Below are 284210 nucleotides of genomic sequence, written 5' to 3' on the forward strand. Positions count from 1 at the left end.
CTGATTGTTATTTTTTACTTAAAAAAAATTCTGTTCACGTCCAGTCTCCATGACAATCAAAACTGTGGACAGTAAAATTAAAACAAGAGCAGAAAAAGAAAACTATCTCATAGCCATGTTTATTTCACAACCATTTTATTTTAACACTAAAAAAACAAAACAACAGGTTGCTCATAATATAGATGTCCACTCGGTAACAGCATCAACTCCCGGCCACCCCTCGCTGCTGCCTGAAATGGTCCTGCCCTCATTTGCATAAGTTGTCTGCGGGTTGCTGCATGACCAGCAGGGGTAGGTTAGGGGAATGAGTGCATGTGGACTGTACACACATGAGTGGAGACACGAGCAGAGGAGCTGTGCGTGGACTGTATCGTGAGCCTGGACTCTTGCACTGAACCAGCAGAGTTATGTACTGCGCTCACCCCGTCTCTGGCGCAGGGAACAACTCACTGATGCACTGCTACAACATGAAACCAGTGAGTACATATTTATATATGTATATATATTACAGTTATATTTCTGTCATTTCCCCTCCCAAGGTTACGTGGGTGTGTTTGCTGATGATGCATTTGCACTGTCCTCTCAGATGTTTGTTTGCTGTATCTGTGCCCTCATTGATTGAATAACCTTTTCTTTTTAATAGATGTGTTTTCTGACTTGCATCAGCAGGAAAACCATTTGCATACACAACTTGTAAAAGTTAAAAGTGTTCTCTTTCCTTCTTTTTGTGAGAAACTTAAGAGTTGGTGAGAATTTTCGTTGCTTTATTGAGATCATTAGATGCACCACGGGTTAATCTGTACATGCTTCTCTATGAAAGGCAACAAAAAGATAGAGCTTTACATTTTAAGGGTGTCTGTGCTTTAATAAGCTGTGTGCGTGATCAGAGCTTATTCTTTAACTTCTGCAGTTGCAGGTTAGAAGAGGACAAAGAGTTTCTGTGTTACTCTTACACTTGGTTTGATTTGTCATAATCAAAAGGAGAGTTATTGACAAATTACACACATCTTCACGCACACAATGCTAGTAGCATTTATTTACGTATAACTGTAATATCTCAGTGATCTTTCTCTTAAGGTTAACAAGAGAGAAAAATAAAACAACAAGCATCAACTCGTGCTTCCTGTTTGCTGCCAGAGTATCATGTAGTCAAGCCTAGCAGCAGAAAACATCTTGACATGAAGCAGATTGCTGCTATTTCTATTTGATTTAACCCCGCTATGTTAGAGCAGTCCCTCCACCACTGCAGCCATTATCAAAGGCAGCTTTGATCTCTGTGAGACTAACCATATCCAGACATCGTGGATCAGAGAGGCAGAAAATTGGTTGCATGTGGCTGGAGTTGGCCATGGTGGAGCAGAGCGTGGGCCCTGAATAGCAAGTTGAGCTTTTACTCATGCAGCATCGTAATGCTGTGTACTTTTACAATGGCAAGAGGTACTCTTGTTGTTTGCCTTTTTTTGTTTTCATTTCCCCAACTTTATCCTTATTTATAGACTAAAAAAACAAACAAGAAATTCAGCCGGTAGATTGTAAAGAATATTTATCCAACATGATTTAAAACAAATGTCAACCTCTTGAGTATTTTAATGTCCTCCTTTTTTTCTTGTGGGGCTTAGCTACTTAAAAAAAGTCCTTTATCATTTGTGATGTCATGATTGATGGTTAATAAATCAATGCTATGCTAAAAGAGGGTGCTATGGTGACGGCTCTTCTCCAGTGGGGGCCAGAGAGGGCGTGCTGGGGCGGGGGTGTGACCATTATTAACGGGTCGCCTGCTATGCTGATGGTAAGGAGGACAATTGGCTTTATCCTCTGCCATATGCTGCCCATGGCGGCTCAGACGGGCCCAGTGTCGACAGGGGCTCCTCTGTTTGGCCTAGCCCACAATCACCATGGGACTCATGCCAGCCAGGGTCATGGCTCGTGTGTGTGTGTGTGTGTGTGTGTGTGCGTGTGTGCATGAGCCTGTGAGTGTGCACGCACAAGCATACTCAAGAGAGTCTTTAATAGCCTGCTTTACAGAACTTGTCGTCCGGGTAACTGACACCCCATTGATGCTGCGCAGGGAGGTTTATTTTCATTTCCTGGGGCACATCAAAGCAATGGAGAGAGGTGCAGGTGCAGCCCAGAGCTCTTGGTGTGTTTGAGTAAGTGAGCATGTGTTGGCCTGATTTATTTTTTTTTATTTTTATTTTTTATTTTTGTGCATATGTGCAGTTTGCAGCATCAACACTTGTCAAGAAAGAATTAAAAATATAAAAAAGCTGAAGGTAGCTTTAGTTTAGTCTAAATCTACTAGCCGTTAACAATACTTTGTTTCCAACAGGAGAGGATCATTAGGATCAGACTCTTTTATCTGTTCGGTTTCTCTTTGAGAACAATTCACAAGAAGACCTGGATTTCAATTTTATTCGGGAGGGTGTCCTATCCCAGTCTTCTGAAGCCAGCCGAACCTGATCGTGATTAGGGCTGGGATTTCTCATGGTGAATGGTTCCTAAATCCGGATGAGGAGGTGCATGGATCTGCAGCTTATGGATTAACGCAATAGCTCTAAGTGTGCATCAGCTCTCTGCTTTGTTTTCATAATACTGTTGCCTCATCTCGCACTCACAGTATTCACGAGTTAGTGTCAGTCAGATTGGTTTGGGCGATACTGAGACAAAGAAATTTATGCTCAGAGTTCATTTTATTCTCTTACTTTTCTTTTCAGGCTTATGGGCAGTCTCCTGGTGCAGACATCGCCACCCAGAACTCATCTTCACATCTGTCGCCCAAGGCCCCCAGCAATGTGTTTGCAAGCATGTTCTTTGGTGAGCTCGAACCCTCTTTACAATTCTGCTGCAATGCAGTCCGTTTTGATAACAAAATATAGGAAATAAATGCAGACTTAAAAACTTTATTATTTTATTACATATGCTATCTACTTTCCTATACTTTAGTTGCAAGTTTATAGGTCTATATTTCATATTAAAATATACACGCTCTCTTCACCAGCTGTCTTCTCATAAAAATCTATTTTTACTAAAGTTCTCACTGGTTTTGGAAATATTGTTTTAGCAAATGCTTAAATTGGTGTTCAATATGAACTGGCATTCAGTATAACACTAATGGTGTACCCATTAATATTCACCACAAACAGTCAGTGGGACAAGGAGTAAAGTTGATAGCTGGAATCAAGTTACCGTAACATATTTTCACAACTTACCCAAAGGTCCTATGATTTCACTCCTTTTTCTGTCTCTGTATTAAAGCAAAGTTAAACCAAAAGATCAAAAAAACGTGTCCTCCATTTCTGATTCTCACTGGAAAGAAGCCAGTCTGTGTGAGAAACACAGTTTTAAAGTGTAGCATGAAGAAAATTTTTCTCCAGAGTTGAAATGCTTTAACTCACATGAACACAGACTTGCCTCGATTCACGTCCCCGGTTGTAAATATTGCAACAGTTACTGTCACTCCTTAAAGTTTTGGTTGTTTTGGTGTGAAGAGGTCAGAACAGTCTACAGCCGTGCTAGCTGTGCTATTAAGTTCATTAAACATAATGTTTGCCATGTTCATCATCTCAGGGTTAACTCAAACATTAACTCATTAGCCTGCAATACAGCTGAGCCTTATTGGTTTGGACGTTTGGACTCATCATAATTCATTGCGAGGTAGATAGATGGTATATGTGCACCACAGACAGTATAAAAAACAGATATAGATACAGTGACATCACCCACGGGTTTCTGGAGTCGTGTTTTGAAATGTTGAGATGAGCCACCTTGGTTGCAAAAAAACATTTTTTTAATGTGAGGACGTGATCATGGCTTGTTGATCTTAACTTGTTAGCCATTAAGTGTGTGGTTTCATGCCACAGTTAACGCTGATTTAAAGAATGCTTAATTTTTTTTATTCAATATGACCCAAAAATGAGCGACTAAATCCATAAACTCAGCAGGAGAGCGAAGAAATGAAGACAGGAGGTCATTTTTCTCATAGAATTCTAGAAGACCAAAATATTTCGGCACCCACAACTATCGCCATCTGGTGGCCTTCAGATAAAATACAGGTTTAAGGCGCTTCAGCTGTGTCTTCATTTTTCCTGGAAGCTACGTCCGATTTTCAAACTGTCTATGGAAGCTCAGAACAATTTTTTTTAAACTCTGTTATTCTGGTGTTTATTGTAGTTGTCAGATATTTTACTTACCCAAAAATCCAGCGGAGAGCGTACGTTGTATTACATTTTATTGGCAATCCACCCAGTAACTATGATCTCTCAGTCTTGGGGGTAAAAGAATCAAAGAAATGCCTAAAAAGCACCATGAAGATTAAATAAAGTCTGTGTACTTCACTTTATTTAAAGATCCGTTTGTATTCTCAGCTAAGCAAATTCAGCTGAACATCATTGTGTCACACATTAATGAGCATTGCTTTAACTGAATCTGGACTTCACTGATTTCATAGAGTGCCACTGTAGAGCTTCACGACCTGTCTGGCTGTTTGAGATGCTGCTCCAGTACAGGCTATAACATATTATTACTCATTTTAGAGGGGATGGGCAATTCGCCGGACATCTGGAATGCTGTAAATGGGCTGAACCAGCAGGGCTATGAAGGTGCACTGGGAGCAGCCACAACCCACCAAACACAGCCGGGGAGTTACAGCAGCCTGCAACTGGCACACAGTCACCTGGTGAGATTTACCACTGGGACTTTGGGCGTTGATAGCAACAAACTTTTTGACCCCTGATGTTTTTTTAACTGCGTGTTTTCCCCACTCTTCAGGACTTCTCTCCACATTCAGTGTTGGCTGTGGACATGAACAGGGCTCTCCCGCCCATGTCCACTTTTCATCGTAGCAATGCAGTCTCGCGCACTCAGTCAGTCAACACCTCAGAGAGCTCTGCAGGTCAGAAAATGGAAATGGATACATGCTTTCCCTAATTTAACTGCTCTTTATCACGTGCTTATCTTGTATAATAAATATTTTCTTTTTTAAATTCAGTCTCAGGGAGCCAAGGAAATGTGTCAGGACCATCACAGACAGGCGACACCTTGGGCAAAGCTTTGGCCTCTGTAAGTACCACCACCTCAATCCTATTAGATCTAAGTCCTGAGAGCCCCAGTGGTATAATGCAAAACTCCCCCACTGCCAGTGACAGGACACTGCACATTAAAAAGAGCTACTCTCATGCTGCACGACATTTTATTGGTTGCTCACAAGTAAAATGACCAGAATTCACGAGTTAAGTTGAGATTACGAGCCTATGAGGTTGCGGCTGCAGCCGTAAAAGCCCATCCAGAAATGACAAGTTGTGCTTTTAAAATGATCCACGCCCTGGTCACACTCCTCCTGCTCCCTCTCTCCCCTTTTTGTCGCTGTCTGCTGTTAGATTTACTCCCCTGATCACACGAGCAGCAGTTTCCCCTCCAGCTCATCCACACCGGTGAGGTCTCCGTCTCCGCTGCCCAATTCAGCAGAACCTGCAGGTAAACTGGAGCATAGCACACGTCAGCGAAATATAATTTACATCATCTATATTCTGTTTCCCTGATGTTTTAAATCCGGTTGTTTTCTTCTTCTCAGGTAGCAACATGTGGCCACGGAGTTCAGTTCAGGCACCAGTCTCACCACATTATGAGTCTTCGCTAATATCGTTGGTAAGAAAGTAATCTGATATCACTGAAACTTTGATTATTTATTGAGTTACGTCTAGACATCACAGAGGTGGCCTTATGAAATATCTGGTATATTATAAGAAAGATTAAAGTGGGTGTGTACATGTGCCAACTTCAGCTTATTTCATGCCGATATAACAATTCTGATAATGTTGAAACTATTTGGTGCCATTAAAGGTTTGACTTTTGGTGATGTTTCTTCAAGAAGCAACTTAAGCCAAAGATTAATAACACAAATTAGCAGGTAATAAACCCCTAATCAAAATTAAAGCACAAGCTTCTTGTACCTCACAGCGGGCCTTATTATTTCCAAGAAAAGGGCATTGAAACGCCCCAAAAGACACCAACAACACAAACAGAGGTCCAGTTCAGTTTCTCCAGTTAGCAGAGGAGAGGCCTAGCAGGTATCCGTTGGCTCCAGCTGTGCAGGGACACCTGTTGATCCAGGAGAGCACACCCATAATTCTAGTATCGGGCAGATAAGTTATTTAAAAAATTAAAATAAAATCACCCAACTTTGAGTTGTTCTTCAAAAAGACAGAAATTGTCTTTTTAACATTTATAATGTTGTAAACAACACGGGAGTCTCTGGATTTACCCTGAGGTTTTGGCTTGGTTATAACTTGTGATAACATTTTATAATACAGCCCACAGCTCAGGTGTAATTCCCTTGTAATTAATTAAATCAAATGTAATTTCAGTGTATTTAATTTGAAATTACAATGTAATTATATTTACCTACAAATACTTTAAGGTGGATAACAAGTCAGGTTTTAAAGGAAATAGCGCAATAATTACACTTCAAGTAATTTTAAATAGTGTGTAATTTCCTGGTAATTTTGCAGAAAAACAAACAATATTTTGCCATCTTACATAATAAATATGCAGTATGTTTTTGGGCACGGGGCGTATGAGGGAGTTAATTAATCTTGCCTTTTTACATCTTTATTCAGCATTCATTATGTTGATGTGTATGATGGCTGTTCTGTTATTTAATTGTTCTTTTTTTAATCCAAATGTGATCAAGGACTGTTTTCTGTCTGTAACTTAGAAGAAAAAAATTAATACCATCAAAATTTGCAGGATTATGTAAACTTTTGATGACACAATTGTAACAATGAACTGTTCTAAATCCCTACTTTATATACCTACTATTAAATAGGAGGATGAAAAGAACATCCATCATGCACATCAGCATAATGAATTTTAAATAAAGATGCAACAAAAAATACAACAAAGATATGAAATGCTAGCTTAATCCGCTCCATAATATGGCCCACGCTCTAAAAAGTACAGGGTACTTACAATGTAAGATGGGGCAGTGTTGCTTGTTTTCCTACAAAATTACAGTGATATTATGCACTACTTAAAATTACTTTGCAGTATACTTTAATTAATTACGTTGTTTCCTATAAAAAAACTTGACTTGTTAGCCCTTTATTCTTGTGTATCTAACTTAATTTTTTGTAGTGCATTATAATTATATTGTAATTTCAAATAAAATACATTGAAATGCCATTTAATCACTGAAGGAACTACTACTACTGTCTTGCTGTTTTGGGCAAGAGGGTTTGAAATTTAGAGTCCTCTTTGTAAATTTTGAGAATTGTCCCCCTGGTGTTTTCAGTCTCAGGTGGAGGATCGTCTGGACAGACTGGATGACGTAATCCACGTCCTGAGGAACCATGCCGTTGGCCCCACCGCTGGTCTGCCCAGTGACATCCACGGGTTGCTGAACCAGCCCAACCACGGCCACCCGGGCTCTGCCAGCACCCTGCCGCTCAACTGTCACAGTCCAGCAATGGTTAACAACCCTTACTTTGAAGTATTTAAAGAAGGACAGGGCAGTGTGCATGGAAATTCCCTGTTGTGTGTGTGTGTGTATCTGCGCTGGCATTCAATTCCAGGAATTTTTCCACCCACTACGTCTGCATGTTTTCCTAATGTAAAGGTTGCTGTCCTTGAAACTGGAAACTGAGAACAATAGGAGCGCTATGATGTGCCGTCCTTGTGTGTCCAGTATGTGCAGACTTCTAAATCCACTGTAGGGTGATTGGGGAGGGAGAGGGGGAGGCAGCACGGTGCACTCCCATTCCACCATGTTTCCCTTTGAGCAGACCAGGGGATTTTAGCTCAGCTGGAGTGGAAGTGTATGCAAGGGAAAGGGGTTTTTAGTGTAATCCGCTGCAAGAGGGGGGTATTAAATTCTCTCACTTTTATTTTATTTTTTCCAAACGATGTGTCAGTGAATCATTCCTGAAGAGAATTAGGGGTATGTTTAGGGAGTATATAGTAGTTTAAAGGGAAGGATTAAGATTGTCTGAGATTAAATTAATTCTGTAGAGTGAGAGATCCGCACAGGGTCGCTTTGGAAATGAGAGGGCAGATGTTGTTTTGTGGCCGATTTGTCTCTAGCTTGGATACTATATGCCACTGAGTGTCTTAGAAAGATTTATGGAGCCCTGCAGTCACATTTAGAGGATCCCAATCTACAGAATACTTAATCATTGACTTATGAACACATGAATAATGGTCTTATGTCATTCTCTGTGTCATAAAGGTTGAAGCTGTCAGTATGAACAACAACCACTCCGCCTTCCAGGGCCGTGCGCAAAATGGTCATCCGTACCCAGCTAGACAGAGGGCCACCCTACAGCCTGTGCAAGGTGGAGGTAGAGGTGAGCTACCCTTCTCCCTCGCATCTCTTCTCCACCAGACTCGTATATTTCACTTTTTCTCTTTGTGACAAAAAAATGTTGTTTATGTTTTGTGTGATCGCCCACAGGTGGACTTGGGGTTCAGAGTAATCTAGAGCTTAAGATGGAAAGTGGGGAAATGGAAGAGATAATGCACATCAGCCATGGTCACAGTTCAGACAGCCAGAGATCAGATGAGGAGAGCGAACACAAAACACATGGAGAAAACAGTGCAAGAAACAGGTGAACACTCATGCCTTATCGTGTGTGTGTGTGTGTGTGTGTGTGTGTGTGTGTGTGTGTGTGTGTGTGTATTTAAAAAAAAAAACAAAAAAAAAAACAGCAAAACAAAGAAAGGAAAAAAACTGTGTTCATTTGTTCAAAAAAATAAAATTTTGTGTGTAAAGCCGGTGAAAAAATCCTGCCCAATTATGAAGACAAAGCACTTTTAAAAAAAATTGGTTGGAATAGTTAATAGTAATTTAAATTACATTTTAAAAAATATGTTTTAATTTAATTTTGTAATTTAAAAAAAAGTAAATTTTTTTTTTTGTTTTGTTATTTTTTTAAAATAAACTACTTTTTAAAAATCTATTACAATAAAAGCCAAAAGCAAGAAGAAGAAGAGCTTTCCTGCCGTTTTGTTTCACTCATTTAAAACACTGCCAGGCCCCCTGCAGTCAAGAACAGCTGTGTCTGGACCAGCCTATTTAACTTAGCCTCATATTTCTTCTTCGTGTTGCATTAAGTCGCAGTGAATTAAAGAAGGAAGAACAGCTGTCGGGACGTACACATCACAGTTAAGAGTTAATCAAGAAAATCCCCAAACCACAAAGCAGTCTTTGTAAACTGTCTTACAACTGTCCCCTCTAGCCTCTGAGTGAACTAAGGTCTGTGTTCAGCTTTGCTGCGCTTGCATTATTTATGACGCATGAATATAGATCTTGGGAAACCTTATAAAAAAGAATAAAAAGTATTTGTTATGTGACTGTGGTGATTTTAACTTGTACACCCAACAGTCAAAACCAAAAAGAACTCAATTTAAAATACATAAACCTGAGAGACAAGCGATCACATTTGTTTTGGTCAAAAATGTTTCAAATTAATGATAATTTTTAGCAGTTTTATATTCTGTCAATCCTCTTATCAATTAAAGGACTAACTGTCATTAAGTGTGGCCGGCGACGACGAAGGATGCTTTTGGTATTACGTGAGTCACAGAAAAATTTATAAGGCCCGCGTCAGAGAAAAATGATAGCGTATGTCTTGAAAATGTCACAGACTGGAGCTCCTGTCCTGGTGTCTCTACGTCCAGAGGTCTTTTCAGGCCAGACCTCTTCAGCTGTGATGTCTTGAGTGCATGTTTTTTATTTAGATCTGTAATCTAGTTGAGGGATATCAATGCTGACATATATGGACATCCTCCAGCATTATTCTTTTTTTGTTTGTTTGTTTTCTAAAATATTGAAACCAGATGAAAACAAAAAGCAAAGCAAAATTGTTTAAATGTGATTCTAAGAATGGACATATGGGTTCTTTTAAACACACATGTTTATGGGTTATTCATAAATCTGCGGCTGATTACATTATCTGCTGCCATTGTTCTATGGAAACCCTTTTTTCACTGAACGTTTTAGAGGATTTGAGATGATCCCTGGAGACTGGATCACGTAATCGTGGCACAGCAGCCAGCAGAGGGCAGAAAGACCCGGAATATATTCTGAAAGCAGTCTCGCTCACTTCGCTTTTCTCTGCTTCTTCTGGAGTGTCGGTTTGAATTAGATGAATCTTCATTTTTAAAAGATTCAGCCAAACCTTTACCTGCGGGCTTCCTCTGTTTATGTCGTAGCATCCATGAGGATGAGGACCTGAGTCCGGAGCAGAAGGCTGAGCGCGAGCGTGAGAGGAGAATGGCCAACAACGCCCGCGAACGCCTGCGTGTGCGCGACATCAACGAGGCCTTCAAGGAGCTCGGTCACATGTGTCAACTACACCTGAAGAGTGAGAAGCCGCAGACCAAGCTGCTGGTCCTCCACCAGGCTGTGGCGGTGATCCTCAGCTTGGAACAACAAGTCAGAGGTCAGTGCGTGTTTGCTGCAGAGAGGCCAGTCTCAGATGATGATGGCACACCCACGATGAAAACTAGGCTTCAGTCAGTTATCCACAGAAAACTCCTTTAGTCTATTTAGACATTTGTTTTTACATATACATTTTTTGCCTTTAGTGCTTCTGGTTAAAATTGAATGAATTTATATATATTTTTGGCCACATGAGGGCAGCACAGTAAGCCGCAAACACAGCATTATCTGACAGTAAAGATCTGTGAATGACAATCTGCAATCAAACAGCCTATTTACACAGTGAGCAGATGGGAAGCAACACTAGCATGTATCTTGAGGTGTGCTTGTGTCCTCTTGTCAAAGAGGAAAATATGTGGCTGTTTAAATACTAAATGCCATCTCAGTTCGCTTAGTCGGCCTGCTGTGCAAGAAATATCGAGCTTTTATTATTTTTTTCCCCTTTTTAGCTGCTTTTTATCACTAAATTATTACTGAATAGGTGACAGCATGAAATAAGCAAAAAATAAAAAAGCTGGGAGATGCTACAAGGCTAAGGGAAGCTCCAGAAAAAATTATTTATTTTTATTTTATTAAACCTTTATTTAATCATTAATCATCCAGCAATAAACTATAAACAGTTCTTATTCTCTGGAGAGGATGCTTTCTGTGCTGCATGTTGTAATTTGACCTGTTGCTAATAAGAGAAGCTTAATAGTTAACATGAAAACGTCTGTAAGGATGACTTATAAAGTTTCTAGCTTCTATTATTTTTAAAGCAGATTGCCAACATCTGTACCACTGTTGCATAAATACAATAACGAGTATGTACTCCCAGTGTTTCCTATTTTAGCTAACGTGTTATTTGTTGGACTCCACAGAGAGGAATCTGAACCCGAAGGCAGCGTGTCTGCGGAGGAGAGAAGAAGAGAAGGCGTCTGCTGTCATGACGGACCCACAGTCCATGCATCTTGCTTTTCATCCCAGTCTGACAGACCCGGTGAACCCCATGGGCCACCTCTGAGCACCTGACCACATCGAGTCTACCATCAAGTATTTACCATCACCTTATATCAGCAATAAACTTTATGAACTAAAGTCTAAAACAATTGGATGTTTCTATTTGAGGGAATAATGTAAAGGACTTCCTCAAATTAATTTCCTGTCTTTGATGTCCAGATGCTGAGGGAAGAGCATCCCAGCTGTTTTGGATGTTTCTCATTTCTTCGGACTTTCAGACTGGGACAGTGAGGTCTTCTTCTCTGATTAGAAAGCGTGATGCAGTTGAACAATCATCTCCTAACTTCCCAAACTGACTCTTAACTTTGTGCCTGAACGTTACTTGTAACAGACAAATGCATTGTACGCTGCAGATGTTTTGTACATATTTTGTATATTTATTGATTATCCTTCTGTTGGAATATATCTGAATGGATGGAAACCAGTAGTAGCAAGGTGTCATCTGCAGTTTTTAATTTTGGCTTAGCCAGGTATGTTTCTGACTGACACTTTTACAGTGTGTCAATATTTACTGCAAACATTTGTATTTTCCACCGAGCTCAGATCCACATTCCCACATTTGTGTGTTCAGACAGCAGATTTTACTTGTCCTGAAGTGTGTGTGTGTGTGTCTGTGTGTGCGTGCGCATATTGCTGCAGGGGTTCGACCATTCTGTGAATGAACAGATCTCCAAGAATGTTCTTTAACACGTGGACAACATCTGGCATTTGTAAAGTTGTTTGAATGTTATTTGTGTTCTTGCACTCTTAAAAGATTACACTTACTGAAACACTGGTGGACAGGAGCCCTCTTCTTCTCAGTGTAATCACTGCTCTTCACACGTAGTCAAACAAGCTCTTTGCATGTTTGAGTTTTTAATAGAACCTTTCATTTGTTTTCTAAGTTATATAAGTTATCTTTTATACAAATGTTGTGAATTTGATGATGTGTATTTGCTTTTGTCTCCGATTTTACACGAGGCGACACTTTTTTTTTTTTTTTTTTTTTTTTTTTTTGTGCAGTTTACTAGATGTAGCTACAGTTCAACCTCTGAGCAATACAATGTTACAGGATGATTGATGTCTTGCTTCTCACTCTGCTGAAAAGATAATACAAATTAAAAAAAAATATTAATCCTGAATGATCTGAAATACTCTTATCATAACATGTACAGTATGTGTACAGTTTGAACTAGCCTACAGGCATGTGTCAAAATTATATTGTAGCAATAAATGTCTTTTTCAATGAATTTTACTCCCAGTTCTGTCTTTTTCACTCATCTTTAGTCCTTGTAGTTACCATTTTCAGATTTATTTTATTTTTTTTATTTAACACTGACCTAAGAGTCATTCGAGCATTTAAAAAGCATTTATTCAAGTGATAAACTAGTGTTCTGTCTACATGGCATAGCAAGAAACCGACTGTATTTTAGTCACTTTGTTACTGTCACATATCACATATTTTGTTCCCTGTCCTTTCTCGAATTTATGAAAACTACCAAGCAAAATTTGACAGGGATGAAGCTTTTTGCACCAAAGAACTATTTGCTGGTGTATCTTGGCATGGTGTGCTGTGTGTCTTTAAGTAATGCGAAGAAACTGGACAAGTGAAGAAGAATCTGAAAGTCATGCCAGAAATGGTCTCAGTGGAAGGGTGGCTATTAAAAGTAGGAAACAAGGACGGGAAGTCTGCAGCACGCCAAATTACACCAGAACTGGATTTAAAATCAGGCCTCATAGTGTGGTGAATCCAAATTTAAATAATCTTCGGTATGTATGTAGGAGGTCAAGAAACAAGTACAACAGTGAGTGTCTGCGGCCATCTGTGAAACACGGTGGTGGCTCTGTCATGGTTTTGGCTTTCAGCTAGGGGTGCAGGGCATCTTTGAATGTCCTTCATGGAAAACTTTTCCTGAAGTCTACTGAAAGAAATAACAAGAAAACTTGTCTAAGAGTTCAGACTGTGTTGAAGAATAAAGGCGGTCATAACAAAACGTGTTGAATTGCACAAACTCAGTTTTTGCTTTGCTTTTTGGTTTTTTGAATAAACTGCTGCACCTACTCCCAATTTTCCAAGTAAATTATAAAGTCACTCAAGACTTTTGCACAGTACTGCATATGCCACTAATTTGCAAATGTTTCCACAAATATAAATTAATACAGTTTTAGTTTAATATCCAGATTACAATCAATAAGAACTTTAGCCAAATATCAACAAGGCAGCTTCCTTTAAGACCTCTTTGAAATCAAATCTGGATTTTGTGTGAGTTGCCAGGTAAAAAAAAAAAATCACCTGCAATAAAAAAAACAAAAAACAAAACAAAAAAACTCCTTTACCCATGCCTTTATTTATTTATTTTTTAGCTCGAATGTTTGTAGTTAAAATATTTTGACCCTTTCAAAAACAAATAAATAAATACATGAAAAGAAAGAAAAGAGGAAGTATTATAAGGATATGAATCCTAAATAATCATGAATCAGAAATAACTAAACGTACTTTAGAACTGCAGAACTACTAATACAATTACATGTAGGGAAATCTTCGTATCATTATTATAGATTTCTGTATAAGCCTACCTCAAAGCGAGCACTAGGCAGCAGCAGCAGCAGCAGTCATATGATGTTTCTGTGTGACGGTGAACGCCTCTCTGAGCGGGGCTGATCATGTCTGGGCGGGTGGAGGCTGGACAGTCCGATCGGACAGAGGAGGAGGAGGACAAGTCAGCGCTCACACAATACGGTAAGTTTGAGATTAAGAACAAAACCTGCTCTAAATAACGCTAACGACCTTAATCCTTCAAAGATACCCCATCTGCGGTGATCAGCAGCGCGTTTAAAGATGTTACTCCAACTTTTTACTACATTTTTTCATTAAGTCGCGGTCTTTTTACAACAGCGGCAGGTAGAGTTCTTGTATCCTTTTTAAAGTAGCGAAGTAAAGTTTATCCGGATAAAGTGTGTGAGTGACAGATACTGTAGTATCCAAGGACAAATGAGTTCATGTTAAGTACCTAGAATGACAAAGTAAGAACGACCCAATGAAACGTTAGAAGCTCTTATTACGCATGAACATGGCAGGTTGTAGAAAACCCACCAATGGGACAATTTGTTCTGTCTTTTTTTTTTTTTTTAACCAAGTCATTTAACTTTTACTTAACATCAGCTGAGCAGTCGATTTAAGGGGAATTGAAGGGGGCTGGTCAATTTAAACTAACAGGACAAAGCAGCGGAGTGCTGTTTTTTCTACAACCTGGCAACCAAAAGTAGTTTATGACTGATAGGTGATTGGTGAAAGTTACTGTTTAGTTAGTCTAAGTTCAAACATCGCAATGAACTGAGGCTGGACTGGCTGAAAAATTGACATTTTTAATGTGTTTCTCTCTTTTTTCTGATTTTGTGGTGCTTATAAATGCCTTAAAACTATTATTATTATCATGATTATTTTCCATAACATTGATAGTTAACTAAATCAGCACATTTTGGAATAGTTAAAGGAAAAGATATATGCACAATAAAGCCATGTAGAGTGAAATAAAAATATATATATTATTGCCTACAATATATTGGGGTCACAAATGACCTCACCGGGTCACTTCTGTAAAAGTGTTGGTCATTCAAGGGTTATTTGGAGTGGCAGCATGCTAAGGATGGGGCTCGTAGGAAGACACCATACTGTCTTCTATTGTGTTTGTGTGTTACAGCCTCACAGTAGTGTGTTTGTTGACAAACATTTTCCTCAAGTGTCATACGACGGAGCGGATGACGACACCTCTCCACCTCAGCCAGTTGTAGTCGTCATGCAGTTGGCTCAGCTCAGGCTGTACAATAGTACGCTGTCATTAGCACACAGAAAGAGCTGTTTTCATTGCACAGCAATATCAGGCACTCACCAGCGTCCATTTATTGTGTCTTTATGTGCAGCTGTGTGAGGAGCTCCTTCGATGTCTGTCCTTACATTCCCTCTTAAGCTCCAACCCTGCTCCAGTGTTTTGTAAACAGATGATAAGGCCTGACCAACCTGAAGCATCGGTTTTCAATTCACTCTCCCGTGCAGTCTCCCTCTTGGTGTCATTTTTAACATACCTGTCTGTGCGTGTTACCACCAGTTTATCTCCAGAGGGGTTGGGATGGAGTCTCACAGGCCGAGCGGTTCTCCAGACATCAGGACACAGAGGGGCTACATGCTGGAGCACAGTCACAGGGGTAGCCAGGACAACTCGTTTGGAGTGAGGATTCAGGTTCAAGGGATTAAAGGTCAACCCTATGTGGTTCTGAACAGTTCAAGCCAGGACAGCAACAGGGACGTTTCTGTCATCACTCACCAGGCAGGGTACAACCCGGGTATGGCGCGAAGGTCCATGGATGACAGACAGCTATCACCTGAGCCACAGAAGACGGTCAACTCCCCCGTGTTTAATTATCAGAAACGCCCAGAGATCATGAGATCCTACAGCCCTGAAAATAATAAACTGAGCCCGGGGTTTCCTTCACAAACAGCCTCAAACAAACCGACTACCAACATGACCAAACCCAGGATCCCTCTGCCTGCTGAGGGCCCAGGAGAAGACCCTGCTGAGTTGACCCAGAACAAGGCGCCTCCATCTGGTGGACAAATTCCTCCAAGGTCCCCAAACTTAGTGGAGACCGACTCCATCATTTCTGTAGGGAAACTAATAAGCCAATTTAATAGCAACCAACGGAGGGGAAGAGGCCCGAGGAACAGGCTGAACCTCGAGGAGTGTCGTCGGTCACGCAGCGTGGACAGCAGTCGAACCTCTGAATCCTCCTCGCCCTCCCCTTCAGCTAGCAGGAACTCGTCTCTAAAGGGCGGGATGTACCCTCCTGGATCGGCCAGGGCTCGACTCCTCAGTGGAGAAGTCAACTTAAAGCCACCAAGCAACAAAGATACGACCGCCAAAGGGCTTCACAGAGCAGAGAAAGCATCAAGCGGTGACCGGGCTGATGAATCTGATGAAAGAGATGCACAGGTACAGGCTTTTGTTTTAGGGCAAAGTTGTCATTTGAAAGATCAGATTTATTTGCCGTATGTTCCCTAATCAGGTCACTCCCGATCTTCTGAAAGGACAGCAAGAGCTCTCAGTAGATCCAGCCGAAGACACGACGAAACAAATGCTGTTCACTTACCTGAAGGCTGGGTAAGTCCCCCCAAGCTTTGGGCACTTTACTTTAAAGGGGCAAACAGACATTTTAGGAACTATAGAGCATATATTTGATTTCTTGCAAATGGGTTGAATGACAGTGTTTGCCTATATCTTAAATAAGAGACTCCAACAGGAAAGGCAGCTTGATTTGTATTGTTAGCGTTTAAGCACACACTGTAAACTGGGAGGAGCAGCAAGCAAGGCTTTGTGCAAACAGTTACAAAGAACAGTGACCAGCACCTCTAAAGTTCAGCGTTTTCAATTTTGTTTGTTTAAAGTGCACAAAAGCAAAAGTTTAGAAATGTCAGGCGACAGTGTTCTGGATTACTTTATAGGCTGTCACATTATTAGCTCTCTGAAGTCTAGCAAACAGGATATGAACTGTTGTGAGATTTAGACCCTTTTTAAAATAAATTATTAGCAATAACAAAGGAATTTTGCTGAAATAAAAGTATAATATAGTTTCCACTTTTTTCTTTTTCCTTAAAAAACAATTTAATTGACTTGGTCTCATTCTATATTTCCCCCCCTGCTCATCCACACCTCACCTGCAATGCCCCACATACTTCCTTACCAGTATATCAGACTCAAAATAGAGGAGTTGCGCACGAATGTGAACACGTGCGGTGGAGATGTTTGTGCTTTACAGACGATCTGGCAACATGGTTAACATTGCACAAACAGTACATACAATACTTATAAATCATAAACTCTGAAGGATGTAGACTTTATCTATACATTTTCCATGAGAAACAGCTTGTTTGAGCTTGAGATCAGATAAGCAAGTGGTCCGGGTCATGGGGGCAGTTGTCTAGGCTCCATCTAAAATATGTAATATCTTCCATAACGGCTCTGCTATTACTCTAAACTATCTTAATAAACAAGTTTAGTTTCCTGTTTTCAACCTAATTTCCAATAAAAAGCAATCGAACAAAAACAAATTATATTTGTTGTGTATAACATTGTCTCATTTTTCATAATAGTATATTCAGTACTCCCTGTTGGTCTAGTGGTGAGTGTGTGGTTGAGATCAGGCAGTGCAGTCTGATACGGGGAGCTGCTCCAGATGTGTGTTCTCAAGTCAGGAATGTCGAGCACGACCATGTTTTTACTGATAAAATATCTTCTGCACTTGGAAAGTTTGAAACATCTACCAGTGCCTGTTTGGTGCAATTTATTTACAAAAAAATGCTGAATTATGTGTTGTACCCCTAAGAGAGGTCAAGTGAACAATGTTTTATTTCTGCATACCAAAGCTACTTGACATCACGCTCAGAGGAGGTCCTGCCCTGCCGCAACCAGATAAAGTTTCATCTTTTCATCTGTGTTGTTATTGTGTTTGCTAAATATTTTTTCTTGCTGCCCAGAACGACTGATGACGACTCCACCACCCATAGAAAGGTCCACCTGCTCTTTCGGAGGATCAACAAGCTCAAATGGAGAACTGCTGCCAATGTGGAGCAGGAGGAGAAAGTCAGTGTTGACATGAGATGTTCGTCAGGGCAGCTCACTCTCCAATATTATTTATTGTGTTTGTCTGAAACTGCTTATATTATTGCAATGTTTTGCTTTTAGGACTACGAAGAGGCGATAAAGCTCCTGCGGGAGAAACAGGCAGAGCTGGAGAAAGAAGTGTCGGAACTGAGGCAAAGACTAGACGCTGAGATGAAGGTGTAGTGTAGCCCCATCCTGCCGAGTCACCTCCAAACAGCTCACTTCCTCTTCCTGTGACCGACAATGTTCCTGTCTGTTGTTGTTCTTTTTCTGCAGAATGAAATGACTTTAGCCAAAGCCTGTGAGAAGGCGAGGACAGAGAAGAAGAAACTTCAGGAAGAGCTGATAAAAAGCCAAGCTGAGCTCAGCCAACTCAGGGACAAGCTGGGAGAAGTTGAGGCAGAACTTCAGTTTACCAAAGAGGAGTAAGGCTGTGACCTTCAGGTCATTCACCAACGCTTTAAAGTAAAGCTCTGCCTAGTGATTCAGTTTAATTTGGTTTTAATTATTTAGTGCCAAATCACAACAAAAGCCTTAGTGCACTTTATATTGTAAGGTGAAGACACAATAATCAGTCAGCCCCCTAATAGCAAGCGCTTGGCAACAGTGGGAAGGAAGAACACCCCTTTAAAAGGAAGAAACCTCCTGCAGAACCAGGCTCAGGGCGGGGCAGCCATCTGACACTAAAGTCAAACTAGACTCGCCAAGCCTGAATGTGTCATGTTTCTGCAGTTTAGGTGAAGCACTCCATATACAAACCGACTGTTGGGATTTAAATGGTCAAGTCCAAGTGCTACTGGTCATGAAAGAGCCCAGCATATGCATTTTAAAATAAAAATGATACTGCACAGCCTGCTGATCTGGAGGATTTGTTGCTTTTTGACGGACTAGTACTGCTGCCATATTACAAAGTGCCTTTGATCTTCTAAACTAAGCAAAAAGACAAATTTGTATTTTTCCCACTGGAAAAAAAACTCAACAACATTATTTTAATGAAATCCTGAGATACAGAACTTTAACTCAATGCTGTTTTTCAGGGTCTTCATGTAAGCCTCTGCTCATGCTCTCTGGTCACTCGAGTGCACTCTAATGTATGATTGGATGAAGGTCATTGGACTGAAAGAAGTTAGTTGCAAACACTTTTGGTTTAGTGGTAGTTTGTTTCAAAAGTGAAGATTCCTGTTTTTCAGTCTATTCCAGTTAAGCAGCTTTTTGCAGCATTTAAGGAGAATAAGCGAGCTCCTGTCTTTGATATGAAATATGAATCTATTCTCATATGTTGCCAGGGTGGCTCAAATGAAGGCTGAGAAAGAGAGAGCTAAAGCAGAGATGCAGGATCTTCAGCAGCAGCTCTCAGAGATGCACGACGAGCTGGACCGAGCAAAGAAAGCAGAGGTGATAAATGAAGAGAAAGAAGTCCTTTTGCAGGTAAATGAAAGCCCACGAGCCAACATATAGCAGATGTAAAGCAGCTTTTTCCCTTAAATATATATTTGTGATGGTGAATTTGACAGGATTTATCCCAGCTGCATGCAGAGTTTCAGGAGATGCTACAGGTGAAGGAAGAGCAGGAGGACTTGCTGCATCGCAGAGAGAGGGAGCTCAGTGCCCTGAAGGGAGCACTTAAAGAGGAGGTGGAGACTCAGGATATATACACCTCTGCTCTGAAGGAGGAGCACGAACAGGAGCTTCAGAAGCTGCTCGGGCACTTGGAGCTGGTTAAAGAGGTACCAGGAAACATACCTCCATTTGCTCTGATCTATCACACCCCTGTGTCACGTCATATTTCAATGTTGATCTCACACTTCGCTTTCGCCCTGTCTCTCAGAGCAATGCTCTGCTCTGCCAGAAGAAGCTCGAGGCGGAGGAGGAGAGCGGTGCAGCTAAGGTGCAACTGAAGGAGCTGAGCCAGGAGAGAGATCAGCTGAGAGGGAAGGTGCAAGAGCTTAACAACAAGTTGGAGCAGCTGAATCAGGTGATCCAGGAGTACAAAACCACAGAAAGACAGTTGGAGCAGAGATCAAAGCAGCTTGAGGTGAGGAAAAGGGTGCAAATGTAGGGAGATAAATGTCAAATTTTCAGTTTGTTCAGTTTTTTTTGCTTCATGCCGTTTCAGAGGGAAAAGCAACAGGTTGAGGAAATGCTGGACGATGTGAGGAGGAATGAAGAAGAGATGTGTCAGTCTAACAAGTCGCTGCTCACTCGCTTGGAAGACGTGCAGGTATCAAGAAAATAAGGTTGAGCGGGAGAAAAATGGAGCACACTTCATCATGTCTAATATAGCATATCATTTCATGAGCATCATAGCTATGCTCTTGAAATGAATTCTTTACTCTGGGTTTTCTTCTGACAGGGTAAACTAGCCAAATTGAACCATGAGCACAGAGACCTGAAAGAGAAGCTCAGGGAGGAGAAGAAGCAAGTGGAGGAGCTGTGGAAGACAAAAACTGAGCTGGAAGATGAGAGAAGGCTGCAGGACAGGGCCATGGAGCAACTGCAGAGGAAGGTGAGAGGGGGACGTAAACTATTCTTTTAAGGCCTTCCCAAAAAATTCTATGTGTTCTTGGAGCCAAATGAGGCCTGAAAGTCTGCTATCTTCACCCTGAAGCCATGAGATCACCAGAAACAGCTGTTAAGTCTCGTGCTTGCATAACTTCTTTCATCTCCTATGTCTCCCTTATCTGAGCTCTTTGTTTATCTGCGGTAGATGAATGGCATCATAGAGGAGTGCGAGGCGTCCACAGATGTGCTTCAGAACCAGGTCGATGAGGCCAAAGAAAAGAGTCAGAGGGACTTGGCCGAGCTGCGGAGACAGCTGCAGGAAAAGGGAGCAGAGCTGGAGAAATCCAGACAGGCAGCCAAAAAACTGCAGGAAGAGGTGTGGTGCTCACCGTCTCCCTGATTCATCAGCATGAATTAGTCTTAGTCACCAAAAGAAAAATAAGAGTATGAGAACATGCACGTTTTGTATGATTTTGAATAAAAGTGGTCAGACTCTACGGATTATGTGTTGTCTGTAGAAGTGTCTGCTTTACTGCTCAGCACCGGACATTGCGTGTTGCTTTGTGTTTAACCTTTGAGCTGTTTTCTTGTTCAGCTGTTTCCTCTGGAGGAGGATCTGCGGAGGTGTCGCAGGGAGCAGCAGGAGGCCCAGCTGAGGGGCCGGCAGCTGGAGCAGAGGGTGGAGGAGCTGGAGGAGAGGAATGCTGCTGCGATGGACGAGCGAGAGCGCCAGGTCAAACTCATGGAGGTAAAAACATCTCTGGACCGCTTGTCAAACTCAAAATGCAGCGGTGGTAACCACGAGCAAGAAGGTTGTGTATTCAAATGCTCCATCAGGCTTTTCGGTGTGGAGTTTGCATGTTCTCTGGTTTTCCAAAGGCATGCATTTTTAGGGGCCAGGTTAACTGGTGAATTTGAATAGTTTTCTGTCTCTCTGTGTTAGTCCTGTGATAGACTGTTAACGTGTCCAGGGTGTACCCCGCCTCTCACCCCATGGTGGCTGAGATAGGCTCCAGCACCTCCTGTGTCATTTTATTGGATAAGCAAAAACATATGGATGGATTGATGGTTTACCTTCTGAAACAACATAATTACATTCGGATGGTAACAGAAACAAAATATCCTGTTTCCACCCCTTTTTTTATTTTACTCCAAGTGAACACAAGACTGTTGATAACACTTTGGCTACTTCCACACTAATGCGCTTTCGTTTGAGAACGCATCGTTTTCTCTCCGTTTTGGCCTCCCGTCCACAAGGCGTTTTCCCCGAAGGAAAACGCTCTCGAAAATGAATAAATTTGAAGACGGTGCTTTCGCGTCGCAGGGTGGACAGCGAAAACTGAGACTTTGGAAAACAATGACGCATTTTAGTCATGTGATGCAGTCATGTGACCAATTAGACAAAGATAGCGGAGGGCAGCAGTTGTTTTGTTTGCTCTCAATTTCGACAGCCCTATTAAAGATTAATATCAGTTTGTACATGCTTCAGATAGCTTTTCTTCGGGCGATCGTGGCTCAAGAGTTGGGAGTTTGCCTTGTAATCGGAAGGTTGCCGGTTCGAGCCCCGGCTTGGACAGTCTCGGTCGTTGTGTCCTTGGGCAAGACACTCCGCCTACTGGTGTTGGTCAGAAGCAGCTGTGGCTACAACTGTAGCTTGCCTCCACCAGTGTGTGAATGTGTGTGTACCTGGGTGTGTAAAGCGCTTTGGGGTCCCTGGGGGGGCTAGTAAAAGCGCTATACAAATACAGGCCATTTACCATTCTTCAAATTTGTTAATTCTCACTCGCTTTTGCAACTTTGTACTTTTGTGTTACTCGCAGCAACAACTCCACCTCATCGTTAATCCATTTAAAAACTTGACCTTTCAAAGAGCCGGAAAGTAAATAAGTGGCAGACAGAAATCAGGCAGGCCGAATCGTCTTGCGTTTCACGCATGCGCAGTACTGGAACGTAAGTGTTTTCGGCCGTTTCAATGTGGACGCACAACTCTATCCGGGCTAGTGTGGACGTAGCCTTTATTTCACCTTAATTAATATACTTATTTGTTAAAAATATTGTACATTAAACATTGTAACAAATTCCGCTTAATGGTATCTTCAAACTGGCCAAGGAGTGGAAGTCCTTTTAGTCAGCTGTTATCATCCGTAATAGAATTTCATATAGTCACAGTATTTAAGTTGTTTTAGTCTGGATAGTCAAAGGAGCTTGCAAAGAAAAGCGTCTGGACTTCTTTAAGTTACTTTAAGTTACTTACAAGTAACTTAAAGAAGTCCAGACGCTTTTCTTTGCAAGCTCCTTTGACTACGATGACCTGGATGACTGAGAACCTTCACAGACATATTTAGTCTGGATACTGTTCTGCTGCCCGTGCAAGCCACTTTGCAACCCACCTATTGCCCACCCCCTCCTTTTCCTGTTATTTATAACTCATTCAGTGGGCTGCCTGCTGTTATTTATGTCTGCAGTGTTCTTTACCGTTCTTGCTGTTGCTCTTTCCACACCAGAGTTTCCAGATATGAGGGTGCTGAGGTTCCCAGGGCAGAATTAGAGAAAAAAATGACTGCAGATGGAAAAACAATCCTGTAATCACTTAAGTGTCTGTCTTACAGTGTCTGCTCATTTACCTACATCCCTATGGGTGCAGAAAGGGAAAGGTTAAAATGAAGCATTGTTAAACTGTCTTTTCCAGGTGCTTGTCTCTTGTTTATACAGACCTGGAGCGAGACTTTTTACTAAAATTTGTGTGGCTGCATTAATAAAACCAAGTAATACAAAAGTATCTCAGAGTTCACTGTAGATCTAATCCTCCAGTTGAAGCTTAAAGATGAAAATCTACCCACATGGTTAGATGGCAACAGTAATATTCCCAGCTATAACACGTGTAAGAGCGCGCAGTCACACACGTAATGTTTACCTGTTCCTCTGTGTGTATTTGCACTGTCACCTGTACCTGCTCTGGGTGAGGAGAAGTTCACTGGAAACAGCGCCTCGCAGCTCAGCCCTGTTTGTCTTGCCGATGCAAAAACATTACACAGTGATACCAGCGTGCGCACTGTTGACACTTTGTATCAACCGAGGAAGAGCGTATTTACTGTTGAAAGTCATCAGACCTGTCCGAGCGTTCTCAGAAACCTTCTTCTACCTACCCCCACCCCCACACACACATCCACTGCTAACGCAAGCAGAGTTTAACATAATAGCAAAGCGGTTTTTTTGTGCATTTTTCCTGAAGGCTTCCTTGTATAATGTTACCCAATACCCTCGTCTAATCTGAGTCAGCTTTCTAACTGCATTCTCCAGAGATAAATATCTCATGTCCCCTGTGCTTCCAGCGTAATGCAATTTAAATGAAGTCGATGATGGTTTGAAGCATCTTTTCATTCATTTCCTCTCCTCTCAGGAACGCATCAGCCACCTGGAAGAAGACCTTTGTGATGAGCGCGGCAGTGCTGACCGCTTGATGGAGCGATTAGACAAAACCAAGGAGCAGGCAGGTTTACTCCCTTGTTGTCTTTGCTGTTTTTTTGTGTGTGTTTTTTTTCCAGATGAAGCTCACATTTTGCATTTTTCTAATGCTCATAAATTTCCCTCCACAAAAACAACAACCTACCAGTGATAGATTTATTGCCTGTCTCAATTTTGAACCCTCAGCTCTGTTTTGATCATAAACAGATGTTGAGCTGAGAGCTCAGATTTCTCTGCAAACACCCAAAGCCACTGATGTTTCTGAGCTGCGCGTAAAACAAGTTTGTTTTGTTGTTTCGTCTGGTCATTAATCATGCTTCTTCACCTCTTCCTCATCTTCAGTGTGCTTTTAATGCTGGCCTACGTTTAGGGGAGCAAAGTGGTGCACAGTAGGTGACACAAAATGCTCTTTTGGGTAAACTACTAAGCCCCCCACCCCCACTCCCCGCTCCCCCAAAAAACAGCTAACTATTGTGAGCAAGTATTCACACTCCCTCCTCTGGGCCTCTGGATGTTATTAGTGAGGAGAGCCTTTAGATCTGATGTGTCCGCTCAGACCGGACTGAATTTCCTCTGTTTTTATGAGTTAAGCTGGAAACCTTTTATTTAAGCTGAAAGTTTGTAATAACACATGGTCTTGTTTGCAGTCAGTATTGAAGAGAATGCATGTGAACGGAAAGCAAGTTGTGAGGTTTAGTGTTAAAGGAGAACCCTTGTGCACATTTCTAGTGCCTTATATTCCTTTTAAATCAATGTTTCTTGCATTATTCAAAGGTTATTTATCATATACTAGGCCTTGATGTCACCCTGCAGTTTATACTTTGTCCTCCTCTCTTTAAGCGAACTTTCCTCTGATTGGCTGCCCATCACAAACAAAACGTTTGAACGGTAGGAGGTAGATGCGTCTGTCCTCACAGCCTCTGGGCAACTCTGTGCATCTGAGATGCCTTTGTGTCTCTAAGCAGGAATATCAATTTCTTTGACGTCACATTGAACCAACAGGGAAAAAAACACCTCAAACTGAGTGTTTAGAGAAAATAAGTTAAAGTCCACTTTCAGGGGGAAAACATATGAAGTACAAGCTCAGCAAATAATAAATTAGTAGTTCAGTGTCCATATGTCCTAGCTGTATTTCTTATGTGCGATGTTATGCAGTACATGTGTAATGGATAATAAAAACTATGTTTCTTTCTGCATTAACAGATGGATCAGATGCGGAATGAACTGATGCAGGAGAGATCTGCCAGGCAGGATCTGGAGTGCGATAAGATAAGCCTGGAGAGGCAGGTAATTATCCCTAACCCCCCAACACCAGACAGCTAAACAGAGTGAAATCATTTCTGGAGAAAAAAAAAATCTTAAGGTGGAGTCAATGTGATGCAAGAGACTGCTGCTGAAAAATGAGGGTTAAGATCCAAGTTAGAGTGCTTGTTAGCTTGTGAGCAATATTTCATACTCAGCTCTTTTAAGCTTTTGCTTTCAAATAATAACCAAAATCAAGTGAAATACTCATGTAAATGCATGTGGAATAAAATCAGCATGGCGTTCAAATTGTAAGATTCATGTTCAATATCAGCATTGATGTTAATGGTGTTAATGGAAACCTGCTCAAAGGTGCCCTGCAGAGTTTTTTTTTTTATTTCTTGTAAAGATACAAAAAGGTTCAACTTACTCTCAGCATTGCTCACCAAACTGTATTGCTTACATGCTTGAGGGTTAACAACTGTGCAAACTTTTGCAAAGCTTGTTTTTTCCTACTTTGTTTAATAGACCATTGCCTCCCCCCTTTGGATCCGTGGAATAACAACCTCAAGCTCTTACATTCTTGTGCAAGAAGCAAACAAAACTGCGACCACCCTGAGAAACGACTGCTTCATGTTGCTATTACAGATTTTTTTTTTTTTTAAAAAGCTAAAATTCTTCATCATATTCTCTCTGGCAGAATAAGGACCTTAAAAGCAGAGTGGCTCATCTGGAAGGTTCACAGAAGAGCAACCAGGACTCACTCGTCTCCAAGCTCAACATCCGCATCCAGGAGCTGGAGGAGAGGTTGCAAGGAGAAGAGAAGTGAGCAAACACACAGCAAAAAGTGACCTTACTTTAACAACTTCTCATCAGTTTTAGACATTAATATGGATTAAGGCTGTATGGATCAGTGCAACTACAGAAACTCAGATTCTTGGTCCTGGCTCTCAGTGAGTGGTGGACCCATTTATCACTTGGTTGTAAGAAAAATCATCTCTGGTCTGCACACTAGGAGTGTGTTAAGTTACACAAAGCTGGAGGAAAAAACAGGCACATGATCGCTTGTTGCTTTTACTCTCAGGGACAACAACAACTTACAACAAGTGAACCGCAGGCTGGAGCGCAAGCTGAAGGAGATGAAAATGCAGGGAGACGAAGAGCGCCTCAACCTGCAGAGCCAGACGGACCAGGTCGACACATCTTTAACCACGAATAAAACCTTGTTACGATGTTCTCTTCAGCAGGCGACTCGACTCATGATTCTTTATCTCGTTTTTCCCCGAAATCTGCAGCTGACTCAGAGGCTAAAGACGGCGAAGAGGCAGATGGACGAGGCGGAGGAGGAGATCGAGCGTCTGGAACACGCTAAAAAGAAGTTGCAGAGAGAGCTGGATGAGCAGATGGAGGCCAACGAGCAGCTTCACAGCCAGCTGAGTGCAGTGCGGAATGAGATGAGGTGACCGATCGCTCTCTGCCTTTAACATGCCGCTGCACTAAATCACGTCATCACCATCATTTAATGTTTTTGCTTCAACAGGCGGAAGAAGAAGGCCACTCCCCTCACTAAGGTCGCAGAAGACGATGTGAACGACTTGGACGACCTGGGATCCGACTGACCTGCGCTTAAAAAGAATTAAATCTGGACTTTAATGTCACTGTGAACATTTCACAATTGAGTAAAATGTCATTAACAACTCAGGTGTGACTTCCACCTTGAGCTGCATGGCACCTTGCCAATGCTGACCTCTTGTGGCGATATTTATAACTGCATTATCAGACCAACTTGATTATTCTTAATCTCTAATTTATTCTGTTGGTGTATTAATGAATATGATGTGGCGCGCACGTTCTTAAGTTAATAACTAAATGCACTAAAATGCTTTTTTCAACATTCACCAGTGTATATACGCCTCCAGACACTGAAATAAATACAGCTGTGTGACATTTCTGTCAGTCTGCGACTTTGACTTTGACAAAAAAATGAGAGAAAGCTCAGTTTAAATGTAAAAACAACACAAAACTCGTCTGCTGGTAACCCTCAGCTATGAAACTCTGTCAGAATGGTAGTTGCACGAATGGATCAATGGCCTGCTCTTAATGGCTGAGGCTGTGCAGAGGTGGAGATGTGACTCTAATGAGCTCCAGGGATTCAAAGCGCCTGACAGTTTTGACATCTGTTGGCACGGCGATACATGGAAGTACAAAACAAGAGAAGCATGAGGCAACACTGTGCTCTAAAACATGGAATATTTAAGGAATTTCTGGCAGAATTCCTGGGAACATTTGTCTTGGTTGTAAGTATTCTTTTCTTTTAGGATGAAACTATTTTTTTTCTCAGAAATCAAACATTGCATCTGCTCGCTTTAGAAGTTCCTGTAATTCCTTCAGCTGATTTGATTGCTTTATTTCAGTTTGGTTAATGATATGTTCCTCTCTGTTTGTCAGCTGTTTGGCTGCGGCTCCGTCGCTCAGACCGTCCTCAGTCGAAACACCTTGGGCGAACCCCTCACCGTCCACATCGGCTTCTCTGTAGGCCTGATGATGGCAGCGTATGTGGCCGGTGGAGTTTCAGGTAAATGCCGCTTTTAATGTTGCTCTTATTTAGTTAATTCTTTATTTCTGCTGACATAAAGTTGGCCTCAGATGGGCTGCAAGACCCCTATTAGCTCTTCCTAATTTATGCATGGCCAGCAGAGCTGACACACTTGTGAAGAAAATCAAAGGTAAAAAGTTTTAACATTGTAGTTGTTAAAAGTTTGTTTAGCGTTCTATCTTAACCTCTTAATTTATAGTCAATACAAACCGTCTCTGCCAGAACATATAAAACAATCTGACACAACTCTCTTGTACGTGCTGTAATGCTGTAATAAAAACATTGATACTCATGAGGCATGCAGCTTGTAGTATTAAATCTTTATGGCTTCCTGTCCGGCCATGTGCCACCTCCCCCAGCTCCGGCATCAACAGGAAGGTGCCAGCTCTCTGTCCAGATCCACCAAATGTGTACTGACCATTGATTTATTAACACAGCCTCTCTGGGGTCGTACATAACCCTGGGCACTAAATGTCCTGCAAACTGCATTGATCATAGGCTACGTTCATCTGTCTATAGCAGAGACCAGACTCAGTCCCAGTGAGAATGCTTACTTCATGTGAGCAGGGGCTGAATTGAATTAAATCAAATCCCCCACCCATAGTATTTCATGAAGAGATATAACAGGCAGGTTTCTCATATATACATATATATATATATATATATATATATATATATATATAGAAACTACCTGGCCTTATTAAAAATAACAACAGAATAACTGGAACATCTTTTTTGTTTTTTGAGGTAGTGACCTTTATTCTGCCTCTAAAAAAACAAACCGTGAACCGCCCTGGGGGGCTGCTCCCCTGCTGTTGCCTCTTGTAAATGTGACAGCCTCACTAATGATGGAGAGGATATCAGGCCAGCCACCCACCCACACACACACACACACACACACACACACACTGCACCCCTCTTTTACTCTGTGCTTTGTCCTCTCTCCCAGGGGGCCATGTGAACCCTGCTGTGTCTTTGGCCATGGTAATTTTGGGCAAACTGAAGATCTGGAAGTTTCCTTTCTACGTCATCGCTCAGTTTCTTGGTGCTTTTGCAGGAGCTGCTGCAGTCTTTGGATTATACTATGGTGAAGCCTCCTTTGCATATGTATATAAAGCCATAACAAGTGTTATGTAAAGAAGTGATTAAGTGCACAACACTCAGCTGCCGCTGTGAGAATATTTTAACCCTGGGTTTGACTGCACAAGATAGAAATGGATCCCTGTGACTTGTTGCAGTTATGTCAGATGTCTCTTTGTGCTCCTCACAGATGCCTTCATGGACTTCACCAGTGGGATTCTGTCAGTGACGGGTATCAATGCAACGGGCCACATTTTTGCCTCATACCCCGGCAGACACCTGTCAGTCCTCGGCGGCTTCATTGATCAGGCAAGCTCTAGTCGCGGTGAACCACTGACCTCCGCTCTCTTTCTGCCTCTAAATACTGTAAAGTCTGGCCAATGTGGCTAATGCAGAATCGATCGGCCTATTTAGTCTGAGAACACCCCCTTTTCGGCTCACTTTTGGCCCTAATGTCCATTTCCTGGTACTCTGCAGAAGGTCACATTTACTTAACGCCATTTCCAGTCTGTTTATTTGTTGCAGCAATACAAAATTAACACATCTGCTTGTGTTTCCAAAGATGGTGGAAACCACAGCAGGTAAAGCGCTGCGATAAGTCTGCTTAGTGCGACTGTGTTTATGCAAATGTTTGTTATTTTCATTCTCATGCTCAGAGGTCAAGTACAATTTGAGTCAGAGTGAATCATCTGCACAGGGATCAGAGTTAAGACGTTGCAAATGTGATTTAAATGCACCCAGATCACTATACACATTAACTGGACATGTTTTATTCATTTGCATTCAGATGTTTTCAGTTAGAAAAATATAGTTATTTTATAATAGAAGTTTGAAGAAATTCACATGATGGCATATTATATGACTGCGAAGTAAACAAATGGTTTAGTAACTTCAAATTGCACAAAAATCCCTCAAAAAAATAACATGAAATGAGTTAATGAATATATTAATATGTGCACTGGTCCGCGTTATAGAACATTAAACAAAGAACCAATATATAAACAATATATATGTAATATATCAAATAAAAACCACAGCTGAGTTGTGCTCAGCATTTAGACTGTATCCATGGCTTATGTCTTTATTATGATGTGCGTTGGGAATTTAATAGTCTGATGGCAGATGGGTAAAAGCTGTCACTGGGAAACTGCTGCTCCATGTAGTATATTATTGTAATTGTTACCAGCGTTTATCAAAGCTACACAGCCAAACTCATCCATTAATCAAAGGCTTGCTGTTCCTCTCTCGAAGGTGGTGGGAACAGGTATGCTGGTTTTGTGCATTCTTGCTATCATCGACGGCGGAAACATCGGAGCTCCTAAAGGCGTCGAGCCGCTGGCCATCGGCCTGATCATCATGGCCATCGGCGTGTCCATGGGGCTGAACTGTGGCTACCCCCTGAACCCAGCCAGAGACCTGGGACCCAGACTGTTCACAGCTGTGGCAGGATGGGGGATGGAGGTCTTCAGGTAGGTGGAGTCGAATCACATATAGATGATTATATGATGATGATGGGTGGGCAGTTTGGCCATTAGGTGAAAAAGTCTAAACGTGGTATTATTATTAAAATGCGTGGAATATGTAACTTCTGAAGGATATATCATTAATCTATACAAAGAAACTCTATGCATCACATGCTAAATGTGGACTTATGTAGTAACTTTATTTGATGATCTCTTACTTACAAAATAATTTAGCAGTTATAAACAGAATAAAAATCATCATGTGGACACATTCTGTGAAATGAAAATGTAAATACAGACATATCTCCCTGCCTCTCTTCAAATCTTTCATTGAGCTATTTATCGAAGTGAGCCCGTGCTGGTGACACGTGTTACATAATGTCACATGCGCTCGACAGATGCAGTCGATGCTTGTGCATGATCCGATGGAGGCACCGGCGATCAACAGCTGCCTCTTTTTTCTCCCACTGATGTTTTTGACTCTTCCTTCCTGTTTCCCTTTTCTCTGGACGCAGCACCGCAGACAACTGGTGGTGGATCCCAGTGGCGGGACCGATGGTGGGGGGAGTGGTCGCGGCCGTCATCTACTACCTGTTCATCGAGCTGCACCACCCCCACGCCGAGCACGAGAAGCCCCAGGAGGAAGAGGAGGAGGACGAGGAAGACGAAGAGGATGATGACAGCAGTCTGAAGGACAAATATGAGATGATCACGATGAGTTAAGAAGACCTTACACCTTCAGGACTGAGCGCTTTTACTGTCAGTCAGATGAACACCAGCGCAGCTTCCATCTGTAAAGACAGGATCCATGTGTCAGTGTCATCTCATTGGTAGCTGGATAGGCTGTAGTTATACTTCAAGCTTTTTTTCAGCCCAATACACCACCAAAGACCTCCATGGGTCTAAATAAAAATAAAATATATTTGGAAATGTTCTGAAAACACAGAATAACTTTTGCTCGATTGCCTGTTCTGCAGTCTAATGTTACATTTTTCATAAACTCATGGAAATCTCAGTCCTGTGTATTTGAGATCATTACATAAATACTAGCAGCATATGTGTTGTAAATACCATTTTGTATATACAAAAAAATTCTCCTTTTTTGCATATACTAAAAATAGAATATTAGTTCTGCATGCTTGCAAGTGCCCTGTTACATTTCTTTGTGTTTTTCTCAGTGGTTGTTGTGATATTTGCGTATTAACTTCAAACTTTTTGTGCTTGTTTTGACTTTTTGCAAAACTCTCTTACTCACTTTTGTTTGTTGACATTAAAGTTTCTACAAGTTGCAACTTCTCCTGAGATTTTTCCCTTCACCGCTCTGCTGCATTTGTAATAGAAAACTGCACGTCAACCTAAAATGAGATACTCAGTTGATGTAAACATTCTCATACGAGCAGTTTGTAAATTGCTCCACAGACGAAGTATGTCCTGTAGAATGTCATCGCTCCAGCTAATGTTCCCAATGCAGATGAAGGAGCTGAGACTCAGTGGGTTGTCTGATTTTACTTCCACCAGGTGGCAACTTCAACGCTGCAGAATTGTTAGAAAAGTCAAATATGATGGGATGATAAGACTTAAAAGTGAGAAGCTTCATCATTGCTTCATCTGGGAGATTCTCACCTTTGAGTTAAAATAAGAATATCAAAAGAATTATTTTAATAATATGGAATGAATTCTAGTTCTGATAATGTTCAAGAAAACCCATGTTAAATAAGAGCTGTGAAGTGGAGAAAAACTTGTTCCAAGTTCTCTAACTTGACGAGTGCTCCTGTATAACATGTGGAAAAGAAGCTACAAAATTTAAGAATAATTTAACATCCAAACAGGATAAATTTAATTCAAAGTCTCCGTTAGCTCAGTTAGCCATGCTTTTTTAAGGTTTTCCAAAAGAAAAAAGAAAAGTAGTAAGCTAGTAGTAAGCAGCTGTAGCACAAACATGTTGTTGGGCTATCTGCTTCATTCCTTCAGCATTCCAAGAATAGTTAGAAGTGAGTCAGATTTAACAGAAATCGGTGTAAATTTAGGCCCTTACATCTCAGAGTCTCGGTATGTGCCTCTTAAATCTAGCAGAGTAAAAGCACATAGGCATATGAAACAAGTACAAGTAACTCAAAACTCTATGTGAGTAAATGGATCATTATTTACAGTCTATCTGGCTTCATACAGCAGTTCAACAGTAACACTAGCAGAGAGACAGCAACAATCAGGGGACAAACAAATACTAATACTAAATTAGCTGATATATAATCTTATTCTAAGCTGGGGAGCAGCTACAGAGGACAGAGTGGGCAGTTTGAAGACTGACATGAAGATACATGTGCAGGTACATGTGATTCTTGCTTCTTGTCTTTCATCCCTTTTTCAGGCTTTGAATAATGTGGGATGACGGTAAAAGAACTGGGTCTGGGGATTTTCCATGTACACAAGTAACCAAGACTAATGACTAAACCCCTCAGACTGACTCACTGTAGGAGCACTGAAAATCCTCTGGCTGCTGGACAACGAAACAAGCATTAATTCTGCGCATCCAGTGCAGGTTCTTTGTTTGTGCTGCAGCCTTCATGGTGAGCAGAGCCTTGCTGCCGCTCAGTCCACAAGTGCCCGTTTTACAGTCGTGCTTTTGTCACTGCAAGGAGAAACAAAAGGCACACTGCTTGCTGATCGGCTGTGACATCAGCTCCTTGCAGAGAGCTGGAACTGTAAATGCAGAATATTGATAATATCCTCTGTGTTACGCTGCTTCAGATGTAGAGGGACATAGATGTGGGAGCTGTGGGGGAATTGTATGAGAATAGATCACAAAATCAGTACATATTCAATCACTGGTGTAAACTTACTGGAATATAAATGAGACACAAAATATTGAACCTCATCCCTTGTTCCTGGATTTAATAAAATCGTGTTTACAACCAGCAACTGTAGCCGAAGAAATGCGCAGAGAATCGATAGCGGGCCACATTCCCCTGCATGTGCAAATGCATGCTCCCTGGATTTGACTTACTTTGTTTTATGGGTGTTACATCATTGAATGCACTCATGGAGCAAAGTGATCAATAAGTATAGGCAATAAATAATATAGTGCGTAACACACATGTGGAAGACACGAGCAGGCGTGTGGCGGAGACAGAATTAAAGCTTTTGATCAGCTGCTTTTTCCTTCCAACAAATGTATTCAAATAAATAAAAAAATTATATCTGAGACCAGGCAGCAATGAGTGCCGGATTGTGTGTCCTCCGGAAACAAAACATATATAAAGCTGTTTGTGTGTCTCTGTGTTGCTGATGCTGGTGACTCACAGGCTGCTAGGAAACCTCCAGCACCAGCATGGTCTCTGAAGCAGCTGCGCCCTCTGCTGTGAGCCTCACGCTACTGCATTTATCACAGTAAACAAGGTTCACTCCAATGGTACTGTAATTTTTACAACAGGTTCTCATCCCAACCACATCAGGGGCGCCACCAAGGGGTGGGCAGTTGCCCCCCCCTCCCCCAACTGCATTAATTCTGCGCATCCAGTGCAGGTTCTTTGTTTGTGCTGCAGCCTTCATGGTGAGCAGAGCCTTGCTACTGCTTAGTCCACCAGTGCTAAGTTTAACTAAGTTTAACTAATGCTAATTTGTTATTAAGGGGCCCAGAGTATGCCAAGGAAATATCCCCCCAGCATAACACCAGCAGCAGCCTGAACTGTTAATCCAAAGCAGGATCCGTGCTTTCGTGCTGTTTACATCCCATTTTATTGTCTGAAATTGCGCAAACCAGGCAACATCTTTCCAGTTTTCCACTGTATAATTTTGGTGATCTTGTTTGAATTGTTAACTCAGTTTTCAGCTGGTGTGATCTTCTGCTGCTGTAGCCCATCTACTTCAAGGTTCGATGTGTTGTGCATTCAGAGATGGTCTTCTGCATACCTTGGTTGTAAAGGAATGATCCTCCCTTTTTTCTTTTTCATTCTCTGTAAATCCTATAGATGTCTATGTGTCATTGCTCAGGGCTGAAATATCAGCCTGTCTGGTACCAACAACCACGCCACATTCAAAGTCGCTTAAATCACCTTTTTCTAGCCATTCTGATGCCCAGTTTCATCTCTGGCAGGTTGTCTTGACCTTGTCAACATTCCTGCACTGAATTGCAGGCACGTGACTGGCTGATTGCATATTGTGTTGACCACTTGAACAGGTGTACTTAACAATGTGGACAACAATTTTGCAAGTTTAACTTTTAACTGCTGTAAAAGGATTTCTTATTTTATTAGCGGTGTGTAGATGTTTGCTTCACTAACAGAGTATCACACAGATTGGAGTGGGATGGTGCTTTTCCTCAGCAGTGCTCGTATGAGAAAATAGAAAAACAGTTTGGTAAAAAAAAAATAAAATAAAAAAATCACAAGATCTAATAACTTCACACCGATCTCTTACATTCTCCCCAAACGCAACTTTTTCACAAACAACATCAGCATCTTTCAAACACCATGACACCAGTCTGTAATGCAAGCTTTCCATTTATTTCAAGCCCAATGCAAATGACGGTTCATGTGTTAAATCAGGGGGAGTGGCCCTTTAAACATCTGGCTGCACAGTCCTCAGAACAAACTGCCTCACACGGAGAGAAAAAGCCAGAGCACGCACACATTTACAGACAGCAAACAGGGGTCTATTTTTATTTTGAATGAGTCTTTTAATTAATGCATTTCAAGTACTCCAAAAAATTACATCTCTTTGCACAATACAATTTGAATTTTTTTTTGTTGTTTTTTTTTAGTAAAAATGTTCAAAGTGAACAAAAATTTCCGATACTGTATAAAACACAGTGAACATTAAAATCAGACAGTAGTATTACTTTTTAATCATGTGTTCTTTCGGCCTACGTCACCTACAACATTTTCAACTCAATTTGGACATTTTTCAGTGCACGTTTATTTAAAAACTTTACCAAGACTACGAAATTAAAAAGAAAGGAAATTTACAGGCATTATTCTTCTGCTCTTCTACCCAAACCATGCCACAGGATAACAAAGACAAAAATGAGAATGTAACATTGACTCCATCACACTGAATTGTTTTTAAGCATTGATGACGGTGGAGAAAAGTATCGTAAGCAAACTCCAGTTCAACTAGCACATATAAGAACATAAAATAACTTAGAAGAGAGGAAAGTTTGTCACATATGAACATCTTTAAAACAACTTACTCTGGAATTAGGATACAAAAAAGAAATTAAACCGATGTATCAAAAATGTAATTCTCATTTTTCAAATGAAACGCAAATTTTATTCGATTTTTTCCCAAGTACTGTACAAGTTTACAGGTTCAGTTCTCCGGGCCCTGACAGGTGAGACGTGGCTCAGGAGATCAGATTTAAAAAGAGCTCAATTTTTGTACAGAGAAAAGGAAAACAAAAAAAACCCACCCCGTCGACCCGCTCGATTCATCTGCCGCGTGAACGGAAAACCGTGAGGTGTCATTATGTTTGTCGCGTCCCCTCCAGAGCACATGTGTGGCTGTAATGACCAGATAGATATTAGTTATGATTAGTACCGCATGCATTTAAAGTATAGCCATAATGCCACGATAAAAATGAAGTCAGAGCACAGAAAGTCCTCCCACAGCATTTAATGCAAAAAAAAATCTGCAACGTGTCGTTGCTGGAGCATCCCGTCGGGCGAAATGTCTGCCTGGTAAATGAAATGACAGGACTTTAACACACTATGTCATGATTACATGATCAAATCCTTCCAGTGAGTGTTGTGATTAACTTGTTTTTCCAAGATGCCCCTTTGGTGCAGCGAAGAGAGGAAGAAAACACCTGAGGTCGAATCGCACAGCCTTCATTTCATTCTCTTTAAAGTGGAAACCTCGCAGGTGCTTCCTGGATTTTAGAAAACCTGTGCACTGCTCCGTAAAAGTTCTATGGCACGCTCATGTAAACTCTGAGGCCTGTACTCATGAGCTCTTAAGGGGAATTCAGTCCTTGAGATGAGAGATTGGACCAGAAGCTCGTTTCCCGTGGAAGCAGTGACCCCGCTGAGGGACGTGTTGGTGAATAAATGTGACAACACTGCTGCGTTACACCGCTCGCTCCGGCGGCCCAAAGTAAATCGTGTTGAGTGACATACAAACATTACAAACCTTGGTCAATTAATAGTCACATTTAATAAATGTGTCTGCATGCCCACATTAAAAACTTCTTAGTTTCGCTATCTGAAGAATAATAGAATGATTCCATCTTTTTTTTTTTTTTAAGTCATTTTTAAAATTTATTTCCACACTCATGTAAACTAACTCTGTAACATGATACACTCTCACTTCTACACTACGCCACAGCAGCCTTCACTCTTCACCTCGACTTCATATCTGAACAGGCAGGATCAACATCAGCTTCAGTTAGTGGTTATTCGTTCTTCATTATTATCAAAAACAAACAAAGAAACAAACAAACAGACAGTAAACGGTTGCACCAAACTAGGCGATTTCTCCTTCTGTTTCTGACCTCGTCCAGTTTGTTGTACAACAGGGGCAAGACATGATGTTAGCGAGACAATTTAAAAAAAAAATGGTGAAATAAAGGGACCTTGAACAGAGAAGGCCTAAAACGTGGGATATGGCGACCTTGTTGTTCAAAGAAAAGCAAATCAAAACCTAGCGAGTTCATGAAAGTGAGAGAGATCCACCTGATTGGACCGCGGAGAGAACTCGATGGCGTCAAATCCTCAACAGCAGCGTCCAAGGAACTCACCACAACCGTCATTCTTTCATTTATGTGTTAAGAATCCTGAGAGCACTAACCGAAAAATTAAAGAAAACAAAAAAAAAAAAAATGAAGAATTACACATTTACAGTAGAAGAAATAGTTTGTTTTCACTTATGATACACTAAATATTTACAATCACATGCAGAAGACCGTCTGCATGAGAGACCGGAGCCTGTGTCTTTTGCCGTTTGACATGTGTGAAATCACAAAAGTGCCGCAAATCCCCACTGAGTGTCTCTCATTCCTGGCTAAGATGACAAAAACAAAAGAACGAAAAAAAAAAAGGAGAAAAAAAAGGAAAAAAAAAGAGTTCACCAGCAGCTACGAGCCTGTCACTCAAGAAGATGTTGCAGATGAAGAAAAAAGAAAAAACAAAACAAACCACAGAATGAACTAAAGCTACAAACGATTCCTTAACTCCTTGGCACTCCTTAAAGAAAAAAAAAAGAAAAAACGATGGGGAAAAAAATTTGCTAGATCGCACTGCAGTGGAAATGGCTGATGGTCAAGTCCCCTCCACAAAGAGCCAATCGAGTTGCTGAATAGCGTTTTCTCTTTTTCGCGTGTCTTGTTTTGTCTGTAGTTGGAGGATATGATGATGACTAACAACCATGTCAGGCGTTTCTTTGGATGGAGTGACGCTTTTGTTTCCCTCTGTAGGCACAAGGAGGAGCCAAGGCATTGGGGGGAGCAGGGGGGAGCTGGGTGCAGGGTCTCAGCGTCTCATCTGGCCCATCTGATAGTTCTCTCTGGGCTGACGGTGGTGCCTCTGGGGCTGTGCCTGTCGCTGAGGCTGCCTCTGTGCCTGCCGCTGGCCGGCGTGGCCCCCGTGTCCGCTGTGGCCGTGCGGGTGCTGGGACTGGTGCTGCACCTGAGAGCTAGCATGCTGCTGCGCTCGTCGTCTTTTCAAAGTCCCTGTCAGAGGAAAGAGAGTTAACTTAGGCTCAAGAAAGACGAGTATCGTCCTAGATTTGTTTTGTTCAGCTGCAGCACTTGTTCCTAAGCTGGTGGTCTTGCAGTGTGATGAAGGATGACGTGTTTATCTCACATTTGTCATCTCTCATGTAGGGAAACTCAAAAATCACAAAGTATCAGCAGCTGTTCTTTCACAGCGGACAAAGAGTGACCCCTGCAAGTGAACGGGCCTACCTTGCATCACATTCATCTTACAGGGTGATGTCATTTATGACCCTGCGGTACTGAAGGGATTTATTAAATCAGACCCCAATGTGAGGTTTATGCCATGGCTGTACTAAATTAGCAGCATTAGTAATTACCTAATTAGTTTTCTCATGTTTCTGTAATGTTTAATCCACCAGTACTGAATGTTAAACTTGACCAATTTCCGATTTCTTAGAAAAGTCCAAGTTCAGATATAAAAACGTTCAGTGAATTCAGTCATTTTTATTTTGAAGGAGATTTCAGATTCAGATTAACTTTATTATTCCCCCAAAAAGGGTAATTTGTTCGAAGCTTACTCACACAACCACTTATCACCAACACTGTTGCATGTCAATGCAGCGATCGACAACAATGAGGTCAAAAAATAAAAATGTATAACAACGTCTTTTGCCTTCTTTATCACCTGATTTTCCCAGAGTGAGCACAAATCTGACCCCAGTGATTTTGGAGGTGTTAACATTATGACTGAGAGAGTTTCCATCCTTAACAGGCAAAATACTGAACCAGCAGATAAAAGAAGATGTTAAAAGACTTTCGATAAACAAACAATAAAAGTTACACAAAAATAAACCTGTTCTCGTACGGCGTCCTGCAGCTGTCGGCGTACATAATAAAAAGAAGGGGTGACAGAGCACAGCCCTGAGGTCAACGGGAGCTTGACACAATCCTACTGGATATTTGTCCATTAACGAGGACCTGTTGGACTCTTTCAGTGAGAAAGTTTAAAATCAGCATCAGGAGCTAATCTAAAAGTTTAAAATCAGTCTCATTAAAAGCAGAGGAGACATCAGCAAACAGAAGTCTTGCGTGAGGTGCTTATAGACTGTGTTTAACATAAAGTTTGACAGATTTTATTTTAAATATTTGTGCTTTTTTGTTTTTATGAGAGGTGGTCTAATAAAAGTATTAAACAATGTTTATTAGAGCCTGACTGAAAATACTATAGAAAGGGTACAAAAATGGCAAAAACCAACATAAACGTCCTATATATGTGTAAGATACAAGCAATCAAAGTGTTTGATGTGTGGATTTTTGCTCGGTAGGCTTCAAGCCCTGAACCCGGACCTGGTAATCAAAGGTTTGAAAACCCTTGTTCTTAACAATCAAGTAAAGACATTGTCCAAAGCTGGTCTTTCTCACATGTAGGACACAGCAGGAGATATGGAGGCAGAACACCCACACACACTCTCTCTGTTAGCTCATACCGACAGACTTACGATTTATTTTATTTACTGTCAGCGGTTAGCTTTGCTGTCCAAGACTTCAAGAAACCACCTGCCACTAACTGTAGCTGCAGCAGAAAGAAGCTAATTGTAAACAAGCTAGAGGGACCGATCTGTGGTCCTTTGATCTAGAAAAATAAACGGTTGCACGTAGGCTGGAAGATCAGCACTCAAGTGGAGCCGAGCAAAACCCCATTCTGACTGCAGACGTCAACAACTCTAGGAAAGTTGGGCTGCTAATGTTATCAACGTGTAGCATGTGTGTACAACATGCCAAAAAACAGCAACTTGTAAAAATACTCTTAACAAAGAAAATGTCATTAAACTGCTCTTAAATACATGCAAACGTTTTGTACTGATGATACATCACCTTACCCATTACACTCTGCTTAATTTGAATATGCCTTTTCTAAAAGGGCATATTCTATAGAATATTCAACTACACTTTCTTCTTCTCTCACATTTAAACAAGTAGATCGGTTGCCATGACCACCCTTAGGCGCAACAGCACAGGATGCAGTGAGTAAACCAAAGTCATGTAGAGAAACTATAAGAATAAGTAATCATAACACTGCTCTCATTCACAGGTATGACTGCAGGGTTAACAAGGCACACAGTACAGTGGATTTAATGTGATGCTTTTTTGCCTGTGTGAACATTCAAAGCTCAATCTGAGTTTAATCTGGATCAAGTTTAGGAGCTCAGATCAAATCTGTAAGTGTTCTCAGGAAACTGTTTTCACAGCACTGCCCATATAAATTGTTAATAAGCCCGTAAATGATAACATGAACTGCATGATTAATTTTACTTTACAGCCTGATAATAAATAGGTTTTTAAAAATATATCTGTATTTTTATTCATTTGTGTCCCTGTAGTGTAGTGGTTTACACACTCTTTTAGCAAGCAAAAGCTCCCTAGTTTGATCGCGGGAGGAGACACAGCGAGGGCATCCGACGTAAAAATCTGCCAAATCAAACATGCGGAGCTACCCGCTGTGACAACCCGTTGTGAAAAAGGCTGGAGCTAAAAGTAGCTTTCATATTTACTGTAATCAGAGTGTCCTCGTAAAAGAGAGCTTTCTCTCGGTGGTTTGACCTGCCTGAATAAAAATGATATTTAACCCTCTCCCCCAGCCCCAAAAAACACTGAATGTCACATTCAATTTTAAAGGAGGTTTGAAAGCAAACTGCAGACATGTGACTTAAAACATCTGGGTGGTCAGGTAAGTTATCTGAAAATCTTTCATGAAAATGCGTAACAGCTAAACGCTCTTATTAGATGAGGTCTCTTTTTAGTCTTCTAAACTCACCTGGAAGTGGTTTGGGTGGTGGAAGTTTGGGGTTGCTGCTGGGAGTATGCACACTACAGATCTTAATGAAACCAGCCATCAGCAAGATGAGGGCGATACCCATCAAGAGCACTGCCCACCAGTAAGCCTGGGATGAAAATGAAGCTCAAATCAAGCTCAATCAAATACAGAATAGAAAAAGACCCCCCACATACTAACTAATCATTCACAATCAAGATGTCGACACGTACCACAATCCACTCGGCGATGTTCTCATACAGCTCAGGGTTAAAGATGGCCTTCTTTAGTCTGGCAAGTGGCCCATCTGCGTCCACCAGTCGGCACTTCATGAACACATCGCAGTAGCCCTTAAAGTCGTTGCAAGGCGAGCCAGCTGGCAACGTGGTGACCTTTTTATTGAAGAAACGAGCCAGGCGCTCTGATCCTGTGCTGCTGCATGTGCTGGGATTCGCTGTGCAGAGAGACAAATCCAGTTTAAAAAAAAAAAAGAAAAGAAAAAAAAGACAAAACTCACCCGTATATTTATAAAAGAAAGAGCCTGCTTGTAAAAGGTGTGAGAAAGGGTAAACGACTCACTTTTCTCCATGCAGCACACGTGGCAAAGCTCGGTCTCATCCTTGCCATCTTGGCTGGCACAGGTACACGCCTCGAGCCCGTACTTCTCACAGATGGAGCCGGAGCAGCCCTGCGGAGGAGGAGCACGAGGACAGGCGAGATCAGACACTTGCTAGTATGAGTACAGTGTTGCTATGACAACCAGTTCTTCAAGGTGTGATTTCTTCAGCCACTCACCCCGTTGAGGCAGACTTGAGTCTCTCCGTGGCAGGCGGTGAAGTTGGCCTTGGGCTCCGACGTGGGGCACTGGGCGCTGTCGCCCTTACACACGCCATGGTGAGCGCACTCCGACTCCTCTCGGCACTTGTCACCGCGAGCCTTGTAAATGCATTCGCTTGTACAACAAGGACCCTGGCTGGGACTTTTTGGGGAAGAGAAAAGCGCCGAGTTAAGACTCAAAACATGAGAACACCCTCTTTAAGAGGTATTAAAATAACTGAAAAATAAAAATCGTCATCTACCTGCAGACTGTATGGTCCTTTAATGTGCACTTCTTGTTGTCAGGCTGGTTGGCGTCATGGCAGCACTTGTCCTTGCACTGATCGCTGTAGCCACAATCGCACTGCTCACCAGGCTCCACCATACCATTACCACAGATGGGCTGGCCAGACTCTGTTTTGAAAAAAAGAAAAAAGTATTGAGCCCTTTGCGGAGCAAGCTCAAAGTTTAAATCAGACATTTATTAAATAATATCAGGGTTTTTATGAATTACAGACTTTTTGATGCTCTGTAGAAGAAAACCGCCTTCTCCTAGTCAGATGTGAAAATGAAAAATTGTCCCCCAGTTTTTTTCTCCATTTAAACATTGAGATTTTTGATTGTTTTAAGGTTTTTACACACCAGACGCATAATAATCGTACGAACATTTTGTGCGTTAAAACTATTTTTGGACTCGCCCATTCCTAATGCATCCTTACACAGGATTGTGCAACTTGCTGGACAAATTTGCTGCATTTATTTTTCCGGATCAGACCACTGCATTTGGCAACAAGTGTACTCGCAGCACAAAATGTGCACCGCTACTGAGTATACAATGATAATATAATAGTAAAATAATACAATTTTATCTTAGACACACAACTAGATGCTGCTCCAGGTCAATCGATCAGATGTGGTCCCAACTCTGCCAACAAGAGTTCAAACTGCCCGACTGACGGTATGTAGGAAAATGGTTGTGATGCAGCTTCAACTCGTGGGTCAAACCATGAAATTCTTCCTGCTGCTGTCTTCTCCTGAGAACTGGATGAACTCAGATTCTTCCTTTTCACATTTACAAACATCAGGACCAACTCGTCATTGCTTGATCATCACTTGATGTCAACTCCATGTTTTGACTCCCATAGTGTGTTATTTGAGGAGACTTTTTTTTTTTTTTTTTTGCAAAATTTTAACAAAATACAAGTTTGCTTCTTAAAAATTCTAAATTTCATGGGGTCTTTTTTTTCTGCAAAGTGCTTTTTGTGTAAAGGCCTGAACCATTAGAAAAATGCACAAAAATTTCCTTCACTGTGTACACAAATCATGCTGACAGTAGTGGACCCTCATCCCCCAAAGGCTCATTCTGGGCATGCATGCACACCAAACCCTTGAATGCTGCTCTGGAGAGAATGAGTTGCTGGGGCAAAAAAAGAAAAAGAAAAATAGAAAAGGACCCTTCAAAGAGCCAAAAGCATAAACCCAAAAAAACGTTGGTTTGTGGGTGGGTGTATTAAGGCAGTGTCTGAAAAGCTAAAGCATTTTTCAGTCATATCAGTGCAGCCAAGATGCACGTCACTTTGAACAGCTTGTGCAAAACAAGAAGGTTTTTTAGACACGCCAATCACATGGTGAATTAATCGAGTGACTTCTGAAGCATCGGTTTGCTGTTCTACTGACTCAAAAGTGTGAAACTGGCAAGAAAAAAAAAAAGACAAAGAAAAAAGATGACAAGGTTTACTTCCACAGTCTGCCAAATACTGTACAAAAATACCATGGACTAATGCCAAGCTGGCTTTTCTAAGCTGATACTAGCCAATAACTTCTCAGGATGCCTGAATTCTTTCACTAATTAAGAGTTTGCGGTAAAAATATTCCACACCATCAGAAGAACCCTAACCCGGATCACGAGTTAAGATCGAGGCCCTAGATCCAACAGAAACAGTAAAACGTACCGACGAAGCAGTTGTTCCTCTTTTTTTCCAGCACCTGGCTGATGTTGCGAATGCTGCAGAGGGAGAACTTGTTGTTGTTAAGCTTGTCTCCAGATGTAGCCCTTGCATACATGATATAATTGCCCTTCTCCTTCTTGTCTTGGCTTTTGGATTCCCCTGGTGTGCACTCAGATCCAGAGTCATGCTGGCAGCGAGGAAGAAAAAGAAAATCAAAGATTAAAAGCAAGAAAAAGGGACAAAGAGTACAGGCATCATAAATTCCTTCTCACCGTGCATAAATGCGGCACTCACCGGGGAGCCAAAGTTGTGGCCTACTTCGTGTGCAAAAGTGATATGGGAGACTTTCGGAGGTACGTGGGAGGCGTAGTTCTGTACAGTGATTATACCAGTGTTGAGAGACTTCTTTTTTCCGTCTGAGTACAGCTTGCTTTTTTCACAGATGCCTCCAGAGCTCCCTGAGAAGGAAAGGCACAATTTGCAACAAACTAAATACGGAAAGATTGTATCTATGAAGCGCCTTGAGGCGACTTTTGTTGTGATTTGGCGCTATATAAATAAAATTGAATTGAATTGAAATTGAATTGAATTTCGCTCAATAAAGAGAGTGAATGTGATTAATTTAACACCAGCTATTCAAATAAGTGACAGGAGGCCTTATTTAAAAACATACTTCATCATCATGTTTACAGTACATGCTGAAGACAAATTTTGTTTGTCATTACTCAGAGAAGATGCCCATTTTACTGCAGCAAATTTGCAATTTAACTGCAGTGCTTTCAATTAAAAACTCAAATCAACTCCAGCGTAGAGTAAAAACAGACTGCAACAAATATCTGCTGACAGTTTTAAAGAAAAATATGTTCCTGCTTGATGAGCTTCAGTCTACATTTGCGAGGACAAATTCCTGCTAAGGAATGTGAAAAAAATGATGTTTTTGTACCTTTCTGTAAAAACAAGACACAGTCTGCTTGCTTATCACAAGAATAAGATTTGCGTACCTGAGGGCGCTCCCACCCAGGCCAAACCCAGCACCCCATCGTCAAAATCTCTGTCAGTGAAAACATAAGCCAAGCAGTAGTCGTCGTGGTTCTGCTCCGAGTTCAGCTCCAAAAACTTCTCCACACCAATGTTGGCAAAGCGGAATGGGTTGGACTTGTCCCTCTCATCATTGGTGGTGTTTATCTGCGAAGACAGGAGACAGCTGGTTCACAGGAAAGACTGTGAACAGACCTAAAATGCAAAAGCGGCCGATCTGCAAAAGACTCACCCGGATCCGTTTCACCATGAAACTGATGTTACGAATGCCCATGAAGTCTGTGCCTTGATAAATGGCATCAATGGCCTTCACATGACTGGAGATCTGAAGGAAGTACGAGGTATTCATACTTTTAATAGATGACATTTCACTCAAGTACGCCGTATGTGATGGTACAAGTACTAACAAGACCTGCTTGTACATAGCACTATTGCTAACAACAACAGCTAACAGAAACAGTAGGCTAATATCATACATTATTCAACTGGCTATATGTGGTTTTCGCATTAAAAAAAATAAAGAAATCAGTGTTTATGCCAGGCGTGGCACTGACCTAGGACATTACCCATGCGGTGCCTGTCGAACGGCACTGTACGACAACACTGACATCAAACTGACGTCACATCTGCCGTCGCAAGCAGCCATTTCTGCATCTCTTTATTTTTGTAACCTGACGCATTGTTGCACTGCCACCGGGTTGAAGAGGCAAGTTTACGATCGTGTAGGTTTATACCACCGTTTTAATGACATATCAATACAGAATCTCTGACAGTCACAGATCGATGAGAGGGAGATGGTACAAGAAAAAACTTTTTGAAAATAAACAAACCTAAAAGAACAAACAGACGCTAAATAATTAAATCAATAGATAGATAGACAATTTCTATGCTTCCACTTTTGACTTCTTCTATATCAGCACTGATGTGGAGGTATTGTCTGACACCTGCGACACCTATCGTTCAGGAGAATACCGCGCGCATAAAAGGATCATGTAATCAAGGTTATACTGGGGGCTTTAAGCTGGTGGAAAAACTGAAGTGGCAACGTGTAAACTATAAAGGGAGTAGACCGAATAATAAGCTACTGCTGGCAATAATATCTTCCTATTGCTACTAGCCTCCTGTATACTAAGTTAGCTTAGCATACAGATTAGGAAAAATGGAAAACAGCCTCACTCTCATTAGTTAAGCGCAGTAGTTAATGGGTAGTGCTTGAGTGGTGCTAATGTCTTAGTATAACTCTCCCCAGAAAATGATAATAGATTTGCCAAAATATGACAATTCCTACACCGTAATGCAATTCCATAGAAATTGTACTTTGTGGACATCTTCTCTTATCAATATATTCCTAGGCTTTAGAAAGTATTAAGAGTAGTATATACCAAGTCACTTCCTGTGCGTTACCTGCGCTATGACAGCTTCTCTACTCTTGTAATACTTGAAGAAGAGGTGGTCGGTCTGAATAAAAAGCTGACATGTGTTTTTCTCAGCCTGGGCCATCCTCTTCTTCCTCAGCAGCTGGGTGTCCAGATCAGTGTGGACTTCCTGGTGTGAGTGAGACGGAAGAGGCAGAGAAGGAAACACACAGTTAAATAAAACATATTTAAAGGATTTTTCCACCAAACAGTAAAAAGAGTAAATAAATAATGTCCAGTATTTTAAGGCTGTGGTTCTTCAGCTGCAGTATGTTCATGAAGCTGTATTCTGCAGAGGAATATGTGCTCTCTATGTCACATACAGGGTGGAGGGAAAAGGCTGACCACTGCCACTGATGGACACATATCTCAGTTTTAAGGTGTTCAGTCCTGTTCGGTCACAGAGTTTTGCAGTGACATGTCACACCAAGTGAGTCAGGAGTAACATATAAATCAAACTAATGCTTTTTGTTAATGTGGTTTAAATTGAACACAGACATATTTTATTACTGCCTACTATCTCTGATTGGATTAGAGCTAAGAGGCACAGTTGAGATAAAGTGTTACATTTTATTGTCAGGTACCAAATTGAACATTATGTCATCCTGTTTCAGTCTATCACTTGAATGTGATAATAATACACATGAGGCTTAGATGCTGCTTTCCTTATTTCTGAATCCAAAAGGATGTCTAAATCTGAAGTTTAGTGTCGCAAACGCGACACTAAACTTGATCTGTGAAGATATGATGAAATGTCTAACTGTGCCCATCTTGCAGTGATAAAGAATCTTTCCCCAAAATTTCCTGGATTGAGATCTGAACTGACTCCAAGAATGATTCATTTCTGCAATGTGGGCCAAGCCTGAAATCTGGAAAATTTTTCATGCAGTTAAATCTTTAACTTTTTGAGTAATCCTGCTACCACTCCTCTACAACGGTAACAAATGAACGGGTGAACTTTTATACAGATGATCGTCTGGCCAAACTAAACCGTGTCGTAATACAATTTATGGAAATCTGTGAAATAACAATCATATGCAAAACTATATATAAAAAATATATTACATATTAATAATAAAGTGACAAATCTTAACTGTGACTATACTGGTTTAACACTTACATGGTTATAACTTACAACATAGAACCAGGCACAGAGACTTTAAAAAGACATCTCTAGGTATCTTTGACCCTGACTAAGTAGTACCATAAAATATCCTCAAAGCTCTTCACTAAACCCTGTCAGGGTTTACTGTGGTGTGTGGTGAAGTTAACCTTAGGGGGCTGCTCCACGGCAGAGGTTTGGTATTTCTTCATCTTTTCAAACACAGAGGTATCGGCACAGCCTCCCTCTGGGCCATACTTGTGCGGGTAGTCTGTATGAGAGAGACAGACACAACACTGTTAGGATTACGGGAGACAATGTTAGCTACTTAACCCCGTGAGTCACTCTATTCCAGGCGCTATTCATGATCAGCTAATGGAAGTACTTACACGTCACTTGAGCCTAGCTTTGCTGTGTGAGTTACTTTCCTGTCGCTCTCATTAGTGATTCCTCTCACAATTATGTTTAATTTGCCCCTCAGCCACACGCTATGTGTACACAGATGATGTGAAATTATGATTTGCAAGTGTAGTGAAGTGTAATTGGTGCTCACTATTAGTATCAACATTGCAAAGCCTGCTGAAATGAGCCAGTACCCAAGAGCAAGATTGTGTTACTCAGCTAATGAACACCCCAGGTGTCTGTGCTCCCCACGGGGGCCTATCACACCAGTCTGCCTCCATCGGCTCGGCAGCACTAACCTCGCACTTTCCAGTTACACACGCACATATCTAAACACACACTCGATGATCACGGGATAATAGCCTGTCAAAGTATTTGCGTGGCTGAAGGTGCAGGGACTCACGTATGTCATCTTCATGGTAGATGACAGAGTGGAAGGGCACGTCCTTGTCCTCAAGGTATCTCTCCGCAGGCTCCACGTAGTAAGTGCCATGGTAGCTCTGAATAAAACCCTCAAATTTACCATCCACAATGGAGCCATGAGTCAATGTGCCTTTCTCGCCTGGGAGTCCAAATCATACAATTATAAGCATCAGAAGATTGACACAGAAGAGGGTGCATTTGCATTTGAGAAAAACAAAGCCAACAGTTATTTGAAAAATCCCCTAGAGCAGCAGTACTGTAGTGACACATTTACACAACTGTGAAAAATTTATAGTCTTACCAAAGATTTCTCCAGTGTAGATGTGAGAGGTATCATATGGAATCTCTTCACCTGAAACATCTACCTTCAAATCTGGGGAAAACAAGGTGGTATCTCTCTTCATTCGTAAATTAAAGTGCCTGAAATCAAAGAGATAAAAAGAAGGCCTTCAGATTCAGGAGAGGAGCTGCAGTTGGCCTTAAGTAGTGGAAGTAAGCAACATTTACCCAGCCTTCTCTAAAAATGAACCTGCAAATTAAAAGGGGGGTGGGGTCGAAGCAAGAGCATTCGCAGAGAAAAACAAAATTAAAAAAACCCACCAAATACGCCGTTTTCTGCTGCAGATGCAAAACTGCAGCATTTAAATTTGTAAGAGACCAAACAGAAAATTTGAAATTAGGGCATCTAGCAACAGTGCTGTGTTCTTTTGTAGTTCAAACATATGGAGAGGGAAAAAACATGTTACAGTAAACCTCGGATTTCATGGAACACCTACACAGTGCTCTTATTGTACGCTCGCATTGTGTGAAAGTTGCTGTTCTCTAGGTCCGTGAACAGACAAAACACAAAGCCTTTGTAAAATTTAGATCTGAAGCCTAATATAATAGCAAACAATACATCCTGCAACGTGCACAATGCCTAGTGAATCACTGTTTCTTTGTAGGAATCTCAGGGGAAAACTCTGCAGTACATTAACATGTTTATTGGCTGTTTCAGATACATACAGAACTCTGCAAAGGTTTTAGGCTCTCGGGATGTTATCCACTGCTCAATCCTATTAAGGAGGCATGTGAGAGGTCCAAAATCTTTATTCTGTAGGATGGCAATGGGCCCAAAAAAACCCAACAAGAGTCAAAGTCCGTTCTTTGGCGACAAGAACAAGGAGTCTTGCAACAGATGGTAAAGCTCCCACACTGTGATCACAACATCAACGTGGACTCAGTCTGGGATTCCATGAGAAAATAACACAGAGAGCCATAAATTACAGAAAAATAGGGCAATTCTCAAAGATGTGTGAAGGAAACTACTGCCCCAGCACTTTGAACTAAAAACCTAAGAACTGGTGGCATTTTAGAGGCAAACCTTATACTGCATATGAATCTAAAAGCATCCTCGCTTTACTATTAGTGGCTGTTTAGTGTAAAGTACAAGACATTTTGTTCAAATGTCAAAAAGGAAAGGCAGGTGGTGTGCTGCAAATTAAACAGAAGAATCAGGAGTTCTCTCTCTAGCTTTGTCGTATATTCAAAAGGAAAAGAAGCTGATGCGTTGTTTTTTTTAAAGGAAGAGACATCTTCCTTCCGAGTTCGCCTTGCTCTTATGATACGCTTCCCTATTAAGCTGCATCTGAGTTTAGAAACAGCAGGCCCTGTTACAGGAAGGGCAACAAACTGCCTTTGCCAAGATCCCAGCCAGATGGTCGTGACTTTGTCATGGATGCTTTTTCACAACACCACCTCCTCAAAATATTAGATAAAGAACCATGACGAGGACGATTAGTATCAACCCATATACGATATTTGGAGGGGTTTCCACTTAGGCAGCATGAAACACCACATACATCACAGAGCTAACGAACACAGACAAATACATGCACAGTTTCACTTTAACTGCAGGGAATAAGAACACCTGGACAACAGCAATTATTTTGAGCTCAGGTTTGTGTCTTTAAATAGCCCATTTCTATCCCACCAACACAGTTAGTTTAAGCAATTAAACAAACATTAGAGTAGTTGCCGGTTAATTCAACCAATCAAGGAATACTGAAGCTCCAGGGGAGATCAGAAAACCTACACAGAAAATAATTCTGATCATTAAAATCCATCCTGAACACTGACCTAACATGATGCACCAGCGTATGTTTTTGATTTTGTAAAACAACTTTCAATAAAATTGCAAATCCCCCAACACAGAAGACCTCCAACTTTAATCATAAACAGCACAAGTACACGGGACGGTGTTTGCAAATGAATAAACAGACAAATGAATAAAGATACATGAAGAGAAAGGGGAAAAAAAGAAAAACAGATGCAGACAGACTTTACCTTTGGATAATATCTAGGAAAAGAAAGTGCACGAACCTTCCATGGGCATGAAAATCTAAATGCAGGTACTTGTCTTCATGCGAGAGTGCCCTCTTGGCCCTCTGATGCTTGCTGTGCACAAGCTCTGTGTCATAGGACAGGCCTTCATAGTGGCGGATGTACTTGTTCAGGGGATTTCTATAGTGTCCTGTGTGAAAAGAACGAAGAAACATCTGTTAGAGAAAGATATGTGTGCATGTTTGTTTGTTTTTCCTCAAATATGTACATACAGCGGCAATTCAAAAAAGAAAAAACACGTTCCCTACTCATTAGAAACTGGGATGCGATTCTAGTTGGTAACACGAACTATTCCTAACAGAAAGACTCAAAAGAATATGTACAAAAGCTACATTTGTAAACAACTGAGGCACTGCTCATGTTAGGGTGGTTTAGATGCCCGTAAGGCGGATAATCTGGACAATATTTGACAGGCAGGATTACAATACAGGAAACAGACAGCAAATCAGTATGGTCTGGGTTTTAACATTTAACTAAAATCTATTTAAGCCAAATGAATGGCAGCCTTAGACTAACTCTCAACGACAGCCCACAGCGTCACCGCTTAATTATTTCGTCACCAGAAGACTGGGTAGTGGGCTTGAAAGAAAGCGATTCTTAACCGTCTCCACCCATTTTGCCCACTGTTTCACACTCAAACAAAATTGGGTTTTTCTAGACTGATTTTGTTTATGGCATCTATTCCCCCAATGAATGTTGGCATGTTTTCCACATACATATACACCACTTTCCTCAGTGTAAGGTCAGATCGCTGCTCCATATAAAAAAAAGAAGAGAGAAGCTTTTTTAGTAAACAGAGTCCATGTAATTAGGCTTCTCTGGCAGGTAATTATGCCTGACTAGTGAGCCATAAATACAGGATTCTGTGCAACATTATAACAAAGATGGATAAGTAGACCAGGCTTCAGCTACTTCCCTTTTCATGTGCGGTATGAAATATTTAGGTGGTAACATTAAATTTTTCATTGAGGTGACTATGAGAAGTGAAGGCCATGACTATATCTCTGAAATAAATTAATTTCTAAAGACTTACAAAACATAAAGAAAATGTGAGGAGCCAAGATTGATACACTTCAAAAACACTAATCAAAGAGAAACATTAAATATAGGAAAATATGAGACAAGTTGGACTTAATTTATCTTAAAAGTTGGGAAAACTGCTGTGTTACAGTAGCCAAAAACAACAGAGGTCAATAAAATATAATAAAAATACTGAATCAGAAAGTAAAAATTAGAAAAAAGGAGCTCAATCAAGCTGAAATCCATGTATGTGAATGAATAGCTTGAGTACATTGTAATAAATAAAAAGAAGTATTGTGGTGTAAGGCACGAATGATTTCCTGTAGTTTAGACTAGGTTAGATTAATAAAAGAAGCAATGCAGGCAAAAACCACTGTGTAATTGTATATGTATCTGTGTATATGACTCCTAAATCTAGCTGAGAACATTAGGATTTAAAAGCACAGCATCGGCATATAGCAGATAGAGGTAGGATGGCAGAAGTGCATTACACGTCAATACTGCATTTTACACAGAGCAATTTGGCACCCACACACACACACAAAAACTATTTTTATTAAAATACTGACTGCAGGTTGATTTGACTTAAGACACCACTGACAGGGAGCAAAACTGCAGACAAAATTATGCCAGCAAAATGTGAAAACCTGTGTCTTTTACACTGAACACAGGTTATTTTCGGGGCTAAACTGTTGTTGTTGTTTTTTTTAATAATGACAGAACAATTAGCGGCTAAAGTGGCAGCTAGCTCAGAGCTAACGCTGCTTTAACAGTCGGCATCTCCATCTTCTCATAACAATGGCTGTCGGCGCCGCTCGCACGGTAACAACAAAACCCTCACCCAAAAGCTGGCGATAAAAAACGGTGACAACACACGGACGTAACTCCCCAATGTCCGTTTATTTCAATCGACTGCGCGAATCCGAGTCCGCTTTTAAGCTATGTGTGATTTGTCGCCTTGAAGTAATACGGCAAAAAGGGTGCAGTCCTCTTCATAACAAGCAGGCCCTGCTGATCCCTTCTGTAGCTAGCAGGCTATCGGGATTTCTGCTCCTCTCCGCTCGCTGCTTCATGGATTCAACACAACTCGATTTGCTCCGACAGAAACCGCCTCACTCACCTTGGGTGTAGTTTAGCAAGTACACGAAGAGGAAAACTTTAAGGAGAAGGGTATGTGACAAATCCATTGTTAGAGCATTGATGCCGTTTTCACTTTATTGTCCTACTTAGATAGGCGCAGACGCCCTGTGTGTTTATTGCAGCTTCCTCACATCGCCTCCTCTCCCTCTCTCCAGCGCCGTGACGTCAGACGCAGGATAGCCTGGCATCCCTTCCCCCAGAAGCGTCCATGATCCACCAGGCCTGCATACATTACAACACTCAGTGTGCCTCGGATCTAGTGTCATATGTATCCCTCTCTGTGTGCATGTGTGTAATATATAAATATATGCACACATCAATAAACATGAAAATTCTAGAGTTTTTCTCAGCATAACTACTTAACTGCTCAATTATTTCAGCTACAGGGCTTTTAGTACAATTGCAGATGATTTTACATTAATATTACATAAACATTCACTGTTGAAGCCACTTTATGCAAAACTGTGAAACACCCCCAAGTATCAGCCTCCCACTGTGAATGATACTGCTACTTGAGGTTTTGTTTTTTAATGTCCACCAAGCAGGTTGTGATTGGCTGGTCTGCCAGAGAGCGATATTGGATACTTTGTGTCAAACCAGTGAGGTATGCCTCTGATTTATGACAGAGGAAGTAATTAAAGGTAATGGCAATCACAATGTTTCTGAATATTATAAATTATAATATATTTAATAACTCGTTAATAATGAATAATCACATTGTTTAACACATTTTCACACACAAAACAGTTTTTGTCATAAAGTAAATGTTTTGGCTTAAAATGATAACAGCGCACCATTATGAATTATTATTCCATCATTTTAATTTCTATCTCAAACATCCTATTCATCATCCTATTCCATCGCCATATTTTCATGATCATATTTTTTTTGGTCAGAATATTATTGATTATTATCGAGTTATGAAATATCATATAACGTATTACTGGTTTGACACATGGTACCTAATATCATCTCTATTGCTCAAAAAGTTGATTCTGTTCATCTGGGCATAGAAACGTTTCGTCACTCATCCAAGTGACTTCTTCTGTCTCGGCTGAGTGGTGTTTCCTTAGCCTTATAAATATCACCTTTGCACAATGACTGAAACTAGCACCACTGATGAACAATGGGCTGTGAGGTCAGTTTCTTGATCATTAAATTGGCAGATGTACAGATGAACAGAAACAACTTTAGGGTTTTCTTACCCGGATGATTGAGCATGTATCAAAACTGTTTTTGTTTAAACTTTTGTAACTACCTTGTTTGGCACTTAATATTCCTATTTCCTTTACTGTTTTCTGCTGTACAGTGCTTTATGACTGTGAAAAGAGCTTAATAAATAAACTCAATTTATTCATTTACTTACAAATTTCAAAGAGCTGAAACATGAACATTAGATAACAAATTCACTGTTTATGCTACAAAATAGTGAAAACGCTTTTTTGGCCTCTAGTTTTGATCATTAAGTGCTTACTTTTACTTCCACCGAGGAGGTTGTGTTTGGTTTGGTTTGTCTGGGTGTTAGCAGCATTACTCAAAACCTGTTTGGCCAGGTTGGAATAATTTCTTTTACAATTATCAACTTGAAATAAAAAATTAAAATTAACATTTATCCATCTATTATTCTTTTTTATTTTGTGGTTGTAGGTTTGGCATACTTTATAAATTCTCATAAACTGCCAAAAACGTATGTTGCTTCATTCACAACACTCAGTTTAAACAGTGTGTCCTAAGCCTGTTTAACCTTAGAAAAGATTCACTTTATTACCTCTGTATTTTGGTTCAGCTTATTTGTTTGTTATGGATGAATTTACTCGATTTCTTAACAATCAGAAGTGGGGGTTGGCCCAAATTTGACTTAATCCAGATCTGGATAAAGGGATTTCTGATACATTCTTCATCACTGAATGATGGCAAAAACTGGAAATTTTGTCTTATCTTCACAACTTTATATCAAACTGAAATATTAAAAAACTCACGTCTTTATGTTCTCAATAAAATATCACTGATCCAGATTCAGATTATTCTGGATTCACGGACTCTTCTCATACCTGATGTAGAGTCATCTGTCAGTGGTGGTGTTTTTTCTCAGTGTTCTTGTTCTGAGATGAGTCTTACAGTAAAGTGACTGAGTCACATCATACCAGTAATACGATTTTGTCATCTTAGCATCAGGGAACCAATTCAGACTGAACACTTAATAAGTTAATAGAGAAAGCAAACCACAGATTGACTGATAATTTAAAAAAGAAATAATGGGCCTTTGGGAGGATGACTGTACACGGCATTAAGCATGACCACTTTTCTTGGTAGGGTACGGAGACACTGTGGAGGGGTAGTTTATCAACTATGATCCACTTTTATTGTTAATAACTGATTTACGGCAATGTCAAAGTTTGAAATGAACATGCTGAGGCAGAGTCTTAGCTTATTAACAGAAAATCTGTTTCAAGATTTTTTTCTTTCTTTATTATTATTTTTTATACAGCATTTAAAAAGGAAGCAGCTTTTTTGGGGCTGGCTAAAAATTTCCTTCAGTCCTGCCCTAAAATACTCTGATTAAAAGTAGCCCCATGACTTCTTCCTTTGCACCCAGCTGATATCTTTGATTACCCAATGCTTACTGGCAAAAAGCTTATTTATAGGCATATTATCACAGTGTTTAATTGCATAACAAACTCATAGAGCTGTCATGTAATTTATAAGCAGCCAAGAAAATGTGAGTCTTGGTTGCATGGCAACCCACAATCCTGTGATTACAGTGTTGTCCCAAAAAGGAAACACCATTATATTAGTGTAGTGGCTGGATCTATTTACTGTCATGCATCAGTTGCAATTTTTGATCCTGGAAGCTGTTAACGATGATCCTCATCACATAGTGCACGACTTCCTGTTGAAGACCAGATGATAATGCCATACAAAACAAAGCACATTAACCTCCTCCTACATAGAAAGGTGAAATTTTATAGATTTTGAAATCAAGATTTACACCATTCTCTACAGGTTGATCAAACAGGATTTTTTTTTTCCAGCATGTCTGATTGCGGATGTTTTCTTTTTGACCGCAGTCTGATTAATTAGCAGCACAAGTCTTATCAGTCAATTTCTCTGTGTCCATTTATTCCAGACGAGCTCCTCTGGCTCCAGTAGCAGTCACGTGACACACCTCCACATCGGCCCCAAGTTTCTGCAGCTCATCCAGCCAGATCTGTTGCTTGTGAGACAGTCGGTCATTGGGCCCCTTCACCTCCACCAGCTACAATCACATGACATCACAAGAGTTTAAACTACTGGGCACCAAAAATCTCCTGATTCCATAAAAATACAGAGAACAAAACAAGCCAGGATGGCAGGTGATCTCACCTTGTAGCTGTTGTTTGAGCTGTTCCACACCACAAGATCGGGCAAACCTCCACGGCAGTGCCTGTAGTCTTTTGCCATTCGTGCTATTACTCCACCTAGAAAGGCTCCACCCAGGCATGCAACAAGAGACTGGGGAGAGAAAAAAGAAAAGAAAAGAAAATCAGCATCTAATTGCACATCAGTATCATGTTGGTACCTACAGTAAGAAATGTAGAAACTTACAATCCCCTTATAACCCCCCCCCCCAAAAAAAACAAAAAACAAAAACATTGTGTAAAATATAAAAAAACCCAAAAAAAACCCAACGAAAACAGTACAAAGACAAAAACACATTGTCTTCTTCAACTGGATGCCAGCATCGCCATCAAAAGAAAATCCAGGACAAGGGCATGTTTACTGACCTTTTCTTGTTTCTTATTTTTCTATTATCAGTTCATACAGATTCATTGAATGCGTTACAAGAAAGTTTCAAACCCCATTCTAAATGTATTACACCAGCATGGCGAGTCTACGTGCTAATCTGGCAGTGAAGGATGCTCCAAATTTGGTAATGAGGTGAGACAATTATTGGAATGTGTTTGAGGAAAATGTGTCCTCATCTGCCCCACTGCGCTGACACGTAATGTGAGAAACACTGTATACTGACAGCACTCAACATGTACTTTTAAAACCCTAAGTACCTGCGCTTGTTGAAGGGATGAGAAACGTTCCCAGCTCACCAACGAACACACTTTTCCCTCCTGGGAATTCCAGACATCTTCCAACATATTTTGCAGAGTTTCCACAGACGCCTCACAAAGTAACTGGACACGAGACTCGATTGCATCCTTTCTGTTTTCATAAAAGCAGTCGGTGTAAAAATCCAGCGGACACATCTGTAAGGGAATACAAACGTGAGCTCTAGAGTTTCATACATATTCAGATTAACACGTATAGACCCTTCTTTACCTGGTACGGGTTTCGGAAGACATCTGGAATACTGTCCATGAAAATGATGTCCCACAGCAGGAGAGCAAACAGTGTTGAGAATGTTGAACCCTCTCCATGGATCCCTGATAATAATAATAATAATAATAATAATAATAATAATTAAACAAAACAAAAGAAAAAACAAAAAAAACCTACTGTTTCTGTTTGTATCTATACATTTTTACAGGAGAAAAAAAGTTGTTTACCTTGGTCAAAACCTTGCTGTCTGTAATGCGCTAAGGACAGCTCCTCTACAGAGCATATTACAGTGGAATGAGCGCCCTCTTCATTTGCTGGTAAAAGAAATTTAGACTTTCCCATGCCTCCCTCATGAGGAAACAGCTGTCCTCGAATAGTCACCTGCAGTCAGATGTAACAACAAACAAACAAACACAAAGACACACACAAAAGCATCTTTTAGGTGAGCTAAAAAAACACTAAGCTGTTCCATTTTGAAACCCACACACTGACACACTGTGAAAAACGTACATGCTTGACATCTTGTACTTGGACAGTGGGCAGGTCTTGCAGTTGCAGGCGGTACTTCTTGCAGCTGGCAGACTCTTTCATTCTAACAGCTCTCTGATGGAGCGCGAGTTTATGTCCTGTACGCACCAAAGAGTCTGACAGCCCATCTCTAATAGCACAGATAGCCTGACAGGTAAAGAACACAGTCCAACAATTGAAAGATTAACACAAGACATCTGACAAAAAATTAAATCAGACTGTCTCAGTAGGAGGTGAATGAGAACAGAGAAGGGTGCAGACTTGCTCAGGACTTTTGAGGTGCTGGTGAAGGTTTAGTGCCAGTCTGTCCCACCATCGCCCACGGCTGTCAGGACAGTAAACGGACTGCAACAGCAAAGACCGCAGCTCTTCAACTGCTTCCTGTGACATGAACAGAAGACCCATGAGATCTTCAACAATGACATGAACAAGCACTTAAATTTGTGTTAGGCGGTGAATGGACAGGTTCAGAAAACCTCATAGCGACGGAGCCTTTGCAAAATCTCGACCCCTCTGGATAAAATTCGAGTGTAAGCCCATCCTGCAGTGAAGCAGCGCAGAAACACAGGCAGCTTTTCCTGATGACTGCAAACAAATCATATTGTTATCAGTCACAACTGACTGTTTTTGGAAACACTGAAGCAAATGTTTATGATTTCGCACCTGAGGTCATTGTTTTTCTTCAGCACTAGCCATTGACTTTTGGCTGCAGCATAGAGCTCCATGGCCGTCTCCCACTGACCACCCTGCATAGCCAGGATCACCTCTTGCAGTGCTCGCATGGAAGCTTCATATCTGGTGTGATGCATGCCATTATTAGTACTTATTTGTGCCTATCCTGCTTGATAAAACATAAGAAAGTCATTATAGATCTTTTGGTAGAACCTTACCTGATAAGGTCCTCTCTATCCTGAAAAACCTTGGCTACACGCTGTACTGTATAGTCTGGGAAGGCCAGACGACCTGAGTTTACCAAAAGGATGGTATAAAGCTGGCTCTGTCCTCCAGCTGCCATCTCCTCTTCTTCCATGGTGTCCGTCAGAGAGAAGAGCAGGAGAACACGAGAGAAGACAGCCCGAGGACCCCGACAGAGACGGACACAGGAACCTGCAAGCTGCTTAGCCCTTTAAAGACAGGATGGGGTGTGACCACCACTGCAATACTGGTACTAAAAAAACATGACGTAAATAATTATCTTACCGTTTAAGAATCACTGCTCCGACACGGTTTTGTGCAGTGGTCAGAGAGAAAAGAGACTTTTGCTTGCTAAGGCGGAGTAGCCCGTCCACTACCTGCTGTTTTTGGGTGGCTGAATTGCCCAGGTGGAAAGTCTTAGCCAAAGCTTTGAGTTCAGGAGCCGGCAGGAGATCCAGAGCCTCACCCAAGTCTTCAAGGTCATTCTCTTTGAGAGGTAAAAACATCAGATGTGGACATTATTAGAGAAAATTTGGTGATGTTTATTCATTGATGTAATTTGATGTTTATTCCAAACATTTTACTGTATTTCCTAGCTTCAACCATTAACATGATGCCAACATAATAGCTAAATGTGATCAGTGCAGTCATATTAATAACATAATTGGAAAAACATGAATATCGAATGGTAACAAAATGACAGTAACAAAAGGAGACATTACATTTTTTACACATTTACCTGTATCCAGAAAACCACTTTGAACCAGTTCCTGTGAAATGGGTCCAAGATCGCTGCATATCTCTTCATAATCCAGCTTATTTACTTGGAGCCACTTCAGTTTCCTCTGAAAAAGCCTCACATACAACTTCTGTCCCATGACTTCAAGAGAGAGAATACATGTGAACAATAAAGCCAGATTTTCACAGTTTTTAGAATAACTATTGAATAATATTTTAACATACCTGACAGATTTTCAAATGCACGTATAAAGGACAAATCATCTTGGTTGAACAACTCTCTGTCATCCTCATTCTCCAGCACAGCGTGCAGTACAGTTTTGAAGTTCCTGAGGTAGTAGGGAAGGTGCGGCGAAGCCGTAGTCGAGCTCTTCTCACTTGTGATGCTATCGGCACCAAACACTGGGAGTAAATCATCACTGACAACCGCAAGCCTTTCCTCACACGTTTCCTCTAAATTCAAAGGTTGGTCACAAGCAGATGACGCTACTACAGTTTCATGCTGATCCAGATCAGTTGTTCCAGCTTTACCTTCAGAGGACTTCTTCTCCAGCTTGGCTTTCTTATTAAAGCTAGCTGCCTTACCAGTGGAAGATTTACTTTTTCGTTTTGCTGGTTTGGAGGGAGAAGAGTGTGGCTTTGGAGCAACTTGTTTTTGAACAGTATCAGATTTAGATGCTTTGTTTTTGAGTTTATGTTGTTTTTTTGAATGTGATGGGTTGACTGTTGCTGCACAGGCGACACTGGTGGACCGGCGTGTCATACCTTCTTTTTCATCTTCTAAACTCTGAATCAGAAGATTCTCCTTCTGTGAGCTATTCAGTGTCTCATCAAGTTCATCCACTGTCTCTTTCCTCTCAGATGCCTTGTGAAATTTTCCAGATAATTTGGAAGAGAGACTTTCCTGGTCAATGGTCCTGACCACAGTCTTGCTGTTTATTTCCCGTGGTGCCTGTTGTGAGTTATTTGCTGGTTTGGAGGGAGAAGAGTGCGGCTTCGGAGTAACTTGTTTTTGGACAGTATCAGATTTAGATGCTTTGTTTTCAAATTTATGTTGTTTTTCTGAATGTGATGGACCTTCCACTGCTGCTACACAGACGACACTGGTTGATCTGACTGGCAGGTCCTCCTTTTTGTCTTCTAAACTCTGAATCAGAAGATTTTCTTTCTGTGAGCTATTCAGTGTCTCATCAAGTTTGTCCATTGTCTCTTTCCTTTCAGGTGCCTTATGAAATTTTCTAGATAATTTGGAAGAAAGACTTCCAAGGTCAATGGTCCTGACCACAGTCTTGCTGTTTATTTCCCGTGGTACCTGCTGTAAGTTATTCTTTTTGAAATAAGGGCTTGTTTTGGTCTCTTTGCCTTTTTCACCCGCTTCTTCCACTTTTCGATCCACCTCGGGAGACTTTGGGAGACTCCTTCTGGGTGACAGCTGAGTGCTTGAGATAACACTATTATTTGCTGAGCCGACAGTGCTGTCTCCTCTCTCAAAGTTCTGACATTGCAGATCAATATGCTCATTGATCTTGAATCTCGGTACCAGCTGGCCACACAGGGGACAAGCCAGCTTAGGTGGAGGCTGGCTGGAGAAGAACGACGTGATTGGACTTGTGGTGGCACCCCTGGCAGCAATGCCAACTTTAACAACATTATCCTTCTTTTTGGTTCTCGACAATGATAAACGTCCCTTGAGTTTGCCTTTGTTAGCTCGCTCGGCCATGTTTCAGCAATGCAGGCGGCAGTGGTGGTGCTGCTCGGTGAAAACTATTTTCCCCCACAGGTTTTCTTTGTTGCATACTCTGACAGTTGAGCTTTCGGTGTAGAAATGCTTCGTATGCTAGCTTACCTATGCCTCATTTAAAATGGTCACACATTTGCGACTTTTAGTGCTTCACAAATCCAGCAGAAACCTATAAAATACAGCCTGTCAGCGGTTCAAAACAATAGCTAACATACCGATAGCAGATATGGCACCCAATCCCGCTTCTTAGGCACAACCAGTAGAGCGCAGAACGTCGAAATCGATCCCAGATACATCGATATTTTTCCTCAACAAACGCAAATAAATCCTAGGAAGCTGTAAGATATAATCATATTAAATGTGGCTTTAAAGTAAAGATAATCTAATAATATAAATCACACCTTGGGTGTCTATTTAATGACTTACAAGCCACCACTTATACTATTAAACAAATTATAAAATGACTAGAAATTAAAAAAAAACAAAACAAAACAAACAAACATAAAACATACAATCCATTCATATAGAGGTGCATCTGCGTGTGCATTAATGTTTTATGTTGGGTAGGACAGTGCGACTAGTGAGCACATGGTGCGTGTGTGCCTGTGTTAGGGGGTGTATTTTCTACACAGGTTCCTGGGCTGCTGTGCGGCTTTTATTCAAAAATCACCATCCCGGAGATCAATCTCATCTGATCAGCAAACGGGCATTTTAAGGGAGAGGCCCCCACAGGACTGATGTCGGTAAGTGGCACACACATATATTAATGCACGTATAGAGGGGAGCATGCAATATTGATGCATGTAGGCCTGCTCGTGTTTCTGTCACAGAGCGAAAACGATGCTAGATGTGCGTGCTCCTGTGGCACATCAGCCCATTAGTTGGGTGTCAGCATGGTGCAGTCTCGATGCTTCACATCAAGGTCGATGTGAATTTTCCAGCTGCTGTAGGATAACAAGATGCCTCCAGATGGTATAACCACTAGAGAGCGTGTGTGGAGGGAACGCACTCCATTAATGTACGCTATATGCGCAGGACATATCCGATTATCTTATCGACATCTAGGCAGAGGGAAATGCGGCGTCCACTTGTGGGGAGACTGGAGCCACAGCAACAACCACCCCTGCAGCTGCGGCAAAAGTTAGGCGTAATAGCTTTATAAAATACTACCACTCATTCTTCAAGGGCAGGGCAGGTGCAAGAAAACTGCAATGGTGAAGGCCAGTTCTACTCTATAATTGCCCCTGTTGTTTTAATTGCCAGTTCAGCACCATGGAGAAGTCATGCTTAGGTCTGTTAGCAGGGATTAGAGGTTTTTTGTGCTGATGATGCTATAATCCCAGTTGCATAATGACCTGATCAACACTGATAGGATTCATTTCGTTGTGGAGTCTTTTTAGCTTGAGCCAAATAGTTTGCTCTATGATTTTTCTTTTCAGCCTCAAGCTTAGATGCTTCATGCTGAGATGAGGATGCTGATGATGACATGTTTATACTGGGCGTGTAGCACAGCACTGTCAGTGTGCTGCCTCTCACATATCCTGTACTAATCAAATATAAAGCCTGTATTACTAGACTGAGAACATCACATTCACACTTAAGGAGCTCACTTCTTTTAAATGATGACAGGGATGAAAAGAGATTTGGTGGAATTCAGAGCTGAGAGAATCATAAATTATATCATTATAATATTGATAAATACAATCAACAGCATTTTTATGTTGTATTGATGGATACTCTCTAATTTACTGGTGTTAAATCCTGCTGTTGTACATTTGTATTATTACTGTAGGGCTGCGAATAACAGATATTTCCCTATTTCTTAATTTGCCAGATGTTTTCTTGATTGAGAATATATGTTGAATGCACACTCACCAGCCACTTTGTCAGGTACACCTGTTCAGCTGCTTGTTAATGCAAATATTTAATCAGCCAATCACATGGCAACAAAGTTAATGGCATATGCCTAAATGCATATTTATGCATGCAGACATGGTCAAACCAGGCTGTTGACATTGAAACTGAGCATTGGAATGAGAAATGGGGCTGATTTAAGGGACTTTGAATGTGGCATGGTTGTTGGTGCAAGTCAGGCTGCTCTGAGTATTTCAGAACTTGCTGATCTACTGGGATTACAGCCATTTCTAGGGTTTATAGAGAAAAATGGTCAGAAAAAGAGATAAGATCCAGTGAGCGGTGTTTTTCCTTGTTGAATGTCAGAGGTTAGATGAGAATGGCCAGACTGCTTCGAGATGTTAGGAAGGCAACAGTCATTCAAATAAGTACTTGGTACAGTCTATGCATATAGAAGAGCATCTCTGAATGCACATGATGTTAGTCCTTGAAGTGGATGGGTGACAGCAGCAAAAGACCGCACAAGGTGCCACTCCTCTCAGATAAGAACAGGAAACTGAGACTGCTGCAAAATAGGGTCTGAATCTGGACTAAAAAAAAACATAAAAGCAGCACCAGCAGTGGTTCCAAGTGTATTTTCCTGGCACGCTTTAGGCCTCTTAGTGCCAACTGAGCATCACTTAAACACCACAGCCTACCTGGTTACTGTTTCTGACCATGTCCATCCTTTTATGACAGCAGAAGAACACACCATATCACAAAGCTCAAATCATCTCTAACTGCTTTCCAGAACACAACAGTGAGTTCACTGTACTCAAATGACCTCCACAGTCACCCAGTCTCAATCTAGTAGTGCAGCTTTGGGGGGTGGTGGACTTCACATTATGGAGGTGCAGCGAACAAATCTGCAGCAAATGTGTGATGCTGTCATGTCAATATGGACCAAAGTCTCTGAGGAATGTTTCCAGACCCTTGTTGAATCCATGCCATGAAGAATTAAAGCAGTTCCGAAAGCACAAGGGGGTTCAGCTCTGTACCATTTAGGTGTACCTTATAAAGTGTCTGGTCAATGTAGACTATCATGTCTCTATTTAAAATTTCTCGTTTCTGTCAACTGTAGACTATCGGTAAAAAAATGTCAGAAAAAAATCAAATAGTTACATTTGAGAGGCTGGAACTTGTTAAATGCCAGCATTTACTTTTAATTAACAGCTGTAATCATTTTTTCCACAATTATTTTCTATCAGTTCAGCTGTGAACTGATAGAAAATAGTACTGACTAATTTAGACAGTTTTGTGTTGTTGTTCTTTGGTTCTTTACTGTTTTTCAGGGCAGCTTCTTGAAGATACTGTTTAGTAAACTATAAAACAATAACATAGTTTATAGAAAACACCACATGCTACAATCTGAAAGCAGGCACGGGCAGCATTTTTGTCAGCATTACTTGTGCCAGAATTTTGTAATAACTTTTTAGGATATTATATTTCAAGCGGTGTGTGAGAGAGCTAGACTAGGTTAAGCAGATGACTTTCACCCGCAAGAGAGGAGCTTAAATTGTGTGTGAAGGCAGACTGACTTACAATAAGCCAGTATAGAGCATCTGCATATGTCTGTGCTTCTGTGGTGGGAGGTGCTAAGAATAGAGAGCAGTGTTGCAGAAGGAAGGCTGTGTGTCTGTAGTTTTACTGCAGGCTTCCTGTTCTGCAGGACATCAAGACAAAATTAGAGCAGGCACAACGGACCAAGATCACAGATAACAAACACCATCAAAGACAAATGGACTGAGATGGTGCATGTAAGTAACATATGGATGTTTGGTACGGAGGGAGGGATGTGTGTGTGTTTTTAAAGTGTGACAGAGATAGTCACTGTAATACAAAAGTGGATCTTTGACCATATGCAAAGAGGAATCTTTGATGTTTGGTTATTTAAATTTGACGGCACCTGTGCTGTAGGCTTGTAGCAGAGGAGCTCGAAAACTGGGAAGAGTTGCTGAAGAGTTTCTGTTTTTATGAAAGAGAGCATCGAAGTCTTTGGAAGGTGATTTCTCCAGTGTGATGAACCTACGTCATTTGCAAAATACAATATGTGTTCAGTTATTTTTCATAATATAAAGAGTCTGAATGATGATATACTGTTGAAAATATAACATTTCTCAAAAATGTGAAATTGATTTTCTATTAATGTTTACAGGGCTTAGGGTAGTGGGCTAAAGGGGCCAATTATGGCTCATGGAAAGAGGCCAGGATCCATTTCCAAAATACTGGTACCCGGCACTTCATCATGCCCCGGTCCTGGACAGAGCAAAGAAGAGCAGGGAGGTTTGGTGAACGAGGCGACTGAGCAACCACCTTGTGCGCTGGAGGAGGATAATAATGACCAGCTGACTTCTCCTGTTTCTGCAAATCACTATTACATGAGTTGTGACCCTAGTCCCGAGGACATGGAGGACACCTGCTCTGAGTACGACAACGTGGGCTCCGATGTCGAGCAGGACTATGATGAGGTTCTGCATTTGAACAGAGAGGGCGGTGTGGACATGAGGTATTACAAGCAGTACTGTCCTGAGGACGGTGGCTATATAAAGCATGCTGTCAGTGATAATATTAATGAGAACACCAGTGCTCCTGACCAGATGACTCCGAGACCACGGCATGGCACAGAAATATGTGAGGGATCACAATCAGACGCTAAGCCGAGTAAGATGAGCCATCGCTTCAGGTCGCATTGTGCTCCAGTTGCTGGTGATGAAACAGAAGGGGGAGTTAAAAACGGCCAGGAGGACAGGTTCTTCTTCGGTGATGGAGATGAGATAATAGAGGTGCTAGATGGGGCCAAATTTATAGAGGATTTAGAGGAGACGGAGGACAGTATTCAGAGGCAGGCTAGCCTTTATCAGGGTAATGAGAATGAAAGAATTAGGAAGGGGGGAGAGGAACGGCAAAGAGAAGGTGACGTCCGAGTTACAAGGAACCCTAATGTCCTAGGAGCCAGCAAGAAGTGTGAGCCATCTCACATGGATTCAAAGGAGAAGGAGCGGCAGGGTAAAGGGCGAGGAAGGAGGGGAACAGGAGAGGGCATCGAGCATATTGCCTCTGGGATCAAAGGATGCATGACCAGCAACACTGAGCAGCGTCCAAAGACTTTGCCCAGGGACTGCAAAAAAGTTGCCGTGAGGACCAAAGCTAGGTCCAGTTCCAGTAAGCAACACCCTATTCCCCCACCTCGCCACTCCCATGCTCAGCCTCCTACTGAAACCCAGAAACCCCAGCCTCACAGAGAGCCTCCTCCTGTTCCCAGACCCAGTAATTCCACTGCTAACAGCCGGGAGAACGAACCCAGGGTTATCAAGCCATCCCTGGCTCCTCTTCACACACCAGAACAACAGAGGGAGTCTCTCGAGGAGAGACAGAGACGGCTAGAGAAACCCCAGCAGGTAAGCAATGCAAATAGGACACATCTTTGTCAGCTCTTGTCCCCTGTGGCATGTGATTGTAAATGTTTGTGCCAAACCTGCCTCCGCTGTGGTTTAGAGGGGATCAGCACAATTTTAATTTTATGCATCGCCAGAAATAGTCTTCATCACTTTTTATGAGTTCTTCTTATCGGCACAGGACAACAAGAAATGTTAAAAAACACAAACTGTCCAAGATAAGAAGAAAACACCCCCCACTTATTTTTGTTTAGCAGAATGAGAAGCTCAGCCCGGCTGCAATACCTGAGGAATTGCCAGAGCAGGCGACGAGGTCTCAGTGTCCAGAGCCTGTCTCTGCAGAAGACAGCAACACTCCCAAGGTTAAAATTCAGCTACTTTTAGCTTCTTATCATCCAGTTTTTGATCAAAAAACGGTCTTTTACTGTCTCTTTAATCGTATTCCTAAGAAACATTTGTTTTTTTAAGTTTTGTATGTAGGCAATCGTGGATATTGTGATAGAAATAGGTTTTTATACTGTATCTGCAAAATATTTGCCCTTGAAGTCCAACTTATTACATTTTTTTAAAAAGAAAACACAGGAAGCTGCTTCGTTTCCCAGCTTTGAGGATGGTAAATATCTCAGAATATTCTCAAAATGTTGTCATTTTTATGAATCTGTGCTGCACGTTACAGGGGTCTTTTTGTCACACAGTCCCAGGTCCCTGTGAGCCAGAAGACCTTATTGATGGGATCATCTTTGCTGCTAACTACCTTGGCTGCACTCAAGTTTTGTCTGATAAAAACCCATCCAAGAGTGTCCGTATGTCCCAGGCTCATGAAGCTGTCAGTCAAATCAAGGTAATTCTTCTTCAGGGTTGTTACAGCTACCAACATGCATCCATTTAGTTCATAAAACTTTAAATTGGCCAGCATCAAAATGTGGGAACAAACTGAAATGAAATCTAGGGAACAAATTGAATTCGGGTCCAGGAGACTTGATTAGATTCTCTTGATGTTCTCCATCTGGGATTTTCAGCCTTAGAAAAGTTGGCTTTTATTTTTGGCTGGAGGGACTCGACTTTATTAGGGATTTGACTTTATTCTACATGTATGCTCGCAGTTGGAATAAATAATATGTATGTAGTTCAGGCCAGGGTCTTTCTGTGTGGAGTTTGCATGTTCTCCCCATGTTGGTGTGGGTTCTCTGTGGGTACTCCGGCTTCCTCCCACAGTCCAAAGACATGCAGTTAGTGGGGATAGGTTAATTGATCAATCTAAATTGCCCATAGGTGTGAATGTGAGAGTGAATGGTTGTCTGTCTCTGTGTGTTAGCCCTGTGACAGACTGGCAACCTGTCCAGGGTGTACCCCGCCTCTCACCCTATGACAGCTGGGATAGGCTCCAGCACCCCCCGCGACCCTGAAAAGGATAAGCGGAAGTGAATGGATGGATGGAAGTTTACATCCATTTATCATGGGCAATTTTGTATTTTTTAATGATTTTTTTGAACTGTTATTTTTTCAGGGTAAAATAATTATACAGCATACATCTCGAATTACTTTAAAAAGAACTGGGTCCACAAGTTTGATTTAAGGTTGGATGTTATTTAATACACACAAGGCCAGAAGTATACATACAGGCTCAATTATATAGATACACTTACTTTAATCTTTTAATAAGTGGTGCTGAATTCTGTCTTTTAACTTGAAGGTTAAGGCCTGTTAACTTAAACAACTGTACATAACTATATTATTCAGATGTGTCATCACTTTGCCGAGATCTGGATTTAGACCCAGACTGTCCCCCTACAATATGAGGAATTTGGTTAGGATGTTCAGGAATAACCCAGGAACCACTAAGGCTCAAGCCTACCATGAGCTGGAAACTGCTGGAACACCAGCATCACTGTCCACAGTGAATCCAGTTTTATATCATCACGGACTGAGAGGGTGCCAACCAAGAAAGAAGCTCCTGCTCCAAAATGAAAACCTTCAAGCTCGAGGGAAATTTGCAGATGCCCACATGGACAAGCCAAATGCCTTCTGGCCTGGTCTGGAGAAAGGTTTTATGGCCATATGAGACAAAGATTGAGCTATTTGGCCACACTTGACAACAAGTATGTTTGTAAAGGTGAAAGCTTCAAACCTAAGAACACTGTACCAACTGTAAAGGACGGTGGTGGTAGCATCATGCACTGTGGCTGTTTTGCTGTCAGCAGTACTGTTACATTGTACAAAGTGGATGGAATAATGAAGAAGAATGACTATCTCCAAGTTCTTCAGCGTGTTCCAGTAGCTCAGTGATCCAAAACACACGTGTGAGGTGACTTTTGCACCCAGTTCTTTTTAAAGTGCAATAAAGATGTATGCTGTACAAGCTTTCCACACTGAGAAAATGAACAGTTCAAAGAAATTATTAAAGGCCCTAAATTACAATGACCATAACACGTATATATACTTCTGACCACAACTGTATGTTGCTTGTGACCTATTTATAAAAAGTCAGCTGTGCAGTAACCTCATCTATTTACCACACAGTGGAGCTGTTGCATGTCTTTCTTTTGGCCACTTTGTTCTTTTGATACCGCCACATGTTTTTGTTGCTGTGTATTAAGTGTTATATCCTGTGCTTGTGCCTTGAATGTAACTACAAATGAACTGCTGGTCACAAAAGCAAAGTTTGAAAAGAATAATTTAAACTGTCTCTGCCTTTCAGGCATAAGCACAAGCGTTATTATCGAGGAGCAAGAAAAAAAAAATGCTATGCAAGATTAAAGCATCACATTCATTCTCTGAAATGCAAAACGTCTTATTAAAATTCTGTTTATCTCAAAGAGCCAAGATGAAGATTCTCAAATGATGACAGAAGTGGACCTGTTTATCTCCACTAAAGCTGTCAAAGTACTGAATGCTGACACACAGGTCAGTGGCTCTTAAATTTGTGTGTTGCCTTCTTCTTGTGCATAAACACAATTTATTTTCAGACATGATTGCCATTACTTTTGTTCCTCATAGGAAACAATGATGGACAGTGCCTTGCGGACCATCTCCTACATCGCAGACATCGGCAGCATTGTAGTTCTGATGGCACGGAGGCGCATGTCTCAGGCCTCATCAGAGGAGCTCTCTGAATCTTCGGACTCCACCAGCGAAGGGAAGAGCCAGTACAGAATGATCTGCTATGTCTTTGAATCAGAGGATGTAAGTATTGTCATTCTTTTCTAGTTTACGCTCTAGTTTTACATATTTACAGTAATCTCTGGTCACTTCCTTGCTGTTGTCAGCTGGGATAGCCTTTCTGCTGAGCGGTTTCCCCCAAATGCTCCCCTTCCCGTAGGCGCAGCTAATCGCACAGTCTATTGGTCAGGCGTTCAGTGTGGCCTACAGAGAATTCCTGCGAGCCAATGGCATCAATCCCACCGACCTGAGCCAGAAACAATACAGTGACATCATCAGCTCCCAGGAAATGTACCACGATGACCTCGTTCATTTCTCAAATTCAGACAACTGTAAAGAGGTGTGACATTTTTTTTATTCCACTGTTGGCTAATTGTAAATGATGACTGATGGATTTTCCACCCTAACAGCATCTCGCTAATTTTCAATATGGAATTCAAAGTGTGCTTAAAAAGGTTTAAAAAATACTTGTATACTGTATTACAGCTGTATATAGAGAAGCAGAAAGGCGAGATCCTTGGTGTGGTAATAGTCGAGTCTGGCTGGGGCTCCATTCTGCCCACGGTCATCCTGGCCAGCATGCTGAACAGTGGGCCCGCAGCTCGCTCTGGAAAACTCAGCGTGGGCGACCAGATTATGTCCATCAATGACACAAGTCTCGTGGGGCTGCCACTGGCCACCTGCCAGGGCATCATTAAGGTATGGAGTACATCAGGAACCTCCAGTTAGCCCTTTACTTAGAGTCATAAGTTAGATAAGGAAGTATTTGAATCAAAGAATAGCACAAGGAAAACTGTCTGTAGTTAGTAGTGCTGGACTGAACAGCCCAAAAGTATGAATTACAGTGAAAGTACCTAAATATTAGTGGACTTTTAGGTGGTCCCTCTTTTCACCCTAAAAGGATTAAGTGGACAGGAAAGAAGAACACGAATGAATAAATGTAATTTTGACCATGACACTAACAAGCACATAGAAATACCACATAAGCACAGGGACGGCACCAGTCTTTAGTCCACCTCCACAAACCTTTTGACTTCTGAAACATGTGAATGCATTTCTGAATGTGTCCCAGGGTCTGAAGAACCAGGTGAAGGTAAAGCTGAGTATTGTAAGCTGCCCTCCTGTCACCACCGTCCTCATCAAGAGACCCGATCTCAAGTTCCAGCTCGGCTTCAGTGTTCAAAATGGCATTGTGAGTGCAGCCGTATCACTCGTTACCATGACTCTAAACTTAAGATTGAACTTTCAACTCAGGCTTATTAAATGCTTAGGTGCAGGCAGTTTTTTTTTTTGTCATGTTATAGCATTACAATGATGGCTGCTTATGTTAAAAATAGCAATAATGAGGTCAGCGTATGTACAAATAATTGCTGTGAGCCAAAAGCTCAGGCGTCATTCTGCTCTGATAGTTTTTGAGCTGCTGCACCAGGGCCAAGATAAATGAGGAACTGTGAACTGTGAACCATGAAAGCTACTGTAGTACATGCCAAAAATATGTTAATATTTACAACATATCCCCTTGTTGACTGGGAGTGTTGGTATTTATAATGCAGTTACACATTTGGGGTTATTTTGCTTCCTCAGATCTGCAGCCTGATGCGAGGCGGTATCGCTGAGAGAGGCGGCGTTCGTGTTGGACACAGAATCATTGAAATAAATGGTCAGAGTGTCGTTGCCATGGCACACGAGAAGATAGTTCAAACCCTGTCCATCTCTGTGGGTGAGGTAGGAACTCCTCATGACACAAGATGGCAATTTTCTCCGATTACTGCACCACACAAACACTGTGCCACACAGGCCTTTCATAGATGCATGCACATTAGAGTTTGGTTTAAAGCGAAATCACTGGGTACACACAGGGCCACAGAATGCCTGTAAGTGATGGGTCAATAAAGTCAATAAAATCCTGTGATTAAACAAACCATGGTTAAATATTTTTTAAATTAAAACTAGTACAATAAAGGATGTTTGTGTGAGAAAACTCACATTCCAGAGAAATTAACTATTGTTAACTTTCACAGTGATTACAGGAATCTATTTCCTTGAGTGCAAGTTTACAATTTATCCCTATGAACGTGCTTTAAAGGAACAGTTTGGGAAAATCTTTTAGATAAACTCAGCTGTTTCAAACTAACTGTCAGGCAGCTCATGCTTCACATTGATTTTTTATTTTTTCAGGAAATTGTTATGCATCTTTTAACTCTTGACCAAAGTAAATGAATATGGCAACATATCAAACTAGTATTAAACACAAACAAATGGATGGAGAATACAGAGGAGACCTGATGGTTCAGATCCCAGTTTTATGGGAAAAGCTGTGTTGTGATGCTCAATGCTTCAATGCTGTAAATAAAGTTAAACATAATCAAAAATATGTACCGAATATGTGGGTTTAGCAACTTATTTAAAACTTTAACTTAATTTTCAACCACTCTTGTATTTTCTCTGTAATTTCTTCAAGTGTACATTCTGATAGAAAAGATCTCTGTTTGACAGCAATACATCTGAATCCTTTTCTCAGTCTCTGGTGGGACAGGGAGGAGTAAGTAAATTAGGGCCGATTACATATCTGTGCATGTGTAAATGCATCTGAAGTTGATGGGTTAACACATGGAGCTCACTTTACATTGTGGGCCACATACAGCCCACTTTGACTTTCAGGCGAGGGATAAGTTAGAACCCCTCTGATATCTTCACATACAAAAAAAGAAGTACAATTTTAGCTGCATGTCTCAGTTTTTCTATATGATAAAGAAATTCTGCTGTAGTAAATGGAAGAAATCTGTAAGCATGACACTTTGGGACTAAACTGTAAGTAATAGATGTGTAAAAGCACAGAGAATGTATCTCATTGCCCAGACTGACCTGTAATAATAAAGCAAAGTTTTTTCTTGCTTTTTAAAAGATACCATAAAGAAATAGAAACTCTTCTATTAGATGGTGAAAAAATAGGATTTCTTTGTCATTTCATTGTTCTTTTCTTTCTTTAACTTAGGTGTAGTACGAACAATCATGAAGGAGGCCTTTATCAGTAGAAAAAACTGTACAATTTATAAAAATGCAGTTAAAAGTCCCAAATCGTTCCTGTGGGCCGCCTCAGAGTCTTTGGGGTGCCAATTCAGGGCCCGTGTGCCACATGTTTGACACCCTGCATTTTACCCACCCTGCTTCTTTCATCTCTCCCTCTGCGCCAGATCAACATGAAGACGATGCCTGCTGTGATGTTCAGACTGCTGACGGGACAGGAGACGCCCGTCTACATATAGAGGACCCTGCATGGACCAGCCCCACTGTAGCTCTGCATGTCTGGCTGCGTGACGACAATAAGACGGGTGGCTCAGTGGGACGAGGAGAATTTATTTTTCTATCATTTTATTTTTTTTGGCCTGTTGTCGCGACGCTGTAAAGAACATCCGTTTCTCATTTTCCCAGGTTTTATCTTGAATTACATCGTCATAATGGCCTTACAATGTGAATACTCTGTCTGTAGTACTGTACGTGAGTTTATGGTGTTGAAGAAAAGTAGCTTTACGGTCATGTTTATTTTCTTATGAAGAGATAAATTAGTACATTTATTTTTTATTTAGTCATTTTTATAATGTGTATGGAGTTTAAAATTGTACTTCTACTGTAAATACTTTGGATTTCTCAAGGACTTGATTGGAAAGGCCATATAACTTCTCCAGTATATGCATGTGATAATGAAGAATACGATTTACTGACCAGGGATTCATTCTCAATCCAACATGTTAATCTATTACAATTAGTATCAAAAGAAGATAATAAGATGCTGTACAAAGGCACTAAACTCTGTGTATCGTGGTGACGCTGAAGGCCAAAGACACTCTTAATTTTCAAGGACATACAGTATATGGATGATCATTACTTTTACCAGAGCGTACAAGAATGTATCAGAATATACAATACTGAATGAATGTACAGTTATAACACACAGAAAATACAGTTTCACTGCTGAGCACTTGTTTGTTTTCATTTTATTCAGCTCTTAAAAAATTACAGGACAGAAAAAAAACATATTTAACAGGATTACAAGAGAATCAGTTCAACCTATCAGAGCACTGTGTGTGCATGAATCTGATGCAAGAAAACCTGATGTTCCAACATTCGGGCTCTCGCTGCTTCTCACTAGTGTGGGGTCGCTTAGAAATCTCCTTTTAGAAATAAAAAGCACATTTGTTTTTGCTTAGTATATCATTAAATGTTCAGAAATGTGTTCACCAGTCCCGTCGTAAATTTGTGCCATCTGGCTCTTGCAGGTATTCAATAATGCTGCCAGCTTAGGAGTTGTGTTTCTGAAACTAGAGACTCTAATGTTTTCTGTTCTGGTGAGAGCCAGATTGCACTGGTCTCTGGAGGGAGTAGCGCGTGCTGTCGTATTACATCTTCAGTTTTTAAGCAATTTCTTGGATCGAGTAGGCTTAATTTTATTAACCTCTTAAGCCCCAAGCGTAACTGATCTCCTGCCTTTTGCCCCCGTATCAGGGGGCGTTGGGGCTTAAGAGGTTAATAAGTCAATGTCTTTGACCAACTTTCCGATCAGTTTAATGTAAATAAAACCAAATGTGCATTTCCTTAAAAAAAAGCGGATTCTTAAAGTGTATACTCTGTGTACAATCAATATTTATCTGTGTTGTCTCATGTTTCATTACCAAACAAGCAAAACAACGAGAGCTCTACGATCCACACTCATCACACTACAGGGAGTGCAGAATTATTAGGCAAATGAGTATTTTGTCCACATCATCCTCTGCATGCATGTTGTCTTACTCCAAGCTGTACAGGCTCGAAAGCCTACTACCAATTAAGCATATTAGGTGATGTGCATCTCTGTAATGAGAAGGGGTGTGGTCTAATGACATCAACACCCTATATCAGGTGTGCATAATTATTAGGCAAGGTGCTTTCCTTTGGCAAAATGGGTCAAAAGAAGGACTTGACAGGCTCAGAAAAGTCAAAAATAGTGAGATATCTTGCAGAGGAATGCAGCAGTCTCAAAATTGCAAAGCTTCTGAAGCGTGATCATCGAACAATCAAGCGTTTCATTCAAAATAGTCAACAGGGTCGCAAGAAGCGTGTGGAAAAACCAAGGCGCAAAATAACTGCCCATGAACTGAGAAAAGTCAAGCGTGCAGCTGCCAAGATGCCAATTGCCACCAGTTTGGCCATATTTCAGAGCTGCAACATCACTGGAGTGCCCAAAAGCACAAGGTCTGCAATACTCAGAGACATGGCCGAGGTAAGAAAGGCTGAAAGACGACCACCACTGAACAAGACACACAAGCTGAAACGTCAAGACTGGGCCAAGAAATATCTCAAGACTGATTCTTCTAAGGTTTTATGGACTGATGAAATGAGAGTGAGTCTTGATGGGCCAGATGGATGGGCCCGTGGCTGGATTGGTAAAGGGCAGAGAGCTCCAGTCCGACTCAGACGCCAGCAAGGTGGAGGTGGAGTACTGGTTTGGGCTGGTATCATCAAAGATGAGCTTGTGGGGCCTTTTCGGGTTGAGGATGGAGTCAAGCTCAACTCCCAGTCCTACTGCCAGTTTCTGGAAGACACCTTCTTCAAGCAGTGGTACAGGAAGAAGTCTGCATCCTTCAAGGAAAACATGATTTTCATGCAGGACAATGCTCCATCACACGCGTCCAAGTACTCCACAGCGTGGCTGGCAAGAAAGGGTATAAAAGAAGAAAAACTAATGACATGGCCTCCTTGTTCACCTGATCTGAACCCCATTGAGAACCTGTGGTCCATCATCAAATGTGAGATTTACAAGGAGGGAAAACAGTACACCTCTCTGAACAGTGTCTGGGAGGCTGTGGTTGCTGCTGCACGCAATGTTGATGGTGAACAGATCAAAACACTGACAGAATCCATGGATGGCAGGCTTTTGAGTGTCCTTGCAAAGAAAGGTGGCTATATTGGTCGCTGATTTGTTTTTGTTTTGTTTTTGAATGTCAGAAATGTATATTTGTGAATGTGGAGATGTTATATTGGTTTTACTGGTAAAAATAAATAATTGAAATGGGTATATATTTGTTTTTTGTTAAGTTCCCTAATAATTATGCACAGTAATAGTCACCTGCACACACAGATATCCCCCTAAAATAGCTAAAACTAAAAACAAACTAAAAACTACTTCCAAAAACATTCAGCTTTGATATTAATGAGTTTTTTGGGTTCATTGAGAACATGGTTGTTGTTCAATAATAAAATTATTCCTCAAAAATACAACTTGCCTAATAATTCTGCACTCCCTGTATATACACATTGTATGGATCCCATACGAAGTTATGTTTATTTACAGCTACTGCAACATGAGAGTGACCTTTATAAATGTGACTATTTACAGTGGACTCAATTTTAAGACATTATTATTTACAGGCTCACACAGATAACTAACACATGTGAAAGTCGACACTTTAACTGTAACACATTCAACAAAAAATATTTTCAAGTATGAACAATGAAATCTCCCTGCGAGGGAATCTGCACAGCTTCATAAATGTTCCTGTAACACAGAAAGAAAACGATCAAAGTTAGCTGAACGACGTCTTTATCATGGATATAAAGGTGATTATGGCGGCCGTATAAACTAAATATGGGAATGCCTTATTAATACACTGTTCGGTTTTGTCCCACAGTAGAATTTACTTATATTAAAGGTAAGAACTGTTGCTGCTTTAAACAAATGATTGAGATATTAACAGGCAGCAGAATGTTAAGTTGTTGATTACTGATCTTCTCAAAAACTGTATGAACCACCCTCATGAATGTACTTACCTCTGTAACTTTTAAATTCACTGGTGAAATTGTCACTCCATCGAGGAAAAATGAATTCAGGTAGCCCTCACTGTATGAATCATCCTCGTCTTCACAGCCGTCGACACCGACACTGAAAGCCTCTTTCATCTTCTCAGGGACCAAAAAGTCAAACATCACCACAAGAAGCCCAATGAGGGTGCACAGGATGCCTGAAAATCATCGGAGTTAGTAACAGTCGGGCTTGGAATGATAAATTCAAGTGCAAAACGTGCAAAATCTATCTGCAAATTCATGTGTTTACCTGTAGCCAGGGCCAGCCAAAACGAATGGCTGTATTCTGTTTCAAAGGAGTCAGTTCCTATGTAGAAAACACACTGAGGCACATTCATGATGGTGGTGAAGGAGATCATGGAGAAGAAGATGAATGCAGCAGTGGCAACCACCATGTACCCAGCGTACCGGATTACTGGCATGGAGAAAAGGATGTTGGCGAGCATCCAGCAGCAAAATGCTGTCCTGTGGAGCAATTATTGCACAGGGATTTGAATTTCTACATCGCCCGAAAATTAGAGCGTATTATTTGACAAAATCAAGATATGAATTATTAACAATCACCAGAGCGTTGCAGAAGCGTATCGTCCAGAGTATCTGTACTGAAAGATGAGACCGCACGGGCTGCTCGGGGTGAATTTTTCAGCGATATACAGAATGGGGTTGGGTAAACCTTTCTCCAGAGCTTCCTCATATTCTTCAATAGTGTCATGCCAGGTGAACATCTCATTGTAGTCAATGGTCTCATTAAACTGTACGACAGGATTCCCTGAGCGAGATCAAACAGATGTAAATACTACTAAGCAACACAGATAAAAAAGGAACTTTTCTGACGTGTATATGCAGAAGATGTTGTTGTAGCACCGACTCCTTTCACAATAAAAACTGCAGGAATATTTGACGAAACGTCACAGGTTGCTTACAGTGACTCACCTTTCAGCGTAACGTTAATGCCGTACAGTCCGACATGCAAGCCGATCTCCGCGTTAACCACCGCGTTGCTGAAAGACTTATAGGTGGCTTTCGTGGTCATTCTGGCCTCGGCCCAGTCGTTAGTGAAGTTGAGTGCTGCAGGGAAAAAATTAACTTGAAAGTCTAGAAAACAAAGGTCGCAGGAAGAATAAAATCTTTGAAAAACAATACAAATGCAAAACTCACCCACTATCACGGCACCAATGAACAAGCTGGTAACTATTCTAAATGTCCAGAAGAGCCGCTGAGAGGAAGAGACAGAGACAAATTATTTCAGGTGAATGTACTAGAATGGAAAAAAAAGGTGAGGAAACTGAAATGACAGCATTACAACTGCTATTATTTTTGCACTTTTCAGCAACCACTGTTAGAGGCGCAGAAAGAGAGAGAACAATAGTGAGGTTTCGTCACTCATTTGCAGTGAGTAATAGTTTTTCTTTTTTTGGACTTGGTTGCACTCACCGACTTCCCTCGTATCCCGGGCAGAATGAGAAGAAGACTGACCGCTAACACAAGGAAGACCAGAATAATGGTGAGCAAGCGGCTGCTGAAGATAAACGGAGTCCTTTGTAGAGTGTAGAATGGGTAAATGTCATCGTAGAAAGTCATCTTAGCTTCTGCTCTTACAGACACAACTGAGAGTAGACAGCGTAACAGAGAAGACAGTGTTAGTGACAGAGTTCTCAGTTTCCCCACCCAGATGCAGAGATAGACACTCTTGTTACTCACAGCTGATAAGGTGCGTTACATTACTACAACTATGTAACACGGCATGATTAAACATAAACATGGCCGCCTTATTAACTTCTCTGGCACTGTGTGCCTTCGCTGCAAAGAAATAAATGCATCTGTTTAACAGACAAACACATGCAATCCTATACATCCATTCAGCCACCTCTGCCACTGTAATGTAAATCACTGCTCTTCTCTTTGCTCCATCCTGATTTTAGTGTGTTCAGTCACACCTTAAATAATCATGATAATAATAATGACAAAAACTCAATGAAACTATTGTATAGAAATAAGACAAATTATCTTACCTTAAAGTTAAGTCAGTGATCACTGAAGGAGAAGGAAGTTAAGTGTGAAGGTTGAAGAAGCATATGCTTCTTTTATACCAGCAGGCCCCCCCCCCCCCCTCGTTTCACCAGGGAGGAGGATGCATTAACTGGAATACTGTGGAAAAGAGGTGTGATCCAGGAATGATGGCCATTCCCATTTGGGAAACAGGTCACATTCAGTTTGTGATAAGCTGTGCAGCACATTTAAACTTTAGTATTGCACCATCCCTCCGCAGCACCTGTGCTACTGAGCTATTCTGCTCAACACTTCAACCTCTGCAGTAGGTGAGAATCAACTACTTGCTCATCTTCAGTCAGATACTAAGAGATAAAAGACACATGATATTTTCTTTGGACTAGAGTTAAATAGCCATTAAATACACGTTAAATGGTACTGTCGCGATGAAGCGGTGCAGTTTAGGTTTTTGTCAAGTTTTGCTGTTTGATTGAAAAACTAGAGCGCAGTCGAGCTAAACTTGGAGGAATTTTCTTCTTTCTTTTAAAGAAGCCTTGTTTAAAAAGTAGCATCTATTACATGTTAATGAGGATATAAAAGGAAATACAAGTTACCTTCACTCCGTCTTCACTTCTTAGTACTCAACTACTCCTCTTGGCCGAATCCTGCGCTGAGGAGCACCTCTCGCATCAATGGATTTGCGTAAATGGGTTTGGAGTGTGTGTGCTGCGTTTGGCTTGGTGCTCACTGTTAGTGAACGTAAGTAGAAAGCAAAGACCGTGTTTTCAGACTCTTTTAACTTTATTAATGTAAAATAAATTCCAATTTGCTCGACATGTACCGAACAGATTCGCACTGTGAGATAACCTGGGAGGTTCCTCGCTTTGACGGCTGGTACAACAGTCTGGGATATCCCCGACGCGGAGCTGTCGGTAAGTCAAGGAGTTGCTCAAGTGTGCAGCCGCGGTGAACTCTGCAAACTCTACATCACCGCGCTGTGCTTGTGCTCGCGCAGGTACTCATCTGATGCGCCTCGTGCCCGCGCATTACTGGGACGGAGTCTACCATCCTGTCCAGGAGCCGCTGCTTCCAAACCCCCGCAGACTGAGTAGGCTGGTGGCGGAGGGGCCCTCGGGTCTCCCCTCCACACGCAACCAGACCGTGCTCTCGCTTTTCTTTGGTAAATATAAAGCTATATAAATAATGTAAAGTAAAATGGTTCGCTGAGCAAAAGAAGGACGTTGCCCAAAAACGTAATTTAGGGCAAATACAGCAAACCTTTCACACATTATGAAGGTCGGATTTGATTGGTGTTTCAGTGTGTGTAGTTTTACGTCTTGTTGACTCTGAAATTAATGTTAATTTAGATCATCCTTCAAAATAAGAGTTCGGAGGCGTTACCAAGATGTCTGCTGTAGTTGTGTGCGATACTTCAATTTCGGGTTGGGAAATTGATAACAATTAAATGCATGGCTAGTGTCGCCTATACCAATAACAATACCGATACTTTTAACCGATAAAGGCAGCTTATCTAGGGGAGAGGAGTGTGACATGATTCACCGGATGAATCATCATAAATCATCATAAATGTGCAAATTCTGGACACATTTTAATGACCACTGAATCACTGTGAACTTTCCACAGTACTTAGTTAACACAACAAAAAACGCTTTCAGCTTTTCCCTTATTGGACACGTTTAATAAGTTTCACTCTCATCTGAGCGCCTGGTTCACTCTGACAACTGCTAATATATGTAGTACAGTATAAAGCAGGTAAAAGGAAGTTATTTTCCATTTTTTTCAGGTTATCATGTTACATTTGAAATTTTTGACTCAAGAACTCCTGGTTGCCCACCTGAGTTCATGCACATCCCAGTCCCAAAAGGTGACCCTGTCTTTGACCCGACCGCCTCCGGGAAAGTCCTCCTGCTCTTCCAAAGAGGACCGTGGGACAAAGAGTCAGGACAAAGTCCCAGTAACCCTCGCATACAGGTACCAATTCTATCTTGACCATTGTAAACTAGTGTTGCGTCTAAGGTCCTGCTGCAGTCTTCAGAGTAAATGTGTCTCTGTGCAAACAGCTGTATGGGCAGTTTTTTTCCTGATTTATATGTGACATGCACACTATACAATACAGGTCAACTTGGTGACCGCCTGGATAGATGGTAGCTCCATTTATGGCCCCTCCACTTCCTGGTCCGACTCCCGGAGAAGCTTCTCTGGAGGCCTCCTCACTTCAGGCTCTGAGTGGAACATGCCCAAGAAAGGAGGACGCCAGATGTGGAGCGCTGCTGATCCCTCTACAAGAGAAGCTGAAGCACAAGGCCTTTATGGTGAAAAAACAAAGTTCTGATAGTGTCAAACACTAATTTCCCATTCGACAAGATCACTAAATATAAATATAAATAATATAAAAAAGGAACAAAATTAACCCTCTTATATGTAATTATAATAGTTACATGTAGGAGGACATATAGCATGCAGGGAATAGCTTTTTTAAAACGTAATTATTTTCTATAAATGGAGTCTGGGAAGCCCACACAAATAGTATTATTTTACATTTTTTAAATCTTAATTTTGTTTGCAAGTGATGACATTTAGTGTGCCAAAACTTAACAATGCAGTTGCCTATTATCTGAATATTTTCTTCTCTTTAAAAAAAGTAAGAGGAAGTCATTATATATCGAGACTGATACTGAGGTTTTTCCACATACACTATATGGACAATATTGGGCCACAACTCTTAAATTCAGTGTTTTTATTCAATTCAATTCAGTTTTATTTATATAGTGCCATATCACAACAACAGTCATCTCATGGTGCTTTATATTGTGAGGTAAAGACCCTAGAATGATAGAGAGAAAATCCCAATACTCAAATGACCCACTTTAAAAACGCACTTGGTGACAGTGGGAAGGAAAAACTCCCTTTTAACAGGAAGAAACCACCAGCGGAAACAGGCTCAGGGAAGGGTAGTGATCTGCCACAGCCAGTTGCGGTTAGAGCAGGGATGGGCAATCTCAGTCCACGAGGAGTCGGTGTCCCTGCAGGTTTTATATGTGTCCTCGAACCAACACAGCTGATTTAAATGGCTAAATTAGCTCCTCAACATGTCCTGAAGTTCTCCAGAGGCCTGGTAACGAACTAATCATGTGATTCAGGTGTGTTGACCCAAGGTGAGATCTAAAACCTGCAGGGACACCGGCCCTCGTGGACTGAGATTGCCCACCCCTGCGTTAGAGGGAGACAGGATGACACTGTTATCACCACAGGTGTATAAAATCAAGCACCAGTCATGGAGTCAGCCTTTGTAGACAGTTGTGTAAGATTGGGTCGTTCTGAAGAGCTCACTGGATTTGAGTGTGATACTATAGTAGGATGTCACCATTGCAACAAATTAGGTTGTGAAATTTCTTCCCTGTAGATCTAAGTTCAAGCATTTAGGAACCATAGCAACACAAAACAGCAGACCATGTAAAGTTACAGAGTTGCCAAGTGAGGCAGATAGTGTGGAAAAGTTGCCAACACTCTGCTGGCTCAATAACTGCAGAAGTCTAAACCTTCTCTGCATGAACATCAGCACAAGAATGGTGAGCTGGGAACTTCATGCCCCTCTAAGTTAAAAGTGCAGGTGCCTCAGTACTTTTGTCCACACAGTGTATATGTTTTTGTTTTGTAAGCATCACTAAATCATTGTGATTGCACATTATATATGTCCAAATCACATAACTCTCTTTGCACGCCATGTGGTAATATCCACCCAATCAAGAAAACAAACACCCAAAAAATTTATGCAAATACTTCTTCACCCTCAGTCTGTGTTACAGTCTGCCAGGGTGAGTCAAGGGAGGCCCAGACTGACGTGGGTTATGACTCTGTAGTTGTTTTGTAAATGGCCTGTCACGCCAACCACAGTAAATCCCTTTCTTTATAGCAGAGAAGATGGCATACAGATGTCATGAAACCAGTGTTTTTGTTGGCTGTCTGGGGAGGATCTTCTCCTTTTGTCACCACTCTGTTGTCACGTCCTTAAAAACAAGTAGCTAAATTATCGTTCTATTAGCGGTCAGAGATCTTGAAAAATCAACACAAAATGAAATGGACACTTGGCTAAAGATGCATGAAATATTAATGATCGTTTGGTTGATTTTTATTTTAAAATATTAACTGTAAAGGCAATTTCTGTATATTGTGTTGTGATAATAATGCAAAATGAAATGATGGCAGAGGAGAACTTGCTAGATTTTCTGTCTTCTTTTCTGCCCAGAGTTGGGAAATGCCTGGGCTAACGAGAACGTGTTCACAGCAGCAGAGGGGATTATCTGGTTTCGGTACCACAATCATATCGCCTCCAAACTCCACAATAATCACCCAGGGTGGTCAGATGAGGAGCTGTTTCAAAACGCCAGGAAGACCGTTGTGGCCACATTCCAGGTAGATGGAAAAGTCTCCACGTAATCCTCTCGCTGCACAGATGCTGATTTAATTTGCACTCTTGAGAGAAGAAGGTTGCATCAATGCTAGGTGGTCGTTAAAGGCGAATGCATCATCCCTCACTCATTTGATTAGCACTTCTGCTCCCTGCGCAAGCTGTCATGAACCGCAGTGACCATGTCTTGATGTTTTTAGTTGTTTTTAGAACAATAGATCATTCACCCGCAATTAATTATTTTAAAAATGTAAGCTACTGGATTCATTATCACATCAATCTACTGCGTTATGCCTGGTTCATACACAGTTTAAATATAAAAAACTGATGTTTTTCCTGCCTTGTTTCCACACAGAATATTGCTCTCTATGAATGGCTGCCTGCGTACCTTAATGGCAAAAAGCTTCCTCCTTACCCAGGTAAGAATCAGCCAGAGTGCATGTGCATGTAGAAGCAGGGAAGAACAGGTCATGCACCAGTGACCACAAGCCGTGGTGAGGTGAGCCATCGGTGGTGGAGTTTGACAAAAAGTGTGTGCCGTCAGCAAAGCATTAACCCGAGTCTTCTTCTTGTGCTGAATAAGCAGCCACGGCTGAAGAAAGTTAGAAGATAATGGTCACATGATCCCATCACCTCAGTCGCTTTTTCACTGTTTCTTCTATTCACTGCATTTGTTGGCTCACTGCGGTAGAAGTTTGCATGCTTGAGGAGTAATTCTCACTCTGTTGTTGTTGTTGTCACTCTTTTTTTCACTTTGTTTTTATTATGTTCTGACTTACATGTATGCAGGTTACCAGAAGTTTGTTGATCCAGGGATCTCGCCTGAGTTTCAGGCTGCTGCCATACGGTTTGGTATCACTATGGCTCCACCTGGTGTTTACATGAGGTAATGATTCTTTATTTCCTGGGACCACTGGGAACAGGGGGAATGGGGAACACGCCTCTCAAGTTTAAAGAAACATACCACTGCTTCCCATATTTCCTTTGGAGAGAAATTATAAAAGCTCAGTATCCTGCTGTGAATATTGTTAGACACCATGTAAAACCCTACATCTAGATGCTGTGAGAATAACTGTGCGTTGTCGCTCCGTTTTCCTACAGAAACAGAACCTGCCATTTTCGGGAAATCATCAACATCGATGGGAGCACATCGCCAGCAATGCGCCTTTGTAACAGCTTTTGGAAACGTCAGGTATGTTTTGTTGCTGCATTTTATTAAGTTTGCTAGTGCACCACATGCTTCACCACCAGCTTTCATTTTGATGTTCTTATTTGTATAAAAGATTTTTAGTGAGAGCAGGATCAAAGTAGTTGTTTATTTTTTTTAGTGGAAACACAGAAAGAGACAAATCCCAAGGATGACTGAAAAGATATTTAATCAGTTCAGTTTTATGTAAATGCTGCCAGTTCACCGTAAGAGTTTTATCAAGGTGATTTGAAAGGATAAAGAGTGTACAGTATTAGTGATAGAACCCCAGTAATCAAACAGCGTGAGGAAGCACTTGGTGACAGTGTGGAAGAAGAACTCCATTTTGGCTTTTGCCATTGTAACCTGAACGTGACGTGTGTCCCTCTATCCTAATAAAGTGATCTACACTGCTGGCACCAAGTATAACATCTACAATATCTGAATCTAGGGCTTGTATCAAGAATCTTAGACCTAGAGCTTTCCAGTTTAGAATTATCACAGATTTACTCAGATTCACACTCACTGATCTACTAGGTTTGGGAAGGAGACTGGCAGCAGCAAACTCTGTAGGAGTAAATTAAGACCTCCAACACACACAACACACAGGCCACAGATTTATGAAACAGAAAATTAGCTTTATGTAAATGTCTTGTTCAGTTCCATTTGGCTTTTTGTTAAAGTAGGAATACTTTCAAGTAAAATAAACAACTCAAATATACCACAAAAATAATTTAAATAACCGAAATGAATGTAAAAACCAGAAAGAAATGAAATAGTTCAACACCCCAAACAAAAAGGAAAAGAAAGGAAAATGTGTTACCAATTGACTATTTATTGGATGTCAACCTTCAGTTTCTTATGATGTCAGTTTAATCAGTTATCAGTTTATCTCCAAGAACAAAAAACAACCCGAGTCTCTGAGTTTCACCATGGCTGCTTAAAGGGTGATAGAAAGAGGGGAGCGAAAAGAAGAGCATAGAGAGGCATTTTTTTTCTCTGTACAGTATTGTGCATGTGACAGAATTTAAAGCATGAACTACTATCCTATGCACTTCCCATTCCTAGATTTTAAAATGTTTCTATCATTAATTTTTTTCCAGGAAGTTAATATGAAGAAAAGCCAGGATGTAGATGACCTCCTCATGGGAATGGCCTCCCAGATTGCAGAGAGAGAAGATAATATTGTTGTGGAGGACTTGAGAGGTTTTTAATCTTTCTTATTCACTACCCAATAAATAAATAAATATCCAGCGCTCTGATTTTATTTATACTTTGATAGATTTTATGTACGGACCGTTGAGGTTCACCCGGACAGATCTGGTGGCTATGACCATCCAGCGAGGAAGAGACTTTGGTCTACGGAGTTACACTGAGATTAGAAAGGCTCTGGATTTGCCTCCTGTAAACAAATTTGAGGATATTAATCCTGAGCTCAACCACACCAACCCACAGGTACAAATCTGAAAACCAAACACACAGTAAAGAAAGTTGGGCATTAATCCTGGGAATTAAACGTATGTGTTGTTGCAACAGTTGCTCCGCGACATTGCAGAACTGTATGATGGAGACATCTCAAAGCTGGAGCTCTTCCCTGGAGGACTGCTGGAAACTCTTGATGGGCCGGGTCCTGTTTTCTCCGCTATTGTGCTGGATCAGTTTGAGCGTATAAGAAATGGAGACCGATTTTGGTTTGAGAATAAGCAGAATGGGTAATTTCAGTTTCCTCATACAGTAGAAAGAGAATATTTTATCCTTTACATTTACAAAGTTAGTCGTCTCAGTGTTTTTTTCTTGGGGTTCCAGTTTGTTTACGGATAAGGAGATCCAAGCCGTCCGCAGTGTGACGTATCGTGACGTCCTTATTGCGGTGACAAGTGCAGAGGCCTCACATATACAGAATAACGTGTTCTTCTGGAAGGATGGTACAAATAAATTAAGTCTATGATCAAAAAGTTTCAGTTTTATATATAAATATGTCCTTTAAAAATAAAAAAAAATCTATCTTTGTTGTCATTAGGTGACCCCTGCCCTCAACCCACACAGCTAAATGCATCAATGCTCCATTCTTGCACTAATGCCACAAAACTTGATTACTTTGATGGGAGCAGAGCTGGCTTTGGGATATTTGTTATTGTCATGTTCCTCTTCCCTGTTGGTAAGTATCGTCACGGTCTCGCTGTCTTCTTGCCTGGCAAAAACTCTGATTTGAATGTGAAGCATTTGATTGTTTTCCTTTACAGTGAGTTTTCTGGTGGCCTCTACGGTGGCGTATCTAAGAAAGTATCGCTACAGGAAGTTCCAAAGAAGAAGGAAAGCTGGTGACAGAACAGATGAGCCGGCTGTGGGACTCAGTGGTATGAAATCGAAATAAGATTTAAATGGAAAAGCTTCAAACGTTATTTATTTGCAGTGTCCATTGTTGGGTTAGATCAATGTCAGTTTATGTCATCAGCTATGATTTATGTCTCGTTAAAAAATGAGCCAGTTGTGTGAATATAACTGTAAAAACATGTCATCTAATAATACTAATGAATCTAAGGATATAGTTGACCTTAAACCTACTAGAAACAAGAAAAGCTGGAGATGGTTAAAGAAGTTTTTAGTTTTTCTCTGCTCATGTTCTTTTTGACTCCATATTTTATCCAGAAAGCTATCACAACCTTCATCTCATTCTGCTTATGTTCTCTAGCATACGAGTGGCAGGGTCATAAAAAACAGTTGCAGCCCGTCAGCGTGGAGATCGATGAGAAGTGGAGGCTGCAGGTCTGTGACAGATCTGGAACTGCTCACCGCTGCATCAATCTGCGCAATCAGGACTACCTAGATGTTGTTCTCTCCAACGACTGTCAGCAGAAGGCTCTGCTGCTAAAAGTGCCAAAAGAGTATGACCTGGTGAGTACTGGGATAAGATGGTTTTAACCTATGGATACAGTTGTAATCAGATTACCAAAAACCCAGAAATGCCCCTGCAGCATCTGGTGCAGGCACCAACGTTCTCGCTGACAAAGTGATGCCCCCCCTTTTTTTTCACCTCATCTGGTCCTAGATGCATGCATGCATCATTAAAATCCATTGCTTTTATTACCCTCTTCCTTTTTAAATAATGTTTTACACATTCAGGTGCTGTTTTTTGATGAAGAGAGCAAACGTATGGAATTTGTCAGGCAACTGCGCCCAGACGTGACAGACGTCAGGCCGGAGGTTAAAGTCAGAGAGACGAGGGAGAAGGGACTGCTGAAGGAGGCTTTGACCAGAGAGCAGAGGGCTCAGATTGTTGAAACTTTCATTCGCCACGCTTTCTCCAAGGTACAGTCATCTTCTGGATGTTTATGTCATTCTGTCTCCTGTCAACTGTGGCAGCAGCTTTGTGCTTAGCCGCAAAATGTCGTCAATTCTAGTTGAAGGTCAAATTAGACAGACCACAAACCAACAGAACTAATTGTTGGTCTTGATTGTGATCTCACCTGCCATGACATTATGCTGCTGACGTTTGTGATATTAGTAATGACACTATGGTGACATGTAATAACACTTCCCTCACAGGTCTTGGAAATAGAGAAGTGTGACGCCGGAGACATGAGTGGCATATCCCACAAGAAAGCCAGGGAGGTTCTCCAGTGTGAGCTGACGGCGTCGGAGTTTGCTGATGCACTTGGCCTCAAATCCGATTCCTTATTTGTGGACTCCATGTTTACACTAGCGGATAAAGATGGCAATGGCTACCTCTCCTTTCAAGAGTTTCTGGATGTTATTGTTATCTTTATGAAAGGTAAAACTAGGGACTTCAAAGTATGCTCTGCCTTTTAGCCACGGCTCTAAAAGTGCATCTACAATTTAAATTCTTTTAATAGTAATTAAAAAACAAACAAACTCCAAAACAACAAACAAGAATGGGTTTCCAGAATTTAAAAAAATGCTGGAACAGTATTTCAAGCATCATGAAAAACAGTCCAACTTCAAGTAAAAATGAAGAACATCAGTCACACACATGAAAGCAGTTACACTGTAGATACACTGCTCTAAAAAATAAAGCAACACATCTCATTTAGGAATGATAGGATGCCACATTGCATAATGATCAACATACAGAGGACCGAATTCAAAAACACCACAAAAATCAAAGTGAAAAATGATGAGGCAGGCTAGTCCAGTTTGCCAAGCAACTCAAAATGCTACTCAGTAGTTTGTATCGCCGCTACCTGTTTGTGCCCATCACTGATAACATCGCATCATGTTCCTAATGAGATGACAGATGATGTCCTGGGGGATCTCCTTCCAGATTGACCAAAGCATCACTGAGCTCCTGGACAGTTTGAGGTGCAAATTGGTGTCCCAGAGGTTTTCTACTGGATTTAGCTCAGCCAGTTAATGTGTGAACCTGCTCTCATCTGTGAAAGCACAGGCCAGCAGAGGTGGACCTGCCACTTCTGGTATTCTATGCTAACTGACAATCGGGCTCCACTGCCAGGAAGTGAACACGGGACCCTGTGAGGATGTTGGGCCCTCAGACCACCCTCATGAAGTCTATATGTGATTGTTTGGACATTCACACCACTGGCCTGCTGGTTGTCATTTTCTTGCTCTGGCAGCTCTCATTCAGCTCCTCTTTGCACAAAGGAGCAGATACTGATCGCGCTGATGGGTTAAGAAACTTCTGTCCAGCTTTCTGCCCGTTTCCTGGAATCTCCTCCATTGTCTTGAGACTGTGCTGGGTGAAGTAGTAAACTTTCTAGTAACAGCACATATGTCGTCCTGGAGGAGCTGAACTACCTGTTCAACCTCTGTAGGGTTCAGGTATCGCCTCGTGCTACCAGTAGTTACACTGACTATAGCCAAATGCAAAAGTTGTGAATAAAAAGTCCAAAAACAACCACCTAAATCATTCCTATTTTGGGGGTTGTTTCATTGCTGCCCCTCTGGTGCACCTGTTAACTCCAAAGGAACTGAAACTGATTAACAAGCCCCTCTGCTACTTAACTGACCAGATCAATATCCCAGAAGTTTAACTGACCTGATGCTGTACTTTGAATAGTCTTCCTTTAATTGTTTTTGTTTTGCTGATTGATAGACGTCTAAATTGAATCTGATGAAATGTGTGTGTTCAGGGTCTCCAGAGGAAAAATCCAAACTCATGTTTTCTATGAACGACATTGGAGAAACTGGTTTCTTATCAAAAGAAGAATTTGCCAGGATGCTCAGGTTTGGTCTTTCCCTTTTTTTATGAGTGCACCACATTTATTCTGTGTGTTTTATGGGTCATTTTCAACCTTTTGATGAATTGCAGGTCTTTCATAGAAATCTCCAACGGTGCTCTTTCAAAGAGTCAGGCAGAGGATGGCATCAAGGCCATGATGCAGGCCGCGGGCTTTGATGACAAGGAGAAAATCTCATGGGAGGACTTTCATTTTCTGCTGCGGGATCACGAGAAGGAGCTGCAATTTGCTCAGCTCAATGTCAAAGGTTGGAGAAAGTTTTGTTTAAGAGCATCCTCCTTTTTCTGACCTTGTCTGATGCAGTTGTGTGTCTGGCATGTGCACAGGGATGGAGAAACAGGGGAAGAAGAAGCTGAGTCGAGACCAGAGAGTGTCCTTTATTTGTCCGGCAAACAGGTGAGAAAACTGGATGTCATAACTCATTCACATCAAAAATGTTTGTAATACTTAAGACAAAAATCAGGGATTATTTCTTTCTTTTATCCAGCTTGTATTTCTATGATGTTCAATATTGTTTTGCTTTTTTTCAGCAGTCACAAGACAGACGGACCAGAGATACGCAAACGGAAAAGGTATGGTTTCTTTAAAGAATGAAAATTATGAATACAGAGAAAGACAAAAGTGTACCACAGCTTTAAATAAAACCATACTTGGTGTGTGGAGTGTGTTTACAAGACAACCTAAATGCAAAATCAAAGGTGAGCCTTAATTAGGCTGATGAAGTTCAACAATCAAAGTAAACAAATAGAAAACAAACTAAAGGAAAATGGGGCAAAAGTTAAAAAAAGGCATAAGCCTAAGTTGCAGAAGATGCCGTGAGTGACAAAGACAAGGCCCAATCACATTGAAGGACTGATGGGCACACAGAATAAGTACACACAGACAAAGACGGGAAGTGAAAACAAAAGAAGGCACACAAGAAAAGTAGTCTTCAAAGTAAGACGTGAAAAATTTTAAAGAGAGACATCGGCTGCTTGTCACTGTGCTAACATGTCTCCTGGCTTCCTTCACTTGGATCCTTTCCTTGCATTTCAACTCCACTCAGCAAGCATGTGAAAGAAAGAAAGAAAGAAAGAAAGAAAGAAAGAAAGAAAGAAAGAAAGAAAGAAAGAAAGAAAGAGACAGCCCGAGCTGCCAGTTGAATCCTTGCTTGTGTAGTGTTAGTCTTATACATCACTGAGGTGTGCCCTGCTGCACACCTGAATCACCTTTCAAATCCACAAGTAAACACAATGCCTGACAATGTAACTGTGTGTTGGTTGTAAAAATATAAAAACAAATTGCTGCTCTTTATGATGCTGCAACACTGTGAAGTTAGATTAACCCACGTACTTCAGTGTGCTAGATTAATGACACACATTCTAGGTGGGGCAGCGGTTAGCAGTGTTGCCTCACAGCAGGAAACGTGTGGGACCTTTTTCTGTGGTGTTTGCATGTTTTCTGTTTTCTTTTTGCATCTGTTTTAACACTTAGTTTGGGAAACAAGACATTTTGAATAAAATGTAACAGGTTCAACTGTTTTCAGGTTAAACGTCCATACTCCAAATGTCTATGTGAAGCCAAAGCGCGAGAAGTACATAAAGAACCCGGTCCAGCAGAAAATCCAGCAGTTCAAACGTTTCGTTGAGAATTATCGGCGTCACATTGTGTGCTTCATCATCGTGTACGGCATCACAGCTGGTGTTGCACTTGAAAGATGTCACTGTGAGTGGAAATCTTCCTTGTGTGTCCCCACTGCATCACAACCCCGTAGCATGTTCATTTTTTCCCCATCTAATCTGAATACAATTACTGTGCGCAGACTATGGCTTGCAGGCTGTATCTACAGGTGTCCCCGAGACATCCATCGTGGGTATCATCGTGTCCCGTGGTTCAGCCGCTGCCATCTCCTTTCTGTTTCCTTACATGCTTCTCACCGTGTGTCGCAACCTCATCACGCTCTGCCGAGAGACCTTCCTGAATCGATACATCCCCTTTGACGCTGCCATTGACTTTCATCGCTTTATGGCCATGAGTGCCATCATCCTCTCAAGTCGGTATTTATGGGAAGGATGGTCACGATTTGATGTTTGGTGATATAAATATTCATGTGGTGCTCACTGTTTTCTGTGTTTTCATTACAGTTGTTCACAGTTTGGGCCACGTGGTCAACATCTACATCTTCTCCGTCAGCGACCTTAGCATCCTATCTTGTCTCTTCCCAAAAGTCGTATCAAACAATGGGTAAGACTTCAAACGAAACCTTAGATGTAGCAGATTTTGGAATTTTATCCCAGTTTATGTTTGGCGTGTTTTCCTTTTAGGTCTGAACTTCCTCCCAAGTGGTACTGGTGGTTCTTTCAAACTGTTCCAGGTATGCTATGAAATAGTTGATTACAGACATGCTGCAGTATTACCTTTTTAATAATTAATTTTCTTGCTCTGCATTTTTCTTTTCTTATAGGAATGACTGGGGTCTTGCTTCTCTTTGCGTTCGCATTCATGTACGTTTTTGCCTCACACTATTTCCGTCGCATCAGTTTTCGTGCATTTTGGATCACCCATTACCTCTATGTTGCCGTGTACATTCTTGTAAGTACTATTTGGGTTTAAAGCGCACAACTGAGGCAGTTTTGAACAGCGGTGTGATACCAGCTTTGGTTTTGTCCTGACAGGCAGTTATTCATGGCAGTTTCGCTCTGCTTCAAGAGCCTCGTTTCCACATCTACCTCATCCCACCTGGCCTGCTCTTCCTCCTGGACAAACTAATCAGCCTGAGTAGGAAGAAGGTGGAGATCCCGGTTATCAGAGCTGAGCTGCTGCCATCAGGTGACCCTTTCGGGAGATTAAACATGGCTTTTCTCTATTAAATGGCTCATTGTTCTGTCTCGACCTGATTTCAATCTCTGGTAATGAAAATGTTGCATTGTCTTCACTGAAATCGTGCAATGTGTTTGTGCATGACTTATCCTACCTGCAGGTGTGACACATCTGGAATTCAAGCGGCCACAGGGCTTTGTTTACCGTTCGGGCCAGTGGGTTCGCATAGCATGTCTGATGTTGGGCACGGATGAGTACCACCCATTCACTCTCACATCAGCTCCTCACGAAGAGACGTTGAGCCTGCACATCCGAGCTGTGGGGCCGTGGACCAGCCAGCTCAGAGAGCTCTACACCGAGGAAAACCTGCTGGAGCTTGGAGCTTTTCCAAAGGTAGGTTGTTTTTGCATGTGGTTTCGTCTGAATCTCAATTATTTTCATGGCACTGGTATTCATCTTTCACTTCACCCTAAGCTGTACTTGGATGGACCTTTTGGCGAGGGCCATCAGGAGTGGATTGACTTTGAGGTGTCTGTTCTGGTGGGAGGAGGAATTGGAGTCACCCCGTTCACTTCAATTCTCAAAGACCTGGTGTTCAAGTCCTCTGTCAAGTCCAAGGTTTTGTGCAAAAAAGTGAGTCCTGAATGAAACAACCAGAAACACATTTTATCTTGAAATTCTCCTCCTAACAGTCCTGTACTTTTTTAGGTTTACTTCATCTGGGTGACACGGACACAGCGTCAGTTTGAGTGGGTGTCAGACATCATCAGGGAGGTGGAAGAAATGGACACTCAGGATCTGGTCTCGGTCCACACTTATATCACTCAGGTGGCTGAAAAGTTCGACCTGCGCACGACCATGCTGGTGAGATCTGCAGTCACCATTTCAAAGTATCACATGAAATAGAGAGTGTAGTGAAATGTATTTAAACCTTTATCAAACAATTAAATTAATATTTGTATTAACCTCTTAAGCCCCCTGATACGGGGGCAAAAGGCAGGAGATCAGTTAGGCTTGGGGCTTAAGAGGTTAAAGGGATTGTTTAGGACAGTGGTGTTCAAATCCAGGCCTCGAGGGCTGGTGTCCTGCAGGTTTTAGATGTGTCCTTGATCCATCACAGCTTATTTAAATGGCTAAATGACCTCCAAAGGCCTGGTAATGAACTAATCATTTGATTCAGGTGTGTTGACCCAGGGTGAGGTCTAAAACCTGCAGGACACCGGCCCTCAAGGCCTGGAGTTGGCCAAACCTGGTTTAGGATATCAAATGCCTTGATGAGAGTTAGATGACAAGATTCATGTCACTCGCCTTCTAACAAGGAAGCTAACCTGTGTAAAACATCTGTAAAGCTGGCTATTAAACACATTACATCTTATTTGTCAAATTTTTATAAAACCTTTACTTTGCTAATTTCTTAGCAGAATCGCTTTCATGGGCACGATTACAATTTGCTTTGTTCCTATTGAACAGTCAGAGCAAGTGACCACTTTTTACAGGTCAAACAAATAGAATAGAGCACATGACTGAGTTTCAGGGGCTGTTTCCCCTGGTTTCCAGACTTTTAGCTGAAGTTTCGAGTCATCCATTAATTAGAAAGCTCCTCCATTTAGCATGTCAAAAAGTGTCCTTAGGCAATATACCGGTGCCCTCGGTGCATCTCTTAGAGTGTGAAAAATGATATTATGCATAGAGTATAGATCTGTTTGAATCCCACTCGTAGTACAAAAGTATGCAAATTTATTGTAATTACCCAAACCGCTATCAATCTTCCCATGTGAGGAAAGTTAATAAGTGGGCTAACATTAAACAACCAGAGACTTAGTGTTTTAATGGTCACGGGTCACAAAACTAGAGAACCAAAGAAAACAAGATTAACAGCCAAACAGAAACATAAAGGGAGTAGTATCCCTGAACCTGGTGCGTGTTTCTGTAAACATGTAAGACTGACATCTTGCTTAGTTTTCAGAGTTTGGTGAGTGTCTTAAACAGCAGGATACTACAGGACCGCTGCAATCAGTGTAGAAAACAAAAAAAACAAGCTACAATGAACCTGTAATTGAAAGCTCCACTAGAATGAGACACAGGAAGGCTGCTGAGACTGAATCCCAGCTGCCCTGAAAGGCAGTCTAACGACACTTTTAAAGCAAATGAAGTGATAACTCTTGTCAGCATTCACATGAGCACTGTACTCACTAATGAATTTCCCCATCTTTGTGTGTGCAGTACGTGTGTGAGCGCCATTTTCAAAAAGTGTGGAACCGCAGCCTCTTCACCGGCCTCAGGTCCGTCACCCACTTTGGCCGCCCGCCCTTCGTCTCCTTTTTTAGCTCCCTGCAGGAGGTTCATCCAGAGGTCAGGCCTTCATCCGTCCTTATTTACCCAACGGATGACATGAGTGGATTATTCTAACGTCTGAATTTGTATCATTTTCTTTAGGTGGGTAAAATTGGTGTGTTCAGCTGTGGTCCTCCAGGACTGACCAAAAATGTGGAGAAAGCTTGCCAGCAGATGAACAAGAGGGATCAGGCCCATTTCATACATCACTATGAAAACTTCTAACTTATTTACAGAAAGAACAAAACTAGCCATGTTTATGTGGTAAGAATCGTAGAGCCATTTTGGTAGACTTTAGTTTTTATTTTAATTACTTGAAGGATACAACCTGATACATTTTAATCCAATCATGAACATCATTGTAAATTAGAATCAATAAGGGTATATCTTGTGAGAAATAATGCACCTATAATTTGTCAAATCATTTTTATTCATTGTGAATCTTGTGAGTGTTTTTATCTGAAGTGTACGGCCGGTTTATATTGTTGATTTCTTGCTTTATTGTATCTGTATAACTTTGAGAAATAAACAAACATTTTACATTAAAAATCTGGAGGGTTTTGTGCTGCTTTTGGCTCCTTCTGCAAGCTTTTGGACTAAACATTCACTTCAATAACCAAAACTCCTAAAATGGATTTGCTGGTTGAGTGGTAAGCCAGACAAGCCTCACTGCACTAAACAGTGGATTGCATTTATTGGTTTGCTTATCAAACACACTTAAGATCATGTGGGTGGATGCACGGGTATCATAAAGTTCTAGTTTAACTTTAAGCACGAGACACAAGCTGACGTGACCACAGAAGCACTTAAACGTATTTTGCACTGGTAAATTGTTTACTTGGCTGGCACAGGTGGTAGGAAAACACAGAGGATTTACTGTAACTGTGTGTGTTGTTTAGCTAAACCTCTCTGCTGGTGCATAACAGTCAAGAATATTTCACCAAGGCTCTGAAGCATGACTGGGTCTAATGATTGCTGTTCTTCACCTTGCACACAGTTTCACAAATTGACACTATTGTCCAGCTTGATGCATCTGATCTGACAGACACTGAGAAGCTTCACTGGAGCAGCTGAGGTGAAAGGCCTTCAAGAGTTTCTGAGCAGCACTAATGAGGAAGACATGGTCTTTGAAGTAATATGGATTTTGTGCCTCTGGGTCAATTTTATTTCAAAGCAGTTCATAACAACAGTTGTCCTGATGTCTTTTTGTTTTAAGGTAAAGACTGTAATTTTAGGGGGACAACCCCAACTGTCAGACCACTTACCATTTAGCAAAGGTGAGAAGGAAGAACTCCTTTTTTAAATGTTTATTTATAACATTTAGAAAGAACTCCTTTTTAACAGGAGAAAACTTCCAGGAGAAGCAGGCTCAGGGTTATTCAAATACACCAGTTGGTGGGTTAGTCTCAAGAAAGAAAAGGAGAGCAGAGAGAGAAAAGTTAGCGACACACAAAAGTGGCACATAACCACACAGGGAGTCAAGAGAGGGCATCAGAGAGGAAATGATCAGTGCATTGTTGGGAAATTGTTGGGAAAACAGCCTGAGACTACTGCAGCATGCCTAAGGCAAGGTTCAGGGTCACTGGATCCTGGAACTGTAAGGTTTAACAAAAAAAAGAACATTTAAACTCTAATCCTTAAAGTAGAGATAGTGTCCGTGTCCTGAGCCCAGAGTGGAAGCTGGTTGCATAGTAGAGTCACCTAAAAAAATCATCCTCCCAGTCTCTAAGAAGCACAAGTAAGCCACAGTGAAGGTAATCTAAGAGCAAAGATTAGGATTAAATGGCCCTTCACAGGCCTGACAAGGATTTCATAAACATCTTTACTGAGACTGTGGATGACTACAACACTGCAGGTCAACTGATTTCAAAAGGTTCAGAGTTTTTATTGTGACACTTACTAATCTTATGTTGCCATATTTACAGTACTGTGTGGAAGTCTGGGGTAATACATATGAAACTTTACTTCAACTGTCACGTAAACCTTAGGGAAAAAAAGCAATCGGGATCATGTATCAAGCCAGAATTTAGAAACCACACTAACATTTTGTTTTCAAAGTCAAAAATCTTGAAGTTCATGGAACTCATAAAATAAATTAAAAATTAAATTAAATTAAAGAAAGAAGAAAAGAAAATTACATTTAATGCTGATATAATTGACCATTTTATATCTGAATTATATCCATCATTCTATTTATATTTATGCATAGAGTTTTCCTTTCTTTTGATGATTGAGTGGTTATTTCATGTCATTTAGATTGTGGTTATTTTGTTTGCACACGCGTGTGTGTGTGTGTGTGTGTGTGCAGAAATCTGTGTATGTGCATGCCAATCAATCATTGATTGTATGTGCATATGTGAGTATATTGGTTTGTTTATTTTATATGTCCGAAATAGTTGTCATCATCATTCTCATCGTCTCGTCTCTGACATCTGCTCTCTGTGCAATAACACTTAAAAAGACTAAAATTAGCAAATGAATAGAATCTAAACTAAAACTAAACATTTTCAAACCATGAAACCTGCACTGGAGACTAATGGAAATGAAACTGAGATTGAAACTAAACGTCAAAATAAAATAAAATAAAAGTTCACACTGATTTGAAAATGCAAAAGCAACAATAACTCGGTCACTGGCTTCCTTGGGAGATAAAAGGTTATCTAAAGAAATCATTTGGAAGTTTATTGAGCCAATCAGGAGACCAGGAACAAAGTTACATTGCTGGGAAACTGTGTGCAAGATGCAGTATATAAATTCTTACTTGGAAACACCTGTAGAGACTAATATGAGAAGTAAGAGGTGAACATTTCCTTGTTTTTATGATGTGTAAAGATCACATGAGTTATTACTCATTGTCACAAAGAGCGTCTCACGCTATTAGAATTATTCTGTAGAACAAAGGTGACACAGGATATGGTCATTCTGCCGTTTACTCCTTCATATCAGCACCTATCAGCATCTTTAATGCAGTGGCTCAATTTTCCTACTGCTGACTATAATGTAATTTATTTGAGTTACTCTGATACGTTTCCCTGTTCTCTGAAGTAATTACAGTAATAAATACAGTAAGCATGGTTACAACTGTTGTACTCTAAGACCGCTGGCTTACAGTACAACTTCCACAAACGTCCCAAGGATGTGCCATACCCTTAATTTATCATCATGCCTTTGTCACCTAAATTCACTCATTTAAAAATTTTGAAATTAAGTGTCACGGCGGGGTGCGCCGGAGTGTTTAGATTTCAGGACCCAGATGCAGATGCAGAGAGAGAGGCGTTTCAGGAGACGTGACGGGGCTTTAACAAAAGGCGAGCTTTATTTAGCTGGTTGCAGGAAAAACGTGAAACTAAGAAAGCAAAGAAGACTGAACACTGTGCAACTAAAGACTATGAAACTCAGTGACAAAACTACGAAGAAACCATGAACACTGAGTAACTATGAACACAGTGAAAACAAAAGCCATGACTGAGAGACAACAGACGACGTGAACGTGAACACAGGAAGACTGAGGACATAAATACACACATGAGGTGATCAGGGGAAGTGGAGACACATGAGGACACAGCTGACTAGAATTAAACATAATGACACACACATGAACACAGAACACACACAACCTTTTTCAAAATAAAACAGGAAACATAACGAGACACAGACATGACTCGAACTTGACAAACAAAGAAAACTTGGACATGAAACATGACAGATAAACACACGTAGACTTAACATGACAGGCTGACACGGAAGACTTAACACAGGGATGAGACAAATGGGGAGCTTGATAAATCATGAACTAGAACTGTAACCTAGGCATGACAGAATGTAACTGGATAAACTGAAATGAAACTAAACTCAAACGAATAACAAAAACATCAAGAACCTCATAACACTGGGTCACACGACCCAGGACCATGACATTTAGGACTGGGGAGAATATCAAAATGACATGTCTCAGCAGCAATGTAACTTTTAAAACCTTTCTAACATATACTTCTGCAAATCTTTCTCCCAGTATAGTCAGTATTCGTTCGGTTCAACACACCAACACAAACAAAGCGCCTGCACAATTGCAGTGTACTTAGATTTGTTACATTACAACTGGAAAATATGTTTTCGGTGGCCAAAATTTTGATAACTAGTCGTTACAAATATTTGCAGAATGATTTTGTCCTCTTTTCCTTTTATTTTGCTTATCTTTAAGTACATTTTCTCTGTCTGGTGCAATAATGTCAAACAGAGGTTGAGTCATGCAGTAAGTAGGGTTTTTTGGCTTGACTTTATGATAAAGATTCAGGAACAAAATATATAACAAATGAATAGATGTCAGTGTGGGTCAGTACTGAGAGAGTTGATAAAGGCACAACTATAATCCAGAATTAGATTAAAAAAAAATTTCATTGTTAAATGTGTAATGGGAGCCCAAACAGAGAGCTGCAATTAAACATAAATATGCAGCCTTACCCTCAGGTTACGACCTCAGGCAGTAGAACATAATGTCACTGATAACGGACAAGCCTTTCATTTGTAAATATTTAACAACAATGGGGTGGCACAGTTGACACTGCTAGTTATTGCACATGCTTTAAAATGACTCAGATCTGCAGAATTAACTGATTGGAACTGATCCGACCTGCATGGCACATTCACATTTACTTTATTTAAACTTTAAAACAGTGCCACTCTGGTAAATTCATTAAATTTGAAAGCAGAACTAATAGCTGGTCTTACTTTTTTCTTCACTATCAGTTAATAATTAGCTGCTGCCTTACTTACAGTATGCAAAAAAACATTTGGTTAGAAAAGATATTTTTAAAGAACAAACCTCAGTTGTTCTCTTTGTGCGTGACGTCGATCGGTAAAACCCCACTATGATCAGGTTGCTTCATTTCATTTCAAGTTTTTATTTTATTATGTGTATTAATGTTTGCTAATGCATTTGGTCTGATGCTGAGGTTTCTTGATCTGTCTTACCAATGTGAGGATATAAAGTAGCCTTGAGTGTAAAAGCAAGAATTTAAGGGTGGACTTAAAAAATGTAAATACAAAGATCATATTCTGGATAAAAAAAATTCTGAGCTTTTGAAATCTGGCAAAAACTCTGGACTTGAGGTTTAAAATTTATGACAAAGCAGTCAGTAAGCATGTGTTTGCCTATATTTCTTTCCTGCATGTCCTTTATTGATAAACATGCAAGTCTAAATAACTGCAAAACCCTTTTTTACCGGTTTATTTATTATTAGTATTATTGCAGATGTGGTGAAGTTGTGGTTGTGGAAAAACTGAGATCCTGCTGCTCTACAATGGTTCTATTTTCTTTTTGCTAAAACAGCTGTGGTCTCGGTCACCTTGACATAGAAAATGCTGCTGTCAGAGGAACAAGCGAGACAAGGCATCTTTTAGAAAATAGGATCCAGGGCTGAAAGTACACTTAATGTCTTGAAGAGGTGTCATTTTATGTCTGAGGGAACATGCTCACCACTCTTTGAGTGTGTTTTTCTGCTATTTATGCATTGTGCAGGAATTATTTGAATACAGCAAGCACTCAGTAAAAAACCAAAGTTGTTGAACATGGTCTGTGACCTTTGATGCACTGATCCAGACGTGTACACAGCCGTCTGACACCTTTCATCAATTCCGGACATACAGTCATGCTTTTAGAAAGAATAATAAACAGTTGTTAGGCAAGAAGATAAGGAGCTTTGTGAATATAGGCGCAGACAGACTTTGTCTACCTGTGCATTGTCACGTTTACTGGAAGGAGTGGACTCAGTAAACTCGGAAAGGTGAAAGTTCAGTGCGTCTATTTGCAGTCATCACCAGTTGTGCTATATACAGTGTACAAGGGGAAATGGGGCTCCAGGGATACAGGGGAAAAGGCATCAAAACATCGGACACTCCTCAACTCATTTCTCTCCCAGGCGGGCTCAGCACACCCCAGGGCAGTAATCAAGGGAAGATGTGTACGGAGGGAAACACACACGAATTCAATTCAAGGCAAAACACAAACAGAAGCAGCCAGCACTTCACTAACTAGATCGTTCAACAATCCAGCAAAGAATGACAGCCAGCCACTATCTGGATTGTGGCTGCTGATGAGATAATTGGAGATAGGTGGGGGATTTCCATAGGTGTGTAGAGTCTAGAGCGGGAACCCACAATGAGTCCCACCCAGTAGCATAGACAACAACATACAAAGAGAAAGAGAAGTGGAGAAGAGAGAAGCAATAGAAGCAATAGAAACTGAAGCAGAGAGATAGAGAGAAAATAAAACCCAATCAGTGGAAAGGACTGAGGGACCACGACATATATAGTTTGTTTGTGTATGACAAAAATAAAGTGACAACAAATGAGACAGGAACGACTTTATCCACCACAGGAATGCTCTTAAGAGACACGACAAATCAGTCAAATCAAAGTGATTCAGTATGTGATAAATGCACCTGACACTGAACTTTGACCTGCATCAAAATACAGATCATGTTTAAACTCAGCAGCTACTCTGTGAACCGGACCCATTCAGCTACTCATTAACTCAAATATCAACTCAACCAGATGACCCACTGTAGCTCACACTGGGCATCAAAATAGGGAAGAAAGGTCATTTAAGTGACTTTGAATGTGGCAGGGTTGCAATACACCAAACTGGACAATAGAAGATTGCAAAAACGTTGTCTAGTCTAATGAGCATCAATAAATGCCGCCTCTACCTGAGTGTCCATCTCTTTAGGACCGCAGTGTATCCATCTTCTGATGGATGCTTCCAGCAGGATAACAAGCCACATGACAAACCTCAAAGCGGTTTCTTAAACATGACCTTGAGCTCACTGTACTCAAATGACCTCCACTGTCAACAGCTCTCAGTCCAACATTTGGGATTTGGTTCAACAGGAAATTCACTTCATGGCTATGCAGCCGACAAATCTGCAGCAACTGTGTGATGCTATCATTTCAATATGGAGCAAAATCTCAGAAGAATGCTTTCAGCAGCTTGTTGAATCTATGTTATGAAGAATTCAGGCAGTTCTGGAGGCAAATGAATATTCAACCTGGTAATAGCAAGGAGTACCTAATATAGAATGACAGCACGGTGTGGTTCTCTGGCTTAGCTGTAGGTTTAGGGTGCTGCAAAGAATGGTAAACCTGGGTTGTATCTGCTACTTAACCTCTCTCCCATTATAGTAGATGTAGGGCCGGAGCAGAGTGCTCTAAGTGCAAAGCACAGTAGGTGGCTGTGCAGTTAGACAGAGGAAGAGAAAGACTCAGCGTTCCACAGACAGGTGACACTGTGGAGCAAACATGTCCTCCCGTGCTTAATACAACTGAAAAACTGCGTGTACAACTGGCCTTATGCCTCTCTGTTGTTACTGATGACAAACCACAGGCTATCGCTATAGTGGCTGAGTGAGTGTGAATGATTTGTAAAACTCAGAACACAAAACTACCACACCACTGCAGGAGGTCCCAGTCAAATCATATCAAGTGGGTAAGTAACAAAAAATAAATCTTTCACTACATTTCCTTCAATCGAGGCAGTTGTTTAAATGAACTGTTTAAAGTACAGTTTAAATGAACATTTGTGACTGAAATGTGGGTGTGTTAGCATATATTTTTGCTTTCCTGCTGGAAAAACTTGAAATATTTCTTGGTTAATTTTAGCCCTTTAAAGACAAACAATACAGAAATTATAATGCACATAATTTTTTAAAAATAAGAATTTAAAAATTATATCAGCAAATCATAATTTACACTAACTACAGTGCTGTCTTCCCTGGTGCAATCTGAGGCCATGACCAAGTCCCATCTAGTGATGATGAGACATGTTAAAGTGCTATGCACATACTCACAGAATGATCTTTTTTTCTAACTTCCAGTAGAGATACAGTTTAACAGAGCAGCCATTCAGTTACACTGTAATTATTTTATGAGCTTTTTCGATAAGAATAAAGAAAAAACAAAGCTTTTACCATTTTAAAAAAAGTTTCTAAGTTCTCTTGGTGTATGTTCAGATATAAGTCGTGCCTGCTTAGGCTAATGACAACGGTAACTGACGTAAAAGTGATTATTTAGCCTGCAGCAATTCGCAACATAGAAGAAAAACTCATTTTCTATTCCACCCCGACGTGAGTAACGATCTGAGCCTGACCACTGTAAAAATGATCTCTGCCACAGCCCCTGTTTTGTATCATCTTTTATAACAAGCTGTTTCTGTATTCATACTTCTCAAATACGGTGATGTATTACTTTTGGCTCAGTTTTTGGTCCTGGTGAATATTTAATAAAAGCCTATTATGGCCACATGTGCAGGAGTCACTGATCAAATAGCACCATCTTCTGGTAAAGACGTTTATTTTTTTTCTCAGCACTTTGATAAAATCCACTTCAAGGTCATATTGGTTTGTGCTGCATTAGTCTTTTCTTTTTAATAGATTTTCATTGAAATACATTAAGCTCCCCTTGAAACACCCTTTTTCCTCCTCATATGTTAATGTTTCTCCTTAAGCAGGAGTAACGCTGGATTTAATGGGTCAGTGCCCGTGACGAAATGTTCTAATCTTGTTTTAATCAGGTGTCACATTCTCACAGCAATATCCAGGAAGGTGAGTTGTTAGGAGAGTTGCTGAGCTGCGGATTGCTGAGTTCCTCCCATCTTACTCAGCCTAACAGTATGTCTCATTCACTTTACACAGTTTTCCTCGATGGGTAGAGGATTTGACTCTCGCACTCCTTGTTTTGTAAGTCCCTGGTGATTTCGAGGCCAGTCAGCACAACCCAAAATAACTGTGGAGCCTTCTGACATGGTTGTTCTAAATTATCTTCTGGGCTGTAACAGAACAGAAAAACTAGTTAGACACATTTTTAATTAAATGGGCCATACGGATATGAAATGAAGACTTTAGTGAATGTTTGATCTTCCAACAAGACAGAAAAATAATGCAAAATATGTTGAGGGTGTCTAAGCGCTGGTGAGCAATGTGCATTGGTGTACTTAAGAGTCTGTTAATCTTCTTAGTGTCGCTAAGTACCCGGCTAGAAATCAGCTACTGTCCAGATTGTCTCTTCCTGGCCCAGATAAACGACTCAGACAACAACAAAGGGAGGCTTGAAGAAATATGTGGCAAGGTCTCTTCACTGGCATGAAATATGCACCTCCCCTCCTTTGGGAACTATTTTGACAGAGCTGTGGAAGAAGTTTTGGTGGGTTTCCTCAACTCGAAGATGTTTGGCAGTGGCACCAAGAGGTGGTTCGTGAAGAGGCAAAGAAGACAGCAGCAGCAGAGGTCTGGCAGGAAGCCATGTGCCAGGAAGAAGCAGAGATGGGCAGCTAAGATTCTCCAGCAGCACAGAGAAAAGATCCTGAGCGAGCTGGATGTCAACAGTGTACTTCCTTACCTGGTGTATGACAAGGTTTTTTCACTGGGAGAGTACAAGGAAATACTGGGACAGGATTCCGACAAGAAGCGGACCGAGATATTCCTGGACCACCTGTCCTCGAAGGGGCCTACTGCATTCGGCTCATTCTGCTCTGTTTTGGAGGAAGTTTGTCCTCACATGCTAACCTGCTTTCTGTTGGATGGAGAAGGTAAAAACATTAATAAGCCTCTAATTACACCATTAAGCAGCAAAGCACAAAAACAAGAGGTCATAGAGGGTCTTTCTAATAAAAATGTTTCAGCTCATTAATCTGTGGCAGCTTTGCACTTACATGTTCAAAAGTTTTAATTATGTACACATATAAAAAGTACAATACAAAGGAAATTAAACTACTTTGCAGTAATCCAGCACAACAGACTAAGAGCAAGCAAAAATAGCTTCTTAAATCTGGGTGGCTGAGGGGATTACTGAGCCGCCAGCGTTCCTAACTAGCCTCTGACAACATATGGCCTCAACGTGGGTGCAAATGCAGGGCCTTGTCTGTGCCGCACTACTCCAGGTTAATGTGTTTTTACATAAAACACACTCTCACAAAGAGAAGTGAGTGTCTTCCTTACACGTGGCAATTTCCCACAATTACCAGCTCATGAATTCTCCTGCTTGCTCACCCGGTCAGAGAGAAAGAGGTGTAAATCAGCCAAGTTGTAAAAAGGGCTAAAATATTAATCTGCTCCTACAGATGGTGTCTCAGGACAGGGCAAGAAAGGGGGCGTCACTGCGCCCCCGAACACTCCAGGAGAGCAACCTCTGTGCCCGCCTCCCATGTACACCGACCCCATATTTGACTCCAGGTGAGAACTGCTTTACATACCCTATCAATGATGTCATGTTGAGTTTTATTTCTGCTGAATCACACGATGCTCTACGAGAAGATAAAATCATCCTTCCATGTTTTAAACATTCAGATCGATGACAAATTAACAGCTGTGACTAAAAGAGTGACGAAACAATGCAAAATGCAGAAGATCTTTTTCAGTTGTGATACAAAGTTAATATCCACTCATTATGGGCATGAATGTTTGAATAGTTTTAGCCTTTTAAAGATTTCTTTTTCCACGGCTGGGAGGATTTTAGAGCACCCATCTTTCATGTGATTAAAAAATAAGAATTGGGTGAACAACTTTGAATTTAGTTTGGATTTTCTTGAATTCAAAGAGGGTCAATATCATACATAAAGGCTCAAATATTTACATACACCCTTGCCAAAATAGGGTAAGTGTCCTCTAGCAAGTTGGAACTTTACCAGACCCTTGGTAGCCACCAACGAGGCATAATTATTGTTGGATATTTGACAACTCATCTGGGCAGAATTGGTAAAGTTCATTTGAATTGGTTGGTTTATCCACACGTTTCACAAATTTTCAGTAGACTTGAGGTCGGGGTTTTGGTAAGGGTGACAGTTTGGTCTTCTTTCAGTCCTTGGTAAAGGTCTAAATAACTTGTACTTACATAAATGATTTTTAACTGATGATCTTTGAATCTGCAGTGGTTTAGAAATGACTCCAAGAGACCTTAAACAGTTCAGAGAAATCATTAAAAGCCCCAAATTAACATGGAATTAATGTTCATGATGAGTGAATGTAAACTTGTGAACTGCATGAGGTGTAATAGAATTTTATTCTAATACTTATTTAAAAAAAATCAAAAACACCAAATGACTTAATATTGTTAGGAATAATCTAAGCAATGCAGCACTGAAACAGTCACAGCACCGCTAAAAATAAAACTGCAGAAAAGAGGCGCATAAAATGACCTCTGGTGAGTTTGTTGATTTTTTTTTTGTATGTAAGAGAGCGAGCCTGGTAGACAAAGTCCTGCGAGGGTGTGTTTTGTCACAGAGTGTGTCAGCCCTTCTGAATGCGTCGTGACTGAGTGACAGTGTCTTTCTGGATGTGTGTGTGTGTGTGTGTGTGGACCTCTGGAGACCTCCATTGGCCCAGCTTGCACGGTGGCGGGGGTTGGGCAGAAAATATTTCATAGTGTGTATATGAGTGTCGTGTGTGTGTATGAGAGGTAGCATGGATGGGTGGTTGGGGGGCATTTGTGATGCTTCGAGTGAAGGGACAGGCAAGCTGATATGCTCCCTGGGCCGTTCCTTTTTAATGTATGACAGCTAAGTCAGCATGGGGACAGCCATCCTAGTGGTTTGGCCCTGGGCACTGACACACACGCATAGACACACACATACACACACAGACAGGCTGACAGAAACAAACCAACACACTAAACAGCATAACAGCACAGAGAATGGTCACAGAGCCTCCACGGGAGATGCAGTACGCTAACAAGCCAATGTAAGTCCTCTTAAAATTTCATTTCAGGGTTTGATGCTTTGTTTGTGCGTTCACCTGAGACCGTTCAGTGTAGCCGTATACATGAAGACGCTCCTTGGAAACTGACGTCTCTGACATGCATCTGCAGGTTTTGTGAATGGCTTGTTTTCAATGCACTTGTCTTTGTTAGTGCGAATGTCACTACAGTTGGCGAATCAAGCGTCGGGCAGTGCTGTCTGCATGTATATCAGGATAAAAAAGCGTAATCTTTTGTTTGTTCACTTTTAGAAGAAGTAGGACAGAAACTGCCTCAAGTGATGGATGCTTGGCTTCAAAAATTGTGCACCAGCATGTGTCCCAGTGTGACAGCGTGAAGCACGACTGCTTGCCTGCCTTGTTATAAATGTGAAGGCAACCTGGGAATGTCTTCCTCTTGTTTGAACTATGTGAAGTCATGTGAGTTTTTTCCCCCCTTTTATTCTCTGAACACTTTCTCTGATCCACAGCAGAGGAGCAGATTGATTGTCAGCTGTGTGGGTTCAAAGAGGCACTGTGTTTATTAGTTTGGCTTTTTGTTGCCTCTGGTCAGTATCCTGCTGACTGAGAGTGAACACGCAGCATTTAATCACATCTCCAGGCTTCTGCCTTAAAGGGCGCTGAGAACCTGTGTGTACCCACAGGGAAGGTGCAGGGAATGATGGGAAGCTTGCTGAATCCAGTTTAAAGGCCACTGGTTGCCAGATTGTTTACAATATGCAGCTATTCTTGGTTTTAAAATCAACACTCAAGACCTCTTGAGCACTCATCTGTGAATGTGCAAAGGCTTCTTAGCCCTTACTGAAGTGAAAATTCAAAGGCATGCAAGCCATGATTGCACAGATATATTTAATGAGTAACTGGCTATTTTCAAAACCTGCACATGTTCCATTCCCCTATGGAAAATGAGGTGATTACCCAGGATGCGTTGGCTGTGTGTTTGGCTCTGAGGCCTTATATCTATACGTGAGCCAGCAGCCATGATGTAAGGCACCATGCTTTCATCCATAAGTGGAGAAAATGAGATGCTGGCGGGTTGAAGAGGAGGTGGAGGAGGAGAGGAGAGATTAGCTGGAGCTGTGAGGTTATGCTTCTCCGTGCTGATGACTCACCTCACGGTACACAGAGAGAAAGCACTGCGACAGCGCTGAGGTGTGACTGTGTGTGTGTGTGTGTGCGTGCATGTGCGAGTGCTTCATTACTCTTGGTCTTCTTGGTGCAGTGCATTCATGTGAAGAGGACTTTCTCTGTGAACTCCTCTTTGTTTGGTGCACGAGTAATAAATCACAGTGTTACAGCGGTAGTGGTTCTCGGGGCTTTCGTCCAGGTTTGGCTCCTCTGGGAGCAGCTTCCGAGTCCTACAAACCAGCTTTGATTCTGCTGTGCAGAAAGAAGTGGACAAGCAAATGGAAGGACACAAGAAAGAAGGGCAGCCCTGTGTGTCCTATTTACTTGCTTGGAAAAAAAAGAAAAGAAAGAAAGACGAGGACTTTAGTGTGTTAATTGTGCACACGTGTACCTGTGTGTGTCTGTGTGAGCACGCTGGTTTTGGCGTGCGTGAGCGTGTGAGTGCGCGGCGCACAATAAGAGATGTCAGCAGTGGGTTCTCATGTGAGAAGGGTAATGATGGGGACGGCTCCTCAGTGGAGATGCAGAGGAGGGGGATGTCAGTGTGCAATCAAAGTGCTGCAGTGGAGTGTGCATGGAAATGCAGTGGGCTTCAGACTGCAGCACAGCCACTGACCCACTGTTGTGTTAGTGCTTCCCCACTGACACACTACCACTGGTTTCCATACACATTCCCTGCAGTGTGTATGTGTGCATGTGAAAACAAAAGACAGAGAGAGAAAGAGAGAAGCTTCGGTAATGTCTCTGTGTGTGTCCTCAGCAGTTTTCCTATCATTTAATGGCTGCCGTGTCTTACATGACTGATAATGATGGTGTGCAGAGTCTGATTAATCAGGGGAGTTATCTGAGTGGCATCCTAGTCAATGGGAGGTGACACGGTGCTTTGCTGGTAGGTTTGCTGGAGTGCAACTCTGCACTGATGATTCCATTATCGATGTATTAGCTGACTGTTGACAGGATTCAAGATGCTACGAACAGGAAGCAAAGAGGCATTTTTTTACATAAGAAACTGAATTATCTAACGAAGTCTACAGGAAGGTACCTCTAATGATCTATCCATAGGTTTTTTTTTCTGCATATCCAAGGCTCAGGGTCACATCTAGGCTGAAGTCTATCCCAAGGTGTCATAGGGGAAGAGGTGGGTTACACCTTGGATAATTTAACTATCTATCACAGCCATTCATATCTACATTGACACCAATAACCAATTAAACTAATGTCTTTGGATGTTAGTTTAATTGGTTCACAGGCTCACAAACTCCACACAGAAAGGCCCTGCCAGCTGCACTAACCACCACACCACCGTGCCGCCCTGCCACTAATAGAAGATCATTAAATTCTACTTTGTGCTGTTTTCTAATTACACACAATTTAGTCGATGTACTTTCAAAACAAACCAAAATCCTACACCGTTACTCTCACCTCATATCCTCACTGTCATGAGTTAAAAATGAAAGCTACACTAACATTACTACACATTAGATCATTTTATGTCTATCTTAATGTCATTACTGGGCAATTCTGTGCATCTTTAAGAAATTTTACTTAGTGATTTCTACACAAATGAATGAAGTAAATGAGATCTATGATATGCATCCAAAGATTAATCAAACTGAAATATACTGACTTAAAATACTGGAATCTAAAAATATCTGAAATATGAGACCAATGGATGAAAACCTAGTGTTTGTATAGTTATAGCAATATGTATTATTTGATATCTTACTTTATAGTCTGTCTGTCTGCTCCAGAAACCTGTGTAGGAGCCAAGCTTGTTTCAAGGCTTTGCAGGTGCATTTAATGTCTATGCATATAAATCACTATATGTTTTATTTTGTTTTTAAACTGAATCATATTTACTTTATGCACACTGAAGCCTTTTCATCAGCAGGTACTGGATGAATGAACTTATGGACATATGAGCACTGGGTGAATTTAGGTTCCTTTAAAGCCCCGAAGGCTTTTCTGCTTCCAGTCACCCAGAAGTAACTAGCTGGCAACCACCAAAAGGGCTGTTTTACATTTCAGAATACGCCTGATGTTCATTCTCAGCATATCAGCTCTAGTTATTTCTAAAACATCATATCCTATATGAACATTTACTCTAGAAGCTCACTGTACCGTTACACACGCAGTGTCACCCTGCGTTTGCCAATGAGAGTTTAACACTGTCAGTTGGGTAGATTAGGATACTTTCGCGGATAGAGCACACGACATCACGGGTGCAAACATTTTTAGCAGCGTCGGCCACAGAGGGATTTGCTCCCCTGACACTGGCAGCTTTAGTGTCATGCTCTGTCTGTTTAGCTGTATGGTGGAAATCATTTGGATGACGAAACCGTTGCCAAACTTGATTTTCATTTTGATTTTTTAAAATATACATGAAATCATTAGCTAATGCCTTCAGCTCACAACAGTTAAATGATCGATTCAGTCAGTTGTAGGACTGCGTTGCTCGCAGCAGACGTATGTAGTATAAAACCTCCCCAGTTTCCATTTATCTTTTGTTTATGTCTGAGCTGGTGAGGGTGAGAGGTGCAGTTCAGAAACTCAGGTGTCCTCTAAGACTTCAAAGTCTAGACTAATCGACTTACTCTGAAGCTTACAACGGCACCTCTGTGTCAGTCTATTGACTGGGAAGCAACCCACGCCAGCGTCTGTTTGCTGCTAATGACAGGTGGTGTGGGCACTGAGGCAGAGCTACTACGACCACACTTCACTCCAATTCAGCAATCACAAACATAATCAAAAAGGCAGAAAAAAGCATTAAAATATTGCTTTTACATTAGATAACTGATATTAGATATTTTTTGTTATAAATGCTACCTCGTGAACTGCAATCAAAGGTTTAGTTCAAATACCATATTTGCCTTTTTAGTTATTGGGGCTTAAAAATAAAACAATTTAAAAGAAAATGGTTCTTATGCACTCTCGTAAAACAGAAACTAGACGAGACATGAATCTCTTTGAATAGCTGATGGTTGGTTGTGATGTGAATATGTATAAGGCAGTTAAAAAATAATGTGGTTGTAACAGGTATGAGCTCACAGAATTCATAACCCAGTGATAGAAATATAAGGGAGAGTAATAATTCCCTGGAAAGAAGTTCAATAAAATAAATACGAGGGTGTCTCCAGTGAAAAGGTCCAATAAAATTAGGTCATACTGTGTTTGATACTCTGGTGAATATTCATTGTTCACATGCTTTATGTGCGGATGGGGTTAAGCAGACGCACAGAACTGATGAATTTGTTGTAATCTTCAGACTTTCTCATTCATATTACTCTGCACTGGTTGTTATGAGCAACTGTGACAGCTACAAATGATTTCACTGAGCATTCAAACTGTATGAGGTTTAAAAGACAAGTGTAAACTGTGAACACATTCCACTTACAGGGAGTGCAGAATTATTAGGCAAGTTGTATTTTTGAGGAATAATTTTATTATTGAACAACAACCATGTTCTCAATGAACCCAAAAAACTCATTAATATCAAAGCTGAATGTTTTTGGAAGTAGTTTTTAGTTTGTTTTTAGTTTTAGCTATTTTAGGGGGATATCTGTGTGTGCAGGTGACTATTACTGTGCATAATTATTAGGCAACTCAACAAAAAACAAATATATACCCATTTCAATTATTTATTTTTACCAGTGAAACCAATATAACATCTCCACATTCACAAATATACATTTCTGACATTCAAAAACAAAGCAAAAACAAATCAGCGACCAATATAGCCACCTTTCTTTGCAAGGACACTCAAAAGCCTGCCATCCATGGATTCTGTCAGTGTTTTGATCTGTTCACCATCAACATTGCGTGCAGCAGCAACCACAGCCTCCCAGACACTGTTCAGAGAGGTGTACTGTTTTCCCTCCTTGTAAATCTCACATTTGATGATGGACCACAGGTTCTCAATGGGGTTCAGATCAGGTGAACAAGGTGGCCATGTCATTAGTTTTTCTTCTTTTATACCCTTTCTTGCCAGCCACGCTGTGGAGTACTTGGACGCATGTGATGGAGCATTGTCCTGCATGAAAATCATGTTTTTCTTGAAGGATGCAGACTTCTTCCTGTACCACTGCTTGAAGAAGGTGTCTTCCAGAAACTGGCAGTAGGACTGGGAGTTGAGCTTGACTCCATCCTCAACCCGAAAAGGCCCCACAAGCTCATCTTTGATGATCCCAGCCCAAACCAGTACTCCACCTCCACCTTGCTGGCGTCTGAGTCGGACTGGAGCTCTCTGCCCTTTACCAATCCAGCCACGGGCCCATCCATCTGGCCCATCAAGACTCACTCTCATTTCATCAGTCCATAAAACCTTAGAAGAATCAGTCTTGAGATATTTCTTGGCCCAGTCTTGACGTTTCAGCTTGTGTGTCTTGTTCAGTGGTGGTCGTCTTTCAGCCTTTCTTACCTTGGCCATGTCTCTGAGTATTGCACACCTTGTGCTTTTGGGCACTCCAGTGATGTTGCAGCTCTGAAATATGGCCAAACTGGTGGCAAGTGGCATCTTGGCAGCTGCACGCTTGACTTTTCTCAGTTCATGGGCAGTTATTTTGCGCCTTGGTTTTTCCACACGCTTCTTGCGACCCTGTTGACTATTTTGAATGAAACGCTTGATTGTTCGATGATCACGCTTCAGAAGCTTTGCAATTTTGAGACTGCTGCATCCCTCTGCAAGATATCTCACTATTTTTGACTTTTCTGAGCCTGTCAAGGCCTTCTTTTGACCCATTTTGCCAAAGGAAAGGACGTTGCCTAATAATTATGCACACCTGATATAGGGTGTTGATGTCATTAGACCACACCCCTTCTCATTACAGAGATGCACATCACCTAATATGCTTAATTGGTAGTAGGCTTTCGAGCCTATACAGCTTGGAGTAAGACAACATGCATGAAGAGGATGATGTGGACAAAATACTCATTTGCCTAATAATTCTGCACTCCCTGTATATTCACCCTGGGTTAGGGTTAGCTCATACTGTCATTGCGTGTCTTTCAAAGTGCAGCCTCTCTCTGCTCAGTTAGCCTGCATGCATTGCCCTCTGGGTGCTCAATTTCTTCTTTCTACATCCCAGACAATGAAAACTGTATAGGAGACTCACAATTAAGTATGATTCTCTTTGGTGTCTCTGTGGTATTTGCAAGCCTTGTGAAAAACTCTCAAGGTAAATTACTCACCAGCCGTGTCCTGTTACTGTCTACTAATCTATGTCATACATAAATATGAGCACAAAGCCAAAAAAATGCACAGTAACATAAGTAATCCGTTGCTTTCTGTTATCCTTTGGAAGTTAAGAGTAATCACCAAGGACCATCAAAATCTCCAAGTTACTGGTTACATTCACTGGACATTCAGAACTGAGTGAGAACTTTCTTTTTCTTTTCTTTTTTTAAACTCAAAATTATATGCTAAAGGGCATAAAATGATATTAAAACATACATTATGACCCTCATTACCAGATAAAATATAAGGACTTTTTTTTTAATGATCACCAAGCTATATACTGTTTAAGTCTAAGCACATACAGGCTTATGGGTTGAAAATACTTGGGGTCAGTCAGACCTAAAGCATGATAAAAATATGGCATTTCTGTCTGAGTGCTCTCACTGGTCTTTTTTCCCCTGCGAGGGGTGGCTGAGGCTCAGGAGGTAGACCAGATTGTCCAATAAGTGGAGGACTGCTGATTTTTCCCGTCCACATGCAGAAAACTCCTCGGGTGGGACACAGAGCCCCAAGTTGCATCACCATTGGTGTGTGACAGTGCGGCCATATAGACAATGCATTAATCGGCCTCAGTTTTTTCATCTCTTTAGTATAATAGAAGCTTATCTGTATGTCACATGTTTCCCATATGTCATAATTTATTCAGTAAGATGGGGATTATACTTGGTTGTGGAATCGGACACTGGCAGCTGCAGAAAACATGGATCAGTAGTCATTCCCGTCATACTTTTTTTTTGTACGACTGCCTGAAGGGTCCAATCTGGACCCTTATAGATGAATAAACACCTGTTTACACCTGTTTATTTGCATATATATATATATATATACATATATGCAAATATATATATATATATATATATATATATATATATATATATATATATATATATATATGTATATTAGGGGTGCAACAATACTAGTATCGATATTGAACCGTTCGATACAGTGCTTCCGGTTCGGTACGCATATGTATCGAACAATACAAAATTTTTTATTTATTTTATCAACTTTACTTCTGACGATGCTGTCTGTGTTGAGCGCTCAGTGGATCTGCGTTCGACTACTCCACCTAGGCTGCACTGTTGAGTGCAGATCCACTGAGCGCAGCGCAAGCTAGCAAGACAGAAGCTAAGCTTGTTGCAACATGGCAACTGCCTCAACGCTACCCGAAACTGAACCTCCCCCACCCTAATTCAGATCTGGCGTTTGGAACTATCTTGGTTTTCATGTGAAGCATGACCCTGAAGGTAAGCGCGTCATGGACAAAAGTAAAACAGTATGTCGGATGTGCCACGCAATGCTCAATTGGCGGGAACTAGTGCGTTAGCTTGTTAGCTTCTTAACATGTTGACGCCGTCCAGCCCCACGCACGGGGCGATCCGCGGTAACTCGTTAACGGAGATTTGCCGCGTTATGGCGTTAACGTCATTTTAACGAGATTAACGCTGACAGCACTAGTGGGAACACAACGAATATGACTGCACATTTACGCCGACATCATCCTAGTGCAAAGACAAGTGGAAGCAGACAAAAACAACAAGCACGCATGCTACAAACTGTACCCGAGTCATTTAGACAGCCGTTAGCACATGATTCTCCTTATGGGGACCTGATATGTTTAATATGCTGCTGAGAATATACCCCAGAAGAAGCGTATAGTATAGCTTTTATTTTGGAAAGAGCCATTTCTCTGTAATAAACTCGATCTATAATTTCTCTGTGATTTCTCGATCAGATAGATTTTTTTTTTAATTATTTTGTTGTTTCAGCAACATTAAATTTAAAAACTGCACTTTTGAATTAAAATATATATTTCTAATTTTAATAAATGACAAATTAAAAAGGCATGAACATTTATATATATATATATATATATATATATATATATATATATATATATATATATATATATAATAGATATATTAAAAAGGCATGAACATTTTTTTGTATCGAAAAAATATCGAACCGTGACACCAAAGTATATATGTATATTTATATATACATATATATATATATATATATATATATATATATATATATATATATATATATATGAATATATATATATATATATATATATATATATATATATATATATATATATATATATGTGTGTGTGTATATATATATATATATACATATTAGGGGTGCAATGATACACAAAATTCACGGTTCGGTTCGATACTTTGGTGTCACGGTTCGATATTTTTTCGATACAAAAAAATGTTCATGCCTTTTTAATATATCTATTATATATATATATATATATATGTGTATATATATATATATATATATATATATATATATATATATATACATATATATATATGTATATATATATATATATGTGTATACATATATATATATATATATATATATATATATATATATATATATATATATATATATATATATATATATCTTATATTAAAATGCAATAAAACTGGTGGAGACATGCCTACTTATCCAGCACACCAGGACCCTTTTGAAAAAACAAAACAAAACGGAATTTATCAGGAGAGGCAGGGTGTTCAGGGAGCTCTGAATTCCTAGTTACGCCCCTGCAAGTCATTACCGCTTCCCGGAAGTATTACCTAACAAAGGTAGTCGACTTTAAAAAAAAGAACCAACCTTTAAAAAGTAATTAAAGGCAAACTTTCGACTTCCTAAATGGATGCTACAAGCGAGCATCTCTAAATGAATCGGTCCCTTGACCCCCACCCCCTCCTCCTCTCCCTCCTCCCCTCCCTCCCAGTCGCTCCCCTCTGACTACACTGTACACACACTCTCTCCCCTACCTCACACACACGGACGCCTGGACGCTGCAGCGTTTTTAAGAGAGTGTTTCCAACCCTGGACAGGAAGGAGGAGGCAGGAGGAAGGAGATAATGTCCAAATCCTGACCGTAGTCATTAAAAAGAATATAAAAAAAATACACAGTTCGGATGGATCGGCGGTGTGTTTGCCAGAGCTAGAAAAAAAAAGAAAGAAAGAAAAAAAAAAAAAACACGGTCAGAGTGTCATTGCAGACATGGGTCGCAGCGGTACGGCACCTTTCTCTCAGCTCCTCGGGGAGTGTTTTCACTGTCAGTCCTTCAGCGCTGGAAATGGCGTTGTGATGCTGAGCACGGAAGACGCAGCGGAGGCGGATGCCAGGGACTAAAGAAATATATGATCACCTGTGCTTTTCTTTGGGTTGGATTTTTAGTAGCGGTGGACAGTACCATGGTGAATTACCAGAAATACATTACTGTTATGCAGCTGGCTCTGGGGGTGACCGCCTCCAACAAAGAACATTGTCTTCCACCCAGGAAGCGTATGTGGTGAGTATCACTCTCGGTGCGGATGATGGTGATGATGATGATGTGATGCAGGTTGAGGAAAGAAGGAAAAGGGGGGACTGCGATGAGTCGAGCCGTCGCCTCCCACATCTCGTCAAACGGATGAGCGGGTTATACGGAGCCAAAATGCGCCCGGCTCACTCTCCGAAATGACATAATATTCCTGTCAGCCACTGCAGCCGGTCTGCACCATGTTGCAATCGTTACAAACCCACTGTGGTCGATACACGGTGGGGCAAAGCAACTACTCCGCATGCTGGGAGTTTGCGTGCGTGCGTGACAGTGCACGCGTGCGCGTTTGGAGACAAGTGGCTCTTTTAGCCTTGTCCTTCCCATGCATTAGTTTGTAAAGTTGAATGCGTAGGATGATGTCATAGCTCCATCGTGATTTTTTTTCTTTTTACCCCCCTCATCCTAACTTCATGTGCTTTAATGTACTGTATGGCCTCCACTGCACAGCTGTTGTCACTGGAAATGTCATCATCAAGCTAATCATGTGGTAAACATCACCCCCTCCTCCCCGACCTCACTCCTGTTCCCAATGCTGTGTTGTAACTAGTTAATAAAATGTAAAGCATGAAACATGTTTCGCGCCTGTTTTTTTTTTTTTTTTAAATGTCCTGTCCTGCAGCCAGGCCTCTGTACATCTCTCATTAAACATTTTTATCTCCATAATCTGCTCTCAGCATGTCTTTGTGTCTTGTCTACCCACCTATTCAGTGTCCCCATTACTCTGTGTGCCTGAACGCTACAGTATATTTCAGTGACCACCTCTCTTTCTTTCGCCTCCTCATGCAGCCTTGTTCATTTATTTACTCCAAAGGCAGCCTTCCTTTCATTCCCCTTTTTCCCTGACTGTAAGTAAGATTGCTCGTGGAGGGGGCTCCAACGTGTGTGAGACAGTATCCCTAATTACAGCTGGATTACCATCTTGTTTGAAAGCAAAGATGGTTAATTAGGAGTCAATAGACTCAATGGCACTCTGATAGGGTCTAACACAAATTCAAAATGTATCGCACAGTGTGGCACAGGCTAGTGTGGCTCCAGTGTGTGTGAGAGAGGCTTAACTGTTAACCTGTTTTGAGCCAACCTAAACCATTTCCGTGACTGAGAGAAGAACAAAACACAGCCAGAATTTAAGAGCACTTCAAAATACCTCTAAGTTAAATTACTTTATGTTATGATAACAGTAAGTTAGCAGTCATTGTTTTTTTTTTTTTTTTACTAATAAGATGTCCCTACACTCTTTTGTTGTGCCTTAATTCAAATATTTACTGCAGACACCATCCTTTATAAACAATAAAGAAGAGTCAAAGTGCTGCTGTAGCCTCAGCAGGGGTCAGGAGCTTATCATATGCAGCTTTTTATCTCTGGGTTTCTTTCAGCTAATCATATTCCTTAGTCATCGTCTTATTAGCCTAATTGCCCCCCATAGGAGAAGATAAGGGATTTATTTCACTGAGACTGAGGATTCATTTCATGTTTCTCCTCTTATTGTTGTTTTCATACTTACGCCTCTGTATTTAGGGAGATTTTGGAAGAAGCTGCTTATTGTCTCCTCTAAAGCAGTGCACTGACAAAAGAGGCTAAAGTGATTGTGTAACTCTCAAAGTGATATCTGACTTTGTTAAAGTGAATATTTTTCTTTACAGATAAATCCCAGTAATTGAAAGATGAAGTGAAGTTGCTGCAGAGACAACCAGTGTTTGGTTTCTAAACTTTCTTCCACTGTTTGTCACTGAGTGCACCACAACAATCACTTTAACTCTCATACTTTTGGTTACACTTCACAAATTTTTTGAATCATGTTAAAGAGGTTTAAAATCTTTAATATCGTGGGTTTTTTTCTTTTTGTGTGGTCTTTTAAATTTGCTTGAAATTTATGTTCTTTTACTAATGTCTGCATTTTGTCCGTGTCACATTACAGTGCAGCGCTATTCAAATTTCATCCAACATGAACTGATCTTTGACAAAAAGTGTTTTGGTCACTGTAGCAAGTCTTAAACATATTCTGGGTTTTATTTGTGCTGTGGTGTTCACTAATCTGCCAAATCATATGAAAACAAAATCATACAAATCATATGGAAAGAAAAAGGTTTGCAAGGAGGTGGGAATATATATATCAAGAGATTAAAAAAACTCTTCAAAGTGCATTTTCACATGAATGTATAATAACCTTGGGAAAAATCAGTCAAAGCACTGTAGTGATGAGACATCAGCAGCTACAGTTAATATTATATTATAATTTTATCACGTAAAAAGCATGGTGCCATTTAAAAAGTCAAAGAAACACACATTCAATCCAATTCAGTTTTATTTATATAGCACCAAATCACAACAACAGTTGCCTCGAGGTATTTTATATTTTAAGGTAAAGACGTCAAAAATAATACAGAGAAAACCCCAGCAATCAGATGACCCCCATTAACACTTAGCACTTGGCGACAGTGGGAAGGAAAAACTCACTTTTTATCAGGAAGAAACCTCAGGGATAACCAGGCTCAGGGAGGGACAGCAATCTGTGGTTTGGCGTGATGGGAGGGACAGAGGACAAAAGACACATCAGATCAAAATCCCTGTACAGGAATTTCTTTTATTTATGTATTATTCACATTATTTTATTGTATGATGCCTTGGTGACACTGGATTTTAACATGTCTCACACTCATGCAGTTAGAGGGTGGGGGTCTGGTAAGGAAGTTGGGGGAAGCAGACAACTCCACAGGAAGAATCTTTTGTCTCTTCGATAACTCTGGGAGGTAGCAAGGGAGTGTGAACCTTAAGAAGTGAAACAGCTGTGTACTGCCTTTTGTTCTTGAAGAAGGTATTTAAGTGAGAGCCATGCTAGGCTCAGGGAGAGACTCTGCTGACCGTCTGCCCCACGATCATGCAGGCTCTCCACCAAGCTTGGTTTTCTGTTCTTTGTTTGTGATTAAAGAATGTTAGCTACCGCTCACCGCTTGTCTGCAGGCTTTATTTAATGGAAAACCTCCACAACATCCCCATGCATCAACCTTATCTCTTTTATTGTGTTTAATATGACCTGGCAGCACAGCGGTGAAGTGGTTAGCACTGCTGCTCCACACCAAGAAGGTCCAGGGTTTGAATCCACCAGCTGTCTGCAGTCTCTCTGCACGGAGCTCGCATGTTCTTCCACAACACTCTGGCTTCCTCCCACTGTCCAATGACTGTTAGGTTAGGTTAACTGGTGATTCTAAATTGGATGTAAACGTGAAAGCAAGCGTGAATGGTTGTGCAATTCTGTGTGTTAGCCCTGCACCAGATTGGCGACTTCTCGCCCGATGGCAGCTGGAAAACCCTTCAGTTTCATAAGTAGTAATACTAGTTGTTCAACACATGCATTAATAGCAGTGATACTACTGAACTGCATTCCTCATGGCCCAAGATGTCATTTGTCATTCATATAAGAGTAAACAGTTATTCCACTACTTTCTCCTACTTCATAAGGTTTATAGTACAAAACCAAAGTGGAAAAATACACAAGGAGTGTGTACAGATCCTTTTCTATGTCACCTTAAGCGCCTGGTCAAACCAGCGTGCTGCAGTGTCCTCATTTGATTGGTCTGGATTAGAAACATAGCCTATAGTGAGTTTGTCAAGTAAATATGTACACACAGAGAAATGACTGTAGACTGAATTGCCTTACTGTCTTGGGAATTTTAAACCCTAACAATGCAAGTGAAAAAACATTATTGTTGAAATTAATATAAACATTTTTATTGCAATTTGTAGGCTTAAACAAAACATAGCACTGTTATGTGGAGAACTGGCTCTCAGCTTCTCTCTGCAAGGGAGAAAGTCGTCCTGATGTTTTAATCTTTTAACAGTTTCGTCCGACCAAACTGCAAGAAAACTGTTTGGTTAAAGCTGAAGATATAATGTGTGGACTCACTGCTTTTCTCTTAGATAAATCTGTAAATGTTGTTGAAGTTGAACAAATTTCTGTGAGATATTTATGATTAGTTTTTACATCTTACAAGAAACAATTCATTTAAATGTGAATACACACAGTGGAAATGAAGAGTAATTAGTTCATTCCTTAAATAAAACGATTGTGCCGCCAGCTCTGTATGTCTCCCTGCTACAGATTTGAAAAATTCTTCCATTCACAAATGTAATTTTTGTGCAGATGTACGACAGGATGTGACACCAGTTTAAATGGAGGGGGGGGAAAAGGCATTTGCATTTGTATGAAGAAGCAGCTCGCTGTATCGTTCAAGTATCCTGCTTCGAGCTCTTTTCATAATTGCAGCGTTAATTCTGTCCCATTTCTGGTCAAATGGTCAGAACTGCTTTCTGTTCCGCTGCTGATCTCACAGCATGTGGCAGTGAGATTACACACCGCCCTGCCTGAACACTTACACCATCCGCCGACCAGCGACCGTGTGTTCCGTGTAAGAGGAGGCACGGCTTTGCTTGCCTTTAATAAAGACTGAATAGCGGCAGCATCTATCTAAATTAGGATTAGACTTTGCAAACAGATGTTCCTCTTGCCTGGAGTCTTTAAAAAAAATTGTACTTGCACACAGCCAAAGATTAGCATTAACCTGACTTAATGAACTTTACACTCTGTTGCAAGCCTGTAGGGATAATACAACAAGTCTACTGTGCTTATGTAATGCTTCATCTTATTTATACCTGTGCCTTTTCTCCAAATAACACACCAAAAGCAGGAAGATACTGGGATAAAAGTGATGAGAGATGCCTAATTTAACAGAATCTTTATTTGGATTGGCCAACTATAAGTACTTCTCTTGAAGTGTGTGTCTCTTTATGTGCATTGGTGTGTGTGGCAGACAATGGCCAGGATTGCTCTCCTTGTTAAGTGTTATATTAGCGCTGGCCAAGATGGGAGGAATGGAGCGAAACATTGCCTATTGACCTGCTGATTAAGCACTAGCCATTATTGCTTGAACTAATCGTACCTGATGGCTTCTCCAGGCAGACTGAGAGAAAGAGAGATTGGGAACCAGGCACGGCAGAAAGTCCTGCAACTGATTAATGTGTGTATTTGTGTGTGCGCTTGCGTGCGTATGTGTGTGTTCTCCGTCCTTTCTTTGTAATAGCATCAGGCATCTGCTTGACCTTATCTGTGCACTACATTATTATACTCCATTGTGGTCATCGGGCCATCTGGGGTCTTGGCATTGATCTTATTCTATTATCTTCTGAAGTTGATTTTCTTTGTTGTAAGAAACTACAAATGGGGCAAGACTCCAATACTCCCATTATACCAGGGCCAAGATGACCCACACTGTTTTGTTAACTTGCCATGCATCAAGCGCTTGAACTGTTTGTTAAACAAAGCAGCAAAGAAATGATTATGGATACTTTTTAGGCTATTAATGGTTAAAAAAATCCTGCATTCGCAGCATCTATGCAGCTATTTGACATCAGCAGAAAATACACTAAAGTAATAAAAGCTGACAAAATGTCCTTTCAGTAACATATGTAGTCTCTCGGAACATTTGCCCCTTTGCTTTCTTGCTGCCCATTAGCTGAGAACATTGATAGCACTTTCATGTCTCTTCTCTTAATATGCAGCCTGCAGCAGCTGCTGCAAAGATTACCTTAGCTGGGTTTTTCCTGGCTTGCAATGGGTCTTTGGGGGGTTTCTGCTTGCATAAAAATGATCGGTCCACTTAATTCTGTATAACTACAATAAAAGTAATGAGTCTGCTTTACCTTACCTGATAGAAGTATGAGCACGCTCCCTTTAAGAAAGGAAGCATACAACACTTGAGAAAATAGTACCAAATTACCAAAAAACCCAATTAAAATTGCTTTCTGTTTATTATACAGTGATTTTTCTTTAACTCTGGCTAAAACTATAGCCAATTTATCAAGACTATTTTAACTACCTATTAAGCCTACAGTGGGAAAATGTGTTGCAATATACTGTAAAAAACACTGATCTCTATCCATCGGAGTGACTTGAGCTGCAGGCGTGAAATAATTATTAATACCAATACTATTGTGTTCAACAGAGGGATGGTGTAGCCCACAGAAAGCCTCGCATTCTGCTAATGCACGCTGATAAAGGATTTCCGACAGGGTGTACTCGCTTGATGGGACCAGTTTTGAAATGTTAGCCACAACAGATGTCAGGAAAATTGTTATTTTCAATCACAATATAAATATGAATATTAAACAGCTGCTGTTGGATGCGTGTTGTCAAAACTGCGGTGCTATTATTTAGGCCTACAATCTCTTGAATGATTTAAAATGTCATTGTTTTGACCCCCCTCTGTTACATAGATAAAGACTTTATTTAATCCCACACTGGGGAAATTCACTTGTTACAGCAGCACAAGGGTCAGAAAGAAAAAGTGAATTAAAGATATATTAGAAAAATAAAAATAAAAAAATAAATAAGAAAATACAGTGTACAAAAAAACCCTGATAAAAATACAGATTCAATTAAATCCAGCAGCAATTTGTACTGTGTATAAGTGGTTGCTATATATTGTAAAATATGCTAGAAGACATCTCATATTTTTGTATGTATAGAAACAGCAGTGGGAATGATAGTATATACATGTATTTTTTTTTCAATTTATTATTAGGTTATTATTATTGGGAATTTATGATGTCGAAGGTTTTTATAGAAAAACTGATTAAAAACTGATTTAAACCTGAAATAGTCAGGACTTTCTCAGGAACACCCGCTTTGAACCTCAGGTTCACAAAGTGAAGGTTCCTCCCTACCATAAATTATTTGCCATTGTGACAGCAAACAATTTCTCTATGCAGGAAAATAAAATCTTGGTTACCATAAACCCTGGATAGCAACACACCGTAACAAAACCAGTTCATCGGCACTTCTAAAGCACATTACATCTCATTTGAAGCATGAAATGGAAAAGATGTGATTTCACGGAGCCAGCGAGGCCTACTGCTCATGTTTTTTGGTAGATGGTGACAACACCACTCCAGGAATTTACAGCAAGTTATAATAACTTCAAGAACAGCTTTCTTTTCTTTTCTTGTTCATATGAAACAGACAAGATATAGCATCTTAATTAGTGATGCTAGGTTTCTGATGCTTAATACTTTTCTCTCTGCTTGCAGTAAGCAAGGCCAAGCTACACTTCTCCTAGCTGTTTCATATTAAAGAGGGCCAACTATGACATTTTTATTTGTAAACTCTAACTACAGTAGAGTAGATAAAGTAGCTTATTTGTCTTGTACTGGGTCTTGATCGATTCCCCTCAGTTCATCCGCAGTCTAATACAATACATTTTGCACTCTCTTTCTACTTTAAGGCCACTTTCTTCTGACTAACAGTACCTCATAAATGCAACGTTTGAACAGTAGGTGGGAGGGGCTTCTGAGTGTCTTATTAAGGCTTTCTGTGCTCCTTGACATCATGAAAATCCAAAACTAGAAAAAAAAACCCTTTCCATCTGTAGTACATTCACATCCACAACAGCATATGATAGGGAAAAAAGGGAAAGAATTACATGAACAGATATGAACTGACTGAATTGGTCTTCATATTTTTCAAGGAAGCAAAATAACATTGGGCCACAGGGCCTTACAGCAAGAAGGTCCTGTGTTCGAGTCCATCATCTGGCTGTGCCTCTGTGGACTTGCATTTTTCCGTGGATTATTGGGTTCCTCTCATAGTCCAAAGACTTACATTGAAGTTAGGCTAATTGGTCTCTGGGCAGGGTATACGCTGCCTCTTGGCCTATGGCAGCTGGGATAAGCTCCAGCTTCCCTGCACAAGTGGATAGATGATGGGAAAATAACATTATAATGGCACACAACTGGTTAAATTATTTAAGTATGGGGTTTTGAGTAACACTGGCTACCAGCTAACCTGTCCGATTTCTCCACAAGTGAATGGTTTATGCCTTTAATAGTGAGGTTCACATTAGGTAGAAGCCTTTCTCTTAAGGAGAAAAGATGAAAAGATCGGACAATATTTCCCACATGTCAAACTATTCCTGTAAAGTTTCAAATCTGTGACTATGTGTCTTTAAATTATAAAGAGTTCTTTTGACCTTCAATCACTTTGGCAATATTTCTGGGCTGCCAAATGCCATCCATCCATCCATGTAGTTTAAACTGTGCCCATAAATGTCACAAGTGAAAGGGAGAAGCTATTATTAAATCTCACAGTGTTATACATTGTCTCAGCTCACAAGTGAAACATTACACCTGCATATTTGTTAGAGAATAAGAAATAATTCACTGCACATTATATCTGAGTCGGCACAGTTGCTGGCACTATTTTACTCCTTGCCTTTGTGGCTTGAAGCGTTTTGGCTGAAATCCATTTCAGAATCAACATCCAAGAAATGAGGCTCTGAATGCGCAAGGCTGCACCAGGGCTGTGATACAATCCAAGCAGCTTTTCTCATTAGTCATGTTTGCTGTATTGTTTATGAGAACAACCTGAGATCGGCAGTAATTGACTGCACGTACTCGTACTGTTGAATGGTTCACAGTAGCGTTTCCAGTAAGTCCCTTAGTATGCTTCAGGCAATAATTGAATGAATGCAGGTAGAAAGTGGTTGGTGATGTTCTCTTCCCTCCCATTTTTGTCCGCGCCTCTCTCCCGTAACGTCTCTGCTGAGCCTCCAAACCTCGGGAGCTCCTCGGGCTTGCTGTTGAGCTCGCTAATGGATATCTGTTTTCTCTGAGCTGCACTGTGTAGAGGGGATTTTACCTCATTGAATATTGTGTTATCTAAATCCTCATTAGGAGTGACTCAGAGAAGAGAAGAGGCAGTAACAATAGCACCAATTTGAGCTACACTATGCTTCATGAGCTTTTTATATTCATGAGAAACTGTTTCTACACTGAATTAATTCAGTACGGACAAAATTATGTAGCAACATCCACTGCTGATTTTTAAAAAGTTCTAAAGAGTAAACCAGTCATGTATGGATTGCCCTAGTATATCGTTTTGACTTTTTTAACATTTTCATTGTATTTTAAACAGAAGAGAGAAACAACGCATGTGACAATAATGATCACAGCACCTTTGAAACTGCGTTGATATAGAAATACATTACTGAAAGGCATAAATATACAAATTTGAGAAATTTAAAAGACATTTAAAACATTTTTTTGTCGTTAAGAAACATCAGTCATATTTTTGAACTCTTGCTAAAAAATATATATGAAGTCACAAATTAACGTTTGAACTGGTTTATGAACTCTTAATAACCTATTTAGTAATCGTTTATAGATGAGATTTGTAGAGGATTAACTTTACAGTTAACAATAGGAAAATCTAATAAATACAGATAGGTTACTGACGATTAAAACTCCAGTTGCTGCATGATTTGGCAAACTGACATCGCAAAGCAACCTCTATTACACTCTGATCTGGTGACTATGGAGGCCATTTGATTTCAGTGAACTCACTGTCACGAGTAACCAGGTATTTCCAGGCTGTAGTGTTTAAACAAAAGCTCATTTGGTAATGAGGGAACCAAAATGTGCCAAGAAAATATCCCCCACACCATTACACCACCGCCAGCAGCCTGAACCACTGATACAAGGTGGGATGAATCCATGCTTTCATGTTATTTATGTCAAAATCTGCCCCTGCCATCTGAATGTCACAGAGAAAATCAAGACTCATCTGACCAGGCAACATTTTTCCAGCCTTCCATTGTCCGCTTTTGGTGAGCCCACATCATTGTAGCCTCAGTTTCCTGTTCTTGGCCTGATAGAAGTGGCATCTGGTGTGGTATTCTGCTGCTTTAACCTATCTGCTTCAAGGTTTGACATGTTGGGAATTCAGAGATGCTCTTCTGCATACCTTGGTTGTAACAAGTGGTTGTTTGAGTTAATAGTGGCTTCCTGTGAGCTTAAAACTCCCCTCTGAACCCTTTAACAACAAGACATTTTCGCCCTGAGAACTTCCGCTCACTGGATATTTAAACATTAGTAATTTGTTACAAACCACTAATCAATAATGTTTATTTTTTAAGGCTTGTATGTATAATGTATAAGCACAACTATTGTGCCCTATTAGAAAGTTCAGCTAAAGTAACATACAGTAAGGCTTAAAGGAGGTAGATGTGACTGCTTTATTCACCCCCCATTGGGGCTGATTATTTTTTTGGTGATTATAGTGATTTACACAGCAATTACGAAACAAACATAGGAAACAAAAGGAAGGAGAGGCAGAGGGTTTTAATGTGGCCAGCATGGTTCCAGCGGCGCTGCTTAAGTATGTCATTTGCGACGGGTACAACATTTCATGAGAGTATTGGTGACAGGTCAGCCCAGTGTGCCTCCTCCCCACATCTCACCACAACCCAGCTGTAGTTTGGCTGCCATGGCCTGCGGAGCAGCACTGGCCTTCTGTGTTCGAAGCTGCGGTGCTTCCCTACAGTGCCTCTGTAAAATTAAATCCAATTATAGATTTCTTTAAATGCCATTTTATCCTGTAGGGGGGCTGTGGCATTTTGAAAGGCAGAAACATCACTAAAGCCTGCTTCCTCGTCTTCTTTAGTCTCACTCGTGGCACTTTCTCCTGCTGTATTAAAAATATGCATGAGCTTATTTGCCCTGATGTGGTGTTGTTGTTTTCCTCCCTACTCCTCCTGCTCCCTCTCTGCTCACCTCAGGATACACCCCAGTCCTACCGCGGGCTCCGGCACAGCAGCCTCCTCCGTGAGCACCAGTCAGGGCAAGCCATCACTCCGCCGCATCAAGGGCCGCATTCATAGGAGCAAAAGCTTGGACAGCATTGACCTCCTTGATTCTAATGTAAGTAAATGCACTGGATGCCAAAGTGATGATTTCTTATCATAAATACACATTTCCAACAAGCCAGAAAAAACAGAAACACAGAAAAATTACAATTCCAATGACGTGCCAACTAAAGAAAGAAGTTATTTAAATCTCTAAACATTTGCCCCAGTAAGGCGGGCCAATCAGGACCTCTTTGTCCCTGGTAAAGACACACGACCTGTAAAATTCACATCAGTTCTGCGGTTCTCCAACATTCCCACATACAAAGCTTGACAATAACAGAAATAAATAGTGACATTAGATCATTTCAAAGCAGCAAGAAGAAAGGTAATAATAGAAAAAGAGATATCCTTCAGCTGTGATTTGTATTCCATGAATATCAAATAGCTGATTTATAACCGGATTACAGGAGCTTTACAATGCAACCCTTTAATTAAAGTTTAATATTTCTTATATTCTTGGGTGCTGATGAGAGTTAGATTAGCGGAAACTACACTGTACACTGACAGCTGACTATAATATTCTTGAAACTGTTCCGTGATGGGATGAGTAAGCAGTGTATTTGTCATCATACCATTATTCCAGGGTTTCTACTGTTATCTTGAAAGACTGCTGAAATTGAAAAGCTGAACAGTTTCTCAGTATTCGTGTCATCATCCATGTACAGATGGAGTGGAGGCAGCTTGAGATTCAAGTTTGGCTTCAAAAGAAAAAGTACTGCATCATATTATATTGTATAGTAGTAGCTGTCAGTATTATCAAGATATTAAATAAATGGTATAACACTGTTGAGGAAAAATGCCATTTTTTATAGCTTATTAAAGCGTACTCATAAATATGAAAATATCACTGCAAGCTAGTTAGACAGCAAACAGAGGTGAAACAAATGCCTGACATTTATTTAATCCTCAGCATAACTGACGTGTAAAAATGCTGCGATTCTGTGGGGTAATTTCATACTTGAGGTGTATTAGTGGTTATATAACAAGATAAAACATGTTGATGTTTGCCGGACACAGTCAGGCTCCATGTCGTTCCGTTTCCAGTCTTTATCCTTAACTAAGCCGACCGACCTGCAGGTTGTGGCCCGATAAAAGACACATTTTCTCACAGTGACATTTAAAATCTGCTCTAAAGTTTAAAATAAAGTTCAGGATACTGATGAATATTTGAGGTTTATGTGATCCAAAATATCTAAAAACGGTTAGATTATGTTTTAGGATCAAGCCACACACAGAGACACACATACACAAAACACTCTTTTTATATTCAGAGCGCAGGTGTCTCAATTGTTGAATCCACCAAACTGTTCCTAAATGCTCAAAGTAAAACCTGTCACATTTTTCCTTTCAAATCCGTAAAGTCGCTTTAAGTTATCATGACATGCTCTTTGCAAAGCGCTTTCTGATACATGAGGCATAACAATGAGGAGAACGGCTCTAATGTGCGCAAATCAAAGCAAACACAGTTGTAACGCACGCATTCACAGACACAGCAGTAGACTGCTGGAGGGCCTCAGCCTCAGGGGAGCAGTATCGTGTTGACAGCTCGGCGATGACCTGACTAGGAATTCTGCTCAATTGTTCCATCTCATTAAAGGAAAACCTCTCAGCAGGTTTAATTATTAATACAAGGATTGGTAGGCAAAAATAATACCAGCCCTTGAGTTTTTATTGCCTCTAGGGTATGTATGTAGTTTCTTTTGAAGTGTTGTAATTTCTTTTAAACAAGTTATCATCACATAAAATGAATTTAAATACTATTAAGTGTATTTTGAGAGCTTATTTTTAGCTTCGGTAAGCAAATAGCAGCATATTGCACAGTTCGTGTTCATGGATTTGTTATCAGTTTTGCAGGTATTTGTGATAAACCACATACTGGAAGCTGTTTGACTTGAGGATGGCGTTATATGAAAGAGGATCCCCGGTGTTGCTGCAATCCATCTGAACTGAATTTCACAGCAATCAATCCTGTAATTGTTGAAGTATTTTGCCCAAAACCATAAATCATGACCTCATGGTGGCATGAGAGTAAAAGTCAGAGGATTATGAGGAAAAAAAAAATAGGATTTATCCTTATTTATCCCCTGGTGATCATGGGATATCTGCATTAAATTTGCCTTTGTATAAATCCATAAAGTAGTTGCAAAGATACTTTTATTTCAATAAAAGGAGAAACTGTTGGCCTGAAGTCACTACTGTAGGATTCAGCATAAGCGCAATCCATCCAATACTTGAAATGCTTCAGTGTAAGTGGCGGACCAATTGAGTGACAGGCTGATATTTTTTTTTATCCCTAAAGCCATTTAATTAACGTGGCTAAAAGCAGCGAAAACCCTCCTGCATAGTGAGTTTAGCGGCGCATATCAGTCATTGTCTGCACCGACAAAAAAAGGAAAGAATTGTCATGATTGACTAAACAAAAGACCTACATTTGAAAAGTAATTACAAAATCAACATTCAGTTCCCATCCAGCAAACCTGGCGGTGATATGGTGGAGGCTTTTAGGCTGTAATTGACAGATTAGTGGTGGCCTTGATTTTGAGCCATGAATAACCAACCTAAGCTTTCATTGGAATAAAAAAAGCAATGTGGCGTCTCTGCATTCTCGTTTCCTATCACGCTCTGTAAGTCATACACCGTGCTGTCATTTGTCTTTATGACCTACCGCTCAGAGAGGATACTTGAAACAGCCTGAGTGGCCACTACCTCACCAGAGACTGAGAGCTCAGCTAAGGGATCCTGGGCCTTTCCAGGGTATATTTCTTTTGCACGGGCTGCGTGTGCAATAGAGGAAAACTTGCTGACTTGCCCAAACTCAAATGCAGCTGATGGAAGTAACGGTCCGCCTTACAGTGAGTGATGACACCGCAGGATGCTGAGCTGAGGAACAGTTTCCGTTACATCCCGCTGGCATGTCACACCAGACACAACACTGCCACTGAGCCTCTGGATGATGTGCATTCGTTTTATACAATCCCGCCCCCCAAAAATTAAAAAATAATGTAAAAAATCTTGCCTGTTTGGCTGATTCAACACATGGGTAAAGATATTAATCAACTGAGTGTATGAATTCAGGTCCATAACTATCATTGCCCATCAGTGTGGAGCTAAATAATCAATAGTAGTTAAGACTTTGTTTATATTGATTGCTTCTTTTGATTGCTTTTCTCTCTTGATAGTCAGGGGAGGACTTTGGCGCGTGGCCCACTCCCGCTGTCATTTGTATTGGCAAGCAGTGCACTTGTTCACAGAAAGCTTGAATCAGATTTTAGTGCTAAGGCTGCAGAAAGCACAACAGAGATGGAGAAGGGGGGTTAACTACAGTCTTTTTATGCACCCAGTGCCTTTGTGTATGGCAGGAGTTATTTTTCCATGTTCACGAGTGACACTAACTTTGCAAAGCAGTGTTGCACACAGTGGAGCACAAAATCCCATTTTCGTTATCATTTACACTTCTAATATCTTTGACTCCAGTGCTCTAAAAAATACATTGCTTGGTGTATTTTGTTCCTGAATGTGCGGCTCTTTGCGTGCGCTATGTTACATCAAACGTCTTTTACAGACGAGCAGAAAAAGGCCGTGTAGCCTTGGTGCAACTGAGCTTGCTGTTTTCGTGTGTGCGTTGATTTTGGGAGAAGATGTGTTTTTAATGCAGTGTTTTTCCTGCTCTCTCAGCTGTTTTGGAAAATGTTAAAGGAATGTTTGCTGCAAAGGCTATAACCAGGTGAGCTGCAGAGAGAAGCTATAACTGCATCAGCAGGGAGGCGATGCAGCTAAGCCATGATAAAAAGCACAATTAAATTAATTACTCCTTAACTGATCAGGATCAGTCACTACCTGGGCCCGAGGTTTGCACCGGTCAAAGCCTAATCTCTTATTAGTTCTGCTTGCCTTATTCCACTCTCAAAATCCCATCCTTGGCTGCAATCTGCCATGGACACAGGCACTCCCCCACCCCACCCCCAACTACCACCTAAAAAGCCCCAGCGTAAGCATTTATTCACTGCTCAGTCTTAGGAAAGTGCTGCAGATGCATTTACAGAGAGAGCAACTGCAGCTGAATTAACCAATCTGCATATTCAGGGGCCTGTTACCAGGAGATTGTTCCCATGCGATGAAGGAATGGAAGTGCATAAGAGCGGGAGCGGAGGGCCGCACCTGAGCGGGACGCACAACAAGAGCTGTGGAAAGGAGGGAGGAACAGTGCATAGGGGGTGGGTGCAGGAGATTTATCACGACTAACACAATGGAAGGAGGAGCGGGGAGGAGTAAGGGGGGTCATGGGGGAAGAACTGGGATTGGAGCAACTGATTTCCTCTACATGAGGCAGGTCTGTTATGTAAGAACAGTCAAATGGATGATTTTTATGTCCTGTTGGTGATAAGCCCTTGGGGGGTGGTTGGAGGTGATTCAGGGGGCTTATATGTGACACTGAGCTTGAGCGGACCATGTGTGATGCTGCTGATGGGTGTATGCGTGATCCCAAATGCTGTGCGGTGGGAATGGCAGATGTTGAGGACGTGTCTTGGGGGTGTGACCCGAGAACAAGGCCTATCTATGTGTCCTCGGTTAGGACATCTGGTGGGGTCAGTTAAGGCTCTATGATGACACTGCACGGTGCTTTGTAGCATTTGCTAATTCACAAAAAATTGTGCATTTTGACCCCTAATTAACTAGTTATTGCATGTTTTTGTAACGCTTCTGTTTCTGTCAGCATTTGCGATTTCCTCTTGTCCAGAGTCCTTGCTTGTCAGTGGACAATTTGAGGAAAATAAATTGTGCCTCTGAATTGTTGTACTCTAGTCCCTCATCTACAACAAATCATCTCAAAAGAGAAGACTCAAACTCACATAAATTCCAACAACTCTATTGACTTTTCCACTTGATTTATGATAGGGGGGCGAGACTTGGGCAGCGGGTCCTGTGTGCAGCTGAGGTTTATTGAAAATGTTGCACTACACCAACATCTCACACACATGCACATTTCCTGTTGTAAAAATACAGCCTCGATCTATTACCGCCACAATAAAAGACCCTCATTACGATGTTGGCTGATTTTCAAGGAGGACTCAAAGTTCATGTTGAGGACCTGAGGGTATGGTCAAGTGAAGGACGCCCAGCAGGATGATGTAATGTTTGTATGAATCAAAATGGTGGCCATGGTGGGAAAGTCAGGCATGAAGAATGGAAGAGTGAGGAGGCTGCGCCGAGACAACTTAATCAATCACGAGGGTTGTGGACGCGCCGTAGATTACAATGTCCGCTGATTGATTATCATGACATGAGCGCATGCTGGTTTTCTGGAAGCAAATACATTTTACAGGCAGCAAAAATATATGTTGCATTTCCCAGCAAACACCTCAGAGGAAAATGTGATACTAATCATATCCACAGATGAGTCATTGCATTGCTTATTGAAAAGGGTTTAGAATGATTTATTATGATAAGTAAATAATTAATGAAAATGATGACAGTTTTTTCAACATCTGATGGTTTTATTTAGTCCAAATACACTGAGTCTCTCTCCTGAGAGAAACATAGGTTTTAAACCTTTAAGAAACTAGTTCCAGCAACGGTGTGATTATTTTCTAAAATGAAATGGACATCAGTAAGTGATTATCACAAATAGCTGCTGTTTTATTGTCTAAATAATAACCTTCCATTGTGATAATGCTGTATTGTGAGCTTTTCCCTTTACTCATTAGGTTTTTACATCAAGCAACATACTCGTTGATAGTATCAGATCATACAAATTCAGGTGAATGACGATCCAGTCCAGATGGACATTGTTGACATTTAATTCTGTCTTTAAAGGAAGTCGATATGTTGATGTCAGGCAACAAGGACAACATCAGCCAATAACAACGCCAATATATCAGTGCACCCCTAGCTTCAAGTACTGTAAGGTTTAACATGTCACATCATGTTAAATGTAAGGTTTTACTTTACTGATTTATATTTCTACATGACAGATAGCAGTGTGTGTTTGTATTTTTTGTGTAGTAAGATGTGTGCACACTTGCTGTGTAAGCGGTGTGTCTGTGTGCTTCTTGCAGCCTGCCATGTTGCTGTACATGTAGGATGTGTGTTGATGCCCAGGGAGGCACCATATGCTGTTTAGGCTCAGGAGCATCCCATCACGGCAGACCCGAACAGCCGCAGCTCCTTCATGCGTCTCCCTCCATTAGATCGCGCGTGCATCACCCGCCAACATGGGCCTGCAATCACGCAGATCCACTCTCCTCCTGCTTGTGTTCACGCCATCATGAATAATTCTTCATATAGATTTCTTCTTGCGAGGCTTGACACAGCCAGGTTCAAGACAGATAAAGTGTTCTGCTGAAAGCCTGCAGAGGGCAGAGTTTTACTACTTAAATGCACAGGAACAGAGTGACACATGCTCTCTTTTTTTTTTTTTGCACAGCTGACACAATAGAGAAAAAAAAGGGGGGTTGGATGTTGGGTTTAGCTTTTACATAGGCACTAATGTTACGATACAAATGATCGCAACAATAAATGAACTGTGCAGCCACAGGAAGTGGTAGAGTTGATTGCTGAAGCCGATGATACAGTATTGTTTAACTCCATGCTTTTTTAATTTATTGCATTAGGGGGGACACCTTCAACCATGCACTCTATGCCCTGATTTATCTTTTTCTCATGGGATCTGCCAGTGACTTAACCTGCACTTTAGTAAAAATTATTTTCTAGTAGAAATGAGAAGTGGAGATTTATAGCATGGTCTGGCTTATTTCCGCAGTGCGGTAAATTACACCTGGGTGATTTTTCTCCCTTTTTCTTCCTGTCTCTGTTACCCCTATCAACTGCCCTCCAAAATACCCCTTTGGTCTGGTCCAAAGGGACCATCTGATTACAGTCCACCTAGGCCTCTAATTGCTTTACTATCATCCCGAGCAAGGTTTTTCTCTTTGGAGCAAGCCAAGGATAGACAGCCGCTTATGAATCCAAAATAATTTAAAGTTCTTGATGATGGGGAATAAGAAGCAGCCACCTCATAAATTTAAGTCTTAAGTGATATTTCACATCCTGGGTCACACGGTGTGTAGATGGTTAGGCCTTAGATCACAGGATTTCAGCAGTTCCTCTTAATGCACGCTGAAAATCAACACATTGGTGCCATTCAGCACTCTGCAGAACCAAAACTGGTCCTTTAAAATCTTTAATTCCCCCTCGAGGAATTCAGCTTCATGGTTAACTTTTGCATTTGCTCAAAGGCAAAACTATTTAGCCCCCCACCTTACTAGTGAAAAACCTCTCTATCGTAACGCGCATCCACATTAACTGATTGGAATTGTTCATCTTTATTAGCATTCATGCTCCCTCCTGGGATAAACATACTTAGGTGATTGCTTCTTTGCCGGTGTACATGATGTCGTTTGATCCAGAGGATTTGGATGCTGTGGTAGACTGTTGTCACATGATCCGCAGGCCGGGGTTGTGAGGCCGTTTCATGTCACCTGATATGTCTGAGCTCTCAGCTGTTGGTGGGAAAATGAGACACAGATTATAGGTTCATTTGGGGAATCTTGGAAAATATGTGTTTCCTCCCTCCTGAACATGATTTTAGCTTTTAAAAAGCACGAATCAGTAAATCCAGATTTGTCCTTTCTCAATCACATCCTGAACGTCCATGGTGTCAGATGGTGTTTGTGTCATTCCTTATTTTAACTGTAGATCAGAATGCTTGCACCAGTTTATTAAACAGGCTACCTGTGTTTAAAGTGGGGATTTTAAAAAAGATGAGACACTTATGTAATAGAGTATTTTCTGGGATAGCATTTTTGATCCGGTGCAATAATACGGATGGTGCAAAAGGCAAATTCTCCACAGATATACGGTGACAATTTAGCTGCTCCTTTGTAGCAAAAGCACATTTCAAAGCAGCCATTTGGCAATTCATGTGATAATAAAAATAAATAAATTATTAATTGCATTCAAAGGAAGCAAACCACAAAGACAAAAGTGAATCATTAGCTGGGCCTTACATAAAAGCGCAGTACTCAAAAGGTTAAACAGCAAACAGCTGCATGATTATCATCATAAATGCTATCTATATTTGGATGCGGGAACGGAATATTACACTCCAGATTAAATATATATATTATGACTGATGATGCAATCACAAACTGTAAAATGAGCTTCTAATCCAGGTACCAGCAGCAACATCGTGTCTCCTAGAGCCTTCAGCTGGATTTTACCGCTCTACATGCTTTACAGAGGTCACACTTCATTCATCTATAAAACGCTGTTTGATGGGTGCTTTTCTTACCTGCTGACTTTACAAGATGCCTCCTACTCGTGAGATCACGAACGACGGCGTCTATGTGCCGCGCTTCATAACGGCACGGCCCTCTGAAAACCTTTCTGTCCTGAAGTAATGTTTTGGCTGTCACGTCAGTGGGATGCTTTCTCATGCTAGAGGTCAGTGATGCTGACAGAGGACAACACAGAAATCGCAGAAACACAAGCCACTGTACAGTAGCCAGCTCACTCCGTTATGGGATTACACTGATGTACTCCAATTTGTAAAACCAGCCACTGGGTAACAAGATAAGAAACACAAAGTTTTGCGTATCATCTTGCAGCTTTGGCAACATGGAGTCATGGAATATCATATATTATTCCACGTAGCTATTGGACAAATGCATTTATTTTCCTCTGCTGCAGTGCTATGTTTAACTTCTGTCATGTCATTTGATAGCTGTGGTCATTAAAGCACATAGATGGCCACGCCAGCCTTTGCTTAGTCGGCTGTTTTCCTGACCTGTGCAGCCGAGAGGTGACTCACGTGCCGTCAGGGGCAGTGCACTCTAAAAGCCAGCCTGCTGTGAATTTCTAATTTTCTTTTCCACTCGTGTGATTCGTTCCCACTCTGGTCATACTTTGCTTTGGATCCTGTCTGTGTTTTTAGATGCACTGATGGGGGGGAGAAGACGCTGCATTATTCTGTTGCACGGCGTGTGAAACTCCCTCTGTGCTGTTGAAGTCAGTGATGCAAACACTCTTGTAGCAATAACAGAGGGTACGTCAAGGGCTTCTGCAGAAATACATTAAGAGGCATGAGCTCACATCAAAGCTGCTTCAATTCACAGACGCAGATGGCAAAACAGGACATGCATTTCAAGTATGGTTTGATTTTTTCTGCTTACAAACTTTGAACATTGTAATGTGTGACAAGAACTTACAATGATGAGTCTCATCCTCCAGATACACATCACACTCTCAATTACTGCAAAAGGTTTTGCTGTTATCACAATATAAGCACAGAAAAGTTGTAAGTTACAACTGCTGCTCATTACACTTTGCTTTTCCACACGACATCTGTGCCTGCCTTTGTTTATCTAATTCTTATGACCTTGGCCAACACGCATTCTTCCATTCAAGATGCCCCTCACCTCCCCCTTCTCCTTCTGATCCTCCAATGAAATCTGCAGCGATCTCCTTACGTCAGCTACATTGCAGGACCTCTGTGCTCCTCCAGCATTATATTCAGGCCCTATCTTCTCCTGCGTTCATTAGTGCCAGAGGTAGAGGTGACAAGAACGGTCACACATTCTCAAAGTGATAAAATACACAACGGACGGCGCTGCAGGGAATTAGTTACTTGTGGAAACGCTAACAAACTAAAGTGCATGCGATAGAGTCTTAAGAGTGGAGTTTGGTGCAGTGCACAATTTACATTCAGCTGTATATTGATTAAATCTGTATGCCCCCATGGGAAGGAGTATTGAGCATCGTGACTGTAGGCTGGATTTTAATTCTATCCTCTGCATTTTAAATGGCTTTCTGCACCATGTAGTTACAACTTAAGTAACCTACCTCAGCTTTTCCTATATAAAAGTTTACGTTTGAGGTTGTTAAAAGTAATAGCTAAATACATTTCTTGGTGACACAGTTTGCATTCAGAGCAACATAAGGAAGGCATCTAATCACACATGTGGAGAAAGGCATGTGGGATAAAGCGTCCTGTCCTTGTCCAGCACTGGTGCCTTTAAAGGACACTTAGTGAACCCTACAGATTTGTTAAAGTCAATCTTTTGAATTACTGTTAAGTTCTGCTATTTTTTAGTGAGATTATACAGAGCTTGAGGTTCTGTGTCTGTAACTAATGAATATGTGTTCTAGCTTTGTGTTAAATGTTTACAAATGTTGTTTTCTTTAAAAAAAAAATCTTGGAGTGTCTTAGTTTTGACACTAGCGAGTACTGCGGCATGTGAATGAGCTGTGTTTTAAAAATACTCTCATAATGTTGGCAAAAAAACCAAAAAATACTATTTTAAAACTACACTTTTAAAAGTATGAATGCAAACACTGCCAATAGCCTTGTCATCCTCACACAAAAATACCTCTCTGTACTTTACCTTTTTGCACAATATGAGGCAAAGAGGGCAGACAATTTGGTTTAGTGCAAAGCATATTAGGGGAAAAAAGGGCAGTTTGGTGGTCAAGACAAATATCAACTTCAAAGTTAATAAGTTATTAACTATTTATGACTGACTACACACTCACAAGCTTTTTATTGACAACAGAAAATTTGTTAACCTAAATAAAATGAAAATTTACCTGCTTTTTCTAATTTATTTGACCAAGCGCTGATCTGCTGCCTAAACTTGTGTTATTATTTAGATTAAAATAATGATAATTAAAAAAAAACCAAGCAATAATAGTGTCCCCTGTTAGTCAATAAACATGTTCACCTAATGTGAAATTTAAAAGGCTTCTCGCAATCAATGCATTAATTTAAACCAGATTTAGTTTATCTAACGTATAGGCTAATAATAAATTTAAAAAGTGTAATTATAACAAGTTATATGAAAAAACATTAACAATCGTCGACGGTCCACTTCATGAATATCTAATTACATTGATATTTATTAATCGATGACAAAATAACAGTCGCCTTAATTACTCGGGTCCTAAAACTGGATAATGATATGTTCACCGCAATCTGATAAAGCGTCTTTGGCGTGTTTTCTCCATCTTCAACGACGCGCTGGAATGGCGCTTCGTGTTGCTGGATATCACTGCTGCTGCTCCTGCTGTGGGCAGCCTCTCTGCTCTGCATCCCTGCTCTCCTCCTCCTCTCCCCCCGCGGATAAACCGGAATGGTTTCTTCCAGGCGAACCTGTCACTGTCGCCGCGGCGGAGCAGGCAGCCGAAGTGTGAGCGCGGGGGGGGGGGGCAGGCTTCATCCACTGCCTGCCATTGCAGTGCGGCGGCTGCTGCTTCTCTGGAGCCACACCAGAGAGACCCCTTTCCTTTTATGTGAGATTTTAACAAGCACGCCGAGAGGACCATTGCTTTCACGAAGGTGAATGGTTATCTTGATTTTTTCCTCAAGTGCGTTGTTGGGGAGCGTGTTTTTCTTTGCAGCCGTAGGAGTTGACTGGATGTGTCCCCCTGCGGGTTCAGGCGAACGATAACGGTGCAAGCCGAGGTAACTTAGCTACCTCACTGCTACCAACTGCATCTGCGCGCTATGCTAAGGGGTTAGCACGTTGCCACGCTAACGTACCTCCTATTTGAAATGGCCAATAACGAGGTTCATTAACGTATTTTATGTGGGACATGCATAAACGGTCAGAATAAGCTACAGAATGCCTTGCGTTAGAGCTGTCATCGAGCGGACGGGTTATTAAGTGCGTCCAGGTAAGATTAGCTGGGAGTAGCTAGCCTAGCTGCTGGAACAAAATGTCGGCCAGCTAGGGGGCTGATTTGACCAAGAGGGTATAAAAGGGGCACAAGATTTAGTGTCAGGGTGCAGGACGCAAGGAGGGAGTGGTAATATGAAGTCAGCTGCTAGAAATATGACATGGGTTTTTTCTTCCTCTTTGTAAATTAAAGGGGGAGGTGGTGCGCTGTCTCACCTTGTACTGATGTTCCGTTAGTAAAAAAAAAAAACCGAAGTGGGATTTTTGGGAAAGTTGTTAGGTCCTTAGCTGGGATTAGGTTAGTGGCACTGGACTACCTGCTCGCCTGTCCCGCTGTCGTTACATTTTAAACATGTCATAATAATACCAGCTATGTGTGTGCTTGTGTGTGTGTGGGGTCTTTGGTGGGGATAAACGACTGTTTGGTATGGCGCATGCAGGCTAACTTTCATTGTTAGTTTCCATACTAACCAATGGACAGCTGCTAACATGAACTGAAGGCACCAGTGTTCACCTGTTTAGTATTGATTGATGTAAGTTTTTTTTTTTTTTTTTGCATGTTATTATCACTTGTCTCGTTTTCACATGTGCTGTAACCTATTTAATTTATGTACAGAAGACACTAGCATGTTAGGACGTGTAGAAATATGAGATAACAATGAAGATGTGAGCTTCAGATTCTGACTTGATGTTATCCGGGATTTTAGTAATCGAAATATCCTGTATTGACTCTAATTTCTTTACCTTATCCTTCCAAAAGCTTCTTAAGGGATTCCTAAGTCAGTTTAGCTGCAGAGGAAAACGATCAACCACCTCTTTCTGGTGGTTCCTTACATCTCACAATCTTGTTTTGAATACAAAAGAAGATTGTGAGATGTCTAAGCGTCACTTCCGGCCAAGATGCCAGGTATTAAATGTGTATGAAGTTCTGTTATGTTTTTTGGAAAAATATAGCAGTAGTCCTGTCATGCATTCCACTTGTGTTGTTTTTGTTAATACAGTCTATGACTTTAGCACTGAATGCTATTTAACAATTGCAGTGATTTTTTTTTACCCTATCACATATATAATTACTGCATATTTTACTGGAAGTTTTGTGATTCATTGGCGCACATCTTCATCTTGAACTCCCTTGTGCGTGTGACTAAAATGTGTAAATGCTGGCGACTGGCATTGTGATAGTAACACTAGATGAATCTGCAGCTGGGAAGGAAAATAGATTTGTCAAATGAAGTGGGAGAGTCATACTACAGATGATGTTTGTGGTTACCCTTCAGATGTTTCATTGCACAATCCAGTTTGCGTCTTTCTTTCCCTGCTGAAAAACAGATCAGAACACAGAGCTGTACAGGCAGCGACTCTGGCAAACATGTTACTGTGAAGAAGAAAATATCAACCCAAGGGCAGACATACATGTTGGTTTGTAAATCATGTTGCCCTGAGCTGTCATGGGAGCAACCATCATCTGAGTCATTGCGGTTTTGGAAGGACAAGCGCATCTGATATTTTGCCTACTTAAGTTAAATTTGACTGACTGCAGCTTTGTAATCCTGTGTATTTATAGAAACTGGCTGGAATTAGGGGCTTATCTGTTTGGTGGTGACAACAGACATACTAATGAGACTGAATTACTGTATTTATGCCATGTGTTTATACATGCTGCACCTATAAACCTTGGTTTTGCAGATAGGACTATGCACACAGATTACTTTCATATAAAATATATCAAAGTGGATGGCCTCTGTGCAGATGATAAAGAATGTGTTAAAATTAAGGATGCTGGAAAACAATGGCTGAAAATGTTTGATTAGAGCCCAGTCTTGACTGTTGGGTGCTGATACCAATTTACATTTTTAGGCTTATGTATATGCAGACATAAGTCAAAGCTACATTAACAAGGAGAAAACAGAGCCATTGTTTATTAATTTACTGGAAATGTATTGTACAAACTAGATACCTGAAAATGAAGGTAGATGACTTATCGTAAATTAAGTGTGACTTTTCCAATATTTAAAATGAAAATATGTTTTTAGGCTGTGGCTGAATATACTGGCTTTTACCCCATCCAATTTGGACTGTAGGTAACTGGATTCAGTGCCAACCTGCAAATCTGCTGGTGCTGCCGCTGCTAATGTTAGCCACATTTAGCAAATAATATGACAATGCATGTGCAATTTTGTGCACACTGCAATATGCCACACATTTTAATGGCTTTTAAAAGAAATTGAGAAATGTGATTAGGGCTGCAGCTAGCGATTATTTCAGTAATAATATAATAATAAAATAATAAGAATAAAATATTCAATTAATCTTTACTCTGTGTTCTTGGAAGGCTTTATGGGTTCCTGTACATGGGTTTCTGTCTGTGGAAGTGAATCAGTGAGTTTGTGTCTGTTAGCCTTTAAAGGAGAATGTGGTGGGTGCAATGAATAGACGCCAGCGTATCAGCACTCTGAAGTTTGCCCTGTGCTTTGATGCAAAGTTTCTGCGCTGCTTAAAACAAGATGTTATGATGGTGTAGACGTTAATTAATATTAACAATAATTCAGTGTCCAACCTAAAATCCCGCACGTCAGTGGCTCAGTTTTACTGGCCCATGTACATTTTTATTGGCTTGTGAAAAAAAAAGTTTTCATTTTTGAATATATTAATGCAATTTAATTGAGACAGTATTTTATATTATTTCACTTTGAATCTGAAAAATGTTTCTGAAAAAATCTTGAAATAAATATGATCTAGTATTGCCATGCCCATTTTCGACTCGCCCCTTTTCGTTTCCATGTACAATAGGATGGCTGCCGTCAGCCTTCAACAAGCTGTATAATTTAAAGGTGCCATCAGACTAAGTTAACAGTTAATCTGCAGATTTTAATAACTTCTGGAGGCTTACTGCAGACTTTTCGCTGTGTAAAACAAACTGCGGTGGATGGAGCAGCTACAAAGTCTGTTTTTCTTCACGTCTGAGTTTGTTGATCAAGTGCTTTGATGAAGGACTCCCGCTCGTTTATCCCAGTAAAGGTTTTAATAATGATTACGGGAACAGCGCTGCTGTTTGGACGCTAGAAACACGCCGCTTTCTTTCACGTCTCAGTAACGGCTCCGCCTCTTTGCTCTTCGCGGTGTGTAAACAGACTCTGTTTCCATGTTAAAGTCATCATCACTGCTGCTGTTGTCAGTGTTTCTGTTTAAAGCTGGAAGCTGTGTGGACTTAATGTGGTCAGACTTTTTATTCACACGCTACTCCTAAATACGTTTGTATTGCTGGTCTGTTTTTAGTCGCAAACGTGGGAGAGACGCTCGCTTTCGCGTTTCCATGGTGACATGGCGCTTCAGAGACAAAGCATCAAGAACTTTTTTTTTTATATAATTTTTTTTATAATCGAATTATTCGAAATACTCGTTGCAGCTCCAAATGTGATTGATACTCATAAATGGTTCTTCAATAAAAGTGCAGTATTTTTGGACTGTGCCTAGCTTAAAATCACCTCAGCTTTGACTGTTTTGCCAACTTTAGATGAGTCATGGGTATTTTTTCCCACCACATTTTTAATCAGCCAGGAAATGAATCACTGGGAAGGTCCCTAGTAATTAGCAAGTTACTGCAAAGATGATACATGAATATGCACCATAGTCTCATAAGCTGTGATGCTGACTGTGCTAATGCTAAGGCATTGCAAACAATGAGTTTCATATCTCGATATACGTTCTGTGTAAGTGCAGGTGCGTGAGAAGTGTTCCTGCTGATTTACCCATTGTGTTACACTGTAAATAGTTTGCATTTCAGTGCTAGTGATAGCCTCAGGGGGCCACTAGAATAACAAAGAGGGGAATTAATGAGTTAGCCTGTGCTATTTTGAAGAACTGTAACATCTGTGCTTACATCTGTCCCAACATGTTAGTGTATCGTACTATAAGGATTACAGTGTATGTATGTGTCTGTTTCCTAACTCCTAGACACTTTAAGCAATGTGGATGAAACTTTCTATCTAGGATTATCAACATCTATATAGCTTTTGGTAATTATTTTATAACAATTAAGTCTATACATATTATAAATACTATTTGCGGTAGCTTATTTCAGAACGAACAGCTGCATTAACTGTTCGTAAGTTGTTGTTTACAAATACATGTTGATAAACAATTTTTAATGCAATGGCACTTTTGGATCATTTAACTGTGTCGTCATGCATATCTGTAAATAAGTGTACATCAAGCAGTGACACCAATAGTTACTGTAATTCTTACACAATGAAAATGTCGCTTGCAAAGAACAAAAATAAATTAATATATTTATCATGCATTTGTTTGGCATTTACCATCTGACTGTGTAGAGTGATATAATGAAGACAAAAAGAGTAACATGTTGACTTAACATATGTGTTTGTGCTTTAATACGTGAACAAACTGAACAAGCACCACAGGCCTGGCAGGAACTTGCCACAGGGCAGGTTTTTGCTAATTTACTATAATGCACTCGTGGTTTTTGTCCATTTTTTAAAAAAAAAAATCATTATTTATTTGAACAACTGTTTTCACAACAAAACATAGTTTGGAAGTATCTTATATTGCATGCGTTTAAGGCTTTTGAGTTAGCATTCTGTAGATCAAGCTATAAATGATGGTATTTTGTTTCTTATGTACTACCTCACCCTTGGACTACATTTTGGAGACAGTGTTAGTAGATCGATGGGTGTGTTGGACGTGAAAAGGTCATTGCTTTGATCCGTGGCCAAATTTAGACTCCGTAGCAAACATGTTTTAACGATATGTCATTGAAATCTATGTTCTCATAATACATTTGCCCTCTGTCTGGTCATATGGCATGTTTACATTGTGGTTATAGTTCCAGTTACACAGAGGCTAGCTTGTGTAAATCAAGGCTGTCATAAATCCCGGTGTGAAGGGGATGTGGAATTATCAGGACGAATAGGCTTGGAAACTCTTTCATCAGTTTCATTTCGGCGTGAACCTCCTTTTTCTTATAGTGTAGAAACCTCCCTTATCATTGCTGTTTCTCTTTGGCTCTGCTGTCCTCATTTCAATCACTGTGATGAAGAGGAGGTGGGGGCAGGTCAGTGGCTCAGCTTATCAGCACATTCCTGCCTTCTTGTGTGCTCTGTGTGGGGCACTGATAACTTCCACTGGGATGATTGAGTTCAGGACCAGATTTCCTGCTCTATGTGCTCAGGACACTCTCGGGCTCTGGTTAGCATCACTAACTGGTGCTGTGGGGCCTGCAAATGGTCTTAGCTCACATTAAGCCTCCATCCACGTGAGTGAGTATCAAAACATTTAAATTATGTTGTTATAGTTAGTGGGACATAGCCAATAGGAATATATGTATTCAAATTCTTTCTTCAGAAAAAAAAGAAAAAAGAAACTGTTATTTTTACTAAAAACAGCTATATCTGATTTTAGCAGAAATTGTCTAAAAACGCACCTGATCAGCATCTATGGCAATAGCATCCATGGTACTAACTCTAAAGAGGTAGATATTTGCCCAGGGGTTCATGGGAAAACTTGGGGAAAAAAGAAAACTGATTAAACATTAGATCTTGGAGTCATCCCAGTAAATGCTAATGTCTCCCATAACTGCATGACTTTCAATTAAATATTTGCTATCTTAATTTAAAAAGTGATGGACATATCAGTAATTTATAAAGGAAAATATTTTGGAAAGGTTAGGGTTAGACATCACTTAATGCAGATTGGCATTTATGGCATTTAACTTACAAAACGATTATTACATATACTAAGGCAAGTCATCCAGTCAACTCACTCTGTTGTCCATCATTTACTACACCACATGTGCTGGGTTTTTGCCATGTGTTATGCGAGAGGGTGCAGAAAACAACAGATAAAGTGAAGAAGTACAAAATGTCCCTGTGATGAAGCAACATATGTCTTGTCTCATCTGATGAATGTGTACAAGAAGAGGAGTGTTGGGCACTTATGACAGCAGCAATGTGGCAGCCAAGGCTCTAATAACAGCTAATTATCATACTGTCTAAACACTAATCTGGAAACATGTTAATTGCAGTGTTGACTGCTAGTCTTGATGCTTAGCACATTAAATAAGATTTGCCTGCAGACTGGATTCATTTCAGGCTGAGAAACCCAAAAGAACTTTGGCCTTTCATGTAGTTTCATATTCAGTCTTTATGCCCAAACATCACCTCTTCAAGGTAGGACCGTGTACTATTTTGAATTTGAAATGTGTTGTTAGTAAGGAAACCTAAATAGTGAAACCTAAAGAGTAGAAAGCTAAAGGTATAGTTGTAATCTGAGGCCAGGATGCACTTTAATAGAAATCCAAGCACAGACTAAAAGCAATTAAATGATCTGTATTCTTTTATGGTTTGCAATGTTTTCCAGCACCAGTTTTAGTAAAAGCAATAACCGTGGTATTTAATGTGAACTGTGAATGTACAGCTCAAGTTTCTAACGTTCAAACACAGACTGCTGCAGAAGTTAATATGCTGTAAATACGAGTTCAAGTTACTGGAAATAGAGCTGTAGTTCATTTAAATAAGGGAACTGGCGGTTCTGTAGCTCAGTATCTCACTCAGGTTATGCCAAATATTTAAACGTTTTAAAAGAAATTTTTAAAAATCTTTACATGATAAATATACACAGAGAGTGACATTTAAAGCATTTTTGGACCCCATTTTTTGACCCTGTAGATGTGTGTTTTGCTGTGTGTAGCTACACATTGTTTAAAGAAGATGTAGCAGTGGCAGGACCACCAAGTCTTCACAGCTAGCTGCTCAGGTTCTTTACATTCCTTTTTAGTTTGATGTGGAAATAATTAATTTGGAGGCTGGGAGGCAGGAGCTAGTGGAGAGAGCAAACTATGTGTGGAATCTGTCACCACTCTCAGGTTCAGCTGAGAGGGATGTAAATTTAACTCTTCCCCCCTTCCCCGCCGGTGACTGGGTGTCTGTCAGGCTTGTCCAGCTTTATCATTATCCTGACTGATGAGTGGGATTTCATGTCCCACATGGCCATAGTAAGCTGTGAGCTCATGTCCTTGCATACTTGTGAAAATCTGCTGCTTTTTTTGTTTATTAGTCTATTTAAATTTGAATGCTTGGTCAATGCTGTTTTACAATATGAGAGGCTGAAAAACTCTTGTTGTAATAGTTGGTGTGTTTGTTCATATTTTTTTTTATTGTGGTGCATATTATTCTCCACTTCCTCTACCAAATGTATAATAACACAATGGTAAGCCATTCTCAGATGAGTCATCCATTTACTTTGTCTGGATGCACAGTGCATCTGTGTCAGTGGTCACTGCTGCCGAACATGCTCAAAGGGGCCAGTGTAAAGATTGGGTATGCAAATGATGCCCTTATAGCAGTCTGTAGTGACTGTCTCAATAAATGTCAGAAAATTTAGAAGTAATGAGCACTCTGTGACAGGCAGTAAAGGAGGTTTAAGTGCATGAGGTTGAGTGGATGGTTTATAGTTTAATGTCCAAAAAGGCACCCAGAGCTTTATGTGGGTAGCTGATGTCGTTGTGAAGGATGAAGTGCAGAATAAAATGCTGCTACTTCAGCCTGTAATACAGTAGAAGTACAGTAGTTTTTGATGCTGCTGTAAAGTGAAGGGTAACGCCATTCCATTCCTTGATGACCGCTCTTTTCTTATTGGTGGCGAAGGAGATAGCAGCTCTCCACAGACTTGGTGTGTGTGTAGGTGGCTGGGTGGTTGGCATATAGTGCAGATGCCTGAAGTTGCCTTGGGATGAATTCATATGTTTGTGCAACCATGCAGATTGTCCTTACGACAGGAAGCATTCAAATCAAAACAGTGTAAAATGACTTGACTACTGAAATAAACGCAAGCACCCTTATGGTGTCTTACAGTGTCCTCTAAAGGCTGCTTGATTATATGCGGACCACAAACACTGGATTGTGCTTCAAAGAGGCACATAAATGTCTCCACAGGGGGCGATCCAGTGGTTGGATGGTGAAAATGCAAACTGCAGCTCCACATAATTCCCTTTTTCTCTTTAATAGATTTTTTTTACTGTCTCTACAGCAAAGAGCACGAAGTACCTGCACAGATTTGTACATAGTTAGATGTCATGGGTAAGATAATATTTCAGTTAATTATAACAATAATAGGTATGTGAAACCAAACAAAAAAAAGAAACAAACACATTAGTTTGTGTTTCTTATTCCCAGATGTCTTATTTTTAATCTTAAAGATGCTTGGGCTTAGTAAAAAATGCCCTATAGTATACGGCTGACTGAAAGCAGCTGGTAGCTGATTGAATGCACTGATTTTGGACATTGTTACTGTTAGACATTAAAATGTCAGTCATTTAATATTGTTCACATTTGCACTCATCTGAAATGTGCTCACATGCAAGTTAAATGCCAACAGTGGAGATACCTGCACTGCAGAGGTTGCATTCTTGGAAGTTCAGTTTCAGCACGCTCGTTGATATTCATTTCCAACTCATATCGCTAGGGAGTAGCTGTGACCATGCACAGCACATGCTCCCTTGCCTAAACAGACTAACTGGTGATGTTTTTATGATAAGCATGGGGAGTATGTTTTCATGTTTGAAATTATAGCTAAAGCACACTATAGTTGGTTATATAATGTCCCTGACTGAAGCTACAGTTGCAGTTAGAGTAGTCTGAACTAGTGCTACAAAAGTGACAACAAACAAAACACAATGATATTTTAGCTGTTAGATGTTCCTGATTGAACATTTTACTTAACATGTTAGGTTTTTGTTGCTTTGCCTGCCTCTCGTATTTCCCTGTGTGGGTCTTTTCATTTCATGTGCAGTGTCATCAATCTGTTAATTTTACCCAAAGATTATATAAATGTCAGATTTAAAGGTGGTTGTGTTTTTGCTGTAATCATGGAATCTGTGAATACTGACCATGAAGCTAACAGAACAGCCAATCTTCTGTGGGATTTCATTAACACGGTTAGCATAATTTATGCATGTAATGCAGCACACCTGAGAAAAGCAGGAGGTGGTTTGTAATGTCCCACATGCTGAGCGAATTGGTGGATGCTGCTCTGATTTAACACGGCAGCTCAAGGGTTAAGTCCGATACAGCAGTTTACACTGCGGATGGATGTTCGCTAGTACAGAGGAGTCCCATGCTGTAGCGGAACTGCAGATCCCACACAGATCGCTGCCAAGCTGGAGGGGATTTGTTTCGATCCCCTGAGTGTGTAAGGACAGAGTTAGAGGGAAGGATACATTCAGAAGGAAGATGTTGGTAGAGGACACAGACCCTCATGGGCCAGAGGAAACGTTAGGGTGTAGCTGCAGAGTGTGTTTTATAACCCCTCACCTGTGGTCGTAATTTCTGTGGTTTCAAATCTAACAGAAGGAAAGAGGAAGGTGGGGGCAGTGTCCCTCGTAGCACTGATTGGTGCGGTCATGCACTGAGGCTGCTGATGTGCGTCTGCAGGAATCTCCTGCTGGATTTACTGGGGAGTAGTTGGAGTTGGAGACGCTTTTCTCTGTGTCCTCTGTAGTGAGCAGGATGAATTCATGTAAGTACCTCTAATCTTCTATGCATCAGTGTTATCTGAATACTTATGCAGCAAATAGATGAAAGGAGTAAAATTGAAGGAAAGGGAGTTTCACAGTTTCCTTTAGATAATACATGTGCTTCATGGCTGCTGATTAACTTTTCTATCAGTCTTCTGGGTTTCTTCTCTTGACCTTCGTATCGCTCTCCTGCATCTCTGCCGCTGTGTTCCCTCAGGTAGAGATCCGCAGTACAGTGTCTTTCCATGTTGTATGTGTAGAGTGTCACTTGTCTCTCAGGGGAACCCTTGACTGGCACTAAGGCATGGGCTTTCATTAGCATTGGGCTATGCTCTCCCCGGCAGGAGAGTTTTAGCAGTTGTCAGCACTCCCCAGTACATCGATTTCAATTGCTGAAGTGATCAATCATCTTATTCTACTTTGTTGATTCATTGCCAGCAGCCACAGTGTTGTGTATTCACGTTGTTGTTTTCTTGTCTTTGCCTGCAGTGTAATTTGAAAACTGTCTTGGAGAGAAGCAAAAGGGAAAGAATTGTTTTAACTCAGCAGTATGTTTATTGCTAGGATTGAATATTTAAGCTTGCAGCAGACTTGGCTTCATTTGGCTTTATTGCTGCTAATCATGTGCTGATGCATGTGAACAAAAATAATTGTGAATTATTGCTTTCAGCCACCTCTAAACCTTTAATTATCACATTGTATTTGTTTCGACTCATTACTACTCTTGAAATATGAATAGTCACATTTTCATCACACTGGCACTGAAACAGATTTGTGAGAACGATCAAAGTCTCTTTTTTTTCCTCAGACCTTACAAAGAAATACAATAAATAGGCAGTACAAAAAGAGAGTGGATGTATTTTCTTTGCAGTATTTTATCATTTGTTTTGGTCGATTTGTGACATTTACTACAACAAGAACCTATTAAATGTTCCTCAGTGTTCATGCTGCAAGGTTCCCCCCTAAATCACTCTGTTGCAGCACCACAACAGTAGAATTAATGAGAGCTATTTTTAGCTACTCTGGTCCCAGAGCGGTCAGAATTGAATAAGTCTCTGCCTCACCCCTAAACCATACTTCAGCACAAAATCGCACAATGTTGCCTCAGTTATAACAAAATAACATTTGCTTTTTTTACACAGAGAGTTGCGTTTTTTTAAGCAGGGCTGTTTGATTATGGTAAAATAAATATTATCATCCTGATTGTTTAAAACAATTTAGAGAACATAGTTAGGCTTATCGTGCTAAACTCTTTAAAACAAAAAGTGTATCCATTTGGTTTATCTCTTTAGTTTTCCTTCAGGCTCTCTCTTTGTTATCTTGGCTCAAGCTTAACCAAACCTGCTACAGCTTGGCAGGGAGGGAGGTTTTTGCTTTTAGGGGAGGGTTGAAGGTCACTGCTGTAAAAGGAGAGGGGTCTGCTCGATTCAGTGACGCAAAACAAAACTAAAGCACTATTTTTATTTTTATGTAAATTATATTGTTTTCATAATCATTGCAAGTCAAGTTTGTAGCTGAACATTTGATTAGTTGCAGGCCCTTTATTTGAAAGTGACAAGAATTGTCACAGCTCCCTGCCAAACTGTCTGCTAGTATTTGCCAAGTAGACAAAATTTACTGTTTCGCTGACTTCAGAGAGGACCTCCGGGGCACACAAGTATATGTAAGTTTGTTATTGCTCAGTTTTATTGCCACTGGCATACAGATAGTACCTGTAACAAGAAGCCATTTGCCCCTCAACTTGCAAAATACACATGTGCCTTTTTAAAAATATATTTTGAGCAAGAAAGCTAGAGTTAGCTTCTTAAATCTGAACGTCATCTGTTTGTTTGGAAACTAGGTTGGTCATTTTTCACGGTTTTTGGTTTATAGAGCAGCTGAAGGAGTAATCAGGAAGATGTGCTATGATCAGTAATGACAATAATTGTTAGTAGCATTCTGTAATTGATTTACAAGTGGAAATTAAAAGCTTGAAAGACTGCTGGCAGAGCAGTATTTTATGGACATGCTATAATAGTTTGTTCTGCAGAGGAATGAAAAGCCCAGTGGGCTCATTGATGATTACGTTGTTTTACCATTTGTGCATTGATTTGACACAGTCCTTTTTGAGCAGAGCTTTCCTCTCCGTTCTCCATCTGCATTAAAGTCCATCTGTGTTGTAGTGCTGGCTCCCATGTTGCCTAGTTGTAATCCCCCAAGCATGACCCAACCAACATGGTGTGTCTCACTGTGGAGCGGCTGCCAGGCCTGGCTTTAGCTTGAGGCATGAAGCCTCTCTTGGCACCAAATTGTGGCTGTAAAGGGTGTACACATTATGGCACTCAAAGTCATCAGTCACGGGATGTTGGTGCAACTTTACAGCAACCTATGCTCATTTCACTGAAAACAACATACCTTTGTGTTTACTTAAAAGAAAATTTTTGGACATTTTTGGAACAGGAAATGAACATATTTGTTTTTGACAAATATCAAGTCACTAGTTCACTGTTTAGATCTTATGGCAAAAAAAAATAGTAGTGCTCATTTGAGCCACAAAACTTTATGAACTTTATGAATTGATTTGGCCCTGTCTTTATTTATTTTTTTTAAATTTACCTCCTACAGTTTAGAGGAACCTTCAGACCTGTCCTGAAAGGCCACTAGAAAGCCACACAGTTCCCCCTCTGTTACCAGAGCAACAAGCTCTGCAGGAGCAGGAGGTAGCAAAATTATATCCCTTCACAGTGAAAGGTGTGTGCATGTGATAGAGAGAGAGAGAGATTGTTTTTCGTCTTTTTCCCTTGGTATTCAGTCCTTTTGTTTTGCCCCATTGCAATTTTTCAGTGATTTATTTGTATTCAGTGGAGCTTAATAAGCGTCCTCTAAACATGTTTTCCAGACAACTAAATTGACATCTCTTGCTACCCACTCTAAAACATTATACGTTTGTGGGCGTACGTGTTTGTGTTATGCTGCATAAATGCTTATAAAGGAGTTTTGAAAGTCTGACTATCAACTGGAAACGCACACCCCCAATTTATCAGTTAGAAGCAAGTGTCTATAAATTTAGGCAAAATGTTTGAGCTCTTGGCGTCAGCATTTGCACAGTGCTGATCAAGAAGACTGGGGCATAAATCCTCCTCCCTGAAAGAGCAAACTTTCTAGCGGGAGATCATTCCTCTGCTTTCACCAGACTTGTTTATATTCAGATGCCCCCCACCCCACCCTTTCTCAAGAGCAGATAATTCAGTGTGAAAGGCCAGGGGGAGTTCCCCTGTTCAAACTTTGGTTCACCCTCCTTGTGTGAGCCCCACTATAAGCTGCTTGAGGAGTTTGTGACTGTTGCTGCCAAGCTGAGCACGTCTGGGGCCACTTGTGGCATTTTATTTAGCTGCCTGTATTCCCAGATGCCAGCTAATCTTTGGCACTTGGCCGACAGGTCGTAGCAGACATAAGGATGATGTGTTGAAGGAGGCCAGGGTGCTAAAACAATAAATGGCACAGCAGCAGTTGGTCAGCTAAGCTGCTGCCTCTGAATATGATTTCTGCTGTACAAAAAAAAGTTGGACATTGTTTTCTTCACATCTGAGTTACTTTTTTTTGTTCAGACATTTGCTTCTGCAGCAGCATGGCTGTTGTTATTTTCAACTTCAGAATCTCTGGGTGTGTTTTTAGTGTTTCTCATCACACACATTTTGGTGATGACTTAAAACTGTGCAATATTGCAAAATACATTTTGATAGTTTAAAAAAGGGTGTCCCTGAATCTTAACTACTGTGTAAGGTTGATTAAATTGTGCGTTCTTGGGCTCACAATCCCTTAGTACCTTATATTTTTTTCTGCCACACTCTGATGGGGGATGAATTTGGGGGTAAAAGTAATGGGATGGGTTATCTTGTTTTCATAATTGATGGATGCCTTTAAGGACAGGTAGCTTTACTGATTAAAAATGATTAACTGAATATCCCTATTCCCTATATGAGATTTCATCATAATATTTCCACACTAGATGTGTCCTGAGAAATCATAGTGGTCTGTAGTTCAGTATTTGGCCTGCAGACCATCCAAGATTTTTAGCTGTTTATCGCTCTTTGTGGCTTAATAGCACTTCCATTATCAAGTTGTCATACTGATGTGCTGCAAAATGGCTTTCAGTGTGAAACTGGACTGACTCTTGCTAGATGTTTTGCATTTGAAGCTGCCAACACGTCGACAGCAGTCTCAGTGGCAGGTCTAAGCACTGGAACCGATGCTCCTTTTCAGCGTGAAGAGTAATCTCCCTTTGCTCATTTTTCATCACATTTTAATGTACCGCAACATGAGATTTCTGCATAGGTGGTTATACTGTAAGCGTTCGAGGTGTCAAAGAAATAACCAGCAAAGCAGAAGGGGATATGTGTGGCAGTCTCACCTATTAAGATCACAAGGCTAGGATCATTTTGCATGACAGATGGGGGTTATTGCATTAAGTGCTGTGATGGTGGTTGTAATTTGCCCCAATGGGAATGACCTCGTAGTATTTTATATGCAGTCCTTGAATGTCTAATGTGTTGTGAGATTGCAGTGGAGGTAAAATGATACAGAGGCAGAGATAAGAAGCGGGCTGTAGGTCGCAGAGGATGGCGTTAACCCAGCAGCTGACTGAGGTGACCTTAATCTTATCCTCTGTGGTTGTTAATGGGGCTGAGGTTGTCCTTCAATTTTAGAGACTTACTGCCAGTGTGGCCCTATTTAATGAAGGAGGATCTTTTTCTGTTGTGCTATTGTACTCAGTTCACTGTAAACCTGGGACCTCATACTGTGGACCCACTACAAAGAAGACTGTCTAGTCTAAAAACCAACATGTTTATGGTGTGTGCGTGGGCTATTTGCTGTGCTCTGTTGTGTCATCTGTATCACTGTGAATCAGCAACAGTGTGAAACAAACAAGCGTCCTGATGTGTACCCTGTCTTAATTTTTAGTGGTGAAACACTTCCCCTTCCACTAGCAACCTTGGTAGAGGACAAAAAATAATCAGTGCTATTATTGTGTATTCAAATATTCTGTTCATCTTTTTAATTTTTTTTTACTAAAGTCTCTCAGTGTGCTTTCACAGTCGATTTGCTCTTTACATCCTTTATTTGCAGTATGAATATTACAATATGAATAATGAAATGTAGCCTAGATTGCCCAAGTGGCTGATGTTCATAAAGCAGCAGTAGTCCAAACCCTTACCCTCTATTTTTTTTCAGTATCTCAGTATAAGTAGCTTTTGCTGCAAAAGTGGTAAATGCTACTCTACACATTATGGAGACATTTAGCTTGGACAGTTAACGCCTACTCTGTTCATTAAAAAACACATTTGACCTTTTATGCAGACTTTGTTAAAGGTTAAACACTGAAGGAGACACTGTCAGATGTATTTTGGGAGCCACTCCACCTTTTATCAGTTGGAATAATGAATTATTTTGACTCTTCTTGTCTGAACTCTGGAGCTTATGTGTTAAGCACTGCGCAATTTTTTTGCCTTTCAGAGTGCAGCAATGGAGGAGACAGTCATTTGGGAACAGCACACAGTAACACTACACAGGGTGGGTATCTGTTATCCTTCCTTTACTCTCTATAATTGTTGAAATTATGCCCTATCCTAAAAGCTCTCTGCCCTACCTGGTTTACTTTATTTTCCCTCTATCTCCCATCTCAGCATTTTTCTTCCCTGCTATTTTCAGGATCACAGCATGTAGGGAGTTAGCTCACTGTGTAATTAATTGCACGTGGAACAGACAAAACAGCAGAGTTATCACAAAGCTTTTCTTCTACATGATTCCATGTTTTTGGCTGTGGAGCATAAATAATTTGTATAAATGCTGATCTGGCATCTTTGTGCACATTGTTTGCACGCAAACTGCATCGCTTCAAAGTGTTCGACTGCTGTATTCTGTAGAGGTGGTTTACAAACAATTATTTTGTTGCATTCATACCAGGAGGTGGTAATTTAAATACATCTGTCTCTACTCATCAGTTAGTGTCTTGGTCCATCCACACATCCTTATCTTTTTTGTGTTTTGTTTTTATTTCTGTGTGCAGGCACCAGGGTTTGGCTTTGGGATAGCCATTTCAGGTGGACGGGATAACCCTCATTTTCAGAGTGGTGAGACCTCCATTGTCATCTCAGATGTGCTGAAAGGAGGCCCCGCAGAAGGCCTACTGCAGTAAGATTTAATTGTATTATCGGGAACCCAGTCATGCAGCTCATTTTTTAGTATTAAATTACACTGCCTGCTCCATAAAGACTCCACTGTCTGTCTGTTCTTGGTATCTCATTTCTCTAGGGAAAATGACAGAGTCGTTATGGTCAACGCTGTCTCCATGGATAATGTGGAGCACGCGTACGCTGTACAGCAGCTTCGTAAAAGTGGGAAGCTCGCCAAAATTGTGAGTGTCACATCCCGTTATGAAGTCTTCTTGGAAAGCTCATTTTGTAGTCAGACTTAAAAAGTGTTTGTAGCAGAGATATGTATATTGCTAATAATGTTATTTGGGCTCTCTCATATGTTTTCGTAGTTCACTAGCAGAAGAAATGTGCATGATAAGGGGAGTGCTTGGCTCATGTTGGTTGTCAAGCTCATTTCATGTCTTATTCCCTTTGTTTAGACAATCAGGCGCAAGAGGAAGGTGCACGTCCCCATGGGCCGCCTGGGAGAGAGGGAGACTATGTCAGAGCATGACGAGGAGGAGGATAGCTACGACGAAGAGATATATGAAACGAGAAGTGGACGCAGTGGCGCGTACAGCGGTGTGGGCGGCGCTATGGGCAGGCGCAGTGGGCGGAGCGGCGGTCGCAGGGACAGGGAACGTGAACGCAGCGGCTCACGGGAAAGAAGTCTCTCCCCACGCTCAGACCGCCGCTCGCACAACCTGCCCCCACGGCCCGCCAAGGTCACTCTTGTGAAATCCCGCAAAAATGAAGGTGAGGCTCACAAAGTCGGAGATAAAAAGGGAGTCAGAACAGTGGCCAGTGAAGCAGGGAATCTCCTGCCATTTTCTTTACATGACTATTAACAGACAACCATATTCTCTTTTAGAAGAGAATAAAACCTCCAAATCAGCATTGGTTAACTGCCAGAGCAAACAAAACTTGCCAGCCACAGCAAAATCCAAGTAAACTCAAGTAAATCTAAGTAAAAGAGCAATTAATCTTCTTTAATCAGTACTGTTAATCCCAGTGGGAGAAGCAGATGTCAGCAGAATCGCAGTCAGTGTGGTGTTGTCACGTGAACTCTGTGCTAACGTTGTCTTTGTTGCTGTCGTTCACTTTGTAAGCAGAATATGGCCTGCGCCTGGCCAGCCACATCTTTGTCAAGGACATTTCCCCTGAGAGCCTGGCAGCCAGGGATGGCAACATCCAGGAGGGGGATGTTGTACTGAAGGTGAGAGGGGAAAGGAAGAGAATCACTAGAAACATAGAAGATAAACTGAAAATGTTTGATCATGTTCTTTATATAATCTAACCTGATTCAGATAGAAGGATGTGCAGTATGTACTACTTTGTCTCATTATATTAATGTTTTGGGAACATGCTGTGTAGAAGGACACCGTCACATTTAGCAACATGCACATCTTGATCCTTTCTTTTAATGCATAGACTGGTTATGGGGAGGAACATTAATGTGGTATCATACCATTAAGATAATAACCCCAGACATGTCACCTTTTATATTGTTTCTCTTTTCATTCAAGTTCTGTGGCTGTGTACGAATGTTTACTTCATGTCATTTCTGATGGCTTGTTTTGCTGATTCTTTCAGATTAATGGCACCGTGACAGAGAACCTCTCTTTGATTGATGCCAAGAAGCTGATAGAAAGGTCAAAGGGCAAGCTAAAAATGGTGGTTCAGAGGGATGAGAGAGCGACCCTGCTGAACATCCCTGACCTCGATGACAGTATTCCCTCAGCCAACGCTTCTGACAGAGATGGTGAGAGTGATGTGAATTCAACTCAAATGAGTGGATACAAAGAAAGTCAGACTTGTCAGGGCAACTTTGAGGCTGCGGCCATTTAACAGTATCTTTATGTTTAACCAGACATTTCAGATATCCATTCTCTGGCATCCGACCATTCCAATCGATCACATGACAGACATCGTAGCAGCCGCTCCCGCTCTCCAGACAGACGATCTGAACCCTCAGACCACTCCCGACATTCACCTCCACAAATCAGCAATGGCAGGTAAAGAACATCAACCCGGCTTTCAGGAAATAAATAAAATCGTGGGATATAGCAAGAAACATTGTTATTTTTGTATATATATATTCTGTTTTTCTTCTCTTCACAACTTTCTCTGTGTTTGATGGAATGAAGTTTAGAACAATACCAATTTAAACTTGAACAGCACCATTGATCACCAAAATGTGGGTGGAGTACAAAACCATATTATTGGTCGCTTTGGTTAATGGTAAATTTAAAAAAAAGACCCTTAGTGTATTTGGAGAAGTCTGAGCTCTCAGGTTTAGGGTTAATTTATGATTAATGTAATAATTGATCTGTGTGTTTGTAGTTTTGTTTTGTTTTTTGGTAGAGACAGACTGGAAATGCAGGAGAATGCAAGGATATAACCACTTTGATACTGGGTTGTCCTAAGCATAATTTCTCTACTGGTTTTTAGACTGTTGTTGATTAATTAAGACAGTAATTTGCAAATGAGTGAAATTAAAATAAGTTATATGCAACCACTTAGTAACACTTTAACATCTTTTAAGTAACCACAACTGATGATATTTGCTTCCATGCTTTAAAACAAGCTTTTTTCCCTTCCTCTTTTCTGTTTTTCTCATGAAAGGTAGTGTGTGTTAGCACCAACCATTACTCCATTCACCACTTCTTTTGACTCTAACGTTGTTTGAAAGTACCTCATTAATTCTTCATTTAAACTCAATAGAGCACCGCAGTTGTTTCCCTTTCACTCTGCTCACTGACCTGAGAAAAAATAAAAGTCAGCTGTTAAGCCGCAAAAGAGTCGGTCTTGGTCAAAATTACGGTTGAAAGCAGATCAAGAGTCTGCTCTGCTGAGCGTAGAAGCTCACTGCTCTTAACTCTTAAACATGGTGCCATAATTCAAAGCTGTTGCTGAATGGGATTTTTCTGCACTTGGTTATTCCTGTTATACTTCAGCAGCTGGAGAAATCCATACGTTTGGTGCCATTCCCCTATTTGAATATTGAGGATTTAATAAATGAATTATTCGATTTAATGTAGTTCAGTAGAGTTGTTGGGACTTTGACAAACGACTGTATATTCACAGCCCTCAGTCTAAAAAAAGTGATGAATTTGTGTGTTGAAGATCGGTCTTTTGTGTAACAGCAAATTATTAACTGATGGATGTTGCTGTTGATATCAGACATCAATTATTTAGAGACATTTCTTCTCAAGATGAGAGAGTCATTTGAATGTGTCACTGGATCTTCTTCTTTTCAATGTTTTGGTGGACAAAACTGCAGTTTCACCACAAAGGAAATCATGACACACGGTAATAAAAGGCCATCTCCAGCTGCCTGTTTTAAGTCGCTCTCTATTTTTTCCTTTTAGGCTCATCATTTCTTGTCATTTTTAATATGCAAAAAGCGAAAATCTCTTTAATGTTCTAAACAGTGGCACGGGCACACTACCTTGTGTATTTTAGTTAACAGGAAAGAGTTCTTGTGACAGGATGCTATTTGATTTGTTTGTTTGAACCTGATCAGTGATCTGGAACCCTTTCTCTCAGCTCGTGAAGTTGGCAGTTAAGTGCAGCCTGGGATGAAAAGAAGTTTGTTCCTGTCCAGCCAGTTCAAGCAGGATCTTTTGTGGTTACTTTGTCACACAGTCTGTGAACAAAGCAGCTCTCTTCCCAAAAAGTTAGCCATGTGACCAGGAGAGCCACAGATCTATGCCACTGGGAAGCCTGTCTTTATCCCTCCTGTTCCTATCACTTGCTAAGAAATCACAATCAGCATCTGAAGTTTCTGTTTGTCAAAATGCATGGAAATTTGGACATCATATGTCACTGTATATTAGTTTATACAGTAGTTTACGCCGTTTTTCTTTTTAAAGGAAGTCAAAGTAAGCTGGTCTAAAGCCAGAGCCTCACAGTGAAATTCACCTGGAGGACAGAACCCACTCTGACACCTTGGATAAGCTGCTCTAAAAATAGAGCACAAAAGACTGGAAAGACAAAGTGATGACCTTCAACACTAAGATGCAGGCGTAGAAAGAAGCTATTCTTAGCAAATGCATGTTCTGTTTAAGAGACAGTTTCATGTTGCCTTGCAGCACTACATCTGCAGAATGCATTATTCATGATCTTGTGCCTCATGTTCTAAAGAGAGGTTATACAAAAACATCTTTTTGCATCTTTAGTCACAGAAGTCGTGACGACGAACGGGCCTCAAAGCCGGCTTCAACACCAGCGAAGCTAGCGGAGGAGGTACCTCTGCCCAAACCGAAGGAGTCAGGAGGCAGAGAGGAGAAACAGCTCCCACCCCTCCCAGGTCAGATGTAAATCAGTCAGCCAGAAAATTACATGTTGGTTTGTATGTCTAAGAATAGTCATTTGTAAATCAGTGTGAATCTTGAGAAACGGTGTGTAATGGCCCTGTCTATCGTTTGCAGCAGAAAATTTACATGAATTCATGAACTCTAATTCGAAACAGTTACTTTTGCCCTTTTTTGGTAGTTGCGCTTTTAAAAAGTTAGATCCAGACGCCTGCCGAGCCTGGCTGAGTCAGCCTGGAGCCAAGTGAAAATAAACCATATGAGCTGATCGAGCTTGACGTTCCTCCCCAGCCTCCAGCAGTCTGCTGCCTCTCTCTTTGACTTCCTAGCTCAGGACACTGTGTGCCTTGAGTGTGCGTGTGTGCACACAAGAATGTGTGTGATAATATTTTGCTTATATGTATGCACGCTGTTGTTGTTTTTGTTCTTATTCTCACTCATTTTCTGTCTGTGTGGGGGTATTCCTTTGTTTATGATGATGTACAGCCAGTGTTACATGTTCATCATCTATCTGCCGTAATAACATGAATCTCTGCACATCTGTATTTAGAACCCAAGCCAGTCTATGCTCAGCCCGGACAGCCAGATGTAGACCTGCCTGTCAGTCCTTCTGATGCTCCTGTGCCAACTACTGCCCATGATGATAGCATCCTACGGTAAAGTTTACAATATAGTAGTATCCCACACACACACACACACACACACACACACACACACACACACACACACACACACACACACACACACACACACACAGTGGGGGAAAAAGCACTTTTGACTACATCAGGAGAGCTGTTATTTAGAAAAATGTTTTAAAATGCTTCCATGCACAGTCTTATCTGTAAAGCGCAGTATCTGCAGGCTTCAGACTGCTCTAAACACTCAGTGGCAGGTTTTTTTTTTCTACTCTTGGGTCTCATTAGCCTCAGATAAAAAGGATACCCTAAATGTGGTCATCTCAGAAGTGTAAGTCTGACTGTGAGCACAGCAGCCCCTCCCACCTGCTGTTCACATGTTTTGTTTTCAAGGTGCAGCCAGTCGGGAGAAAGTACAACAGGGAGGGTGGTCTTGAAGGGAACAATTAAAAATGGCTTGTGGATTATTTTGAGCTGTGAAGTGTGCTGTAATGAAGATTTGTAGCTGAAAACGAGGGCAACGGGACCCCCATTAATGGTTAGCTGCCAAGTTGAATGAGCAGGACGCGGAGTGATCAGTGGTTGTGTCTGAGAATGTTTACTGTGGTTATTTTTGTTATTAGCAAAAATACTGAAATCTCTGTAGAGAAATCTGGCTGACATTTAAGTTATATCAAAAGAAATGAACTTGGCAATTGTTTTTATTCTCAGGCCAAGCATGAAGTTGGTGAAGTTCAAAAAGGGGGAGAGTGTGGGTCTGCGGCTGGCTGGGGGGAACGACGTCGGCATCTTCGTAGCTGGAGTGCTGGAAGATAGTCCAGCCGCTAAGGAGGGCCTAGAGGAGGGCGACCAAATTCTCAGGGTAAGATTATTTTTAACATAAGCTGATTGTGAAGTGAGACAAACTGCAACACATATGATGTAAAAAAGAACAAGAAAGGGGAGCTGTTTAAGTTTGGGGAGAAAAGGGGAAAAAAGGGATAAGCCATTTTGTTTTAACAGTGGGCACATCATAGTGCGTGTAAACAGTAGTGTTTTATGGGAAATGTTTCTGAAACATTCCCTTATTTATTCATGGTGTTACACTCTGGCTGCTCCAAAATTCCTCTATCTTCAAGCTGGTCTCTTAGCAATAGCCCTGAGGGAGCATACACAAAAACACCGTTTCCTCTCGCTGTGTTTGTCCCATTCCCTCACAGTCGTATATCTCACTGTTTGTTCCTCCTCCTCTATTCTGAGTATATTGAGGAATGACTTGACTTCTTGTAGTGCAATAAAACCTGCAGTTACCCAGGCATTTCAGAGAACAGGAAAAGCTATGCGAACCTCTGTTTAAATGGAGATTTACATTTTCTGAGATGTACTCCTTGAACAATAAAAGCTTCTGCTTAAACTTGAAAATCCAAAATAAAACATTTTTGTATGAAAACCATAAAAAACAGAAACCAGAAACATGCTTTTTTTCCAAATTCCAGGTAAATAATGTTGACTTTGCAAACATAATCCGAGAGGAGGCGGTGCTCTTCCTCCTGGACCTTCCTAAGGGTGAAGAGGTCACCATTCTGGCCCAGAAGAAGAAAGATGGTAAAGGAAGTGAAAAGAGAACTAAGAACTATCTAATAAGCTGATTGGTTTGCTGATACTGACTTAACGCTCTGTACTGTTCAGTATATCGGCGGATTGTGGAATCAGATGTTGGTGACTCTTTCTACATCCGGACACACTTTGAGTATGAGAAGGAATCGCCGTATGGTTTGAGCTTTAACAAGGGCGAGGTGTTCCGTGTGGTGGACACCCTCTACAACGGCAAATTAGGCTCCTGGCTGGCTATTCGCATTGGCAAGAACCATCAGGAGGTGGAGAGGGGCATCATCCCCAACAAAAACAGGTGAAAGCATCCCTTCTCATCTCCTTTCGAGTTGTAGTTAATCTCCATATTTGTGGGGTTTCTTGTTTGTTTGTTTGTTTTGTGTGTGTGTGTGTGTGTGTGTGTGTGTGTGTGTGTGTGTGTGTGTGTGTGTGTGTGTGTGTGTGTGTGATGTCTTTGTGTACTGGCAGTGTTGATATTAGTCCTAATGACAGTATCTCTGCTTTTGTCTACAGAGCAGAGCAGCTCTCCAGTGTGCAGTACACTCTCCCCAAAACAGCAGGTGGAGACAGGGCTGACTTCTGGAGGTTCCGTGGTCTTCGCAGTTCAAAGAGGAACCTGAGGAAGAGCCGAGAGGATCTTTCTTCACAGCCAGTCCAAACAAAGTTCCCAGCTTATGAAAGAGTTGTGCTGAGAGAGGGTGAGGTGTCTTGACATGTCTGTTAGCCCGTTTAAGAGTAACAGCACAGTTTTATAAGTCTGTTAATGGTTTCTTTTCTCCTTGTGCAGCTGGCTTCCTAAGACCGGTTGTAATATTTGGACCTATTGCTGATGTTGCTCGTGAAAAGCTTTCCAGAGAAGAGCCAGATCTTTTTGAGCTTGCAAGTATGTCGGTAAACTGCATAAAACACATTTAGTACTCAAGAAAATGTATTTGTCTTAAAATTGTCTTACCTCATTTTCTAGAGAGTGAACCGAGAGATGCAGGAACAGACCAGCGTAGTTCAGGAATAATTCGCCTTCACACTATCAAGCAGATCATCGACAGAGTGAGGACGCCTCTCTTTATGATACATGCATGGATTTTAAAAATAATATATGATTGTTTGTGTGCGTGCATTTGTTAAAAATAACTCTTTCTTTTCTTAATGAAGGACAAACATGCTGTACTGGACATCACTCCAAATGCTGTGGACAGGCTGAACTATGCTCAGTGGTACCCGATTGTAGTCTTCCTAAATCCCGATAATAAACAGGGTGTGAAGAACATGAGGACCAGGTTGTGTCCAGAGTCCAGGAAGAGTGCCAGGAAGCTCTATGAGCGAGCCATTAAACTGAGGAAGAATAATCACCACCTGTTCACCAGTAAGTGGGAGAGAGTTATAAAAATACCAGTAAATGAAAAATGTAAATTGTCTTTTTTTAACATGCTTTGTTCTTAATGAGCTGCCTGTAATGTAAACTATTCTCTTAGCGACCATCAACTTGAACAATATGAACGATGGTTGGTATGGAGCGCTAAAGGAAACCATCCAGCAACAGCAGAACCAGCTGGTGTGGGTGTCAGAGGGCAAGGTGAGTCTATTCTGCTGCGCTGAACACCATTACTGTGAATAAATGAGCCATCAGGTGACGGTTTCTCTGCTCTATTCAGGCGGATGGTACTACAGAGGATGACTTGGATATCCATGATGACCGCTTGTCCTACCTTTCAGCACCAGGTAGTGAATACTCAATGTATAGCACAGACAGCCGCCACACTTCTGACTATGAGGACACAGACACAGAAGGTGGAGCATACACAGACCAGGAATTAGATGAGACTTTGAATGATGAGGTGGGTCTGCCCACGGAGCCTGCCATCACCCGCTCCTCAGAGCCTGTGCGAGAAGATCCTCCTGTAATTCAGGACACCCCTGGTTACCCTGGATACCAGCACCCCGTGCAGCCTGACCCAGCCAATCGCATAGACCCTGCTGGGTTCAAGATGGCTGCTCCGCAGCAGGTAAAGTTCATATCTGGCATTGCAGACAGGCTTTGCCTTTCAAAGATGGATGCATGGGTGAAATTATATGACTGAAGAGCAGAGGAATTACTCCTTTGTATTTAGTGATGTGTCCTGACCTTTTTGTTAAGATTAAAAGTTTCTTGACTAAGTAATGAATATTTTTAGAAGCTACTGGTATGTTATCGATTCTAATCACATTTCTGCAAGCGATTTCTCTGGCTGGTGTAAAACTGATTCAGTGTAAGGAAGAAGATCACGGTGTTGGGGTAAGCTGTACTTTCTGTGCCCTTGGCAGGCTGTATTATAAATGTCTCTTAACAATACTTCACAGCAAGGTGAGGCTGCTGTGCCCATGCCCTCGTTGCCTCCGACGTCGGTAGCAACCCCTGCTGCTGAGCAGTCTGTACAGCTAGAGGGTGTGCACCTAGAGGAGCCGCCTGCTGCAGCCGCAGCTCCTCAGGCTGACTCACTTAGCAGCCCCAGCCCTGCCCCTGAGCTTATTCAGCCCCCACCACCACCACATGAACCCCACCCGTCTGGACTGCCTGGTCCAGAACCAAAGGTACCCGCTGTTTCACCAGCCACTCGGACCGGGCCTGGGCCCCAGCCTGCTGTTTTAACTGCCTGTCTTCTCACACATGCTTTCCACTTGCTCTCTGCATGACACGCCCACACTGTGTGACTCACTGAGCCCACTGTGTGCCTCTGGCTTCCAGAGAAAATGTGTGACAGACTAGTCCACATGCACCACAGTGGGCTGGGAGACCAGAAGGACTGGTACATCTGAGTCTTTGACCAGGGTGAAGACATCCACAACCAGCCCTAACTGTTGCCTTACTTCCTTTGCATGGCTCCTAATGTTTTTTGGGTTCCTTTCAGCTTTAACTTTTCTTCTGTAGATGAAAAATAGTGTCACAGTAGCATCGTAGTGGGTAGATGTGTCGTCTGTCGTAGTGCCAGTAGTTTGACATTGCATTATATGCAAACTGAATGTTTTTTGCATGATGAAAGCTAACCTGCAGACAGTACTCTTGGTAATAAATTCCTTTCAATGAGCAATTCTCCCTATGGAAAAACAAACTTGCATCTGCACACTGCATTATGTCTCTCTTGTGTAGTTACGCCCTCTGTATATGCCAACAGATCAACCTTCCATAGGAAGTACTGTAACTAGATTTGCTGTCTACAGGCTACACATCATTTGTTTGAAACGAGGCCTTTCAGAAATGTACAAATTACTTGCTAGTGTGCCATTTATCAAACTTTAAAGATGTAAAATTCACTTGTGTTTATATGGATAACCACCATTCTTGAAAGGCATCTTGTCAAACAGGCATTCAGAACTGTTTTTAATAATGGGAAAAGGTTTGCCTGAGTAAATGCACTTTGACTTAATCTTGGTTTAATTCATCGGTTGAGAGATTTTCTTTGGTTAATGTTATTGTTAAACTTTTCAAGGTTTTAGTTTATTTCCTGTTAATTAATTTAATCTTAATCTGGTGTTGGGAGAATACTGGCTGCCTTCTGTCCTGCAGCACTGGTTTGTTAAAAGTTTGCAATGGGATGGATGCATTCATTTAGTTCTTTTTCTTCACAGATGTACAAGAAAGATCTTTACAATATGGAGGACCCTGTGCGAATCAACCATAGCCTAAAGCAGTCTATGAGCTATAGTCACCAGCCGCCGTACCAGGACAAACAGCCATACCGCGAATACGACCACCCGCCTTACGGATATGATGGAGGCGGCTACACGGAACCAAAGCCTCACAACACTGATTCTCACCTGCACTACGACAACCGTGTGCCTCATTACAACGAACAGTGGCCCCCCTATGACCAGCAGACCTCGTCCTCCCAGCCCGCAGGGTACCAGCCGGGCCACCAGCAACCCATGGGCTACAATCCCCGGTCCCCCTATGAGGATGGACCGGGAAGGGACTACAGCCCCCCTCAGCCACGCTATGATGAGGCCCCACCAGTGGGCTATGATGGCAGACCTCGCCACAGTAAACCTGGACCGATTCGTTACGATGAGCCCCCTCCACCACCTCTCCCTCCGGCAGGCTACGATGCACGTTCCCCATATGAAGCAGAGACCCACAGCTTCCCCATTAACTCCCCTCGATCACCAGAGCCTTCGAAGCAGTATTATGGTGACTCTGGTCTGAGGTCGACCTACATGCCTGGGCCTCCAAACCGGGGTTTTAAGCCAGGGATGCATGATGCTATGAGAAACTCTGAACCCACCATTCCTCCACCTAAACCAGAGGCCCTGCCCTCCCCAGGCGATCCAGCAATCACCCCAGGGTCCAAACCTCCTCCACCTCCACCCCAGGAAGACCTGGATGAGGATCCAGCCATGAAACCACAGTCAGTGCTCAACAGGGTCAAGATGTTTGAGAATAAACGGTCGGTTTCTATGGACAGGGCTAAAGAGGGAGGTGATTCATCAGTACTCCGGGTATGTTTATCTCACCTTAGTTACAATAAGGATTCTGGCTCAGTAACACAATGATGTTAAAAACTTGATGTTAGAACTCTGTATCATGTTTGTTTTTTCAGCCTGCAGATATTCCTAAGCCTGTGATAGCACCTGGACCAGTCCTTAAAGCCAATTCCCTCAGCAACCTAGAGCAGGAGAAGTCCTCCTATAGGTATGTAACCCTCGCTGCAAAACCCCAGACTACAGGGTAGGTGAGTGAAGGACAGTCACTCATAAGATCCTTGAAAAGGAGTCTTAGAATTCATTTGTTGTAGTTTGAGCTCCATCTAGTGGATGCCGCAAGCTCTGTAGGTTAGCCTCAGTGTCATTGGCTGCCTGAGCTGCCCAGCTGTAAAGATTCATATTGATTTCAAAGATATCTGATAAATTAATCTCATAGACTCTACTTTAAGTTAGTGCACAGTTTCTGATTTGCCTCAATCATTCTGCTGTTTGTCTTTTTCTGCAGGGCTCCTGAACCACAGAAGCCCCACACCAAGCCCCTGGATGATGTAGTCCGTTCCAACCACTATGACCCAGATGAGGATGAGGAATACTACAGAAAGCAATTGTCCTACTTTGATCGTCGCAGCTTTGACAGCAAGGCCATGGGCCAGCCTGCTCCTGGCATTAACCGCTTCCATGATCTGCCCAAACCACCTCAGCTATCCTACCCATACAACAGGTATAACAGCTCAGCCTGTGCCAAAAGTGCTGCCTGTTGTACAACATTTCTCAGGTTTTAAGTCGTCGCAGCTGTTGAATAATAATTGTTTGTGCCATCTAACTGCAGAGTTGAGTCTGTGGAGAAAGTGAGTCCAGTGGAAAAAAGATACGATCCTCTGCCACAAATCAGTCCCTCTTCACAGTATGGGCCCCCGGCCTCCGCCATTCCACCTGCCACACTGCCCAAACTCAGTCCTGGCGATGGTAAGCTTCCTAAACTTTCTGCTGGCCTTCAAACCTTCGTCTGTACGTTATTACATGAATAACATACACATGACATGAATTATATCTGTGCCATGACATGCTTTCTCCAATAAGCTTTGCCTTTTTCGGCCACTTTTTTTCTTCTGTTCTCCTATACAGTCACATACATGTCTTCATATTTCTTTTCCTACTGTTTCCAGTTGCTTCCTCTCACATCTTTTTGTTTGTTCTTAAATTGATTTCTTAAACAAGACCGTGATTTCCAAACTAGCATTGGTTGTCTAGAATGTTTTGGGGTTTTTTTTTTTTTTTAGCCTTTTTTTGTGTACACATGCATTGTAAAGTAAACATAGTGCCTCCTGCTACTGCTACCTCTTTGTGTTTATGTAATTTTGTAGCACTGTCCCTGAAGCGATAATGGCTTTAAAAAAAAAAGACTTTTCTCTCTCTCCCTGTGAGATCAGACTGGCTGCATGGTAGTCAGACCAGAACTGTAAGCAAAACTATCTGTGGCAGGACCTTTTGTGCTTGTTGCTGATGAAAGACCTCTATTGAGTGTCAAAGCTCAGCACAGTTCTGTAAATCTAGCAAAAAAATCTTGATTTTGTTCATTTGTTGGTAGTAGCTAAACTCTTCAGTACATATAGAAAGTACATAACTGTATATATAATCTCTTGTGCATGTTTAATCAAAGCTGTATTTAAATTACTTGATTTATTATATCCTCTTTCAGCTAACTCCGTACCTGAACCATTGACCTCACCCAATCCTAAACCTGAGCTGACAACTCTTAGGCCGACCAGTAGGGATGAACCCACACCGGGCAGTTACCTGCCCCCGAGGGGCCTTCCCGACAAATCCCCGGTCAATGGCACTGATGCAGCACCCCCAAAAACCCTGAGCACTCCTGCACCAACTAGCTATAACCGCTACGTCCCGAAGCCTTACACCAGTGCAGCCCGACCCTTTGAGCGCAAGTTTGAGAGCCCCAAGTTCAACCACAATTTGCTGCCCAATGACACACAGGTGAAGACGGACCTCCTCAGCAAGCCCAGTGTGGTGAGCAACAGTAGTGGGAAACCTCAGTTGTCACCGCAGCCCCTTGATCACGACAGTGGCCTAGACACTTTCACACGCACTATAGACAACAGGCCCAAATACCAGCACAATAACATCAACGCCATTCCCAAGGCCATCCCTGTAAGGTAAGACATGTTCTCACCCCTAGTAGCATCGAGTTCTCAGAGAAAGTAATTACTGAGCTGCTGAGAAAGGGAGAGAAACTTGTTTGCGCACAGGGGGTTTGCTCTCGTGCCCTCTGCTGTACATTATTCTCTGCCTACACTGATTTGACTGATGATGTTCTCCTCTCTGCTTCTCTCCCTCAGCCCCAGTGCACTGGATGATGACGATGAAGATGAAGGGCACACGGTGGTGGCCACTGCCCGTGGGATATTCAACTGTAACGGAGGGGTCCTGAGTTCTATTGAGACGGGCGTCAGCATCATCATCCCCCAGGGTGCGATCCCGGAGAGTGTTGAGCAGGAGATTTACTTCAAGGTGTGCCGGGACAACAGCATCCTGCCCCCCCTCGACAAGGAGAAAGGTCAGTTCCTCAGTGCTGGACAGAGATCCTCCCTAACCTAGATTTATGAGATGGTACAGAATCTGAGGAAACTGGTGAAGGTTGTGAAATGTTGACTGTAGTAGTGCAGGGGCTTTGTCTTCCTAGATGAGAATAAAGTTTTTCAAGCTATGCATTTTAAGTGATGTAAGGCTTGGTGATGTGTTTGCCCATGGAAGCAAACACTTCACACACACTTCTTACCACCTTATTCATCACTAAGAAAACTAGTCTCATGAATTGAAAATGGAAAAATGATTTCTGTATTACTGAATATAGATGTTTTCCTCTAGATCACATTAGTCTGGAGAGAATGCCTGCCACCTCTGAAAAACTCTCTCTGGTCCCCAGTGATCAATTACATTACTTAGTGGGTTTGTGTGGAGAGCTGTTTTGGAGTATGTATTTGTTTTTTCTGGTGCCCTGGTGGTGGTGGCGGGGCCTGCCTTGTGGTGTGGGGCCTGGCCCGGATGGCTGGCCTTTTTTTTTTTTTATTGGGGGGGGGTCCTGGTATGAGATCTAGGGCCCTGGTGCCCAGGGTTGCCCAATTCCCTGCAAGGGGGTCTGCAGGTACCCCCTTGCATCATATGGGGTGGGTTGCCCCACATGGGGATGTCCTGCCTGTGCTTTGTGATTTCTGGGGTACCTGCAGACAGTTTGAAGGTTGTTCAGTTGAGAGAACACTTGTCACTTGGCTGTGGTCTGGATTGGGAATTGTTTGTCTGGGACTCAGGCAGACTGAGTGGCTGACTGAGACTTCTCTGTGAGGTGCAAACAGTGGGTGCTTCTGCTTGTTTTGAGTACCTGTTTGTATTTTATATGTTTTTTTTGTATTTATGTGAGCTGTCAGACATGAAAAGCTTAAAAAACAAAGTTTAAGTTTTGCTTTTCTTGGTTTTGAAACTCAAAGAGAATTTCTACAACTATCCAATATAGAAACTACTACAGAAAAAAGACCCTGAACTAGATAGGGAAATAAACAGTGGTTATACTGGTGGTTACACACTTTTAAACAATCATATATTTCTTATTTACTACGATGGCCTAATAACAGACTATTAAATCGGGTGTTTGGTTTGTGAAGTTTAACTCTGGTTGTATATCTGTGCAGGAGAAACGCTGCTTAGTCCGCTGGTGATGTGTGGCCCACATGGACTCAAGTTCCTGAAGCCGGTGGAGCTGCGCTTACCTCACTGTGCGTCAATGACCCCTGATGGTTGGTCTTTTGCTCTAAAATCCTCCGACTCCTCGTCGGGTACGCTGTCCTCTCTCTGTCCTTTTGGGGTCTGTGTGCAGACTTTGGTGTTCAGCAAAGCGAGTTCATTGCTTTCTGAATCAGTTTAACACTCACATCTGTTTTCTGTTTCCCCCCCTCACCTTTTTATCATGCATGTGCTGTTTGGTGGTGGTGTTATTTATTTTGGGCTCTCTGTTAGTTCCAATTAGTTATATGAACTATAAACAGACATAAAGAGCTAGTATTTGACAAATATCAAGTATTTTTAATCTTGAAAATCTTACCAGCTGACTCTGAATCAGTTTTCCGACAGAAGAGGTTCCACATCCAATTTAGTATGGATGAAGGTGCTGCTGTAGACAAACACCAAGTCTGTGGGTTGGATGACATTATAAAACTATCATTAGACTAGGGCTGCCACAATTAGTCGACTAGTCACGATTACGTCGACTATCAAAATCGTCGACGACTAATTTAATAGTCAACGCCTCGTTTGAAGCTTTGTAAGATCACAAAAGACGAATAAGTAGTAGGATTTAAGAGTGTAATAACGGACTGAAACAGAAGATGGCAGCACTGCATGTACAAGGATGCCAGCTGCCGTTAAACCCCGAAGAAGAAGAAGAAGCTGCGTCCCAGAATTCATAGCGCGGCCCTGCTCAGTTTCCAACAATGGCGGCAGCTAGTTAGTTTTAATATTACTCTTATTATTCTTTCTGGGTCACAAAATAAACGTTTAACATGTTTTCAGGCGAGAATGTAGCTTCGTAAACCTCAAATATCTGCTCAGTTTATCAAGACACCACATATTTTCAAAAGCGCTCCGACGTTTTCGGAGACGTCTGTTACCCACTAGCTCGATAGCTAGCCGGGGGCAAGGCTCACTAGAGCCCATGAGAACACCGGACTCCCGGCAAATCGTTTTCAAACCCACCACCGTCTTTCACTACTCAGGTTAAACATGATATATAAGTCACTTAGATAACTTTAAAATGTTATTGTTTGGCTTTTTTTCAGTATTTTATTTGTTCCTGAGTAAATCGGTTTGGCTGAGATTAAAGTTATAGTTTTTACACAGCTGAATAAACGTCAAGCAGACAACTGATTATCAGAAGTGTGAGATGCTCGAGAATATACTCCGGTGTCCTGTTATATTTTAGATAGCAAGGAGCAGACGGCTGAGTTTATTAAACTCCACCGAAACAATCTGCAAATTTCATTAAAATTATTATTATTATTATTATTATTATTATTATTATTATATTTTGTGTCCCGTTTGGATCTTTAGCCATCAGAATTGTTGTCTTAAGGCCAAGAAAGATGCCAAGCGGATTTATTTTACCAAGTGGATCATCATGGCCTTGCGATATTGGTCCATTTGATTGACCTTTATTATAATTATGAATTTATTTTATTTTCGGTTGCTACAAACGGGATTTCATTAAAATTTAATAAACTATCATCTTGTCTTTATTTTTAGTTAGCACATACCTTAAACACTTCAAGCTGTAAGCTAATGATAGTTATATAAGAGCAGGTGCATGCTGGTGCAATAATCTGTACGTTTTACGTCCAATGGATGCATGATCTGATTAGTCGACTAATGCAAAAATAATCGGTGACTAGTCGACTATCAAAATAATCGTTTGTGGCAGCCCTACATTAGACCAAACGTTAACATCGCTGGCCACAAACAATTCACTTTGATCTTAAGTGGGCCATACCAATAAAACTTACCTCTGTTTAACTACACATTTAATGTCTGTGATGTCCTATTATAATTTTTAAAAATGGTAATTTCAGCAGTATTTCTGAGTTTTTCTACAACATCATAAAAAGCTGCTGCAATAAATGAAAGTAATCTGTTAGCACAACTTTTGTGAAAAATAAATATGTAAAATAACAGTAGCATAAATGTCGATTGGAGAGGTCTTTATCAGTAGGAAGAGCTGTTAAATGTATGAAAAGTTAAATGTAAAAAATTCATGCCGTCTTTCACATTTTCCAAAGCCATCCAGTGCACCTGATTGGAGTCTTTGATTCGAGCCCTTATGTTTGAGGTCCCTGGTCTAAACTGTTAGATAAGAAGTGATACCAGTGATACTGGATTTCTATTCGTTTGGAGCCAACACCCAATATACGTTAATTAAAAGGAATTATTAAAGGAGCTGGCATCATTATGTTTGGATGTCTCCATAATTGTGAAAACTGAGAGTTGTATACTATAGAAAACGAGTGCTTTTCTCCTGATGCTTTTCTCGAAAGTATCCGACCATATCAAGCAGATACATACCAAATATGAACTCACAACCACACATTGAACTTTTCTTTGAGGAAAATTCCAAACAGGACCTCATTCCAGCTGCTTATTTTGGATGGATTTGCTGCTTTTCCTATGGAATATTAAACAGGATTTCTCAGAAATGTTGAAATTTTACAGTTACAGAACAAATGCCCACTTGTTTGATTCTTGGTCTTCATTTGCTGAATTTTTATGTTTAATGTCACAGTTTGTGATGTTTTACGTGCCAGATAAGTGTTGTGACCAGTAAAAAGATGTTTTATGAAATGAAATAAATGTATAGGCATGTTAACTGATCTAGTTTCAGAAACCTTTACATGAGTATCCTATCATCTATACTGTGACCGTACTTAAATTCAGATGTAAGTCAAGATGTAGGAAAATAGGGTAATGTTTTATAATCAAGGTATAAGATAAGTGCTTGGGAGATCTTGTCTTTAAATATAATCTATTGAGAAGTCACTATGAGTTGTATGTGATTAGTTTGTATATAGTGAATGTCAGCTATGATTTACTTAATACATTATCATATGTCACCAAATATGGTACAATCCAGCTATGAAGAAACCAATTTAAATAATTTCCCCTAGTGATCAATAAAGTATTCTGATTCTGATGCAGCTGTTTAATTTGCCCCATTTCATAGTTATCTGTTTACCATAGTTCCCACAAACCAGGAGGAAATCAAAGATCGATAGTCATCATGCTCCGCATGAACAAGTAAAGGCTCATCTTCAGTACAGGAAGAAAATGCAGTATAGGACTGAGCTCTGTGGTAAAGATTGAAATAAAATATAAAACTTCCTCCAGAGCTGCGTTAATTCATGGCACAGATTCAACGAGGTGCTGGAAACATTCCTCAGAGATTTAGCTTCATATTGACATAAAGTCTAAAGAGGTTAAAGCAACACTTCTAGTATCTAGAACAACTCGAGTCCTTGACTGATGCAATTCAGTTTGTAGCCTGAAACCACCTCTTGGGTTCTGCTCCATACTGACACGATAGCATTGGATATTTTCTCTTTTTCAGATCATTCCCTGTAAACTTGAGGTGATTGTGCGGTAAAATCTGAGTTGATCAGCAATTTTGCAAAATGCCCAGACCAGCCCCTCACTGAGCAGTTGAACAGGTGCACCTAATGAAGTGGCCAGTCTGTGTATATTTAGACACACACTCAGGGTTCTTGCTTTTAGTAAACTTTTCTTATTACTAAAGTAATTAGTTTTTGATTTAAAAATGACAGTAAGGACTTCAGATCACGAGGCAGCACGTAGACACTAACTTGGCGCTGAATGCTTTTACAAAGGTCAGCCAGGTGTACATGACCTTTCAACTGAAGTCCTGCTAGTTTGGTTGCTTCTAAATTCATGTGTGGAATAAGTATGTTGAAATTCATTAAATGAATTAAGTATTACTTAATTACATGCACTCATCTGAGGAACATAAATTCATGAAACACCCTTCATTAAATTATGCACTATCATTTGAAATCACCAGCCTTTGCATTTTTATTAAATCGCGTGTTTCGAGTACCTTCAGTTTCAGTTTTCTGTATTTTAAAGCTGCTCTCCATCAGCTGACGTCACGTCTCTTGTTCCCCGCAGGTGATCCCAAAACTTGGCAGAACAAATCTCTCCCCGGAGACCCAAACTACCTGGTGGGTGCAAACTGTGTGTCTGTGCTCATTGACCACTTCTGAAGAGGGCAACAGCTGGCCTGTTACTGAATGTGATAAAGCAGGGGACCCGAGACTCCCCTGCCGTGCCCGCTCCGCGGTGCAAAATGCTCAATGAAGTATGAACTCAAACTCACGTTGTTTACTGTGCCCAAAATTTAAAAAACTTAAAAAAACACACACACAAGGAGAGTCAAGAGTCCAGCATCCCCAAGGCTGTACTCGTTCTTTCTTTTCTTTCTTTTTTTTTTTTGGTTTGGTGCTTACAAGGCTTGCAAAAAATAAAGATGAAAACGTTATTTAAACAAAAGGAACTGGAGTTGGAATGCATGACCAGTGCCACAGACTGAATAATCACATTTTGACATTTTTAGCTAATTTTGTAAAAGTTCAGAGCGGTGGAGAAGGTAAAAACAAAACAAAAGAGGATAATTTTGAAAACTTGTTTAATATTGCAGTGGGATTTTTGCATACTGTAAAAATAAAAACAAAAATAAAACAACAACAACTCACAAACAGCAAAGTTTGTATATGCAAAACTTTTGTTTGTGAGTTCTGTGGTCATGCGTTTCACTCATGATGGATCTCTGAGGACTTGAGAAATTGCTCAGCGTGACTCATGAAGACGTAGGCATCATCGAGATTTAAACAAAAAAAAAATGAAGAATGAAGGTAAAGTATTAGTATCAGACACCCGCTCGTCCAGCGGGGTTCTCTCTGTTTCAAACGTGTTTTTTGTAGAAATGTTTTACCGTAGATAAATATACTGACTTGATTTTACAAACTCCTGCTGTCTAGAGATCTATGCATGTGCTATGACTCAGGTTCAGAAGCCTGCTACTACTAAGTTCAACACATGAGAAATCCCATCGTACACTGCAAGCAGTGATGCCTTATCTGCATATTAACTTTTCAGTGAAACTTTAAAACATCGGTTCCTTCAGTTGTAGCGATCACTACGGAAGAAGCAGAAGAAGAAGAAAAAGAAGTTGTCGTCGTCGTTGTCTCTGCATTTTCTCCTAAAAACGGTGAACTCGGATTTAGCACACGAGAATAATTGAGACTGATGAAAAAGGTATGCTTTCTTTTACTGCTATGCATATGAAGTCTGAGGAAATACAAAAAAACAAAACAAAACAACAACAAGCTAGAAGATGTTTAAGTTGTGGCTGTACATAATGCTAGCATATGGCCTTGGTTCTCTGTAAATGAACTTTTGTACATCTTTGTTATTTTGTATAAAAGAGAAAATGTTTGTTTAAAAAAGAGAAAGCGGTTACATTGGTTATGTTTGTATTCTGGTTATACCCCTGAGCCTTGGAACTGACATAAGCAGTAATAAGTCCGACTTTTCTACCAACGTATACACACACGTACACACATTACAAACATACACACTACTTAAGGCATTTTTAACTGTCAGAAAACTTTTTATTCTTATTTACAAAATAGAGAAGTGCTCGGTTTAAATGATTTTAAAAGACGTATTTGAGGGGGGCTGCTGTGAAGAGTGGTCCCTTCCTTTCTTTGTGATACTGGATGCTGTATTGTGTGCCCTGAAATGTATTTTTGTACTAAGACAATTTATTATGGCACATCAGTACTATTTTTCTTTTGATATGACAACACTGCTTCAACCCGACACTAGTTTTTTGGTTTTTTTCCCCGTGTGGCTGACATTCTTTTTATTTATTTTGATTTTACTTTCATTTGTTTTCCTTTGCAACACATTTCTAAGTATACCACTGTATTACTAAATAAATTCATTTATAAAGTAAACGCTGCCCAGATTCCAGTGTTGTGTTGTTTCCCACGTCTTTTTAGATAGCGACACAGCAACACCAGTTTATTTTCTGCCAAATGGATCCGAGATGATTCCCGCGAGGGTTCAGGAGTTGGCGGCTGTTTTTGAAATAATTTATTGCTCAGTTTTGAGTTTTCTGCGCCTGCCTGCTAAAATGTTCCATCTGTGAATGTAGTGAGACGTTGGGGTGGATTACTGTTCACACAGCGATCTTAACTCCCAGTACTGGATTTTCTGGATTTTTGCATATCAGGAAAAAAATCAATAAGAAGGCAAGTTAAAACGTGTTTCTAGAAATGTTTGCATGTTTACTAAATGATTTATAGAAACCCTTTAAGCAGCATTTAACACTGAGCACTGCTGAGCACATCTGCAGCCTTTGGACTGCTGGATTTGAGGAACTTCTCGTCTCCTATTTGACAGGAAGCATCTGTTTACCGTCTTCCCCAGCCTAGGTTTTCTTCAAGGACACTTTGGCTATATTTATCCTTTTCTAGATTATGTACACTCATAGCACCATCCCGCCACCGCCTTATTGCATTATGAGGGTTTTATCAGGAATCCAGTAACAAGTGCTGTTGATCAGAGTATTTTTGGAATTCGACTCATAAGATCGAGAATCTGTGTGCTGTGAGTTTGAATGCTGTTTAGTAAACTCAAAGTAGGTTGTCAAACTGAATTCATAATCCATTCCCTTCACATACAAGGTCTTGAATAATCAGGCACCATTTTATCTTAAAGACCCCATAATACTATACCCACCACTCTACAGCAGTTCACTCAGACTGCGGCCTCAGTTGTTGTTCTTATATTTAAAAGTAGAAAAGCAGCGCCTTCAGCTTCCAGGCTCCTCTTCTGTGGAACCAGCTCCAAGTTTGGATTCATCAGACAGACACAATCTCTCCTTTTAAGATTTGATTAAACTTTACTTTGTGATAATGTAGATAGTTGGCGCTGGATCAGGTGACCCAGAATCCTGTCTACACTGCAATAGGCCTAGGCTGCTCGAGGCTATCCATGATGCAATGAGTGTTCATTCACCTTCTTTTCCCCTCACTGTGTTTTATACACCTCTCTGCATTTAATCATTAGTTGTTAATAATCTCTTCCACAGCGTGTCTTTTGTCCCATCTTCCTGGTTCTGCCAGTGGTTTCTTCCTGTTAAAAGGGAGTTTTATCTTCCCACTGTCACCAAACAGCTTGCTCACAGGGGGTCGTTTGATTGTTGTGGTTTTCGCTCTATTATTGTAAGGTCTTTACCTTACAAAAATGGAGCGCTTTGACTCAACTGTTGTGATTTGGCTCTATATAAATTAAACTTGAACTGAATATTACTCTGAAGGCCTGAGTGATGGAGCTGTGGAGATGGCTGGCTTTTTCCTGCAGCAGTTTAGCTGCAGTCAGGATGGAGTGAACGTTTGGTCTCCTCATTCAGTCAGCTTTCTGGATCCATCATAAACAGTAAATGTGGTGCTTTTACATCGTCCCCCCCCAACTGAAATTCCTGTTAGGGCTCTACCAAAAACCAGTTCCAGTCTGTGGTGCTCTGTTTTAAATATTTTCTGATCAGAGTATCTGGGTGGAAAAGTTCATTGACCTTCTTAGAATTGCATCATTTAAAAATCCATACTCTAGTACTATACAAGTGTAACTATTCCACATAAAATGTTTTTGTCATATTGCTGTAGGCCCTGTGATTTGTACAAAATAAAGGTCAATAGGATGGAATAACCAAACTTGATTTTTCCTATATAAATTCGATTGGTTTAACCTTTACTCTGCAGTAGCTCAAGGGAGTCATTTAAGACAAAGTTCAGTGTCAGACAACATTTAGAAATATCTTATCAGAGTTCACTGATCTCTGCCTGTTTGTCAAGTTTTTTTTATGTTTTTTTTTAAAAAACACAACAGAGTGTGACAGAGTTCGTCTGATTTATGTCAAAGGTTGTGCAGATTAGTCACCCCGCAAGCCTGCCTGGAGGTTCCTCTTATTGTGCACAAACGTAGTTATAAGGGCACAACGGCAGCTGCTACATTAACACTTCAGCACTTCAGGGCAGTGTTATGCAATAAAACTGTCAATTTACAGTGTGTGTCATCAGTACACAAACAGATAACGCAGTGTCTGCTTTTACCTCTGTACAAAAGTCCAGTTAGGTAACAACAAATCCCTACATAAGAGATACAGTAGATGTTGAAAGGTCAATATCTAGACTCTGTGATATCGGACCGGAATGGATTAAAAGAGCTTCAGTCCAATGTAAAAACAAAGGCCATTACAGTAAAATGTGCATGTTATGGTTAACTGTCCAAAGAATTAATTAACGAATTAAGAACACAGTGAGTAGCACATACTCTCTGTATCACATAGTGTCACTGTAAGAGGTGAAGGTAGCTGTGCTAAAGATGAAAACCATCTCTTCAAACGTGACGTTTCCGAGTCCGTCCCTGAGATTAGTGTCTGTTAAGATCCATTATTGTTATTTCTTTGCAAACAAAGTGGCTCAGCAGTGACTACTTTAGCTTCTGTGTTAGAGTTTGACTTCCTTCGAGACGACTGCTCTGTAGATTTCTTCGGTCAAGGGCACATAAGTCTTTTTTTCAGGATCCAGGAAGTATAGAGGATCTTTGATGTGAGCTGGGTTGAATCCTTCCTCCACCAACTTCACTTTCTTCATCTTGAAGGTTCCCGTCATCTCCAGGCAGGGCTGCAAAACACAGTTTGAAAGATGTTTTTGTGTCAAGCTTTAGTGTAGAACAAAAAGCAAAGAAAACCAAAACATAATTAAGATAAACCGCCAATAACAATGCTGTCAATCAGATCAGATATCAGCTACAAACTGCAAAGCAATATTACACAGTTATTATTAGAGGACGGCAACATTAACTCAAAAGAGATAAGAACACGCCGGTGCTTCTATCAGTCAAAAACGGGAAACTGAAGCTATAATTCACACTGACAGATCAAAGTTCACTTAGAAGATTGGAAAAACATCTTCTGGTCTAACGAGCGTCTTATTCTGCTGCAACAGTCAGATGGTAGGGTCAAAATTTGGTGGAAAGAGCATGTAATCATTGCTCCTTCATGCATTGGATCAACAGTTAAGGATAGTTTCGGTGTAATAGAGTGGGGGATATTTTCTTGGCTCACTTTGGGACCCTTAGTATCAACTGAGCATCGTTTAAACACCACAGCCTATGTGAGCATTGTTTCTAATGTCCATCCCTGTATGACCGCAGTGTATGCATCTTCTGATGGCTTCTTCCAGCAGGATAACGCACCATGCCATGAAGCTCATATGATCTCAATCGGTTTCCTGAACGTGACAGTGAGTTCACTGTACTCAGATGGCCTCCACAGTCACCAGATCTCAATTGAGTAGTGTGTTTGAGATGTGGTGGAATGGGAGCAGCAGCTGTGTGATGCTGTCAGGTCAACGTGGAGCAAAGTTCCTGACAAATGTTTCACCTTGTTGAATCTATGCCACAATAAATTAAGGCAGTTTTGGGGGTAAAAGGGGGTCTGTGGTGAATGTATATTAGAGTAATTTCCTTGGTACATAAATCCAAATATTTCATAGTTAAAGTAGCTATAGAACGGTCCTGTACTGCACTTTCTTGGGAACTTTCTTTTTAATCATCTCCAATAATTTTATCTGGAGGGCACATCCTCTACGGTTTTACTAAGTCATGAAAATATTTGCCAGAGTCAGCATTTCTTGCAGCTGTCCCTAACCCTGAAGGAAGTGTTAGGGTTATATCACTGCACTGCCTTCCTGTTTGGTTCAAAGGAAAAATCTGAAATCCTTAATATTTGTCTAGAAAAAACAACATTGGGACCCAATGACACATCTGATTTCTGATCTGCATTATTGGTGATCTTACACAGTAAAAACTCAGACTCGGATCCACGCACCGCTTCAGCCATCTGGATTTCAGACACCAAGCGTTTAGCACGTTTAGCCTTTGAGCATGCACTAATTAAAAGTGGAAAGGATGAACTCCGTAAGTACAGCAGAATCAGACCACAAATTAAAACAATATCTTTAAGCCATAGCAGCCCGTCTGGTCTGGATGTGCACGTATTATTTATTTATATTTATTACCTGAATCCTGATGAATCTGGGTCTCGCGTAAGCTGGGAGGTAGTTGACGACCTGCGTGTACGTGGCCGAGCAGTCGAACTTTTGTCCTTCTTCCAAAGTGAGAGCTGCCATGCCGACTCGCCCTTCATGACCTTGATTGAAATATGAGAGAAATATGAAATGCAAAGTGCAGACAGCTCCGTAAGGTTTTAATATTTATGACCCGAGTGCGTTTACCTTCAACTTTCACACCGTAAACATTCGCCTCTAATATGCAGTGAACCATTGTGAGAATGTCTGCAACCTCCGATGTGGCGACGTTCTCTCCTTTCCACCTGAAACAAACAACACGAAAAGACTCCAATGAACAATTTCTGCAGCACAGTTTGAACCTGATCTGCAAGTAAACACCTGCACAAAAGGAAAAAAGCCATTTTCACACACACTATTCTAACCAGCTGTTAATTGCATATTTTTATACTTTTAATAGCTGAGAACTAAACCAGACCAAACGGTGACTCAGTCTAGACTCGATCGTCTGGGCAGAACCACAAAAACAAAGCGACAGGTCAACACAAAAATGAGTCACAACTTGCCTGAAAGTGTCGCCGACTCGATCCTGAAAGTACACAAAGTTCTCTTTGTCGAACCGAAGCAAATCGCCGGTGTTGAAGTACAGGTCACCCTTTTTCAGGACGTCTCGAAGCCGCTTCTTCTCCGTCTGCTCCTTGTTACCAGCGTAGCCAACAAAGGGGGACCTCTTTGTTACCCTTCCCACTAAAAGTCCCGTTTCACCTGGTAGAGACATCGGGAAACAAAATAAATCAAAACTCCTTTTTAATTTCACTTCTATCAAACTAAAACTCCTTTAAATTGAACCAGATTTCTCTTGACAGACTCACCTACGGCTGCTTGGATGCACAGACCCTGCGAGTCCCTGACAGGTTCCTCCTTCTCAATGTCAAACTTGATCAAAGTGTAGGGGAAGAAAAACTGGAAAAGGAAGAAGGAAAGAAAACCCACCAGTTAAAATGTTTTAAAAGTAGTGGAACAGCCAACATGGCAGCAACTCTGTGAGGACGCACAAACATCAACACGCTTGTCTCATGCTTGTTTCAGGATTTGATAAAAAAATAGGATTTAGGCTTATCCATGTAACTTTTCTAAGTATTGCAAAGTTGGTTCACTTCTTACAGGGTTACATCACCACTCTGACTTACACTATAAACCTAATCTGCTCTGGAACAGGTTATGAGATAAATAAATCAGATATGTTCTGTGTATGCTGATCTTTCTTCATAGTACAAGGCCTGTCTCTATCTGAGGTCCAGGTAAGTGATTGCACCAAGAAATGAGGGTGATTTTTAACAGATAAAGTTTTAGAATGTAAAGTGCTTAGCCAAGAGAAGTGATTTGAATGATCTGATCATTTAAAAACACTGTACACATAATGGCCTTCATCATTTGTGTGTACAGAGAGTCTGAGACTCTTCTTCATGGGGGACAAACACAGTCAAGTTTTGCTTAAAATATCTGTATGCACTGTTTGTCCAATCAAACGGCCACCACAACTTTAAATGTAGTCGCTCTTTGCCAAGAATCCATGTATGGGTGTTTATTTTCAAATTCAACTCACTCCTGTAGCTGTTGATGACATTTTGCTCCAATTTAATTTAAATGTGATCAACCAATGTAAGCTCCAGATATTAACACAGACATTGCACCACACTGTGAAAACATGCGACTTGCTTCCTTTTCCTACCCGGTGCACAAAGTTGACTCGTCCGACTGCGCCGATCTTGGACGTGTAGTTGATGAAGCCGATGTTTCCCTCTGTGGCAGCGTACAGCTCTCTAACTTTAATGTCTCCAAAGCGATGAAGAAACTCGGACCAAACGTCCATTCGGACACCGTTGCCGATTGCAATTCTCACTTTGTGGTTCTTCTCATCGTCTTTCTGCCAAGAGCGGGATGGACACGGAGATATTCCCCCATTAGGACGGCGGCTGACTGACGTAGCTGCAGACTGATTAGGTTTCCTCTTACCTTGGGCGTGTTGCAGAGATAGCGCAACGTTTCGCCGATGTGCTGCATCACCGTGATGTCATACTTCCTGCAATCATCCCAGAACTGGGAGGCAGAAAACTTTCTCTTCAGGACTATGGTAATACCTGCAAGTCAAATCATATTACACAACCTTTATCTTCCTTAACCACTTAAGCTCCTGACCCAGGCGTGCAGATGCTTTTGCTCTTGTACTCTTGAGAGGATTAAGAGGATCATTACCTCTCTCGATGGCTCCAGTCATTCCGATCAAGAAGCCGGCGCTGTGATAGAGAGGCAGATTGATGTAGAAGATGTCCTCTGCTGTGACTCCACATATCGACTGGAGGAAGGAGGCGGCCCACACCCTCTCATGTGTGACAATGGCTGCTTTAGGCAAACCTTCCAAGGGAAAAGAATAACAGATTGTGCTTTTGAATTAAAGAGGAACAAAGTAGTATGATGCACTTCACTGTGGTTCATTCATTGATCCTGAATCTTCTAATGACTGCACAAAGTAACATTTCACCTGATCGATTATTTAGTTTTCACCATTTAGAGTTATCTGCACCAGTTCATTATGAAAAATTCAGCATCTATAGCTGCTGAGAGTCCATTATATTCACCATCTACTTGGGACTGTTCGTTGCTGAGAAGATTAAATAATGATTCTTCTGTTTTTATCCGTGCTGTGCCGAAGCCACCTTTTGTTTAAACGGACACACTGAAAAAAAGGTGTATTGAAGTCGAGGAGAAAATGACTCTACTTATTCTTAAAGTTGTGGTAAATGGACTTGTACCACGCCTTTTGCCATATCTGCATAAGTTATCAGTGTAAGGAGCAACACTCAAAGGATAAAGGTCACTCTGGACTGAGCGTGAGAGAGGAGTGAAGGAGGACATCTATGTCCACTGTGAATGACCATCACGGAACAGCAGGTTTGGCTTGTGAAGCCAACTATTAGCAGCCTACAATTCAGCTTAAAAAACAACAACAAAAGAATGAATATAAGGCAAAAAGGTAACAGAAGTTGCCAAAAAGCGGACTTATACATCCATCAGGTTTTCTGCAGATCCAAGCTTGTTCAGCACATGGTTGTAAAAGACCGTTTAAGGACTCAACTGGGACTAAATTTTGATTTAAGCCTATTTTCCACCAGCTAAAACTAGTATACCATTTAAAATGACGGTGAATAACAGATGTTCCACTTGCATCATGTGCTATCATGTGCTACTCTTATCTGAAAAAGTTCTGTGGGACATACAGCATTTCATTTAGGCACATCCCTGTAATGGGCCTTGATGGAGCGAAGATCAGCAAGTCTGCATCAGAAAGAACAATTGTGCAGATTTTTCCCCCCTCACCCATTAGTCTGATAAAATTAAATTACCACAATTAAACATGTGTGCAGGCTTCACACAACCAGGACTTAAAGGTTCAGTGTTTATGTTTTCACTTGTTTTAGAGCTATGAAGTAGTGAGAGCGTTCACAGTTTGTCTAAATCAGGCATGTGTAAGATGTGTAAGACACACACTCTGTCACTAACACTGGTACTGTGCCAAGACATTCTGCAGTGTGCCAATAAAGGCAGGAAAGAATAAAACTACTGGCTAGTAAACTGTGAAAACAATACAGAGTGAGGAAAAAAAATCCTGTAACAAGAAAACCCCAGGGTTCACATTTTATCAGTTAGGAAGCTGTGAGTGTGTTTGCTTTTTGCCTTTCAGCAAATGTTATTGCCCACAGATGACCACGTTCAATTAACACCCCTCTCCAAGAACAGAAGGTGTGGCTGAGCACAGATCTAGTGTTTGAAGCTTGATGCACCTCATTAGCTTGACTGTTATCATTGCAATCTTATTTTGCGTGCCAGCGTTTGTTTCAGAGCAGTTTGCTGTTGTTACCTGTGGTCCCAGATGTGTATATGTAGAGAGCGGTGCTCCTGATATGGATGTTGGCCCTGAGGTCCCGGGACAGTGGCTGATCTGAGGCCTTGGAGATCTTGTCAGACAAAGCGGTGATGCCCTGCACACTGCAGCTGTCCGACATGAGGTACACGCTGATACCCCGCTCCCTCAGCGTCGGCAGGACCTCCTCCACAGCATCCTGCAGCTCTACAAATAGACAGTAGCTTTCAGCTCAACACAGCCCGTCATAGCGCTGTGTTGCCAAATGTGGCACATGTGCACCTACACATGTGGGCCTGTATCATGTATCCCCGATCCCACTCGGATACAAGCACATGGGGTGGGAGGTTCAGCTCTCATGCATGCATTTCTTAGTAAAGGCCTTTTAAGTTCTATAATGAGAATGCAAAGAAACACGTTTGCAAGCTGAGATTTTTCTTCCGATGAAGTTACTCTTCAGTGTGGAGCATAAAGAGCTCCCTTGTTCTTTAATCATTCACTCATTTCTGCTCATATGTGAAGTATTCTTTTTCCTTTTTGCAAATGTTCATCCGTTCAAAACTGCACTGCCACAGTTGGAACCACCAAAATAGCTTAAACACTGCTTCTCTTCTATGTCTAACCATAATAACCAAACACTGGCGTTCATGTAATTTGTATGAAACGTGCTAATCAAGATCGTATCCCCTCCATATATGCAGATATAGAATAACAATTAATCGATCCAGCAAAAATGCACTTCCTGCACTTTTTTATCTATTTAAGTTTATCCTTACGTCTAACTTTTGGCCGCGACTAAAGCTGATCAATAATAACCTTTAACCCTTTAGAGCCGGTCGGAGCGGGCACGCTCTGTTTTGCGTAACTATTTTTAAATCCCGGTAGCTCTGCAACCACGTAAGCTAGCGCAATAATTTTTTTTGCATATGAAACCGGAGGAGTTGTACTTACATCTTATGCCATCAGCTTGTCCTAGGTCACGGTTTCCTTCCACATATAGCTTTGCAAAAACTGCATAAAAAGCGCTTGCAGCAACAAAAACATAATATTCCAGAAACACGCTTTGCCGATCCGATCAGCTGTTCATAACACTTCCTATGTTGGAATAGACGTCAGCGCGAACTTTTGCATGTCCGCCATTACCTGCCCGAAACCGGAAGTGACGTCATTTTCGCGGAAATGTAGGGGGTTTTTTTACCATCAGGGCCTCAGGGCCTATACTGGTGTTTTTAAAAGTTATCTTTGACTTTATGACTTTCTGTGTCTTTTCTGGGATGCTTAGGACTCATATTGCACTGCTGGAAATAGTTTATTTTGATGCATATGCTGCTTTTTTGCAAATTTGCAGTATAATATTTATTTTCGTTTTTCCTGCAGTATATAAAAATTGGTGTATTTCAAAAATAAAACTATGAAGACACTCAAAATAAATTTCCTGTGGTAGGAAACTATTTTGTGCAACTTTTTTGTATTTACAGTTTTCAGGGATAAGCCTCTTAAATTTCTCTAACTAGAGATATATGTTAAAAAAGCAAAAACGATTTTCAATTTTTTTGTAGTTTATTGCACTTTTTTGCAATTTATGTAATTACTATGCACTTAATGAATACATATTATTAAAATCTGGGCTATAATTGTTGTATTGATGTATAGCAACTTGAAATGCTCCCAAAAATGGCACCACACCATGTAAAAATATAATATAAGCTCTGGCGGACTTGGTTCTATGGTAGGTCTTAAAGGGTTAAGCAGAGGTTATTGATTGGGACTGATCTCAAACAAACGTTTAGGTTTATGTCGCAATTTACTCAAAGACCGGCTAGCTCAGTTTTTCCTTTGTGGAAGCACTGAGTTTCTAGCTGGAGGTTTTTATAATTAAGCTGGAAGTACAGCATTCATGTGGCAGGTGGTGCAAAGCAATTTATTTTTATTATTATCATCCATGTCTTCTAGTTTAATTTACAGACAAAAAAAAAACAGGGAGAAAGTCTCTGACGCAGGTTCACTGTGCCAATAAAACTGCGATCATCTGAATAAGTGCACCTTTGTTTGGCATTATCGTTCATCACTGACAGATGATGGAAAAGGGCCAACACTGCACTGTATCTAATCTTAAGAGTGTGAGTCAGAATCTAGTCAGTCTATCGGGTCCTTCCAGCATTTATAGACCACGTTATGATCTGATCTCATTATTGCATTATTCAACAATCATTACCTGCAAACTAAATACAGCTGTCAGAGCAATCAGTGCATTTAAGGAATTAATATCCATCTGCGATGCAGTGCGGAATAAAGCGTACTATGTAAAGTGGCAGGACAGATGTGACGGGGTGAATTATATTGTCAAGTAGCCTGCAAAATCTGCACTGAGCAGTATCTGTTTGCATTCATTTATAGAATTAATATAAACTGTTGTTTATAAACTCTTTATTTTAACATCTTTGATGCGTAAAAGGGTTTAATTGAGACCCACGTTTCTCTTCTGCAATGAATTGCGTGGTCAAAATCATTTTACAAGAAGAATTAATAATATAATATCTGAGGATACTTTCCGTACTTGCACAAAAGCCAAGCATTAAGAGGTATCTCTCACTTGCTGTCGAACTTTTAACTTCGCAGTCCTGTGGGAGACGCGTCAAATAACGAGAGCCTCCTCTGGCCCGACGCAATAATTCATTTCTCGCTGTATCTCACCTGAGGAGGCGATGATCACTTTGGCCCCGCAGCAGGAGAAGCAGTGCAACAGGGACTTGGATCTGATGTTGAAGTTGAGCAGGGCAGCCGGGCAGCCCAGCTTCGCCAAACCGAGCCAAGTCCAAATGAAGCTGGGCTCGTTCGCAAGGAACAGGGCCACCGTGTCCCCCTCCTTCAGCCGGGCTTCAGCCTGCAGGGCTCGGGCCACCTTGTTGCTCTGTTTGTCCACTTCGCCATAACTGTACGAGCGACCTTCGAAGTGTACAAAGATCTTTTTGGGGTGCCTCTTCACTGCATCCAAGAAGCAGTCCAATATGCTGTAAAAGGGCTTGATTTTCTTGTATTTGGTTAGTCTGATGCCACATTTAATGCTCCTTAGGATGTACGCGAAATCTTCGCCAAAGTAGGGACAAAACGCGCTGATGTAAAAGAAACAGAGAACTGCCAGTCCGGCCAAGACGCTGAAGCAGATGTACATTTTGCAGAGCGCTGAAAGAATAAGTGGGGAGAGGCAGAGGAGGCGCACACTGTGCTGCTCAGTCAAATTTGTGACAAAGTTCACCGTCTCGACCCGGGGCGGTGCTCGGATCTGCCCCGCTGACCCCTCCTTCATTCCGGGGAATATTTTTCAGTTGCCAAATCGAGAATTTCCACTTCCACTTACAACCTAACTGTTGATGTTATGTTGCATTTCCCCCCCCATGTCATGAAAACGCCTTCTATCGTGGTAAAAAGTGGGAAAAGCGAGCAAACAAATCGGTTTGGCACTTTATTTAGAAGGGAGACTGAATGGATTGTGTTTCAGTACATCAGAATGATTTATGCGAATAATTTCCTCGTAATTATTTCTAAACACAAACAAGTGGGAGAAGACTGAAATCCACCCACGCATATTAACAAAAACAGTCATAAACGACGGACAGCGAGTCCGTAAATGGCAACCTTCATCATAAATCCGCAATCTGAGCGGTGGTGGGCGTGCACCAGTGCGCCTTCTGTATTCGTCTGCTGATTTATGGGGAGGAGCTCCTCTGCGAGTTACACAAACGCTCGCTTTTTATTCTCTGGGGGAGAAATAACACAAACATCTCGCCGCACCCTGCTACCAAGTCTGCGCTTTCGGGAAAGATTTGTGATTTTAGTGTCAGATATTACCGCTGTCCTGCAGATTTGAGGGGTGTGTGAAATTGCTGAGGCTGTTTCAAAGTGTGAAACAGGGTAGTAAACAATGCTTGTTTCCAGTAACAAGCTTGTTTTTCCCAGTAAATCTCTATAATCTGTAATCTGTATTTAAAAAATAGAGAAAAGCAGCAACTCATTCAGTGAAAATAGGTCAAGCTTAAAGGGAACACAAAATCTAACTTCACTTGATGTCTTTATAGTGTTTGAAACTAGAGACCGACACCAGAAATCCACCAGGAAAGCTTAATTTACTCATAAAATCAGACTACTGTTAGCAACTAGAGGAGCCACCCCCTGCTGGCTATTATAAAGAATGCAGCTTTAAGGCCTTAACTTTTCAGATCTGAAGCTTCTCCATAACCAGCAATACTAGTTTGCCTGTTTGAACAGTAGTCATGGCTACTATTCATTGTGGTCAGCTTAGGTGATGTGTTTGGAAACAACAGGTATTACCAGGTGGTCTAGTCAGTTACTTTCTATTTAATTCATTTAATGTCATGTGTTGTAAAGACCCATCTTTTAGCACATCCTAGCACACCCACTCACTTCACCAGATGCACCTTGTTTAGTTCTCTCACCTTTGATTGGGTGTGGTGCTTGTCCTTAATTGCACTCACCTGTCACACCTTATATAAGGACTGCATTTACTTTTGGCTCACTCTCTCTTCACTCCCACATGGGGCGGCAGCAGAGGTGAGGTTCTGTTTGGGTTTTTGATTTTATGTATTGTTTAAGGTAATGAGTAACTTAAATCTCTGTTTTCTTTCAGCATTGGCAGTCCATGTGTGTCTTTCCTTTATTGATTTGAGAATAAAAGGAGAACCCTGTGAACAGTGTTGGTCAAGTTAATTGAAAAAAGTAATCAGTAACTAATTACTAGTGATGGGCAGATGAAGCTTCATGAAGCACTGAAGCTTTTCATCCAATTGGTTCACCCCAGCGCAAAGCGTCTTGAAGCTTCATTTGCTCTAGTAGGACACCTACTGGACGTAAAAATATTAGTTGGCATGAATTTGAAGAGTGTGGCCTTTTGCACACAGCCTGTAAATGTCAACAACAAAAGGAGTGTGTAAAACATCTATATTGTAGTGATGCAGTATACTGTGTATATTTATACTGGCAGTATGGAAAATGATTATTTGGAAATGCTTAAAATGGAAATTATCATTTACTGTGAGGTGAGGTGTGGTTGGGGTGTGGACAGTGGTTGTGCTTTTGTAACGTTGAGGTATGGACAGCTACAGACTGAGTCCTGCCTGTTCACATTTTATTCTGTAAAAACAAAATTTTCACTGCTTTTATGACCTTTTTAGTGGGGAGAGCATAGCTAGGATTTAATGATTTAACAAATCTTTTAAATCCTTTGTCCTCCACAATGCTAAATGGCTGGGAGTCCTCAATCACCATGCTAACCAGGTCTTCATCTATTTGAGATTCTTCTCCTGAGGAAAGACAACAAAAACAAAGCACAAATATAAATATCACACACGTAACTTATTACAGTTGTATAATATTGTTATATCATTTAGTAACATTACTGCATGCTATATTATCATGGCATTTGATGGCTCACCTGGTCTTGCTCCACAACCGGTATTCCCCCTATTCTCATGCAAAGCTCTGTAGTGCCTAAGCATGGATGAGGTGTTGTTGTTATATCCCAGCTCCCTGGCACATAGCAAACACTTCACCTTGTACAAAAGTAAAGCCGCTTAACATAAATTGTATTGCACCATCAGTATTATGAAAATACATCTTCTGTAGAAATTTACATACCTTGTTAGGAGGAATAAGATCAAAATGTTCCCACACAGGGGAGGACATCCTCCTCTTCTTAGCTGGCTCCATTCTCTCCTGACTTTCTCTCCTCACTCTCATAAACCTCCAAACTGTCTCCAAACTCTCACTAACCGCAACTCTCCATCAAACACCCACATTTTGAATGAAGTCTGAACATTGTTTATAGCTCTGTCAAAGTTCGAACCACTTCATGAACCAGTCACGTGGTACAGCCGGGCAGCGAGGCTTCGGACGTCATCATTTTCAGCTCCTCCCATAAATGAAGCAAGCCTCGATACGCGCATCGCGGAAACGCCCCCTCAATTACTCGACACAAGCTTCGAAGCCTCGATACAGAACGTCACATCACTACTAATTACTGATTACTTCCCCCCAAAAATAATCCCGTTACTTTACTGATTACTTATTTTCAAAAGTAATTAATTACTTAGTTACTTTTTAAAAACACGATTTACAACCTGAATAGGTGATAAAGCGATAGATCTTTCAGCCCAATTCTACTTTTTCTGCATAATCCATCATACAAAATGTAATCAAATGGAAAAGTCCCTTTTTAAAACTTGTTTTATTAGTTTTAATCTTTTAACTTTATGCATCAAGCAAAATTTTAATTATATGCAACATTCTCTGACTTGAAGAAATTAGTTTAATTAGTTTAATTTTCTGGACATTCCAGCACATAAAATATATTTTTTTGTGTGTTTAAATTCACTCTTTCAAAAAGATGCAAGTAAAACACAGCAGAAAATAAATAAAGTCAAAGACTCAGCGGTCCTTTTGCTCTATTTTCACCTGTAAAGCAGGAGTAGGGTAGGCGGAGGTTTACCCTGGTGCAGGTGTGCCGCAGCAGTCAGTGGAAGAATCCGCGAGTTTCTCTGTGAATTTCCCATTACGTCATAGCGCACTCGGTGCTTGCTTGGAAGTTTAGGGGGGGGGTTTCGCTGTAAAAAGAAGTTTTCTTCCCACGCACAACGGACACTAATGTTTTTGTCACTTTTTATGGAATTAAACTCAAAGTAAGGTCAGTACTTCCACGCTTTAAACGCTGCACACTCATACTCTCTCCCGCACTCGATATATGATCCATTGTTGATCTGCAGACAGCTGTTACGTCACTGTCATGAGACATTCTTGCAAAAAAAATCACGGTTTTAGTAACGCAGTAACGCAGCGTTCCTACGGGAAAGTAACGGTAATCTAATTACCGTTTTTGCAATAGTAATCCCTTACTTTACTCGTTACTTGAAAAAAGTAATCGGATTACAGTAACGCGTTACAAGTAACGCGTTACTGCCCATCTCTGCCTGTGATTGATTAGATGACTGCTTATTCTCATTCTAATCAGATGAGCCCATGATGCTGATTACTTAAACCCTGAGCCTTCCTTCATAACATCATGCAAAACAAAAATAAATAACTAGTGACGTGGCCCATGTCATCCTGTCAGAAGTCACACAGATCCACACAACATTCTGCTCAGTGACGTCGCAAACTGTGCGCCAGTGCTGCTGACTACAAATGTTGATGTAGAAATAAAACATATTTGTAAGATTATTCAGCCCCACACCCCCAGTCAGCCAGATCATCACATCAAATAAATATTGTTTGAAGTGACAACGAAAAAAATCCAGAAAATAAAATTGATATGATTGTTTTCTGAGGTTCAGGCCAGTAATGAAAGTGTATTATCAAATCCCAAGAAGGACCCCAAGCTCACAAAAGAAACCGACTTTTCTGATCCTCTAGCTCCAGCTGTTCCTGCTGAACTTCTGATTATTATTTCAGCACAGGGTGGCAGTCACACCACAGAGTAACATCAGGCACGGTCCTTTCCACTCTGACAGAGAGACGTGCCCGGGCAACAGTGCAAGCTTTGCACCAGTGCCGCTTATTAGAATTATTGATGAGACAGTGAAACACGTTTGCCTCATGTTTCAGCCTGTAAGTAAATAACTTTGACACAGTACAGCTTCTGCATCACCCCCTGCTGAAAGCTCATGTTTCGCTGAGGTTCAGACCAGAGAAAATGTGATTATAATACCTAATCTGGAGAAGGACCCCTGACCCACAAAGGAAGCACTCTCTGTTATGGTTTCAGCTCCTTGTCCTCCTGTTGAACTCACAGAGCAGCCAACAACCATCTTACGCTTACTTATCCCCAGCTTAGATGAGTTCACCAAGGCCACCACAGTACAAGGCATTGCTGTGGTTCGATCTTTACTCCTCTTGAACCAGTTATCATTAATACAGATGAGAGTAGAAAGAAGAAGAAAGCAAAGGGAAACTCTGTCTATAAGAAAAAAAATAATTAATTCTTAAGATCAGTTAAATTTGTACCACAACAAAGATTTTAAAACAAAATAGTCAATTACAAATAAAGATTAGTAAGTAACTGTCACGGTCGGGATGGTCGGTGTGTTTGCGGAGTGGACCCAGAGCAGACAAGGGAGAGAGAAAACTAAGGTATAACAAAAAGGGAGCCATTTATTTGGCTGATAGGGGAAAAAAAACACAAAACAAAGGCAAGGCGAACTGGGGCAAAACTAAACTAGAAACTAAACTGGAAACAGCTAAGACTAACTATGAGAACTATGACATAAGAACATGAAAAAAAACAAGATTTGAGGCAGAGAAGACAAAGACGTGAACATGGAGCAATGCAGACAATCTGACACTAAACAGAGGGAGACAGAGGACTTAAATACACAGAAGGGTAATGAGGGAAGTGGAAACACCTCGGGAAACACAGCTGACACAAATGAACGCCACACGTTCCCACAGGGGAAGCAAAATTAAACACGGTGAACATAAATAAAATCTAAATAAAAACAGGAAACATGGAGAGACAAGAGACAGAGAGAGGGAACGAGAGAGGCGAAGGGACAGAGGAGAGAGACACAAGGGGAACCTACATAGACGAGGAGATAATACGTGATAAACAGAAAACAAGGAGACATGGACGATAACATAAACCAGACTAAACTTCAACTAAGATGAACTAATAATAACCCCAGGACTCAACATTAACTCATAAGTAATCAAAAAATACAAACTCAAAATGCTGGGTCACAGACTCAGCCCCCTGACAGTGACAGTATAGAAATAGAAAGCTTTCTGAAAGATCACAAGTTGTGCAAGAAGATCAGCATTTTCTTTAGGACAACTCGTCATCTAATAGGATTTTAAATCCTCTCCAACTGGTCACGGCAGATGGCTGCCCCTCCCCGATCCTGGCTCTTCTGGAGGTTTCTTCCTGTTGTAACAGGGTGTTCCCCTTCCTGCTGTTGCCAAGTGCTTGCTCATAGGGGATCACCTGACTGCTGGGGTTTTCTCCCTCTCGTTCTAGTGTCCTTACCAAAAAATATAAAGTTGCTTGAGCTAACTGTTACTGTGATTTGGCTTTATATTATAAGATAACTGAAATGTAATGGAATTAAACATCCTAACAACTTCTGAAATCATTTCCAGAAAAAAAAATGGATAATTTGGCAAAGGTTATAGTTTTGTTTTTGTTTTTTTTAAAAGTCCAAATATGAATTCTACAAACAAAAAAACAAACAAACAAATCTTTCTACACATATTTCAGCTATTGTTTGTTTTTGCAACCTGGACAAATTTGCGTTGGAAAGGAGGTCACTAAACAAACTGTTATCTATCACAGATAATCCTGATTACCTTCTGCCCCACTTACTGGACAGTTAGTGCAGGGCTTTCTCCAACAGACCGGTTCAGCTTCGCTGTCACACACACAGGTTGAGGAAATCTTTCACAGCTTGTGCATTAACTCTCTACATTGTGACACATAACAGAGAAATCTGTTCTTTCACATTAACTTTATAAATATATATTGTATATTTAGGCTGGAACCTATCCCACCTCTCATCATTCTAAAACATGGCTAAGACATAGGGACATAACCTTACATACCTATGGCCAATTTATAATCACCAGTAGAGCTAAAATCCATGTTTTGGTGGGGGGTGGGGGTGTTCGGCATTGGCTGCTTTTTATAAGGATATAAGGATATTGTGTGCTCACAGTCAGCTTTCTTAGAGTTTGGGAAGTTCATTGATCCATTTCTTAACCTGTGAAAATGTCTCCCGTATTCGCCTCCAGCTTTGGCTCTCAGATCTAAGATAATTATTTTTATGCTTTTGTCATGTCTACATTTCTGTGTGAGTGTACTATGGATGCATGGTTGTAATTATGCATCGTGTGAGTGAGTGTAAGTGCATTTTAAAAAAATGGAATATTAAAATGACGTCAGCTCCTCCTGTAGCTCCAAACAATGAAGTACCTCATTTGGATCAAATAAATAAAACAATTTAAAATAATCTTTATCCAATAAAAAATTTGTGTGGAGATTTTAAAGTATTCACCTGGAAAAACTAGAGATCCGCCACCCCTCTTCCCCCTCCACAAAACAATAGCTCAAGAGAGAGGCAAAGCACAACAGCACATCCGTAGGCACTTTTCATTTAATTATAAAATGTGATCAGATCGCTAATATTTTTTTAAAAAATCAAGAAAAGACAGATTTGATATAAACATGTTCAAATGCCATGGTTACGTTTCTTCAAGGAGTTGAGAGTTATTACCAGCAGCAAACCAACCCTCGAGTAACCTGACATTTAACTGATGGGTGGCATCAGAAAGGAATTAATAATATAATGAATTTAAAGTGTTATACATTTTAATGCATTTCCTGGGTGTCTGGAAAAAGGAGATGCTTTAAATCCTGACACTCAAATTTGAGCCAGATTCAGAACAATTGCGGTTTAATGCTGCCTAAAATGTGCGTGCATCCCTGTCAAACGCTGCACTACAGTTTGCTGTATGTTGACAAAGTATCTTTCTGTGCATGTTCTCGAGGGCCGTGGTAATCCATCGACAGCAAGTCACTGCACAAAAGTGATGGATGGACTATAACAGTGGCAGAAATAGCATAATATATTATACCACTGAAAGAAACATTTTTTATTCCCCCATTTATGATTCCCTTTTTAACATCAGTGACCCTGTAGTTAATGAGCTTGTTCTCCCCTGCCTGAGCTCCATGGCTTCAATCCAGGCCTCCTGAACACTACGAAGAACTCAACCAGAGGGTGAGAAAAGAGCACCTACGCTGGGAGCTGGTGTGAGGTACTGACAAGCTTCTGGGACATAAGACTAGATAAAGTTATTCAGGGTATACATTCTGCATGAAACCAGCTGTATGAGCTGACTGAATAAATCCACTTACAAAAGCATAACATTTGGGTGTGGAGGTTTTAAATGAATATTAAAGAGAGCAGAATGTGTGACAGAAAGATATGTTTGCTCCGACACTGCCAAAAGCCTACACGGACCAGAATGCAATGCAGGAAGGAGGTGTACAGCAATCCATTTAATAAACTAGAAAACCTCACTGAGTGAACCCATCACCACACTCACAGATTGGTACATCAAACTCAAACATGGGGGGTGTGCATGAAAAAACAAAAAATAAATTTATGCTTTACACCTTGTCATTAAAATGTGTAGCCAGAAGTGACACACACCAAATGATTCGTTTGTGTGTGAAAAGGTGGATTTTTTCCTTCAAAAGTAAAATCACTTTATATTTTGACGTCTCCTGCTATAACTGAATCAAATACATCTGGCGTGAGTGAAGTATAGTTCTTCTCTTTTTCATTCAGAAAGTAGAGTGGGTCTGTTATTTCATTTGGGTTGAAGCCCTGCTCCACTGCTTTCGTCTTTATTAGCTTGAACGTGCCTGTAATGTCCAGTGACCTCTGTAATAAATCACAGTACAACCAATTATTAGTGGGCTAAATAAATCACTATGGCAACAAAGAGGCTTACCCACAAATGCATTTGTAAAAGTGTAAAATAACTGGAGTAAACATACTTGAATCCTCATAAAGCGTGGCCTGGCGTAGGACGGCAGGAAGTCCTCGACATGTTTAAAAACAGCCGTGGAGTCAAACTTCAGTCCATCTCTCAAAGTAACAGCAGCCATCCCGGCTCTTCCCTCCTGGCCTGAAGACAAAAGTTAAACAGTCACAAAACAGGAGTTAACTGAAGTTCAGTATTGCTAATCTCACAATAGTGTGTCAAAAAAATCTCAGGAAGATGGACAAGTGGAGGACAAAAGAAAAGGACAGGGCTAAGAAACCTACAGCAGATGAACAACATCTGAAAGTTATGTCCTTAAGAAATAGGAAAGTTGATCCATCTACTGTTCATAGAAGCCTCATCAGAAATGTCAATAGAAGAGTGGCTGTCAAGAAGCCATTCTAAGGATGTGAAACAGGGAGAAAAGGCTAAGGTATGCCACATTATACAAGAACTAGACTAAAAATCTGTGGTGACAGGTGTTATGGAGTGATGAATCTACATATGAAATTTCTGGTTCATGCCATCATAAACATATACAGAGGAGGTGAGGAGAGAAGCACAACAGTGAGTGTTTACAGACACAATGGAGGCTGGTTTGGGGCTGCATTTCAACCACTGTTTGGAAATTGATGGAATTATGAATGCAGAATAGTATGGTCTGATTTTAATCCACCATGCAGTAGTATTTGGAAAGCATTTGATTGACAAGAGCTTCATTTTTCTGCCTCACAATGATCCCAAATGCACTGCCAATGAAGTAAAAACAAAGTTGGATAGAAAAACATACAATGGATCACTATCAGTCATGAATTTGTATCCTCAGATCTTGGACTACAAAATTATTGAAGTAGTGCGGGATCATCTGGATAGAGCACAGAGCAACAAGCAGCAAACAGAAAAAATGCTGGATATCATTGTTAAACAATTTGATCATTGATTCAGTAGCATGTGTTTCTTGGTTTTGGCACAAGCGCAGCAACAAAGCAACATGTACCTGGCACTTTGACTCCGTAAACATTGGCTTCTTTAATGCAGTCAGCCAGCGCGAGGATGTCGGCCACCTCAGCTGTAGCTACGTTCTCTCCTTTCCATCTGTTGACAAGTTTTGTGTTTTTTTAGTGCTCTGTGTGAGCTCACATTTTTAAGCATTATTTCAAAACATGCGCTCACCTGAATGTGTCTCCAACACGATCATGGAAGTACATGAAATTATCCTCATCGATGCGCAGCAGGTCGCCGGTGTTGAAGTACAGATCACCTTTCTTGAAGACGTTACGCAGCTTCTTTTTCTCAGTTTGCTTCATGTCTCTCACATAACCAATGAATGGAGCTTTGGCTGTTATTTTAGTCACCAGAAGTCCAGGTTCACCTGATCAAAGTACGGGAGAAATCATCTTTGGGGTTGTTATATTTAAAGTCAATATTAATGAGATTTCAATAAATACTTATTTTTAAAGATGCATGGGTGAGAACTTTAGAAATATAAAAAAAAAAAGGACAGGAAAAAAAGAATCTTTGGTTTTGTAAGCGTCCTGGAAGTAACACACCTCTCTGAACCTCCATGCAAAAACCAGAAGAATCCCTCAAAGGTTCTTCTTTGTCTATGTCATATTTGATCACAGCATATGGAAAAAACATCTGCAAATTAAAAAAAAAAAGCTAAAACACTGCTTCATGAGTGACAGGTTTTACTTCTTAATGTGAGCTGAAACATGGACTTTTACCTTGTGCAGGAAGGTGTGTCGCCCAAGAGCTCCCATCTTGCTGCTGTAATTCAACAGAGCAAAGTTTCCCTCAGTTGCGCCGTAAAATTCTCTGATTTGAATTTCCCCAAATCGTCTCACAAAGTCCCTCCAAACATCTGCTCTGATCCCATTGCCTACTGCAAGTCTGACCTTGTGGTTTTTATCACTGAGTTTCTGTTTGAAGAGAAAAGAAGAGCATGCGTTTGTTAGTTTTCTAAACCTTTCTGTGTGAGACAGTAGTATTAATGTTGGTGCTGTGTTGACACAAACCTGTGGAGTGTTGCAGAGATAACGCATAATTTCACCTATGTACTGTATGACGGTGACATTATATTTTCTGCAGTCGTCCCAGAACTGGGAAGCAGAAAACTTACTCCTCAGAACAACAGGAATACCTGCACACAACAATAGATGACAACAGCACACTTTAAAGAGTAGCAGTGGAAGTAGTCAAAATTTTGGGTTTTTCAACAAATATGTAACATATAGTTACATATATGCAGTGTTGGGAAGGTTACTTTTAAAATGTATTCCATTACAGATTACAGAATACATGCCCCAAAATGTATTCTGTAACGTATTCCGTTACGTTACTCAATGAGAGTAACATATTCTGAATACTTTGGATTACTTAATATATTATCATGCTGTTTACAACTACGTGAATGTACTATTGCTGTGATTTATTACTGTTACTGAAGGTCCGCAGCTCCGAACAGTAGTAAAGGGACCTCTGGCTAATACGGTGGGTTCTGTGTTGGGCTCGTAGCCGAAAAATAGCTTTACTTTGTTTCTGGGTCAACTTTGCTTGCGAGAGACAGAGAGAGGCGTTGAAAGGCTGCTCCAACGGAACTTGTTGTTTTTGGAGGAAAACACGAACACGGTGTACAGTCGAGTCTTAATTGCTTACTTACAACTGGGCTCATCAGGCACTCTTCTTGGCTGCAGTGGTTATTATTATATTTACATGCTTCCAGCTCCCGTTTTTGCTCGATGACAGCTCGTACTTTTCCTTTTTCTCCCTCCCTCGCTCACAGACACATAACGGGTATGGCAGTCCATTCTCTCTGCAGCACAGACTACACTGCCTATGATGCTACATTCTTTAGAGCTATACCTGTAGCATTCTGCCTATTAGCTTAGCACAACAACAACAAAACGGCGCTCTCTCACCCAGGAAACACGCAGAGAGAGAGCGTCACCCTGTAACCATGGCAACCGTAACGCTGCCGCCTGGAACAACAGAACGTAGCTGTCAATCAAAACCCAAACAGTCCTGACCCGTGACAATATGAAACAGGGAAGTACCGCCGTGTAATCCATTTATTTCAACAAAGTAACTGTATTCTAAATACCACCTTTTTAAACGGTAACTGTAACAGAATACAGTTACTCATATTTTGTATTTTAAATACGTAACGGCGGTACATGTATTCCGTTACTCCCCAACACTGCATATATGTAACTATGGTTTTTATATTACATTGGTTAAAAAAAAAACTAAAGTCATACACCAATCATATATCTAAAAAACACAATAGTATATATCCAAAGAGTTCATACCCCTCTCAATGGCCCCAGTGAAGACAAGGAAGCCGGTGCTGTGATAAAGAGGTAGGGTATCATAAATCACATCTTTGGAGTTCACTCCTGATGAAAGCAGAAGTAAAGACATGGTCCACACTCTGCTTTGAGTGATCAAAGCTGCTTTAGGGAGACCTGTTAAAGACAAGCCAGAGGCTCAGGTGGCGAATCTTCTGTTTCTTTCACTGATGCATCGTGAATCTCAGTAAGTAGTTTACCTGTTGTCCCTGAGGTGTATATGTAGGCTGCTGGACTCTGCATGGTTAAATGGGACCTTAACTCCTTGGGTATAGGCTCAGAGGAAGCCTGATTCATTTTATCGATGAAGCTCTCCACACCTGTAACTTCACATCTGTCGGCTAAGATGAAAACATTGATCTGCTGTTCGTGCAGATGGGGCAGCACCTCCTTCACTGCATCCAGCAACTCTAGAAAATAGTTTCATACAATTGATGAACTCCAGGCCTGTCAGATTATTTATGTATTTATCTGGTTATTTAATGTTGAGTAAATGAGCTCTCAACTGTCTCCATCACTTGGAAAAGCAGACAGAAATGCAGGTACTACCTTCAGCTGCTACCAGAGTTGTGGCTCCGCTGCAGTTGAGGCAGTGTAGCAGAGACTTGGATCTGATGTTGGAGTTGAGCAAAGCTCCAGCGCATCCAATCTTCACCAAACCCAACCAGAGCCACAGGAACATCGGCTGGTTCCCCAGGAACAGCGCCACCGTGTCTCCTTCTTTTACGCATCCAGCCTGCAGAAACGCTCTCGCAACTTTGTTGCTCAGGACGTCTGCTTCCCGGTACGTAAATGTTTCATCTTTAAAATAAACGAAAGGCTTGTGCGGCTGCGTCTTCACCAGCTCTAAAAAGCGGTCCAGGATTGAGTAATTAGTCTGCACGCACTTTTCAATGAACCGCCTTACTTTTATTTTAGTGAGCACGAATTGGACATCCTGGAGGAAGGAAGAATGGCGGAGTAAAACGCCACATGCAATCAAAGCCGCACACACTGTCCAGACCAACATGTTTGTCTCACAGCTGTCCTGCTGAAGACAAAACAGAGGTATAAAAAGGCATGTGGAGCAGGAGGAGGAGTACTGAGAAATTCCAAAGGTTGAAAAGCATTTTGTATTGCTAGTGAACAACCAGATGAGCTGCATCAATGATTTACAGTATAACATACTGCTTTCACGTGTTTTAGGCCTTTCACTGGCTTTATACCGAGTGACCTCTTTAGATTGTGCTAGTGGACCAAAATGAAGCCCAAACAGACTGTGAGAGGGTAGCACCTGATGACCTGAACATGAAGACAAGACAGGCTGGAGATTGTCGGATCTCAGCTAAGCTTTTGCTGGGCTGTGTTCGCTCACACAGAAGGGCAGGTGCAAGTTAACCTTTAACTTGTAGTTTTGCCAAGAGCCACTGGTGAGTCTGTTGGGGCACAAGGCAAAAATTCAGAGGAACCCTTTAACTAGCACCAAATACTCTGACTATCAACAATAACTGTCTAGAAGGAAAGTGAAACCCTTTTCTGTGTCGGCTGCATCAGCCAGCAACATCGGGGAATTAGGCAGTCAAGGCCCCGATGTTTCTGACCTCACTGTTTATAATGAGATTGCTAAGAAGACTCCTCATACCGAGACGTTTGTGCATACAAAGAGGAGTATGCACAGAGAGCCTACTCCTGGCTCTGAATGTGAGAAGCTGCAGGAAATCTGGTCGAGGCCTCTGTTTTATGACTTGAGGCAGCGCCAACAGGACAGCAGCTTTGATAGTCCCTCCTAACAGCAAAACATTCTAAACGTTATGATCCCCAGTTTATGTTTTTCCCAGTGGTTCTAAGCTTCAACTGTATAAATTTCAATTAACATGTATCTGTTGTGGAAATATTAGTAATAGTAACAAGAAGTTGTGTGCCAGAAAAGCCAGACAGAAGCTGTTAATTACTGAGCTTCAAAGATGTCAGACAGAAGGATTTCGTAACCTGCTGCTGGCTGGAGTTTACATATTTACAAAGTATGTATAGAGGAGGTTCCTGATTAACTCTAGTGAATGTGTATGTTTCTTACTGCTTTATTGCCTTGTGTAAACAAACACAGGCTAAATTCCATATCAGGAGTAACACTTCAAAAGCTAAATTCAGTGCAGTTTTGGACCTCTCAGTCAGTTTTGAGTAAATCTGCTTCTGTCTAAAAGCTTTTAAGTGGTCTATTACTTTAGCAGTATAGTTTATTACTGTGTGTGTGTGTGTGTGTACGGTCAGATTTATAGTGTCACGGCTGCCGAGGCGAGCCGTGTGGTGTTGGGGGAAAGGAGGACCCAAAATGCAGGCAATGACTGATGATTCGAGTGACATTTATTTACAAGGTGGTGTAATGGCAAACAGGCAGTGAGGGATGACAAGTAACTAAAGAAACCTAAACTGGGAAAACTAAATAACAAACCTGAGAACACACGAAACGAGGTGCGGGGCAGAGAGACGCAGCGAGAGGAACGAAACACCGTGGAACACAGACAAACCGGCAGCAGGCAGGAGAACACACAGGGCTTAAATACACACAGCAGTAATCAGGGGATGAGAAACAGGAGGGCAACACACCTGGGAGAAGTCAGAGCTGGCGGGACAGGGGAAACGTAAACTGAACACACTCACATGAGACGGGGACCTTCAGAATAAAACAGGAAACTCAGACACAGAGAACCAGATAAGACACTGAACTAAACAGACAGATTCACAAACAGACAGTGTGACACCATAGACCACAGGTGTCGAACTCCAGGCCTCGAGGGCCAGTGTCCTGCAGGTTTTAGATGTGTCCTTGATCCAACACAGGTGATTTAAATGGCTAAATTACCTCCTCAACATGTCTTGAAGTTCTCCAGAGGCTGGTAATGAACTGATCACTTGATTCAGGTGTGTTGACCCAGAGTGAGATCTAAAACCTGCAGGACACCGGCCCTCGAGGCCTGGAGTTCGACACCCCTGCCATAGACGGACAGAACACAGACGTGGGACCAGGGCAAGCACAGAACAGAAACCTAACAAATGGCAAATCATAACAGAATACATACTCAGAATAAACAAAAGCATAAAGAGACACAAAACACTGAGTCGGCAGACTCAGGACCATGACATATAGATGTTCAAACAAATTTTTAAACACTGACAAATATTTAAACATGCATCAAAAGATTTGTTACTCTTGAGATGACTTACCCTCGAGTCAAAATTCACAAGTTGCAAACAACTTTACACCTGTTTTAATATCTGCTGCAGCAAAAAAAAGAAGAAGAAAAATCAGATACAAAACAAAACAGTTTATATGTTGGGTTTATGTTATCCACAATTTATTGGAAGCTTAACTTCTGTTCACAACTTGCTGCTGTTGCCCAGGGATTACAGAAGATCTCTATGGATATAGATATGGATATGGAGGGTGTGTGTATGAAATCACAGCTTTAATAAAATTATTATGAAGGCAAAGATCATTTAAAACACCTTGTCATTAAAATGTGCAACCAGAAGTGCAACGCTGTCATCTCAATAATTTGCATCCCGGCTCTTCCCTCCTGACCTGAAGACAAAAGTTAAACAATCACAAAACATGTGAAACATGACAAACACACTACAGGACAAAGCATGATGTCATGGGCTGGGTTTTTTGACCTAGCATTTTAAATTTCATGTCCCTTTTGTATTATGATGTTCTTCTTTGTATAGTTTAGGCTTCATTTAGTTCTGTTGATAGTGAGCTCTGTTTCCCTATTTAGTTCTCATCTGTCTAGGCTCATCCCAGGTCTGTGTCTTCCCTAATATGTCGGTTATGGTGTCGTGTCTTCAGTGTGCAAGTCTGTCAAGTCCCCTTTAAGTCTCCCTCGCCCTTTGTGTGTTTCAGCAATGTCTTTGTCCTCCGTCGTCTTCCCTATTTGTCATGTGTAATCTCCTTGTCCATTTAGGTTCCCCTGTGTCCCTCTCTGTATGTGTGCATGTGTCCCTTTTTTGTTCACATGCCGGAAGTGATAGCAGAGCTGTACATCTTAATTTGATTCAGAAATCCCTCAGTCAGAACATGGTATATTATATTTAGATGGAAACTGTGGTGTATTCATAATTGTCCCTGGTACATTTGTTGTATGGGCAGTATGTGTTTATTGTTCGATTGTGTAATTACGTGTTACGCACTGGCAATGCGTGCCGGGAGGCGGTAATACAGTGAGTAAAGAGTTGGTCTTACGGCACACAGTGGTCCCGCGTACTTATTCAGATTCAGAGTAAGAATCACACATGGTGTCAGAAGTGCTGTGTGACTTGTAAGACTCCATACATCTGCCGAGTGTGAGGAGAAGGGGAAGGTGAAAACGAAATGCCAAATCACGATGAAAACAGAGGCAATTACAGAAATGACGGAGCCAACTAATGTGTCAGAGTTGCGCAGTTTTCTGGGCATGGTGAATCAAGTGGGCAAGTTCATCCCCCATTTAGCTGAAAAAGACAAAACCCTGAGAGATCTTCTTTCCAAAAAGAATGCATGGTACTGGGGAACTGACCAAGCGAGAGCTTTCAAAACATTAAGAGATGCCCTGACCTCACCCCCAGTGCTCGCAATGTATGACCCCAACAGAGACATTAAAGTATCAGCAGATGCTTCATCCTATGGTCTCGCAGGTGTTCTTTTGCAGCTGTGGGAAGAAGGATGGCGACCAGTGGCGTATGCATCGAGGTCCCTTTCTCCTACTGAACCACGATACGCACAAGTAGAAAAAGAGGCACTGGCGTCTAGTCTACATGGGCGTTTGAGCGATTTCGTGATTTCCTGATTGGTAAACATTTTTGTCTCGAAACGGACCACAAACCTCTCGTTTCCTTACTGGGAGGACAAGCTCTGGATCTCTTGCCACCCAGGATCTAGCGATTCAGAATGAGACTCATGCGTTACTCGTACAATGTGCAGTACGCCCCAGGGAAATCGCTCTGGACAGCAGATACTTTGTCCCGTTCGCCTCTGAAAAAACCAGTGAACATGTCAGACAAAGAGCTAATGGAAAGCACAGACATATAAGTGGACAGTATTGTAACAAACATGCCTGCAAACACTGAAGGAACAACTGAAAAGCGACAGTGTGTGTGCTCGCATCATGGACATGTGCACCCAAGGCTGGCCAGAACATGCAAAACAAGAGCCTTTACTGAGAAATTACTGGCCTGACAGAGCCACGCTCACTGTTGAAGACGGCCTTTTGCTAAAAGATACACGGCTTGTCATTCCTTCAGTGATGAGAAACAAGGTGCTGGAAAAACTACACGAAGGACATCAAGGTGTTGTAAAATGTAAAGCTCGTGCACGCCAAACAGTGTGGTGGCCCGGGCTGAGTCAACAAATCTCTGAGATGGTGCTCAGAAGCAGAACGTGTTGTACAGACTGTAAATAATCTTCTGTAAAAAGCAGCTGATCCTTATCTAGCTCTTCTTGCCTATAGAGCTACACCACTCCAGTCCGGATACAGCCGACTGAGCTTTTAATGGGCAGACGTCTGCGAACCATACTGCCAACACTTCCATCGCAGCTGGAGCCTACACTGCCGGACGGCGCACTGCTTGCTCAAAAGGAAAGGGAGAAGAGGATGATGGACACGGCAATGTCTAACAGGCGCCACAACGCAAAACCTTTATGCAGCCTCTCCCCAGGAGAGCAAGTTTGGGTGACCGATGTCAAAACTCCAGGCACTGTTATCCAAAATCACTCTACAACACGATCATACACAGTGGAGTTACCACAAGGGACTGTGAGGCGTAATCGCATGCATTTGATTCCTTTAAGTTCACCAGTGCACAAACCTGCTAATGTGCCTGTGTTGCAGAAACCACAAACACCCAGTGTAATCCCTGCTACACCTGTTAACGCTGATGTTGTCTGAACCAAGTCAGGGAGGGCAATAGTTAAAGCTAAAAAGTTAGATCTATAAGAGAAAAAAAAGGTTGTTGTTATATAACTGTGTTACAATGGTTTTGTAGAGCACAGTAAAACGAATCAAAAAGAGTTGTCAAAAAAAGAAGAAGAGAGAAATGAAAAAATGAAATAAAAACAAAAGGTTAAAAATGTAATGCAGTTTGTTTGCCAGATGTTTTTGTTTGGCTTTGAAAAAGAAAAAAATAATCAAAAGGTAGTCCACTCAAAGGTTCTGTCCTGAGAAAAGAAATATTCTGTTTTTCTTTAAAAGGGGAGATGTGGTGTATTCACAATTGTCACTGGTACATTTGTTGTATGGGCAGTATGTGTTTATTGTTCGATTGTGTAATTACGTGTTACGCACTGGCAATGCATGCCAGGAGGCGGTAATACAGTGAGTAAAGAGTTGGTCTTACGGCACTCAGTGGTCCTGCGTACTTATTCAGATTCAGAGTAAGAATCACACAGAAACTAGCAAGCTAACTCCCTGCTAACTTCTGACTCCGTTAAATTTCATAAATTTGGTTTTCGTGGATGCCTGGATGTTAAACTTAATTGTTACACCTGGTAAAGCAGCAACGCTGATCGTTTTATTACAGATGAAAGGATTTAGACAGTTTTAACTCCCAGTGATACTGCAGTGTTCGTTTGACTTTGGGACCTGAAGAGGAGTTTGGGCCCAAGCACGGCCAATGACGTCAGACTTAAAGACCGGATTCAGCCATCAATAAACGGCTCGCTCTTTGTTAAATCATAGATTTGGTCCAAGTGTCTGCATTTGGGTCCACCTCCTCTCTCCACATGGTCTGCCAGCACAGACCCATGACAAATGGAAATGAGGTAGATGGTGCAGTTTTCTTGAATAGCCAGAAACAAGCAAGGGGGTTTGTCATAATCTATAGCAGCATTAAATTTAAAATAAAGTGAGTTTGGACCAAAAGCATTTTAACTCTGTTTAAAAATTACGGTGCTTTCAGATGTCTCATTTATTGTCACTGTCAGCTTTTATCTTCGATGTCACAATGTTGCATTCAGTCATCACTGTACGCTTTAAACTCTTTGCCTGTACACCCTTTGCCCCCTGTGATCACTGCTTCAGATAAGCTATACTGAAATATAGGGTACAATCCTCTGACTGACAAAGAAGGATAACCCTGCTGCACTCTAGTGTCACAAAGTCTAAAGTTAATAAAACTTGCGTACTTCTAAAGTCGAATACATCAGTGAAAGTTCATGACCGCAGCACTGACTTCAACTGACCTACAAAGTGCAAACACCACTGAGAAAGTAGGGCAGGTTTTATGATCGATCACATTAAAGAACAAGATGAACTTTTAAAAATTGTACTACACTTCATAATCCTCTCATTGAAATTTTTAGAATGTCTGAAAATTTCTAGATTAGAACAAAAGAAGTGAATGTAGAGGAAGAGTCCAATTATTTTCTGTAGTGATATTTGGTGTAAAGCAAATGCAGTGCAGATACTTACCATATTTTTAATAATTACACCAATATATAAAAGATTCAAAGTTTGGTGAGGTTTGTTAATACCATCTTGGAGCTAAAAGTTACCCATCTATTGAGAATGTGTTTTTACATTTTGCCAAGAAAATGCTGGATAACATTGTGAAACAATTTGATCATTGATTCAGTAATCAAACTAAGTGCAGTGTACTTTGATTTGAACATATGTTTCTTGTTCATGTACCTGGCACTTTGACTCCATGAACAGTGGCTTCTTTAACGCAGTCAGCCAGCACGAGGATGTAGCTACGTTCTCTCCTTTCCATTTGTTGACATTTTTTGTTTTTAGTGCTCTGTGTGAGCTCACGTTTTTAAGCTTCACTTCAAACGATGAACACACCTGAATGTGTCTCCAACACGATGGTGGAAGTACATGAAATTATCTTTATCACAGCAGGTCACCGGTGTTGAAGTACAGATCACCTTTCTTGAAGACGTTACGCAGCTTCTTTTTCTCAGTTTGCTTCATGTCTCTCACATAACCAATGAATGGAGCTTTGGCTGTTATTTCAGTCACCAGAAGTCCAGATTCACCTGATCAAAGTACGGGAGAAATCATCTGTGGCGGTCATTATATTTTAAAGGCAAGATGCATGAGACATGCTGTAAAGACATTGCATTTCTGAGTCTTTTAGACTTTCATTTTGTGCATGGTGAGGTACACTGTGGCTGAGAAAATGAACTGTGTAGATTTGGATTAAGGCATATAAAATGTTTATAGCATTTGAAAAGATGCATGGGTGAGAAGAAAAAAAAATCTTTTGCATTATAACCTTCCTGGAAGTAAAACACCTTTCTCAACTGCTATGCAGAAACCATATGAATCCCTCAAAGGCTCTCCTTTGTCTTTGATCACAGCATATGGAAAAAACATCTACAAATTCAAAAGAAAAAGCTAACACACTGCTTCATACTTCACAATGTGAGCTGAAACATGGATCATTACCTGTCTCGCCCATGATCTCCCATTTTGCTGCTATATTTCAGAGTGCTATGCATCAACAGAGCAAATTTTCCCTCGGTTGATGCATAAAATTCTCTGATTTGAATTTCTCCAAATCGTCTCACAAAGTCCCTCCAAACATCTGCTCTGATCCTGTTGCCTACTGCAAGTCTGACTTTGTGGATTTTATTACTGAGTTTCTGTTTGAAGAGAAAAAGAAGAGATAACGAATAATTTCACCTATGTACTGTATGACTGTGACATATTTTCTGTAGTCGTCCCAGAACCGGGAAGCAGGGAATTTACTGCTCAGCAGCACCTGGCTGCCAAGTCAAACAACTGTATAAGGTCCTATGGATGTGTTCTTTTTCACATGACCATATGTCCCATTTAAGACGATGTTGCCTCTCTTGACTGTTTTCAGTCTGCCTCAATGTAGAAGATTCCTACAACTTATACCAAAACACACTCAGCAGGAATAATGTTACTTTAAGATTAGGCTTAAAACTTTCCTTTTTGCTGAAGCATATAGTTAGGGCTGGATCAGGTGACCCTGAGTGCTGCAATAGGTGTAGACTGCTGGGGGACTCCCATGATGCATTGAGTATTTCTTCTTTAATCACCTTTCTCACTCACTATGGGTTAATAGACCTCTCTGCACTGAATGATACTTGTTATTAATCTCTGTCTCTCTTCCACTGTACGTTTTTTTATCCTGTCCTCCTCCTCTCACCCCAGCCCGTCACGGCATGGCTGCCCCTCCCTGAGCCTGGTTCTGCTGGAAGTTTCTTCCTGTTAAAAGGGAGTTTGTCCTTTCCGGTGTCGCCAAAGTCGTATTATTGTTGGGTTTTTCCTCTGTATGTATTATTGTACGGTCTACCGTACAATATAAAGCACCTTGAGGTGACTGTTGTTTTGATTTGGCGCTGCATAAATAAAATTGAATTGAATGAATACAATTGAAAATACTCTGAGTTTGGCATAAACAACATGAAATCATGCATCAACAGTTCAGGCTACTGACGGTGATTCAAAGGTATGGGGGATATTTACTTTGAGCCCTTTAGTACAGAAAGACATCACTAAAGCCCGGTTACTCACTACTTATCATATTAGATGATCAGTTCCTTCGCTTGCCCATATTATTATTATTATTATTGTTATTAATATTATTGCAAATCTATTGTGCACACAAAGTGCATACATAGTCTACAAACTACAGTGTCCAATGATAACTACAAATAAGGCAGTGAAAGAGACATACAATATCAGTAGGTCTTTATTTAATTTTAAAAAAAATATGACCTGGACGGACCAGAATGCATTGAAGGAAGAAGGTGCACAGCAATGCGTTTACTTAACTGAAACAATTCACCGAGTGAACTCACAGCTCAGTACATCAGCTCAGTACATCCGTAGAAGGCTAAATCATTAAGGATGTGTGCATAGAATCACAGCTAAAATCAAATTATGAAGGCAAAGATATCATTTAAAACACCTTATCAACAAAATGTGCAGCCAGAAGTGCCACGCTGTCATCTCAATGATTTTCTTACACATGAAAGAGGTGATTTTCTTTCCTTTAAAAAGTAAAATCACTTTATATTTTGATATTTCCTGCTACAATTGAATCAAATGCATCTGGCGTGAGTGGAGTATAATTCCTCTCTTTTTCATTCAGAAAGTAGAGTGGGTCTGTTATTTCATTTGGGTTGAAGCCCTGCTCCACTGCTTTCGTCTTTATTAGCTTGAACGTGCCTGTAATGTCCAGTGACCTCTGTAATAAATCACAGTACAACCAATTATTAGTGGATAAAATAAATCATGCGAGCAACAAAGAGGCTTAACCACAAATGGAAAAAAGTGTAAAATAACTGGAGTAAACATACTTGAATCCTCATAAAGCGTGGCCTGGCGTAGGACGGCAGGAAGTCCTCAACATGTTTAAAAACAGCCGTGGAGTCAAACTTCACCCCATCCATCAAAGTAACAGCAGCCATCCCGGCTCTTCCCTCCTGGCCTGAAGACAAAAGTTAAACAATCACAAAACAGGAGTTAACTGAAGTTCAGTATTGCTAATTAAAAGTGTCAGTACTGAGCAAAAGTCTTGAGCCACCACTCATCTCTTCATATTTTGACTTTGTCAACTGTTCTTATGCAATAGTTTTCCAGGCTTCCTTAAGATCTGTCAAACTCTTTCTTTAGACATTGGCTGCTTTCTCATTCATTTTTAGTCCAGTTCTTATCTCTGACCATTTTAAGAGGAATGTTTTTTTTGTTTGTTAAGCCATATGACTGTCATGGTCCTCCAGTCCTCCTGTGCTGGCTCCCCATTTCTCTCTCCACTGCCCATCTTCTATCCTTTGTGTGTGTTGCATGCATTGTGTGTGTGCGCTCGTGCATGAGAGAGAGAAAAAAAAAATACACACTTTTTGATATAGGGACAGGTCATTCCTCTGCATCCTGTCTTTTAGTCCATCATGCCTGTGATGATGAACTCACTTGTTGGTAATCCTGTAATCAGCAAGGGCAAGGGTACCTAGACCCGGTTCGTAGAGTACGCTTGGGGAGTGTGATTGTGTGTACAGCGTCTCTTTATGTCTGTCTCCATGTTGGTTGAGTGTGGAGTAAGTGCATATGAGAGCATGAGGGTGGGAATGGATGTTTGTATCTGTGTGTGCCTGTATGTCTGTGTCTATATGTCAGGTTGGGTATCAGACGCCACCTCTCTGGGGACATCTCAGACCCTCCAAGGTTTGGAGGCCTATCTCCCCCCACCACTTCCCCTGCCGGTGGCGGACTCCCTCAGACATCGGTGCGTTGGTGGTTCTTTGTGTCCGGGGATGGGCGTCCAGGTACACACCGGCTCACTCCTTGGCGGCCGCTTATCGGGGCCTGGAGCCTGGAGCCTGGGGCTCGCTCGGGCCACTTCGGAGGTGGGGTGCCCCCGGCCTCTCGGCCTGGGGCTCGGTCACTCAGGCACAGCTGGCTGCCGGTGGAGCTCACGGGCACGTCACTGCAACCCCCCCTGGCTTCTGCTCCGCGGCTGCTGAATGACCCCTCATCTGGGACTCTCCTCAGCTCTTTCTGGGACAGTAGCACAGCTGCCCCTCTGTTGGTCTTCCTTGGTCTCTTGTGTTCTGGGGGCCTCTGGATGTCTGGAGTTTGATCTCCTCCATACCTGCTTCATGCCCTGGAGGACGGGGCAGTGACTCCCCACACCCTCTAGCAGATCATTACATGAAGGAACCTTTTAAAAAACAAGCGCGTCCATGCTCACAGGTGTACACACGGGTGCTCACACACACAAACTACACCCTTTTTGGCTCCTACCTCAAAGCACACTGTGTGCTGTTGATCTTATGTGCTGCACAATAATGTTTAATATTTAGTATTTACTGTCATATTCCCATATATCATTGTGATGTTGTTTATTCTATTACTCTCGTTTTCTTCTGCTTGTTTTCTTTTTTCTTTCTCAACAGGTGATCCAGGTGATCGAGATATGTATTTTTTTTTTCTGCTTATTCTGTTGGTTTTTGTTTTTTGCCCTTCTCCCCCGTCCCTCTTCTCAGCTGTTTTTCTTTCCCTCTTTCTTTCTCCCCTTCTTTCCCCCAGTCAAGTCTGTCCCGTATTCAGCAAGTGAAAATAAAATAAACAATAAAAGGTGAATCAAATGGACCATTACGGCAAGGCTGGGATGGTCAATTTGGTAAAGTAAATCTGTTGGGCATCTTTCTTCGCCTTTAGACAATAATTCTGATGGCAAAAGAGCCAAACGGGACAGGCAAAAAAAAAAATCCAAAAAAATAAATCCTGTAATCAGCTGGTTACTACTTAAGGAGAAGGAAGGCGTTCATTTGATACCTGATTGTTAAACTGTATCCAGTTTAACGATCTCTTACCTGACAAATTGTAGGGCTGCGTTTGTAAAGATTTAGCGTATTGTGTTCTCCTCTGTGCAGATTTTTGAACATTCATACCATAGCTGGACTGGCCATCGGGCATTTGCTTGGTGGGCCGATGATTTTTTTTTTGGAACGGTATAAACAATGAAAGGTGGTGGATTGGCCAGATGCTGGCCGGTGTGTAAAAATAACTCAGTTGTTGGTGGTGGATGTGGCGGAGCTTCCACAGATTCAGTAAAATTAACAAGTGGTGGAGGCCAGCAGGTGGATGAGGGAGAGGGGAAGCAGGAGGAGGAGAGACCCGAGGCAGCCGACGGTCTGAGTGTCACGTGAACTGAACTTCAGGTAAGAAGTTATGACCTGCAGTCTATCTGGGTCAGATATAAACCAAGTTTAGGTGGAGTTTATTTTTGTTATGCTGACTTTTTACAGTCAGTTACAATAACTCGTACTGCGTACTAGCTAGCATGACAGAGTTTCTATACAGCTGGGTGGGTGCTATGAATTTACTGATGTTGAACTTTATTTTGTTCATAAGGTTAGTTAGTAGAGTTGCCAACCGTCCTGTACAAACGGAATCGTCCCGCATTCAGAGAAATTATTACGCGTTTCGTGTTGAGCTGAGCAGTTTGTCTAGGATGGAAAAAGACACAAAAGGTGGATTTATTCTGTCGTTACGCTGCACAGCTGCCTCTTCTTCTCTCCTTCATTCTCTCATGAGTGGGAGACCAAAGATCACATTAACATGTGTGTCTCTGTATTAACAGACATGCCATAAAGGCTTAGTTTATTTTTCTTATCATTGTTGTGAGGAGACCATAAATAGCATTTGTATTTTCTGTTGTACAGTCCATCTGCTGTTATGGAGTTCTTATGGATAAAAAGTGTCTTTTTTTGTTTCAAAACAGCTGATAACTATTCGCTGATAGCTGCCAACATCTGCAAACAAATATAATTCTATAAAGTGGTTCTATATATTGTGTAACTGTTAATATAGAGCGTTATTAAATTTATTGCGAATGCAATCATATGGCACACTGACTTCTGAGGAAATTTTAAATGGCACTCTCCCTCAGAAAGGTTGCCTACCCCTGGTGTAAAAGATGGATGAAGCCACTGATGTCATCCAGTGCTCTTTGGACTGTTTGTTTTATGGAGATAAATGTTTAATCTCAGTTTGCTGCTCCGTTTGGTCCCATTTCATTAACCCTCATAATGTCCTCCCGATTTTCATACACCTGTGGTCCTCAGGGACAAAAAATGACCCAAGGACAACACAATTAAAGCATGCTTTACCTTTTCTTCAGCAGCTTCTCAAGTTGGTTATGGTCCATTCCATCACAGCCGACGGCGTTTCCTAGATCGTGTTATCTCCTGTCCGGTTCCCGTGGTGGGCTTAGGTGTCCAAAACCCTGCTCGCTGCTGTTTTTTTACATCTTGGGAGTCGTGGAATAAACCTTTTTTTGCGCCTATTAACCTGGGCTTTACAGACAACTTCTACTCAGGCTCCAGCTCCAACGAGGACTGCTCTAATAAATCCGCAGTCCTTAGCAAATAGAACGTACATTATAAACATTTTTTTTTTCTTCCAATGGATTGAATCTCCTTTTTGTTTGGGGAAACCTGCAGTCGGCTGAGACTGAAGAAGTCACTTGGGTAAGTGATGAAACGTTTCTCCCACAAAACGCTACATCCAGATGAACAGAATCAACTTTTGGAGAGTTACTTACCTGGATGATTGAGCATGCATCAAGACATCTTGTCACTGAGTTACCGCTCTCATCAGGTAACATAGTTATTCGTACCATCATGGACCGTTTTTCCAAGGCTGTACCACTTTGTGGCCCTGTCTAAACTGCCCTCAGCTCCTGAAACAGCAGAGTTACTTGGCCAATATGTCTTCCAGCTTGACGGCTTCACATCTGACATTGTCTCCGACTGAGGACCACAATTCACCTCTTGCATCTGGAAAGAATTTTGCACCATCCTTGGGCCACGGGCCAGGTTGCTCTTCAATGCATATTTTCTTCCAACCAATCTACCTGGTGCTCCCAGTTGGCGTGGGTGAAGTATTCCCATAATTCCACAAACTCTGCAGCCACTGGCCTTTTTCCTTTTAATTTCTAGCTCCGGTGAATTGACACATGGGAGTGTTTCAAAAAGGGGGGTATTCCAGGTTTAACATGAAACAATGGTTTCTATGATCATTTTTATGAGTATCACACTGGGACAGCAGGGTAAATGAAACATGCTTTTTGTTCACATGTTAGAACGTGTGCAAGGAGGGAAAATGTTAGGATTTAGTGTTTTGATTTCTTTTACTAAAATAAGCGGTTATAATCATTTTCATACACACATTGCAAATGTGCCCATGAGAGTCGGCACTCAGTCTTCTGAAGGTCATAAGCTTCGTTCGGCGTGACTGTCTGGACTGATATATTGTAGGAAATGACTTAGAGTGCAGAGGGGTGACTGTAAACATGCTTACACATATAGATAATAATTAGACGAATTCTCTAGGCAGAGAGGTGTTTGCCTTTTCTGTCTTTTACAGAGGAAGGAGCAGACACCAGACGAGGTCACGGAGATATGAGGATCCTTCGCACAGAGACTGCCAAGACAGCAATTGGGGTCAAGGGTCATGCCGTTTGGGCTCCTGCTAGTCACCTCAAGAGGATCCCAGGACCACAGCAATAACCGTGAAGGGGTTGGTGGAAATCCAGAAGCACCAGACCAAGGAGGGTCTGGCCAAGAAAAGGGAACACGGCTGTGACCCCAAAAGAAACATGGATCCCGGCCAAGGGGCAAATAAATCCCCTGATCTATGCAACGATCTGAAGGGTAGTCTAACCCCTGACGTTGAAGAAAGAAGAGGAGAAGAGCACAGAGAATCGCCCGTCCCGGAAGATTAGCTGTTTAACTGTAAAGAAGGTCAAAAGCTCCTCAGACAGAGGTTCTAGTCTGAGCACAAAGGTGGAAGCAGGAAACAACCAGAATGGGAGATTTGAGAATTAGCTTTAGTAATAGTCTGTCATTTTTATGTTATGACAATTGCCCAAACACAGTCACAGTATATGGTCCACCCATTAAAGGGGGACAGAGGGACAAAGAGGGAAAAGAAGCGGGACAACCAAGAGAACTGACACCTAGTGGGTAGGGGGGGGGGGGGGGGGGGGGGGTGTAATGTCTGGAGAACATGTGTCCTTGGGGAGTAGAAAGCTGCAGACTCTCGCTCATGCTTGCCTGGGAAAATGCAGATAAGAGGGGACCATCTCTAATGGAAAGTTACTGAGACACTGTTGTTTAGACTAGAATGAGGGAGCTTCTGTAATAAAACTGTCAGGGGCACGCCACCATTTTGAGATCCGCGGCAGCGTGTCATGAAGGACGCATCTTCTACTGAGCAGTGTTTTGTCTTCCATCGGATGCCTCTGAGGACTCAAAAGAACTCGGTGAAGTGTTGATATTTACACTTTCTCCCTTCAAGGCATCACTCAGCTACCGAAAGTGCAGACTCAGGGAGTCAAAAAGTGCACTTAAAACAGCTTTACTGCTGAACACAAAATAATTAAACTGAAAACCCAAAATAACTTGACAAGCAAGGCAGGCAAACAAAACACAGCATGAGATGAAGGAGATTGTGACACAGACCAAGGAACACACAGGGCTTAAATACACAGAGGGAGCAATCAGGGAATGGGAGACAGGAGGGAAACACAGCTGGAATAAATCGGAGCCAACGAGACAAGGGAAGCAAAACCAGACACAATAACGTAGGACACAGACTGTCAAAGTAAAACAGGAAGTGACGGGAACACACAGGCATGGGACCAGGGCAGGCACAGAGACACAGACTAGACACAAAACAGAGGGAGTATGGAAACCAAAACCAAAAACACTTGCAGGCAAAAACCATAATGGCTTTTTGGCTCTCAGCGAAGGCGGTCGCACTTTTCTCCTCTCCTATCCCTTATCTTCCCTGCTTAGCTCCTCATGTCCTTGTCTTGTCTCGTGGTTTTTTTTTTGTTTTTTTTTTATTACTTTTCCCTGGAACATTCTCTCACAGTCTGTTCTCTAAAACCTAAAAGAGGAATTATGGATTGGATCAACTGGTCCCTAAATGCAATTGACACCCCTTTCCACGAGAAGTTTGGGCTCGGGTGATCCTGAGTGCTGAAGATATCTACCTATTTGGAACCATGGTAACAGGGTTCTGGCGGATCGGAGCTGGCTTGGCCCTGACTTATCAAAGAATTAAGAAAGCGGAACCGGCTGTTCAAACCCCCCACAAGGCTGCCCGCTGGGATTGGAACGATGGGAGAGGCGTGAGTTTCTCAAAATGGGCTCATTGAGTGCAGCACGGATAAGATCTTGGAAAGGCTACGGCTGCTGTGAATACTCAGAATAAGATCTCTGACTGCAGACTGGATACATCTCGGAAGGGCTAGCCCGGAATAACATCTCTGGGCACAAATTGGATGACATCTCGGGGAGGCACACTGCCGTGAGTTCTCAGAAATCGGCTCCTTGAGCACAAGAAATGACAACATCACAGAACGCAAGTATGGCGAAGCTCGCGGCTCTCCAACGGGAGATTGAGAGACCAGTGTTGGACTGTAGAACTGCTTTGAAATTCATATGAGCTGTTCGCACTAAAGTAAAAATCACCATCACTTATGCGGATACCCCTTTGGCGCCAGCTGCAAGGCTGGAGCTGACCAACAACACCCTGATAACGACTGTGTTTAGTCTGTTCCTTCCCATTCCATGCAAGGCCACCTGGGTTGGCTGGTAGACCGTTTACTTAGCCTGGCAGGGCGAAGGACACTGTCTCAGCTGAACTATGGACACGCACACACATACACTTACACTGATAAGCACACACTCATCCCCCTCCCTTTCCAAACGCCTTCAATGCTTGTTTCCTGCGGGGGAACACGGCGGGTCTGTGTGCCGCGCTGGAATGGTAGCACTGTGCAGGGCAGCTGCTGTGTTCGCTTTGGATTACTCCTCACCCCCTACCCGACCCTGTGGCTTGTCATGTCCTTCACAATGTTGTGCTGTGGACATTTATGTGCAGAGGAGTTTTTTTGTTTCCTGTTCTCATGCTGTCCTGCCATGGAAGCACAGCATGAGTAGAGGTCTCTTTTTTTCCCTCTTCTACTTTCCCATTGTAGTGTACATTTCAATGTCTTTCTGTAACGCTACCGATCTCCGACTTGTATCCCCATGTAATGTCTGTGTCGTGTGTGTAAGGTCGGGTGGGGGGGGTCCCATTTCACTGCAGGGCAACCTGCATGTGGCGAATAAAGCTTTGATTGATTGATAAAAAGTACAAAAGTCAAAACACTGGGTCGATGACGACACTGTCTGTTCTTTTCTGTCTGTGCTGGTGGCGTGCTGCCTTCCTTAGGACAAAAGGAGCAGAATGAGCAGTTGGCTAACAGGATTCCCACCCGATCCTACGAGGTGGGCTGCTAACATGAAAATTCACAATATTTTTCATGTGTCCCAGTTGAAGCTTATTTGGACCAATCCCTGGCAGTTAGTGAAACTCAACTCCTACTTTCATTGTTGTTTAGATTTATTGCCAAGTAATATTTACCAGTATATCCCTGTATTCAGCACCAGCTGCCCGAGTAGTGTGCGAGGTGCATTCCACCATGGCACAAACTCTTTGACTGTATATCGTTTACCCCATGTGTTTACTGCTCTGAATAAGCTATATTGAAATAGAGGTACAATCTTCTGGAGAGAAAAAAAAATAATAAAACAATAAAATCTTGATCTAGATTAAAAAAAATGCTTGATTGTGGAACAATTTGATTACTGATTGACTAAACAAACTAAGTGTGGTGTACATTTTGTCATTGATTTTGGAGCAGCAACATGTACCTGGCACTTTGACTCCGTAAACATTGGCTTCTTTAACACAGTCAGTCAGCACAAGGATGTCGGCCACCTCAGCTGTAGCTACGTTCTCTCCTTTCCATCTGTTGACAAGTTTTGTTTTCAGTGCTCTGTGTGAGCTCACGTTTTTTAGCATTATTTCAAAACATGCGCTCACCTGAATGTGTCTCCAACACGATCGTGGAAGTACATGAAATTATCCTCATCGATGCGCAGCAGGTTGCCGGTGTTGAAGTACAGATCACCTTTCTTGAAGACGTTATGCAGCTTCTTTTTCTCAGTTTGATTCAAGTCTCTCACATAACCAGTGAATGGAGCTTTGGCTGTTATTTTAGTCACCAGAAGTCCAGGTTCATCTGATCAAAGTACGGGAGAAATCATATTTGGGGTGGTTATATTTTAAAGGCAAGATGCATGAGACATGCTGTAAAGACATTACATTTGAGTCTTTTAAACGTTAATTTTGTGCGTGGTGAGGTACACTGTGGCTGAGAAAATGAACTGTGTAGATTTGGATTTAGGCATATAAAATGTTTATAGCATTTGAAAAGATGCATGGGTGAGAACTTGAGAAGAAAAAAAAATCTTTGGTGTTATAACCATGCTGGAAGTAACACACCTTTCTCAACCTCCATGCAGAAACCAGAAGAATCCCTCAAAGGCTCTCCTTTGTCTGCATCATATTTGATCACAGCATATGGAAAAAACATCTGCAAATTAAAAAAAAAAAAAAAAAAAAAAAAAAAAAAGAAGCTAAAACACTGCTTCATGAGTGACAGGTTTTACTTCTTAATGTGAGCTGAAACATGGACTTTTACCTTGTGCAGGAAGGTGTGTCGCCCAAGAGCTCCCATCTTGCTGCTATAATTCAACAGAGCAAAGTTTCCCTCAGTTGCTCCGTAAAATTCTCTGATTTGAATTTCCCCAAATCGTCTCACAAAGTCCCTCCAAACATCTGCTCTGATCCCGTTGCCTACTGCAAGTCTGACTTTGTGGTTTTTATCACCGAGTTTCTGTTTGAAGAGAAAAGAAGAGCATGCGTTTGTTAGTTTTCTAAACCTTTCTGTGTGAGACAGTAGTATTAATGTTGGTGCTGTGTTGGCACAAACCTGTGGAGTGTTGCAGAGATAACGCATAATTTCACCTACGTACTGTATGACGGTGACATTATATTTTCTGCAGTCGTCCCAGAACTGGGAAGCAGAAAACTTACTCCTCAGAACAACAGGAATACCTGCACACAACAATAGATGACAACAGCACACTTTAAAGAGTAGCAGTGGAAGTAGTCAAAATTTTTACTTTATCACCAAAGTCGACCTCACACTGGAGCGGTTCACAGCTGAGTGACAAACAGCAGAAAAGGGTGGAGGGCCCAATCCGGGTCAGAGAATTGTTGCCCCAAGTAGAGAAGTATCTTGGGGTCTTGTTCATGAGTGAAGGGAAAGGGGAGTGGGAGTCCTGTGGTGTGGGGTGTGGCTCAGCAGCAGGGGAGGGTTGACGCAGTGGGTTCAGGGAGCAGTGGTAGGGAAGGCTGTTTGGAACAGCTGACAGACATGTGTTGATTCTGTCTCTTTATTTTATGCAGAGGTCCAGGGTGTGCGGCAGAAGAGAAGTTGACAGCCAGGAGCTGTTGCCATATACCAGAGTTTGGCAGCACAAGCGTGTGTGAAATTATCAATTAAGAGTTATCCTTAATTTGAAACATTGCATCCCGTGTGTGTTGTGAAACCAGAACATGTTACAAGAAAACCGATGATTGAGGTCACAGCTGCAGTGATGCAGATTGTCATCCAGCATGTCTCTGACTCTGGTTACCTGGTCGACCTGCAAGAGCTGTCATCCCTGGTTTTTGGACTTGTTTTGCTTGTTTATTTTGATCTCAATCAAATAGTGTGTGTTTTGGATGTGGTGGAACAAATCTGCTCCAACTGTGTGATGCATTCACGTCAATATCAACCAATATCTCTGAAGAATGTTTCTAGTACCTTGTTGAATCCATGCCACAGAGAATATTGCCAGACAAAGGCATTTAACACCGTACCACGAAGATCTGCTTTATATAGTAACAAGTGTACGTTTTTTTGTTTTTGTTTTTTTGTTTTTAAACAGACCCAAAGAAATTCAATATTTAGTGATGTTTAAGTCAACTGTTCTCTTAGAAATCTGTTTTTAAAAAGTGGCTATTTTCTAAATGACTTAATGAGTTGTGGATTGATTGTTGGGCACAAGGCAGGGAGTGCACTAAGAGAACTTGGAATTGCATCTGGAGATTTTGATCTCAGCTTAAACACTGGGTTTGTTGATAAGAATACTAAAGATTTACATAGTTAACAATAGTATATATCCAAAGAATTCATACCTCTTTCAACAGCTCCAGTGAAGACAGTGAGGCCAGTACTGTGATAAAGCGGGAGGGTATCATAAATCACATCTTTGGAGTTCACTCCTGTTGTAGCCAGAATTAAAGAAAAGTTCCACACTTTGCTGTAAGTGACCACAGCTGCCTTAGGGAGACCTGTTAAAGACACGCCAGATGCTCAGGGGGTGAATGTGCCATTTCTTTCACTGATGCATCGTGAATCGTAGGCTGCTGGACTCTGCATGGTTAAATGGGACCTTAACTCCTTGGGTATAGGCTCAGAGGAAGCCTGATTCATTTTATCAATGAAGCTTTCCACACCTGCAGTTTCACACCTGTCAGCTAAGATGAAAACAGTGATCTGCTGTTCATGCAGATGGGGCAGCACCTCCTTCACTGCATCCAACAACTCTAGAGAAGAAAAAAAAAGAAAGAAAACACAACAAACCTTACAAAAGATGTTCCTGTATTTTAACAAAGCTCAGCTCAATCTTCCTCTGCAGCTTTATTGCTCATGAGTGATGATGAAAGATGTGCTTGAATCCTTTAGGTAAAGGGAGACAAACAAACAAATACTGGAGCACAAATAAAACCTGTGTATTTGAAATATTAGGTAAAAGGTTGACCTTAGAACTGAAGAAGCTTCTCGGATGAGAGGTGAAACGTCTTCAAGTAAACTTAAAGAAGTCCAGACGCTTTTCTTTGCAAGCTCCTTTGACTACGATGACCTGGATGACTGAGAACCTTCACAGACATAGGTAAAAGGTCTTTGCAACAAGACCACTTAAAAAAAAAAAAAAAGGTAATCATACAATCTATATGGATGTACATTCCCCCCCACCCCTTCCACACAAACAAGATGCACGAGCACCTAATGAAGGTAGGTTAGGGCCGTGTTGTGTGTGATTGGGCAGTGACAGTAAACAATATATGTGCTAAATGAAAGGGCAGTTTAAATAACTAAAAGTTAAGATGGACCACAAGTGCAACACATTATTTTTGTCTGCTTTGTGAAGAAGAAGATGAAGACAGCCATATGCAGTCATAAAAAGGTGTACTGCATGGTGGAGAAAGTGGTTTTCCTTCTGTTGAGTATACATGTATCCAAATATTAAAAATTTAACTAAAGCAACAATAGGCAGTGAGAAAATGTTTAAGAAGCTTCTTATACGGTATGAAAAGTCATCCCTGTTACTGGAAAGTGACAACCATTCTTTGCATTTAATGTAAGATATTGACCCGGAAGTGAGGTAGAAGCACAATTTTAGATATGTGAATAAAGACTGATACTTTATTCTGGTGAAGTAAAAATGGAAATTCTTATATCAAACTCCATCAATAGATTACTCCATTGCAGGCAAACAGTGCATAGCCTACATTGGTGTTTTTCCCATGGCATGCCAAAGTACAGTTTGTTCTCTAATTATTTATGTATTTATTTGTTATTGAATGTTGAGTAAATGAGCTCTCTACTGTCTCCATTGCTTGGAAAAGCAGACAGAAATGCAGGTACTACCTTCAGATGCTACCAGAGTTGTGGCTCCGCTGCAGTTGAGGCAGTGTAGCAGAGACTTGGATCTGATGTTGGAGTTGAGCAAAGCTCCGGGACATCCAGTCTTCAGCAAACCCAACCAGAGCCACAGGAACATCGGCTGGTTCCCCAGGAACAGCGCCACCGTGTCTCCTTCCTTTACGCATCCAGCCTGCAGAAACGCTCTCGCGGCTCTGTTGCTCAGGACATCTGCTTCCCGGTACGTGAACATTTCATCTTTAAAATAAATTAAAGTCTTTTGCGGCTGCGTCTTCAACAAGTCTAAAAAGCGGTCCAGGATTAAGTAATTAGTCTGCATGCACTTTAATACAAAGCGCCTTCCTTTTATTTTAGCAAGCACGTACTGGACATCCTGGAAGAGATAAGGATGGCGGAGTAAAATGCCACATACAATCAAGGCTGCACACACCGTCCAGACCAACATGTTTGTCTCACAGCTGTCCTGCTGAAGACAGAGCGGAGGTATAAAAAGGTGCAAGGAGCAGGAGCGCAAACACAACTTATATGTAACTACTGAACAACCAGGTGATCTACATCAAAACAGATGAGCAAGAGGGGCAGCATCCCCTCCTGCTCAATGATTGTGTAAGCCTTATGTAAATGATTAGAAAGGACAGGAGCTGTTAACCCTCCTGTTATGTTGCGGTACAAATTTACCAGGACCATAGTTGGTGTTCCTGGAAACCAACATAACAGGAGGGTTAATTATTAAGCTTCAGGCACCTGCAGACGATAATGGTAATGGATAATGGCGGAGACCATGACAGCATTGCACAGTGTCTTGTGCAGTCAGAGCTGCTCTTCTGCCTTCCTTGGTAACAAGTTGTTTTTGTTTTGTTTTTTACTTACTGTTGCCTTCCTATTAGCTCAAAGCAGTTTGGTCATTCTCCTCTTGTATCAATAAAACATATTCATCCAGAGAACTGCTGATGGCTGGATATGTTCTTTTTCAGAATTTTCTCTGCAAGACCTAAAGACAGTTGTGATGGAAATTCCCAGTAGATCTGCAGTTTCTGAAATACTCAGATCAGCCTGTCTGGTACCAACAGCCACGCCACATTCAAAGACATTTAAATCATCTTTCTTCCCCATTCTGTTCAGTTTGAACTTCTTGATTGTATTGGCATGTTTAAGTGCATGTAGATGGGCACTGCTACCATATGACTGCTATCAATAGGTAGTGGAACATGTACATGTATCAAGTTGCATGATACCGGTGTGTGGAAACAGCTAAAAGTTCGTTTTTTATCTGTAATCCCTGGGAACAAGCAGCTAGTTTTGGACATGAATGGATGAATGGAGTGAGCCGGTGTAGACAAATAGACAAAAGCAAAAATCATTGTAAATTTGTAAGTCCTGCACTTGCTGATACATCTGAAAAAGGAAAAAAAAACAAAAAACCATTGTCTAAACTAGAGATGGACCGATCCGATATTACGTATCGGTATCGGTCCGATACTGACCCAAATTACTGGATCGGATATCGGCGAGAAATAAAAAATGTAATCCGATCCATTAAATATCAAAAAAGCACCTCACAAAACTTGCTACACGGCGTAACTCGGCTCATAACCTAGCACATCGCAGCAGTGTGGTCACGTGATAGAGCGGCTGTGTGTATTTGTAGCCTCCTACCAAACCAGCATTTCATCTCCGAGGAAGTTTTCCCAGAGAGAAGTAAAGCAAGTATGTAAGTTCATCTCTGAATGTCTGTAAAGCATTCCCACGTTAAGCTTAACAACAGAGCGACTGCCTCTCTCTCTCTCTCTCTCCTGCTGCTACTTCAATCGTGAAACTGCTTAATGATCAGCTGATCGGCTTTTCTGTCGCGAGTCCGTCTCTCTTCTTTGTTTTTGGCCCACTTCTCACCAGAAAGAGGAAACCAGCGGCTGAACAACAGCAGCACTATTAAGCTTGATAAGCTGTTGTTAGAATTTATTTAAGATTACTTTCTACACCAGGATCTTTTTCTATGTAGCTGACGCTGGTAACTGTGCAGGGGCGGATCTAGCAAAGTTTAGCCAGGGGGCCCGATAGGGTATGAACAGGGAAAAGGGGGCACAAAGACATACTTTTCTTTCTTATTCTCATTTAAAATGTCTAGCTTTTAATAAATAATTATCTGACTCTTACACCCAAAGTTTTAATCTGATGTAAAACATATAGAAGTCCATTACTGTATATAGTAACTGTTAAGTCTAATATACCCTAGTAAGCTATAGTACTTTTTCCTTTGGGAAAGTACCATCTGTGAATTCTGCAATTCTGTTGAAGAAAGATGTTGAATCTATTTAATTATTCTTGAAAAATAATTTATTTCTGTGCATTTTTCCACACTGCATCAAATTAAATTTGATTACATCGATTAAGCATCATGAGGTGGAGGGTGGTTCCCTATTTTTTTTTTTTGCTGGGAGTTTGCAACCCTATTAGTTAGGTTGCTTAATATTTCTGCTAAGTACTCTTTAAAATACCAGAATAGGGAGGATGGAGTAGGTTTAAGTTTATTAGATTGATCAGTGTTGCTGAACTATGAAATATTTTGGGCGCAGTGTATTTTTTACATACAGGTATAACAGAATAGCTTTAGTGTTGTTATTTATTTAAACTTGAGTATAAACTTATACAAAATGCAGCAAGATATTAAAAAAAACGTTTTATTGATTAAAAAACACTATATCGGATTCATATCGGTATCGGCAGATATCCAAATTTATGATATCGGTATCGGTATCGGACATAAAAAAGTGGTATCGTGCCATCTCTAGTCTAAACATGGACAATGTCTGCGTTTAATATATTAATATATGTAAATAGATTCATGTTTATTCATTTTCACATATCTACCAAATAAATAAAGAGGAATAATAGATCAGCTGCTTGTTTGCTTGTAACGTTTAGCTTTCATAATAAATTAGCTTCCCAGTTTTCAGTTAAATAAGATTTATTAAAGGAAGATTTCAAGCAATATACACAAACACAATATTGAAACATTTATAATTATGCTCTGCAGATCTTAAAAACATAAACATTATATATAAACATTTTTTTTAAAAGTAAAAAACACAAACTGACTGGTTTTAAAAAACCTAACCCCAGACTGAGAAGATGTGACCCAGTAAGGATCCAGTATTTGACTGAGTATCTCTGATTCAGTGAACTCCTGTGTGCCAGTTACAGCCTATGACCGAAATAAATGTACAATGTGTACTAGATTATACCGTAGCACAATTCTTTTCAAATGTGTGTCAAAGGTTGTTTGTTCTTCAGTCTGTGTGTATACTCAGATTTGTAAACGTGTAACAAATACTGTGTGTGCGATCTCTGGGTGCAGATTAATAAATGTGGATTAAAAAAAAAAACAAAAACATTTGCAGATCTGCAAATGTTGAAATAAATTTTGCTGGAGTGCTAGAAATACAGAAAAGTTTTAAAGTTACAGCACAGACAGGCCTCTTGGGTGGCTCTCATATTTTGATGTGATTTTTGCTGTGGCAGATATTAAAACAGATGTTGAGTTGTTTGCAACTCAGGAATTTTGACTTGAGGGCCTAGAGTAACATATTTATTTGTGCATATTACAATAGATACAGATATTTAAAGGGACATTTAAATAAGTGTCACTTACAAAAGGAGACTTGAAAACGTTTTAAACAGAAAAAAAAAGGTGCATTGCTTCACTGGACTTTGCCATTTAAATCCTTATATGAGATGCAGCCTGCGTTTGTTTACACAATGCAATAATTCAGTACTAAACATACATATTCACTTTCTGCAGAGTTAATTATGAACCTCCTCCATACGTACTTTGTAAATATGAAACAGCAGGTTGCGAAATTGCGAAGGTCTTCACCTGTCTGCTTTTCTGGCCCACAACTTGTTATTACTATTACTAATATTTCATCAAAAGATCACATGTTACTTGGTGAGTTTATACAGATGAGGATCAAGGCCAGATTGGAGAGGGTCATGAGTATTTCCCCCCCGGAATTAAAAAAAATAAAAATAAGAAGAAAGAAACACACCCAAAAATAAAAATGTATGTATATATATATTTTTTTTTTTTCAATGGCTAATGCCAGATCCTCTTCTGTAAGCTTCAAACATGTGAGCAGACCGATTTTGTTAAGACTTAGAGCCAAACTAACAGTTTAGTTCATTTTCAGCCTTTTTGCTGAACTCAGCTAACCTGCTGCTGCTGTAGCTTCATACTTAAGTACAATCATCAGCCTTCACATCTTCCTCACCAAGCAAAGAAAAAAAGCTGCCAACAGATCAAACTCTGCCTAACAAATAACTCAACAAACACAAAGTTCAAGCACTTTCAGGACAAAATTTTATATAATGTAAACACTCGACACTGTAAGGCACCATTTGATGAGCTAACTGAAACTTTACCTCATGTCTGCCCTTCGCTTGTTATTTCTGTTGGTAGAAGGGACTGTCAAAGCCACTGTCCTGTTGGCGCTGCCTCAACTCAGAAAACGGAGGCCTTGACCAGCCTTCCTGCAGCTTCTCACATTCAGAGCCAGGAGTAGGCTCTCTGTGCACACTCCTCTTTGCATGCACAAATGTCTCTGTGTCAGGAGTCTTCTCAGAAATCTCATTATAAACAGTGAGGTCAGAAACATTAGGGCTGAGACTGCCGAATTCCCCTATGTTGCTGGCTGATGCAGCCGACACAGAAAAGGGTTTCACTGGTTCCACTTTCCTCCCTGAGTAGGACAGTCTGGGGACTTGGAAGTCTGTGTCAGAGTCACCACTAGTCATGCTCCAGTCGTTCTGTTTCTCATCCCTGACAGGAGCCTCCTGGATGAGGACAGGTTTTCTCTGACGCTGTGAATCCAAATGATTTTCGGCTTTCCTCGAGTCACCTCCCTGCATGTACATCTCCCTGCTCTTACACCTCACAGACACATTGACCAAATTCATGTGGGATGGAGAAACCGTCTGATGAGAGGATTTGTACGACGGCTGGGTAGTATAAACATTTTGGGGCTTCATCCCTTCATCCACAGAGGTCTCCTCCCTCCTTGATGCAAGAATGTCCAGGTGGCTCAAAAGTTTAGTTCTCACATCTGCGGTTGGCTTCTGTTCTGAATCAGCACAAGTCTTTTCCCTGTGGCATCTCTCCTCTGTCCTGAAGTCAGGAAGCTCAGTGAGGGTTGGCAGGTTCTTAGTGAAACCTGCGTTTCTACCTGGAGGGCAGCCAGTGGTGGATACAGCCATTGAACATCCTGTCAATGCAAAACACAGATGCAAATCACACTGGCATGGTGAGAAAAAAATCAGTTTAGCACATTAGCACTCACTCTGTAAACTCTGGTTCTTTGCTGATTTACTTTTGATTGGAGTCTCCAGCACTTTGGCCATGGCAGCCAGCTTGCTTGCAGCATTCATTATTTTCTTTTCAGCACTGCAGAAGACAGGAAAATCGATACAATTAACAAGAGGAGCCATGATGAACCAAGCAAACAAGTTTAGGATAATTATGGCCCCTTGCCCTGCGGTCTTTCCTCCATCTTCCAATAACTCCTGCAGACAGGTCAGATAATACCGCCTCATCTTTCTAGCAGTGTCCTGCCTCTCCCTCTGCACTTCCCTGCGGATCATCTCGGCTGCACGCTCTCGACTTTCCTGGAGGTAACGCAGCATGTCTCCTGAAAGGAAAAAAAACCCCCCAAAAACACTGTTTTACTTAAAAACGCAACATCCAGATGAACAGAATCAACCTTTTGGGACACATGATTTAACATTTAAAAAAAAACAAACAAAGATATGCATATTTAATCCCCCGGCACTAACGCCAACCTCTGATCTTTTCCACAGTCATCAGGTACTGCTGCTTCATCTCCTCCAGGCCTTGCTGAAGCTTTTGCTGCTGATCAGAACTTCTGCAAGCAAAACAGTCAACAATCCTGGTTAAATACATATTTTGTCTTTAATCTCTGTGTATTTTACTGTATACAGTAAACATTTTGACACAGTGTAGCATTTTGCATAGTATTTTGGCTTTTTAGTACAGTATTTTTCTTTTCAAAATATCTATCTAATTCACCTTTTTATCCTGTCCCTTGTGCTGCTGTAACAAATGAATTTCCCCAGTGGGGGATTAATGAAGCCATGTCTAATTATGCAGTTCAGAAATTATCAGTGTTAACATACAGAAGAGTCCTTGTTTCTTTTGTATTTTTAGTTTTCTTAATATAAATCAGGTAAAGCAGTCCCACAGTAAGAAGCCTTTAACAGTCCCATGAAGTAGCTTTGAAATCTCTTATTTTCTTTATGGTTTTTTTAAAATCTAAATTGTCTTGACAGATTATGATGTCAAGATAATTTAGATGCTCCAAGTTTAAAATAAATGTCCTGCTCAAGGGACTTGTCTCAAGAAATTAAACTTGTAAATTAAAAGATCAAACCGAAGAAACTTGTTGAGAGGTCTAATTGAATACGTAGCTCTGAAAGGCATTAGATTTATGAAACAACTTGTTTTTGACATAACTGCAGTGCAGCAAGGCAATAGCAATTTGCACTGTACCATTAAATTAAAGGCAAAAATAAAAAACACAAACCCTGATGATTCTGTTGCTCTCTTCACTTCCTCTAACTGTTGCAGATGTTCCTCCTTTGCCCTCTGTAAGACGCTTTCATGCTCATCTACAACAGATAGCACTTAACCCATCAGCACACATGCAGTTCCAGCTCATAAAAAATCTTATAAATGAATCTTAATAAGGTCTTTTAAATGCACTACCTTTGAGATGCTGTATGGCAGTTTTGTGCTCTCTAACGCTGTGCTGGAGTTGCCGACAGGTTTTCTCCAAATGTCTCTGGAGCTCCTGATTCTTCTTCTGCAGCTTACTTACACTTTCGCTGCACTCCTTCCTGCAATGACACTGCTCCCTCTGCTGGGATAAGACTGCTAAAAAAAACAGAAAAAAAAAAACAACCTTGCCATATAATATTGATAACAACCATTTCATGAAATGAACAGAGTATGTCATGTTGATATACAAGCAGAACATTTTCATGTCCTGCTAGAGAGGAGCTCATTGCGTACTTTGCATTTTCTTGATTTCTCCTTCGTGCTGTTTTTGCGTTTCCTTCAAAGCACGGCTCAAATTCTCTTCACTCATCTGTGGGATCAATGAAAAATGAAAGCTTCAGATGAAAAACTTTCTAAATAAAAGACAAATCTGTAAAAAATAAATAAATAAATAAATAAATAAATAAATAAATAATTTACGTGCTGTACAAATCATTCATTGCAGTACTTGTAATAAAACTGATGAAATTTCTTACTCATCTCTCTGGCTACTCTAATCTTTTCCTTTTGCACACCAACTTAATTTATACATTTATCATTTATATATTCTTTAGAAATATAACAACTCACTGTTTTCCATTCCTTCTTAGCCTGGGCTACTGCTCTTTGGACTATGTCTCTGCATGAAGTTTGGATGATGTGTGTTATTGTAGCCTCTGATGTAGCCCCGCTGGTCCTCCGAGTGTCTTCAGTACCCTGATGATCCGTTTTGGTATTCCTGAGAAGTTGTGCCTGGACCTCTGCGAGTGCAGTCTGAAGCTCTGCTTGTAGTTCATCTCTTATCTGCTTTCCTTGGATCATTTCCTTTTCTGCATGCTGGCATCGCCACTCCTCCTCACGAGCACTCACAGTTTGCTGAAGCTTGGCCTCCATCTGTAGGAGCAGCTCATTCTTTTGGAGATCAGCATCTTCTCTGGCTTGGAGTACAGCCTGCTCCAGCTTTTTGCACTGCTCTTGCAGCTTGGCTTGATATACCTGCTCGCTGCGGGCCTGGATGATGGCGATCTCCTGCTGTTTGTCTCTGTTCCAGGCTGCTCTCGCTCCAGCCAGCTCAGCTTTCAATAAGGCAGCTTGCTCTCTGGTCACTTGCTCCAGCTGGCTCTGGAGGGCTGCCAGTTCCTCTTGCAGCTCCTCCATCCTTTGTGGCCCAGAGCCGTTCTCCTCCTGCTGGTTCTTGTGCTTCCTGCGCCACTGCTCTTCCGCCTCCTTCAGGGCTTGGGACACCTAAAACATTTAAATAAATATATAAACCCAGACAACAGCAGTGACACTTTCAAATAAAAGACAAAAACTCTTTCATACCTTCTGTTGGATGTGTTTTTCTTGCAGTTGTTCCCATTTCTCCTTCTCAGCTTGTAGAGCAGCTTGATATTCTGGCAGTGAAGTGAGATCCTCAATCCAGCGATTATAGGCTCTGGTTACTGCCCCTTCAACCTGAAACAAACACAAACGCAATTTTATGTCCATTAACTGAACCAAATAATCATGTCAAAGAGGAAAAGAAATATCATTATGATATAAACATTTTTACATAATGGTGGAAAATAACTTAACCAAGTCTTCTGAGTAATATACACTAAAATTGATGGTTTAAATCTTTGTACCTAAAATAGATGAAGGTGACTTTAAGGGTCTGAAATGTCATATTCCACACTCTGGTGATTTTTTTATGTGTCGATATCTGGTGAAATGTTTAACTATTTACCAAAGTCTTGGTCTGTACGGGATGCTAGTCCAAATCAGTCTATCAGACTGTGATCATAGCACAAAAACAAAGCCAAAGACCTCAAACTGCGTTGCCGGTGGGTTTTTTTGTTTGTTTGTTTGGTTACAGCCCAATCACTTGGAAGTCATCGAGCTTTTTTAAATTAAAGTAGGTCTACTTTAATAATTCAAAACACATGCACATGTATTTTGATGACCATTAAAATATGTTTAATATTTCTCTTGAAATACAATCATAAAACAAAAATGCACTGACTTGTTTAGCCATGTCGTCCAGGTGTTTCTCCTGCAGCTCTCTCTGGACTTGTTTCCTGGCTTCCTCCACAGCTTTCCTTCTGACATTTTCAGATTCCAGTTGCAGCTGCTGTCTCTGGGCACTGAGCCTGGAGTCCAACTCCTCAGCAGAAATTGTCCAACTGACCTCATTCTCATCCGTCTGACAGCTCGTCTCAGCAACCTCTTGATGTTCCTCTCTTGTAGCCTCCTCCAACCTCTGGGCCCAGGTCTTCTCCATCTGTATAAAAAGTAGAACAGAAGAAAATAAGTCTTGTATGAAACCAATATTAGTCGAATGAGGGAGATAGGAATACATTTTAATAGTCATACCTTTTGCAACTCCTCCTTCCATGCAGCCTCAGCAGAAGCTAAATGAGAAGTCAGTGTTTGCTGGAACTCAGCCTCTTTCTCTTTGGACCAGACAGCTTTGAGCTCCATAACTGAGGCCTGATGCTGAGCCTCAAGCTCACTTCTCAGCTTCTGCATAGCTGTGCCACTCTCCTCTCTGATCAACTTCTCCTCCTTCTCTCTGCTGCGGATGCTTTCTTCAAGCAAGTCCTTCTCCTTGCAGACAGATATGTAACATTCTTGTACTGCCAGCATCTTATCATTAGCTTCAGAGAGCTGGCTTCTGTGGAAAAAATAAAAAAAATATCCACAAAAGTCTGAAAACAACTATATTTTTAGCATGAGGTGCAGGAGACTTACTGTAACTGCTGAAGCTGCTGCTGGTGCTGTGTCGTCAGCCGCTCTACCTTAGCATCATGTTCCAGCATGAGTTCTGTTCTGATCCTGTTAACCACATCATTCCTGTACTGCTGATGAATCCGCTCAGATCTAAGCAAAAGAAGCACATATACTTATAAATACACATAACAGGAAAATACACGTGCCCCAAGAAAGAGGAGGAAGAGAAAGAGTCAATTTTACCTCTCAGCAGCTTCTTGCTTTTCTTGGTCGAGCTCCTGGATCATCTCCCTCATTTTGGTGCACAACTCAGAATTGGCAGACTTCAGTTTTTCCTTGTTTTCTTTCAGCTCCTGATTCTTTTTTTCTAGCAGCTGCAGTTTGGAGAAGACAACAGTGTTTTGTGACTTAGCCAAAAAACTAAGAACATGATTAGTCTGGCAACAAACATCAACCCACCTCCACTTGTTCCTGCAAGTGTGTTTTGTCCTCCTGTAACCTCAACTCTTTTTGAGAGTCTCCAGTCATGTCTTGATGTTTCTTCTGGCTGGTTTCTTTCATCTGGGTAAATGAAAAAGGTCTGCATCAGTCACCTAATCCCACCCACTTTTAGTCCTTTTATAAAATTAACCAAACTTTAGAAAAGTAACAATTTTCAGGAGTCAGCGCTCACCTCAGAGTTAAGTTTTGTTTCATCTAATTCAATCTGCATTTCATTCACTCGACGCTGACACTGCTGGAGCTCCTCCTGCAGCTGGTTGATCTTCTGCCGCTTCCCCTTTAAACTACCCAGGCAGCGCTGCATCTCTACTCGTAGCAACCTTAAAGCCTCATCCTTGGGAAGCTTGGAGTCTGACAGGTGAGCCAAAGCAGTACTGACAAAACAACAGAAAGATGTGTTTCCAAAGGTTACTCTGGAGAGTTCAGCCCAAGAGGGGAAGAGATACAGATCACAATGACTGGTCTGTATTCACACTGTTACCTATTAAGTGTGCCATTTTTCCTGTTTGTTTTCTTCAATCCCAAATCCACACAGGATTCAGACAGCTGGTTCTCCGAGTTGCTGCTTAGGTCTATCGCAATGACACCATGCTTCACTGCAGATTCATACAGAGCGATCTGCTCCTTGAGATCAGCCATATCCTCCTTTAGGGTGAAAATGGAAAAACACAAAACATTTGTGCAGCTTGTTCATCAGAAGTCACAGAAGTAGTTGTGCTTTAGAAAAATCTGAGGACAAACCTGTAAAACTTTGTTCATGTTCTCACTCAGGGCCTTGGCTGACAGTGCCTGCTGTAGTTTGATTTGCATTTGACTCATCTCTTGCACTGAATCTGAAAATAAAAAACAGATAATTAGATCAATTAAATGTGAGCAAGAATAAGGTAATGTGGGTGTCAGCTGCTCAGTAATGTTCATGTGGAGTTCACACACTTGTCTGCAGCAGCTTGGCACATTGTTGTTGACTCTCTTCCAGACGCTGAGTGAGTGCATTCACCACTCTGGCTCTCTCCAGCTGCTCTTCTTCTCTCTGGTGCTCCAACAGCTTCACATGCTCCCGTAACTTCTGACCAATATCAAGCTGGAAGCCACAAAACAAAAAACACTCTCTGACTTAACAATAATAATAATAATAATAATATAATCAAAATTCGTCTGATGAAAAACAATGGACTTATGGTTAACTTGTTCCATTTTCTAATACTATGTCAATAAAACTCCAGACCTGTTCATTCAAAGCCTGAGAGGTAGAGTCCAGCTTCTGTTGCAGGGCTAACAGAGCAGCCTCATGCTGCTCCTTTATGACGGCAAGGTCTCTGTCATGCTGTTCCCGTGCTCTGGACAGCGTGTCAGAACGGCGAAGCTCCAACATCTGTTGCTTCATGCTGTCTACCGCAGCATCTGCCACCCTCTGTTTTTTCATGTTCTGCAAACAAAAGAAAACCTTTGCTGTATACACTAAAAAGAGGCATTCTCATACAAAGGTTTCAGTCATGCATCATGTTTCAGTAAGCAGAGCAGGTTTAGACACATTTGTATGCAAAATTTCATATTAAATTCTTAAATCTGTAAAGCATGTTTCTTTAATAGTTATACTTAAATATTATTACTGTCTTAAATTTAGCATTAAATAACTAAGAAAATAGAATGAAAACAGTGTTTGTCAACACAGAACACACCTCGTGGTCTCTCTCAGTGAGGATCTGTACTTGCTGCTCCATTGCCTTCAGCTTGTTTTGCATTTGGACCTCTCTTTCCTTGGCTTCTTCAATCAATCGACTCGCTTCCTTTAAACTTACTGCTAGGCCGTCCTTTTCATCTATGGACAATATTTTTTAAAAGTACCATCAGTACATCTAGCAAGAAGTGCTACATCACTAACAGCCACAAGGGGGCAGACGTTTTAACCAACTAAAGACAAACTTACATTTCCTTCTACTAATCTCAGTTATATAAACTGACAATCCCTCTCAAGTCCCAAGTGCCCAAGGTTTTGAGTGGATTACTATTATTATACTATATTATTATTATTATTATTATTATTATTATTATTATTATGCTTGTAAAAAAAAAAAAAAAGTACCAACATTAAATGTTCTTCCTGAAAGTATTAAAGAAATCTCCAAAATCACATCACTGTTCAAGTACTGCAACAAAGTGAGATGTCCCTCATTTAAAGTTGAACATACCTTTGACGATTACAAACTGATGCTCGAGGTATCTCATGTTACGCCGTGAATCCTCAAGTTTTCGCTCCAAGTCTTCAATTTGCCTCTGTTGAGCTTTGTTCAAAATCTGCACCTGGGCAAGATGCTCCCGGTCAGCATTTTCTGAAACAAAGATCATTTAGTGTTTAATTTTAGTCATTTTTAATTGTGAAGACATTTTCGATTTAAGCAATGTTGTTTTTTGTTTGTTTTTTTTAAACCACTGGCGATACAAATTACACCTTTCTGCAGTACAGCTAGACTATGCATACAACTAGAAGAAAAAAAATGCCTTGTAACAGATTAAGCTACTTGACAATCTCCACCTGCAGTCCCGAAACAGGCACACATCTCATCAAATAGTTTATATTTACATGTCAGTGTACTCAGTTATATTATTTAGTCAATGAAAGTAAGACTTACGTTGTGTCGAGTCAAGGAAATCTCTCTGCAGATGGTCAAACTGACCTTGAGGAGCAGCTTGTGGCTTAAACATGTTTGGCTGATGGGCAGGATGATGAGGATTGTAGCTCACCTTGTACTGATTTGCACCTCTGTCACATACTTCAGACTTTAAACATAGAAACATAGTATGATAGTAGTGAAAATGTTGCTGTATTTAAAAAACACAAAACACACAAACATAAAAAAATAAAAATGCACAAACTACAAATTGCCAGATAACAAGATGTTAATTTAAAATGACATTTGAGGAAATTTCATACACACAAGTAATGTATGATTCTTTTGGAATAAAATGCTGCTTTTTTTAAAAACAATACTAGAAACCCTTTCATGTTACTATTTATTCAAATGATTTGGAGGCATTAAGACCTAAAACTTTAAAGGAAAGAACAGCACAACAGCAGCTACGACCTTCTGGATGCTTTTGAAATTAAATGGTCCACTCACTTGAAATTGGTGGTTTTGCTTGTCTATGTATCCTCTTTCTCCATTATATTCCACATGATTACTGGCACCCTGAGGGTATGGTTTAGACTCAAACTCAGTGGAAAAATCACTGGTCTCTGTCATTTTGTCTGTGCCCATGCTTGTGCATGTATAATCTTCTTGTGTGAACTGATGATCCTGGTTCCAGGTGTGAGGCAGTGGTTGACTTTGAGGGGGACTCCGATGTCCATTAATACGAGCAGCTCCGTCCTTATATGCATACTCATTGTTCAACCCTTCGTCATAGTGATCTTCATAGTTCTTAGAAAGACAATAACAGAGAGTGATTCTTTCCCTTTTGAACTTTTTTTGTATGCACCATTTATGAGTTGTATTTTTTTTAAATGGCAAAAATATTCTAGGCCCCTAAATCTACTACTGAACATAAACTAACACTCTACCTGTGTATGAGGGGCTGGCCTTGGATGATCAGACCATTGCCGAGTCCAGCTGGACTGTGGGCTAAGTAGAGAAAGCACAACAAATGATAACTAATGTTGCAGTGACAACAAATCTGCTTGTCTTGAACCACACCCAGAGTTCTCGAAATGTGACATTACCAATAGTGTCATCAGCAGCAACATGTGTTACCTGTTGCCAGTGTTTTTATTACTGCAGGCAGTGTAATCCAGCTCTGGGGAGGAAAAGTCAATGCTGTCCTCAAGCATGTCATCAGGCAGGTCTGTGAGCAGCTTGTGCAGCTGCGAGAAAGGAAAAAAAAAAAAAAAGAAAGAGAGAAAATAGCACATGGAAATGAGTCACCATGGTTGCTTCGCAACTGAGTTATAAAGTAACAAAGATAGAGGAAAAAACACCAGAGCTAAGCAATCACTGACAGCTTAAAAGGCTGTAAAAGTCTTATGCAGTGTGTTTTTATTATTTAGCTGCAGTTTTGAGAAATACTTGTTATATTAAATATCATTACATTATGCTGTGCAGATTTAATAAATCAAAATGACTCAGGCTATACCTTAAAACACTTTCAGAAGCTTTTTGTGTTTGCATGTGAGATTTAAGGATAAACTTTGATTAAATGATTAATCATGGAAGTATTTGCACTCTCTGACTGTATTTTGCACAGCACTGCACAGTGTAGCCCAATCTTTATATGGTAAAAAAACTTCTACTATTTAAATATTTGCACATTGTGCTCATATGGCAGTATTTGTATTTTGTGACCTAAATGGGTGAATTTACTCCTATGTTAATCACTGGTTTAGAACCCATATGTGTAAATTTACTTTGACATAAAACTGATTCTCATTAAGGCTTTTCAAATGTACCCTTGTTTAATATTTTGACACTTACAAATAAAATGACACAAAAAACCCAAACTCTTCAGTAACAGACTAACCAAAGTTACATAACAAACAGCCATGTGTGTTGAAACAAGCAGAGCCAGCTGGACTTACTTCCCATAAGGACCGCTGAATACTCCTCAGATCCTCCACTGTGTCCACAACCGAAGGACCCATATTATCCCACTTACACAGTCAACAAAATTTGAAAAGGCATTTCTACTTTAGCTGTGAAACCACGAGATAACCCCCAGCCTAATCTGCCTGTAGAGAAGGCCTTCTGTGTAAAACATCCAAAATGTGCCTGGCATGTTGTCGGCTCCCTGTGGTATTGTCTTGTTTGCCTCCCAAAGACCTCCATTGTTTAGACAAAACATATAGCAAAGTTAACTGGAGCAGAAACATTCCAGTTACTGCTGGCAGACATTATCCATAACAAGCTAGTGTATTATAAGTAGGTTATAGCCTAAAAAAATAAAAAAATAAAAAATAAAAATAAATGAAATGAAATGAAAATCTATTTAATTAATACTATTTAAAGCCCATTATGCTGAGCTCTATAAGATCAGCAAATGCTTCTTCACTCTCTCTCCTGAAGCCAAGTAACCCAAATAGAAAGTGGGGAAGCCAAAGGGCTGAGCTGGTTTCAGTGTGACACACCTGGAAGGAGGCCTTTTCCTTGAGCCAATAATAGCTCAAGCTCATAGCACAACAGATTGTAGTTGTGAGTAATAACAGTGAGTAACTGTGAAGCAGGCAGTGCTTGTGAAATTCAAACAATGCACTTGTCAATGATTCCCCAGACAGCACTACAAACTCACAAAGAGAAATGTAAGATTAACAGTAGTAGTCCAATTTGGTAAACATACAATCACTGTACACAGTGATAGTAAATGTAAAGTAAGCTGAGATAAATAATGGCTTCTTATCATTTTGTAATTTTAGCATTAGCTGGACATGTTGTTGTGTTCTTGCATGTTGAATAACATGCACAGGCTTTCTACTGTGTTGACTGATATCAGCAACTGTGATGGCTGTAGCTGGCTAAATATGTTTAAAGACAATTAGATGAAGAGCCGAAAGACAAATCGTGTTTTCACAATAGGCTTTCTCAGTTAGCTAAGTGGGCACTAAATAACAAAGTAAATAAATAATATCCATCAAATTGTTATTGTAAATATCCTAAGAAATTCAAGGCGCATGCCGAATGTGAACTCAGTCCAACAACTGGATGCACAACTATCAGACAGATGTTATCTGAATAATTCTGAAAAGCTGTAGATCTGAGTGTTGCACCTCTTGCTCTCTGGCGTAGTCCTCTTGGTCGTATTCCTCTTCATCGTGTTGGGTTTGAAGAGCAGCACTGTCAAAATCAATAGACATCATGCACACCCTCCTGGTCGTTTAGGGGATCCTAGGAAAGCAGGAACAACAAAACTTAATTTATCTTTGACAGCAGTTAAAAACTCAAGTTAACTAAAATTACGCATTGATATCAGCTAGAAATATATATCAAAGCTTACCCGTTAGTTAAAAGACGCCAGATGTCTCCTTTGCTGAACTGCGTATCCCTTTATTGAGTATTAGCTTTAACTGTTAGCCATGCTGCACTGTTTATTACAAAACAGTGAGGCTTTTTAGCCAGCGGTAAACCCGGACATGCCAAACAAACGATCCAGCCGAGCTCTGGAAACATATGTCCAACACGTTTAACAAGACACGCAGGTTTAATGCCAAATTATAGGCCAGTTTACGAACATTTAAGATGGAAGCTAACTTTGTAGCGAACAAAGCTAACTCCTGCTAGCCGTACCTTGTTAGACTCGCCCACTTTGAAAACTCGCGCGCGTTAGCAGCGCCAAACCACTGAGGCTCTTTGAGACGGAGCATATTTAAGAATCTGATTACACACAGACTTACTCATTATCACCACACTGACGCTAATTCACCGACCCGAAAATATTAATTTAAATGCTTTTTGGCGTAACAAAACATACCAGGTGAAGCTATTTACAAGATTTCTTTTCTTGCTGAGAACCCCGGAGCTAGTTAACCCCGTGTCCATGGTAACAAAGTCGTTAGAATTATGGGTAATGTAGTTATCGAGAATATTTGGAAATTATATATAAAATGTTATGTTTGTTGTTGCTCTTTCATGTTATTTTTTGTTTTTCTTTCCTCATATTTTACTCATGGTCAACATGTATTAATTTTTGAGCGCAAACAAAGCCACACTTTTATGAAAACTTCGTCGTCGCTGGCATTTTTAAAAAGCAATCTGATGTTCCCATCGTGTGGTTAAAACAGTGACATAGCAGCTAATTTCAAGATAACCGTGAACAGGGTTACTAAATAGATATTATAATCAGGTTAGTCAAACCTGGGAATTTGATCACAAAAATATGGCATTACATTTCTGTTATTTTAATTACCTTTGTTTATTAATTTTTTTTACTGAAGTTCATTGACGTTAACATTAAAGCTGATTAATTTAAAGTAGGCTACTGTAAAAAAGAAAAAAAGAAAAAAAGAAAGAAACTCAAATTTATGAATGACGTTCTCATCAGTATATGGAGTTACTCCATTCAGTTTTGTGGACGTCGACTCATAAGACCCGCCTCCTTTCCGTCTATTAACTTCCGCATTTTGCCTCTGCTGCCTCAGCTGCTTCAGAGTCAGCTCTTCCTTTGTAGACAGACGCTAAACTCAGCTGAGCTCCGACCAGAGTTCAGCATTTTGGTATCCGGGAGCCTCTTGTGACAGTCAGCTGATCTAAACCCGGATATGTGAAAGCTCTGAGCTCTCCTGTCTGACAACAAGTGGACTCACAATTACTTTAAAACGGGTAGAAATGGCCACAAACCCGCCCAAGTTAAAGACAAAGATAGCTGCTAACGAGAGGTGAGAAGCAACGAGGTTACGCAGTGATTCTCAGAGTATGATATTATGATACTTAATTGCTTTTCTTGTCATTTTGCAGGATGAAAAACTTAAAAGAAACCTTTGAGTCAAAGTATGGGGAATCTCCTCTCTTCTATGCATTTGCACCTGGAAGGGTAAACCTAATAGGTAATTTCATACTTTATGTGGCATGTGTTGTATACTGATTGCAATATTGTATATGCTCCATCTATTTTGTATCTGTTGAATAAATACAGTGTATACCCATATAAATATCCTCTGGAGATAATAGTAGTTCTGCCAGTGGGTGTTCTTAATATTTTGACCTTGTTTCAAAGTAAAACATTTGTGGTAATATTATGATTTTGTTTGCAGCTTTTATCCAGGAATTTTTTAGTGGTACCAGTCAAACACGGTCTGTCACGTACGTCTTTTCATATTTGTCACATTAACAGGTGAACATATTGATTACTGTGGCTATTCTGTGCTTCCAATGGCCATCGAGCAGAATATCCTCGCAGCTGTGTCAGTGAACGATTCAGGGAAGATCCAGCTGGCCAACGCAAATCCTAAATACAAGTGAGATGTGAACACTTATAGTAACGGCCCCAAATATATATTTTTTGTTTGTTTGTTTTTGGCCTGTGTAATTTATTCAATGGTAGCTGTACATTATGAGTGTGTGTTCTCAGAAAGCTTGTTGTTTGTCATTATACAGGGATTTCAGTGTGTCGTGTTCAGAGGAAATTGCCATAGATAGAGACGATCCACAGTGGTATTATTATTTTCTCTGTGGGGTTAAAGGTATTCAGGTAAGCTTTGTGATGAGTTCTATACTCTTAAATTATGGAATGGCAAAAAATGAATACTATAACATGTACTAAATGCATCATAAGTGGTAACATGATACATTTAGATTTTTTTTTCTTTCAGGAGAAGTTTGGGCTAAACCATTTAGCGGGGATGTCCTGTGTCATAGATGGAACGATCCCTCCAAGCTCCGGCCTGTCCAGTTCTAGTGCCTTAGTTTGTTGTTCTGGCCTCGTAACAATGGAGGCAAACCAAAAGTCCCTCTCCAAGGTGAAGCTTCTTTGTAACCAAACCAAAAACATGTATTAATTTATTTTGTTAATAGTCAAAAATTATGCTTTCAACAGGTAATGAACAATTAATCACAAAGAATATGACTCCTAATCCATATTGTCTTTAATTTGTTATAATGTGAATCCTCATGAGTTAGACATTCTCCTGGATTTGTTACTTAAACAAGGAAAACTTTGTATTTCACCAGGTGGCTCTTGCGGAGATTTGTGCCAAAAGTGAGCGATACATTGGCACAGAGGGAGGAGGCATGGACCAATCAATTTCATTCCTGGCAGAGGCAGGGACTGTATGTAGCCTGACCGCCTTTGACCTGTGTTTAATGAATATGGCACATCTAAAATACACTAAATAAACAAATAATAACTTCAGTATTGCTGGCTAAACTTTTTGAATTGTCTGCCAGGCAAAGCTGATCGAGTTCCAGCCCCTGCGTGCTACCGATGTCAAACTCCCTGATGGTGCCGTGTTTGTGATTTCCAACTGCTGCGTGGAGATGAACAAAGCTGCTTCTTCTCACTACAACATCCGTGTGGTGGAGTGTCGGATTGCCACAAAGGTGCTCTTTGTTGCCATGATGCATTCCTGAAATATCTGTTATATATGTTGTTTTGTTTCCTGAGGTTCAATTTAATATTGAATTTAGTTTGACTCGTGTGCTCTTTCAAAGGCAACGGAGCACAACATTTAACCCAAGAACACAGCAATGAACAGCCTCACGCTTTGCTTTAAACTTTAAACATGTGTGATAAGTTTGTAATATTCAAAGTTAACATCACGGTGGATGTGTACTCAGATGCTGGCCCAGGCGCGGGGTGTGGACTCGAGCAGGCTGTTGAAGCTGGCTCATGTTCAGATGGAGCTGAAGGCCTCCCTGGAGGAGATGCTGGCTCTGGTGGACGAGGTGCTGCATCCTGAGCCTTACAGCCGAGAGGAGGTATGCAAGGTGCTGGGCATCACCTCGGAGCAGTTTTCAACAGAGCTGCTCAGCGCTAATACTCAGGACAGTAAGTAAAACCTGTGTGGGCGCTGATAAAGCAGGAGCTCTATGTGAAATACTCCATTAATGGAGCACAAAAAAGCATGTTGCTAGTTTAATTCCCCACCCCATCTTTCTAAATCTGATATATTTTGACATTGACAGATTATTGTAGTACATTCGCACTAAAATGCATCATATTTTATCAATATTGCAACTAAAATGTGGTATTTATATTTGTTCTGTGTATTTTATTTAGGTGAACTAAATTTCCAGCCAACCAAATTCTTCTACCTGAGCGAAATGAGCTACATTTCTTTCTTTCAGAACATTTTTCTTACTTGTAAATACTAAGCAACTCTTAATATATTATTTTCTGCTGATAGTCAAGTATTTGGTTATTCCATCACATTAGATTTTTTTTTTCATTTCCAGTCTCATGAAAACAGGTTTACGATTAAGGTTTTCGCTGGAACACTTTTCCTGTTATTTCTCTCAGTGACGCAGTTCAAGCTTCACCAACGAGCCAAACATGTGTACGGGGAAGCTGCACGAGTCCTGCAGTTTAAGAGCGTGTGCGACTCTGAACCCGCCGATGCCACGCGGCTACTGGGAGAGCTGATGAACCAGAGCCACGCAAGCTGCAGAGACCTCTATGAGTGCAGCTGCCCTGAACTGGACCAATTAGTTGATATCTGCCTGTGAGTACTGCAAACTAAACCACTACTGCACAGCCTGGGAGAGAAACCTGGATGTTATCCAATGAATGTTTAGAGGTATTTAGGTTCATTTACCAAAAAAAAGATCTCAATTAATAAAAATCCACAATGCAAACTACAATATAATAACTATAACTATAATCTAGTTTGCATACAGTCTCTCATGTGTCCCAGTTCTAATTATAAAAGACAATCAATTAATCAAGTGCATCAGAATAGCAGAACCAGGCTGCTACTTGCCCTCTCAGTTCCTTTGGAAGCAGTAAGGGTGGACTTAGTCATTCAAGGGCTGTATGATTTCTACTCGTGTTAGCATTAGCTCTTTGCTGAGTGCTTACAGTAAGTAGAACCTCACACCACTAGCATGACTGTAGATGTACATGCAACTCTTTCCTCACATCTTTCCTAGAGGAATAATAGTATTAAAGTGTCATACTTAGCACTATACTGAAATATGTTGTCTTTTTGTTTTTTCTCGTGGTTGCAGGAATTCAGGGGCTGTGGGTTCCCGCCTGACAGGAGCAGGGTGGGGAGGCTGTGCCGTTTCCATGGTTCCCAGTAAAAAGGTGGAGTCTTTCTTACAAGCTGTTAGAGAAGAATACTACCTCCCTGATCCACGCAGGGCAGCGATGGAAAAACAAAGTCTGTTTGTATCAAAGCCAGGTGGTGGAGCTGCAATTTTCCTCGAGGAGTGATCTTCATAATCCATTTCTGATTTTATACTGCAGTCATTCAGTTTCAGTTTCAGAAATAAATGGTTTTTTCTTGCACTTGTGACTAATGATATGATGACTGATAAATTTACCATTTTCCTCTATATAGATCATGCTGGAAAATAAGGGCCAAAATTTGCTTCCGGGGTGCATTCAAACATGTTCTTTTTTTTATTATGTTCTAATGTAAGATTTTGTTGAGAAGTCATTGTCTGTCTGCACATTTTTCTCATAAACAAAAAGAAAGCAAATGTGAGAACAACAACAACAACCAAAACAAACTTGTGCTGTATAAAATTCATCTATATTAAATTTTCAGACACTAACATTAAAAGGCAAACAAAACCCTCTCTCCATGTGCATCAATGGAAACGCAGACTGTTGGGTGTATTAAAGACATTCAAAAGGCTCAAATGCTGGATGTTGCACAGTAACATTTTTTACTTCACAAAAGAGCAGTGATTGTTGGAGGCTTAGAGGCCTATGCATCATATGCAAAAGAAATGGGGGGGGTTCGTAGGACATAAAAGTGGCCCCTTTTACATGTTATTCGTGTAAAATGATAATAAAGAATTAAGTATAAATCAAGTAAATGGTTAAAATGCAAATCCAAATAAGTTTGTGAGAGAGGCAAGAGATGGTTTGGAGATGTGGAGGAGAGAGTGGTTATTTTATAATATGAAGCTGCCAGGCAGGAGGAAAAGAGGAAGCAGGTTCATGGATGTGGTGGAGGAGGACATGCAGGGGGGTTGGTGTGACAGAGGAAGATATTAAGGATAGGCTGAGATGGAGGCAGATAATCTGTGGTGACCCCTAATGAAAGCAGTTGAAAGAAGAAGAACACTATGTGAGGGTTTTCAGCTAGGGGTATATCTCATTCTTTCCTTATGAATCCATCAATGGCAAAATGCTCAAACGCCTTTATTATATCATATTTTACCTGGCCTGTGTTTGCATCTCTTTTATGAACTACTTCAAAAAACTGATGGTTTAAGTAATTTTTTACATTTAAAACTTCTCCACTTATTCGATGTTTCTTTGACGTATGATCAAACCTCCCTTTTTTCCATATGTCTTACTCAAGCCATGCATTTCAGTTTTACTTTGTCCTTAAATATACTCAGGCCAAATCAGAGATGAAATATTAAATAGAAAAGAACCGTCTTTAACAGAAACTATTAAAGGCACAGCACAGGGCAATGGATCTCAGAGCAGTGTCATTGTGGCATGCTGTATGCCACAAACTGTAAAATATATTAAAAGTTTAAAATCTGTAATTTATTGTGCTTACCATCCTATTCAGCAGCATTACTTCAGCATTTACAATACTTATTTTTTAAGTATTGGATGTATGTTAAGACGAAAGTGTGTTTCAGTGCATAGTTTTTAAAGATGATGCTTTTTGTACTTGTGGCCAGGGCGATCTTCCCTTTTGTAATTTACAAGCCCGGCCCTAAAAGAGTTGGGTGTGTAAGATGTAAATAAAAACAGAATGCGATGATCTGCGAATCTCACAAACCCACACGATAAAACCTAGAAAGCATGTCAAATGATTAAACTGAGACATTTTACTGTTTGATGAAAAACATTGTTTCAATTTCAATTTGATGACAGCAACATATTTCAGAAAAGTTGGGGCAACAAAAGTGTGGCTAATTAGGTTGAGTAAGATGATTGGATATAAAAAAAAACTGTATACAAATTGTGGAAAATTTTCAGGATAATGTTCCTTGATGTAATATCGCAAAGACTTTGAATGTCTCATCATCTACAGTACATTATATCATCAAAAGATTCAGAGAATCTGGAGAAATCTCTGTGCGCAGGGGGTGAGGCCAAAATTTCTGCCACAAAAATCACTGCACAGTTTCAGAAATCATTGTGTGAGAACACAGTTCACTGTGCCATCGATAAATGTGAACACGATCTAGAAACGCTGCCATCTCCTCTGGGATATATTAAACTAGAGTGGGACAATATCCCAAAAGTTCAGCAGCTGGTCAGTTCCCAGATGTTTAAGGACAGATGCTACATTGTGATAAACATGGCCATGTCCCAGCTTTTTTGAGATGTGTTAATGGCATCAAATTGAAAATCAAATGTTTTTCTTCAAATGTTTCCTGAGTTTAAACATCTGATAAGTTTTCTGTGGTGTATTGTGAATACACTATGGGCGTGTGAGATTTGCAAGTGATTGCCATTCTGCCGTTGATTACATTTTATACATCGTTCTGACTTTTTGGGGAACTGGGTTTGTTTTTATTGCACAAAGGTTTGTTTGGTAACAGCTAAAAGTACTGAAAGGTCTTTATTAATCAGAAGAGGACATGCCATTATAATGGTACAAAACTGAGGTCAAACTGGATTATTTCTGAGCAACTATAAATGTTTCTTTAACTTTCGCAATTCATGCAAATATTGTCATGAGTGTCAGAGTGAGAGTTTGCCAATTTCTTTGTTCGTTTGGGAGTGGTTCCTTCGTTTAATTATGTTTTGGCTGGCATTTATAACATTCAGTGTCCGCACAACTCACACTTTAAAAAAACAAAAATAACTGAGGTACATTTGTGTAGCTGATTTGAGCAAAGATTCACCCAAAATTGTGCTTGGTCTGTAGGATCCATGCATACGGTACCCTTTACTCTATGCAGCGTCTTAAGCGTCGAGTTCAGTCTGCGTGCTTTTTTTTGCTTCAAGTCTGTATTGCTCTGTTGCTGCTTTCTGGTGCTCCACCTTCACTTTCAGGTGAGGCACAGGAAACTTCATTCTTCCTCTTTAACATGTTTTCTATCCAGCTGGAGCTGTGGCTTTGTGCTGTTCTTTCAGGTGAGCAAAGTGAAGAGACTGTGCTCCTCCTCATGTTTTTGCCTGAGGTAATCAGCTCGCCGAAACCTTGTTGGTGGGAGAAGGCGTAGGCAGAGCGGCGGGAGCTTGTCCTGCGTACTCGCCTCAGGTTCCGTTCCTGAGGTCCTTGTTTCTTCCTGGACTGTTGGAGACGACGAACCTGGGGAAATACATCATGGAAAAGTGTGTAAATACACAACACGTGTGTATTAAATATAAAAAGTCCCCAATATATAAAGCAAAGACCTAAATCTAATTTAGAAAGTACAAAGTATTTATTACCAAAGTATACACTATATTGCCAAAAGGAGGGATTAATATGATGTCATCTAACCCTTTTCAGCTATAACAGCTTGAACTATATGGGAAGACTGTCCACAAGGTTTAGCGGTGTTTATGGGAATCTTTGGCCATTCTTCCAGATGCACATTTGTAAGGTCAGACATTGATGTTTGAGAAGAAAGCCTGGCTCACAGTCTCCACTCTAATTCATCCCAAACATGTTATGTCAGGTTGAGGTGCAGGCCAGTCAAGTTATTCCACACCAAACTGGATCATCCATGTCTTCATAAAACTGCTTTGTGCACTGGCATGCAGTCATGTTGTAACAGGAAGGGGTCGTCTCCAAACGGTTCCCACAAAGTTGGGAGTGTGAAATTGCCCAAAATGTCTTTGTGTGCTGAAGCATTAAGAGTTCCTTTAACTGGAACTAAAGGGCTGAGCCCAACACCCGAAAACCCAACACCAAACTTTATACTTAAATTTATACCCTCAGATAAGTGCTGTTCTCCTGGCAACAGCATCAAGCATCACCCCAGTGTGCGTTACACCACTGCATTTCACAAGCGTCTAAAAACTGTCCTTAAGCAAATCTGAAGGCAACATGAAGCTTGGAGGTCTGTAGCAATTGATTCTGCAGAAAGTTGGTGACATCTGCGCAGTATGTGCCTCTGCATCCGCTGACCCTGCTCTGTTTTACGTGGCCTAGCTCTTTGTGGCTGAGTTGCTGTTTCCATCACTTCCACTTTGTTATAAAATTATATAACATGTATAACATTAACTTTGTTATAACTAACAGATGGAAGTACTGTGTAATGTTTAATAGCGGCAAAATTTAACGATTGGACCTATCACAGTACCATGTTGGACTTCACTGAGCTCCTGAGAGCGACCCATTCTTTCCCAAATATTTGTAGAAGCAGTCTGCATGCCTAGGTGCTTGATTTTATACACCTGTGGCTGTGGAAGTGATTGCACTCTTGAATTCAATGATTTGGTTGGGTGAGTAAATATTTTTGACAATATATTGTATGTAAAAGTGCTAATTCTGCAGAAACTCATATGATAAGTATAAGGTTACCAATACTGTAAACAGCATTTTACTGCTGCAGTTGGTTTGATTCTTAAGTCTACTTGTTTTAATCGTAGAGGCTGGTTTACAGATGAATTTAAGGAGTCTAGAGAGGATATAGGGAGGATCTGCTTCACTGATTTCTATTTATTATTTGGAATTTTCCTTAGTTATTACTTTTTATGAACAACCGGATAATTGTCAGTAGGCTTGTTTTTTTTTTTTGTAAAAAATCTTAATCCGGAGAGTTACTATTAACTACTGCTGTCAGATAAATATAGTGAAGTACTATTTGCCTATTAAATTTAGTTGAAGTATGAAGCTTCATACTTTACTATACTGACATAGTTACTTCCACCAAGTGTTCATTGTTTTGCTCAAACTTGCAGTTGCTGTAACTTCAGCTCCCTCTGAAGGCCTTAAATCCACATGGGGAGAAGAGTTGTGTATATCTATGTCAGATGACATTTGGGAAATTCCACATCACTCTGCGTTCACCACTCCCTATTAAAATTTAAAGTAGTTCATAGGGCCCATTTATCTAAATCCAAATTATCTAAGATTCATCCTGGCTTAGACCCTCGCTGTAATAGGTGCGGGTCTGATGATGCCAATCATAACCACATATTTTGGACCTGCCCTGCCTTCGCACATTTTCGGGAGGAGTTTTTTGTACTCTGAACAAGGCTACTGACCTGAAACGGGCTCTTAACCCCCTATTTGCTCTCTTTGCTACAGTGGGTGAGGATGATAAGTATATTATCGGGGCAAAACATCATTTGCTGTCCTCTGGTTGCCTCTCGGTTAGACATGCCATTTTGGTGAGGTGGAAGGCTGCTGCCCCGCCCACCCGTGTTCAGTGGCTTGCTGATCTCATGTTGTGTCTTAGTCTTAAAAAGATCCACTGCTCCATCCAGAATCATGGTGGCAAATTTGATCAAATCTGGGGTCTTTTTCTGACAAACTTCTCTTGCGTTTACCTTTTTTTGTAAACTTTCTACAATGTCTCAATAAAGTATTTTGAGTAAACTTGCAGTTGCTGTACCTTGTCTGTCAACGTCGGGAAAAGATCCACTCTGAGGAACTTGACGACTAAGCCAGGCATAACACACACCACAGTGGTGAGCAGAACAACCAACCACACACTCTTCTCTGACAGACAGTTACGAGCCGTGCCTGAGGAGGAATAAAAGGAAATGCAATTTTCTCGTATCAACGTAATTTTCTTGCGTGGGCCACACTGAACCAGACTCACCGATAAATGGGAAGCTGCTCGGAAAAATGCCAAATAAGCCGTCGCTCTGCATTGCAAATAATATGGCAAAGTACACCATCAGGCTCCCCCATATGAAGAGGTGATTGACGGCAGTCCAGTAGTGCGTGTCGAGTCCGATCTTGGAGCAGACGTGCATCAAACCATAACAATAAAAATAAGACCCTCTTTTCATTTAGCAGTCCTGTTTTGGCAGTATTTTGTGATATTTACAGTCTCACCTGAACACTTACAACAATGACCAAGGATGTTGCTATGGTGACGGCAAACGCCTGTTGGTCTGAAAAGGGCGAGCCGTCTTCTTTCACCATGAGAGGGAAAGCCCCGTAGGGAATGAAGAAAAGCAGGAATGACGTGGCCATCCCCTGCAGTGTGCACAGGAAAAACTGACGCTTGTTGAAGAGAAGGTTTTGCTGGCCGGGTTTGTACAGACTTGGGTAGCGAAGGCTGTTCTGGTCATTGACGTCCTTTAGAAAACAGACAGAGCATGAGTATGATATTATAGACTCTTTTGTTTATTTTAATAAGAAATAAATGATGGGAGGATAATGGGGAAAATGTTCTGCAGCAGTTTTATGACAAATGGTCAGTTAAAGCGGATGAGTGTAAAGTATACAGTGGCTTGCAAAAGTATTCGGCCCCCTTGAACTTTTCCACATTTTATCACATTACATCCACAAACATGAATCAATTTATTGGAATTCAACGTGAAAGACCAAAACAAAGTGGTGTACATGTGAGAAGTGGAACGAAAATCATACATGATTCCAAACATTTTTTTACAAATAAATAACTGCAAAGTGGGGTGTGCGTAATTATTCAGCCCCCTGAGTCAATACTTTGTAGAACCACCTTTTGCTGCGATTACAGCTGCCAGTCTTTTAGGGTATGTCTCTACCAGCTTTTCACATCTAGAGACTGAAATCTTTGCCCATTCTTCTTTGCAAAACAGCTCCAGCTCAGTCAGATTAGATGGACAGCGTTTGTGAACAGCAGTTTTCAGATCTTGCCACAGATTCTCGATTGGATTTAGATCTGGACTTTGACTAGGCCATTCTAACACATGGATAGGTTTTGTTTTAAACAGTTCCATTGTTGCCCTGGCTTTATGTTTAGGGTCGTTGTGCTGCTGGAAGGTGAACCTCCGCCCCAGTCTCAAGTCTTTTGCAGACTCCAAGAGGTTTTCTTCCAAGATTGCCCTGTATTTGGCTCCATCCATCTTCCCATCAACTCTGACCAGCTTCCCTGTCCCTGCTGAAGAGAAGCACCCCCAGAGCATGATGCTGCCACCATGCTGCCACTTCTTATGGTTTTCTGTTAACAATGGCTTTCTTCTTGCCACTCTTCCATAAAGGCCAACTTTGTGCAGTGCACGACTAATAGTTGTCCTATGGACAGATTCCCCCACCTGAGCTGTAGATCTCTGCAGCTCGTCCAGAGTCACCATGGGCCTCTTGGCTGCATTTCTGATCAGCGCTCTCCTTGTTCGGCCTGTGAGTTTAGGTGGACGGCCTTGTCTTGGTAGGTTTACAGTTGTGCCATACTCCTTCCATTTCTGACTGATCGCTTGAACAGTGCTCCGTGGGATGTTCAAGGCTTGGGAAATCGTTTTGTAGTCTAAGCCTGCTTTACATTTCTCAATAACTTTATCCCTGACCTGTCTGGTGTGTTCTTTGGACTTCATGGTGTTGTTGCTCCCAATATTCTCTTAGACAACCTCTGAGGCCGTCACAGAGCAGCTGTATTTGTACTGACATTAGATTACACACAGGTGCACTCTATTTAGTCATTAGCACTCATCAGGCAATTTCTATGGGCAACTGACTGCACTCAGACCAAAGGGGGCTGAATAATTACGCACACCCCACTTTGCAGTTATTTATTTGTAAAAAATGTTTGGAATCATGTATGAATTTTTGTTCCACTTCTCACGTGTACATCACTTTGTATTGGTCTTTCACGTGGAATTCCAATAAAATTGATTCATGTTTGTGGCTGTAATGTGATAAAATGTGGAAAAGTTCAAGGGGGCCAAATACTTTTGCAAGCCACTGTAAATTGGGATTAGGAACGCTAATCGCATGGGTTAAATTTAAGCTACAACCTACTGTAGGGTTAGACTTTTAGGTACGTCTGATGGGTTTATCAATCATGACACAGTGAAAGAGGTCAACAGTAATAAAATATTCACCTGAATGACTTGACAGTATCTTGAAAAGAAGAAACAAAATTAAACTATGAAACGGCTCTGGAGCTTACCATTAGAGAGAGATTACTGAAATAAGAAAAAGTTAGCTTTTTGTGCAAATGTTTTAAATATGCATAGCCACATTGAAATAAAACTTAAGTATGCTTTAACTTTGTACAAGAGCTATTATCACCTGATCAAAAAGTCCCATCGCTAGTACTGGCAGCGATGTATAGACAATGTTGAAGAGGGTGATGAACCACTGGTCATACACAGTCTATGGAAAGTGGACATTTTGTTAGAGCAGGGTTTTTTCCAACCATACAGCACAAACATTCAGAAGAGCGAGAGGTCTCGTGCATGAACATTTCTTCCAGCTCAATATCGGAGAGAACAAAGGAAAGATCAGAGCAGAGAGGAGGACAGAGGCATCAAGGAAAACAAGACTGAACACAAGCTGGAAGAACATGGATGAAAGTCAGTGACATGGAATAGCTCACTGGTTTCACCTTATATAGAGTCTATGGTACAATAAGTATAAAAGTACATAACATTCACTTTTTATTCTAAACAAAGGCAGTCTGAATCATTCACAATGCAAATGTCATGAATCATGTAAATTCACTTGAACTATTACTTCAAATACGGAAAATTATAAATCTGTTGAAATTCTAAACAGCACAAATTTTGTTCAGAGCAATAAAACTTCAAACCATGTGTTCTGTAAATGAATGAAGTTTTAAGGAGTTTTTGAAAATTCAAAACTGTGAATGTGTGTACTGTCGGGAAAAGTTTTTGTGTTTCTGTGACATTGTCACTGGTGTGGAGTGAACTGGGGAACAGTTTGAGAGGGGTCTTAAAGCAATGTCCAAACATAAACAATGCTGTTTTCACAAGATAAAAAGAAAAGGAAGATTTTGAGTTTCTCTTCATTTATCAACTTATGCTTTCAACTTCTGCTTATCCAAATTTTTACAGTCAGCCTTCCTAAACTGGAGGTATTTGACTTTATGTGTGGAGGTAAAGTTATGGAGCCGTAAAAAAACAACCATTCTAAATTGTAATTGTATAAATATGTATATAGTTTTTTTCTAAATTACTTTCTGTATGTTGTTTACATGATCACAACAAAATGGAAAAAGCAAAACAAGTACAGTAGCAGTCTGAGCCTATACATTCATGACTACAGGATGTTTCAGGATCACCTGAAACAGCCCTAATTTTAAGAGCTATGTAAAAGTTTAACCTTAAAAGCAGAGAGGGTGTCTGCCTGACAAAGTGCATAGTTGTGCCTGATAGCTGAAGGCTCTGCCTTCTGATAGGTAAGCCTATCTGTGCTGGTGTACCAGGAGAAGGTTTGACAGACTGCATTGTCCCCGGTTGCGAAGACTGTCCTCCAACAGGGAACACTTAGATTATTTCTTCTGCTCACTACTCTTCCTTCCAGACAAAGTGAACACATCTCCTTCACCTTTAGTCTATTAGGAACAAAAGGGACTAGGTCTGTTCCTAAATTCGATAAAAGACACTCCTGACAGGCCTTGTGGCTTCTATAGACTCAGAAGGAGACACATTTACTCCAGTGGTCCTGAGGTCAGCCTCCGTGACCTCACCACAAAACCAGACCTGACAGTTGGCATGCATAATTGATTCAACACAAACATAAAAAAAGCTTCAAATATGCTTGAAGGCTTCATTACAGTTTTCTCACCTGAGCTGAGAAGCCGCAGAAGAAACCGTACCAGAAGTGCACCAGGGTGAAGGCGAAGTTCTTGTAGAAGAAATATCCCAGAAAATTACACATGCGGAAGTAAGACCAGCGTCCGTGAACCAGCAAGAGCCTCTGCAGGTACCAGAACTGGGCAAAGGAGTAATCTGAGGCCAGAACAGCCTGCATCCCCTCCTGTCCGCTGATCCCAACACCGATGTGAGCAGCTGAGTAAGAAACACAGTGTGTGAAGCAATGCCCTTCATAACTGAAATATTCGTCATTACAAACAGCTTTTACTAGTGACTGAAATGACAAGATTCTGGAAATATATTCACAAACATCGTTAAATAACGGTCTGGACTGAGTTTTTTATAAATGAAGAAATGTTTTTACAACCAGCCTCTTACGCGGTGTGTGGCTGGTTGTAAGGTGTTGGGGTAACGGAGGTCATTTCACTATTGTATCGTATACCCCCAAAAAATCTGTTAAGCAGAAAATATGAACAAACTGAGTTTTGACACATTCATCCAAGAATCATCCCAGTAAGTACTCAGTATTTTGACTGCATAATTCATATAATATGATTCACAAAGTTTATAAAAATCTTTCATTGATCCTTGTGCCCTGTGGATGTGGATATTCTCATCCTGCAAGAGAGTGCTCCCTGTGATCTTTAACCATGCCAGCAAAATTTTCCTTCGAAGCATAACAGAATTACTAGCTCCCCTCAGGTTTTTCCTTTAATTTGTCACCTCTGGCAAGGCTGAAAATTCCCTCTACACACACATGAACGGAGTCCTTGGATGCAGAAGAGCGTGCATCCACATCAGTTTGTGATATTTTCTTGAGAATTCCTGATATTTCTTTTCACATGTTTATTTGTAAATGTTATATTTCACTTTGTAATAGTAATACATACTGCATGCACGCCACACGTGGATAATCTGAAACGTACTCTTGATCATGCTGACATCATTGGCTCCGTCTCCTATGGCCAAGGTGACAGCTCTCTTGTGCCTCTTCACCAGCTCCACCACCTGAGCTTTCTGCATCGGCGTGACCCGGCAGCAGATCACCGTTTTACATAGACAGGCCAAATCCAACAGGATGTGCTCCAGCTGGGGCTCCAGAGCATGAGCCTGAAGGGCAGAATACCCACACCACACCTATTAAATCTATCATTACCGCGGTGTAACATCAACCCCCTGCGGAGGGGACACTAAGCAACATCCCTGTGTGCATCACGCACTCTGCCCTGGGCACAGCAAGAGAGCAGCTCGCATGCAAAATGATGTTAATAAAATCCTGTAATAGAGCCGAGGGCAGAGCTTATTGTAGACTTTGTTCAGTCGGCAGCAGGCACAGACGCAGCAGACTCAACAAAGAACATCGGAGCCATTTAGCAAATAGTGTGAAACCAACGGGCATCAGTAACAAAACAAAAACAAGCGCAGAAGTAGAAATGAGCATTTAATTAAAGGCAGTCTCCGTGAAACCACTTTTCATTGTTATCTTACCAGACTGTGTCCATTGATAACTAAGGCATACTCTGCAATTATAGCTTCTTCAAAGACAGAATCGTCTGCAAACGCATCCGTCTTCTCAACATGTCCTGCACTGCTCATGCGACTCAGGCCGAGGATGTGCTCTTTGGCGCTCCTGAGGAAAGATGCAAGGCAGTAAAAGTGAATCACACCAAAATTCTCTTCAAGAAGGTTTTTTAGCATTTTAAATCCACAGACTTTCTATAAATGAGACATTTAATATTCAGAGAATACCAACCTGAATGTGAATTAAATGCAAAAAATACATAACGTGTAACCTGAGCTGCTGCTGCACATCCTGCAGGGTGTGTCCGGAGATAACAAACACCTCATTCATGTCATCTCGCAGCATGTTGCAGGAGTAGCCAATGTTCATTGCTGTCTCTAATGAAATTAAACAGTTTACAGTCGTGTATCTTTCCACAGACAATCCAGCCAATATTAAAGTCATCATTCACAGGTACCTAGTTTATCTCCTGTAAGGACCCAGATTTTAATGTCAGCTAGATTTAGGCAGGCGATGGTCTCTGGAACTCCCTCCTGAAGTTTGTCTTCAATCGCCGTGGCTCCTAGAAGCTTCAACAAAGTCAGCAGTGAGTCAGCAGGACTAAATGCGATTGATTGCTTTAGGAGTGTAAACAAAAGCATGTCAATTTTACCTTCATGCCCAGTTCGATCTCGTCGTAAAGGACAGCAAGCTGATCTTCGCGATTCTCTATTACAGTGCTGGCAAAGAGAAGCCTCTTCATCCAAACTTTAAAATAATCTTCATCGAGGTCTTTGTAGGACAGAGCTAATGTTCGAAGCCCTTCCCCAGCAAATTCCTGCATGAAAAACGATGGAAAAATAAACATCTGACTAAGAGAACAAATCATTAAATCTGCAATCCACAGCGCAATTATTTACAAAGGAGACATTATGTTATCCTTGTGATAACACCTACACTGAGGTGTTCTGAGGTAGTGTACATGAGGTTTTCACAGGATGGATCCAGACGTTCAAAAATAATCGTGTCAGCGCCTTTGGAGTAGAGTTTAATCTGGCCTTCTGGGCTTCTCACTATATAACAAGACAAAGCACAGCAAGAGGAAAAATAAAACATGGATTATTTGGCTGTCAACTAAATCGTCAGTAGATACAAAATAATCAGACATGTTGCCTCGTGTTGCTATTTCGTAATTATTGTCCACAGAGTTTCGTGATGACTACTTGTGTGTTGCTATTATAAGTGAAGACCTAACCAATGACACTCATTCTCTTGCGCACGTTGTTGAAGTCCAGTATGGCCAGAAGCTGGTAGGTGACGGTTCGTCCCATCTCACACAGCGTGACGGTTTCTGGGGTTCGCGCCCGGAAGACAAACCCAAAGTTTCGCGCCGCAGTGACCAGCGCTCCCTCATCAGGTGACTGTGCCTGGTACACCAAATTTCCTTCATTTGAACATAAACACATCAGTGAATCAGAGTTATTTGAATTATTACAGCTACAGTTTCTGGATCATGTATGTTTACCTTCACTCTTCTCCTCTGGCATGACAGTGTGACACAAAGCCAGCAGCCTGAAAAACTCCTGCACTGCAGGATCCTCCATTTTGATGGCTTCAACCAAGCTGCTGTCGTAAAACTTGAACCTTCTGTCGCAGAGAGGGTTGAAGGAAAAATCCACGCAGGCTGTTTTCTGAGGGCACATTAAAGCACCAGCGCAATGATTGTGTCACATCTGTTTCACTAGAAAGAGAAAGATTTTCTGCTTTTTTCAATCTGCTCACCTCTGTAATTTCCACCTTCTGGTCAAATTCATCATAGACATCACCTAAAAACATAAAAGTAACAATGACAGTTTTATTTATATAGCACATTTGATTATAAGTGAACACAGTGTGCTTAACACAGAAGAGAAAAACATAAAAACCTCTGCAGGTTTACAATTCCCCCTAACCCCTTAAAGCCTGAACCATGAAACAATTGCCAGAAAATTCAAGTTTTTAAAAAATGTTTCTATTTATTGCTGAAAAACATATCATGCAATCTATTTCTTTTCAAGGGAGGGGAGGGAAGATCTCCCTCACTAATGATGTAGAAGTCTCAAAAACCCATGTTTCAAATATGATAGGCGTTAAGGGGTTAAAGCACAAGCACCCAGCTATTGACTGAAGGCCTGTGTGGACAAAAAGGCTTTGAGCCTGTTTTTGAATGTAGCCGCAGATGTGATTGATCACTGATCAGCAGGTAGCTGGTTCCAAAGAACAGGAGCGCGGTAACCGAAAGCAGCCTCAGTGCACTTGGATCTGATTCTAGGAACACTTAAAAAAGGGAGATAGCTCTAACTGGGTTATAAACACCGAACAAGTCGGAGATGTGGTGGGAAAGGCGAACAATCGAGAGCTTTATCACTAATTATTTTGTCAAAGATTGAGAAGTAATTGCCTCTGTAGTTGGACCTGGCTCCCAGCATTACCCCCGAAGTCTGCTACAGTAAATTTGACCAAACAATTTTAACATTTTAGGGTGAACAAACTAAAAAAAACAAAAAACATTTAGGCCCATGCTTAACTGTTCAGCAGTTTTTGTTGAAGAGTAGCCCAATTTAACTGAGAGGCTAATTAGCCCAGTGTTTTAACCCGATGTAGTACTAAAGCTCCATACCATACATCTGTCCATTAATGGAGCACTTGCTGAAGACCATGATGTTCTGGGTGAGCGTGCCTGTCTTGTCAGAGAAGATGAACTCCACTTGGCCCAGCTCCTCATTCAGGGTGGTGGTGCGAGCTTGGGCTGCAGTGCCCATCGGGCTGTGGTACATCTTCCGGTCCCAGTTAATGAAGTGACTGTGACCAAGTCGCAGGACTTCCACACTGATGAAGGTTTATTGAGCAATACAACTATTTACCAACTTCCTAGTGAGTGTGACTGGCTTAATTTGAAAATGAGTTTTACAACGACTGCATAGGTGCTTACCTGACATACAGCGAGATGGGCACAACAGTGTTGAGGATGATGATGTAGGACCAGAAGGTGAGGAATCCAGAGAACACAGCGCTAATCTGGAACGTGTCCCACGGCAAAAACACTCTGAAGTTTGTGCCGACATACGTTTCCCAAATAGTGTGTCCAACTGCCAAAATAACTCCCATACAAATAAGGAAGGCGAAAATCTGAAAAAAAGAGAACAGTACATATTTTTGTTCCCAAAGATGCATCAAATAAAGTGGTATGTTTTATATGCTTATATGAGCATATCTGTAGTAAAAGGCGCAAAATGTGACATTTAAAACCAGTGAATGTAACTCTGGACTGCCAGCTTTTAAAGAGAAATTTATCATTTATGCAATTTATTTACAACTAGAACAGCTGCCTATAAAATAGCCAACTAAGCCACAATCATCAGCCCATGCTAGCATCGTAAAATGCATAGCAGAGTTACAAAAATCAGCCTACCCACAAAACCAGAGTGTTCATGAGTTTGTCAATACTGGTCCTTTTCAGTTTCGTCCTTCCACAGTTCTGCATCAGTTTGGTTTGTGAGCCTGTTGGGCAGATGTACAAACAACCGTCAGTGTTGAAAGAATATTAATAAGACTGTCCGTGACCTTTCCATCGAGGCAAAGAAGAAAAATATAGACGCAGCTAATGGATGTGGAGAATAAAACCATTAAAAACCAACTATTACCAGCAAATATGACCATTCCAAAGCACCACTCAGTGTTTCTGAGTACACAGCCCCGCAGAAGCATTTTTTCATTATCCAGAGGATATTTATTGCCTTTCCAGTATAATGTTCCAGTAAACCTATCCAGTTTGTTGTTTGGAGGCTCACAAATGACTTCCCCTGAGGAACAAAGGAAGAAAAAGAAAAAGATTCATCAGCCATGACTGATCAAACCGTCACAAATAATTAGATATAAGTAGACAAAAATGAGAGAAAATGTGAAAATAAAAACTTTGGCATCATCTCACCATCAAAGTCCATCAGTTTAGAAATGTCTCCCAAATCTGAGGTAACGGTTAAAGCCTGACGGACTTTTAGATTGGTCTCTCTGGAGGGAAAAAAAGGAAGACAAAGAAAAGTTGGCTATTTTTGCTAAACGTCAAATTAAATATACGCGTGCACTTTTTGTGCTCATATGAATGTCTTGTGCAATTGCTCCCGTCTTACTTTTCATACCTTGCGCAGAACTTACCCATCTAGCTCTGCAGTCTCAACATAGCACAGACCGTAAGGCTCACTGCTACAGAGAAGGAGGATGTCTGCCTGTGTGTGAATCCAATACAAAATTACTCAGCAGTGGGAAAAAAGGCAATAAATCAATTTCTGCATCACTGAACCTGCAACAGCACTCAGCACTCCCAAAAGAACCTATTTTCTTTACTACATGTTAATCTAAAAGGCTGATATTACAGTCTAGCATGTAGTGTGACAGTGTCGTAGCAATGCTTTACTCACAGCAACAAACTGATTGTTCTCTAGTTTGATGATATCCCCTACTCGAACGTTCATCCATTTTTCATTCTGCAAACTTAAAAAACAGGAAACACAAAAGGTTAGGAATAGCTGTAAATGTAGCCTCTGCAGGAAAGCATCTACAAATCCAATTCCAGAGTTGAGTTGGGACGCTGCTTGAAATGTAAATAATCACAGAATGCAATAATTCCAAAATGGGAAGTGCACATGGTAAAATCTAAGCAGACCTGATTTTTCCTGTCCATGTTAAGACAGCAGTCCATTTTTAATGTCTCATATTACCACGATATGCCAAATCCCCCCATAAAGCATGTCTTCTCTTCATTCTGAAACAGTTTGACTTTTGTCTCCAGCAGAAACAGTAACAGAGTTACAGTTATTTAATAAGTGCTCAAAGGTGCCCATGGTAAATAAAGGATTGAGTGAAACATTTTTGTATTTCATGAAAAATATTAGCTTCTTTGGAATTCAGTGTCAGCAACACGTCTTTAAAAAAACTTAAGATGTGATCAACAAAGGCCAGAGAAGAAAGTGGTGCTAAACTGAAATAGCTGGAGGAAGATTTTGATTTGGCAGCAAGTCAGTAACATGAATGGGTATAAAAGACATCTTAGAGAGGCAGAGTTTCTCAGAAGTAAAGACAGGCGGAGGTTCACCAAAGTACAAAAAACCAAAAATAACAAAAAACTTAAAAATAATGTTCCTCCACGTAAAGTTGTGAAGACTTTAACATCATCTACACACATAATATCATCAAAAGATTCAGAGTATCTGGAGAAATCTCCAGGCCACAGATCAATACTGTATGTCTGAGATCTATAGGCCTTCAGATGCCACTGCATTAAAAACAGGTGTGATTCTCTCATGGAGGTCACTGTGTGGGCTCAGAAACACTTCCAGAAATCACTGTCTATGAACACAGTTCACCGTATCACCCACAAATGCAGGTTAAAGCTCGATCACACGAAGCAGACACGCCTCTGTCTCTTGGAGGCAAATCTCATTCAAAATGGACTAAAGCAAAGTGGAAAACTATTCTTTGGTCAAATGAATCAAAAATATAAATTCTTTTTGGAAAACACGGACGCCACGTTCTTTGATCTAAAGAGCAGAGGGACCATCCGGCTTGTTATCACTGAGTTCAAAAGCATGCATCTATGATGATATGGCAGCGCATCAGTGCTTATAGAACTGGCAGCTTTCACATCTGGAAAGGCAACAGGAGGACTGAAAGGTACACAAAGGTCTGCTGCAACAGCATGACTTCATAATAGAAGAGTCTGGGTTGCTGATCTGGCATGCCGGCAGTCCAGACCTTTCACTAATTTCACATATTTGGTGCATTATGAATTGAAAAATACAACAAAGCTGACAAGAATGGGATATTCCTCTCCCGAAAGTCCATCAGCTGGACTCCTCACTTCCCAGACATTTATGAACTGTTGTTAACAGAAGAGTGGATGCTACACAGTTGTAAACACGGCCCGTCACAACCTTTTTATCCTTGTTGCTGTCATCAAATTCGACACCGTCTTGTTTTGTTTTCTTAAAGTTTCTTCTTAAATATTTTCTCAGCTGAAACATTTGATCGGTTTTTATTGCATTCTGTTTATTTACATTTTACATACACATCCCAACTTTTTCAGAACTGGGTGTGTAAATGACAACGTCATAGAGTACCTTCCTCTGATGAGAACCTGTGACTGCCGGTTGTTGACTTGTTGGTCGCTCTTGTATCGGAACTGAAATTTTTAAAAAGGGGTTACAAATTTGAAGAAGAGATGTAAAAAGAATAGCATTCAAACAAATTGTAAGAGATAAACAATGAAACTAACATAGTCATCTGTGGCGTCCTTAACAGCCGTGATCACGAGCACAAAAACCAAAGGCACGATGGTTGTGAACCAGGACAGGGAGGATATTTCTGGAATTAACTGTGAACAAAGTTTGCATTAGCCCTCTTTGTTTCCTACATCAATCAAATTATAGTTTAAGTACACAATCAGTAGCACTTTTTCCTACCTGCAGTATTAAGAGCACTGAGAAGTAAGCGTTTGCCACCCTCTGGAACTGCTCAAACAAGTTGATGGGCAGGAAGGTGAAGATATTGTACTTTGAGGTTTTGATGCAATTATCCTGAAAATTCACATCATTAGAAACAGCGCCGATGAAACCCCACAGCCAACACTTAAAGCAAATTTAATGCAGGTAACTTACGGCATAAGAGAACCTGTCATTGTAGTCCCACGCGTTGGCTTTCACGCGGCGCTCTTTCTCTACAGAGAAGACAACACAGAGGAAAGGAGAACTTAAAGTAAGAGCTCCTTATTCTAAAGTCTGCCTCTTACACACATAGCAGAACAAATTTAACATCAATATGAGATTTTGGCCATTTGCCTATATTTCTTTCCGTTTAAAATCCTAAAATACTTTTTTTCCTTTCAGACTGCCCTAACATTTATTTTCCTTCCAAATCACCTCTTGAAATGAGAGCCAAATCCTAAAGAAAGCTTAGTTAGCTTAGGGTAAAGTTTCATATCTTTTTTTTTATTCTCAAGATGAACACAGTAATTTGTCTTAGATTGATTTTTTTTTTCTTTTGCTCTTTATTTATTGTAAGAGAAGGGACACAGAGGTCTCGGTTCACTTATCTGCAAATAAAAAGATGATTTATTTATGAAGAGACAAAGTAAAAGACTGTTTCAAGCACCAACATGTTCCTCTGGTGTGGTGATTATTGAAGATAAGGATGATGAAACCTTTTCCTACATTGCAGTATTTCACAAAGTATTACATGATCAAGCCAGCAAACCCCGTGATGTTGCAATGTCCCACTTTTAGTTAAGCTTTAGTAAGCTTGACTGTGGTTGATAAAACTTCCTTTAAAAAAAAAAGTTTGACTATATTTACAATGGAGAGCTCACTCTCACACTGGTACAAGAAGAGGTCATTCTTTGATTAGCACATGTTTTTTAATTATTTCTCCATTAAATTTTTAGCAACTTCTTTGATTACTATATCTACATAAGTTTCTAAGTCTTATTTCCTAAACTTTGAATAAGAGTTTCATTGAGGGATAAAGGTGGAGACAGATCTTTAATTCATATCTTTATATGTATTAAAACAGACATCCTTATTTTTAGCTCCAAATAAATCTTGTACTTGTAAGAAATTTTGTAGGCTGAGTGGAGCACCCCCACCAAATTGTGTAAATTTGTGTTTGGTTGATTCAAACACACCTTCTTTGTTGAAAAAAAAAAATGCTCTGGGAAATCGATTTTATATTGTTGGAAAGGCTGTTTATTCCCCTTTAAATAGTGCCACATTTGTAAAGAACAAGCTGGGTTGAGCAGCAGAGTTGAGTATGTGGGTTGTGCCCATTAAAAACTTGCCAGTTCTTCTTTGCCAATGCCAAACAGCTTATTCTGCTATTGATTCTCAGCAGCCTCAGTAGCATGATGTGGAAGGACACAGCCACAACAGCCTGGCACCTTCTCCTCACACTGTAGGATGGAAGTCTATTCTTCAACCAACATTTTTCACAAGTCAGCCAGTGTGGTTGTGTTGGTCACTCTGGGATGAAGCGCACACCCAAGCTGATCCCACAATGGAGTTGAAGTCAGGACTGCGGACAGGTAATTTCATCTTCTCCCCTCACAAATTCTGGAGGTAGTCTCTGTTAAACCCCAATCTGTGGGAGACCCATTATCATCTTGAAGGACAGACTTCAGTTCCAGACTGTGGAGATATGAGATTGCCACTAGTTGCACGATTTCAACTTGATATCTCTCTGCATTGAGAATGCCTCCAAGGATGGCAAGCCTTGTTTTTCTAGTGAGGAAAATGCCATCACACACCTCCACACTGCCTCGACCAAAAGCTGTTACCTATCAGTTCACCAATGAGCATAGTGTTCTCTGCATCTTCTCCACACTAGAATCTGGACTTATTGCTGGATATGACATTCCTCCACATGTTCAGGTTCAAGTGCACATGTTGCTGACACCAGCAGAAACAAGCCTGATGGTGAAATGCAGTCATGGCAGGCCTCCTGGCAGTCCTAGGAGACCGGACTTTGTGGGGTCTTTTCCAGATAGTCCGGGTAGAGTATAACCATATAGTCCTGAAAACCTTGATTGCAAATCTGTGGAAGACTGCCTACAGGGTGCTGACAGGGTGAGGAAACAGTCTTCTTATGTTCTTGGGAAGCCCACGTCCAGCTTGTCACATTCCCTATTATATAGAACTGGGCCATAAATTTGAAGGGCTCACTCCAAATAATGGTGCAACTTGTTTTTGTGGAACACCGGCTTGAAATTGTCCAGTGGCACGAGCGCTATGCACATCAGTCAATCATGGCATGCTTGCAGCAGACACCAACTGACCCCTGTAGCAGGATCCATGCTCCTGTACCAGAAGCTCAAAACAAGAGTCAATAGCAGAATAAGCTGTTTGGCATAGGCAGAGAAGATGTGGCAAGTTTTTCGTGGGCACAACCCACACATTCAACTCTGCTGCTCAACCCACAAATACAAATCTGGCAATAAACAGGCTTCCCAATGATATAAGATTTATTGACAAGAAGCAGAATTGTAACAACAAAGAAATAATTGACCAAACACAAATTTCCCTACTTTTTGTGCAAAGTTTAGTTCAAAAACTCCTTTGCAAAAATTCAGCTACTCCAACACACTTGGAAACTGTAAAGTGAGAAGACTAGAAAGGCTCTTGTAAGTTAATGTAAAACTCGCTAGCGGTTCACTTAGCTTCACACTGATGGTGGAAACGAGAAAAGGGAAGCCTTTACTTTGACTAAATGAAATAAAATCCTACCAGCCCCTCAAGAGCTCATCAGTCAACATGATACAACATGTTTAACTAATCTATCAAATTAAAGTGCACACCCTTTCTTCTCAGAAGCTCAAAAAACCCTTCTCTACCACTTCTTAGTGAAATTGTCATGCAGTTTCACTCATCTTTTCATCCTGCATTCCATGCTTCTCATGAGCAAGACTTTGTGTATGTGACATCTATAGAGGGATAAAGGGATTAACCATGGCATATTAAAAAAGGCTGACTTCGTAAAAGCTACTTTCAGTTGCTCCCTTATTCACAAGGGGTCACAGCAGCAGGTAGCTCTGCATATTTGATTTGGCAGCATTTTAATGTCTGATGTCCTTCCTGACCCACCCCAAAGGGATTTGCGTCTCCGCCCAGGATCGAGCACTTGCCAAGTGAAACTACAAACCTCTAAACTTGGTAAAGTTTCAAATTATGTCTTTTTGCGTGCGTCTACTTCAAACACACCTTGTCTTAGCCTGCCCGTCTTACCCAACAGCTGAAGACTTCATCTCCCAACTTTGACATTCTTCTCATGGCTCATACATAAACACAATGCATTAAGGGTCATTAATATGTCTGGCCACCCTTTCTAATCAGTCTCGATGTGAAAAATGTTGACTCTCAAACAAGAACCGGTGTATTTCCCGCAAATGCTGAGATCATTTATCAGAGCATTTTAACTTTTCACACAAAGCAGCTCCCGAAAGAGCATGTGCACTGACAGATCTGCTGTTTCCAAACAAGGTTAAAACATTGTTGAATTATGCATAATGCACCCGCACAGAGCTGCAAAAGGATAGAGCATCTACCACGACAGCTGGGATCATCCTGCTATCACTTACTATGATACTTAATTATTAAGGGAGGCCACTATTGTTCAAACCATTTGGTCTGCTTAAGCATATAATTAGGGAAATATTTCAATTTTTTTTTCAGGGAATTTTAGTGGACTTAAAAAGAGATGCAAGTCTGAACAGCTTACAGTGAAATGATTCAGGAAATATTTCAGGTAGTCAGTCACTCTGAGGAGTCTAACAGTAATACGGGAAGCATTAAGATGAGCTGTCTCGCTAGCAATGCCACATCTTTCTTCCTAAAAGGATAATTACACCTATTGTTGAGGAATTGAAATCCCATCTAAAGTGCAAGGAAATACACACGCCTTCACTCAGCATAAGGTCACCTTGCGTTATGTGTGTAATGTTGCGCTCAAGGATGCCGCAGATGACAAACATGCAATCTGCATACACAGAGCACATGAAGAGCACAGATAGCGCAGGCGCACACCAGCACAGAGAAAGAGACAAGTTATATTAAAGTGCACACCCTTTTTTTTTCTCAGATTTCATCTGTCCCATCTTTCCAAAGCAGCACTGCACCATAGAGAACAGCTGCAAAGTGAGGAAGGCACAAGCTCCGCCTTCTGCTTTTAAAGTTAAAAAAAAAAAAACTTATGTGAAAAAAAAAAATTATGTGCAACTCGCCTGCCTGAAACCTCACAGTTTAACTGCATTTTTGTCCTACTTTTAAGACATCCTCACTGTGGAATGTATTGTAATGTTGTTATAAAGAAATCAATTACAACTACAAATCAGTCTTACCAACATGAGGTTTTCTTCTCCAGAATGTCTCCATCTTCTCCTGGGACCTCCCGAGGGTTTCCCTGAAAGGCAGATGGAGGACCCAGGCTTAACAAACAATAAACCCTGCACTGGCAGAGGTGTAGGAAAGAGCAATAAATGCACCATAATGGCACTACATGTGACTGTTTATCAAGGCGCTTTTAAACTGCTGGTGCAAGCAGCAGAAGGCAAATCCCCAGTGGACTGTGTCTCCTTGGGGTTTCCAGGTGAGGTGTAACCCCTGGCTGAAGTGCACATCTAGGCTCTTTGTTTTCAAAAGAAGGGGCCTGTCTTTATGGAAGTTTTCTCTATCTGTGTGTAGAATAAAACACAAACGGTGAAGTGTGACCGCATTTATCCACTTCTTACCTTGCACAGGTTTCTCACAGGCGCAGACTTGTGTTATCTCCATGTATCCTGTTATTTACCCGCGACCATTTATTTCAAGTAGCGCCTTCCGCTGATTTTTTCGAAGCAGACCCTATCGCCTCTTCCTGAACAGAAATCATCAGAGATAAAAACACACACAAAAAAGCAGTTCAGCTGTGGTGATGGTGCTGATGTCGCTGTTGCGGTTAGAAGCTTGCTAATAATAATAAAGAAAGCAGGACTGCGGGCGGCGTGGGCTGTGAGGATGGTGCAGGCAGGCAACAATCAGCAGCCCCGCTCTTCTGAAACAAATGAGCGGAGAAATAACGAGGCAGCAGGAATCAACCGACGATCACTCACCAAGAACCGCGACATGGTGATGAAGCTGCAGCCCTCTTCTTCTGGGAGAAGTAGAAGTGAGTGAGTGTGTGCTGCAATGAACACCTCTTTCTCTCCCCCTCTCTCTTACTCAGCCCGGTCTCTTGGCAAATAGAAAAAAAGAAGTATGTTTACTGTGTGGCGCAGGTACGCTTTTCAGACGTGCCACCTTGGCAACCAAGTGAAAAAGAGCTAAACAGGAAGGTAACAACCTTTCTCCAAACTTAGCCAACAATAATAAGTGCTATTGTTGTTTAACACTAGCCTAGTTTTAATTATCTAAATCTAATCTAAGATGCTTTTATTGCCTTTACCACCTTTTTTCGCATTTTTTCCAGTAGTCAGTAGTACGAAGGAAAGCACTTACACAGAGCACTTAAAAGAAACAACATAGTTGACAAAAGTGCTTTCCAGTTAAAGGACAGTAATAACATACAGAAAATACACGTTAAACGAAAAGAAATAACAGTTTTTAAAAGGTCAGTAAAACACATAAAAAGATGAATACAATGGACAATAAATAAACCTAGCAATAAAGAAATGAAAAAAGATTAAAAGTGACTGTTTAAAAAAATCTCAAGTCATACTTTACATTATATTTTTAGTTTATTGTCCAACTTCATCTCATTGTTTTTAATACCTAATTATTTTTAAGACCTAACATTACCTAGTTGCATTTTTTAAAAAAAAATCTGTTTCTTTCTTTTTTTTATTGTAATAATAAAATTTAGCAGGTTTTAGTAAACAGTTTTTGTGTCAAGTTTATTTCCTGTTTTGTAAGTATCTTTCTGACTCTGTGTTATTGTATCTTCTCTGGGATCTAAAGTGCCGTTTTTCTCAATCACTTTGATGCAATCCTCACAGCAGAAAAGTCATTCTCACCACTCTTTATGCAGTTCTCAGCACAGCAGTCCCCCACCTACGTTAGCAGTTCTCATTGTTTTTAAAAACACGCTGTTTTCAATAAAAATACCTCAAACATTTTTCATATATGTAAGAACAATACACTTTAATGCACTGTCAGAGGCACCAGTGAAACTGTCCTTCAGCTGAAATATAGCAAATATAGATACGTTCTCAGATGAGGGTTAGTTGCAACAAACAGAGTTCAGTGCTACCAGTCTTATGTCACAGGTGCGTGTGATGGCATGTCATGCTAGTACAAGGTTGAATCCCCTATTGCCTTCAGAGTTGCCTTAGATTCAACAAGATGCTGGAAACATTCCCCAGACATCACACGGTTGCTGCAGATTTGTCAGCTCTGCTGAGATCTGTTGACTGTGGAGGCCATTGAAGCTCTTCTGCATACCTTGTTTGTAACGAGTGCTTGACTGAATTACTTTTGCCTTCCTATCAGCTTAAAGTAGGTTGGCCATTGTCATCTGACCTCTGACATTAAGAGGCAGAGATAATTGTGCTGGATATTTCCTCCAAAGGTCAACAGTTTGTAAAATACTCAAACTAGTCTGTCTGGCATCAAAACGATGCCACGTTGAGTCACCTTTCTTTCTTCTGACGCTCTGTCTTTACCGTATTATACAAAGCGCCTTGAGGCGACTTTTGTTGTGATTTGGCGCTATATAAATAAAATTGAATTGAATACCGTAAACCCCAACCTAACCTTTTGAGTTGCTGACATGTGCATAACTGAGCAGTTGAACAGGTGTACCTAATAAAGTGGCCACTGAATGTTTGTCGTTGGATTTTACTGGACTATGTCCTCAGATTGTATGTATATTTTCTTTGTCAGTTTTCTGATGCGTATACATTCATATACACATTTTTGCTTTTAATTTCAACAGTTCTGTAAAGTTTCAATAAATCCTTCACATTTTAATTTTTGTTGTGATAAAAGTGAAATGGTTGTGAAAGAGTTTTATTCATTGCTCACAGAGATGAAGTGACTGACTGACTTGTGTTCTGACAAATGTCAGCAGCTCTGTATGCTGATAGAACTGTTATCTTATATTTGTCTCAATATCTGTTGCTGTCTTCGCCAGATCTCAGTTGGAAAAAGACTTTTAATCTCAGAGAGACTTTTTAGCTGGTAAAATAAAAGATATGTAAAAGTGAATTTGCCAAAACTGATTTCAGCTTCTACCTCATGACAGGAATGTTCTAACTCACAATGACTTCATTTCTTCTACATGAACTCGAGTCATTAAATATGAAATGTTGTGTGCAGGAATACAAAGAAATTTGTAACCAGAATCACAAATCAATAGTTTAAAAGTTGTGACTTTAAGACAGTCTTTCAATTATTCATTCATCATGGGTGAATGAACTATACAGATAAAAACATATACACACACACACACATACATATACAATAGAAAATATGGAGGACTAAGTAAAATTGATGCTTTAGTTAAGCTTTTAGTCATACGAATTCATATATTATAATAATTAAATCAGTTTAATCCAGACTTTAGTTTGCTGGAGAGGTTGCAGTTGTTTACAGAGTGTATTCTCTTTGTTGGAGTGCCCCTCTCTGGTGTGTTGGTAAAAGCTCCTGCACTAAGCTGATGTCATTTCTTATTGTCAGGGTTTCTGTGAGTCAGCTTTGATACTGGTTGGTGCTGTTGGGCTGATTGTGCTGCGGCTGCCATCTGGAGCAAAGAAAGCGAAATTCAAGCTCAAAACAAACAAGCCATAAAAAATAAATTATACAGAGAGGTGGCACTATTGCACCTGCTTCATCCTCTAAATGGCATCTAGTAGTCCAGTATGTTTGCCATACTGACGGTTATCTTATCTGAAAGATAAAATAACTGTTAGCCATCTTTCAATTTGTCTGCTAATGTAGCACATACATGTTATGTTTGCACCATAAATCTCTAAAATTACTGTAAAAGACATAATTACATACAAAGCTCAAAGGACATTGTCACAGTCTGGGGTTGCAGACCGTGGGGATATGGGAAAGTAGAACCCAAAATGCAGGACTAGTGCGATGCAAAGGTGTCTTTATTTACAGTTAAGTAAAAAAATAAAAGGCAAACAATAAATCCCCGTGTGCTCCCGACTCCCGTTTCGTGTCTTCTCCCTGCGCCCGTGTTCCGTGTCTCTGTTCCCTGTGTACAATCCGTTCGCTGCTTCCTCCTTTCCGATAATCCTCCTGGGAAACGCACACAAAGGCACCCGTGAGTACTGGTGTTCTGGGAATCCATTCTACCTGACAAACCATCCTACCCCTTGTTTCTACGCATACAACACGAAATTCAGTGGTGAACCGACCTTTGTGAATATAAGCTACAAACATACTCTGACGGGTAAAATTAAGTGCCAAACCATCCTACCTTTATAAATGTGACCTACAAGCATACTTTAACGGGTAAAATGAAGTGGCAAACCGTCCTGGCTTTATGAATGTGAGCTACAAGCATACTCACTCTGATGGGCAAAGTTACGTGGCAAACCGTCATACCTACTTACATTTGTGCTGGAATTACTCTGTGACAGCAGAAATGTGCATAAACTACTTACGATAGGACGTTTTGTCAGAACACCGTTACACAGCGGCAGAGTAGCACTTACTTCACACAGTAGCTGAGAAACTGACGGGAAGTCACGCAACAATCCAGCGTCGAGCGCTCAGCCACACTGCTATGTGGCGCCCCCGACGATCCAGATCAGCTGCAGGTGTGTCATCCTCCTCCTTGGCTGTGGCCAGCCTTCCAACAGGAACAACCCTCCAGGCCTGGTGTGCCAGGAAAACCAGGACACCCCCAACACACACACAAACACACACACCAGTACACAGGGAAACAAGGGACAGCAGCACCAAACACACATCGTCAAACATTAACCCTTAAGAACCCAGACCTATTTCTACTTTCATGAAAATTACGGGGGTTGTAACTTATATCAAATGAATCATATATAACACATTTCTGAAGTTTTTTTTGTAATAGCTCCACCCACTGCCCCAGATCTGAAATGTCACATATGCGTCACATTGGGCATACAAGGTACATTTGTTCCATATTTAGAAAGTAATTCTGTAAACACTTTCTTGCTTTTAAAAACAGAATTTCCTTTTTATTTTCAAATTCTTAACATGGATAATGATGGTAACACTTCTTGGTTTACTTCAACAAGCTTCTTGGAAAAAAAATCATATAAATCAGCCCAATGTTGGAGGTACAATTGAAAATGTCACTGAAAAAACATTAACATTAGAGAGGTGTAATGAACTAAAAACATGAGCATATAAAAACATTGTGCCAAAATAGAAAAGAATGTTACATAAAGTCAATAACTTGCTCAAATGGCTTTTTTCATTGCAGTTGTTAGTAGTTTACCTTTGGTAATGGTAACTTTTGAAGCAATTTCTTTCCTCTGTGAAACAAAGACGTACATCACATTTTTCACAGAGGGTGGTAGTTGCATTCACCTTGCAATTTTTGCACCGACCTCGCTTTTCACATTTTACAGGCCAATGTGCAACCTCATCAGTCCGGACATCCTCTGGAACTCCAACACGAACTCTCTTGGGTGGTGGAGGTGGTGATGAGATGTTCTGTGATGGGCGCCCCCTGTGTGATTTCCAAAGGATCAGGCTTGTGGCAACTTCTGCCTGGAGACTTCTTTGTTTCAGTGGCTTTTGGACACCAAGTAGCTTGCAGTCACGACGGTAAATCAACCATGCGTTGACAACACCGAGCATGATGGTTTGCCAGAACAGGTAGAAATACCACCTCCGTGACTTCATGTGGTACTTGTACCTTGCAATGCAAGCATCAAGCAGGTCAATACCCCCCATGAATGTGTTGTACTCCTTCACAATGTGTGGCCTTTTGACCTCAACAAATGCCTTGCCCGATTTGCTCCAGCGACGGACTGTATCTTGAGGCTCAGTTGAACAATAGGATGAGATGAGGGTAACAGATTTGTTGTCATACCACTTCACAATAACCATGCTCTCCTCCTTATTCACCCTGGCATCAACAGACCCTCTGCCTCTCTGGGCAAGACTTTTTTCATCTTCAAGCTGACAACCTGCTAAGCGATTTCCACGAAGTGTTCCTACAAAGTAGATCTGTCGCTGAAGAAGTGTGAGCACAAGTGGGGCTGAGGAGAAGAAGTTATCAGCAAAAACTTTGTAGTTTTGCTCAGCTGGCAGAGTTTCACACAACTTCACCACAACATCTCCTCCAATCCCAAGTAAAGTCTTCTTCCCAGTACCACCTTGATAAACAACAAAATCATGGAGCATACCAGAGGATGAGCACCGGGCCCAGATTTTCAATCCCCAGGGGTGGGGCTTTCCCTTCACATACTGCCTTATTGGGCTGTGTGTCCCCTTGAAGGGTACCATTTGCTCATCAACAGAGTTGTACTCCTCTGGGACGATATCCAGGCATTGTTTGCGAAACATTTCAAGCCATGGACGGATCTTCCAGCACTTGTCTTCTGCATCTCTGTGTAATAAATCTGTATTGTCAGTGAAATGTAGAGATCCCAACAGGGTTTGAAATCGGTTGCGGGACATGTTATCTGCTACCATAGGACACCTGGTGTCATTTTCCCAGTATGCTCGATTTCCAGGCATTTGGCATAGACCCATCCTCAGATAGAGACCAATGAGTATTTCTAGTTCTTTAACAGTGGTATTTACATTACTCAGATGGTTGGATTTTTGTACACTGTATAAATTTGTTTGTTCCATTAACAACAGCAGCATATCATCTGTGATGAAGTTTTTGAAGTACTCCAGTGGAGTGTGGATCTCATCTGGAGGTTTGGCACAGGGTCCCTTGAATGTGGTCTCAGGGGTTTCGAACATTTTCTTTCTCCAGGAGAATTTTTGTCCTTTGATAGCTGCCTTGGGCTGCCCAGTGTCCATATGGCTTGAATGTGGCTCTGTCTCTAAATCACTTGAATCACAACTGTCTGAATCACTGGATTCACTTGATTCATCACTCTCCACGTCTTTGTGGGGGATGTAATTAGGGTCTTCAGAATCTTCATCTGAGCTACTTTCACATCCCTCATACTCACTGTCTTCTGCAGTGATAAACTCCAGCGCATCTTGAACACTATATTTTTTCTTTTTATCCATTCTACAAAAGAGTGAAAATGATAAAAAATGGGGGGTAACTGAAAAACCCCTCAACAAAGCTAAAGTAAAGTTCCATCACAAATTTAGGTAATTTAATAAATTAGTTATGCTTGAATTTAGTTAAATATGACTGAGAATTAACAACAAAAAATACATTTACTTAAAATAACTGAATGAGCTAAACTGACTAAGCAAATGATCAGTTTTTGTCTTTTTGTGACAAATATGTCACATCAGTTTTTTTAAGAAAATTTGGAGTTTAATGCCCGATGTGACATATTTGTCACAGCGATATTTAACAAACTGATTCTAGATCAAATTGTTTCAGAAATATTACCAAACTAGGTTACAAGGGACCTATGACATCTTATCTAAAGTTTAGAATTGCTGAATGAGTAAAAGCTTACCTTTGCAAAAAGAAAAGAAAGTTTTTAAAATTAGCATAGTGGTCTCATTAGCTAACCAGGTGGACCAAGACTTTGAAAATGGTGTCTTGAACACCCAGAGTGCCTCACTTGTCACATGACTGAATTAGTTTGTGCAGTAGACGTCACTTAGGGACTTTATTAGTTAAAAGTCAAAGTTAAACCATTATAAATAGTTTTTCTCTAAGTGTAAAGGGGCGGTGACACCAGTGTCACTGTGGGTCCTTAAGGGTTAACAAGTCCATAGACTGCTCACGAACCCTGGGTCTGACAGGCATAAATTCATGAAAACACATTAATAATAGAAAATTAATAAATTTGAGCTTTTCACCTTTCAGTTTCTAAGTAAAATATTAGCTGACAAAATAATTATGTCTAAATAATGATTGTTTTTAAGTATTTGGTATAGGCCATGAAAATGCCATATGCACTTGGCACTCAGCTTAAGTAATTATTTTGATCATCATGAAAACAAATAGGGTGGCCAAAATATTAGGAAAACCTCTCAACATTACAGACTGCAGCCATTTCAAAACAATTAAACATGGCAAATTTATAATACTGTATTAATTTAGCAATGCCTACATGTGAGCAGTGAGTGACTACTGATAAACTACCGAGTGTCTGATGTCTGTGAGCAACACTTTTAAAACAGAATAACAGCCAAATCCACCAATAAACACTAAAAAAAATGTGTCTTCATAATGAAATGCCAAGATAACTATATGGGAAAGTATAGTTATCTTGGCAGGAAACATTATACAATGCATTCAAAAGTACTTTTAAAAAGTAATGTTAATGCAACTGTAATCCTTTTTATTCTTCACACATTACACAGAAAGATTTTAAATTGGGCATGCGTGCTGTTGTGGATATAAACTTTGTAAACTGATCCTTCACAACCACGTAGTTAATCCCATATTAAGATGGAGGGGAAGAGGACAAAGGTCAGAACGACTTTTTTAAGAGCACAGTCCAGATGAATTGCAGGAAATAAAAAAATAAATGTCCTTTACAGTTAACACAGACAAGTGGGAGGACAGTAGTGTTTTCTAATCATGTGGGTTAATGCTGAGTTGTGTAGGTCAGGTGACTATTTATCTGTTGGATTGTTAGTTTAGGCAGACCAACTTTAACCACTCTAGATTAGATTTCAACATTTATGACATTGCTGATTAGTAGGGATGGGTAATGGACATAAACGGTAGTAACCAGACCGAAAGGCAGCGCACATTTCGCTGCTTTATTTCAGTGCTTTTTTTCCCTAAAATGTCATACACTTTGGATTCTAGCCAATCATTTTACCTTTGCAAGCGTAGTAGGCGGGCCCAGGTAGGTACGTACGTTCTTTTAGAGCAGAGCTACAGATTAAAAATGCCCAAGGCAAAGCGGTCAAAGTCTGGCTGTACTTCACAGCAAAAGATGCAAACTCAGCACCCTGCAACAAGTGCTTTAAGGTGATACTGTGCAAAGGAGGTAACTCCTCGAATCTGATGAAACACCTGGCGACGTATAGCATTTTGTTAAAAGCCGAGAAATGCGCCGTATTTGATAGCTTGCTGCGAGACCTCACACCGAGCCCATCTACTGCGGGTGTGGTGCCTGTTATCGGACCCGGAGTTAGCAACATCCCCCAAAAACCCGAAGAGGAGAGTCCTGGCCCCTAGCCCTGCCAGTTTAGCAGAAATGGGATGATGATGGCAGCAGCAGCCGTTCTTTACGTTGAGTACGCTAGCCACGTTATTACATTAATGCACGTAAGGTGAACTAGCAAACACCGTCGTACTTACATGGCTGTCTTCTTGTTTGATGGCAGATACTCCCTTCACCCTGACCAAAAAGGCTAAACTGACCAAAGAAAAAGTGGAAAACAGCTAAAAATGAGAGGTTTTTGGACAAAGTTTGTCTTTTTTTCCATTGATTAAGCACTGCTTCCAGCCAAGAGTGATACCATATATGCCCTATAGCTGCAGAAAAGGCTAACATTGTTATCTTTTTACAAAAAAACAGCTGAACATGAGAGGTTTTTGGACCAATTTTGTGTTCTCCATTCTTTAAGAACCGGTTCGAGCACCGGTTCGAGCACCGGTTCGAGCACCGTTTCAGAACCGGCAACGTGTCAAAAGTACCGGTTTGGTACTGGTATCGGACAAAACCTAAACGATACCCATTCCTAGTAATGACACACCCCTCACTTCTAAAACCTGCGTAATGACACACCCCTCACTTCTACAACCTGCGCACAGACACACCCCTCATTTCTACAACCTGCGTACAGACACACCCCTCACTTCTAGAACCTGCGTAAGGACACACCCCTCACATCTAAAACCTGCGCACACACACACCCCTCACTTCTAGAACCTGCGTAATGACACACCCCTCACTTCTAAAACCTGCGTACACACACACCCCTCACTTCTAGAACCTGCGTAATGACACACCCCTCACTTCTACAACCTGCGCACAGACACACCCCTCACTTCTAGAACCTGCGTAATGACACACCGTTCACTTCTAAAACCTGCGTACAGACACACCCCTCACTTCTACAACCTGCGCACAGACACACCCCTCACTTCTAGAACCTGCGTAATGACACACCCCTCACTTCTAAAACCTGCGTACAGACACGCCCCTCACTTCTACAACCTGCGCACAGACACACCCCTCACTTCTAGAACCTGCGTAATGACACACCCCTCACTTCTAGAACCTGCGTAATGACACACCCCTCACTTCTAAAACCTGCGTACAGACACACGCCTCACTTCTACAACCTGCGTAATGACACACCCCTCACTTCTAAAACCTGCGTACAGACACGCCCCTCACTTCTACAACCTGCGCACAGGCACACCCCTCACTTCTAGAACCTGCGTAATGACACACCCCTCACTTCTAAAACCTGCATACACACACACCCCTCACTTCTAGAACCTGCGTAATGACACACCCCTCACTTCTAAAACCTGCGTACAGACACGCCCTTCACTTCTACAACCTGCGCACAGACACACCCCTCACTTCTAGAACCTGCGTAATGACACACCCTTCACTTCTAAAACCTGCGTACAGACACACCCCTCACTTCTAGAACCTGCGTAATGACACACCCATCACTTCTAAAACCTGCGTACAGACACGCCCCTCACTTCTACAACCTGCGCACAGACACACCCCTCACTTCTAGAACCTGCGTAATGACACACCCCTCACTTCTAAAACCTGCGTACAGACACACCCCTCACTTCTAGAACCTGCGTAATGACACACCCCTAAATTCTAAAACCTGCGTACAGACACGCCCCTCACTTCTACAACCTGCGCACAGACACACCCCTCACTTCTAGAACCTGCGTAATGACACACCCCTCACTTCTAAAACCTGCGTACAGACACACCCCTCACTTCTAGAACCTGCGTAATGACACACCCCTCACTTCTAAAACCTGCGTACAGACACACCCCTCACTTCTAGAACCTGCGTAATGACACACCCCTCACTTCTAAAACCTGCGTACAGACATGCCCCTCACTTCTACAACCTGCGCACAGACACACCCCTCACTTCTAGAACCTGCGTAATGACACACCCCTCACTTCTAAAACCTGCGTACAGACACGACCGTCACTTCTACAACCTGCGCACAGACACACCCCTCACTTCAAGAACCTGCGTAATGACACACCCCTCACTTCTAAAACCTGCGTACAGACACAACCCTCACTTCTACAACCTGCGCACAGACACACCCCTCACTTCTAAAAGGCAGCTGATGGCAGCAGCAGCCGTTCTTCTCTGCGTGTTGCCCGTGTGTAATTTACGTTGAGTAGGCTAACCACGTTATTACATTAATCCAACTATTTTCACGGTTGTTGTGGTCGTGATAATTTTGTGAGGCCACATCGAAAAGGCTCGGATGAGCTTTCCAAAGTTCTACAAGTTGTGCCTCCATCGCTTGTGTCCAGATCACACGCTGCACTGCCGTGCTGCGCCGTCTTTTTCGCTGACATTTGTGTTTGCGCGTGCGCAGTGTGACAAACTGCGGTGACAGCCTCACGACGGTCGCGAGGATTTCAAAGAGGTTTGAAATCCTCACAACCAAGCGATTGATGATCGGTCGTGAGGTGTTAATCGCGTCTCGTTACCCCACGTATACTACACGATGCACGACGCACGATGAAGGCCAAAATCGGGCCGATCGTCAAAACGGTCGCACGACTCAAAAATCGTCTCAAAATGGGCCAAAAATCGCACAGTGTAAGCCCAGCATAAGGTGAACTAGCAAACACCGTCGTACTTACATGGCTGTCTTCTTGTTTGATGGCAGATACTCCCTTCACCCTGGCCAAAAAGGCTAAACTGACCAAAGAAAAAGTGGAAAACAGCTAAAAATGAGAGGTTTTTGGACAAAGTTTGTCTTTTTTTCCATTGATTAAGCACTGCTTCCAGCCAAGAGTGATACCATATATGCCCTATAGCTGCAGAAAAGGCTAACATTGTTATCTTTTTACAAAAAAACAGCTGAACATAAGAGGTTTTTGGACCAATTTTGTGTTCTCCATTCTTTAAGAACCGGTTCGAGCACCGTTTCAGCACCGGCAACGTGTCAAAAGTACCGGTTTGGTAGTGGTATCGGACAAAACCTAAACGATACCCATTCCTAGTAATGACACACCCCTCACTTCTAAAACCTGCGTAATGACACACCCCTCACTTCTACGACCTGCGCACAGACACACTCCTTACATCTAAAACCTGCGCACAGACACACCCCTCACTTCTACAACCTGCGTAATGACACACCCCTCACTTCTAAAACCTGCGTACACACACACCCCTCACTTCTAGAACCTGCGTAATGACACACCCCTCATCTAAAACCTGCGTACAGACACGCCCCTCACTTCTACAACCTGCGCACAGACACACCCCTCACTTCTAGAACCTGCGTAATGACACACCCCTCACTTCTAAAACCTGCGTACAGACACACCCCTCACTTCTAGAACCTGCGTAATAACACACCCCTCACTTCTAAAACCTGCGTAAACACACGCCCCTCACTTCTACAACCTGCGTAATGACACACCCCTCACTTCTAAAACCTGCGTACAGACACGCCCCTCACTTCTACAACCTGCGCACAGACACACCCCTCACTTCTAAAAGGCAGCTGATGGCAGCAGCAGCCGTTCTTCTCTGCGTGTTGCCCGTGTGTAATTTACGTTGAGTAGGCTAACCACGTTATTACATTAATGCACGTAATGCTGGGCAGACACTGTGCGATTTTTTCAGTCGCGCGATTCAGCTCCTGCTCAAACTGTACGGTTCACTCGCAGGGTTTAGAAGTTCATAGGTCACGATGCAGGGTCTCACACTATACGGCCCAATGCTCTGATGCGACCTGCGTGCTCACACTGTGCGTACATAAAATGAAGGTTATAACAGAAATTCTGTCGCTCGCTCTCCCTCTCTGTCTTTCACTCACACACACACGCACACCACCACCATCAACTTTGCTAAATTGCTAATGAAAAACATTGATCAGGCAGCTGTGATTGAGCAGCAGTGTAGATCCAACTATTTTCACGGTTGTTGTGGTCGTGATAATTTTGTGAGGCCACATCGAAAAGGCTCGGATGAGCTTTCCAAAGTTCTACAAGTTGTGCCTCCATCGCTTGTGTCCAGATCACACGCTGCACTGCCGTGCTGCGCCGTCTTTTTCGCTGACATTTGTGTTTGCGCGTGCGCAGTGTGACAAACTGCGGTGACAGCCTCACGACGGTCGCGAGGATTTCAAAGAGGTTTGAAATCCTCACAACCAAGCGATTGATGATCGGTCGTGAGGTGTTAATCGCGTCTCGTTACCCCACGTATACTACACGATGCACGACGCACGATGAAGGCCAAAATCGGGCCGATCGTCAAAACGGTCGCACGACTCAAAAATCGTCTCAAAATGGGCCAAAAATCGCACAGTGTAAGCCCAGCATAAGGTGAACTAGCAAACACCGTCGTACTTACATGGCTGTCTTCTTGTTTGATGGCAGATACTCCCTTCACCCTGGCCAAAAAGGCTAAACTGACCAAAGAAAAAGTGGAAAACAGCTAAAAATGAGAGGTTTTTGGACAAAGTTTGTCTTTTTTTCCATTGATTAAGCACTGCTTCCAGCCAAGAGTGATACCATATATGCCCTATAGCTGCAGAAAAGGCTAACATTGTTATCTTTTTACAAAAAAACAGCTGAACATAAGAGGTTTTTGGACCAATTTTGTGTTCTCCATTCTTTAAGAACCGGTTCGAGCACCGTTTCAGCACCGGCAACGTGTCAAAAGTACCGGTTTGGTAGTGGTATCGGACAAAACCTAAACGATACCCATTCCTAGTAATGACACACCCCTCACTTCTAAAACCTGCGTAATGACACACCCCTCACTTCTACGACCTGCGCACAGACACACTCCTTACATCTAAAACCTGCGCACAGACACACCCCTCACTTCTACAACCTGCGTAATGACACACCCCTCACTTCTAAAACCTGCGTACACACACACCCCTCACTTCTAGAACCTGCGTAATGACACACCCCTCATCTAAAACCTGCGTACAGACACGCCCCTCACTTCTACAACCTGCGCACAGACACACCCCTCACTTCTAGAACCTGCGTAATGACACACCCCTCACTTCTAAAACCTGCGTACAGACACACCCCTCACTTCTAGAACCTGCGTAATAACACACCCCTCACTTCTAAAACCTGCGTAAACACACGCCCCTCACTTCTACAACCTGCGTAATGACACACCCCTCACTTCTAAAACCTGCGTACAGACACGCCCCTCACTTCTACAACCTGCGCACAGACACACCCCTCACTTCTAAAAGGCAGCTGATGGCAGCAGCAGCCGTTCTTCTCTGCGTGTTGCCCGTGTGTAATTTACGTTGAGTAGGCTAACCACGTTATTACATTAATGCACGTAATGCTGGGCAGACACTGTGCGATTTTTTCAGTCGCGCGATTCAGCTCCTGCTCAAACTGTACGGTTCACTCGCAGGGTTTAGAAGTTCATAGGTCACGATGCAGGGTCTCACACTATACGGCCCAATGCTCTGATGCGACCTGCGTGCTCACACTGTGCGTACATAAAATGAAGGTTATAACAGAAATTCTGTCGCTCGCTCTCCCTCTCTGTCTTTCACTCACACACACACGCACACCACCACCATCAACTTTGCTAAATTGCTAATGAAAAACATTGATCAGGCAGCTGTGATTGAGCAGCAGTGTAGATCCAACTATTTTCACGGTTGTTGTGGTCGTGATAATTTTGTGAGGCCACATCGAAAAGGCTCGGATGAGCTTTCCAAAGTTCTACAAGTTGTGCCTCCATCGCTTGTGTCCAGATCACACGCTGCACTGCCGTGCTGCGCCGTCTTTTTCGCTGACATTTGTGTTTGCGCGTGCGCAGTGTGACAAACTGCGGTGACAGCCTCACGACGGTCGCGAGGATTTCAAAGAGGTTTGAAATCCTCACGACCAAGCGATTGATGATCGGGAGCTGGTCGTGAGGTGTTAATCGCATCTCGTTACCCCACGTATACTACACGACGCACGACGCACGATGAAGGCCAAAATCGGGCCGATCGTCAAAACGGTCGCACGACTCAAAAATCGTCTCAAAATGGGCCAAAAATCGCACAGTGTAAGCCCAGCATAAGGTGAACTAGCAAACACCGTCGTACTTACATGGCTGTCTTCTTGTTTGATGGCAGATACTCCCTTCACCCTGGCCAAAAAGGCTAAACTGACCAAAGAAAAAGTGGAAAACAGCTAAAAATGAGAGGTTTTTGGACAAAGTTTGTCTTTTTTTCCATTGATTAAGCACTGCTTCCAGCCAAGAGTGATACCATATATGCCCTATAGCTGCAGAAAAGGCTAACATTGTTATCTTTTTACAAAAAAACAGCTGAACATGAGAGGTTTTTGGACCAATTTTGTGTTCTCCATTCTTTAAGAACCGGTTCGAACACCGTTTCAGCACCGGCAACGTGTCAAAAGTACCGGTTTGGTACTGGTATCGGACAAAACCTAAACGATACCCATTCCTAGTAATGACACACCCCTCACTTCTAAAACCTGCGCACAGACACACCCCTCACTTCTAGAACCTGCGTACAGAAACGCCCCTCACTTCTACAACCTGCGCACAGACACACCCCTCACTTCTAAAAGGCAGCTGATGGCAGCAGCAGCCGTTCTTCTCTGCGTGTTGCCCGTGTGTAATTTACGTTGAGTAGGCTAACCACGTTATTACATTAATGCACGTAATGCTGGGCAGACACTGTGCGATTTTTTCAGTCGCGCGATTCAGCTCCTGCTCAAACTGTACGGTTCACTCGCAGGGGTTAGAAGTTCATAGGTCACGATGCAGGGTCTCACACTATACGGCCCAATGCTCTGATGCGACCTGAGTGCTCACACTGTGCGTACATAAAATGAAGGTTATAACAGAAATTCTGTCGCTCGCTCGCCCTCTCTGTCTTTCACTCACACACACACGCACACCACCACCATCAACTTTGCTAAATTGCTAATGAAAAACATTGATCAGGCAGCTGTGATTGAGCAGCAGTGTAGATCCAACTATTTTCACGGTTGTTGTGGTCGTGATCATTTTGTGAGGCCACATCGAAAAGGCTCGGATGAGCTTTCCAAAGTTCTACAAGTTGTGCCTCCATCGCTTGTGTCCAGATCACACGCTGCACTGCCGTGCTGCGCCGTCTTTTTCGCTGACATTTGTGTTTGCGCGTGCGCAGTGTGACAAACTGCGGTGACAGCCTCACGACGGTCGCGAGGATTTCAAAGAGGTTTGAAATCCTCACGACCAAGCGATTGATGATCGGTCGTGAGGTGTTAATCGCGTCTCGTTGCCCCACGTATACTACACGATGCACGATGAAGGCCAAAATCGGGCTGATCGTCAAAACGGTCGCACGACTCAAAAATCGTCTCAAAATGGGCCAAAAATCGCACAGTGTAAGCCCAGCATAAGGTGAACTAGCAAACACCGTCGTACTTACATGGCTGTCTTCTTGTTTGATGGCAGATACTCCCTTCACCCTGGCCAAAAAGGCTAAACTGAACATAGAAAAAGTGGAAAACAGCTAAAAATGAGAGGTTTTTGGACAAAGTTTGTCTTTTTTTCCATTGATTAAGCACTGCTTCCAGCCAAGAGTGATACCATATATGCCCTATAGCTGCAGAAAAGGCTAACATTGTTATCTTTTTACAAAAAAACAGCTGAACATGAGAGGTTTTTGGACCAATTTTGTGTTCTCCATTCTTTAAGAACCGGTTCGAGCACCGGTTCGAGCACCGTTTCAGCACCGGCAGCGTGTCAAAAGTACCGGTTTGGTACTGGTATCGGACAAAACCTAAACAATACCCATTCCTAGTAATGACACACCCCTCACTTCTAAAACCTGCGTAATGACACACCCCTCACTTCAACAACCTGCGCACAGACACACCCCTCATTTCTACAACCTGCGTACAGACACACCCCTCACTTCTAAAACCTGCGTAATGACACACCCCTCACTTCTAAAACCTGCGTACAGACACGCCCCTCACTTCTACAACCTGCGCACAGACACACCCCTCACTTCTAGAACCTGCGTAATGACACACCCCTCACTTCTAAAACCTGCGTACACACACACCCCTCACTTCTAGAACCTGCGTAATGACACACCCCTCACTTCTAAAACCTGCGTAATGACACACCCCTCACTTCTAAAACCTGCGTACGCACACACCCCTCACTTCTAGAACCTGCGTAATGACACACCCCTCACTTCTAAAACCTGCGTACAGACACACCCCTCACTTCTAGAACCTGCGTAATGACACACCCCTCACTTCTAAAACCTGCGTAATGACACGCCCCTCACTTCTACAACCTGCGCACAGACACACCCCTCACTTCTAGAACCTGCGTAATGACACACCCCTCACTTCTAAAACCTGCGTACAGACACACCCCTCACTTCTAGAATCTGCGTAATGACACACCCCTCACTTCTAAAACCTGCGTACAGACACGCCCCTCACTTCTACAACCTGCGCACAGACACACCCCTCACTTTTAGAACCTGCGCAATGACACACCCCTCACTTCTAAAACCTGCGTACAGACACACCCCTCACTTCGAGAACCTGCGTAATGACACACCCCTCACTTCTAAAACCTGCGTACAGACACGCCCCTCACTTCTACAACCTGCGCACAGACACACCCCTCACTTCTAAAAGGCAGCTGATGGCAGCAGCAGCCGTTCTTCTCTGCGTGTTGCCCGTGTGTAATTTACGTTGAGTAGGCTAACCACGTTATTACATTAATGCACGTAATGCTGGGCAGACACTGTGCGATTTTTTCAGTCGCGCGATTCAGCTCCTGCTCAAACTGTACGGTTCACTCGCAGGGGTTAGAAGTTCATAGGTCACGATGCAGGGTCTCACACTATACGGCCCAATGCTCTGATGCGACCTGAGTGCTCACACTGTGCGTACATAAAATGAAGGTTATAACAGAAATTCTGTCGCTCGCTCTCCCTCTCTGTCTTTCACTCACACACACACGCACACCACCACCATCAACTTTGCTAAATTGCTAATGAAAAACATTGATCAGGCAGCTGTGATTGAGCAGCAGTGTAGATCCAACTATTTTCACGGTTGTTGTGGTCGTGATAATTTTGTGAGGCCACATCGAAAAGGCTCGGATGAGCTTTCCAAAGTTCTACAAGTTGTGCCTCCATCGCTTGTGTCCAGATCACACGCTGCACTGCCGTGCTGCGCCGTCTTTTTCGCTGACATTTGTGTTTGCGCGTGCGCAGTGTGACAAACTGCGGTGACAGCCTCACGACGGTCGCGAGGATTTCAAAGAGGTTTGAAATCCTCACAACCAAGCGATTGATGATCGGTCGTGAGGTGTTAATCGCGTCTCGTTACCCCACGTATACTACACGATACACGACGCACGATGAAGGCCAAAATCGGGCCGATCGTCAAAACGGTCGCACGACTCAAAAATCGTCTCAAAATGGGCCAAAAATCGCACAGTGTAAGCCCAGCATAAGGTGAACTAGCAAACACCGTCGTACTTACATGGCTGTCTTCTTGTTTGATGGCAGATACTCCCTTCACCCTGGCCAAAAAGGCTAAACTGACCAAAGAAAAAGTGGAAAACAGCTAAAAATGAGAGGTTTTTGGACAAAGTTTGTCTTTTTTTTCCATTGATTAAGCACTGCTTCCAGCCAAGAGTGATACCATATATGCCCTATAGCTGCAGAAAAGGCTAACATTATCTTTTTACAAAAAAACAGCTGAACATAAGAGGTTTTTGGACCAATTTTGTGTTCTCCATTCTTTAAGAACCGGTTCGAGCACCGTTTCAGCACCGGCAACGTGTCAAAAGTACCGGTTTGGTACTGGTATCGGACAAAACCTAAACGATACCCATTCCTAGTAATGACACACCCCTCACTTCTAAAACCTGCGTAATGACACACCCCTCACTTCTACGACCTGCGCACAGACACACTCCTTACATCTAAAACCTGCGCACAGACACACCCCTCACTTCTACAACCTGCGTAATGACACACCCCTCACTTCTAAAACCTGCGTACAGACACACCCCTCACTTCTAGAACCTGCGTAATGACACACCCCTCATCTAAAACCTGCGTACAGACACGCCCCTCACTTCTACAACCTGCGCACAGACACACCCCTCACTTCTAGAACCTGCGTAATGACACACCCCTCACTTCTAAAACCTGCGTACAGACACACCCCTAACTTCTAGAACCTGCGTAATAACACACCCCTCACTTCTAAAACCTGCGTAAACACACGCCCCTCACTTCTACAACCTGCGTAATGACACACCCCTCACTTCTAAAACCTGCGTACAGACACACCCCTCACTTCGAGAACCTGCGTAATGACACACCCCTCACTTCTAAAACCTGCGTACAGACACGCCCCTCACTTCTACAACCTGCGCACAGACACACCCCTCACTTCTAAAAGGCAGCTGATGGCAGCAGCAGCCGTTCTTCTCTGCGTGTTGCCCGTGTGTAATTTACGTTGAGTAGGCTAACCACGTTATTACATTAATGCACGTAATGCTGGGCAGACACTGTGCGATTTTTTCAGTCGCGCGATTCAGCTCCTGCTCAAACTGTACGGTTCACTCGCAGGGTTTAGAAGTTCATAGGTCACGATGCAGGGTCTCACACTATACGGCCCAATGCTCTGATGCGACCTGAGTGCTCACACTGTGCGTACATAAAATGAAGGTTATAACAGAAATTCTGTCGCTCGCTCTCCCTCTCTGTCTTTCACTCACACACACACGCACACCACCACCATCAAAGTGCAAATTGCTAATGAAAAACATTGATCAGGCAGCTGTGATTGAGCAGCAGTGTAGATCCAACTATTTTCACGGTTGTTGTGGTCGTGATAATTTTGTGAGGCCACATCGAAAAGGCTCGGATGAGCTTTCCAAAGTTCTACAAGTTGTGCCTCCATCGCTTGTGTCCAGATCACACGCTGCACTGCCGTGCTGCGCCGTCTTTTTCGCTGACATTTGTGTTTGCGCGTGCGCAGTGTGACAAACTGCGGTGACAGCCTCACGACGGTCGCGAGGATTTCAAAGAGGTTTGAAATCCTCACGACCAAGCGATTGATGATCGGGAGCTGGTCGTGAGGTGTTAATCGCGTCTCGTTACCCCACGTATACTACACGACGCACGACGCACGATGAAGGCCAAAATCGGGCCGATCGTCAAAACGGTCGCACGACTCAAAAATCGTCTCAAAATGGGCCAAAAATCGCACAGTGTAAGCCCAGCATAAGGTGAACTAGCAAACACCGTCGTACTTACATGGCTGTCTTCTTGTTTGATGGCAGATACTCCCTTCACCCTGGCCAAAAAGGCTAAACTGACCAAAGAAAAAGTGGAAAACAGCTAAAAATGAGAGGTTTTTGGACAAAGTTTGTCTTTTTTTCCATTGATTAAGCACTGCTTCCAGCCAAGAGTGATACCATATATGCCCTATAGCTGCAGAAAAGGCTAACATTGTTATCTTTTTACAAAAAAACAGCTGAACATGAGAGGTTTTTGGACCAATTTTGTGTTCTCCATTCTTTAAGAACCGGTTCGAACACCGTTTCAGCACCGGCAACGTGTCAAAAGTACCGGTTTGGTACTGGTATCGGACAAAACCTAAACGATACCCATTCCTAGTAATGACACACCCCTCACTTCTAAAACCTGCGCACAGACACACCCCTCACTTCTAGAACCTGCGTAATGACACACCCCTCACTTCTAGAACCTGCGTAATGACACACCCCTCACTTCTAGAACCTGCGTAATGACACGCCCCTCACTTCTAAAACCTGCGTACAGACACGCCCCTCACTTCTACAACCTGCACACAGACACGCCCCTCACTTCTAGAACCTGCGTAATGACACACCCCTCACTTCTAAAACCTGCGTACAGACACACCCCTCACTTCTAGAACCTGCGTACTGACACGCCCCTCACTTCTAAAACCTGCGTACAGACACGCCCCTCACTTCTACAACCTGCGCACAGACACACCCCTCACTTCTTGAACCTGCGTAATGACACACCCCTCACTTCTAAAACCTGCGTACACACATACCCCTCACTTCTAGAACCTGCGTACAGACACGCCCCTCACTTCTACAACCTGCGCACAGACAAACCCCTCACTTCTAGAACCTGCGTAATGACACACCCCTCACTTCTAAAACCTGCGTACAGACACGCCCCTCACTTCTACAACCTGCGTAATGACACACCCCTCACTTCTAAAACCTGCGTACACACACACCCCTCACTTCTAGAACCTGCGTAATGACACACCCCTCACTTCTAAAACCTGCGTACAGACACGCCCCTCACTTCTACAACCTGCGCACAGACACACCCCTCACTTCTAGAACCTGCGTAATGACACACCCCTCACTTCTAGAACCTGCGTAATGACACACCCCTCACTTCTAGAACCTGCGTAATGACACGCCCCTCACTTCTAAAACCTGCGTACAGACACGCCCCTCACTTCTACAACCTGCGCACAGACACGCCCCTCACTTCTAGAACCTGCGTAATGACACACCCCTCACTTCTAAAACCTGCGTACAGACACACCCCTCACTTCTAGAACCTGCGTACTGACACACCCCTCACTTCTAAAACCTGCGTACAGACACGCCCCTCACTTCTACAACCTGCGCACAGACACACCCCTCACTTCTTGAACCTGCGTAATGACACACCCCTCACTTCTAAAACCTGCGTACACACATACCCCTCACTTCTAAAACCTGCGTAATGACACACCCCTCACTTCTAAAACCTGCGTACAGACACGCCCCTCACTTCTACAACCTGCGCACAGACAAACCCCTCACTTCTAGAACCTGCGTAATGACACACCCCTCACTTCTACAACCTGCGTACAGACACGCCCCTCACTTCTACAACCTGCGTAATGACACGCCCCTCACTTCTAAAACCTGCGTACAGACACGCCGCTCACTTCTACAACCTGCGCACAGACACACCCCTCACTTCTAGAACCTGCGTAATGACACACCCCTCACTTCTAAAACCTGCGTAGAGACACACCCCTCACTTCTACAACCTGCATAATGACACACCCCTCACTTCTAAAACCTGCGTACAGACACGCCCCTCACTTCTACAACCTGCGCACAGACACACCCCTCACTTCTAAAAGGCAGCTGATGGCAGCAGCAGCCGTTCTTCTCTGCGTGTTGCCCGTGTGTAATTTACGTTGAGTAGGCTAACCACGTTATTACATTAATGCACGTAATGCTGGGCAGACACTGTG

General features: G+C 41.3%; 15 protein-coding genes and 2 long non-coding RNA genes across 35 annotated transcripts; 7 read left to right on the top strand and 10 right to left on the bottom strand.

The window, feature by feature from the left end:
* The first annotated feature begins 292 nt into the window (after nt 1-292).
* Nucleotides 293-12663, top strand: LOC146382777 (transcription factor 12-like). The gene is made up of 13 exons (XM_084933682.1): nt 293-476; nt 2715-2814; nt 4533-4675; nt 4768-4891; nt 4988-5058; nt 5376-5472; nt 5570-5643; nt 7289-7465; nt 8222-8339; nt 8447-8600; nt 10207-10436; nt 11296-11467; nt 11594-12663. Exons 1-12 carry the CDS (start codon nt 408-410, stop codon nt 11436-11438), a joined length of 1500 nt encoding a protein of 499 aa, XP_084789808.1. The 5' UTR covers nt 293-407; the 3' UTR covers nt 11439-11467; nt 11594-12663.
* Nucleotides 12664-14051: 1388 nt separating this feature from the next.
* On the top strand, nt 14052-27225 carry LOC146382778 (cingulin-like protein 1). Its single transcript, XM_084933683.1, has 19 exons — nt 14052-14153; nt 15520-16401; nt 16475-16569; nt 17943-18048; nt 18151-18246; nt 18346-18494; nt 19356-19497; nt 19584-19796; nt 19898-20104; nt 20186-20290; nt 20423-20575; nt 20777-20947; nt 21167-21319; nt 23972-24061; nt 25240-25323; nt 25979-26103; nt 26363-26471; nt 26574-26737; nt 26819-27225. Exons 2-19 carry the CDS (start codon nt 15541-15543, stop codon nt 26895-26897), a joined length of 3102 nt encoding a protein of 1033 aa, XP_084789809.1. The 5' UTR covers nt 14052-14153; nt 15520-15540; the 3' UTR covers nt 26898-27225.
* A 98-nt stretch (nt 27226-27323) lies between these two features.
* aqp9a (aquaporin 9a) lies at nt 27324-31714 on the top strand. The gene is made up of 6 exons (XM_084933684.1): nt 27324-27575; nt 27727-27853; nt 28824-28961; nt 29145-29263; nt 30206-30423; nt 30933-31714. The coding sequence occupies exons 1-6, from the start codon at nt 27474-27476 to the stop codon at nt 31138-31140; spliced, it is 912 nt and encodes a 303-aa protein (XP_084789810.1). The 5' UTR covers nt 27324-27473; the 3' UTR covers nt 31141-31714.
* Nucleotides 31715-34898: 3184 nt separating this feature from the next.
* On the bottom strand, nt 34899-52730 carry LOC146382780 (disintegrin and metalloproteinase domain-containing protein 10-like). The gene is made up of 16 exons (XM_084933702.1): nt 52545-52730; nt 50384-50534; nt 48324-48442; nt 48003-48161; nt 47368-47468; nt 46085-46225; nt 44913-45005; nt 44644-44827; nt 43937-44100; nt 43646-43829; nt 41957-42107; nt 41673-41856; nt 41457-41565; nt 41111-41331; nt 40881-41007; nt 34899-38080 (listed from the first exon to the last, which is right to left on the bottom strand). The coding sequence occupies exons 1-16, from the start codon at nt 52609-52611 to the stop codon at nt 37881-37883; spliced, it is 2355 nt and encodes a 784-aa protein (XP_084789828.1). The 5' UTR covers nt 52612-52730; the 3' UTR covers nt 34899-37880.
* Nucleotides 52731-54987: 2257 nt separating this feature from the next.
* On the bottom strand, nt 54988-61063 carry fan1 (FANCD2 and FANCI associated nuclease 1). The gene is made up of 13 exons (XM_084933697.1): nt 59282-61063; nt 59058-59198; nt 58604-58805; nt 58294-58527; nt 58067-58198; nt 57880-57988; nt 57665-57784; nt 57386-57550; nt 57103-57256; nt 56876-56979; nt 56608-56802; nt 55928-56056; nt 54988-55820 (listed from the first exon to the last, which is right to left on the bottom strand). The coding sequence occupies exons 1-13, from the start codon at nt 60774-60776 to the stop codon at nt 55683-55685; spliced, it is 3318 nt and encodes a 1105-aa protein (XP_084789823.1). The 5' UTR covers nt 60777-61063; the 3' UTR covers nt 54988-55682.
* Nucleotides 61064-61366: 303 nt separating this feature from the next.
* Nucleotides 61367-73220, top strand: apba2a (amyloid beta (A4) precursor protein-binding, family A, member 2a). 4 transcript variants are annotated; one of them, XM_084933699.1, is made up of 13 exons: nt 61367-61540; nt 64360-64447; nt 64846-66088; nt 66340-66447; nt 66659-66698; nt 66781-66926; nt 68903-68989; nt 69083-69268; nt 69405-69584; nt 69731-69943; nt 70317-70436; nt 70829-70969; nt 72439-73220. In XM_084933699.1, exons 3-13 carry the CDS (start codon nt 64877-64879, stop codon nt 72508-72510), a joined length of 2505 nt encoding a protein of 834 aa, XP_084789825.1. In that variant the 5' UTR covers nt 61367-61540; nt 64360-64447; nt 64846-64876; the 3' UTR covers nt 72511-73220. The 4 variants fall into 4 exon arrangements, with proteins under 4 accessions (XP_084789825.1, XP_084789824.1, XP_084789827.1 ...); XM_084933698.1 differs by lacking the exon at nt 64360-64447; XM_084933700.1 differs by lacking the exon at nt 64360-64447 and having other exon boundaries at nt 61368-61540; nt 66343-66447.
* Nucleotides 73221-75492: 2272 nt separating this feature from the next.
* duoxa (dual oxidase maturation factor) lies at nt 75493-78152 on the bottom strand. Its single transcript, XM_084933705.1, has 7 exons — nt 77516-78152; nt 77240-77297; nt 77015-77149; nt 76646-76850; nt 76332-76546; nt 76049-76239; nt 75493-75776 (listed from the first exon to the last, which is right to left on the bottom strand). The coding sequence occupies exons 1-7, from the start codon at nt 77660-77662 to the stop codon at nt 75765-75767; spliced, it is 963 nt and encodes a 320-aa protein (XP_084789831.1). The 5' UTR covers nt 77663-78152; the 3' UTR covers nt 75493-75764.
* Nucleotides 78153-78711: 559 nt separating this feature from the next.
* On the top strand, nt 78712-94558 carry duox (dual oxidase). The gene is made up of 33 exons (XM_084933696.1): nt 78712-78829; nt 78919-79002; nt 79086-79250; nt 79875-80062; nt 80208-80403; nt 82338-82504; nt 82855-82918; nt 83289-83385; nt 83601-83691; nt 84789-84891; nt 84968-85140; nt 85222-85397; nt 85492-85610; nt 85706-85843; nt 85929-86042; nt 86378-86580; nt 86809-86994; nt 87232-87457; nt 88794-88887; nt 88973-89148; nt 89228-89297; nt 89432-89473; nt 90427-90605; nt 90703-90933; nt 91025-91124; nt 91205-91254; nt 91345-91472; nt 91556-91709; nt 91861-92093; nt 92175-92333; nt 92409-92564; nt 93924-94052; nt 94137-94558. Exons 1-33 carry the CDS (start codon nt 78763-78765, stop codon nt 94257-94259), a joined length of 4581 nt encoding a protein of 1526 aa, XP_084789822.1. The 5' UTR covers nt 78712-78762; the 3' UTR covers nt 94260-94558.
* Nucleotides 94559-102363: 7805 nt separating this feature from the next.
* On the bottom strand, nt 102364-115015 carry LOC146382785 (uncharacterized). Its single transcript, XR_014800672.1, has 2 exons — nt 114935-115015; nt 102364-102855 (listed from the first exon to the last, which is right to left on the bottom strand). It is a non-coding gene; the product is annotated as an uncharacterized LOC146382785 (long non-coding RNA).
* Nucleotides 102979-174176, top strand: tjp1b (tight junction protein 1b). Of its 9 annotated transcripts, XM_084933686.1 has the most exons (30): nt 102979-103614; nt 104146-104257; nt 126094-126235; nt 152917-152973; nt 153470-153594; nt 153715-153817; nt 154037-154352; nt 154706-154812; nt 155190-155358; nt 155467-155611; nt 157778-157908; nt 158463-158568; nt 159259-159409; nt 160023-160131; nt 160216-160435; nt 160651-160835; nt 160925-161020; nt 161102-161184; nt 161290-161500; nt 161610-161710; nt 161790-162140; nt 162475-162705; nt 163741-164607; nt 164709-164800; nt 165098-165313; nt 165422-165558; nt 166292-166763; nt 166947-167164; nt 168294-168437; nt 172327-174176. In XM_084933686.1, exons 1-30 carry the CDS (start codon nt 103176-103178, stop codon nt 172419-172421), a joined length of 5931 nt encoding a protein of 1976 aa, XP_084789812.1. In that variant the 5' UTR covers nt 102979-103175; the 3' UTR covers nt 172422-174176. The 9 variants fall into 9 exon arrangements, with proteins under 9 accessions (XP_084789812.1, XP_084789813.1, XP_084789820.1 ...); XM_084933687.1 differs by lacking the exon at nt 162475-162705; XM_084933694.1 differs by lacking the exon at nt 162475-162705 and having other exon boundaries at nt 154709-154812.
* Nucleotides 131693-137310, bottom strand: LOC146382787 (uncharacterized). Its single transcript, XR_014800671.1, has 3 exons — nt 134513-137310; nt 133582-133721; nt 131693-132569 (listed from the first exon to the last, which is right to left on the bottom strand). It is a non-coding gene; the product is annotated as an uncharacterized LOC146382787 (long non-coding RNA).
* Nucleotides 174177-176114: 1938 nt separating the features above from the next.
* Nucleotides 176115-185481, bottom strand: slc27a2 (solute carrier family 27 member 2). The gene is made up of 10 exons (XM_084933704.1): nt 184933-185481; nt 182236-182445; nt 180573-180731; nt 180333-180457; nt 180049-180243; nt 179189-179279; nt 178883-179081; nt 178524-178621; nt 178308-178438; nt 176115-176909 (listed from the first exon to the last, which is right to left on the bottom strand). The coding sequence occupies exons 1-10, from the start codon at nt 185408-185410 to the stop codon at nt 176733-176735; spliced, it is 1863 nt and encodes a 620-aa protein (XP_084789830.1). The 5' UTR covers nt 185411-185481; the 3' UTR covers nt 176115-176732.
* Nucleotides 185482-192177: 6696 nt separating this feature from the next.
* LOC146382789 (long-chain fatty acid transport protein 2-like) lies at nt 192178-198306 on the bottom strand. Its single transcript, XM_084933703.1, has 10 exons — nt 197691-198306; nt 197342-197551; nt 197103-197258; nt 195810-195934; nt 195519-195713; nt 195342-195432; nt 194965-195163; nt 194789-194886; nt 193805-193935; nt 192178-193688 (listed from the first exon to the last, which is right to left on the bottom strand). The coding sequence occupies exons 1-10, from the start codon at nt 198304-198306 to the stop codon at nt 193512-193514; spliced, it is 1998 nt and encodes a 665-aa protein (XP_084789829.1). The 3' UTR covers nt 192178-193511.
* An 8554-nt stretch (nt 198307-206860) lies between these two features.
* LOC146382790 (long-chain fatty acid transport protein 2-like) lies at nt 206861-219696 on the bottom strand. Its single transcript, XM_084933707.1, has 10 exons — nt 219237-219696; nt 217928-218131; nt 217721-217897; nt 216468-216592; nt 216177-216371; nt 215978-216068; nt 215516-215714; nt 215344-215441; nt 207430-207560; nt 206861-207317 (listed from the first exon to the last, which is right to left on the bottom strand). The coding sequence occupies exons 1-10, from the start codon at nt 219694-219696 to the stop codon at nt 207141-207143; spliced, it is 1857 nt and encodes a 618-aa protein (XP_084789833.1). The 3' UTR covers nt 206861-207140.
* Nucleotides 219697-222045: 2349 nt separating this feature from the next.
* cep152 (centrosomal protein 152) lies at nt 222046-235792 on the bottom strand. Of its 7 annotated transcripts, none has more exons than XM_084933713.1 (28): nt 235267-235792; nt 235040-235157; nt 233037-233146; nt 232847-232907; nt 232407-232706; nt 231918-232065; nt 231477-231617; nt 230967-231106; nt 230513-230713; nt 230221-230368; nt 230029-230120; nt 229769-229932; nt 229460-229661; nt 229246-229347; nt 229030-229160; nt 228808-228936; nt 228430-228730; nt 228080-228337; nt 227401-227532; nt 226669-227322; nt 226333-226408; nt 226027-226194; nt 225845-225929; nt 225331-225354; nt 225084-225166; nt 224776-224932; nt 224615-224688; nt 222047-224509 (listed from the first exon to the last, which is right to left on the bottom strand). In XM_084933713.1, exons 2-28 carry the CDS (start codon nt 235127-235129, stop codon nt 223692-223694), a joined length of 4989 nt encoding a protein of 1662 aa, XP_084789839.1. In that variant the 5' UTR covers nt 235130-235157; nt 235267-235792; the 3' UTR covers nt 222047-223691. The 7 variants fall into 7 exon arrangements, with proteins under 7 accessions (XP_084789835.1, XP_084789836.1, XP_084789839.1 ...); XM_084933714.1 differs by having other exon boundaries at nt 222047-224470; nt 224585-224688; XM_084933711.1 differs by having other exon boundaries at nt 224585-224688.
* A 601-nt stretch (nt 235793-236393) lies between these two features.
* Nucleotides 236394-240213, top strand: galk2 (galactokinase 2). Its single transcript, XM_084933718.1, has 10 exons — nt 236394-236644; nt 236724-236812; nt 237100-237223; nt 237363-237456; nt 237578-237724; nt 237936-238034; nt 238152-238304; nt 238542-238752; nt 239224-239425; nt 239931-240213. The coding sequence occupies exons 1-10, from the start codon at nt 236595-236597 to the stop codon at nt 240136-240138; spliced, it is 1377 nt and encodes a 458-aa protein (XP_084789844.1). The 5' UTR covers nt 236394-236594; the 3' UTR covers nt 240139-240213.
* Nucleotides 240214-242445: 2232 nt separating this feature from the next.
* On the bottom strand, nt 242446-262909 carry atp8b4 (ATPase phospholipid transporting 8B4). 2 transcript variants are annotated; one of them, XM_084933717.1, is made up of 29 exons: nt 262722-262909; nt 262362-262486; nt 261972-262033; nt 257746-257804; nt 257551-257664; nt 257364-257462; nt 257209-257270; nt 255511-255583; nt 255248-255318; nt 255024-255103; nt 254737-254895; nt 254505-254593; nt 254025-254221; nt 253713-253921; nt 252836-252879; nt 252579-252744; nt 252309-252497; nt 252011-252126; nt 251727-251891; nt 251532-251643; nt 251346-251451; nt 251041-251182; nt 250479-250662; nt 249524-249747; nt 248006-248089; nt 245858-246091; nt 245607-245745; nt 245397-245527; nt 242446-243160 (listed from the first exon to the last, which is right to left on the bottom strand). In XM_084933717.1, exons 3-29 carry the CDS (start codon nt 262003-262005, stop codon nt 242849-242851), a joined length of 3594 nt encoding a protein of 1197 aa, XP_084789843.1. In that variant the 5' UTR covers nt 262006-262033; nt 262362-262486; nt 262722-262909; the 3' UTR covers nt 242446-242848. The 2 variants fall into 2 exon arrangements, with proteins under 2 accessions (XP_084789843.1, XP_084789841.1); XM_084933715.1 differs by having other exon boundaries at nt 245846-246091; nt 262722-262908.
* Nucleotides 262910-284210: the final 21301 nt, after the last annotated feature.

This window comes from Perissodus microlepis, chromosome 7 (assembly GCF_051167445.1).
Source record: "Perissodus microlepis isolate ML-2025 ecotype Zambia chromosome 7, ASM5116744v1, whole genome shotgun sequence".
NCBI classification, from domain to species: Eukaryota; Metazoa; Chordata; class Actinopteri; order Cichliformes; family Cichlidae; genus Perissodus; species Perissodus microlepis.

Coding starts and splice junctions, on each gene's coding strand:
- LOC146382777 (XM_084933682.1), top strand. CDS start 408: ATGTACTGCGCTCACCCCGTCTCTGGCGCAGGGAACAACTCACTGATG. Junction 477..2,714: donor ACTGCTACAACATGAAACCA/GTGAGTACATAT, acceptor TTTTCTTTTCAG/GCTTATGGGCAGTCTCCTGG. Junction 8,340..8,446: donor TGTGCAAGGTGGAGGTAGAG/GTGAGCTACCCT, acceptor GATCGCCCACAG/GTGGACTTGGGGTTCAGAGT.
- LOC146382778 (XM_084933683.1), top strand. CDS start 15,541: ATGGAGTCTCACAGGCCGAGCGGTTCTCCAGACATCAGGACACAGAGG. Junction 18,247..18,345: donor GACTAGACGCTGAGATGAAG/GTGTAGTGTAGC, acceptor CTTTTTCTGCAG/AATGAAATGACTTTAGCCAA. Junction 21,320..23,971: donor GCCAGGTCAAACTCATGGAG/GTAAAAACATCT, acceptor CTCTCCTCTCAG/GAACGCATCAGCCACCTGGA.
- aqp9a (XM_084933684.1), top strand. CDS start 27,474: ATGGAAGTACAAAACAAGAGAAGCATGAGGCAACACTGTGCTCTAAAA. Junction 27,576..27,726: donor TGGGAACATTTGTCTTGGTT/GTAAGTATTCTT, acceptor TCTGTTTGTCAG/CTGTTTGGCTGCGGCTCCGT. Junction 29,264..30,205: donor TCGGCGGCTTCATTGATCAG/GCAAGCTCTAGT, acceptor CCTCTCTCGAAG/GTGGTGGGAACAGGTATGCT.
- LOC146382780 (XM_084933702.1), bottom strand. CDS start 52,611: ATGGATTTGTCACATACCCTTCTCCTTAAAGTTTTCCTCTTCGTGTAC. Junction 50,535..52,544: donor CTTGCTAAACTACACCCAAG/GTGAGTGAGGCG, acceptor CTTTTCACACAG/GACACTATAGAAATCCCCTG. Junction 42,108..43,645: donor GAGGAACAACTGCTTCGTCG/GTACGTTTTACT, acceptor TTTTCAAAACAG/AGTCTGGCCAGCCCATCTGT.
- fan1 (XM_084933697.1), bottom strand. CDS start 60,776: ATGGCCGAGCGAGCTAACAAAGGCAAACTCAAGGGACGTTTATCATTG. Junction 57,785..57,879: donor AAAGGCTCCGTCGCTATGAG/GTTTTCTGAACC, acceptor TTCATGTCACAG/GAAGCAGTTGAAGAGCTGCG. Junction 56,980..57,102: donor ACAGCAAGGTTTTGACCAAG/GTAAACAACTTT, acceptor TATTATTATCAG/GGATCCATGGAGAGGGTTCA.
- apba2a (XM_084933699.1), top strand. CDS start 64,877: ATGGCTCATGGAAAGAGGCCAGGATCCATTTCCAAAATACTGGTACCC. Junction 66,699..66,780: donor GTTTCCCAGCTTTGAGGATG/GTAAATATCTCA, acceptor TTTGTCACACAG/TCCCAGGTCCCTGTGAGCCA. Junction 66,927..68,902: donor AAGCTGTCAGTCAAATCAAG/GTAATTCTTCTT, acceptor TTTATCTCAAAG/AGCCAAGATGAAGATTCTCA.
- duoxa (XM_084933705.1), bottom strand. CDS start 77,662: ATGACTTTCTACGATGACATTTACCCATTCTACACTCTACAAAGGACT. Junction 77,298..77,515: donor CCGGGATACGAGGGAAGTCG/GTGAGTGCAACC, acceptor TCTTCCTCTCAG/CGGCTCTTCTGGACATTTAG. Junction 76,240..76,331: donor TTGGCTGGCCCTGGCTACAG/GTAAACACATGA, acceptor GATGATTTTCAG/GCATCCTGTGCACCCTCATT.
- duox (XM_084933696.1), top strand. CDS start 78,763: ATGGATTTGCGTAAATGGGTTTGGAGTGTGTGTGCTGCGTTTGGCTTG. Junction 79,251..79,874: donor CGTGCTCTCGCTTTTCTTTG/GTAAATATAAAG, acceptor CATTTTTTTCAG/GTTATCATGTTACATTTGAA. Junction 83,692..84,788: donor ACAGCTTTTGGAAACGTCAG/GTATGTTTTGTT, acceptor ATTTTTTTCCAG/GAAGTTAATATGAAGAAAAG.
- tjp1b (XM_084933686.1), top strand. CDS start 103,176: ATGCACCTCCCCTCCTTTGGGAACTATTTTGACAGAGCTGTGGAAGAA. Junction 153,595..153,714: donor CCCGCAGAAGGCCTACTGCA/GTAAGATTTAAT, acceptor TCATTTCTCTAG/GGAAAATGACAGAGTCGTTA. Junction 164,801..165,097: donor CAGGAGAAGTCCTCCTATAG/GTATGTAACCCT, acceptor CTTTTTCTGCAG/GGCTCCTGAACCACAGAAGC.
- slc27a2 (XM_084933704.1), bottom strand. CDS start 185,410: ATGTACATCTGCTTCAGCGTCTTGGCCGGACTGGCAGTTCTCTGTTTC. Junction 180,458..180,572: donor GACTGGAGCCATCGAGAGAG/GTAATGATCCTC, acceptor TTTGACTTGCAG/GTATTACCATAGTCCTGAAG. Junction 179,280..180,048: donor GAGTCAACTTTGTGCACCGG/GTAGGAAAAGGA, acceptor TTCCTTTTCCAG/TTTTTCTTCCCCTACACTTT.
- LOC146382789 (XM_084933703.1), bottom strand. CDS start 198,306: ATGTTATACTGTAAATCATTGATGCAGCTCATCTGGTTGTTCACTAGC. Junction 195,164..195,341: donor TTGCATGGAGGTTCAGAGAG/GTGTGTTACTTC, acceptor TACTTTGATCAG/GTGAACCTGGACTTCTGGTG. Junction 193,689..193,804: donor CACGCTTTATGAGGATTCAA/GTATGTTTACTC, acceptor GATTTATTACAG/AGGTCACTGGACATTACAGG.
- LOC146382790 (XM_084933707.1), bottom strand. CDS start 219,696: ATGTTGGTCTGGACGGTGTGTGCAGCCTTGATTGTATGTGGCATTTTA. Junction 216,069..216,176: donor GACACACCTTCCTGCACAAG/GTAAAAGTCCAT, acceptor TTTAATTTGCAG/ATGTTTTTTCCATATGCTGT. Junction 215,715..215,977: donor CTGCATGGAGGTTGAGAAAG/GTGTGTTACTTC, acceptor TACTTTGATCAG/ATGAACCTGGACTTCTGGTG.
- cep152 (XM_084933708.1), bottom strand. CDS start 235,129: ATGATGTCTATTGATTTTGACAGTGCTGCTCTTCAAACCCAACACGAT. Junction 232,707..232,846: donor GGCCAGCCCCTCATACACAG/GTAGAGTGTTAG, acceptor TGTCTTTCTAAG/AACTATGAAGATCACTATGA. Junction 224,933..225,083: donor GACTGTGGAAAAGATCAGAG/GTTGGCGTTAGT, acceptor TTTTCCTTTCAG/GAGACATGCTGCGTTACCTC.
- galk2 (XM_084933718.1), top strand. CDS start 236,595: ATGGCCACAAACCCGCCCAAGTTAAAGACAAAGATAGCTGCTAACGAG. Junction 237,457..237,577: donor GTGGGGTTAAAGGTATTCAG/GTAAGCTTTGTG, acceptor TTTTTCTTTCAG/GAGAAGTTTGGGCTAAACCA. Junction 238,035..238,151: donor TCCTGGCAGAGGCAGGGACT/GTATGTAGCCTG, acceptor ATTGTCTGCCAG/GCAAAGCTGATCGAGTTCCA.
- atp8b4 (XM_084933715.1), bottom strand. CDS start 262,005: ATGGAGACATTCTGGAGAAGAAAACCTCATGTTG. Junction 250,663..251,040: donor TTATCAATGGACACAGTCTG/GTAAGATAACAA, acceptor TCTGCCCTTCAG/GCTCATGCTCTGGAGCCCCA. Junction 246,092..248,005: donor CGATGGGACTTTTTGATCAG/GTGATAATAGCT, acceptor TGTTTTCTAAAG/GACGTCAATGACCAGAACAG.